The sequence below is a fragment of the Pelodiscus sinensis genome, chromosome 4 (assembly GCF_049634645.1).
Source record: "Pelodiscus sinensis isolate JC-2024 chromosome 4, ASM4963464v1, whole genome shotgun sequence".
Taxonomy (NCBI): Eukaryota; Metazoa; Chordata; order Testudines; family Trionychidae; genus Pelodiscus; species Pelodiscus sinensis.
The window spans coordinates 875,701-1,160,458 of NC_134714.1; the positions used below are offsets into that span (position 1 = coordinate 875,701).

Here is a 284,758-nt window from a genome sequence, read left to right on the forward strand (position 1 = left end):
CATGGACTCTGTGTGTGCTATTCAGGTAATTGTGTAATGTCTGTGTGAGGAGTTAGACACATGGACTCTGTGTGTGCTATTCAGGTAATTGTGTAATGTCTGTGTGAGGAGTTAGACACATGGACTCTGTGTGCGCTATTCAGGTAATTGGAGTTAGACACATGGACTCTGTGTGCACTATTCAGGTAATTGGAGTTAGACACATGGACTCTGTGTGCTCTATTCAGGTAATTGTGTAATGTCTGTGTGTGGAGTTAGACACATGGACTCTGTGAGTATGTCTACACTACAGCGCTAATTCGAACTAACTTAGTTCGAATTAGTTAATTCGAACTAAGCTAATTCGAATTAGCTCATCCAGACTTAAAAACTAGTTCAAATTAGCCTTTTGCTAATTCGAACTAGCATGTCCACACTGAGTGGACCCTGAACCGAGGTTAAGGATGGCCGGAAGCAGTGCCGGCAGGGCATCAGATGAGGACTTAGAGCGTGGAGCTGCTGTCTCAGGCTAGCCGAGGGCTGTGCTTAAAGGGACCCGACCCCCACCCCGGACAGACAGTTCTCAGGGGTTCCCCGCTTGCAAAGCAGTCCTGGCTTGGAGTGCCCTGAGTGCCCACACTCGGCACATCACAGCACTCGGCCATCAGCCCGGCTGCACTTGCCGCAGGCTGCCATCCGGAGGGAGGGGGTCAATCGAGGGGCTTCAGGAGAGCTTCCACCCCGAGGAGCCCGCAGAGCCAGCCCAGTCCTCCCTATCGGGGGCTCGTACCCCATTCTTCCCTCACCCCCTTCCACTTACCCATCCCTAGCCCCCCTTCCTGATGTACAAAATAAAGGACACGTGTGTTCAAAAATAGAATCTCTCTTTATTGAACAAAACTCGGGGAGACTGGGAAAAGGAGGTGGGAGAGGGGAAGAGAGAGGCTGGGAGGGGGAGGGCAATTAAAATGATGAGGGGTTTGGAACAGGTCCCATATGAAGAGAGGTTAAAGAGGCTGGGACTTCTCAGCTTAAAAAGAGGAGACTGAGGGGGGATATGTGATAGAGGTCTATAAAAGCATGAGTGGGGTGGAGAGGGTGCATCAAGAAAAGTTCTTCATTAGTTCCCATAATAGAAGGACTAGAGGACACCAAAGGAAAGGAATGGGTAGCAGGCTTCAAACTAATAACAGAAAGTTCTTCTTCACAAAGCAAATAGTCAACCTGTGGAACTCCTTGCTGCAGGAGGCTGTGAAGGCTAGAACTAGAACAGAGTTTAAAGAGAAGTGAGATAAAGTCATGGAGGTTGGGTCCATGGAGTACTATTAGCCAGGAGGTAGAAATGGTGTCCCTGGCCTCTGTTTGTGGAAGACTGGAGAGGGATGGCACGAGACAAATGGCTTGGTCATTGTTTCGGTCCATCTCCTCCAGGGTCCCTAGTGTTGGCCACTGTCCGCAGACAGGCTACTGGGCTAGATGGACCTTTGGTCTGACCCAGTACGGCCATTCTAAGTTCAGGGCTCAGGGTCAGGGGTCTCACTGGACCACCCTGATTTTCATGCACACCTGCTCCTGGGTGGCCAGGCTGGCAGCTCTCCTGCCCTAGACGGCCACTTTCCTGTGCCTAGTGCGGAGGTCGTGGATGAGGTCCACAATGTCTGCACCAGACCAGGGGGGCGCCCGCCTCTTGCGGACCTGGGCAGGCTCCCGGGAGCCGCCAACCTGGTCCCGGGAAGAGGGGGAGGGCTGGGTGGCATCGGGTGGCTGGCTCGAGCCGTGCCAGGTGCAGGGTCTGCTGGCTGGGTGCTGGCAGGCTTGCACCTGGCACGGGCAGTGTAGCCAGCCCGTGCCCCTTTAAGGGCTCCGGGGCTGGGAGGGGGGAAGAAGAGTTTCCCTGGTGGCACCCAGAGTGGCCACCAGGGAAAGCTGGGGAGGGCTAGCCTCCCACTAGTTCGAATTAAGTGGCTACACAGCCCTTAATTCAAACTAGTTAATTCGAACTAGGCTTAATCCTCGTAGAATGATGTTTACCTAGTTTGAATTAAGCGCTCCGTTAGTTCGAATAAAGTTCAAACTAGAGGTTTGCATGTGTAGCGCCTATCAAAGTTAATTTGAACTAACGTCTGTTAGTTCGAATTAACTTTGTAGTGTAGACATACCCTGTGTGTGTTATTCAGGTAATTGTGTAATGTCTGCCTGTGGAGTTAGACACATGGACTCTGTGGACACTGGAAACTTCCGTAACTGTGGTTGAGCAATGGGCTGGGTTTACAAAGAGTGGAAACTTGGACAAAGCTTACAAAGAGTGGAAACTTGGACAAATGACCAGGGAGGAGTTTAAAGGTATAGCTCGAGAATGCCGGGGGGTTATCGGGAAGGCGAAAGCGCAAATGGAATTGCGACGGGCTAAGGATGTGAAGGATAACAAGAAAGGTTTCTACAGGCATGTTAACAAGAAGAAGGTGATCAGAGAGGGTGTGCGGCCTCTAATGGATGAAGGAGGTAACCTAGTGACAGATGAGGTGGGGAAAGCTGAAGTACTCAATGCTTTCTTTGCCTCTGTATTCACGGACAAAGTCGGCTCCTGGACTTCTGTGCCAAGTGACGCAAGATGGGATGAAGATGGACAGCCCATGGTGGGTAAAGAACAGGTTAGGAACTATTTAGAAAAGCTAAACATACATAAATCCATCGGTCCGGACTTAATGCATCCGAGGGTACTGAGGGAGTTGGCAAATGTCATTGAGGAGCCTTTGGCTATTATCTTTGAAAAGTCGTGGAGATCGGGAGAAATCCTGGATGACTGGAAAAAGGCAAATGTAGTGCCCATCTTCAAAAAAGGGAAGAAGGATGATCCAGGGAACTATAGGCCGATCAGTCTTACCTCGGTTCCTGGAAAAGTCATGGAAGGGATCCTTAAGGAATCCATATTGAGGCACTTGGATGAGAGGAAAGTGATTAGGAATAGTCAGCATGGATTCACAAAGGGCAAGTCGTGCCTGACCAATCTGATTAGCTTATGATGAGGTAACTGGCTCGGTGGAGATGGGAAAGTCAGTGGATGTTATATACCTTGACTTTAGCAAGGCTTTTGATACGGTCTCCCACAATATTCTTGCCAGCAAGTTAAGGGATTGTGGATTGGATAAATGGACGGTAAGATGGATAGAAAGATGGCTAGAAGGCCAGGCCCAGCGGGTAGTGATCAATGGCTCGATGTCAGGATGCCGGTCGGTTTCTAGCGGAGTGCCCCAAGGTTCAGTTCTAGGGCCGGTTTTGTTCAATATCTTTATTAATGATCTGGATGAGGGGATGGATTGCACCCTCAGCAAGTTTGCGGATGACACTAAGTTGGGAGGAGAGGTAGATACACTCGAAGGCAGAGATAGGGTCCAGAATGACTTAGACAAATTCGAGGATTGGGCCACAAGAAATCTGATGAGGTTCAACAAAGACAAGTGTAGAGTCCTGCACTTGGGACGGAAGAATCCCAAGCATAGTTACAAGCTGGGGTCCAACCGGTTAAGTAGTAGTTCTGCAGAAAAGGACCTGGGGGTTACAGTGGATGAGAAGCTAGATATGAGTCAACAGCGTGCCCTTGTAGCCAAGAAGGCTAATGGCATATTAGGTTGCATTAAGAGGAGCATTGCCAGCAGATCCAGAGATGTCATCATTCCCCTTTATTCAGCTTTGGAGAGGCCGCATCTGGAGTATTGTGTCCAGTTCTGGGCCCTCCACTACAAAAAGGATGTGGACGCATTAGAGAGGGTCCAGTGGAGGGCAACCAAAATGATTCGGGGGCTGGAGCATATGACTTATGAGGAGAGACTGAGGGATTTGGGTCTGTTTAGTCTGCAGAAGAGCAGAGTGAGGGGGGATTTGATAGCAGCCTTCAACTTCCTGAATGGAGGTCCCAAAGAGGATGGAGAGAGGCTGTTCTCAGTAGTGACAGATGGCAGAAAAAGGAGCAATGGTCTCAAGTTGTGGTGGGAGAGGTTCAGGTTGGATATTAGGAAAAACTATTTCACTAAGAGGGTGATGAAGCACTAGGATGGGTTACCTAGGGAAGTAGTGGAGTCTCCATCCCTAGAGGTGTTCAAGTCTCAGCTTGACAAAGCCCTGGTGGGGTTGATTTAGTTGGAATTTGTCCTGCCTAGAGCAGGGGGCTGGACTTGATGACCTTCTGAGGTCTCTTCCAGTTCTATGGTTCTATGATTCTATTCTTGATTCTATGAATGCTAATGAGCGAGGATCCAGGGACAATGGCTCTCTAAAGGCCAAAGACACAGCTGAGGAATGAAGCTATAGGCCTGGCCGCTGACCATGTGAATCTCCAGCTTGGAAGAGACCAAGGAGATATTCAAGTGCTATGTGGCATCCTCCAGTTTTTGGTCTTCAGATCTGCTCCTAATTCCAGATGCAGCCTTGCAGGGATCGAAGAGCCGGAAAGAACTGGGGACCCATCCTGACACAGGATGTACTTTTAAGCCAGCAGTTATAACATCTCTGCTGCAAGCCTGCATTGAGAACTGGGAGATTCGATGCATGTCATGTATTATCCTTTAGTATCCTCACTCTCATGCTTTTCCTTCTTTTAGTAATAAACCTTTAGATTTTAGATTCTAAGGATTGGCTCAGCGTGCTTTGTGGGTAAATTGACTGGGATCCAGAGGGTAAATTGATTGGGATCTGTGGCTAGTTCCTTGGGACCAGAGTACCTGTTCGGGGTAGGAGAGACTGGGTTCTAAAACCTCTTCCCTGTGTGTTCGGCCCGGGGCTGTTTGGGGCACAGAGAGCGCTGGGATGCCAGAGGGGTTTTGCTCGTGAGGCTTCTGGCTGGCCAGACCGGCAGCTGGAGCGCTCTGTGGGACTGGTCTGTGGCCTGTTTGGGAAGGTCCCCAGTCTGGGGGCTGTAAGGAGCCCTGAGTTTGAGCGGACGCCCTCAGCGGTGCCCAGACCCGGCCCGGTCCGTCACACCTGCCAAAGAAGCCCATAAGCACTGCCGACCCAGAGTGCCAACCTGCCCCAATCTGGCTTTGTTGTCACCAATCACCGGTGCGGTGTCCTGACAGGTCTCTGCGTTATCCACGTTCAGCTGCGTGCTGGGCTCCTCTGCGTGTCATGTTGGCCTCCGCCCGTCACTAACACGGACAACTCCGAAAGCAACTGAGGACCCCAAATCAGATGAGGATGGAAGGCACCAGGCCAGGGTCATTGTAGGCGAAGCTGTGTAACAGCCTCCCCGGACAAGGTGTCTGCAGGCAGGCTAAAATGTGCACCTGTGCCAATGGACCAGCTCCGTCGGCAGCATGGGATCTGCCACTGCCGCCTAAGACAGACAAAGACAGCTCGGGAGCTTCAGGGGGTAGCTGAGTTAGTCTGTTAGTTTGATGTAAATGAAGTGGCGATTATTTGAATCACCACTTCATTTTGCTATGTCTACAAAGCTCATCTACATGGCTCCATCGACGGAGCCATGTAGTGTAGACATACCCTAAGTGTCATCTGCAAACTTGCTGAGGGTGCAATCCATCCCCTCATCCAGGTCATTAATAAAGATGTTGAACAAAATCAGTCCAAGAACTGATCCTTGGGGCACTCCGCTAGAAACCGACCGCCAACCTGACATCTAGCTGTTAAACACTACCCTTTGGGCCCGACCATCTAGCCAGCTTTTTATCCATCTTAGTCTACATCTAGACTGCATCCCTCTGTCGACAGAGGGATGCAAATCAAGCACATTAAAATTGCTAATGAAGCAGGGATTTAAATATCCTATGCATTATTAGCATAAACATGGCTGCCGCTTTTTTTCAAAACGGAGTTTTTTTCAAGAAAACAGCATTCTAGATGTGGATCTGTCGAAAATGAAGCCTTTTTCAACAGATCCTGTATTCCTCAAAAATGAGGTTTACAGGATCTGTCAAAAAAGGCTTTATTTTTGATATATCCGCGTCTAGACATGTTCCATAGAATCGCTATGGATAGAAATTCCATGCTCCAATAATAAGAAATTAGCAGTAGGGATATATTACCGACCACCTGACCAGGACAGCGATAATGACATTGAAATGCTGAGGGAGATTAGAGAGGCTACCAAAATAGAGAACTCTATAATAATGGGGGATTTTAATTACCCCCATATTGACTGGATACATGTCACCTCAGGAAGAGAAGCGGAGATAAAATTTCTCAATGGCTTAAATGACTGCTTCTTGGAGCAGCTAGAGCAGGAACCCACAAGGGGAGAGGCAATTCTCGATTTAGTCCTGAGTGGAGTGCAGGATCAGGTCCAGGATATAACCGTTACAGGACCACTTGGGAATAGTGACCATAATATAATAACATTCAACATTCCTGTGGTGAGAAGAACACCTCAGCAGTCCAGCACCCTGGCATTTAAATTCAAAAAGGGGAATTACGCAAAAATGAGGAGGTTAGTTAAACAGAAATTAAAAGGCACAGTGACTAGAGCCAAATCCCTGAAAGCTGCATGGAAACTTTTTAAAGACACCATAATAGAGGCCCAACTTAAATGTATACCCCAAATTAAAAAACAAAGCAAGAGACCTAAAAAAGTTTCACCGAGGATTAACCACCATGTAAAAGAAGCAGTGAGGGACTGTCACGTTACTGGAATTTGAGGGAAGCAGCCAGATCGCTGCTGCACACATAGCTGGGGGTTCTGGCTCCAAAAATGGTATAAAAGGGGGGCCATGTGGGCTGTTGAATAGGAGCTTACTGTCTGCTGATCCTGTGTACACTATTTATGTGAGTGTATAATGTCTGTATATGTAGGTAGGAATCTGTATCTGTGTGGAAACTGAATATTTCTCTGAATGTGGTTGAGCATTGGGCAGAGCCTGGCCTATGGACATCCTATTTAGCGGGGCTTTGTGGGACAATGGCACTCGATGGGCCAAGGGCACACCTAAAGCATGAGGGCGGACACCTGAGAGCTGCCAGCAGGGATAGGCCGCTGCGCCAGGTGACCTGCTGCAGCCAAGAAGAGGTCAGGAAGGAGGTATAAAGAGGCCATGTGGTGGACTCCATTTTTGTTCTCAGCTCAGCACTTAATCCCAGAGGCAACAGTGCAGGGATCGAAGAGCCGGAAAGAACTATGAACCCATCCTTATTCTAGGATGTGCAACAAAGACTCTTAAGCCAGCAGCTGTAACATCTCTACTAGAGCCTGCATCGAGAACTGGGAGATTCGATGCATGTAATGTATGATACTTTAGCAACCTTACTCTCCTGCTTTTCTTTCTTGTGGTAATAAACCTTTAGTTGTTAGATGCTAAAGGATTGGCCCAGCGTGCTTTGTGGGTCAGGTCCAAAGGGTAAATTGACCAGGGATCTGTGGCTGGTTTCTTGGAACCGGACAGAACTTGTTCGGGGTAGGTGGGATTGGGTGCTAAGACCCCCCACCGGTATATGAGGCCCGGGGCCATCTGGGGCACAGATATTGCTCGGGTGTCAGAGCGGTTTTGCTCGTGAGGCTTCAGGCAGGCTGCTGAAGTGCTCTGTGGGACTGGTTTTTGGCCTGTTTGGAGAGGTCACCAGTCTGGGGGCTGTAAGGAGCCCTGAATTTGAGCAATTCGCCCTGAGCAGATGCCCTCAGCTGTGCCCAGACACGGCCCGGTCTGTCACAGGGACAAAAAGGTATCTTTTAAGAAGTGGAAGTCGAATCCTAGTGAGATAAATAGAAAGGAACATAAACACTGTCAAATCAAGTGTAAAAATGTAATTAAAAAAGCAAAAAAAGATTTTGAGGAACAGCTAGCCAAAAACTCAAAAAGAAATAACAAAATATTTTATAAGTACATTAGAAGCAGGAAGCCTGCTAAAAAACCTGCGGGTCCCCTAGATGATCGAGCTATAAAAGGAGCAATCAAGGACGATAAAGCCATTGCGGAGAAACTAAATGATTTCTTTGCTTCAGTCTTCACGGCTGAGGACATTGGGGAGATTCCCGAATCTGCACCGTCCTTTTTGGGTGATGAATCTGAGGAACTATCCCGGATTGAAGTGTCATTAGAGGAGGTTTTGGAACAAATAGAAAAACTTAATGTTAACTAATCTCCGGGACCGGATGGTATTCATCCAAAGGTTGTAAAAGAACTCAAATTTGAAATTGCTGAGCTATTATCTGTGGTTTGTAACCTATCCTTTAAATCGGCTTCCGTACCTAATGACTGGAAGGAAGTCAACATGACACCAATATTTAAAAAGGGCTCTAGAGGCGATCCTGGCAATTACAGACCGGTAAGTCTAACTTCAGTACCGGGCAAATTAGTCAAAACAATAGGAAAGAATAAAATTGTGAAGCATGTAGAAGAACATAATTTATTGGACAAAAGTCAACATGACTTCTGTAAAGGAAAATCCTGTCTTACTAATCTGTTAGCGTTCTTTGAAGGTGTTAACAAACATGCGGCTAAGGGGGATCCAGTAGATATAGTATACTTGGATTTTCAGAAAGCCTTTGACAAGGTCCCTCACCAAAGGCTCTTGTGTAAATTACATGGCCATGGGATAAGAGGGAAGGTCCTTGCTTGGATTGAGAACTGGTTAAAAGACAGGAAACAAAGGGTAGGAATAAATGGTAAATTTTCAGAATGGAGAGGGGTAACTAGTGGTGTCCCCCAAGGGTCAGTCCTGGGACCAATCCTTTTCAACTTATTCATAAATGATCTGGAGAAAGGGGTAAGCAGTGAGGTAGTAAAGTTTGCTGATCATAGAATCATAGAATAATAGGACTGGAAGGGACCTCAAGAGGTCATGGAGTCCAGCCCCCCGCCCTCAAGGCAGGACCAAGCTCCGTCTACACCATCCCTGACAGATGTCTATCTAACCTGTTCTTAAATATCTCCAGAGAGGGAGATTCCACCACCTCCCTTGGCAATTTATTCCAATATTTGACCACCCTGACAGTTAGGAATTTTTTCCTAATGTCCAATCTATACCTCCCCTGCTGCACTTTAAGCCCATTACTCCTTGTCCTGTCCTCAGAAACCAAGAGGAACAAAGTTTCTCCTTCCTCCTTGTGACACCCTTTTAGATATTTGAAAACCGCTATCATGTCCCCCCTTAATCTTCTTTTTTCCAAACTAAACAAGCCCAGTTCATGAAGCCTGGCTTCATAGGTCATGTTCTCTAGACCTTTAATCATTCTTGTCGCTCTTCTCTGTACCCTTTCAAATTTCTCCACATCTTTCTTGAAATGTGGCGCCCAGAACTGGACACAGTACTCCAGCTGAGGCCTAACTAGTGCAGAGTAGAGCGGCAGAATGACTTCACGAGTTTTGCTTACAACACACCTGTTGATACAACCTAGAATCATATTTGCTTTTTTTGCAACAGCATCACACTGTTGACTCATATTCAACTTGTGGTCCACTATGACCCCCTAGATCCCTTTCTGCCATGCTCCTTCCTAGACAGTCGCTTCCCATCTTGTATGTATGGAACTGATTGTTCCTTCCTAAGTGGAGCACTTTGCAGATGATACCAAACTGTTTAGGATAGTCAAGACAGAAGCAGACTGAGAGGGACTCCGAGAAGATCTCACCAAACTGAGTGATTGGGCAACAAAATGGCAAATGAAATTGAATGTGGATAAGTGTAAAGTAATGCACATCGGGGAAAATAACCCCAACTATAGGTACAGTATGATGGGGGCTAATTTGGCTACGACAAATCAGGAAAGAGATCTTGGAGTTATCATGGACAGTTCTCTGAAAACTTCCACTCAGAGTGCAGCGGCGGTCAAAAAGGCAAATAGGATGCTAGGAATTATTAGGAAAGGGATAGAAAATAAGACCCAGAATATCTTACTGCCCTGTATAAAACTATGGTAAGCCCACATCTTGAATACTGTGTACAGATGTGGTCTCCTCACCTCAAAAAAGATATTTTGGCCTTGGAAAGGGTTCAGAAAAGGGCAACTAAAATGATCAGGGGGGAACAGGTCCTATATGAGGAGAGGCTAAAGCGACGGGGACTTTTCAGTTTGGAAAAGAGGAGACTGAGGGGGGATATGATAGAGGTCTATAAAATCATGAGTGGTGTGGTGAGGGCCGATAAAGAAAAGTTATTTATTCATTCCCTAAATAGAAGAACTAGAGGACAACAAATGAAATTAATGGGGAGCAGGTTTAAAACTAATAAAAGGAAGTTCTTCTTCACACAGCGTGCTGTCAACCTGTGGAACTCCTTGCCAGAAGAGGCTGTGAAGGCTAGGAATTTAAAGAGAAGCTAGATAATTTCATGGAGGTTAGGTCCATAAAAGGCTATTAGCCTGGGGATAAAATGGAGTCCTTGGCCTCTCTTTGTCAGAGGCTGGAGAAGGATGGCAGGAGACAAATCTCTTGATCATTGTCTTCGTTCCACCTTCTCTGGGGCACCTGGTGCTGGCCACTGTCGGCAGACAGGTTACTGGGCTAGACGGACCTTTAGTCTGACCCAGTACGGCCATTCTTATGTTCTTATGTAGACTGCCTTTTTTCCAAAAAACCTCCGTTTCGAAAAAAGTGGTGGCCATGTTTATGCTAATGAAAAATAGGATATTTAAATCCCTGCTTCATTAGTAATTTCGACATGCCTAATCTACATCTCTCTGTCGACAGAAAGGTGTAGTCTCGACACACCCTTACAGTCCATCTATCGAACCTCCACATCACGGGGCTCAGACCAGTTGTGTCGCCGGCAGTAGCCAGACTTGCCACGTCACACACCCGAGCAACGACTTAATTCATTGCAATACTCAGTTGTTTGACTTGCTCTGAAGATTTAAAGAGCTCTTGGTGGACATTTGCTTGTGTTGGAAGGCGAGGTTCTCTGCCATGGCAACTCCGATGTTAGTGCACTGACTGGAGGAGAACGAGTGCGTGCAGGTCCCACACCCGCGGCGCCCGGCCGGTACAGCCTGGGTGGGAGCACGTGGGTTACTCAGGCAGGTCCCATACCCGCGGCGCCCAGCTGGTACAGCCTGGGTGGGAGCATGTGGGTTACTCAGGCAGGTCCCATACCCGCGGCGCCCAGCTGGTACAGCCTGGGTGGGAGCATGTGGGTTACTCAGGCAGGTCCCACACCCGCGGCGCCCGGCCGGTACAGCCTGGGTGGGAGCATGTGGGTTACTCAGGCAGGTCCCATACCCTGCGGCGCCCGGCCGGCACAGCCTGGGTGGGAGCATGTGGGTTACTCAGGCAGGTCCCATATCCGCGGCGCCCGGCCGGCACAGCCTGGGTGGGAGCAGGTGGGTTACTCAGGCAGGTCCCACACCAGTAGTGCCTGGCCGGCACAGCCTGGGTGGGATCATGGGGGTTACTGAGACAGGTCCCACACCCGCGGCACCCGGCCGGCTGGCACAGCCTGGGTGGGAGCAGGTGGGTTACTCAGGCAGGTCCCACACCCGTGGCGCCCGGCCGGCACAGCCTGGGTGGGAGCATGTGGGTTACTCAGGCAGGTCCCATATCCGCGGCGCCCGGCCGGCACAGCCTGGGTGGGAGCAGGTGGGTTACTCAGGCAGGTCCCACACCAGTAGTGCCTGGCCGGCACAGCCTGGGTGGGATCATGGGGGTTACTGAGGCAGGTTCCACACCCGCGGCACCCGGCCGGCTGGCACAGCCTGTGTGGGAGCAGGTGGGTTACTCAGGCAGGTCCCATACCCGCGGCGCCCGGCTGGCACAGCCTGGGTGGGATCATGGGGGTTACTGAGGCAGGTCCCATACCCACGGCGCCCGGCCGGCACAGCCTGGGTGGGAGCAGGTGGGTTACTCAGGCAGGTCCTACACCCGCGGCGCCCGGCCGGCACAGCCTGGGTGGGAGCAGGTGGGTTACTCAGGCAGGTCCTACACCCGCGGCGCCCGGCCGGCACAGCCTGGGTGGGAGCAGGTGGGTTACTCAGGCAGGTCCCACACCTGTAGTGCCTGGCCGGCACAGCCTGGGTGGGAGAACGTGGGTTACTGAGGCAGGTCCCACACCCGCGGCGCCCGGCCGGCTGGCACAGCCTGGAGGGGTGAGGTGCTGCTCGCTCCGGCAGTGGATTTACAACAAGGGATTGTTCTTTGCCTCTCTCGAGTGGAGACTGTCAGAGACTGGGGGGCCGGGCTCATGCAGCCCCGTGACGCCGGGGCGATGCCAGGCTGTAGGAAAGCGAGCGGCCTCATCTCTGCACCGGACAGCGGGTTCCGCTTTTCCCACCTGCGCTGCTGCCAGCAATGTCAGGCCTCAGCCGTCCCAGCACGTCCCTCCCTGAGTGCAGCCCCCCCCCCCCGCAGGGTGCAGCCTAGAGCCTGGGGGAAGTACCTTGCAGCAGCCGCATCTGGCCACAGCCCCCTCCCAGCCTGCAGCCCTTCCCCTGTGCAGTCCCTGTGTGCAGGCGGGAAGGGCACATTCCGGCATGTTCTTCCGTGGCCACGGCCTCACAGACCGGCCTGCCAGCCAAGTTACTGTCCCGAGCACGTCGCTGCCAGGGGCGAGAGCCTGTCAGTGTCACCGGACAGGATGGGTCTCTGCCAGCTGCTGCCACTGGCCAAGAACTGTCACTATCCGGGTGCTGCTCTAGCAAGAGGGGCCAGGAGCATAAGCCCTGGTGCCAGGGGCCTGGCGTGGGGCCCGGGGCCCAGGCCACAGTGGTCACGGCTTTGCGGATACACAACAAAGCCAGGGTGAGCCGTGAGCCAGAGGCAGGCGCTGCTCCCAGAGCCTGGCCGGCGCGGGCTGACACCGCAGAACCTCTGCGACCTGCATTCCAGAAGGGTGGCGCCAGACATCGCGGCAGCCACACGCCCTCGCGGCTGGCAGGGACCAGCCGGCCCGGATGAGAGAGGAGTCCTGACCCAACCCCGCTGGTGTCTGGGTGGGTCAGAGGGTGTCACCTGACACGTGGCAGTGGTGGGTGACGTCTTTGTCCCGTGGAGGGGCTGGGGGGGCGTGGAAAGCCTGCTACTGAGTGAGCTGCTGCATTGTCAGGCAGCACATTTGCTTAGTGGTCTGGAGGAGTCTGCCGGCAGCTATTCCTGAGCGTCGACTGGCAGTAAAACCTGGCCGGGCGCCTTCGTCCCTTATCTGATCCCATGGCCGTTGGGGCTCTCGGGGTCTGTGGGGCTGGCGGCCCACACAGAGCAGGGCAGCTCAGAGGGAGCACACGCACGCAGCCCAATGGCTACCAGCATTCGACAGGCTGGGGCCATGTGAGCACAGCTGTGAAGTAGCAAGTTGTGTGTGTCTGCGCGGCAGGGACCGAGCGCCGTCAGGCCTGAGCACCTTACGCTCTTCACTGGGGTTGTTCTCTGCACGCCACTGCACAGCTGGGCCCCCAGATGGACTAGGTGACTTGCCCAAGGCCACCCCGGGAGTGTTTGGCAGGGCAGGGCACTGATGCTGCACAGTCACAGGCTTGTGCCCTTCGGCCTTCTGCGGCCTTGAGCTCACATGTAGGCTTTTGTCTTGGGCTTCTGTCTTAATGGGCAAAGTGTCTCCCTGAACCTCCCCTGAAATGTGCGTTGGGGAATTGTCAGAGCAGCAAAGGAGCACGCTTCCGGGCGTGTCCCCAATGAGGCCTTGATGGAACCTCTAGCACTGCCCCTGCACTCTGGTCCCCACCCGTTTTGTGTACAAAGTCTGTCTGCGTGCACCCACACAGCCTGTAGCCAGACACCCAGACCACCTAGCGACTGCCGAGGCTGCTGCAGCCTCAGCTCAGAGCAACGTGACTGTTAGCGGATGCTGCAGCGGCTCATACACGACGCTTCAGAAGTTCCAGGTTTAATCCCACCTGCTGGCATTTCACAAATGAAACACTTCCATCTCCGAAGCCTCCATTTCTACCAAACCTCAGGTTTTGCATGTGTAACCTAAGCAGGACAGATGGAATTTGTGATGCACGTTTTTAATATTTGGTCCTAAATCAACTTTAAACATCTTGGAATGTCTGAACAAGCCCTTGACTTTCTATTTCTCTCAAAGCTCCTGGGAGCAACCTTCCTTTGAGAGCTCTCTCTTGTGATTGTGTCACTTTAGCTACATTTCAGCGTGTCACTTTCATTTCCCCTGCAGAGTTAAACACAAAGTTTACCTCGCTACCTACAAAAATAAGAAAAATTGAACTAATATGGAGAGAAGGTTTCAACTTTTGCAGGACTCGTTTTTCTTAGAGCTCTAACAAGGATAAACAAGTACGCAGGGCAGACACATGGATATAAAGCCATCTTCACACACCGTGCTTGCCTTAGCCAAGATGTTCCAGGATATTTGATTAGTATGCTTTTTCCCACAAATCATTAGTGTGATTAATTGTACTTATTTTGTTGATTATATTAGTGAATTATAGATCTGGACACAGTCATGTTTTGTAAGCTCTACAGGAACTACTATCATTCTGAATTACTATTCAGAGAATTTTGCTGTTGGTTATTTTGTGCTTGCTATTTGATTACTACAGGATTTTGGAGCAAAGCGCCTCGGAGGTAATGAATTACACCCTGGGTATGCGATGGGTAGGTGTTCTCTTCCAGCAGCACTGGGTGTTCTGAAAGTCAGACGTTCCCTGAGGGGATGCAGACCGGGCAGGACAAGGGAAGCTGAGAACAACATCAAGTGTCCTGGGGGAATATAGAGAAAGCAACACACGTTTACGGTTACGTAGAGTTTAAGACAGGAGGGACCCCCTAGAGCCAATCGTCTGATTTCCTTCCAGCAGCACCCAGGCCCTGCACCCAGCAAGAGAACGCGCCTCATGTAAGTCGGAGCAGGACTGAGAGCAGGGGTGGCTAGAGAGCAGCTCCCCTGTTGCAATGAAGTCTTTAAAGACCCATCTTTGTGCTCGTTCCTTCCCAGCCAGAGAGAGGGGCCATTTTCCACTGGGACTGGTGGTCCTGTTCCAGCTGTGGATTGACTATGGCGCTTAATGCCAGATGTATTCAGTGCAAGATCCGTTAGTGATCTGCCCGCTGGGGCTGAAACTAACTTAAACAGTGCACCACATCCCATTAAATCGCCACTTTTCACTTCTACGCGCCTGCCATTTGCAAACCTGACGCTTTGGGATGTTGGGTCAGGATCAGCCTGGGGCGTGTCCCATAACTGTCCTGGTTTTCCAGTCGCACAGCCCTCACAAGTAACATCTTGGTCATCTGTCTGTCCGGTAGCTGCAACGGCTAGCTGTGGCTGGCTTGGAACTCTTTAGATTTCTTGTTCTGCATCCACCAGCTGTAGCGTGTGCTTTGTCAGGTCTTTCAGAGAAACAAACTCTAGGTGTTGAACTCTCAAAGTTACATGGGATCCAAGCACTGAATTCTTTTTCTTCATGACAGCTTGGAGTTGGCCATCCTCTTTCCTCCACCCAATTTGATGCGAACACGGTCACCAGGTTCTAGTCCCAGCTGTTCTCTAACTGAGCATTGTCAGTTCTAAAAGCACTTGGAAGCTTTTTACTTGGTTTGTCCACAGTTTTCACGTCTGGCCACTTGGAGACAGAGTTTTTTCCAGAGCTGGAACAATAGTTCTGAGTTGTCTTCCCATCAGGAGTTGTGCTGAGATATGTACATTATAAAATCATGAGTGGTGTGGAGAGGGCCGATAAAGAAAAGTTATTTATTAGTTCCCTAAATAGAAGAACTAGAGGACACCAAATGAAATTAATGGGTAGCAGGTTTAAAACTAGTAAAAGAAAGTTCTTCACACAGCCTGTGGAACTCATTGCCAGAGGAGGCTGTGAAGGCTAGGACTACAATAGAGTTTAAAGAGAAGCTAGATAATTTCCTGGAGGTTAGGTCCATAAAAGGCTATTAGCCAGGGGATAGAAATGGTGTCCTTGGCCTCTGTTTGTCAGAGGCTGGAGAGGGATGGCAGGAGACAAATCGCTTGATCATTGTTTTCGGTCCTCCCTCTCTGGGGCACCTGGTGTTGGCCACTGTCGGTAGACAGGATACTGGGCTAGAAGGACCTTTGGTCTGACCCAGTACAGCCGTTCTTATGTTCTTAATCGTTGCTGTCGGTGTTGATCTGTAACTCAGCAGAGCAAGGAATTGAAATTCCTAGCTGCTGTAGGATTTTATTGGCTGCCTATGCAACTCTCTCAGCCTCACCATTCACTGGTACAGAACATGGACTGTTTCTCAGATGATCAAAATTGTCTTTCTTTTGGCCTGGCTTAGATTCTGCTCCCAGGAGTCGTGGTCAGTGGTCTGTCACTGGCTGCCCTGGAATAACCAAAATGAGGAAAAGTGCCCTTCCGTGTCTCCATAGCTCTGTGAAGTGTCATGCTTTTGGATAGTGATAGAGATGTAGCCGTGTTAGTCTGGTGTAGCTGAAGCAAAAAGCAGGACAATGTAGCACTTTAAAGACTAACAAGATGGTTTATTAGATGATGAGCTTTCGTGGGCCAGACCCACTTCCTCAGATCAAATAGTGGAAGAAAATAGTCAGCCCTGGACCCAGGTTGCCAGCGCCCCGCTGGCTCTGGCTACAGGTGGTGACTAGAGCCCGCTGGGATTCACGGGGCCACTCCTCTAGGTCGTTCCCCATCAGCACCTCGGTGGGCAAGTGCGGGTGCACCCCCACTTCCTTGAGAACTTCCTTGGTCCCCATTTCAGATGCACCCGGGCTACAGGCACCTTAAACGAGGACCTGTCTATGCCCTTCAGGGTCAGCTGCGTGTGGGGTAGTATCCGCTCTGGGGCCACTATGTCGGTTCGGGCCAGAGTCACCTCCGCCCCCGTGTCCCAGAAACCCGTCACCTTCCTACCATCCACCTCCAGGGGTATGAGGCACTCGCTCCGCAGGGGCCGCCCTGCCTCCTGAGAATCCACACGGAGAAATCTGCCTCCTGAGAATCAGACCTCCCAGGGGAGGTGCACTGAGCATCCTTCCCCTCTCTCTGAGCTGGGGTTTGCCTGCCAGCCCCTGCCTCTGGGGCAGCCTGCCCTTCCTCCCGCCCCAGCCAGTTAACCCTGGAAAGTCCCAGGTCATGGGACCTGGTGCACTGAGCCCTCTTGTGGCCTTTTTGCCCACAGCAATGCCTGCGGGCCCCTTTGGGCTGTCTCTGTCCAGGCCCTGGCTGGTTCTCTGGGGCATGGATGACTTGTCTCTTGGGCTCGCCTTGTAGATGACTCTCTCCTTCGCTCAGCCGAGATCCGGTCTCTGCACGATTCCTTTTCTCTCCGGGACTCCCGTTCACACCCGGACCGGCTCTCCGTGAACTCATCCGCCAGCCTCCCGGCCTCCTGGGGGTTCTCTGGTCTTTGGTCCTTGAGCCACAGCCTCAGTTTGGGTGGGCACGCTTCATAGAACTGCTCCATCATGACCAGCTTGAACAGCTCCTCTGCGGCCTGGGCTCCGATTCCAGACACCCACTTGCAGCAGTATTGCGCCAGGCGGGAGGCCAGGTCCACATAGGTCTCCCGTGGCTCCTTCTGCACCCCCTGGAACTCCTTCTTGTACATCTCGGGGGTCAGCCCGAACTTGTGCAGCAGGGCCTCCTTGACTCGGTTGTAATCCCCTGGCTGTAGGCCCTCCAGCTGATTGAGCACTCCGGCAGCCTGCTGGTTCAGTAAGGGGATGAGCTCCTGTAGCCAGTTGTAATGTTGCTGGTTGCTATGCTGGGCAGTTGGCTGTGAGTGACCTCCACTGGCTGCTGGCTGTAGCACGGCACAGCTGGGCAGGGGGTGAGTCATTATGCAAAAAGGGTCTCTCAACCTGTCCGACCAGCTACCCCCCAGGGAGAGAAACAAAGGAAGGTGGAATGCTGCCCTGGCTCGGGGGCAGGGATGGAAGAGAGTTGGTTAGTTTTTCTGTCTGGGATCATGGAGGAAGCAGCCTAGGCAACAGGCTGGGATTTAGGGGCCCAGTCTCACCCATCTCAAGGGGGTCTGAGGCATCCTAGGCCTGCCCTGGAACCAGATGACATCTGTGCTGTATCCTGGAGAAGCAATAAACTCCCTCTATTCTACTGGCTGGTGGAGTCTGTTCGTGCCATTACGGGGGTGCAGGAGACGGGGGACCCCCAACGCACCGTCACACCAGTCAGCTGGGGCGACCCATTGCAGTCCACAGGCCCTCTCAAAGAAGCTGAGGAACCCGTCTCTGTCACCCACTTCCTTCAGTTGGGCCACCCCGAGCTTCTCGAAGCGTCTGGCAGACCTGGGCCCTTGGGCCCGTCCGCACTCGGCGCAGCCGGGGCCCTACCACTTCTCCACTCTGCCATGGTCAGCTCATGCTGTCGCTGCCTCTCTCAGTCCTGGACTTCCAATTCCTTCATCTGCAGCTGAATCTCCAGCCGTCGCAGCTCCGCTGGGTTGGACCCTCCCCTGGGCGGACTATGGCTTGCAGGGTTCCCCTGGGAGGCTGTCCCGTCTCTCCGGTGGGCTCCCATGCTCCGCCCCCGCTCGGAGCCTGACATGCTCCCGGGGGGGGTCTGGCTGCTCCCCACTGGGACAGGATCCCAGCCCCATGACTGGTCATTCTCTTCCAGCTGGGCCTTGGTTGCTTTCCGCACAGGCAAGCCCCTCTCTCTGCACAGCTTCACCATCTCTGCCTTCAGGAGTCGGGCGTAGGCCATCTGCCCGCTGGTCCCCTCGATGCAGACTCACCAGTCTAGTGCTGCAGCGCCCCACGATTCCCAGGAACTGCTTCGCTCTGTCTCCAGCACGCCTGGCTCTACGGCCCTTGCTTCTACTGCGCCTTGTCACTCGCCGCTGGATGCTCCATCCACGGGGTGCAGTGCATCCCACTTCTGACATCAGTGTGGCAGCACATTGGGGTTCCCCGTCTCCTGCACCCCCATAGTGGCATGAACAGACTCCACCAGCGAGTAGAATAGGGGGAGTTTATTGCTTCTCTGGGATACACCACAGCACAGATACAATCTGGTTACAGGAACTGGGGCTAGGAAGCCTCAGTGACCCCCTTGAGATGGGGGTGGCTGGGCCCTACAATCCCAGCCCCCTACCCTAGCTCCTTCTCCCCTGCTTCCCAGACCGAAACTATCACTGTCTTCCAGCCCTGCCTCCCAGCCAGGGCTCCACTCCCCTTCTTCCCAGTGTTCTGCTCCCTGGGAGATAACTAGTCAGACAGGTTCGAAGCCCCCTTGCATAATGACTCATCCCCTGCCCTGCTGGGCCGTGCTGCAGACAGCAGCCAGTGGAGGTCACCCACAGCCAACTGCCCAGCATAGCAACCAGCAAGGTACCCCCCACTAAATCACATATGGCCACAGCATCTGGTCATGCCTTTCCACGGGGCCTGAGCTCACACCTAGTCGCAGTGCTGGGTTCCATGACAGTGGCTGCTGCTACCAGCTCTTCTAAAATTGGGTTCAATCGCATTCACCTTGTCCAAAGTTGTCGGCATCTCAGGAGAGTTTGAGCCAGGCCCTTTCCACTGATGAGGGTTACGAGTGGTGTCTGATGTGTTCTCAGGGTAAGCACAGCCCGTGCATGCAGATAACTGTAGCAGCTCTCACGTGTCCATACACTAGACAGGCTCCCCTTTTCAATCGCGCATTTCCTTTTTCTGCTTCTGATACATGAGAGCAAACTGCAACTGACTGCTGCTCTGAGCCATGTTGCAACAACACACCACTTACCCCATCACTGTTTGTTCAGTGGTTTTGTCACTGCATAAAGTTCTTGTCGATTTCACTCAAAATGTCAACCCCCGTATACATCCCCGTTCTGATACTTAACTTGGTGCATTCAATTCTCAAATTATTTTACTTTCTCTGGGCTAGCATTGGTCCCATCTTTGTCTATTGTCTGTCACAAAACTCAGCTTGGTGTAGCAAAACTCACATTTCCCCTCATTTAGCTTCAGGCTAGAGAATCTGATTAGGCTTAAAGCTCCATTGAGGATTTTGTGACCTTCCTTTAAAGATCCATAGATCAGAACATTGTCCGTAAAAACGACAACTCCATTTGGGTTCATCTGGAGTTCTGCCATCTTCCTTTGACTTTGGGATTACCAGTGTGCCTGAAACTTCAGTCTTCAAACACAAGATCTCAGAAGAGTGTGATAAATGCTGTCAGCATAGCGTTTCCTTTGGCTCCCTTCACTTTGGGGAGGAAGTTATCCAGGGTCACGCAGATGCGTTTCTCTCTCACACAGCCACTCATTACACCTTTACATTCCACACAGCTTTGTATTTCCCCCAATTATTTTATAATTGGTACCATTGTGTCACACTCGGCTGTAGGCTCAGCTTTCCTCAGTGATGCCAGTCCCTTCTATTCTCTCGCCATAGATACCAGAAGCAAAGGCTCTTGATGTTCTGTCAGGTGACACAACTTCCTGCTGGTTTTGGTGCTATGAACAACTGCAAAATTCCCTATTTCCCACATTTATTACAACAGGCACCTCCAGATGGACAGGCATCATCTTTTGGGATGTTACCTTTTACGCACCTTCTGCATGTCAGCTGGAATGTGTTACTCTAGGCCTAATGTTCTTTAACACTCAACTGTCTGTTTATAGGTTTTCCAATAGTTTCTAGGTTTTCCTGTTTTGTGTTCTCTGTTTTGGATAGTACAGATCGCTTTGCCTTCTGACGTGTTGTGGCTGGAGATAAGCATAAGAATGGTTGTGGTGTATCATATTAAGGACAGTGGTTGATGCCAGATGCTTCAAGGGGAATGAACAGAACACAGCAATTTATTGAGTGATCCATCCCTTCTCATCCAGCCCAGCCTTCTGCATGTCCGAGATTTAGGAATAGCCGGAGCATGGGTTTGCTTTCCTGAGCATCTTGGCTAATAGCCATTGAAGGATCTATCCTCCATGAAATTATCACATTCTTCTTCAATGCATACTTCTGGCCTTCACAGCATTCCCAGCAACAAGCGTCACAGGTTGACTGCGCATTGTGAAAACTTGTTTGGAACCTGTTGCCTATTAATTTCTTTGAGTGACCCTGGGTCTTGTCTTATGTGCCCAGGTAAATAACACGTCTTTATTTGCCTTCTCCGTGCCAGTCATGACTTTATAGCCTTTTATCAGATCTCCATTGTGTTGGCTCTTTTTTCCAAGGCGAACAGTCCAGTCTTTGTAATCGCTCTTCACATAGAGAAGCTTTTCCATACCCCTAATAATTTTTGTTCTTCTCTGCACCTTTTCCAATTCTAATATATGCGTTTAGAGATAGGGGAGACAAGAACTGTGTGAAGTATTCAAGGCAGGGGCATGACATGGATTTATATAGTGGCATTTTTATAACGTTTTCTATCTTCTTATCTATCCACGTGTCATTGGTTTCTAACAATCTTCTCGCATTTTTAGATTGCCACTACATATGGAGCTGATGTTTTCATTATTATCCACAATCATTCCAAATCTTTCTTGAGTGGTAACAGCTAATTTAGATCCCATCATTTTTATATATACTCTTGGGATTATGATTTCCAATGTGCAATACTTTGCATTTATCCACATTGAATTTCTCCTGCCATTTTCTTGCTATCGCCCAGTTCTGTGAGATCCAGTTGTAATCTGTCTTCAGCTATAGCTGCTGTGAAATGTTTTTAACTGTTAAGCAAAACTCAGCCTGACTCTGATACTTTCATGTTTTGTATTTCCAAAATCACAGCTGTCACCCAAGGTATGCAGAGCTGTTGCAAAACATTTAACACTTTCTCCTGGCCCTTGAATTCTCAGGTGAAAACCCACGCTTCCAAAAACCGTATTTCTCCGAGGTATAAAATGTGTATCGAACAGAGCCATGACACTTTCACAGTCACCAAAGGGTTTAAACAGATTCTCTTTCTGCTTCCCACAGCATAAATTAAAGAAGATGCCTATTTATCTCCATTTTCCTCATGGAGCTTATTTGTAGTACAAAATACTGCAACATTCTGCATTCACTCTGTCCACTGGGACGGTTTATCAAAGCTGCAGTTCTCAAGGACACTGAAGCATGGACTGATGATGAGATCCTGCAACCTTTGCTGTTTTTTCCTTCTGTTTCTGTTCTCCCAAGGCTCTAGTTTGCTTTTGACACCGTGCCATGATACTGTACCAGATAGGAATTGACTATGTAGCTTACTTCTGCATCAGATGCACACTCCATGTGTTCCTCATAAAATCCTTTCCTTTTCGACAAGGCACTGTAAGCTTAAATAGGGTGTTTTACAAACAGAGCTACCTTGCAGCTGAGCACTGCTATACAGCTTAGCCTTTCATTACATGCAGCACCCCTAGAAGCCAACCTGGCTCTTAGGGTGACCCTAACAGATCTCAGTCTTCACAAAAGCCAGCAGCAAGTGGCCTTTTGCCACAGCCATTTGCCTGGTGGCTTTGTGAGTTCCTAGTTAACAGTATTGTCTTCAGAGAAGTTTAACGAAGGAATCAATGAGCAGTTGCAAAGCAGCAACCTGAAAGCTGCGCGTCTTAGGCTTTCACTATAAGGCAGGTTTCCAAACCACAAATTATCCCCCTGGTTGGTTTCTGAACCCCTTCCATCCTCTTGTGGTGTAGACTGCAGAATTGGACAAAGTATCCAGTCATGGTCTCTGCAGTCCAGTATCCAGGGAAAATACCCCCTCCTGTCGCCCACTTGATCCTCATCTGCTGGTGCATCCAAGAACCATGTTTGCCCCCTGGGCTACAGCATTGCCCTGGGAACTCACCCTGAGGACACGGAGTCCTGCGTTGCTTTCCACCTCCACCCCCACCCCCAGAAGTGTTACAGCTCTGCTGGAAGTACATTCGCTCCTGGAGGCCGTTGGGGCCTAGTGTCTGGCTTCCTCAGTCAGACCCGTGAAAGGAACATGTGAGCTGGGTTTGAATTAAGCCAGATGTTTCAGCAAAAGCATCAGAAAGGCCCATTAGTTTCAAGGAGCGGCCGTGTGATTCTGATTCAGCAAAAACAGCGAGGAGTCCTGTGACCCCTTAAAGACTAAGGCTGCATCTACCCGGTGCCCTTAGCTCGAAATGAGCAGCGCGATTTGTGCTTTGCACATGGCATAGCTTCTTTGGAATGGATTTCAAAATAGCTTATTTCATAAATTTCGAAACAACTTGCTATTCCAAAATGCCTCTTAATCCCCGTGGGACGAGGGTTTCCGGCACATCGGAATGAAGCCACCCCTTATTTCGAAATCTATTTTGAAATAGCAGGCTGCTGTGCTAGACGTGGAATAGCTATTTCAGGGTACTTCCGGGATCCCAGAATAGCTCCGCAGTGTAGACGGACCCTAACGGATTCATCTGGGCATCAGCTACCCTGGGCTGGAGCCAAACGCGTCCCTTGCGTGTGATCTGTGACTCCAAGTGGAGGAGACTGTCTTCAGGGTTCTCTCCTGCTTCTCATTGGTGGCATTTTCTCTTCTCATTTTAAAAATCTCTCCCAGTGGCCACCATGTAAAACCCGGGTATTTACAGCCCTCGCTCATGTCCCGTTAACAGGGTTAGCTCTCAGTCTGTGTCCTAACCGCTGCAGGTATCGTGGGCCCCGGCTCATGCTCCAGGAGCGCTTTACTGGCCAGCGCCGCCGTGCGCGCCAGGTTAGGTATCGTGGGCCCCAGCTCACGCTCCAGGAGCGCTTTACTGGCCAGCACCGCCGTGCGCACCAGGTTAGGTATCGTGGGACCCGGCTCACGCTCCAGGAGCGCTTTACTGGCCAGCGCCACCGTGCACACCAGGTTAGGTATCGTGGGCCCTGGCTCACGCTCCAGGAGCGCTTTACTGGCCAGCGCTGCCGTGCACGCCAGGTTAGGTATCGTGGGCCCCGGCTCACGCTCCAGGAGCACTTTACTGGCCAGGGCCGCCGTGCGCACCAGGTTAGGTATCGTGGGACCCGGCTCACGCTCTAGGAGCGCTTTACTGGCCAGCGCCGCCGTGCACACCAGGTTAGGTATCGTGGGCCCTGGCTCACGCTCCAGGAGCACTTTACTGGCCAGCGCTGCCGTGCACGCCAGGTTAGGTATCGTGGGCCCTGGCTCACGCTCCAGGAGCACTTTACTGGCCAGGGCCGCCGTGCGCACCAGCTTAGGTATCGTGGGCCCCGGCTCACGCTCCAGGAGCACTTTACTGGCCAGGGCCGCCGTGCACACCAGGTTAGGTATCGTGGGCCCTGGCTCACGCTCCAGGAGCGCTTTACTGGCCAGCGCTGCCGTGCACGCCAGGTTAGGTATCGTGGGCCCTGGCTCACGCTCTAGGAGCGCTTTACTGGCCAGCGCCGCCGTGCGCGCCAGGTTAGGTATCGCGGGACCCGGCTCACGCTCCAGGAGCGCTTTACTGGCCAGCGCTGCCGTGCACGCCAGGTTAGGTATCGTGGGCCCTGGCTCACGCTCCAGGAGCGCTTTACTGGCCAGCGCCGCCGTGCGCGCCAGGTTAGGTATCGCGGGACCCGGCTCACGCTCCAGGAGCGCTTTACTGGCCAGCGCCACCGTGCACACCAGGTTAGGTATCGTGGGCCCTGGCTCACGCTCCAGGAGCGCTTTACTGGCCAGTGCCGCTGTGCACGCCAGGTTAGGTATCGCGGGACCCGGCTCACGCTCCAGGAGCGCTTTACTGGCCAGCGCCGCCGTGCGCACCAGGTTAGGTATCGCGGGCCCAGGCAGCTCCACGGACATGCAGTGACATCGCAGCTCCTGCCCAGAGAGCTCCCAAGTGAGCGGAGCTTCGAGTGGAGCAGGCAGGAGTGGCAGAGCGTTGTCTGCGCCCGCTCCAGGCTGCCAGTTCTGTGGGAAGCAGATTAGTTCAGGCAGGGACAAAGGCAGAAGTAGGACAGCTGGGTAGCTCTGCAGCAGCCTCGCGGCTGTTCTCACAGCTGCTGCTCCCAGACTGCCGTTCCTGCCTGTGTGGGGGAGGCTCCATCGGGAACGCACCCACGGGTGTTTTCTGATCACCAGTGGAGGGCTGGGAGCCTGGCGGCCGTGGCCGGGAGCCTCCGCGCAGATCAACACAGCGTGCCAGTGGCCGAGGCCGTGTCCAGGGGAGCAGCGACTCTCTCTCCTGTCTGCAAAGTTCAGTCCCGCAGCACCACGCCGAGACTGAGCCTTGTGGCCAGCACCAGGCCGGTAATGACCCGTGCGCAGCGTTCGGCTCCAGGAGGAGGCGATCGGACAGATTTACTTTCCATGCCCAGGCTCACACTGAACCACTGGAGGCTGCACTAGCCGGAGAGCAGCCTCGTGTATCTGCAAACGTCGCAGCACTCCCGGGAGGCGCCGGGAATCGTCCGGACCGTGCAGCTCAGGCTTAGCAATCAGTGGGATTTGCCGTTTGCTCTTCCACTAGTTTTCGGTGACAGGACGTGAAGGAAGCGGGCCCGGGCTGCTGGCATCGCTGGTGACCGCTGGGGAGGAAAGGAAGGCCCCTAATGAGCAGCATCAGTGACAGGATCACTCACGTCAGTCAGCAGTCAGGCTGCTCTCAGGTTCAATGAACAGAGGAAAGGGCCATGTCAGCCCCTCTGCTCACACCCTGCGCTGAGCGGCAGTGCCAGCACGGCGGGAGGATGGGGCGGTGTCTGAGCCTCTGTGCATGCCACCAAACGGCCCCGCTGCTGCCTCCTGTGTGCCACGGTCGAGACCCTTTTTGCATCCCCTGCCCTGCTGGGCCGTGCTGCAGACAGCAGCCAGTGGAGGTCACCCACAGCCCACTGCCCAGCATAGCAACCAGCAAGGTACCCCCACTACGTCACACCCACAACATTTGCAAATGCGACCCTGCAAAGCCGATAAGCAGGAACAATTCCTGCAGATTACAAGGGAAATTAGAAGAGCCAAATCAATCTAAAAGAACAAATAACGGACGTATAGAAATAACATCAACCAAATCTGAGAAATGTCACGTTAGTCTGCTGGATCATCCAGGGCTAAAGGGAGACGTGAAAGAAGAAAATGACTTTACAAAATCATTTCTTTGCATTGGTCTTCACTACTGAGAATGTCAGAGCAGTTCTGAAGCAGGACCTGTTCGTTCCCAGCAAGGCATCTCAGGGTATGTCTGCACTGCCTCCCTAGTTCGAATGAGGGTGGCTAATGTAGGCATTTGAAGTTGCAAATGAAGCCCGGGATTTAAATATCCCGGACGTCATTTGCATCTTGCCGGGAGCCGCCATTTTTAAATCCCCGTTAGTGCGGACTCCGTGCCCGCGGCTACACACGGCACTGAGGAGGTAGTTTGAATTAGACTCTCTAATCCCAACTACCGTTACTCCTCGTGGAATGAGGTGTACCAGTAGTTCGAATTAGAGAGCCTAATTCAAACTACCTCCTCGGTGCCGTGTGTAGCCGCGGGCACGGAGTCCGCACTAACAGGGATTTAAAAATGGCGGCGCCCGGCAAGATGCAAATGAAGCCCGGGATATTTAAATCCCGGGCTTCATTTGCAACTTCGAATGCCTACATTAGCCACCCTCGTTCGAACTAGGGTGGCAGTGCAGACATACCCTTAGGGTATGTCTACACTACCCCGCTAGTTCGAACTAGCGGGGTAATGTATGCATACCGAACGTGCAAATGAAGCCCGGGATTTGAATTTCCTAGGCTTTATTTGCATAAGCCGGCCGGCGCCATTTTTAAATGCCGGCTTGTTCGAACCCCGTGCCGCGCGGCTACACGCGGCACGGGCTAGATAGTTCGGAATGGCTAGCTAGTTCGAACTATCTGTACACCTCGTGGAACGAGGTGTACAGATAGTTTGGAATGGTTAGCTAGTTTGAACTATCTAGCCCGTGCCGCGTGTAGCCGCGCGGCACGGGGTTCGAACAAGCCGGCATTTAAAAATGGCGCCGGCCGGCTTATGCAAATAAAGCCTAGGAAATTCAAATCCCGGGCTTCATTTGCACGTTCGTTATGCATACATTACCCCGCTAGTTCGAACTAGCGGGATAGTGTAGACATACCCTTAGTGACTAAGCTGTCCCAGGAAGAGGCTGTTGGGCAAACAGATAACTGAGAGCACTAAGTTGCCATGTGTCTACATTCAAAAATGCTCTGTGTGCGTTAGGTAACTACCTTTGGGATCTGGGCCAATGGAGTCACAGGGGAAGAGGCAAAGTATTGTCTATTGTTTAGGGAAAAACAATGTAGACAGGGCTACAATAAGATGGGTGCAGAACTGGCTGGATAACCATTCTCAGAGCGTCATTACTAACTGTTCGTAGTAATGCTGGAAGGGGATAACAAGTGAGGTCCTGCGGGGGTCAGTTTGGGGACCGGTTCTGTTCAGTGTCTTCATCAACGATTTAGATATTGTCATAGAGAGGATGCTTATTAAGTTTGCACATGATACCAAGCTGGGAGGGGTTGCAACTGCTCTGGAGGATAGGGTCAGAATTAAAAATGACCTGGACAAACTGGAGAAATGGTCTAAGGTCAATAGGATGAAGTTTAATAAGGACAAATGCAAAGTGCTCCACTTAGGAAGCAACAATCAGTTTCACACATACAGAATGGGAAGCGACTGTCTAGGAAGGAGTCTCGTAGAAAACGATCTAGGGGTCATAGTGGACCACAAGCTAAATATGAGTCAATGGTGGGACACTATTACAAAAAAAGCAAACATGATTCTTGGTGGCAATACCAGGAGTGTTGTGAGCAAGACACAAGGAGTCATTCTTCCGCTCTACTCTGCATGGAGAGGGCCTCAGTTGGAGTCTTGTGTCCAGTTCTGAGCACCGCATTTCAAGAAAGATGTGGAGAAATTGAAGAAGGTCCTGAGAAAAGCAATAAAAATGGTTAAAGGTCTAGAGAACATGACCTATAAGAATTAAGAATGACCATACTGGGTGAGACCAGAGGTCCATCCAGCCCAGCATCCTGTCTGCTGACAGTGGCCAATATCAGATGCCCCAGCAGGAGGGAACACAACAGGTAATCCTCACATGATCCCTCCCCTGTCACTCACCTCTAGATAAACAGAGACTAATAGCCATTGATGGACCTAACCTCCATGAATCTATCTAGCTCTTTTTGGAACTCTGTTAAAAGTTCTAGTCTTCACAACATCCTCTAGCAAGGAGTTCCACGGGTTGACTGTGCGCTGAGGAAAGAAAAACTTCCTTTTGGTTTGTTTTAAACCTGCTTCCTATTAATTTCATTTGTTATATTGCGGGAATAAATAAATAACTTATTCACTTTTTCCACACCAGTCATGATTTTATAGACCTCTATCCTACCCCCCCCCTTAGTCTCCTCTTTTCTAAGCTGAAAAGTCCAAATCTTTTTAATCTCTATTCATATGGGAGCCATTCCAAATGCCTCATCATTTTTGTTTCCCTCTTCTGAACTTTCATCATCAGACTTCTTTTTGAAGATGGAAACAAAGAAGTCATTAAGCACCTCTGCCATCTCCAAGTTTCCTGTTATTGTTTCTCCTTCCTCACTGAGCAGTGGGCCTACCCTGTCCTTGGTCTTCACCTTGCTTCTAATATATTTATAGAAACTTGTCTTATTTCCCTTTATGTCTCTAGCTAGATTGAGCTTGTTTTATGCCTTTGCCTTTCTAATGTTGCCCCTGCATGCCTGTATTGTTTGCTTACATTCATTCTTTGTAATTTGACCTAGTTTCCACTTTTTATATGACTCCTTTTTTATTTTTAGATCATTCAGGATCTCCTGGTTAAGGAAGAAGTCTTTTGCCAGACTTTCTATCTTTCCTATGCAGAGGAATAGCTTGCTTTTGGGCACTTAATAATGGCCCTTTGAAAAACTGCCAACTCTCTTCAGTTGTTTTTCCTCTTAATCTTGCTTCCCATGTGTGACGGACCAGGCCGTGTCTGGGCACAGCTAAGGGCGTCCGCTCAGGGCGAGTTGCTCAAATCCGGGGCTCTTTACAGTCCCCCTGACTGGCGACCTCTCCACACAGGCCACAAACCAGTCTCACAGAGCGCTTCAGCTGCCTGCCTGAAGCCTCATGAGCAAAACCCCTCCGACACCCCAGCAATATCCGTGCCCCAGATGGCCCCGGGCCTATACACAGGTGGGGGGTCCTAGCACCCAATCCCACCTACCCCGAACAAGTTCTGTCCGGTTCCAAGAAACCAGCCACAGATCCCTGGTCAATTTACCCTCTGGACCTTACCCACAAATCACGCTGGGCCAATCCTTTAGAATCTATATCTAAAGGTTTATTGTTACAAGAAAGAAAAGCCTGAGAGTAAGGTTATTAAAGTACAGTACGTTACATGCACCGAATCTCCAAGTCCTCGATGCAGGCTCTAGCAGAGATGTTGCAGCTGCTGGTTTAAAAGTTCTTATTGCACATCCTACGATCAGGATGGGTTCACAGGTCTTCCGGGCTCTTCGATCCCTGCAGTGCTGCCTCTGGGATGAAGTGCTGAGCTGAGAACAAAATGGCATCGACCACATGGCCTCTTTATACTCCTTCCTGGCCTCTTCTAGTATGTAGCAGGTCACCTGGTCCTCAGCCTCTCTGTGTTCCCTGCTGGCTGCTCTCAGGACAGCCCCCATTCTTTGGGTGTGTCTTTGGCCCATTGAGAACCATTGTCCCACAGGTAATTAGCATGTCCACAGGCTCCACAGGCTCGGCCCTGCCCAATGCTTAACCACATGCAGGGAAATCTTCAGTTTCCACACAGATTACAGATCTACACACAGAGACATTATATACTCACATAAACAGTGTACACAGGATCAGAAAACAACAAGCTCCCATTCAATACCCCACATGGCTCCCTTTCATACAGATTTCTGGGGCCAACACCCCCACCTAGGGGTACAGCAGCGATCTGGCTGCTTCCCTCCAATTCGGTAATGTGACACCATGGGACCTTACTTACCAGCCCTCTTGAGTTTCTAAAATCTGCCTTCCTGAAATCCATTGATGTTGTGGTTGGTGTCTGCAACAGGCTGCCGAATTAGGAGGATGAGGTAGATGAGGCTTTCTTTGGACAACTGAGAGAAGTTTCCAGATCGCAGAGCCTGGTTCCCATGGGGGACTTTAATTACCCTGACATCTGTGGGCAGACCAATACGGCAGTGCATAGACAATCCAGGAAGTTTTTGGAGAATGTTGAGGATAACTTCTTGGTACAAGTGCTGCAGGATCTGACCAGGGGCCGTGCGCGGCTTGACCTGCTGCTCACAAACAGGGAGGAGCTAATAGGGGAAGTAGAGGTGGGTGACAACCTGGGAAGCAGTGATCATGAGATGGTAGATTTCAGGATCCTGACCAAAGGAAGAAAGGAGAGCAGCAAAATACACACCCTGGACTTCAAAAAAGCAGATTTTGACTCCCTCAGAGAAGTGATGGGCAGGATCCCCTGGGATGTAACATGAAGGGGAAAGGAGTCCAGGACAGCTGGCAGTATTTTAAGGAAGCCTTATTGAAGGCACAGGAAGAAACCATCCCGATACACAGTAAAAAAAGCAAATATGGTAGGAGACTGGATAGGCTCACTGGGGAAATCCTTGGTGAACATAAGCACAAAAAGGAAGCTTACAAAAAGTGGAAACTTGGACAAATGACCAGGGAGGAGTATAAATATATTGCTCGAGAATGCTGGGGGGTTATCAGGAAGGTGAAAGCGCAATTGGAATTGCAACTCACAAGGGATGTGAAGGGGAACCAGAAAGGTTTCTACAGGCATGTTAACAAGAAGAAAATGATCAGAGAGGGTGTGCCCCAGTCCTCGATGCAGGCTCTAGCAGAGATGTTGCAGCTGCTGGTTAAAAGTCCTTATTGCACATCCTACGATCAGGATGGGTTCACAGGTCTTCCGGGCTCTTCAATCCCTGCAGTGCTGCCTCTGGGATGAAGTGCTGAGCTGAGAACAAAATGGCATCGACCACATGGCCTCTTTATACCCCTTCCTGGCCTCTTCCAGTATGTAGCAGGTCACCTGGTCCTCAGCCTCTCTGTCTTCCCTGCTGGCTGCTCTCAGGACAGCCCCCATTCTTTGGGTGTGTCTTTGGCCCATTGAGAACCATTGTTCCACAGGTAATTAGCATGTCCACAGGCTCCACAGGCTCGGCCCTGCCCAATGCTTAACCACATGCAGGGAAATCTTCAGTTTCTACACAGATTACAGATCTACACACACAGACATTATATACTCACATAAACAGTGTACACAGGATCAGAAAACAACAAGCTCCCATTCAATACCCCACATGGCTCCCCCCACACCAATTTCTGGGGCCAACACCCCCACCTAGGGGTGCAGCAGCGATCTGGCTGCTTCCCTCCAATTCAGCAACGTGACAGGCCCCTACTGGATGAGAGTCGTGCCCTAGTGACAGATGATGTGGGGAAAGCTGAAGTACTCAATGCTTTCTTTGCCTCTGTATTCGCTGGGATGGGAGATTCTCAGTGACTCTCCCAAATGTGGATTAACCAGACACCCAGGCTCAGCGTCCCAGAGAGAGACAAAGGGAGGAGGGTGGAGACCAGCACCTGGCTGGGGGACAGGGCTGGAAGTTGGGCAGTTTCTGGCTGGTATCATGGAGGAAGCAGCCTAAGCAATGGGCTGGGATTTAGGGGCCCAGGCTCCCCCATCTCAAGGGGAGCTGAGGCATCCTAGTCCTGCCCTGTAAACTCCCTCTATTCTACTGACCGGTGGAGTCTGTTCAGTCCACTACAGGGGTGCAGGAGGTGGGGGAACCCCGACGCGCCTCCACAATGATGTCAGGAGTGGGATGCGCTGCACCCATGGATGAAGCATCCAGCAGCGAGTGACAAGGTGCAGTGGAAGGAAGGAGCTTAGAGCCAGGCGTGCTGGAGAGAGAGGGAAGCGGTTCCTGAGAATTGTGGGGCGCTGCAGCACCAGAACGGTGAGTCTGCTCCGAGGGGACCAGCGCCCGACTATTGAAGGCAGAGCTGGTGAAGCTGTGCAGAGAGAGGGTCTGCCTGTGCGGAAAGCAACCAAGGCCCAGCTGATTGCCCGGCTGGAAGAGGAGGACCAGCCACTGGGCTGGGATCCTGTCCCAGTGGGGAGCAACCAAATGCTCCCTGGGAGTGTGTCAGGCTCTGAGGGTCCAACCCAGCAGAGCTGCGGCGGCTGGAGATCCAGATGCGGATCAAGGAATTGGAAGTAGAGGACCGATATAAGGACCGCCAGGACCGAGAGAGGGACTGCCAAGATCGAGAGAGGGACCGCCAAGATCGAGAGAGGGACCGCCAAGATTGAGAGAGGGACCGCCAAGATTGAGAGAGGCAGCAACAGCATGAGCTGGCCATGGCAGAGCGGAGAAGCAGTAGGGCCCTGTCTGCGCTGAATGGGGAGGGGCCCCAGGGTCCCGGGGCTGCCAGGCGCTTGGAGAGGCTCGTGGTGGCCCAACTGAAGGACGTGGGTGACATAGATGGGTTCCTCAGCTCCTTTGAGAGGGCCTGTGGACTGCAACGGGTCCCCCCAGCTGACTGGCTGCAGGAGCTCGTCCCCGCACTGAACCAGGAGGCGGCCGGAGTGCTCAGTCAGCTGGAGGACCTACAGCCAGGGGATTACAGCTGAGTCAAGGAGGCCCTGCTGCACAAGTTCGGGCTGACCCCCAAGATGTACAGGAAGAAGTTCCGGGGGGTGCAGAAGGAGCCACGGGAGACCTATGTGGACCTGGCCTCCCGCCTGGTGCCATACGGCCGCAAGCAGGTGTCTGGAGTCAGAGCCCAGACCGCAGAGGAGCTGTTCAAGCTGGTCATGATGGAGCAGTCCTATGAAGTCCCAGACTGAGGCTGTGGCTCAAGGACCGAAGACCAGAGAACCCCCAGGAGGCTGGGAGACTTGCAGATGAGTTTGCAGGGAGCCGGTCCGGGTGTGAACGGGAATTGCAGTGAGAGAGGGAATCGCGAAGAGACCGGATCTCGCCTGAGCAACAGAGAAAGTCACCTATGAAGAGAGCCTAAGAGACAAGAACCAGTCATCTGCGCCCCAGAAAACCAGCTAGGGCCCGGGCAGAGCCAGCCCAAAGGGGCCTGCAGGACCTAACTTGCCATCACTGTGGGCAAAAAGGCCACAAGAGGGCTCAGTGTAACAGGCACCAAGATGTGGGATTCCCCCGGATTAACTGGCTGGAGCTGGAGGAAGGGCAGGCTGCCCCAGAGGCAGGGCCAGCAAGTAAACCTCAGCTCAGAGTGGGGGGAAGGATGCTCAGGTCACCTCCCCTGGGGGATCTGACCCTCGGGACGCAGATTTCTCCATGTACTGGGTGGGGGCAGGACGGCCCCTGCTGAGCAAGTGCCTCGTGCCCCTGCAGGTGGATGGCAGGGAGGTGACGGACTACTGGGACACGGGGGCGGAGGTGACGCTGGCCCAGCTCGAGGTAGTAGCCGCAGACCACATGGTACCTAACACTCAGCTGACCCTGAGGGGCATAGACGGCACCCCGTTTAAGGTGCCCATAGTCCGGGCCAAGGAGGGCCCCAAGGAAATGGAGGTGCACCAGCACTTGCCCACGGAGGTGCTGATGGGGGGTGACCTAGAGGAGTGGCCAGACGGACCCCCCAGGACCCTGGTCACTGCTTGTAGCCAGAGCCAGCGAGGGGCTGGTGACCCTGACCCAGGGGAGGGCTCCATGCCGTGGGCTCAGGGCCACATCCCAGGGAACACGGGGTCCAGCCAGGCTGGGACTCCGGACTTAGGCAAAGGTGGGGAACAGGTCCCGATCCCTGCCCCAGTGGCTGAACTCCAGGCTGAGGTGCAGGCAGACCCCTCCTTGCAGAGGCTGAGGGACCAGGCTGGCCTCCATGCGGCTTAGCCCCTGGGGAGAGGTGGCCAGGAGAGACTCCTGTGGGAGCAGGGATTCCTGTTCCGGGAATGGCTTCCCCCCAGGCAGGTGAGGGCATGGGGGGTCCAGCGGCAGCTGGTCGTCCCCCGAAAGTATCGCCTCGAGCTGCTGTGTTTGGCCCATGACGTCACCTTTGCGGGCTACCGGGGGATTCGGCGCACCCGGCTGCGGCTGCTCCAACACTTCTATTGGCCGGGGATATTTGTGGACGTGCAGCGATATTGCCGGTCCTGCAACTCCTGCCAGAGGGGCGGGAAGGCCCAAGATGGAAGGAAAGATGCTTGGGGGTCTCTACCCCGTATAGTGGAGAGATTCTGCAAGGTAACTTTAGAGATAGGGGGCCTGTTGGCCAGGCAACCTGGACAGGGAACAAATACATCCTGGTAGCCGTGGATACGGCTACCCACTGCCCCGAGGCCTTGGCTCTGCCCTCTAGCAAGGCAGATACGGTGGCAGACGCTGCTGGCCCTTTTCAGTGGGGTGGGGTACCCCAATGAGGTCCTCACGGACCAGGGATCCCACTTCATGTCGGCCCTGCTCCGGTGCTTGTGGGAGAAGCATGGGGCCCGGCTCACCTGGACCCCAACTTTTGGCACCCGGCCCAATGGGCTGGTGAGCAGATTCCGGGGAACCCTGAAGCAGATGCTGGAGGCCTTTATGCTCCGGCACCCACAGGACTGGGACAAGTACCTGCCCCACCTGCTGTCTGCACGGGGGGAGACCCCCTGAGGGTCTGCCAGGCTCTCCCCGACCGAGCCGGGGCTCAGAAGGGGGAAGGATCCCCTGGGCTTGCTGAGAGAGTTATGGAAGGGGAAGACCTCCCCAGATGGAGCGTCAGGGGAGGAGGACGTCCTGCCTGTCACGTTATTGAATCTTGAGGGGAGCAGCCAGATCCCTGATGCACCCATAGGTGGGGGTGTTGGCCCCAAGAATGGTATAGAAGGGGGCCATGTGAGGTTTGAATAGAAGCTTATTGAATGTTTGCTGATCCTGTGTACGCTATTTATGTGAGTGTATAATGTCTCTGTGTGTAGGTAGGAATCTGTATCTGTGTGGAAACTGAATATTTCTCTGAATGTGGTTGAGCATTGGGCAGAGCCTGGCCTATGGACATGCTAATTAGTGAGGCCCTGTGGGACAATGGCACTTGATGGGCCGAGGACACACCTAAAGCAGGAGGGCGGACACCTAAGAGCTGCAGCAGAGAGAGGCTGACGGTCAGGTGACCAGCTGCAGCCAAGAAGAGGCCAGGAAGGAGGTATAAATAGGCCATGTGGGGGACTCCATTTTGTTCTCAGCTCAGCACTTCATCCCAGAGGCAGCACTGCAGGGATTGAAGAGCCCGGAAGACCTGTGAACCCATCCTGATCGTGCAATAAGAACTTTTAAACCAGCAGCTGTAACATCTCTGCTAGAGCCTGCATCGAGGACTGGGAGATTCGGTGCATGTAATGTACTATCCTTTAACAGCCTTACTCTCATGCTTTTCTTTATTGTAATAATAAACCTTTAGTTGTTAGATGCTAAAGGATTGGCCCAGCGTGATTTGTGGGTAAGGTCCAAAGGGTAAATTGACCAGGGATCTGTGGCTGGTTTCTTGGAACCGGACAGGACTTGTTCGGGGTAGGTGGGACTGGGTGCTAGGACCCCCCACCTGTGTATGAGGCCCGGGGCCATCTGGGGCATGGATATTGCTGGGGTGTCGGAGGGGTTTTGCTGGTGAGGTTTCAGGCAGGCAGCTGAAGCGCTCTGTGAGACTGGTTTGTGGCCTGTTTGGAGAGGTCACCAGTCTGGGGGCTGTAAGGAGCCCCGGATTTGAGCAATTCGCCCTGAGCGGATGCCCTCAGCTGTGACCGGACACGGCCCGGTCTGTCACACTGGCTTTCTTGGAAAGTCTCGCTGGGCTCATGGGCCCGGCCCGAGAGACCCTGGCTAGAGCTCAAGGGCAGTGGAAGGGCTGGTACAGCCACCGAAGCTCTGCAGCAACGTGACAGGGGGGAGCCGGCTTCTGCAAGGTATTGCCGTGGCCGGCCCAAGCCAAGGGGAGCACCAATGTCACCACTGCGGCTTTCCCAGCCATGGGACCCAAACTTCCCTAGGTCACGAGCAGAGTGACCCTGCTCAGTTCGCTCTCGGAGGGGGGACAGCTGTGGCGTAGCGGGGGGCTGTCTGTTCTGTGACCCGGGTCCCCCCTGCGCTGGGATGGGAGATTCTCACTGACTCTCCCAAATGTGGATTAACCCAGACACCCAGGCTCAGCCTCCCAGGGAGAGACAAAGGGAGGAGGTGGAGACCAGCACCTGGCTGGGGGGCCGGGTGGAAGAGAGTTTTAGTTTCTGGCTGATATCATGGTATCCTGGAGAAGCAATAAACTCCTTCTATTCTACTGGCTGGTACAGTCTGTTGGTGCCACTACAGGAGTGCAGGAGGCAGGGGAACCCCGACGCACCGCCAAACCGGCTCAGTGGATATGAGGAAGTCAGTGGATGTGATATACCTTGACTTTAGCAAGGCTTTTGACACGGTCTCCCACAATATTCTTGCCATATGACACTAAGCTGGGGGAGAGGTGGATACGCTTGAGGGCAGAGAGAGGGTCCAGAGTGACTTAGACAAATTGGAGGATTAGGCCACAAGAAACCTGATGAGGTTCAACATGGACAAGTGTAGAGTCCTGCACTTGGGACGGAAGAATCCCAAGCATTGTTACAAGCTGGGGACCAACCGGTTAAGTAGTAGTTCTGTAGAAATGGACCTGGGGGTTACAGTGGATGAGAAGCTGGATATGAATCAACAGGGCGCCCTTGTAGCCAAGAAGGCTAATGGCATATTAGGTTGCATTAAAAGGAGCATTGCCAGCAGATCCAGAGATGTCATTATTCCCCTTGACTCGGCTCTGGGGAGGCCACATCTGGAGTATTGTGTCCAGTTCTGGGCCCCCAATTACAGGAAGGATGTGGATGCATTGGAGAGGGTCCAGCGGAGGGCAACCAAAATGATTAGGGGGCTGGAGCACGTGACCTATGAGGAGAGGCTGAGGGAGTTTGGTCTATTTAGTCTGCAGAAGAGAAGAGTGAGGGGGGATTTGGTAGCAGCTGTCAACTTCCTGAAGGGAGGTTCCAAAGAGGATGGAGAGAGGCTGTTCTCAGTAATGTCAGATGGCAGAACAAGGAGCAATGGTCTCAAGTTGTGGTGGGAGAGGTCCAGGTTGGAGATTAGGAAAAACTATTTCCCTAGGAGGGTGGAGAAGCACTGGAATGGGTTACCTAGGGAGGGGTGAAGTCTCCATCCCTAGAGGTGTTTAAGCACCGGCTTGACAAAGCCCTGGCTGGGTTGATTTAGTTGGGATTGGTCCTGCCTTGGCTGGACTCAATGGCCTTCTAAGGTCTCTTCCAGCTCTATAGTTCTATAAGTGTCTCTATTTTGCTGTTCTCCTTACTACCATTCCTTAGAACCGTGAACTCTGTGACTTCATGATCACTTTCACACAAGCTGCCTTCCACTTTCAAATTCTCAACCTGTTTCTCCTATTTGTTAAAATCAAATCTAGAGCAGATCCCCCCCCCCCCCCCCCCAGTAGCTTTCTCAACCTTCTGAAATAAAAAATTACCTCTGATGCAGTCCAAGAACTTACTGGATTATCTGTGCCCTGCTGTGTTAGTTTCCCAACATGTATCTGGATAGTTGAAATCCCCCATCGCTACCAAATCCTGTACTTGGATGATTTTGTGAGTTGTTTAAAAAAAAGCCTCGTCCACTTCTTCCGCCTGGGTAGGTGGTCTGTAGTCAACCCCTAGCATGACATCAACCTTGGTTTTTACCCCTTCTAGCCTAACCCAGGGCACGTCTAGACTACACGGCTCTGTCGACGGAGCCATGTAGATTTTACTTGGCAAAGGGAAATGAAGCAGCGATTTAAATAATCGCCGCTTCATTTAAACTAAAATGGCTGCCGCGCTGTGCCAATCAGCTGTTTGGCAGTTTATGTTGCAGATGCGCTTGAAGGTAGCCAAAAACTCCTCGATATCGTCATTATCGCTGTAGACGGGACAGATCCTCTCCCAACTCTTGTTGGCAAGCGGGGCTGGGCTCGCAGGTTGCTGTACCCTTTGCTGTGCCTCCAGTATCTGGAGTTGGCGCCGCTGGGAACTCTCCTCCGCTGCCCTCTCCTCCATGCGCCGTGCGTGGTCCTGGGCACGTATCTCTTCCAGGGCCCTCTCGTGTTCTAGCTCCCTTTCTCTCGCTGCCTGTTGCCACGGATGCGGTTGCAGAGGAAATCAAGAGGCATCTGGTGGGGGCCGCTCCTTGGTCCACAGGTCGTCCTGCATCAGCAAAACTGTCAGCTGCTGCTTAGTAGTCTTCTGTAGGAAGCCAATGCCCCTCTGTGAGCACAAATCCTTCAGAGCCTCTCTGCTCAGGCCCTCATACTGGTGCTGACTCATTGCAGCGGCTCTGTACCCAACCAAACTCTCAACACCAAAAAATCAAATTTAGACAGCGTGGGGTCCTGACCCAAAGCCCAATTGACCAAGATCTGTGGATCCTGCCGACTACGCCACTGTGACAGACCGGGCCGTGTCTGGGCACAGCTGAGGGCGTCCGCTCAGGGCGAATTGCTCAAATCCGGGGCTCCTTACAGTCCCCAGACTGATGACCTCTCCAAACAGGCCACAAACCAGTCCCACAGAGCGCTCCAGCTGCCTGCCTGAAGCCTCACGAGCAAAACCCCTCCGACACCCCAGCAATATCCGTGCCCCAGATGGCCCCCGGCCTCATACACAGGTGGCAGGGGGGGGGTCTTAAAACCCAATCCCACCTACCCCGAACAAGTTCTGTCCAGTTCTAAGAAACCAGCCACAGATCCCTGGTCAATTTACCCTCTGGACCTTACCCACAAATCACGCTGGGCCAATCCTTTAGAATCTATTCTCTAAAGGTTTATTACCACAAGAAAGAAAAGCATGAGAGTAAGGTTGCTAAGGAATCATACATTACATGTATCATATCTCCCAGTTCTTGATGCAGGCTCTAGCAGAGATGTTACAGCTGCTGGCTTAAGAGTCCTTGTTGCACATCCTAGAGTCAGGATGGGTCCACAGGTCTTTCTGGCTCTTCGATCCCTGCACTGCTGCCTCTGGGATGAAGTGCTGAGCTGAGAACAAAAAAATGGAGTCCATCACATTTCCTTTTTATACATCCTTCCTTCCTGGTCTCTTCTTGGCTGCAGCAGGTCACCTGGCCCACGGCCTATCCCTGTGTTCCCTGCTGGCAGCCCTCAGTCTTTAGGTGTGTCCTTGGCCCATTGAGTGCCATTGTCCCACAGGGCCTCACTAATTAGCATAGGCCGGGCTCTGCCCAATGCTCAACCACATGCAGGGAAATATTCAGTATCCATACAAAGTACATGCTTATAATTTCACACACAGGTATTATACAACACAAGAACAGCGTACATAGGATTAGCAGACAGTAAGCTTCTATTCAACACCTCACATGACCCCCTTTTAAACCATTTCTGGGGCCAACACCCCCACCTGTGGGTGCAGCAGTGATCTGGATGCTTCCCTCAAATTCAGTAACGTGACACAGCGCTGTAGTCTGGACGCTCCCATGAGACATAACGGGGAGGTCGACAAATGGCTTTGATATCGACCGTGGAGCGTCCAGACTACAGCGCTGTGCTGCCAAACAGCTGATCGGCACAGCGCAGCAGCCATTTTAATTTAAACAAAGTGGCGATTATTTAAATTGTTGCTTCATTTCCCTTTGCCTACAACCCTAATCTACATGACTCCGTCGACGGAGCCATGTAGTCTAGACGTGGCCTCAGAGACTCTCAACACGTCTGCCTCCTACGTCCAGCTCCTCCTCAGTCCAAGTGTGTACATTTTTAATATATAAGGCAACACCTCCCGCCTTTTCCCCATCTATCCTTCCTGAGGAAGCTGTACCCTTCTATGCCAATATTCCAAATGTGTGTATTATCCTACCAGGTCTCTGTGATACCAGCTATGTCATAATTGTGTTCATTTATTAGCACTTCAAGTTCTTCCTGCTTATTCCCCATATTCCTTGCATTTGTATGTGTTGGAAAGCAGGCTTTTTCTGACCACGGCCTTCGCGTATCACTCATCCAGCCACACAGAGCAGCTCACAGAAGATGTAGGCCTCTGTCACACTTTGAGAAAGCATAACTTGTAAGCGCACAATGCAGGTTTTGTGAATGGAATTTGACCTGACAGGCATCCTGAGACTCACAGGCCCCATAAAATAGGGAGATGAGCATGACTAGATAGTGCCTAGCTGCATTTACAGATAAGCCTCATTTGACCGTAGCTTGACCGGTCTTAGGGGCAAGGGAAAAAGCAAACATAGGGTAATAAAACAGAACTGTCTCACACTAACTATGCCCCATCTAGTCCTGTCCAGAGGGGATCACGCATACATCACGAAAATTCCTATAGGGCAGTATTGTCATACTACCTCATCACTAGCCTATCAGGCCCTGCCAAATGCAGACCCTAGCATGGCATTAGACACCGAATTTTTGTATAAAAGACCCTCTCCCCCTTTGTTCGACGGAGGATCCGTGTATTCAGGGCACGTGTCTTTTTTTGCCCGGCTGAAGGATTGATCACCCTGAGGCTGCCTCCCCACCCTTCGAGTCAAATCTAGGGGTGCACGAGTCCTGAGCATGCTCCGAGTTCTAGTGTGTCTTTGTGTTGTTATCGTTGCAGGATTTGTAAGTAGTGCTTACATTTATTAATTGGTGGTTTAGTTAATAGTTAAGCTGCATTAATTACATCCTATAATCCTGTGAAGTATAAGTAAGTCATATTAATTGTATCATATAGATAGTGTGATTTTGTGCTATGTGAAAGGGTTAAGTTTTAGCCCAGGTATAAGTGTTAGAAGAAAAACCCAGGAGTTGTCAACTTGTAACAGTAAAAAATCAATGACTCACTCCACCAGCTGTCCTAAAGTGACATTGGAGGGATTGGCTGTGGGTGGTGCTTTTATTATCATTATTTTGGCTTTGTTTTTTGTATTTTTCATTTGTATGCTGCGTTGCCTTAGGCGAATTAGGGATAGTGATTTGATATGAGTGAATTGTAATCAAAGAATTGTAATCGGTTGGGTATAATTGTGCCCAAGCTTTTCTACGCTGTAAAAGTACTGAGCAGTTGCTAGTTTAAACACCTATTTGGTAATTGTTGGTTTTGACCACTTACTAACAATCATTTGTTTCACCATCATCCAGTAGTTTTCACTGGGTAGTCGGCTTTAACCCTTGAGGCTCCCATCACAACACAGAACCGAAGAGTAACAGTATACAGGCATCTAAGATACTGATCTGCTTTTGTCTCTGAATTCTGCCTTGTCCCTCCTTTATTCTGCTGTAATAGCCCACAGTCCCTCCTCTTTCTGACCCATCTCCCATGTCTCCATGTTTTTCACTTACCTGTGGGCTTTCGTCACCTGCCCCCATCGATCCTTCCTGCATTGTGGGCACAGGATCACAGCAGCATTTGCACCACAGCCACATGCAGAGGTAATGGAACCTACCTCGCTCCTGTTCCTTCACATTGGTCTTTTAGGCCATCCATTGCACGGGGAGCTCATCGTCAGCCGGTTATCCACCATGACCCTGAAACCTTCTCGGAGCCGCTGCCTGCCAGGACAGAAGCGGTGACGCTGTCCTGTTGGAATGGCCTGCATCCCCTGCTCCTAGGTGCACACGTGTTCATTTGCCTGGGGCCAGATTGCGTTAGCCACTCTCCGCTCACTGTGCCATCTACACACGGTGTCCATGACCATTCCATGTTTTCTTCCAGGCCAGGCATGCAAACGTTAAGTAGTCGTAGGGCCAAGAAGTGGATCTCTGCACGAACTCATTAGAAACACCTCAGCCTCATGAGGATGCTCAGTTTGCAATTACATTTTCAGTCCTGTCAGCAGCCCGTTTTTAATCCCTTTAAGGTGTGCCTGTGGCAGGCAGGACTTGCTCTTGCCTCTTGTCAAGCTCACAAATGGCCTAGAGACCTTCCGTGCACTTTGCTTCTGACATTCTTTTCCACCTCCACTATGCCCCATGCAGCCTGCCCTGGAATCCTCAGAAGCCAGGAGGTCTGCAGGCGAGCAGGGCAATTAGCTTAACTTAACTTACTCTTCCTTCCATCCATCCATCCAATGGTGGGCTAATTAGCCTTAGTTCTCCTTGGCTCATCCCCATCCATCAATTAGATACAGCTCCCCTTTAAGGAGGTCTACTCTGCAGTAATTAATTAGAACTACAGTGACCAGAGTGCTGGTTCAGCAGCTGTGGCCCAGCACTCTGTCACAGAGCCACGAGGATTATGTACCATTCCCATCTTACAGAGGTTTACATGTGATACGGCATCCACACTATTACCTTTATGCTTCATCAAACTTGAAACCTCAACAAAAACATACCAGCTCAGTTTGACAGGATCTCAGTTACCATAAATCCATGAGCTGCCATTAATGCTATCGCCCTCCTTTCATTCCTTGCTAACCAAGGCCCATTATCAGACACTCCATTATTTTTCCTGGGATGAGTGGTGGTGTAGGTGTTTTATAGCCTCTGGCCTCTTTTCCTGCCATCTATGGCCACTGACATTCAACAGCAGTGAACGAGTCATAGGAAATGATTTAATATTCATCCAAATGGCACCCCCTGTGTTGATGGGCCCTCCATTGGGGCAGAGCTTATGTAGCCCCCACACCTGCTGGGGTGCTGCACTGTCCTACGTAGGGCACCCAGACCACTTGCAGAGAGAGTGGCAAGTGCCAGCTGGCTCTTGGCTGCTGCGGTGGAGGCTCACGCACTGTGCTACGGAGTTCCCAGGTTCAGTTCTGCATGTCGGCGTCACGCATGAGGGCTCGGCTGGGATTCCAGCTGTGGTGTCCCTGAAGCTCAGGATGCCCTTCCTCAGCTGGAGGGAGAAAGTAACACTCTGACCCATTGGCGGTGCCAGAAAGAGGCTAGGACTAGCTGCTTCTGAAAAAAGTGCAAGAAGCACAGTTGTGGAATAACCCGTCTGTAAGGGATTTTTGTGTTCTGTTTGTTTGGCACCTAGCACAACAGGGTCTTAGTCCATGTCTGGAGATCCTACGGCAATACCAATAGTGAATAATAAATACATAAATAATGTCTTGATTTAACTCCTAATATGCTGCCAAGGTATCTGATCCTTACCCACCTGTGTTCTACATCAGGCCAGAAACCTGCATGCGGAATTTTCTGAAGCTGTGCAGCTCTGTGGGATGTAGTTACACATTGAAGGGGCTTTATAAAATTGTACTGTGCTGATATTTCTCAGTACAAATGGAAAAGCATATCTGAGCAAAGAGGATTTTGAACGCAAGCAACAAGTTGCTCTGTCCTGTGAAATAGGCATGAACTGCTAAGGAAACAGTTAATCTCCATTACTCATTACACATGTTATTTTCTTCATTAGCCAGCAGCACAGATAAACCAATTCCACAATAATTATTCTTTCTGACAGGCCATGAATAATGCAGCAAAGAAACAACCTTGTCGAGTGAGAGATCTGTGTCATGCTTGATTACCAAATCCTTCTGAAACAGGTGAAAAACTAACAAAAGTCCCTTTTCCCATGGGCTGAGCGGTAAGAGATTTGAAGAAGGTCAAGCTGGCCATCACAAGTAAACAGATCCTCATTCCTCCAATTATTTTGCTCTCCAAAGAGGGCGAGTTGGATTTTTGAACTTTTTTAACATTAGATGGACATTTTGTGTTTAGAAAAAAAGGAAAATGGGACAGTTTGCTTCCCAAAACTGAGCTAGCTGGGTGGTAAAAAGTTTTTCAGTACAGGCAGTCCCCGAGTTACGCGGATCCGACTTATGTCGGATCCGCAGTTACGAAGGGGGCTTTTCTCGCCCTGGAGGACGAGAGAGGTGGGACACCCAGATGCGCCGTGGTCCCGCCGCCTGCGTCCTCCGGGGCGAGAAAAGCTGCTCCGCATCTCCCTGGTCTGCTGGGGGGGGGGCTCCCCCAGCAGACCAGGGATTCAGGGAGCAAAGCCGCGAAGGACCCGGGTGGCGGGACCGCGGCGCGTCTCCCTGGTCTGCCCCCCTCCCCCCCCCAGCAGACCAGGCTTTTCTCCGGACGCCTGGGGCAGAGCAGCTGGGGCACTGCCGGTTGGTCCCGCAGCGCCGCTCTGGGCGCTACTGGACCAACCCGTCAGCACCCCAGCTGCTCTGCCCCAGGCGTACTGATTCAGCTGCTGCTGGTCAGTTTCAGCAGTGGCTGAATCAGGACGCCTGGGGCAGAGCAGCTTGGGTGCTGCTGGGTTTGTCCAGTTCCGACTTACATACAGATTCAACTTAAGAACAAACCTACAGTCCCTATCTTGTACGTAACCTGGGGACTGCCTATATTCAAATGTAAATAAAGTTTTAACAAAAATGAAATTAATGTGGCACTTCTTAATTTCTCCTCATATACGGGAGCTGATCCATAGTCCTCATCATGGTTGTTGCCCTTGTCTGTAGTTTTTCTATTTTAATGTATATTTTTGCGATGGGGTGAGCAGAACTTCACCCCAGACTAAGGTGTGGGTCTGGGATGCATTTACAGTGTGGCGTTACGATATTTTCTGTTTTATTATCTACGCTGTCCTTCATGGTGCCTAACATTGTTAGCTTTTTTGATAGCTGTTTCACCTTAATCGGGGGCTTTCAGAGAATTATCCCCAGTGACTCCAGGATCTCTTTCCTAAGAGGGAATTTAGACCCCAACATTTGGATGAATCATTGGGCTGATGTTTTTCGATGTACATTACTTTGTATTTATTAGCATTAAATGTCATCTGCCATTTGTTTCCCAACCACCCAGTTTTGCAAGGCTGCTTTCTATCTCCTTATCAGGTTTTGAATCAGCGATGCTGATTAACTTTGCATCATCCACACTCTGGCTCCAGCGACACTGCAGCGCTCTTTCGGGGTACCAGGGGTATCCCAGAACAGCCAGTCTGCATCTTTTGAGCATGCCCGTTATTTTGAAATGCAACAGCTCGCTATGCCGATGTCCCTGGAAACCTCATTCCACAAGGAGTCAGGGACGTTTTGGAATGATGATTTATTTTGAAATAAGTGTTGTGCAGACAGCGCCAAATTTTGAAATAAGCTCGTTCAAAATTAACTCGAAATAAACTACGCAATTTGCATAGCTCAAAATGTGCATAGCTCAAACTGCATTGCTTATTTCGCGCTCCAGGTGCAGTGTAGATGCACCCTCTTTGCCACCTGAGATCAGCCCTTTTTTCAGATCAGCTCTGAATATGTTGAACGGTGCTGGTCCCACACAGACACTTTGGGGACACCACTAGTTAGCGCTCTCCACTGTGACAAATGGCTGTTTCTTCCTACCTTTGGTTTACCTTTTGTCTTTGTTTACTGCTCCGTAAGAGGAACCCTCCTCCCTTATCCCATGAGATCTTACTTTTCATAAGGCTCTTTGGTGTGGGACTGTCAAAGGCTGTCAGAAAGTCCAAGCACATTGTGCTGCTGCATCCCACATTTTTTGGAAATATGTTTTTGAATATGCAAATGAAAAACTCAAATATACTTTATGCAAAAAAGATCAAGTAACCAATCATTGAAGGGCCTGCACTCCCCTGACAGTGTATATTCTATGGGTGGGTATGTAGCATTCTTGTATGCGAAGTAAGAAATCTAAAGTGTAAACTTGCTTATTAATCTAGACTCTCTAGTGAAACCCATTAGTGGTACCTAAGGAACTTAGTGGTCTGGTGCTGAAAGCAATGATCTGCAAATGGTTTGCCTGTAAGACTAAACTCTGCTGGATCCTGCAAAACCATGTGACCTTGCCACCTGGTTCTGGAATACATCCTGACTTTGGGATCTTTCCCTGGGGATGGGGAGAATTAAACAAAGGATTCCTGGCCTAGGGAAATTCCAAGGTCTTGGTTCAGGCTTGTAGCAATAATGGAATAAAGTGCTGTCTTAGATCTAGTTTCTGGAGTACATCCACTGTTGGGCTGGGTCGTCTATCAAGCTCTAGTTCCCAGCAAAGATCCTCCAGAGGTGAGAAGCCAGACTGAAGACAAAGGGTCCTGGAGGTTTATCTTCACTCACCCATGTGGAAGGACTCCCATTGCTCTCCAGTACATGCCTGGCTACATCTAGACTACACGCCTTTCTCAAAAAAGCCTCTTTCAAAAAAGAGCGTCTAGATTACATTATGCAGATCAAAAAATCGATCCGCTTTTCGAAAAAGAGCGTTCAGACTGCTGGACGCTCTTTCGAAAAAGAATAGGCACCCAGAAGTGCTTCTGGCAGGGCACGGGGCAGCCTTTACTTTCTGGTGCTGCTGCCTGCCCTTTGCAGATACGCCTGCTTAGAGGGATCCCCCTGGACGGCTATTGCCCTGCTCCTTCCTCTGGCTTGCCTGCCTCCTAGGGGGAAAGCAAGGCTGCTGCAGTGCTTCTCTGGTTGCCCTGCTTCCTCGGACACCACAGCAGTTTGTTTTCTGGTTTTTTTCTGCTTTTCACTGTGTTTTTGGCCATGGAGCCTGAGCTGCCCCAGGCAGGCGATGGCCCCACGCTGCCGTCCCACAGCTTCTGCTGCATTTTCATGACTCTGTCATGAATCTGCTGCCCCATATGGACTCAGAACAGACCTATGAGACCTTGGTCCAGGATGCAGGAGCTCTGCCCTTGCCCCCAAACTTTTTTGGGGACAGGCAGATTTGGAGGCACGAGATGAGTTCCGACTGGTGGGACCGGCTCGTCATGCAGCTCTGGGACGACGAACACTGGCTCTGCAACTTCCAGATGCAGAAGGCCACGTTCCTGGAGCTGTGTGCCTGGCTCGCCCTTGCTCTGGAACACCGGGACACCCACCTGCGGCCCGCCATCCCCCTGCAGAAGTGGGTCACAATCGCCCTGTGGAAGCTGGCCACCCCCGACAGCTACCGCTCCATGGGATGCCAGTCTGGCGTGGGGAGGTACTGTCAGGGCCGTCTTGATGGAGGTAAGTCACTCTCGGGGGACAGGCCCTGCTGGGGGGGGGTGAGAAAGGGGGACTGCCAGGCAAGGACAAGAGGGAGTAGGGGGTGGAGTGGCACTTGGAGACTGCTCCTTGGCCACCCCTGCACTGATGTGGGGGAGGAGGCGTCCTGACAAGGGGAGGGGTGGGTTGCGGCAGGGAGGGTTCTCCTCCCAAGCACTTAGGTAACCTGTCTAACTCCCTGGTTTCTGTCTGTCTGTCTCGTGCTGCAGGTGGTGAGGGCTGTCAGTTCAGAGCTGCTGAAGGGGCTCGTCCGTCTCGGGGACCTGGACAACATCATCGCCGGGTTTGCTGCCCTTGGAGTCCGGAACTGCAGAGGAGCCCTCGATGGGACACACATCTCAATCCGCACACGCCCCATCGAGCAGCCCAGTTTATAAACAGGAAGGGCTACTCTTCCATGGTGCCGCAGGCCCTGGGCGACCACCAGGGACACTTTACAGACATATGTGTGAGATGGTCAGGGCGGGGACATGATGCCGCATATTCAGGAACTCCTACCTGTACCGCAGGTTGCAGGCAGGAACATTTTTTCCCCCAGCGACACCTCGCGCTCGGGACATTCAGATGCTGGTGTGCATATTGGCCTACGCAGCCTGCCCCCGGAAGCCGTGGCTCATGAATCCCTACACCAACCACCTGGATGCTAGCAAGGAGCTTTTCAACACGCATCTTAGCCAGGCTCGCATGCAAGCGGAATGTGGCTTCGGCCGGCTGAAAGGGACTTTCTGTTGCCTCCTCACACGCCTGGAGATGAGGGAATGCAACATCCTGGAGGTGGTGGCTGCATGTTGCACCCTCCACAACCTGGTGGAGAGGAAAGGGGAGGCCTTCCTGCCGTGGTGGGGGACAGATGCTGATGGCGAGGAGAGGCCATTTCAGCAGCCCCAGACGGCTGCCATCCGCCAGGCTCACCAGGCTGGTGTCCGAATCCGAGAGGCCCTGAGGGAGAGATTCTCAGAAGGAGCCCACTGATTCTCCCCATGGGGGGTTTGGCCTGGCCCACCCCACCTGTCCCTCCACTACCCTCACCCTCTTCCCACAGAGAATACATACCACCCGGTTTTCTTTGCACACAGACATTGGTTTTTTATTAGAAACACTATCAGAGAGGAAAATGTGCTAACTGTTTAAAAAAACTTCCTCTTCTTACTGTTCACATGTTTATAGACAAGGTCAATCTTTCGCTCAAAAATAAAGATTTTGTTACAGAACTGAAATGCCCTTTAACTGGGGTGGTGGGGGTCTGAAAACCTGGAGGGGGGAGGGGGGATGAAAACCTGAAAAGAGGGGGGGGGCCCAAGGAGGCCGCTGCTTCCCTGTTCACAGGGTCCGGCCAGCTTCTTGCGTCCTGGCACCGCCACGGCCTTGGGCTCAGGTGGAGCAAGAGCCAGTCCTGGCCTGGGCAGGGGCGGGGGGCAGCTGTTGGGCCTGTGGGGAGTTGGGGAAGAAGGGGGGCTGGGGGAGCAGGGGCCTGGCATGCAGGAGGAGCGGTGCCCGTGACAGGCAGGCAAGGCTAGGACCTCCTGCATAGTGGCACAGATGGCAGAGCGCTGCTGGACCAGCTCATCCAGCAGCCTGGTGCCACTCGGCCTCTGCCTCTGTCCTCTGCTGGAGGGTCCTGTTGAGGTCCTGCAGGGCCACTACGTGCTCCCTCAGCAGGTCCGGGTACCACGCCAGTGCCGGCGGGTGCCACGTGTCCGGGATGGGGGTGGGGCGGGTGTGGTGCTCCGCTCTTGGGTGGAGGGTCCGGCTGTGGAGGAAAAGAGGAGGAGACAATCACTGTCTGTGTGCACCCCGCTGTGCCCGAGGGCATGCCGTGGCTGGCAGGGGCTCTCCTTTGGGCAGGAGACTCGGGTGTTACACGTGACACTGCGTGAGAGTTGGGCAGCGGCCAGAAAGCCTCCCAGGGGCCCCACAGTGGCAATGGGACTAGATGGCCCCCCACACTGCCAAGTCGCCTGTGTGTGGTGACCCCTCAAAGCACTCACCTGATGTTCACGGACACCTGGGAGGCCTCTGGGGTCTGGAGGACCGGCTCCTGGGAGAGGGTCCCTGCTGTCTCTTCCTCCTCCTCCTCCGGGTGCAGCTTTCACGTCCCTCCTTCATGGTCCTCGTCCCTCAGGGGTTGGTCCACAATATGGTGGGACAAGCCAGATTCCACCACACGCAGTGGCTCCTGGGCTTCCCCATCGCCCAGATTCTGCTCCAGGTCTGCATAATATGGGCAGCTCTGTGAGGCTGCCCCGGAGCGGGAGCGCTGGTCTCAGGCCTTGGCACACCCCTGCCGCAGTTCCTTCACCTTGGCCCTCACTTGGTCCACGGCGCGGGGCTGATGCCCTTTCTCGGCCAGTCCCTGGGCCATGCGCCCATTTATGTTCACACTCCTGCGGCGCGACTGCAGGGCCTGCAGGGATTCTTCCTGGGACCCGAACTCCAGCAGGTTTTTAATTTCTGGCCCTGACCAGGCTGGTGCCCGCCTTTTGGTGCCCCTGGGCGGGTTCTCCTTATTGCCCTGAGAAGGGTCAGGGAGGCCTTGAGGCTGGGGCATGGCTACACGGGTGCTCCGGCTGGCTTCCTGACAGCAGTGCCTGCTTGGGTGCCTGTGCCTTTAAGAGGCTGCGGACAGGAACCACAGAGGTGCTCAGCATGTAAAGGATGGACTGTCTACCAGGGCTTCTTCCTGGAGGCCTTTTTTTTTTTTTTTTTTAAGAACTGGCTCCCTGCGTCCACACACACCTTTCTTCGACAGATCTCTGTCGACAAAGGCATTATTCCTCTTAAAACGAGGTTTACCGCTGTCGACAAAACCACCGTGTTCTTTCGATTTACTGTTGACAGAACACGGTGGCAGTCTAGACGCAGATACAGTTTTTTTTAAAAACCCTGGAGTCTAGACACACCCTCGGTGGAGTTCGTCATCAGAGCAAGCCACCTGACCATGCCTGACTCCGTTCTTCACAGGTGGATCCCACTGCTCCCATGCTGGTCTAAACGTTTGCAGAGTTGCTCCTCAGATGTGGCTTGGCACCTCCCAAAGCCCGTGGTCAGTCAAGTTCCTCTATTCACGTGACCAGCAGTCCTGCCTCCTGCTGGTGTCTCCCAGAAGCAAGCACTGGAAATACAAGCACAGAACCAACACTCCTCGCTTCAAATATAAGCATGATACTTACACACGAATAGTATGAATGGAACCAGCGAATCGTCAGTTTTTATAGACATCTCACTTGGCCCACTTTGTGCAAGACTTGCTGCAAACATAGAACAGTGGTTGCGAGAATGATCTGCATGTTCATACCACAATCCAGTAATGTCACAGAAGAACAAACTGATACATTACACAATACTGCTTCTCCACGGCCAGATGGGACTCCCCCAAGTATTCTGAAAGAACTGAAATATGAAATTGCAGAGCTACTCATTGTGTATGTCGCCTATTGGAACTTCTGTGCCAGCTGCCTACGGGTAGCTAATGTGACACTTTGAAAATGCAACCCTGGCGATTGCGGGAGGGCAAAACTAACTTCGGTATCAGGAACAATTGTTTAAAAACTACTAAGGATCAGAATTCTCAGACACACAGATGAACACAGTATGGTAGGGAGGGACAGATACAGCTTCTGCAAAGGCAAATCATGACTTGCCAGTCTAGCCGAGTTCTCTGAGGGGCTCAACAAGCCCTCAGACCAGGGGGATTCAGTGGAGATAGTGTACTTGTACTTTCAAAAAGCCTTTTAAAGCAAGGTGAGCTGTCATGGGATAAGCGGGAAGGTCCTTTTAGGGATCAGTAGCTGGATAAATGATGGGGAAAAAGGCTAGGAACAAATGCTCAGTTTTCACAGGGGAGAGAGGTAAATAACAAGGTCTGCTAAAGGCCTCTACTGGGAACAGTGCTGCTCAATATATTCGTAAATCACCTGTTTTCGGACAGTACAAAACACTCCCGCTCGTTAAGTCCAAAGCAGACTGTGAAGAGTTACAAAGGGCTCTCACAAACCTGAGTGATGGGCAGCACCAGGGCAGATTAAATTCAATGTGGATAAATGCAACGTGCAGACTGCCAGCTATACAGACATGTTGATGGGCTCTACATGGACTATTGCCTGTCCAAAGAGAGAGCCTGGACTCATTGGCGATGGCTCCCTGAAAATACCTGCTCAGCATGCAGCATCCGACAAAAAAGTGAAGAGACTGTTAAGAGCCATTAGGAAAGGACTAGATAAGAAAACAGAAAATAGCAGAAGGCCATTACATAAATCCATGGTCTGGCCACGCTTTGAACACTGAGTGCAGTTCTGGTCCCCACCTCATACACAACATATTAGAATTGGAAAAAAGTACAGAGAAGGGCACCACAATGATTAAGGGAATGGAACAGCCTCTATAGGAGGAGAGAATGGAAAGACTGAGAACTTCAGTATGAAAAAGACAGCAAAGGGGGATATTCTAGAAATCCATCAATAGCAATGGAAAAGGTGAATAGGCAAATGTTATTTACCCCCTCAAATACAATGAAACCCAGGGATCACCCAATGAAATTAATAGGCAGCAGGTTTAAAACAAACAAAAGGAAGTAGTTCTTTACACACAACCTGTGGAACTCCTTGCCAGGGGATATTGTGAAGGCCAAAAGTATAAGTGGGCTAGAAAAGAGCTAGATAGCCATTCATGCACCCATCCTCCATGAATTTATTAGCCAAGATGGTCAGGGATGAAACCCTGTGCTCGGAGTGTCTCTAATTGCCAGGTGCTGGAAGTGGACAAGAGGGGATGATCTCTCAGTGACTGCCGATCCTCTTCATCCCCTCTGAAATATCTGGCAATGGCAAATGTCAGAAGACAGGGTCCTGGCATTGACAGACCCTTGCTCTGACCCAGAGTGGCCATTCTTATGTTCCTTCCAGCCTACCTTTTCCAGTAGCAAAAGGACGGAACAGAAAGGGTGGACCCTCAAGTGCTTGAGGAAAAGTGAGGTTTTGAAAACAGACCCCTGCTTCCCAAAAATAAGTTCAAATTCCACACCAGCAAAGAAATGCCTTGAGATATTGAAAATATTCCCGGAGTACCTGCCAGGGCTTTTGCTGAAAACCATGCAACACAGTGGCCCCTAGGCACATGGCCGACAGGAGGCATGAGGAGCCAGTTACAAGACAGGGTGCCCTAGCAGGCTGGACAGCAGCAATAGGGCAGCTATTGCCCCATGGTTGGCTCAGAGCACTGAAAAGGGGACGCGGTTAAGTACCAGTCAAGGCAAGGAACTTTCTGCAACATGAAGGCGATGCATGGCTAAACACAGCTGCACCACACTGCAGGGTAATGAAGTCTTTCCCTTGGAGGCCGAAGTATTGACTAGCATTCCTCTATCCTAGGCAATGCATCTCTTACCCAATGTACCGTATGACAAAGAGGGTGCCTTTGAGGGATTGCATTAAATTAATGACATTAGCAACCGAAGGCATAAAGGAACACTTTGAAAAATGGTTGTGTTTTCTGGAAGAGACATGTACTTTCAAGGCTTGTACGTCATTCGATTCTTTATGTGTCAGGTGGCTGCAAAGTTCTTAGCCTGTTGAAAAACTAGGCAAATCCCTAGAGGAGTTGAAGTCCCCATTGGAAGACTCTGCTTACTCTCAGGGCCACATGTGCACCGGATGAAAACCACTGATTCAAATAATGGCATAGAGAGGACAGTTATAAAATGTGTGGATGATCCCAGGCTGCGAGCACTTGCAAGTGCTTTGGAGGAGAGGATTAATTGAAACAATAGTAAAGAATAAAATTGTCAGACATGTAGAAGAACATAATTTGTTGGGCAAAAGTCAACATGATTTCTGTAAAGGGAAATTGTGTTTTACTAATCTGTTAGAGTTCTTTGAAGGGGTTAACAAACATGTGAACAAGGGGGATCCCATGGATATAGAGTACTTAGGTTTCCAGAAAGCCTTTGACAAGGTCCCTCACCAAAGACTCTTGTGTAAATTACATGGCCATGGGATTAGAGGGAAGGTCCTTTCATGGATTGAGAACTGGTTAAAAGACAGGAAACAAAGGGTAGGAATAAATGGTAAATTTTCAGAATGGAGAGGGGTAACTAGTGGTGTTCCCCAAGGGTCAGTCCTGGGACCAATCCTTTTCAACTTATTCATAAATGATCTGGAGAAAGGGGTAAGCAGTGAGGTGGCAAAGTGTGCGGATGATACTAAACTGTTCAAGATAGTCAAGACCGAATCAGACTGTGAAGAACTTCAAAAAGATCTCACCAAACTGAGTGATTGGGCAACAAAATAATAACCCCAAGTATACATACATTATGATGGGGGCTAATTTAGCTACAACTAATCAGGAAAGAGATCTCGGAGTTATCGTGGATAGTTCTCTGAAAACGTCCACACAGTGTGCAGCGGCAGTCAAAAAAGCAAATAGGATGCTAGGAATTATTAAAAAAGGGATAGAAAATAAGATGAAGAATATCTTACTGCCCCTGTATAAAACTATGGTACGCCCACATCTTGAATACTGTGTACAGATGTGGTCTCCTCACCTCAAAAGAGATCTACTGGCATTAGAAAAGGTTCAGAAAAGGGCAACTAAAATGATTCGGGGTTTGGAACGGGTCCCATATGAGGAGAGGCTAAAGAGACTGGGACTTCTCAGTTTAGAAAAGAGGAAACAGAGGGGGGATATGATAGAGGTCTATAAATCATGAGTGGTGTGGAGAGGGTGAATAAAGAAAAGTTATTTACGTATACCCATAATAGAAGAACTAGAGGACACCAAATGAAATTAATGCGTAACAGGTTTAAAACTAATAAAAGAAAGTTCTTCACACAGCACGTAGTCAACCTGTGGAACTCCTTGCTAGAGGAGGCTGTGAAGGCTAGGACTATAACAGAGTTTAAAGATGAGCTAGATAAATTCATGGAGGTTAAGTCCATAAAAGGCTATTAGGCAGGGTGTAAGGAATGGTGCCCCTGGCCTCTGTTTGTCAAGGCTGGAGATGGATGGCAGAAGACAAATTGCTTATTCATTGCCTTTGGTCCACTCCCCTCTGGGGCACCTGGCACTGGCCATTGTCGGCAGACAGCACACTGGGCTAGATGGACCTACAGTCTGACCCAGTACAGCCGTTCTTATGTTCTAATGATTAAAATACGAAATGACTTAGCTAAACTGGAGAAATGCTCTGAGGTAAATAGGATGAAATTCAGTTAGAGCAAATGCAAAGTACTGCACTTAGGAAGTAATAATCAGTTGCACAGATACAGAATGGGAAATTACAGCCTAGGAAGGAGGAGTGTGGAAAGGGATCTAGGGTCATAGTGGCCCACAAGCTAATTATGAGTCAACAGAGTGATGCTGTTAAGAAAAGAAAAAAGATTATACTGGAATATAATAGTGGGAATGTTCTAAACGAGGCATGAGAAGTAATTCTTCTACTCTGCTCTGTACTGGCCAAGCCTTCAATTAAGTATTATGTCCAGTTCTGGGTGCCATATTTCAGGAAAGATGCAGACAAATTAGAGACGGTCCAGTGAAGAGCAACAAAAATTATTGCCCGTCTAGAAAACATGACCTAGGAGGGAAGACGGAAAAAATTGGGTTTGTTCAGTCTGGAGAAGAGAAGACCAAGGGGACATGAGAGCAGCTTTAACATACATAAAAGGGAGCTACAAGGAGGAAGGAGAAAAATTGTTCTCCTTGACCTCTGATGACAGGACAAGAAACAATGGGCTTAAATTGCAGCAAGGGAGATTTAGGTTGGACATTAGGAAAAAATTCCTACCTGTCAGGGTGGTCAAACACTGGAATAAGTTGCCTGGCGGGGGGTTGTGGAATCTCCATCTTTGGAGATATTAAAGAGCAGGTTAGATAGACATCTATCAGAGATGATCTCCGTGGGGTCCAACACACTAGCCATATGTGGGGTACATCGACACTGCACGGCTATCTTGGGATACCTCCGGTATCCCGAAATACCTACCCCACATCTACACAAGCTGCCCATTATTTCGAAATATTTTTTGAAATAAGGGGCATGCTATTTTGCCAATCCAGTACACCTCGTTGCACGATGGTTAAGGGATGGCTGGAAATAGTGCACTATTTTGAAATTTGGCCTGTGTAGATGCTTCACATTTCAAAATAAGCTATTTCAAAATAGTTTTGAAACAAGCTATGCAATTTGCATAGTACAAATTGCGTCTCCTCTTTGGCATTTACGGTGCTGTGTAGCTGTACCTGGGCCTATTTGGCCAGGTGAGTGTGGCTAGTTCGATATAGCAATAGCTATAACTCTAGTGGCTACTGCTTCAGAGCTGGTTGGACACCACTAGATGGGACTTGGTCCTGCCATGAGCTCAGGGGACTCAGCTAGGTCAACGGTTCCCAACCAGAGGCCTCCAGGGGGTACATCAATGCATTAGACCAGGGGTCCGCAAACTATGGCTTTCTAGGGAGCCAGACATGGCTCTTCTGGAGTCTCAGCTCAGCCCTCTTGCTCCCCCCACAGCAGGGAGCCAGTGCTGGCGCTGCAAACTTACGGCCCCGTAAGCCTGGAGCATCAGCGCTGGCTTCCTGGAACGGGGGAAGGGGGAGACAGCCCTAAGGCGCCACGTGGGACCCGCATGCAAATGCCCCGCCTTGTCCCCCAGGACACAGTCCCCTGGAGCCTTCCCTGGCCAGTCCTGCCTGGAGCCTTCCTGGCAATGGCAGCAGCAGGCATGTCACACGGTGCCTGCCACACGGCACGCAAACAAGTAAGTCCAGGAGCGGGAAGGCCTTGTTTGGACACAGACTGGCTAACCTTGTGAGGAGGGCTTTAAACTAGGTTCAACGGGGACAGGTGAGCAAAGCCCACAGGTAAGTGCTGAATGTGCGGGACTGGGAGATGGGTTGGAAATGGGGGGGACTATGGCCTATAATGGCAAGGAGAAAGGAGGGTCAGGGCACAACAGGGAGGCAAGATCAAATCAGTATCTTAGATGCCTATATACAAATGCGAGAAATATGGGTAATAAGCAGGAAGAACTGGAATTGCTAACAAATAAATACAACTATGATATCATTGGTATTACAGAAACCTGGTGGGATGGGACGCACAATTGGAATGTTGGTATGGAAGGGTACAGCTTGCTCAGGAAGTACAGACAGGGAAAAAAGGGAGGAGGGGTTGCCTTGTATATTAAAAATGTACACACTTGGACTGAAGTGGAGATGAACGTAGGAGATAGCTGTGTAGAGAGTCTCTGGGTTAAGCTAAAAGGGGTAAAAAACGAGGGTGATATCATGCTAGGAGTCTACTATAGGCCACCTAGCCAGGTGGAAGAGGTGGATGAGGCCTTTTTTAAACAATTAATAAAACTATCCAAAGCCCAAGATTTGGTGGTGATGGGGGACTTCAACTATCCAGACATATGTTGGGAAACTAACACAGTGGGGCACAGGCTATCCAATAAGTTTCTGGACTGCATTGGAGACAACTTTCTGTTTCAGAAGGTTGAAAAAGCTACCAGAGGAGAAGCTGTTCTGGATTTGGTTTTAACAAATAGGGAGGAACTAGTTGAGAACTTGAAAGTGGAAGACAGTATAGGGGACAGTGATCATGAAATAATAGAGTTCACAATCTTAAGGAAAGGTCCAGAGGGTAAATTGACCAGGGATCTGTGGCTGGTTTCTTGGAACCGGACAGAACTTGTTCGGGGTAGGTGGGATTGGGTGCTAGGACCCCCCACCTGTGTATAGGCCCGGGGCCATCTGGGGCACGGATATTGCTGGGGTGTCGGAGGGGTTTTGCTCGGGAGGCTTCAGGCAGGCTGCTGAAGCGCTCTGTAAGACTGGTTTGTGGCCTGTGTGGAGAGGTCGCCAGTCGGGGGCTGTAAGGAACCCCAGATTCGAGCAATTCGCCCTGAGCGGACGCCTTCAGCTGTGCCCAGACACGGCCCGGTCTGTCACAAGCCGCTTTCCCCCGAGCCGGCGAGCACTTCGGTAGCGGAGAGCCGCTTTCCCCCGAGCCGGCGAGCACTTCGGTAGCAGAGAGACACAAGCTGCCCTTCCAAATTAGGGAGCGCTGGACCCCTTAGGGAATTTGGCACAGATGAGTCCAAGCCAGGTTTACCTGGGCTTCTAAGCCAATATGGGTCACTTGAAAATACCTTTGGGTGAGTCATTTACACTTAGGGTATGTCTACACTACCCCGCTAGTTCGAACTAGGAGGGTAATGTAGGCATACCGCAATTGCAAATGAAGCCCGGGATTTGAATTTCCCGGGCTTCATTTGCATAGGCGGGGAGCCGCCATTTTTAAAACCCCGCTGGTTCGAACCCCGTGCAGCGCGGCTACACGGGGCATGAACTAGGTAGTTTGAACTAGGCTTCCTAGTTCGAACTACCGTTACTCCACGTAACCTAGCACTAATTTAATTAGGGTTTGATCATTTTTAATCATAAGCTTTGAAACTGAGAGCTAAGAAAATGTATTTCGTAGAAGGTTAAGCAAAGATTAACAGAAATGTGCAAATAATCATTAAATGAACATAGTGCAATTCTGCTGTCTAGAAACAAGGACACTGGGGTATTTTAATTCATTCAAAGGCCTGTTTCTCACAAACAAATGCATCTGGAATATCAACTTTTCCAAGCAGAGGCTGTGAACATTTTTCCAATCATGAATTTAGATCAAAATAAAATGTAAAAAAGAGATGGCACGTGATTTTAGAAAGGACAGGAACTCTGCTAAGTACCGAGGTGCACGTCAGACTCTTTCAAAACATCACCAGCTTCAGTTTCAGTTGCACTTAAAAGCACATTATGTGTGAGGCCAAATTCACCCTTGGTCCAGCCTCCAGCACTGTCTGGCCCCGTGCAATGTACAGACACATTGACATCACTGGTCAGTCACAAGTAGGTCCCTTAGGTGACACCCCGGATAGGAGAGTGGCATCAAGTTGCTATGCTGATGCACTAACATTAGACAAACTAGCTAGAGAAATTTGACATGAGGTTGCCTCTGATGGAGTCAGATGAGTAACACGAGGAAGCGGTTTCTCAGCTAGAAACCATTTCTCAGAGGTGGAATTTCGATTTGTCCTTCTAGCAGTTCCTTCTTGGCCGATGGGTGTAACGTGTGGGGCCCTAATGCAGACGCACTTCATTTCCTAGAGAAGGGTGCCCTGCTACAGTGTCATGTGACACACCCTGACCGGGATTGCATCTAATTCCTTCTGAAAACCAGCTCAATGGCAGTACAGGACTTAGTGCCTAGCATGAGCCAGCCACAGGTTCATTTTTTGTACAATGCAACAGCTCCCCCATCTTACAGAAAGAAGAATTTAAAGTGGGGGAAAAAACGTCCATGGGAAAGAATGGAGGAATTCAGCGTGTTTCACTGCTTCTGTTAGAGCGAGAGAGCGAGAGAGAGCGAGAGAGAGCGAGAGAGAGAGAGAGCGACTCGTTAGGCTGACTGTGCCAAGCGGCACAATTCCCACTGCGCCACATTAGGAGAAAAGACGAGAAAACCCCCAAACAAACAGGAACTAGAAACCAGACCCCACCCCTCAGCAGCTGGAATGGCAGCCAGGCTGCTCTGCAAAGTGCTTCTCACATGGGCGGCTTAGTGCTGTGGCGTCCCTGGATTTCTGGGAAGGTGCGGCAGCAGCCAGCGCCATTCACCTCTAGCTCTGGAGGGGGCTCTCTCGCCCTCCCACCATCCGCCTGCCCGTCCTTGCGATCAGGCACGGACACAGCCTGGCGCCTGCCAGTACTGACTCAGACACAGGTCCTGTGGCAGGCCCAGCCCGACCCGGAGGAAGGGTTTATCTACCCAGTGTGGCCAGGCGCTCTGGCAGTGCGATTTGCAGGGCACGCGAGCCTGCTGTGCTCCAGCCGCCCTGCTGAGGGCTCTGATGGGCCCAGAGAATAAGAACTCGGTTCCTTTGGGAGCCCAGCAGCAGGGGGTGCTGGCCCAGTGGGGGAGCAGCAAGCTGGGGACCTTCCCAAATCTCACCCCTCCGGCCCATGTCCCCAGCACGTGCAGACAGGCACGAGGAGCTGGCCCTCTGCTGCCACGCATGCCAAGGAGACAAGACAGGGCAGGGGCCTGGGACAGGAAATGTTCTTATCTCCACACCTCATGCTGTGGTGGGCAACGGGATGGGGGAAATGAGGATTCCTCGTTAGGCTTTTAATTTTCACGGGTTTCTTGCAGTTCGTCGTGCCAGGGCCTGGGCCCCCAGGAGCCACTGGCACGGGCATAGGCAGAAATACCAGCGTGTCGCTCGTGGGACGAAAAGGGAAGAAAGATGGACCACACTGTGCTCCCCTGGCTGATGGGGCCTGTATAGCTGGGCCAGGCCTCGCAGTGCGGCGAGTGGCCAGGAGGGAGTAATCCAGGTCACGCGTGCGCGCTGGGGGACGATCCTGAAGGCGAAGTGGCTGAAAAGACCTTGGGCGCAGGGACAGGTAACCAGCGGATGCGAGGTCCCAAGGGAACAGAAGCTGCTTTTGTAGTTAGCAAGCCATTCACAGTCTTTGTTTAATCCAGAGTTGATTGTGTCAAACTTAAAGATGAACTGTAGCTCAGCAGTTTCTCTTTGAAGTCTGGTCCTGAAGTTTTTTTGCTGCAGGATGGCTACTTTTAGATCTGCAATTGTGTGTCCAGGAAGATTGAAGTGTTCCCCTACAGGTTTTTGTATGTTGCCATTCAGAGTTGGCACCGAGCTGGCCATGGCAGACCGGAGAACCGGCGGGGCACCGGCTGCGCCAAGTGCGGATGGGCCCCAAGGTCCCAGGACTGCCAGATGCTTGGAGAGGCTCGTGGTGGCCCAATTGAAGGACGTGGGCGACATAGACGGGTTCCTCAGCTCCTTTGAGAGGGCCTGTGGACTGCAACGGGTTCCCCCAGCTGACTGGCTGCAGGAGCTCATCCCCGCACTGAGCCAGGAGGCGGCCGGAGTGCTCAGTCAGCTGGAGGACCTACAGCCAGGGGATTATACAACCGAGTCAAGGAGGCCCTGCTGCACAAGTTCGGGCTGACCCCCGAGATGTACAGGAAGAAGTTCCAGGGGATACAGAAAGGGCCACGGGAGACCTATGTGGATCTGGCCTCCCGCCTGTTGCAATACTGCCGCAAGTGGGTGTCTGGAGTTGGAGCCCAGGCCACAGAGGAGCTGCTCAAGCTGTTCATGATGGAGCAGCTCTGTGAATGCGTGCCCACCCAAACTGAGGCTGTGGCTCAAGGACCGGAGACCAGAGAACCCCCAGGAGGCTGGGAGACTGGCGGATGAGTTCACGGAGAGCCGGTCCGGATGTGAACGGGAGTCCCAGAGAGAAAGGGAACCGTGCAGAGACCGGATCTCGGCTGACCGACGGAGGGAGTCAACTACGGGGCGAGACCAAGGAACAGGTCGTCTGCGCCCCAGAGAACCAGCCAGGGCCTGGACAGAGACAGCCCAAAGCCTAACTTGCCATTGCTGTGGGCAAAAAGGCCACACGAGGGCTCAGTGCACCAGGTCCCAGGACCGGGGACTTTCCAGGGTTAACTGGCTGGGGCGGGAGGAAGGGCAGGCTGCCCCAGAGGCAGGGGCTGGCAGGCAAACCTCAGCTCAGAGAGAGGGGAAGGATGCTCAGTGCACCTCCCCTGGGAGGTCTGATTCTCAGGAGGCGGATTTCTCCGTGTACCGGGTGGGGGCAGGACGGCCCCTGCGGAGCGAGTGCCTCATACCCCTGGAGGTGGATGGTAGGAAGGTGACGGGTTTCTGGGACACGGGGGCGGAGGTGACTCTGGCCCGATCCGACATAGTGGCCCCAGAGCGGATCCTACCCCACACCCAGCTGACCCTGAAGGGCATAGATGGGTCCCCGTTTAAGGTGCCTGTAGCCCGGGTGCATCTGAAATGGGGGGCCAAGGAAGGCCTCAAGGAAGTGGACGTGCACCCGCACTTGCCCACCGAGGTGCTGATGGGGAATGACCTAGAGGAGTGGCCCCATGAATCCCAGCGGGCTCTAGTCACCACCCGGAGCCAGAGCCAGCGGGAGGCTGACAACGTGGGTCCAGGGAAGGACTCCTGGCAGCGGCCTCAGGGTCCCATCCCAGAGGACACGGGGACCAGCCAGGCTGGGACTCCGGACCTACGCAGAGTTGGGGGACAGGTCCCGATCCCTGCCTCAGCGGCTGAATTCCAGGCTGAGGTGCAGGCAGACCCCTCCTTGCAGAGCCTGAGGGACCAGGCTGGCCTCCGTGCAGCTCAGCCCCGGGGGAGAGGTGGCCAGGAGAGATTCCGGTGGGAGCGGGGATTCCTGTTCCGGGAATGGCTTCCCCCAGGAAGGTGAGGGCATGGGGGGTCCAGCGGCAGCTGGTCATCCCCCGAAAGTATCGCCTCAAGCTGCTGTATTTGGCCCACGATGTCCCCATTGGGGACCACCGGGGGATCCGGAGCACCCGGCTGAGGCTGCTCCAGCACTTCTATTGGCCGGGAATCTTTACAGCCGTGCAGCGGTACTGCCGGTCCTGTGACTCCTGCCAGAGGGGCGGGAAGGCCCAAGACAGTAGGAAAGCGGCTTGGGGGTCTCTACCCCAGATAGACCCTCTGGGCTTGCTGAGAGAGTTATGGGAGGGGAAGACCTCCCTGGATGGAGCATCGGGGGTGGAAGCCGCCCTGGCTGTCCAGAGAAGGCTCGCTGGGCTCATGGCCCCGGCCCGAGAGACCCCGGCCAGAGATCAAGGCCAGCGGAAGGGTGGGTGTGACCCCCAAGGACAGGCCTGTGCCAGTCGCCCTGCAGCGGGGCAGCAAGTGGACAGAGGGAAGCCAGCTCATGTGGGGCCTCACCAGGCCCAAGTCAAGGGGAGCACCCATGTCCCCAGGGCGGGTTCCCAGGCAGAGGACCCGAACTTCCCTAGGTCACGAGCGGAGTGACCCTGCTCAGTTCGCTCTCGGAGGGGGGAGAACTGTGACGTAGTGGGGGTACCTGGCTGGTTTCTATGCTGCTGGCTCTGGGGTAACCCCCACTGGCTGCCGTGGGTACCACGACCCAGCAAAACAGGATGAGTCACTATGCAAACCAGTATGGCCAGACACCCCCCATGGAGAGGAACAAAGGAAGGTGGAATGCTGCCCTGGCTGGGGGGCAGGGCTGGAAGTTAGTTAGTTGGTTGCTGGCTGTCGGAGAGCATGGAGGAGAGCCTAGGGGAAGGGGCTGGAGTTTAGGGGCCCAGTCTCCCCCATCTCAAGGGGGCCTGAGGCATCCTAGCCCAGCTCTATGACCAGATTACATCTGTGCTGTGCTGTATCCTGGAGAGGCAATAAACTTCCTCTATTCCACCGGCTGGTGCAGTCTGTTTGTGCCATTTCGGGATGCAGGAGACGGGGGACCCCCAACGCGCTGTCACAGTATGCAGATTGTGGAGCGCATTTGCATTCCTTTTCCTGGTGGATCACTGTGATCTAGACATCGCCCCAGAGAGCACAGGTAGCTTACATCTGCTCAGGACCTTTCACTTAGCAGGAAGGTGGTACGGCTGGGCATCCCCATGGTCTAGGGGCTTCCACAGTCGCTCTCAAACTCAGCAGGCCCATCGTTCCTTAGGAAAACCCGAAACAACCCGCTGAGACCAGGCCCAATAGCCGGGTAGGGCAGCAGCAACAACGACGATAGACAACCTCAAGGGCCAGGGTAACCAACTGATGCGTATGATCATATGCTGAGATCAATGACGTAGGGACCTGGCGGACAAAGACACTTCACTAATAGTGAGGGGAGGAAACACAAGTAAGGCGAAAAAGAAAGATCCCCTGCATCAGACAGCCGGTCAGCGTAGTGTGATAAAGGGGCCCCCGCCGAGGGGCTGTCGTCCTTGGGAGGGGCCAGAAGGAGGCCCCGGTGGTGATGAGCCGGTGCCGGTGCCGAGGAAGATGGTGGCTGGCAGCTCGGGCGGTTCTAGCGGGAAAGGCACGTGCCCTATTTCTCTCATGGAGTCAGGGTCTCTGCGGCTGTGCTAAATGGGTCAATAACTCTATTTGCAAATGCAGAAGCGTTCCCACCATGTGCGTGTTGCGTCTGTGCACAGCAGGGTTCCCTGCCACAGACTAATGGAGCACTGGGCCCGATCCTGTGAGACAGAGCCTGCCACCCTAAAGGTGGTCACTGAAATTCACAAGCAGTCTTAGACCAGGCAGCAGGGACCCGCCTAGGAGCAGGATAAACACGGGTGAGCAGCTGGTGGCCGTGGGGAGTCCCAGCTGCATAGAGAAGTGCCTGGGGCTTGGTGTGGACACAGAGGTTGCTGTTCCACTTGCTGGTGTGGGCAGAGGTCCCAGGAAGCTCCCAGCTTTTCTTGTGGCTGCTTGCTCTGAGCGAAAGACGCTCTCTCCTCTCTCTGCAGCCCCGTGAGCCGATGGCTTATGCGACACGCCTGTGTGTGGGGAAGGGTCAGCCTGGATCGAGGCAGGAATCTGTGAGGGTGGGGGATTGGGGAGCAATTTCCTTTTTCCTTTCTGCATTTCCCACTCTCCTGATTAGCAAGCCGCCTGTCTGAATCCACCTTGGCAGGAGCAAGAGGCCCCAGCCCCAAAAAGGCACAGCTACGCTCTGTGCACGGACCCCCTGGCTGGCCTCTGTGCCCAGGGCCCTGACCACGTAGAATCCCAGAATCCCAGGGCTGGAAGAGACCTCAGGAGTCAGTGAGTCCAGCCCCCTGCCCAAAGCAGGACCAACCCAACTCCATCATCCCAGCCAGGGCTTTGTCAAACCAGGACTTAAAAACCTCCAGGGCTGGAGAGTCCACCCCCTCCCTAGGGAACCCAGCCCAGAGCTTCCCCTCCCTCCTAGGGAAAGAGTTTTTCCTAATCTCCAACCTAGACCTCCCCCACTGCAACTTGAGCCCATTGCTCCTTGTTCTGTCGTCCATCAGTACTGAGAACAGCCTCTCTCTGTCCTCTTTGGAACCTCCCTTTGGTTGCCCCCCGCTGGACCCTCGCCAATGCGTCCACATCCTTTCCATAGGGGGGGCCCATACTGGACAAATACTCCTGATTTTAAGAGGAATAAGGGATCTTCCGGAAAAGGCTTCATTTTCCGAAAGATCCCGTCTAGACTGGCGCTTTTCTCTGGCAAAGCCCTGAGCCGGAAAAAAACAGCAGCCATGTTCATGCAAATACTGCGGGGGATATTTAAATCCCCCGCAGCATTTGCAATTCCGACTTGTCTCATTAGCATCCCTTTTCCGGAAAAGGTGCCAATGCAGACACAGCCCAGATGTGGCCTCACCAGAGCCGAATAAAGGGGAATAGTCACATCGCTGGGAATGCTCCTCCTAGTGCACCCTAATATGCCATTCGCCTTCTTGGCTACAAGGGCTCCCTGTTGGCTCATCTCCAGCTTCTCATCCACTGTAACCTCAGGTCCCTTTCTGCAGAACTGCTGCTTAGCCAGTCGGTCCCCAGCCTGTAACAATGCTTGGGATTCTTCCGTCCCACGGGCAGGACTCTGCACTTGTCATTGTGGAACCTCATCAGATTTCTTTTGGCCCAATTCTCTAATCTATCTAGGTCACTCTGGACCCTATCCCTGCCCTCCAGTGTATCTATATCTCCCCCTAGCTTAGTGTCATCTGCAAAACTCCTGAGGGTGCAACCCATCCCCTCATTCAGGTCATTAATAAAGATGAACAAAACCGGTCCTAGAACTGATCCTTGGGGCACTCCGCTAGAAAACGACCACCAGCCAGACATCGAGCCGTTGATCACTACCCGCTGGGCCCGACAGTCTAGCCAGCTTTCTACCCACCTTACAGTCCATTTATCCAGCCAATTCTCCCTTACCTTGCTGGCAGGAACATTGTGGGAGACCGCATGAAAAGCATGTCTGGGCAACCTGAACTGGCAGGAGCTGCTGTAATCCACACACCTGGGCGACGTCTATACTGAAAGGCGTTTCCGCAAGAGGAAATGTAAATGGAGTGCTCATTTGCATATGTCGTGCTCGCATTTGCATTTCCTCCTCGGCTCCGTTGTGCGCGAGAGGTTTTTGTACAGAAACGCACTGGGCAGACGGCTCCTTTTTAAAAAAAGCCTCCTGCGCAAAAACCAGCTGCTAATTAATGATGCAAATGAAGCGTGGTGGGAGTCCAGGCCGTGCTTCGTTTGCACCAGCTTTTCCGCAAGCAGGCTGCAGCGTCGCCATAGGGGCAACGTGCTAATGGCAGGTCCCGGCCCTGCACGACTATGGCAGGCAGCCCCTTTGTGCCAGGCACTGCACGCCCACAGAGGTCACAGCATGGCTAGACTGGACAGCCACAGGCTGGGGAGGGCAGAGCAGGTCCAGGGAGCGAAGAGGGGGCAGCACATGCCATGACTGCCCGGGGGGCTGCTAGGAGAGCATTGGCTATGTGAGGGGGGGCCCAGAGGAGAGGAAAGGGCCGGACTAGGTGTAGGTGGCGAGACAGGGAAAGGCTACCGGGGACAGGCCCCTTCCAGGCAGCATTTCCTGCCCCCGCTACAGCTGCAGGACAGGGCACTAGGCCAGGCCTTGCAAAGCAGATCGGACTGCCCTGCCCAGTGGCTCTCCCAGCGCAGGAGCTAGAAGGCGCCGCGCTTCGGTTTCCATTTCCCTTGTCTTTGGGTCCTGCGGGGTTCGCAGCATCCAGCGTCTCCTGCTCCCCGAGGACCAGGCTCAGGCCCCCTCTCCCTCCAGCAGCCAGGGCCTGAAGGAAGAACTCGGCAATGGGTGAGACCTGCACAGGCGGCACAGAGCCAGTGACGGCAGGTGTCTGCCAGTACCAGCCTGCCTGCAGGCCGGGCTAGGTCACAGGTCACTGCCCTGGGCCCGACCCTTCCCTAGGGCTGCGGCTGAGGCCTTTTCTCACGGCCACAGAAGAGAATTGGCTCTGCTGGAAATGTGACATCAGGGCCACGATCTGCCGTCCCTTGTGTCCGTGCAGGGCTCAGCCCATCTGCCTCTGGGCTCCCTGCAGGGTTGCCAGATGGTTTCAGAAAAATACCAAAGCAAAAGCACCAGGGAGTTTGCTGAGCCAAAGCAGAGTTTGTAAGTTCCCGACAGTTCTTAAGCAACATGGACCGGGCCCCTTTAGAAAGCGCAGGGGAGCTGTTCAGCTCAGGCAGGCAAGATGGCAAACCAGAAAGCCTCACCACGTGGATTTTAAAGGGGCCGCAGTGTTTTGGTTTTGGCTTTTGCTTAACAACTCTCGGCCTGAGCAATCATGCAAAACAAGCTAAATTAGGGTATGTCTACACTACAAAGTTAATGCGAACTAACGGACGTTAGTTCGAATTAACTTTCATAGGCGCTACACTAGCGCTCCGTTAGTTCGAACTTAATTCCAACTAGCAGAGCGCTTAGTTCGAACTAGGAAAACCTCATTCCACGAGGACTAAGCCTAGTTTAAACTTACTAGATCGAATTAAGGGGTGTGTAGCCCCTTAATTCGAACTAGTGGGAGGCTAGCCCTCCCCAGCTTTCCCTGGTGGCCACTCTGGCCAACACCAGGGAAACTCGTCTGCCCCCCTCCTGGCCCCGGAGCCCTTAAAGGGGCACAGGCTGGCTACGCTGCCCGTGCCAGGTGCAAGCCTGCCAGCACCCAGCCAGCAGACCCTGCACCTGGCACGCCTTGAGCCAGCCACCCGATGCCCCCCAGCCCTCCCCCTCTTCCCAGGACCAGGCTGGCGGCTCCCGGGAGCTTGCCCTGGACCGCAAGAGGCGGGCACCCGCCTGGTCTAGTGCGGACATCGTGGACCTCGTCCACGACCTCCGCACTAGGCACAGGAAAGTAGCCGTTTAGGGCAGGAGAGCTGCCAGCCTGGCCACCCAGGAACAGGTGTGCATGAAAATCAAGGTGGTCCAATAAGACCCCTGACCCTGAGCCCTGAGCTTACAATGGCCGTACTGGGTCAGACCAAAGGTCCATCTAGCCCAATAGCCTGTCTGCTGACAGCGGCCAACCCTAGGGACCCTGGAGGGGATGGACCAAAGACAGTGACCAAGCCATTTGTCTCGTGCCATCCCTCTCCGGCCTTCCACAAACTTTGGGCAGGGACCCCACTCCTACCCCCTGGCTATTACCACTCCATGGACCCAACCTCCAGGAATTGATCTCACTTCTCTTTAAACTCTGTTCTAGTTGTAGCCTTCACAGCCTCCTGCAGCAAGGAGTTCCACAGGTTGACTCTTTGCTTTGTGAAGAACAACTTTCTGTTACTAGTCTGAAGCCTGATACCCATTCCTTTCCTTTGGTGTCCTCTAGTCCTTCTATTATGGGAACTAATGAAGAACTTTTCTTGATGCACCCTCTCCACCCCACTCCTGCTTTTATAGACCTCTATCCTATCCCCCCTCAGTCTCCTCTTTTCTAAGCTGAAAAGTCCCAGTTTCTTTAGCCTCTCTTCATATGGGACCTGTTCCAAACCTCTGATCATTTTAGTTGCCCTCCCCTCTCCCAGCCTCTCTCTTCCCCTCTCCCACCTCCTTTTCCCAGTCTCCCCAAGTTTTGTTCAATAAAGACAGATTCCATTTTTGACCACAGAGATTCTATATTTGTCCTTTATTTTGTACATCAGGAAGGGGGGGCTAGGGAAGGGTAAGTGGAAGGAGGTGAGGGAGGAATGGGGTACGAGCCCCCGATGGGGATGACTGGGCTGGCTCTGCGGGCTTCTGGGGGTGGAAGCTCTCCTGCAGCCCCCCAATTGTCCCCTGTGACGTAGTGGGGGTACTTGCTGGGCTGTGGTGACCTCTGCTGTCTGTAGCAGGACCCAGCAGGGAAAGGGGGAGTCATTATGCAAAGGTGGCTCCAAACTGCTCTGACCAGCCACCCCCCATGGGGAGAAACAAAGGAAGGTGGATGCTGCCCTGGCTGGGGGCAGGGCTAGAGGAGAGGTGGTTAGTTCCTGTCTGGAAAGCAGGGCAGAAGGAGCTGGGGAGGGGGCTGGGACTCCCCCTTCTCAAGGGGGGCACTGAGGCCTCTTAGCCCCAGTTACTGTAACCAGATTATTGTTTCTCCAGGATATAGCACAGCACAGATGTAAACTACCTCCATTCTACTGGCTGGGGGAGTCTGCTCGTGCCAGTTCGGGGGTGCAGGAGACAGGGGACCCCAACGCGCCATCACACTGGTGTCAGGAGTGGGATGCACTGCACCCCGTGGAGCGAGCTCCCAGCGGCGAGCGACAAGGCGCAGTAGAAGCAAGAGCCCTGGAGCAGGTATTCAGGAGACCAAGCGAAGCGGTTCCTGGGAATCGTGGGGCGCTGCAGCACTAGACTGGTGAGTCTGCACCGAAGGAACCAGCGGGCCGATGGCCTACACCCGACTCTTGAAGGCAGAGCTGGTGGGGCTGTGCAGGGAGAGGGGCTTGCCTGTGCAGAAAGCAACCAAGGCCCAGCTGATTGCCCAGCTGGAAGAGAATGACCAGCCACGGGGCCAGGACCTTGTCCCCAGGGGAAGCAGCCAGACCCATTCTGAGAGCGAGTCAGGCTCAGAGAGGGGGAGGAGCACTGGAACCCACCAGAGAGATGAGACAGCTTCCCCCAGGAGGCCTGCAAGCTGTAGCCCATCTAGGGCAGGGACCAGCCGAGCAGAGCTGCGGCGGCTGGAGATCCAGCTGCGGATGAAGGAATTGGAAGTAGAAGATCGAGAGAGGGAGCGCCAGGACCGAGAGAAGGAGCACCAGGATCAAGAGAGGCAGCGACAGCATGAGCTGGCCATGGCAGAGCGGAGAACCGGCGGGGCACCGGCTGCGCCAAGAGCGGATGGGCCCCAGAGTCCCAGGACTGCCAGATGCTTGGAGAGGCCCGTGGTGCCCCAATTGAAGGACATGGGCGACATAGACGGGTTCCTCAGCTCCTTTGAGAGGGCCTGTGGACTGCAACGGGTTCCCCCAGCTGACTGGCTGCAGGAGCTCATCCCCGCACTCAGCCAGGAGGCGGCCGGAGTGCTCATTCAGCTGGAGGACCTACAGCCAGGGGATTACAACCGAGTCAAGGAGGCCCTGCTGCACAAGTTCGGGCTGACCCCCGAGATGTACAGGAAGAGGTTCCAGGGGGTGCAGAAGGAGCCATGGGAGACCTATGTGGACCTGGCCTCCCGCCTGGCACAATACTGCCGCAAGTGGGTGTCTGGAGTTGGAGCCCAGGCCACAGAGGAGCTGCTCAAGCTGGTCATGATGGAGCAGCTCTGTGAAGTGTGCCCACCCAAACTGAGGTTGTGGCTCAAGGACCGGAGACCAGAGAACCCCCAGGAGGCTGGGAGACTGGCGGATGAGTTCACGGAGAGCCGGTCTGGGTGTGAACGGGAGTCCCAGAGAGAAAGGGAATCGCGCAGAGACCGGTTCTCGGCTGAGTAACGGAGAGGGACACCTCCGAGGCGAGCCCCAGGGACCAGGACCAGTCATCGATACCCCAGAAAACCAGCCAGGGCCCAGGCAGAGCCGACCCAAAAGGGCCTGCAGAACCTAACTTGCCATCGCTGTGGGCAACGAGGCCACAAGAGGGCTCAGTGCACCAGGCGCAAGAACAGGTCCCATGACCTGGGACATTCCAGGGTTAACTGGCTGGGGCGGGAGGAAGGGCAGGCTGCTCCGGAGGCAGGGGCCGTCCTGCCCCCACCCGGTACACGGAGAAATCCGCCTCCTGAGAATCAGACCTCCCAGGGGAGGTGCACTGAGCATCCTTCCCCTCTCTCTGAGCTGAGGTTTGCCTGCCAGCCCCTGCCTCCGGAGCAGCCTGCCCTTCCTCCCGCCCCAGCTGGCAAACCTCAGCTCGGGGGGAGGGGGGACGGCGAAGGATGCTCAGTGCACCTCCCCTGGGAGGTCTGACCCTCGGGAGGCAGATTTATCCGTGCACCAGGTGGGGGCAGGACGGTCCCTGCGGAGGGACTGCCTCGTACCCCTGGAGGTGGATGGCAGGAAGGTGACGGGTTTCTGGGACACGGGGGCGGAGGTGACGCTGGCCCGACCCGACATAGTGGCCCCAAACCGTATGCTACCCGACACTCAGCTGACACTGAGGGGCATAGGCGGCACCCCCTTTAAGGTACCCGTAGCCAGGGTGCATCTGAAATGGGAGGCCAAGGAGGGCCCCAAGGAAGTGGGGGTGCACCCGCACTTGCCCACCGACGTGCTGATGGGGGGTGACCTAGAGGAGTGGCCAGACGGACCCCACAGGATGCTGGTCACCACCCGTAGCCAGAGCCAGCGAGGGGCTTGCGGCCCGGAACTCGAGGAGGTTCCCCAACAGGGGGCCCAGGGCCCCGTCCCAGCAGACCTAGAGTTGGACCTAGGCAGTGGGGGGAACCACGGCCCTGTCCCAGCCCCAGCCACTGAATTCCAGGCGGAGGTGCGGGCGGATCCCTCCTTGCAGGCCCTGAGGGACTGGGCTGACCTGGGTGCAGCTCAACCCCTAGGAGGAGATTGCCAGGAGAAGTTCTGGTGGGAGAGGGGATTTCTGTACCGGGAATGGCTTCCCCCCGGGACGGTAGGCAAGTGGGGGCTCCAGCGGCAGCTGGTGGTTCCCCAAAGGTATCGCCGCAAGCTGCTACACCTGGCCCATGACATCCCGTTCTCGGGACACCAGGGGATCCGGCGCACGCGGCTGAGGCTGCTCCAAAACTTCTACTGGCCGGGGATGTTTGCAGCTGTCCAGCGGTACTGCCGGTCCTGCAACTCCTGCCAACGGGTGGGGAAGGCCCAAGACAGGAAGAAAGCTGCGTTGAGACCCCTGCCCATCATAGAGGAGCCTTTCCAGAAGGTGGCGATGGATATTGTGGGGCCCGTCAACAGAGCGACCCGGACAGGGAAGAAATACATCCTGGTGGTGGTGGACTTCGCCACCCGCTACCCCGAGGCTGTGGCCCTGCCCTCTATCAAGGCAGACACGGTGGCAGACGCACTGCTGACCATTTTCAGCAGGGTGGGGTTTCCACAGGAGGTTCTCACGGACCAGGGATCCAACTTCATGTCGGCCCTGCTCTGGTGCTTGTGGGAGAAGAGTGGGGTGCAACACACCTGGGTCTCGGCGTATCACCCCCAGACCAACGGGTTGGTGGAGAGGTTCAATGGGACTCTGAAGCAGATGCTACGGACTTGTATGAACAAACACCCGCAGGACTGGGACAAGTACCTACCCCACCTGCTGTTTGCATACAGGGAAATGCCCCAGGATTCCATGGGGTTCTCGCCGCTGGACCTGTTATATGGGAGGCGAGTGAGGGGCCCCCGGGACTTACTGAAAGACGAGTGGGAGGGGAAGGTCTCCCCGGAGGGTGAGCCGGTCGTGGAATACATACTGACATTCCGGGAAAGACTTGCCGAGCTCATGGGCCTGGCCAGAGAGAACCTGAGCAGGGCCCAGAGGAAGCAGAAGGTCTGGTACGACCGCAATGCACGGGCCCGCGCCTACGCTACCGGGGACCAGGTGATGGTCCTGATCCCCGTGAGGAAGAACAAGCTGCAAGCCGCCTGGGACGGCCCCTTCAAGGTGGTTAAGCAGCTGAACGAGGTGAACTACGTGGTGGAGCTGACGGGCCGGACGCGCGGCCAGCGGGTATATCATGTTAACATGATGAAGCCGTACTGGGACAGGGAGAACTTGGTGCTGGCCGTGTGTAAGCCCTGGGAGGAGCAGGGGGAGGATCCCCTGGTGGGCCTGTTCCCTGGGACTGGAGAGGACTCTTCACTGGAGTCAATTTCCCTCTCGGACCAGCTCACCCCTGCCCAGCAGGCCGAGATCCGGGAGGTGCTGCGCTCCCACCAGCAGCTGTTCTCCAACAAGCCTGGTCTCACCAGCCTGGCTGTCCACCAGGTGCAGACGGGCACTCACCCCCCGGTGTGCTGCCCCCCATTCAGAGTCACGGGGAAGACAGCCCAGGACCTGGAGAGAGAGGCCCAGGACATGTTGGCCCTGAGGGTGATCCAGCCGTCCTCCAGCCCCTGGGCCTCTCCCGTGGTGCTGGTCCCCAAGAAGGACGGGTCGATCCGGTTCTGTGTGGACTACCGGAAGCTCAACGCCATCACGGTTACCCAATGCCAAGGCCCGACGAGCTCCTGGACAAGCTGGGGGGAGCTCGCTACCTCACCACCCTGGACCTCACCAAGGGCTACTGGCAGGTGCTGCTAGACCAGGAGGCCAGACTGAAACTGGCTTTCATCACCCCGCTGGGGCTCTATGAGTTCCTGGTCCTGCCCTTCAGCCTCAAAGGGGCGCCAGCCGCCTTCCAGCACCTGGTGGACCAGCTGCTGCGGGGAATGGAGAACTGTGCCCTAGCGTACATCGATGACATCTGCGTCTTCAGCCAGTCCTGGGAGGACCACGTGGCCCAGGTCAGCCAGGTACTGGATCAGCTGAGGGAGGCCGGGCTGACCGTAAAGGCTGGGAAGTGCAAGGTTGGAATGGCCGAAGTATCCTACCTGGGCCATAAGGTGGAGAGTGGCTGCTTGAAGCCAGAGCCGGCCAAAGTGGAGGCCATCCGGGACTGGCCTGTGCCCCAGACCAAGAAGCAGGTCCAGGCTTTCATTGGGATGGCGGGGTACTACCGGAGGTATGTACCCAACTTCAGCTCCATCGCTGCCCCGATCACAGAGCTGTGCAGGAAGGGGAGGCCAGACAGGGTGGTCTGGACGGAGCAGTGCCAGAGGGCTCTCTGTGCACTGAAGGGAGCCCTGGCCAAGGCCCCAGTGTTGGTAAACCCGGACTTTGAGAAGCCCTTTATCGTGTTTACTGACGCCTCGGACACCGGGCTGGGGGCGGTGCTGATGCAGGTGGACGAGAAAGGGGAACGTCACCCCATCGTGTACCTGAGCAGGAAGCTGCTGCCCCGGGAGCGGAGCTACGCGACCGTAGAGAGGGAATGCCTGGCCATGGTGTGGGCCCTGCAAAAGCTGCAGCCGTACCTGTTTGGCCGGCGTTTCACGGTGTTCACCAACCCCTGCCCCTTGACCTGGCTGCACCAGATGAAAGGGACGAACGCCAAGCTGCTGCGGTGGAGCCTGCTCCTGCAGGACTACGACATGGAAGTGATCCACGTCAAGGGGAGGCCAACATCATCGCCGACGCGCTGTCCCGTAGCGAGGGCCCGAACTTCCCCAGGTCACGAGCGGAGTGACCCTGCTCAGTTCGCTCTCGCAGGGGGGAAAACGGTGTGACGGTGCGTTGGGGTCCCCCGTCTCCTGCACCCCCAAATGGCACGAGCAGACTCCCCCAGCCAGTAGAATGGAGGTAGTTTATTGCTTCTCCAGGATATAGCACAGCACAGATGTAATCTGGTTACAGGAACTGGGGCTAAGAGGCCTCAGTGCCCCCCTTGAGAAGGGGGAGACCCAGCCCCCTCCCCAGCTCCTTCTCCCCTGCTTTCCAGCCAGCAGTCAACTGCCTCTCTTCCAGCCCTGCCCCCAGCCAGGGCAGCATCCACCTTCCTTTGTTTCTCCCCATGGGGGGTGGCTGGTCAGACCAGTTTGGAGCCACCTTTGCATAATGACTCCCCACTTCCCTGCTGGGTCTTGCTACAGATAGCAGAGGTCGCCACAGCCCTAGCAAGTTACCCCCACTACATCACACCCCCTCTCCCCAGATGGCAGCCTGCGGCAAGTGCAGCCGGGCTGATGGCCGAGTGCTGTGATGTGCCCAGTGTGGGCACTCAGGGCACTCCAAGCCAGGACTGCTTTGCAAGCGGGGCACCCCTGAGAACTGTCTGTCCGGGGTGGGGGTCGGGACCCTTTAAGCGCAGCCCTCGGCTAGCCTGAGGCAGCAGCTCCATGCTCTCAGTCCTCCTCTGATGCCCTGCCGGCACTGCTTCTGGCCATCCTTAAGCCTGGTTCAGGGTCCACTTACTGTGGACATGCTAGTTCAAATTAGCAAAACACTAATTTGAACTAGTTTTTTAGTCTGGATCCGTTAGTTCGAATTAGCTTAGTTCGAATTAACTAATTCAAACTAAGTTAGTTCGAACTAGCGCTGTAGTGTAGACATACCCTCAGACTGTAACAGGCGTGGGGTGTTCCGGTTAAATATTAGGGGTTAAATATGTTTTATGTGTACACTGACTGCCTTTGCTGAAAATCCCTGCACCCCCAAATTCCAATCCCAGTCCCCAAACTCCCTCCGAGAGCCTGAGGCAGGTGTGGGGGGCGGTCTTGGACCCATCCTAGGCACCACCAAAAATTCTGCCAACCTGCCCCCCGGCTGGGAACCCTCCAACCCCGGGCGGGAGTCCCCTCCCCTGCGCTCGCTAGGACCCAGGAGACGCTGGGGACGGGAGCCACGGCTGGGAGTCCCACTGTCCCAGCAGGCAGGGGGGAGCGATCGCTGCTCCGGCCCGGCCGCAGGAAGCAACTCGCCACCGCTGCTCATGGAGACTCTGGGGCCAGGCTCTGGGCCGAATCCCCGAGCCCCAGTGGAGGCTGCTGCAGGGCCCTGGAGCCCAGGCTGCAGCCAGGAGGGGGAATCACCTGCATGGCCAGTCCCGCTGCTCCCCAGGAGCCTCTATCAGGGCAGCGCCCCCAGCCTGGCCAGCCCCTGCCTCAGGGCAGGTAGCGCAGAGAGACCCCTGGGTGCGGTGCCCTGGTGCCCCCGGGATGCAGAGGGAGGGCTTGGCCCCAGCCTGCAGGGATTATAGCTGCCTTGGTTGAGTGGGAGATGAGTAATCCCCGCTCCTCTGGGTTGCCAGGCTGCCTCCGTATTGAGCTGGACAGTCCAGGATTTTGGCCTCCTGGCCAGGAAAAACTCAGAAAATACCGGACATTTTAGGACATTTTAGGTGTCTGGGATTTTCTGATTTTTTTAACGGACAGGAGGCGAAAGTACCGGACTCTGCAGCACAATCCCGGACCCTGGCAAGCCTGGCTCCCCGCAAGCTGCAGAATGGAAGCTGGTCCCAGCAGCTGCATGTCCCAGGGCCTGCCTCCGGGCACTCCTTCTCCCCACCCCATGGAGCTCTCTGCCGCTGGGCAGGGTGCAGTGGCTCCCACAGGTCAATTGCCCCTCTCAGATCTGGTGGCACCGAAAAGGGAGCAGGTGGGCGAGTGCAGGGGGTGGGGCTGAGAGCTCAGAGCAGGTCGGACAGACGTCTACCAGGGATGGTCGAGATGGTGCTGGGTCCTGCCGTGAGGGCAGGGGGCCGGACTTGACCTCTCAAGGCCCCTTCCAGCTCTGTGTACCATGATTCTGTGATCTCACCGCCCCCTTCCTCAGGGAAATGAAACTTTTTGTAGAAGATGTTGATTGAAAAATATCACCAGCACAGCAAAGCTCTCTGGCTGAGACACTCGTGTGCTGAGCTATTAACATGTCGGCACGATGACGAGCCACTGAACGCGGCCTGCTCCAAGCCCTCGCTTTCCCCATTAGTCTCCATACAGAGAGGAATTGAAGATGATTGAGCAGCGGATTCAGTTCACTCAGCGGACCTTAGGAGGAGCAGACTTGTCAGTCCTGGGGACAGCGACCCATGAAGACACCTGGTGCATGCAGACAACACGCCGGGACATTGATCAGAACGCAGGCCAGCGATGGTTGGCTAGAAGTGTTTGCACAGTTGTCACCTTCTAGCTCCTTGGCATTCCGCTCAGGCCTCTGCTGCAGGTCCATATAAACAGACGTAAGCTTTGGCTGCCAGGCCTTCCTTATTTACTCTCCCCCAAGCTAGAGGGGCCCTGCCAAGCCCTGGCAGACGGGTTAGAAACAAGGGCAGGGCAGGGCCCTAACTATCCCTGATGTACTGGGGCAGCACACGCCCATCGTCCCCTCCCCCACCAACGCACCACACTTACCTTTGGAATTGTCTTTCCTTCCCCTCTACCCAGAGCCACACTGGCTGGAGCGTTAACACCACGAGTTCGGCCCTGTGGCCAGAGGGGGCGGGCGGTGCTCTCCTTTGCTGCTCCGGGTACTAGGTTACCCGCTAACAACAGGCCTCAGCTACCAAGCAGGATTTGTAAGTTTGTGTCTGAGCCTCGGCCGGGGCTCTGAGAGTGGGACTCGGCATTGGCTGCAAAGGGGAAAGCAGGCCACTTGAAGGCATCTCTAGTTGGGATCCAAGCAAGGCGCAAGCAAACCACCAGTCACTTTTGGAAAGCAGCAGCCCTGTGTGATCTCCGGCCGGCCTGCCCCGGTGTCCCGGGCACCTTACCTCTGAGTTCCCTGTTAGACTGGGATCGAAATGACCCTTCCCGAGCTGTTGCAAACAGAGGCTGCGGTTCCTTCTGCCACCCACTTCAGTAGCCCTGGCCCGGAGCGAACGCCAGTGGCTCTGAATGTGGCGCAGAGCAGAGCAGCAATCGCACTGAAGCTGGTTACTGCTGCATCTTCCCCACGTTGCAGCTGCAGGTGGAGCTTCGCTGGTCCCAGGCGACCTGGTTCCCCTCTGGGCGTAGAGCCCAAGGAGCATCCGCACACTGAGCTCCTGCTGCCCCGCCAGCCCTGTCTCCATGGGTGGGGATTTGCCCTTGGCACTCTGGAGCACGGCTGGACTAGCACAGAGCCTCTCGCCTGGCCTGCGCCCCAGCTGCTGGGCCCTGGGTGCACGAAGCGCACATGGCTCCGTAGGGAGGACGCCAGCCACCCAAACCTGCCTCAGTCCCACTGTCTGTCTGGGTCCTTCCCTCCACCTGGGCTGGGGCCACTGTGGTCCAGGAGAGGCCTGGCAGCCCCAGCCGGTGGGTGCAGGCCCCTTGCCCAGCCAGGAGCCAGCCCAGGCCGCCCAGCAGCGGTGACAGCCCTGCCCCAGCACCGGCCCGTCCGCCTGGCCAGCTCTGGCGCGCAGGCTGCTCCGCTGCACACTGCAGGGACGAAGGCGGCCAGGCCACGGGGCTCTGCCGCTTGGACCATCTGTCTCTGCCCGCAAAGCAGCCCCTGGACGGGGCTGGGCGCCAGAGGTGGCCAGGGCTCAGCGTGAGAGCAGGGCAGCTCCAGGCCCCTCACTCGCGCCCCCATCCAGGAGCGCCCCGCCGGGGCTGTGAGGCGCGACGCCAAAAGCCGGGCTCGGGCTCCGCTCCCTGCGCCTCGCTGTGTCCGCCGGGTCCGCGCAGCTCCCGCCGATCCCCCGAAAGCTGCCTCGGGTCCCCGCGCCGCTTTCCAGCCGTATCCACGTCCTGCCCGCAGCAGGGTCCGAGACACGCGGGCGGCTCCCCGGGCCAGGCAGGCGCCGGACTCAGCCTCTCCCCGCGGGACGGGCGCTCAGCGAAGCCCTCACTTCTCCCGAGCGCGCTGAGCTGCCCCTGCCCGGAGCGAGCCGAGAGCCCCCGGGAGGGGCACCGTCGCTTCTACCCGCCGGCCCCGGGGAGAGCAGGGACCCGGCCCGCCGCGCCAGCGCGCACGGCCCCTCTCAGCCACCGGCTCAGCCGCGCGCTCTCCGGCTCCGCCTCGCCCCCTCCCCGGTTTGAGCAAAGGCTCCTCAACTGATTGGCTCCCTCGCCTCGCCGCGCCCCAGCCCCCACCCCGAGCGGGGCTGGGAGGGGGACCCGCCGCCGGCGCAGGTACCGCCGCTCCCGCCCCTGAGCGCCCCGTGGGGTCCCCTGTGGGCCAGGCCCCGGGCGCGCACTGCGCGCCTCCTGCGCCGCTAGCGCCCCAGGCGGCTGCTCCTGCGCGGCTTTCGGGCTGCGCCGCTGCCTGGTGCCGGTGCACCGGCGTGGGATCCCCAGCGCCAGCTCCCGGCCCGTGGCGGCCAACGCGGCGGGCTGGGTCAGTGGCCTGGCGAAGGCGGCGCAGGTCCCCCTGCACCCTGTGCCCGAACTCGGCCCGTGGCTGCCAGCTCCTCCGGCCGGGCCTGCGGGCAGGGCGCAGCGACACGCCCCCTCCCTGCCCACTGCTGCGCCAGCAGCGCCTCCCCGCGCTAGGGCGCAGCCGCTTTCTCACGCTCGCCCGGCAGCCTCCCTCAGTCCCGGCGCCCCGGCTCGCCGCGTCCCGGCTGGGCAGCGCTAGCCGGGTCCCCGCCGGCGCTGGCGAGCCGCCCAGCGCGCTCCTGTCCCTGCCCCGCCGGGGCTCGCAAGCGCGTCTCCGAATTAGCGGCGCTGGGGGCCGCTGCTGCGGCTGGAGCTGCCTTTCCCGGCTCCGCCGCGCCACCGCTCTTCCGGCTGCGGAGCAGGCGGCGGCTCGGGCTGGCACCAGGCTGCCGAGCCGCCTCCATGCAGCGGCGAGCCCCGCAGGTCCCGGGGGCCAGGCTGCAGCTGCCGGAGTTCGCCGCGGGGAGGATGGAGCCTGCCGCAGGCGCGGCGGAAAGGCGCAGGGACCCTGTGCAGCCAGCTGCGCCCCTCTGCAGCGCCCGGGAATCCGGCTGCTGCGCCTGAGCCGTCGCTGGCGGGTCGGGGCCCCTCGGCGGGGGGTGCATGGCTGCGCCGCGCACAGCTGGCCGGAGAAGCCCGCGGACGGAGCCTGGCTGCGCAGCGCGGCCGTAGCGCGCCAAGCGCAGGAAGAGCGCCCGCCCGGGCCATGGGCAGCAAGTCCCCGGCCCGCGGCGCGTCAGCCGGGGACTGAGCGGGCTCAGCGCAGGATTCTCCGGCGCCCAGTGCACGGGCGGCGCCAGGTGAGCGGCGCGGGACTAACGTGGCGCAGGTGCGCGGCAAGGTCAGCGGGGCGCGGCTCGGGGCCGGGTGGGGGCGGCGGGGTCTGGGTTGGCCGGGCTGCGCCCTGCCTGGTGTGCGCGGGGGGACCGCGCGGCTCGCTCCCTCCCTCCTCCCCCCGCCTGGCGCCGTGCGCGCCTGTGCAGCCGCCCGCCTCTGCCCGCTCCCCGGGAGCTGAGCCGCCGCTTCGCACCGGTCCCCCCGCCGGACCCGCGGGCGCCCGCCCGCCGGAGGATGCGTGTGCGGATCCGAGCCCGCGGGCGGAGCAGGGACCCGCCAGCCCGCCGCCAGCTCGCCGAGCGCGCCCGGAGCCCCCGCGCCACAGCTGCACCTGCCGGGGACCCGGCTCCGGCCGCCTCTTTCCCTCGCGGCGCCAGGTGAGGCGAGCCGGGCTCCGCGCTGCATTGCGGGCTGCGAGCCGGGCTGGGGAGCCGCGGGCGCCGCCAGTCTCGCTGCTGCGGGAGAGGAAGGGGGCGGGCTGTGTCCCCAGCGCAGGGGAGCCGGCCCCGCCCGGCGGGTCCTTCGGGTGCGGGCCTGTTGGGGCTGGAGCGTCCGGGCACGGTCCGGGCTCCCCGCGCGGCTCTCCTCGGGCCGGGGCTGGGCTCCGCTCCTGGGAGCGCCGGCCGGCTGCAGGGCTGGGGCTTGGGCAGGGCGCACCCGGGGGCCAGGCGGACGCCCTCCGCCGCGGTCCTGCCAGCGGGAATGGCTCCGGCCGGTGCTGCCGCTTGGGGCCGCCGGGCGCTGGAGCCGCGGGCTGGGCTGGGGGAGGAGGGGCCGCGTCGGGCGGCTCCCCGAGCCTTGGAGCGCCCCTGGCTCCGGAGGGTCCATAATCCCGCTGCGCCTCCGGCTCCGTCTGCCCGGCGCTGCCGCTGCTGCCCGCCACGGCCCCGGCTGCACCGGGGGCTTCCCCGCGCCCGGCAGCTGCGCTTCTGCCGCTCTCCAGGCGAGGGCAGGGGCGGCCCGCGCTCCGCTCGGCTCCAGGCGGGGCTGCTGCAGGGCTGCGCGCTCAGGGGCGGGGGAGGGGGGAGGCCGAGGCCGGGCCCGGGGGGGCGGTAAACCGCGCGCCGCGCGCCTCCCCCCCCCCCCCGCGGCCCGGCGCCTCCTGCCTGCGGCTGCCCTGGGCCGGGGCTCGGGTGAGCCTCCGCAGACCGGCCGGGCTGGGCTGTCGCTCCCTGGGGACCGCCCTGCTGGGGATGCCGGGGCGCCGCTGCCCCCGTGCCGCTGCGCGGGGCCCCGGCCGGGCGGTGTCGGATTTAGAGCTGCGCAGGCTTTTCCCGTGCGCCGGGCTGGCGGCGGGGTCGGGGAGGGGCAGCGCGGAGCTTGGGCTCGGCTGTGGGACCCCAGCCCCGGGCGGTGCCTCTGGGGGCAGCCGCGAGTCGGGCTGGAGCCGGGTCGGAGCTGCCCCAGGGCCCGCAGGGGCTGCTGGCGGCGCTGGATAGGCCGGGGAGGCGCAGCTCGCAGGCGGGCAAGCCACAAGGGAGCGAAGCAGCCACGGGGAGGTGCCGGGGCTGCCCCCGGATCCGGGGTGCGGTATCTTCTCCGGCCTGCCGCTTCCGTTTGGCCTCGGCTGCTCCCCTCTCGCCAGTGAGCCCCTTGTGTGCTGCTTGAGCAGACAGGAGCCGCCCCCTCCCCCATGGGGGTCCCTGGCGAGTCTCTGCTGCCCCCCCCCCCCGGCTTTCCCTCGGTCTCGGGCATCCCTGCTGGGCCACTTGGCTCCGGGGAAGGGCCGGGGCTGGCCCTGCGGGGAGCAGGCTGAGGTCCCCAGGAGGCAATGGAAGCTGAGGCTGGTGGTGGTTCTGCAGCTGTTACCACTGAGTGGCAGGTGCCCCGAGGGCGCCCCCTTGTGTGGGAGTGTCCCTGCCCGGGAGTGCGGCGCAGGCCTGGGGCTAGCGCCCGGGGCGGAGCAGTGCCTGTGCGGTTTGTGCGCAGGGTGGCCAGGGCACTGGCAGGGACCCATGGGGGCTACGGAGGGTGCGTGACGGTCGGTAGCAGTGTTGGGTAGGGTGCTGAGTCCTTCCTAGCCGCGCTGGTGGGTCCTTGGGGCACAGGGCCGGGCCTGGCCCCCCGGGGAGCCGTCCCTGGGGCTGGAGGCTGCCCCTTTATGGGCCAGTCTGGAACCCAAGTCGCACATTTGAAGTGGTGCTCTCGGGAACAAGAGTGTCTGAAATGCCGGAGCAGGGGCCACACCAGCCGTCTGGGAGGCGTGCAGGCCCGGAGCAGCCTTCTCCCACGCTCTGCAGATCCACACTCGGAAACCTGCCCACTGGCCGCGCAGCTTTGGTTCTTTAGCAGCTCCCATTGGCTGTGGTTCGCCCTTTGCAGCCAAAGGGAAACCATGTGGGCCGGGCCGCTGCCTCACACAGCTGCTCTTGGCGGCAAAGGGCGAACCGGGGCCAATGGGAGCCAGGAGGCTCGGTGCCAGTAAATAAACAAGCCTGGGCAGCCGGTTAGCAGGTCTCTCAGAGTGGATCCCTGGACCACTTGGGAAAACGCCACCCTGGAGAGTGGCCTTGCTCCGGCCATGGCCCTTCGGCTTGTAACACGGCTAACAGTCGTCACTCGTCTCGGGTCATTCTCTGCCGAGGGGGCTGGTTTCCAGGTGCGGTAACTGGGCCTGGGTAGAACGTGCTGCGGTTGATAGGCCCGACTGCTCCTGTCAGGGAGTCAAAAGGCCCACGGCTTCGCCTGGCCTTAAGCCATCAGCGCGAGCTCCGAGGCCTGGGAGTGGCAGTGCTGCAGGGGGGGGTACCTGATCTGCCCTGGGCAGTTTGGTACCAGGCTCGTTTTCAAATGAAAAATGTCCCCGAGGCCGTTCACTTCCGTGGCCTTGGTGCCCTTTGGGGCCTCGTACTGTATGTGCCCACGCGCTGACCGGCCTGGGCCATTCGGCCTTCGCGGAGAAGAGGAGAGATTGGGCATCACGGGAAGCGTAGCCCGGGAACTTTGGCTAAACACGTTTCCTTTCAGTAAGAGAAGCTGGGAGAACGTGTGAAGGGAGCAGGGGCAGTGGATTCCTGAGAGCAGCTTTCCTGGGTCTGGAGCCACTGGCGGGTGACCATGCAGGGGACCGATGTCTGAGCGGAGATGCGTGGCCAGGGTCTCTGCTGGCACATAGCGGCTGGTGAAGATCTAGGCGAAGAGAGTTTTTTAGAACACACAGAGACGCAGGCACCCCATCGGGTGGGGTATAGAAAGGGCTGCAGCACTGTGAGGAGCCCACGGCCTTCTGTAGACGATCGATACTTCCTGTGCTTTAAGGCTTGATAACAGGTTCTGTTTTCGAGAACAACCTTTTGTCTACTATCTGAACAAAGCCCCAGACCAGAAAATCATTACGAGAGCTTTCTCATTAACAGGCCAGGCAGCCTCTGAGCCAAGTAGGGGAGGTTTGCCTAACTGCTGCTCTAGCATTTTTGGGAAACCATGTTCTGTGCATTACATAAAATGGTGCTACTTCCAGCAGCCACCACTGAATCTCTTGCACTCCAGCACGCTGCAATGTGTGCTCCGTGGCCGCACGGACAGGCTGAGGCTGCCGTTGAGCACTGCCCCATCCACGGGTCAACGTGCTGATGAGGCCATGGGATGATTCGGGGGACTAAGGGACTGGAGTGTGGCTTTCCAGCATATTAATCTTGGTTTCCATCTCCACGGTGTTTAGAAAATGAAAACCTGTTGTCATTGTGTTAGTCTAAAGCGAGAGCAGAGGAGAAATTTTGTTGATCAGAGACTCAACTGGAGATTGGGGCAAGTCTAAAAATCCAGATCTGAACCTTTGAGGGTCTAGGGATGGTTTTCCCTCCCATCCGTTTTGTAAGCAAAACCAAACCAGAATAGCAAACTCTCCCGAAGCTTCACATTCAATAATGAAACGTCCTTTCCACTTAGAAACTGGCGCTTCTCCCACCCTTGCTCTCTTGTCTCCAGTGCCCCCACCTTTGACAGGCCTGTTTGCAGCCGCAGGGCCAGCGAAGGACGGGCCCGCTCCTCTCCCCTGGATTTCTGCAGGCGCAGTGAGAGCCTTTCCCAAAGGTAGCGTCGCTGGGTTCCACCTGGAGCTCCCCTGCAAGTCCCGTGCAGGCTGATGCCATCAGAGCAGCGAGATAAAGGCTGGACCCTGTGTCTGGGGACTGACGCCAAAGGAAACCAGGCTTTGTTTCCTGAACAGACTGGGAGTTAGTGGCACTTTTGCTCCCTGGCTAGCGAGCGAGGGGTTAAACACCCCTCTCAGCGCTCAGCTCCAATCTATTGCCTGCACTGCCCTCCAGGCCTTTGTGGCTGCTGCAGGGGATTGTTAAGGTAACTGCTGCAGTGAATTGCTCCTGAAGAATGTAATTCTGAGAAGCAATCGGATTGCTTATCAAGATACAAGTAACACTGATTATTTTTTCTTGGAAAGCGCAGGTGTGACAGGCAGGGTCGGGAGCGGGCTCAGGACAGCCGCTCTGCACAAGCCACGGGTGATTCCTACGTCACCGGGAAGGACACGTCTCTGGTGGCACACGCAACCCGGGGGCCTTTCCAAAGAGCAGAGGGACCCTGGCAGGCCACACCGGATCAGCTGTCCCTGCGGAGGGGCATGCAGCTTGCAGAGCAACGCTCCTCAGGGTAGCTAGCTCCAGGCGGGAGATCAGTCGGCATGAACAGTCACGCGTACGGAAAGGGGGGGGCTGCCCTCTGGACAGAGCTGTTGGCTTGGGGCCTGCTGTTCTAAGTGCTCACAGCTGCCCTTGAATTCAGGGGAGCTTCCGGGGGCTGATGATTAGGCCCAGTCTGGGCATCCCCCAACCCAGTAGGCTCGTGACCTCCCAAGGTCGCATGGGCACCTGGTCGAAGCTCTGGAGTCTGCGTCCCGGCCCCAGGTGGAGGATACGACGAACCACTGGAAGAGCCATTGCTCCGCCAACTGTAGAAGTTACTGGGAACAGTCTGAGCAGCTCCTCAGCGAGATGAATAAGGCAAAAGATGACTTGCCAGATAACTTCTTCATCAATGGTGGCAGCGTTGAGTGACTCGATTCTGTGTGCCCAGCTGTAGCCCCAGGCCTCAGCAATCAGCTCCTGCCACTGTGACTCGACGTCCGGTCCCTGGTGTGTCGCGTTCCCCAGTGAGTTACTGTGTTACTTGGTGTTATTTAGCAGCAAACCGTTCTCTGAGAAGTAGATAACGAGGTAACTTTAAACGGGAGGTTTGGTGTGGAAAGGGCTCTCCAGCGTTCTCCCTGTAAATGATCCATCGTTCTGAGTCAGCGACAGATAAACTCCAGTTTTTCCTTTGCTTCAGTTCTGGTTTTGGCCACTTATGGGATGATCTTTGACTATTTCTTTCTACTTTCCTCAGCTGACCTGAGAGGGAAACCCCAGTGCAGTTAGGATGCTCGTTATGCTGCTAATAGAAACGCGGAGAGGAGTCAGGAGGCAGAGACCTCAATGGGAGCCTGTCGCAGGGACGGACTGGCATGCACTCTGATGTCCATGCACCCTGCTTAGCAGGACACTAGCACTGCTGGCCAATCAGGGACACGGCGATCACTCCTTTTGTGCTGCCCTGGGCATGCTTTGTAAGGGCAGCTGCATCGACAGCTTTTGGGACCCGTACTGTTCAATATCTTCATCAATGATGTAGATATTGGGATAGAGAGTACGCTTATTAAGTTTGCAGATGATACCAAACTGGGTGGGGTTGTGACTTCTTTGGAAGATAGGGACATAATTCAAAATGACCTTAGCAAGTTAGAGAAATGGTCAGAGGTAAACAGAATGAGGTTTAATAAAGAGAAATGCAAAGTGCTCCACTTAGGAAGGAACAATCAGTTCCATACATACAAGATGGGAAGCGACTGTCTAGGAAGGAGCATGGCGGAAAGGGATCTAGGGGTCATAGTGGACCACAAGTTGAATATGAGCCAACAGTGTGATGCTGTTGCAAAAAAAGCAAATATGATTCTAGGTTGTATCAACAGGTGTGTTATAAGCAAAACTCGTGAAGTCATTCTGCCGCTCTACTCTGCACTAGTTAGGCCTCAGCTGGAGTACTGTGTCCAGTTCTGGGCGCCACATTTCAAGAAAGATGTGGAGAAATTGGAAGGGTACAGAGAAGAGCGACAAGAATGATTAAAGGTCTAGAGAAGATGACCTATGAAGCCAGGCTTCGTGAACTGGGCTTGTTTAGTTTGGAAAAAAGAAGATTAAGGGGGGACATGATAGCGGTTTTCAAATATCTAAAAGGGTGTCACAAGGAGGAAGGAGAAACTTTGTTCCTCTTGGTTTCTGAGGACAGGACAAGGAGTAATGGGCTTCAAGTGCAGCAGGGGAGGTTTAGATTGGACATTAGGAAAAAATTCCTAACTGTCAGGGTGGTCAAATATTGGAATAAATTGCCAAGGGAGGTGGTGGAATCTCCCTCTCTGGAGATATTTAAGAACAGGTTGGATAGACATCTGTCAGGGATGGTGTAGGTGGAGCTTGGTCCTGCCTTGAGAGCGGGGGGCTGGACTCGATGACCTCTTGAGGTCCCTTCCAGTCCTATTATTCTATGATTCTATGACAGCTCTGGCATGGCTCCCCGTGGCACTGGGGCAGGGCGGACCCCTGTGTTTGCAGCGCTGTTATGGGCCAGGCGGGCGGGGAGGAGGCTGCTCCGCTCCCACTACTGTATGTCACAGTTGGGTTCAATTGTCACTTGTCAGCTCTTACATTCCTGGGGGGGGAGGGGGCAATTCCAGTCCCAACCCCCCTGGCCAGCAGGGATCAAGTTCTGGTCCCAGCAGGTCTCCCTTCGCCAGGGAATGCCCCGTTGCTCTCACCCACCCGGCGCATGAGCAATCAGCTGCCTGGCAGACCTCGCCCTGTGCCCCGGGGCTGTGCTGTGCAGGGAGACTCTGCCGGCCAGGCCCCAGCGCCTCTGGCCTGGTGCTCCTCCATCTGGACTGGGGTGGCTGGGTTGGATGTGAGGGGTGGGGTGAGCACGCTGCCCTGGCAGCTCCTGCACGGACTCAGTACAGGAGCACGGCTGACAAGTGCAGCCCGAGCCTCCCATGGCATCTGGATCTTCCCGGAAATGCGAACGCCTTGGGGAAAGGCCCAGCTCTCCCCCACTGGCGCCCTTCTCCTCGGCGCACGGCTGGGCCAGGGAATGCCGGCCAGGTCCAGAGGGAAGCCCTCCGAAGACGAGGAATGCCCGAGAGCCGGCTGGCTGGCTGACCCCGTCCAGTGCCGCACCCACGTGCCTCACGATACAGGCGCACGGGCAGCCCCCCGGCGCATTCTCGGTCGCTGCGCGGGATGAGCCGTTCTCGTTTCACGAGGGGCCAGCTCGTGGCTTGAGTGCACCTTGTTCGTGCATGGCTGCGGACTGCGGTTAAGGCCCTTAATCCACCTGGTGCTGCAGACAGAATTGTTAATTTCCTCGATGGCTTTTCCGCAGCAGGGCTGACGTGCTTCACAGGCCTGCCTGGGTTTCTCCTCCCTCCGCCCTGGAGTAGCTGGTAGCAGTGGTAGGTTGTCACCCTCTGATTGGAGCAGAGGGGCAGGTGACGTGTTGCCAGTGGCTCTGACTGGTGTTTGCTGGAGGTTCCACTCCAGACTAGAAAGGGAGTTTGCTTTAGTGGGCCCAGACCCTACTGTCCCTATTGCTCCAAGTCCGACTCTTCTGCCAGCCACTGTCCTTTCTCCCAGCCCCATAGCCACAAAGGCTCTGTCCCAACCCAGCCCCTTTCCTCCAGCCTGTCCCTCTGTGCCCAGATCCGGCCCCTGCCCTTCTTCACTCCAAGCAGATAAAGAATCCTCATACTGGAAGGAACCTTGAGAGGCATCAAGTCCAGTCCCCGGCCCTCACGGCAGGACCCAGCACCCTCTAGAGTGTCCCTGGCAGGCGTCTGTCCAACCTGCTCTGAAATCGCTCCAGGGTTGGAGATTCCGCAGCCTCCCTGGGCAATTTGTTCCAGTGTCCCCCCCCCCCCCCCCGATAGGAAGTTTTTCCTAATGCCCAACCTAAACCTCTTTTGCTGGAGTTGAAGCCCGTTGCTTCTTGCCCTATTCTCAGCGGCCGTGGAAAACATTTTTTCTCCCTCCTCCACCCTTTTCCATACTTGCAAACAGTTCTGATATCCCCTCTCCGGCTTCTCTTTTCTCAATTCTTCTTGCCCTTAGCTCCTATGGGAGTGCGGGCCACCAACCATTTCTTTCCAGGCCTCTCTGGTTTGTGCCACTTTTCCTAATTCTTGCCAGCTTTTGCCCATTTTCCTCACATTCGCATCAGGGTCTCTTCTCCAATTATTCGTTGGCCTTCCTCCTCCCCTTTTCCCTGTGGGTTCCCGGGTAGGGATTGTCTGGTAATGCTAGTTGGTGGCTTACGTACTGCCTGGGCTGTCTTGCCTAACTCCCACATTGTTCGCACAGTCCAGGTGCCTATTCTGGAAATTTTTCTTGCTGAAAGAAGGGGAATTGGCAGTTCAGTGTCCTTTTGGGTTTGGCTTCCCCGCATCGTAATTCCTCGAGGACCCTGTTTAGTCAAGGAAGGCTGGCTTGCCATTCACATTGAAATTGATGAGGTTTTTGGAGCATGTCTTTATTTTTACAGGATGGGGTTGCTAGCCCCATGCCCAACCCTCCTTAGTTGCCTCTTACGACGTGCTTGGAAGGGTACAGAGGTCTTATTCTTACTTCCCTATAGAGCCCAGGAAATCTCACAGGGTCTTTTCTAATTCAAACAAACCCAGTTCTTTGAGTCTTCTCCCAAAAGTCATATCTTCTAGACCATGGGTTCCCAAACTGGGGGGACGTGAAGAAATTCCAGGGGGCACGTGGGGTGACTCAGTCCCCCCCCCCATATCAAGTTTTGCTGCCCCAGTCAGTTCCTTTTTTGCTCAACAAGTTTTGTTGCTTTTTGGGGGTGGAGTGGGGAAGGGTTTTTCAAAAATCAAAAAGAGGGCGTGATGCCGAAAAGTTTGGGAACCACAGCTCTAGACCTTTAATCATTCTGCAAAAGCAGAAAGTGGCGAGGAGTCCTGTGGCACCTTATAGACTCACCCAAGTGTTGGAGCAGAAGCTTTCGTGGGCAAAGACCCACTTCGTCAAATGCGTGTCATGGAAATTTCCAGAGGCAGGTATAAATATGCAGGCCAGGATCAGGCTGGAGATGAAGAGGTGGATCCAATCAGGGAGGATGAGGCCCACTTCTAGTAGCTGATCTGGAGGTGTGAATTCCCAGAGAGGAGAAGCTGCTTTTGTAGTTAGCGAGCCATTCACAGTCTGTGTTTAATCCTTAGCTGATTGTGTCAAACTTAAAGATGAACTGGAGCTCAGCGGTTTCTCTTTGAAGTCTGGTCCTGAAGTTTTTTTGACTTCTCCTGTCTTGCTCACAGCACTCCTGTTAATAAAGCCCAGAATGTTTGCTTGGTTTTGCAAAAGTGTCTCACTGTTGACTCGCTTTTAGCTTGTGGTCCTCTCTGACCTCTAGATCCCTTTCACGGTTCTCCTTTCTAGTCGTGCAAGAGCAGTTCCTGGCCTGCTGTAGAAAGGCTCCCGGAAGTGTCTGTCAGTCGATGTTTTAATATCATCATCCGTTCCAGGTCACGCAGGGTCCCTTCGATGTCGCATTGGGTCACGTAGGGGCCTTTCCGTGTCACACGGGGTCCTTGCCACGTCGCATTGGGTCACGCAGGGGCCTTTCCGTGTCACACGGGGTCCCTGCCACGTCGCATTGGGTCACGTAGGGGCCTTTCCGTGTCACACGGGGTCCTTGCCACGTCGCATTGGGTCATGCAGGGGCCTTTCCGTGTCACACAGGGTCTCTTCTGCGTTGCATTGGGTCATGCAGGGGCCTTTCCATGTCACACGGGGTCCCTGCCACATCGCATTGGGTCTTGCAGGGGCCTTTCCGTGTCACACGGGATCCCTGCCACGTCGCATTGGGTCACGCAGGGGCCTTTCCGTGTCACACGGGGTCCCTGCCACACTGCACAGGGGCCTTTCTGCATGGCTCGTGGCCCCGGTATCTGTGCGTCTGGGTTTGCGTTGTGGACACAGGCTGGGCGGTGCCTTGTGCAGGTGGAGCCGCAAAGTGGATGATTTACATTCTCTCCAGGCAGCAGGTCAGTGCTGCTCAGACCCGCTGAAAGCCAGTGCGTGCTGGGCGTCAAAGGAGCGGGATGAACTCGGGCCCCCTGGCCCAAAGGAGTGCTCCCAAGCCAGCCAAACCAAGCAGGGAAATGGAGTTTGACGCTGCCTGTCAGGAGAGCCGCCTCTGAAATCCTGGGTGGAGTCTGGGGCACAGGCCTGCCTCCCTACAAGTTAGCACAGACTGTCCGGGTGCAGGGTGTCTCCTGGCACGTACCAATGCTGGATGGGGCTAGAGTTTGTGGGGTGGAGAAGCAGACTGTGATCCTTTCTACCACCCTGGCCCCACACCGGGCAGCCTCGGCGTCCCACGGCCCAGGTCTCTGTGCCGATTGTGCATGGCCTGGTGCACAGGTGCCTGGGGGGGAGGCTGGGGATGAGCTGCAGCTGCAGGAGCCCTGGTACCGCTGTTCTTGGAGCTGCAGGTGCAGCCTGGCAAGCTGGCTCTGGGGGTGGGGTTGGTTCTCATGGCTTCCTAGATTTCAAGGCCGGGGGGGGGGGGAGGGCTTCTGTTTATCTCCCGGCGGCCTGAGGGTAACCTCTAAGGAATGGTCGGGCAGCTCCCCCAGAGCAACAGCCAGCCCCAGACCTCATCCGTCAGGGAGACCCCCCCCCCCCCGTGTTCCCCCTGTGTTTCGGGTAAATTGCTCAGGGGTTCGTTCTCGCACCAGGACAAATGGGAAACTTCCCCACCGCCCTGGCTCCCTTTGCGCGGTGCCCCATCGCCATGCTCTGGGCGGGGCAATCTCGCGTGTGAATGAATTCAGCCAGGCATGTGAGCCCTTCCCCCACCCCGTCCACCCTCCAAGGCCCCTCTCCCGGGGCCTCGCTTGGGGTCTAGTGAAGCTGGGGACTAGCGACCCCGACACGTGCCCTGCTGCTCGCGGGCAGGGCCACGGAGAATTGCTCCGAGTGGGGACAGGAGGGGGTTGGGGCACGTACAAGGCTCGTTGTGGGCAACACTCGTGCTGTTTTCCCTTCGCCAGCGCACAGCACTGGAGCTGCTAGGTACAGCGCGAGCGGCTGCGTCTGATTGTTTTCAGGGTGTAAGGGCAAACGTGTGCAGAATACAGAGCGAGCGAGAGAGTGAGCGAGCTCTTTTTTAGCATAGCGTCGTATCTCCCGGGGGCGCTGAGCATCGCGGGGCGCCTGCCTCGACTCCACTGCCCGCGTGTCACCATCGCGCTGACGCAGACGGGAGCTGACTATGGCTCTGTGTCTCGCTGCATTCCCGGGGTCCAGTCTTCGTGGGATTCCTGGCTCCACTGACGTCTGAGGCCCTGATCCAGCAAAGCACTTACACATGTTCTGAACCACATCAGTGATCCTGTCGCGGTCCATGGGACTATGCACAGGCCGAAAGGTCGGAGCCCTGTCAAGTCTGCACAGTTCTGCCCCGGGTCCCCCACACCTGCTGGGGCGCTGCACTGTCCCATGCGGTGGCACCGAGACCACTGTCAGAGAAAAAGTGTGAGTCTGCTGGCTCTTAGCTCCTGTGGCAGGCTCAGAGGTCCCAGTTTTGGTTCTGTCTGTGGGCAGTATGCCTTGGTCCTGCAAACACCTTAGCATGTGCCTCAGTTTACCCACAGAAGTGGTGCTCTAGGCTTCGATGCAATACATGTTCCTGTGTTTTTGCAGGGTCAGGCCTTGGGTTACAGATTTTTGGTTATAACAAATGCAACCGGATGCTGTGAATCCAGGGTATCGGCATTGCTGTGTGCTAGAGAGGCACTAAGACCTGAAAGCTTATTTTCCAAAGCAGCTGGATTGAAGATCCTTTAAAAGTAACAAATAAAACTTCCTACCAAACTTTGGCTTTCCAGGGGCTAGTAACAGGTAATATGAAATTGCAGAGGCTAGAAATGTGGGATGCAGGGATTTTGATTTCAAAAACAGTTTTGCTGAAGCAACTTCATAGAACAAGCTTCATTCATTTATTTATTTTCCTTTAAATGAATTTCCGTCTCGGAACGGGCTGCTGATTAATAGCCCTATATGTGAAGCTTTCTATCCGTTCTGTTTACCAGGCGGAAGTTCAGGTCACTCCTAAAAATAACAGATGATTTGTAAATAGCCGTAAATTGCCAACGATTTCCAAGAAAATTCATTAAACAAATATTTTGAAATAGCTTTTCTATTACGGTGGCACCCTGAAGCAAGCAGAGTCTATGACACACTCCTGTTTTTCTCGGACTGTCAGTCAGGCTGCATTGTCAGCGTTAGCTCTGCTCTTTTGTGTCACAACCTTCCTGTTATTTAAGGGTCTGCTTTGTATTTTTTGCTCTCGGTTAAGCTCTTGTTGATGGAGACAAACAGCTGAACTAAGTAAACAGAACTCCTTGTAGGCAGCAATGAGAGACCCAGGTCCATCTAGTTGCACTGTATTTGAAATTAATCTGCTTCATTAAGATAACCACCAGTGAAATCCTGGCCAGTGAAATGCTGTCAGGACGCCCCAAGCACAAGGCTGACGTAGACTCATTGCCAAGCTGGGCGTACGTGGAATCCAATATTCAGATGGTCCCCTGATGTTCAGTGATGCTTCCTTGACGTATGTCAGAAGCATTCAGAGCGGGAAGGAGACAGGACGGGCGCGGAGGGTGACCGCATTAGGGTGATCACATAAATCATAGCGGGGAGCTTTGCAGCACATTTCTCCTGGGGGACGAAAGGAGCGCAGCTCGGGGGAGGAGCCTGCGTATCGTCCTGGGAGCAGATCACGTCCGCCTGCTGGCCGATAAGAACAGCCCATGTCGTGTGCTGAAAGGGGAATGAACCTGGCCAGCAGCAGGAGCCTTTCCCTCCGTCACGTGCCAGGAGTGGGCATCACACTTGAATACCCCTGGAGAAGCATGTGTAGCATCAGTGCGTTGACAGCGCACTCGGCCCGGACCTGCGGAACGTGCAGAAACGAAGTACCAGTACCTCTTGGCTGTCTGCCGCCTCTCCGGAATAGACACTTTTGTCCTGCATCAAATGTTTCTCTTCAGTCAGTGACTCGGGCTGGCGCCCGTCTGACCCCCCCAACTGCATAAGAGTGAACCAGACCCGGGAAGTTGGGTTTTGGTTGTTTTTTGCCAAATGCCCAGGCACCAGCTACTTGCATGATGCAGGCTGAGGCCAGCTGATCCCTGGCATAGCTCAAAGCAACCCCCCGTTCCATTCAGTTTGGTACGACAATTACTGCACGTGCAGACACCGAGGCAGTGGGGCATTGACTCTTTCCATAGGACTTTGCTCCTCTTTCTGGCTCATGCCTGCAGGGGTCGGGGCATCCTGGTGGGGTCTGGCTGCTAAGCCCATTGGTGGATGACGCCACTTGAGCGGGAGGGGCAGTCTCTGTTTGTTAAGTAATCCCAGGCTAAGTCAATTAGTGACAGGCAGCCATGACCCGGTGGTGCCAGGATGCAGAACCGGGCCAGACCAAGTCCAGAGCTGGGCTTCCGACGCAGCTCCTGCCAACTGGCCAGAGCCAGATTCTCTTCTGGCGTCTGAATCAAAATGGCAGACCTGTCAAGGGAAGGGCTTATCCCGAGCGGGCCGTACCGCTGGCCTCCCGTGGGGCCCGTCAGCCCTCCCACTCAGGGGCTGCTGCTTTCTGGATGGAGGAGCCACCTGTCTCCGGGCGCCTGAGGCCCCCTGGCTCTTCTCCGGTAACACAGGAGGGTTCTGGGAGCACCGCCAAAAGGGTCAGTTCAGGGCAATTGCGCGGCGACGGCTACTTGCAGCCTAAGCCGGGGGTGCTCCACTGTAAGGCACCAGCCAGTCACCAGCAGCACGTCTGTTCACCCCGCTGGCTAGCAAGAGTCCGTACTAACAGCTCCTCCAGACACGCCAGTTCTACCAGGCCACCACTGCCACGCCCTGGGCAGGGGAGAGCTTGAGGAAAGCAATCTCACCAGGTCCCAGAGGTGGTTCTGATCCCAAAGGACCAGCCACGTTCTCAGGGCAATTTACCACGTGGATGTTAGCCAACACCAATCTGCTGGCCAGTCCCTTAGTATCTAAAATCAGGAGGGAGGGAGGATCATTAAAGGGCTCAATACACGCACCAGTTGCAGCAGGCTTGTAGCAGAATTGGAATGATCTGCTGGTTTAAATCAAGTCTCTGGAACAGATCCGCCATTGCGATGGGCCATCAGTTCTATGCTTCAGTTCATAGCAAAGATCTTCCACTGGTGATGAGCCGGACTGAAAACAAATGGAGGAACCTCCAGGGTTCCTAGGCCAAGTGGAGAGATTCCCATTGCTCCCTGTGGAAAAATACAGCCACGGAATTCCAGGGCAGAATGAGATCAGGTCATTTTGAATTTTTTAACGAAAAAGGAGACACCCATAATAGCCAGGGGGCCATGGCACTTACCAGCATCCACACCCACTGGAGTTTAGGTCTCCCAGTGACTAACCGTTTGGTCAGACTGTCCCTGGGTCTCATTCGGTGATTTGGGGCAGAAAACCCATCTGGAGCGGAGAATTCTTTTGATGATTTGAGAATTCCATTGTCTGAGGGCGTTCCCATTCTCCTAGCCCGCCTGTGCCTCTCCTGGTCAGTGTGCACAGGGCAGGGGTATTAGACATGCATGTTCCAGCCCGGAGATGTGGATAGACGGGAGGAGATGTGCAAACCCCCGTTCATCAACGTGGCACTGGGAGTGTGACGGGCTTTGTGGTGAAATGACAGTGATCTGCAGTCCCTGTGCTTCTCCAGCAACGGCGCCATTGTGACTGCGACCCCTGGGGATAGGCATTGCTCCGGTACCACAGTCTGGGCGGGCTGGACTAGCCGGGCCCTTTGGGAATGTGTCTGTAAAGGGGCAGGCAGGAAACGCCCCTTTATCCCTCATTCACCAACCGGCAAGCTCCATAAACCGGCATCTCGGATCAGCACAGAAGGCCCGGTCATTAGTGCGGTTGTTGTGCGCCGAACCGGTTGGGGGGGGGCTCTCACTCCCGGTGTTCAGCCCAGTCGTTAGTGCGGCTGTTGCAGGCCGAGCCAGCTGTGGGGGGGGACGACGACTCTCACTCCCGGTGTCCAGCCCAGTCGTTAGTGCGGCTGTTGCGGGCCGAGCCAGCTGTGGGGGGGGGGGGGACGACTCTCACTCCCGGTGTCCAGCCCAGTCGTTAGTGCGGCTGTTGCAGGCCAAGCCGGCTGTGGGGGGGGGGGGGAACGACTCTCACTCCCGGTGTCCAGCCCAGATGTTAGTGCGGCTGTTGCAGGCCAAGCCGGCTGTGGGGGGGGGGACGACTCTCACTCCCGGTGTCCAGCCCAGATGTTAGTGCGGCTGTTGCAGGCCAAGCCGGCTGTGGGGGGGGGGGGGGGGACGACTCTCACTCCCGGTGTCCAGCCCAGTCGTTAGTGCGGCTGTTGCAGGCCGAGCCGGCTGTGGGGGGGGGGGGGGACGACTCTCACTCCCGGTGTCCAGCCCAGTCGTTAGTGCGGCTGTTGCAGGCCGAGCCGGCTGTGGGGGGGGGGGGACGACTCTCACTCCCGGTGTCCAGCCCAGATGTTAGTGCGGCTGTTGCAGGCCGAGCCAGCTGGGGGGGGGGGACGACTCTCACTCCCGGTGTCCAGCCCAGTCGTTAGTGCGGCTGTTGCGGGCCAAGCCGGCTGTGGGGGGGGGGGGACGACTCTCACTCCCGGTGTCCAGCCCAGTCGTTAGTGCGGCTGTTGCAGGCCGAGCCGGCTGTGGGGGGGGGGGGACGACTCTCACTCCCGGTGTCCAGCCCAGTCGTCAGTGCGGCTGTTGCAGGCCAAGCCGGCTGTGGGGGGGGACGGGGGGGGACGACTCTCACTCCCGGTGTCCAGCCCAGTCGTTAGTGCGGCTGTTGCAGGCCGAGCCGGCTGGGGGAGGGGGGATGACACTCACTCCCGGTGTCCAGCCCAGTCGTTAGTGCGGCTGTTGCGGGCCAAGCCGGCTGTGGGGGGGGGGGGGGGCGACACTCACTCCCGGTGTCCAGCCCAGTCGTTAGTGCGGCTGTTGCAGGCCTTGCCGGCTGGCGGGGGGGAGGGGCTGGCTCACTCCCGGTGTGCCCTTCAGGTAGCTCCATGTTCCTGCTGCTCATGGGGGAGACGTGGCCAGGCAGCAGCCCCCCCTTTCCTGAGTGCCAACTCCCCTGGCTGGGACCTGCAGCCTGCAGAAGCTGTGGGGGAGGGGGTGCCTGCAGAGAGCGTCCTTCTGCCATTCAGCACCTCGAGCCTGTCCCGGGCCCCACACCCTGCGGGACCGGCGCTCCCTCGGAGCCTGCGCCCAGTAGCCCCTGCCCACACCGCCCCCCAGCTCCCCGGCGTTTCAGTGTGCTGCCCCCTCTGACAGCGGGGCATTCTCTCTGGACATCTCACCGCTCTGAGCAGCGTCCTTCGGCCTGTAGCATCCAGACCCCGCCCCTCGGCAAGGCAGGGCAAGGGAGCCAGGCATTGGAGCGAGAACTCGTGTGGAAGCTGCTGAATGAATTACCTTCGGTTTCCCCCATTGACTTTCCTACCTGCCTTCTGCCCACTCGCCTCTGTGCCAAGTAACAATCCCAGGCCCCCGCAGTGCTCCTGCCGCTCCGCGCTATTGAAGGGGCGTGAGCACAAACCCCGGCCGTCTGCATGCGATGGGTGAGCTAGAGATCCTGGTGTTCAATAGGGACACTGAGTGCAGACACACCACGGAAACGTGGCGGAGTGGGACTAATCAATGGGATGCAGTCGTACTCGAGAGCAAACGATGCTGTAACTCGCCCACCTCGCCAGTTGCAAAGGCAAGAGCAGAATCCTGGGCTGGTGCTCTGCTCCACACTGCCTGGTGCCTGCACACAGGGCACTGACCTTGGACAATAGAGAATATTAGAGAGTTGTCATGAACCCTGAAAATCCCCATTGTTCCCAACCTGACAGGTCCCCAGCCGCTTAATGGTGCCTCACAAACCCACTGGCCTGCTCTGCTAGGGTCATGCTGCCCGTCAGTGCAGCGGGGGATGACAGTCGATCCTACTCTGATGCCTGGCGTGCGCACATAGGCTTGTGTGGCATGCGGGGCTGGCTGGTGCTGCTCCTGGATGGCCGGTGGAACTCCCTCCCTCATGACGTCACTGCTCCTGAAAAATGCAATGTACCAAACGAGGGCTGAGAAAACAGTGGGGCCAGACCATCAGACATTTTCTTCCCGGCATATCCGTATTATTTTACGTCTGCATTCTTTTCTTTGGAAGATAGCTTGGATTGCTGTTTGGGAAGGGGGAAGGACCAGGTCAGTCGATTATTTGGGCTGGGGGTGAGGAGAGTAATAAGCACATCGTGAGTGTCTGATGTCAACCATCCCGTTGTCAGTGCAATTGCCAAGCGCCCCAGTTCCAGACACAATGTCTGCGTCAGCTCCGGCAGCGGGTCAGCACGTTCTCCTAAGCCGCCCTGTGATTTGTCAGTAAGTGATTGTTGCTTTTGCTTGAGCGATTATGCATATTTCCCTAGTAATGCAGATTGTGCACGTTGCGCTGCTCTATTATGACGTGTTGTTGGGCCGGGCAGACCTGACAGCTGATGCCTTCTGCGGTTGGGGCGGGCCTTTCTTATTTTCTTGGGTTTCATTCCTGAGAGGCACCAAACTTGGCAGGGAAATCGCTTGTCTTTGAAAACAATTGTTTCCAATATGGTCCCCGCTGCGGCCTGGTGGCGTGCATGTGCCAAGGGCGTCGCTGTGTTGAGAGGAAAGGCAGATTTGCAAACCAACAGGATCCTGTAGAATACTTGGGTTCCAAATAGCAAAGCAGCTCCTTTCGAAATCTCGGCTGTGCCAGCAGCCAAACATGCTCAGCTCCCCGGGGCAGAGAGTTGGTCTGACTTGGCCATCTTATACTAAATACCTTGCCCACGGCTTAGCTCAGCAGTAAATGTGCGTCCAATGCCAGCGACGGTGGCCACACGTGCTGGCTACACTTCCTGTTGTCTGCTGTGTGCGTGTGCATGTTGTCCTGTTCTGCTCACACCGAGAGTCCCGCCTGGAGGTGGGGGAGTCGTCACTTGGCCTCTAAGGCTCATCAATGACATTCTCACCTACCCGCACGTGAAGGGTGCTCCTGCCGGGCGATATTTCTGTTGTGATTGTGAGGGGTTTTGTGGCACCAGTACTGCGCACAGCGTGTTGCTGTGACTGGGACAGACACACACACTGAAGTGGGTCTCCCTGGATTCTAGCACCACCGGTGCCGGGCAGGCTAGTCTGTTATGGGAGCCTGAGGCCGATTGTCTAGACATGAAATGTAGCATTGCAGTGGTCAGGTTCGAAAGTCCAAGTTGGTGGGGATGGAACGACAGGAAACGGTGCAACGAGTGTGTCCCAGGGGGGGTTACCGGTTCCTCAGCCGAGGACTCTGCACACAGTGCCTGGTGCTCTGTGACTCCCCTCACTGCCCCGAGAGCTCCGTGCTGGGCTCTGTATTGCACTTCTTGTGAATGGCTGTTAAGTGGGACGTTGCAGGGACATTGCAGGGATGTCCATGGCACGCCCTCCGCTGGCCACCGCTCATTCCTCACCTGCCACTCGTCTGCCCCTGCTCTGTCTCTCCTTCTCTTCCCGTCCTGCCCCAAGCCCTTTGGTACTTGCAGGAGGAAGGAGACACTGCTCTCCCCCTCCTGAGAGGGCTGTAGCCTCAGGATGTGGGACTGAGAAAGCTGCATTTGTCTGGAACAATGGCTGGGCACAGCAGTTTTCAGGTGTCTAAAAGGGTGTCATAAGGAGGAGGGAGAAAACTTGTTCATCTTGGCCTCTGGGGATAGAACAAGAAGCAACGGGCTTAAACTGCAGAAAGGGAGGTTTAGGTTGGACATTAGGAAAAAGTTCCTAACTGTCAGGGTGGTTAAACACTGGAATAAATTGCCCAGGGAGGTTGTGGAATCCCCATCTCTGGAGATATTTCAGAGTAGGTTAGATAAATGTCTATCAGGGATGGTCTAGACGTGCTTGGTCCTGCCATGAGGGCAGGGGACTGGACTCGATGCCTCTCGAGATCCCTTCCATTCTAGTATTCTATGATTCTGTGATTCTGGAGCCATTGGTGCACTGGCAGCCCTGCCTGCTGCCGTGGGGACAGATATGAGGAGCCTCGTTCCCTGCCTCGGGGGTCTGGAGCTCCCAGCAATCCCCTGGCACAGGGAAAGTGGCCTGGGAAGGATGGAGCTGGGGAGAAAGGGATTTGTGGAGGGGGGACCCACAGCAGGCGTGCGAGTAGCTGAGGGGGGAAGGGTGAATCTCGACCTGCTCTGCAGCGGTCGGAGGGTGGGGCGAGTTCTGCAGCTCACTTGCTTTGAGAGATGAGGTAGCAGGTTTCTTGCTGGTGGCAAATGCTGAGGTGGGTTCTTGGGTGGGCCAGGAGAGGCAGGGATGCTGCCGGGCTCTGCCAGAGTCCGGGATTGTGGGGGGAGTGGAGCATGAGGCTCACAGCCCCTTGGATGCCGGATGTGTCTTCCTAGGGTCCAGTCAGACTGATGAGCAAGTGGCTCTGCAAACAGGACTGCTCCGTTTCTCTTTCCCGCCAGTCCCTGGGTAACTCGGTGCGGGCAGGCCGGAAGGGCGGTTCCTGTGTCTGGTGCTAAAGGAAGAGATGGGTGCCGAGCAGGCAGAGCACACTGGTCTCAAGATGGCATTGCAGAGCAGCTGTCTGCTGCAGAAGACAAGCTTTGGTTGGCATGGCCAGTGGCTGTCCAGCACTGCATAGCTGAGCCCGGCCGGGAGGAGGAGGCCCCGGAGGTCAAGGAAGAAGCTTTTCAGAGCTAAAGGAAAAGTTGGGGTCATCATAAGAGTAGTCAGACTGGGTCAGGCCAAAGGTCCGTCTGCCCAGTGTCCTGTCTGCCCACAGTGGCCAGTGCCAGGTGCCTCAGTGGGAGCTAACAGAACAGGGAATCCTCACGTGATCCCTCCCCTGTCACCATTCCCAGCCCCTGACAAACAAATGCCAGGGACGCCATTCCTGCCCGTCCCGGCTAATAGCCATTGATAGACCCAACCTCCACAAATTTATCTAGCTCTTTCTTGAACCCTGTTAAAGTCCTGGCCTTCACAACATCCTCTGGCAAGGAGTTCCACACATTGACTGTGCACTGCATGAAGAAAAAACTTCCTTTTGCTTGTTTATTTAAAATGTGCTGCCTATTATTTAATTTGGTGACTCCTAGTTCTTGTGTCATGAGAAGCAATAAATAACACTTATTTACTTTCTCTACACTAGTCATGATTTCACAGACCTTTACCATCTCCTCCCTTAGTTGTCTCCTTTCCAAGCTGAAAAGTTACAGTCTTATTAATTTCTTTTCATATGAACACCATTCTTTATCCCTAATAATTTGTGTTGCCCTTTTCTGAACCTTTTCCAATTCCAATCTATCCTTTTTTGAGAGGCGACCACTTCTGCACGTAGTATTCAAGGTGTGGATGTACCATGGATTTATATAGAAGCAAGATATCTAAAGATATTTTCTGTCTTATTGTTGGTCCCTTTCTTAATGATTCCCAACATTTTATTTGCTCTTTTGATTGCTGCTGCACATTGAGAGAACTATCCACAGTGAGTCCAAAAGATCTCTCCTGAATGATAACGGCTAATTTAGACACCATCATTTTGTAAGTATAGTTATATTTCCCAATGCACATTATTTTGCATTTATCAACACTGAAATTCACCATTTTGTTTCACTGTCACCCAGTTTGGTAAGATTTTTTTGTAACTCGTCACACTTTGCCTGGGACTTGACTATCTTGCACAGTTTTGTGTCATTTCAAATTTTGCCACCTCAGTGTTTACCCTTTATTTCAGACCATTTATGAATATGTTGAATAGGACTCGTTCAAGAACAGACCCCTCAGGGCACCACTAGTTACCTTCCCCAGTCTGAATACCGACCATTTATTCCTACCCTTTGTTTCCTGTCTTTTGACCAGTTTCAAATCCATGAAAGGACCTTCTCTCTTATCCCATTACTGCAGGGGTCAGCAGCCTTTTCACACAAAAGAGCCAAACTACATCAACATTCAGAACAGGTGGTCAACAAAGAGCCAGTACAAGAATGTCCATTTGCACGACTGAAAATATACAACTTAATTTTATTAATAATTGACAGGATTAATAATAGCATAAATGAAACATTGTACTCGAGGACTTTATTTAGTGGGACTTCTGCTGTTACATCTCTTTGCACATTTCTTTGAAATGTGTGTACATCATAACTGGTCAAATTCAGCTTCATGCTCACATCCAGGCTGTCTTCTGTCAGTCTTGTGTGCAAATTACCTTTGATGTGATTCAAATGAGAGAAAGCCTGCTCACACATAGATGGAGCCAAATATTGACAGTAAGGCCACGCTGACATTCTGCATGGTGTTGTATGTGATAGGAAGTTCTTTCCGAAACTGCAGAATCAGATTATCAACATGCCCCAATTTCTTCATGTCAGTCCTTTGGTGTAATTTCGCCAATTCTGCATGTTGTGAAGCAAGGTGTTCTAAATCAGAATTCAGCTTGATGAGTTTGTCCACCCAGATATCGGATTCCTTGAAATCTGCTATTTCCATTTCTAAATCTCTGACTAAGATGCCTGGAATGACTGTCCGACACTTTATGTGGACAAATCTTAAACAGAACACTCTGCTTACAAAAGTCAACAAAATGAGACTTGAGTGCCAGCAGCGGCCCAGAAACAAACCCGGCAAGCTGCTGCAACTCAAGGCTGTTGTTTGGATTCTCTTTCTGATACAAATCATAAAGCATTCATGATCTTTCAAAATTTGCCAGAATGCCCATGTCGGTATTTTTGATGAAGACAGTCAGTTTTGACTCAGATTCAAAAACTGCCTGCTGCAGCGTCAGGACTGTATTTCCTTGGCCTTGTAGCTTACATTTCAACGCATTCAAATGGCTGGTAATGTCAATGAGATAGTCAAACTTGAGCTACCAGCACAGTCTGAAAGCTCAGGAGGTTTGACACCCTTCATAGCCAAAAAGGACTTAATCTCATTAATGCAGATGGCAACACGAGACAAAACTTTGCCACGAGATAACCAGCGAACATTGTGCATTAGTAGATTGGGGTATTCGAAGTCTACTTCCTCGAGCAGTGACTGAAATTGACAGCGATTAAGAGCTTGGGCAGGAATCCAATTGGCAATGTGAACGACCAATCCCATTACATTTCCAAGTTCAGTTCCACAAGATTGCGCACAAAGTGCCTCCTCTTGCACACGGCAATGAAAGTTCACAAGCGGGCAATTCAGCTGTTCTGGGAGAAGAGTAAGGAATCCCCTGTATTTGCTGACCATGCGAGGTGCACCGTCCATACAGACAGATACAAGATGATCCAGTGGTATTTCTCTCCCATTTACAAAGCTCATCACAGTTTTAAGGATGTCTTCACCCCTTGTTTGATTTGTCATTGGTAATACCTCAATCATTTATTTGTGCCTAGCATTGCCACAAATATATTGTCCCAGAGCGAACAATTGATTAACATCACGTTGTGACGTAGTGGGGGTACTTGCTGGGCTGTGGTGACCCCTGCTGTCTGGAGCAAGACCCAGCAGGGAAAATCTCATTATGCAAAGCTAATGCCAAACTTGTTGAACCAGTGGCCAGACACCCCCCATGGAGAGGAACAAAGGAAGGTGGAAGGCTGCCCTGGCTGGGGGGCAGGGCTGGAAGTTAGTGAGTTGGTGGCTGGCTGTCTGTGAGCATGGAGGAGACAGCCTAGGGAGAGGAGCTGGAGTTTAGGGGCCCAGTCTCCCCCCAACTCAAGGGGGCCTGAGGCATCCTAGCCCAGCTCTGTGACCAGATTACATCTGTGCTGTGCTGTATCCTGGAGAGGCAATAAACTTCCTCTATTCCACCGGCTGGTGCGGTCTGTTTGTGCCATTTCGGGGTGCAGGAGACGGGACCCCCAACGCGCCGTCACACACATGTTGGTTGTCTTGTCCAAAGCAAATGAAAAATAAGTAGCTATACTCAGATTTTGCATTTGTTCCATGTCGATTTGATGGGCCATTTTCACAGCTCTGTTGTGAACTGTTTTTCTGATAATGATACATCTTGAATTTTCTGTAAGATTTTGTCTTTGTTGTGAAACTCATCAAATAGTTCATGACTAATTTTTAGCATGCATCTCTCTGTGTAATCCCCGTCTGCGAAAGGCCTCCCCTCTTGTATAATGCTTTATGAGCCTGCAAAACTTGGGGAGTTTAAGCTCCCACTTTTTTTTAACCATGCCAGCAGGCTCTTTTGTTCGATGTTCATATGTTGCTGTAGCTCCTCTCCGGCTTTTTTTTTTTTTCATGCGTTACTCGAGGTATTTTGTAACAAATGCTGCATGTTTTGTCATGAAACTCGCTGGTTTTTGTTTGTTTGCTTGCGAACAATCTCTCTACAAATGCGACAGTGTGGAGATCCAGACCTTTCCGCAAATGGATACAAGTCTGCCCACTCCTTTTGAAATGTTGGTACCTGTCATCTCTCTCGCTCTATTGTAGGGGGTTACGGAGCTCACCATCACATATGGTGACTGAAAGATTCCTTGCCCAATCAAATACACAAGAGAATATGCATAGCCCCCAGTGAGTGGAGAGGATGAATGGTTGTTAGAATTAACAGTTACAGGTGAAATAAATAATGGCACATTTTCTAAATTTGGAATTAATTTTTCATTTTAATTGAAAAAGTTGTGTGTGTTTTGGGAATGACAAAAGAGCCACATTTGGTTCCATACTGAGCCATAGGCTGCAGACCCCTGCATTACTGTTTGCTTTTATTAAGAGCCTTGGGCGAGGGACCTTGCCTAAGGCTTTCTGGAAATCTAAGTACACTGTGTCCACTGGATCCCCCTTGTCCACATGCTTGTAGACCCTCTCAAAGAACTATTGGATTGGTGAGGCAGGATTTCCCTTGAAAAAGTACATGTTGACTTTTCCCCAACAAATGTTGTTCTTTCTGTGTCTGATGACTCTGTTCTTTACGATAGTTTCAACCAGTTTGCTCGGTCCTGAAGTTAGACTTCTTTGGCTCTAGTTTGTGGGGTCAGTGTTAGAGCCTTTTTAAAAATGGGCTAACCTCCAGCCGTGTGGTACAGAAATTGTAGGTTACACGCGTTGCTTACAGCCAAACTTGTCTGCGTCCATAAGGCAAGAATGAGGAGGCCTCCCAGGTAAATGGGCAGATGCCAAGCTGGGGTGCGGCAGAGGAGGATGTAAGGGCGATAGGCAAGGTGGCAAGGAGGGACTGGGTGGTGCCCTGTGAAGCGCTGAGGTCGGTATTTGGCACTGTGTGCAGGCAGCTGTGACTAGAGGCTTTTCCAGGGGGTGGGGAGCAGATGAACAGAAGGATCTCTTGAGGGGGCGTTCCAGTTCCAGCTCATCACCACGGACAGAAACCTCCCTGGGGCAGCTGGACGTTCTTTGCTGTTGCCCATCTGAGAGCTGTGCTGCGCACAGAGGGGAAGATTCTGTCGTTGGTGTTAGCTCAGCGCCCACCGGTGGTTGTGCTCCGATGCCCTGTGCAAGGCCGTGCAGCGATCGGCCGGTAGTGCCTGTTCACACCCACCAGAGACGTGGGGCTGCTTCTCTGGTGGTTCAGCCGATACATTTCCTGGCTAGGGGCAGAGAAGGGCCCACTGAGCTCCTGAGCCCATAGCCTGTGTCTGGCCCTACGTACATCTTTGCTTACTTCCCGAGTTCTGGGACCCGTCTGGTTGATACAGAGACAAGCCGTGTCGTTCCAGCAGCAGGTCCTGCCCCAGGGTCCCCTCCACGCATGTCCAGGTACCTGTATGGTCTGGTCCCTGCTCTCTGAGCTTGCACACAGGGTATTCGTTCACAGCTGCCACCCCCACCCTCCTTTCCAGCACCTCCCTCTACTGGGTTGGGTGAGCTCTGGGCCACAGCAGAGAAACTTGCTCAAGGCAGGTAGCCGGGACTAAAGAGGCAAGAGCCAAAGGCCCAGTGGGAAAGGTCCTTAGGTGCGACTTGAACTTGAACCCTCAGCGCAGGACGCCTGGGGGCGAGGCCCATGAGTTAGCATTTCCGGAGTTGGCGGGTGTCTGGGTTCCCCGGGGACGCTGACCTGTGCACCCTGGCCTGGCAGCTGGGATGCGCAGCAGGGTCTGGGTGTGCCGGGGCCCTGGAGAAGCTGTTGTACTTTAGTGCTGTTCTGGGCACCAGATCACCGAGCTGCTGAGCAGTAAGATGGGCCAGAGCCTGCAGAAGCCATTGGCCATCTAGGGACAAAAATGAGAAAAGAAAGAGGAAAAGGGAGAAACCCAAAACCCCACATTGAAAAATAAATAAATAAAATGCCCTTGACTGGTTTGGGAAAATGCACATTTTTGTTTCAGAAAAAAGGCAAATATTTTATTCGGAAAAAGTTTCAAATGACCAAAATGTGACCAGCCTCAGCCCTCAGACACCCAAAATAAAGGCGGCGAGAGGGCAGTTGTAGAATGCTTGAGAACAGCCTCTAGTCTGCTTTTTCTGTTCCCTTTTACACAGTGAAAGAAAAGTTCCAGCCAGTGTAATATTTCAAGTCTGAGGGGGCCATGTTAGTCTGAGTTAGTCTGCAAAAACAATGAGGAGTCCTGGGCCATCCGAACGCCTGACAGATTTACTTGCGCATCATCTTTTGGGGGTAAAAACCCCTTTGTATGAGCCCCTGACCAAGAGGTTTTTACCCACGAACACTGATGCCTGAGAAATGTCAGGGTGCGTCTCCACAGCAGCGTTATTTCAGAATAACTGACATGATTCCGGAATAACAAAGCGCTTCTGCACAGCAATCTGCTATTTTGAAGCAATGGCGAGCTGGAGGGCTAATTACTCCGACTCCTGTACCCCTTGTGTCACGAGGAGTAAGCGCTCCTCCTCCGACGTCCCTGTGCCTTCGACTTCCCACTGTGCAGACAGCACCCACAGCTGAGTTACGCTATTTCAACTTCTGCCACACCATGGACATAGCTGAAGATGCGCGGCTTAATTCAAGTTTTGCCCTGCCGTGTGGACATGCCCTTGGGCTGTAAGGTGGCGGAGGACTCCTCACTGTAATATTTCAGACTTCCTTCCTGGGTGGTGCTTACTGGTTCTGGGTAACCGGCAGTAGCTGGAGCAGCCCCCCGCCCAATATAGGCAGGGGGCTGCTCCACCCTGGAGGGGCCCACCGTGGGTAGGGGGCACTCTGGTCCATCCAGAGCAGCCTCTCCTGCAACAGTCCAGCCCAGGGTGCTACAGACAGGGGCTCTCCCTAAGTAATATTGCAAATCTTTGCCCCTCTGCTGTAGAGCTAGAGCCCTGCCCGGACACAAAACGTGTATCCGCATCTGCAAAAAGGAGCCGTGGATATTGACATCCATGCCCATGGACGGGATCACCTGTGGGTTCTGTGTATGGACTGTCTGACCACCAGGAGACAGGCTCTGTCTGAGTCCTGGCAGGGACTTTCCAAAAGGTGCTTTGAATTCTGTGGCTCTGTCTGGCCAGGGCTCAGACAGCTGCAGTCTGGAAATGAGATGTGTTTTCCAGTGTCCCTGGACATGGTCCCTTGAAGTTGATTTTTCAGGTACCAACCAATGAGCCATTGAGCCTGGAAACATGCAGCAAACGTAACACCAACAGGTCCTGGTTGTCTGTGGGCGGAATCAAGCCTAGGACCTCTGAAGCTCAGTGCATGAGCCAAAAGCTGGCTCCCTGCTAAGGCTGTAGACCAGTGTTTCTTAAACTGTGTTCTGCCGCGGAGAGCAACAGTATTCAAAATGGCTGCCCTTAAAGGGGCAGGTGACCATTTTTTCTCAATAACTTTCCTCCACCCTTTTTTCCTCAATAACTCCCCCACCCACCCAACCCTTTTCCCCTGACTTTTTTTGCTCAACCAAAAATCCTTGGTGTTCCTCATAAATACAAATTATTGTTTGGTGTACCTCGGTCTTAAAACGTGTAAGAAACACTACTGTAGAGCACACTCATTGCTTTCTCTGTAAGTGGTCAGGGTGCCACTAGATGTGATAGTGAACCACACCCAGCAGGTTTGTGGGTTATATGAAGGCACAAACACCAACGCAACTGGTTTCCTGGTTAAAAGACAGGAAACAGAGGGTAGGAATAAATGGTAAATTTTCAGATTGGAGAGGGGTAACTAGTGGTGTCCCCCAAGGGTCAGTCCTGGGACCAATCCTTTTCAACTTATTCATAAATGATCTGGAGAAAGGGGTAAGCAGTGAGGTAGTAAAGTTTGCAGATGATACCAAACTGTTTAGGATAGTCAAGCCAGAAGCAGACTGTGAGGGACTCCAAGAAGATCTCACCAAACTGAGTGATTGGGCAACAAAATGGCAAATGAAATTTAATGTGGATAAGTGTAAAGTAATGCACATCGGGAAAAATAACCCCAACTATAGGTACAGTATGATGAGGGCTAATTTGGCTACGACAAATCAGGAAAGAGATCGTGGAGTTATCGTGGACAGTTCTCTGAAAACTTCCACACAGAGTGCAGCGGCGGTCAAAAAGGCAAATAGGATGCTAGGAATTATTAGGAAAGGGATAGAAAATAAGACCCAGAATATCTTACTGCCCCTGTATAAAACTATGGTACGCCCACATCTTGAATACTGTGTACAGATGTGGTCTCCTCACCTCAAAAAAGATATTTTGGCCTTGGAAAGGGTTCAGAAAAGGGCAACTAAAGTGATTAGGGGTTTGGAACGGGTCCCATATGAGGAGAGGCTAAAGAGACTGGGACTTTTCAGTTTAGAAAAGAGGAGACTGAGGGGGGATATGATAGAGGTCTATAAAATCATGAGTGGTGTGGAGAGGGCAGATAAAGAAAAGTTATTTATTAGTTCCCATAATAGAAGAACTAGAGGACACCAAATGAAATTAATGGGTAGCAGGTTTAAAACTAATAAAAGAAAGTTCTTCTTCACACAGCGTGTAGTCAACCTGTGGAACTCCTTGCCAGAGGAGGCTGTGAAGGCTAGGACTATAATAGAGTTTAAAGAGAAGCTGGATAAATTCATGGAGGTTAGGTCCATAAAAGGCTATTAGCCAGGGGATAAAATGGTGTCCCTGGCCTCTGTTTGTCAGAGGCTGGAGAGGGATGGCAGGAGACAAATCACTTGATCATTGTCTTCGGTCCACCCTCTCTGGGGCACCTGGTGCTGGCCACTGTTGGTAGACAGGATACTGGGCTAGATGGACCTTTGGTCTGACCCAGTACTGCCGTTCTTATGTTCTTATGTTCTTATGCAAGGACATGCTGGATCTCTGCTTGCCTTTGTCTAGCTGCACATCTCAGACAAAATGCTGCTGTCAGGTACCTGTCTGCAGTCTGGCTGGGCACTCTAAGGTTAGGGAGACCCTGGCTTGTCTGCTAAAGCCTCTTAGCTCCCCTCCTACCTAAACAAAGATGGAGCAAAGCAAAAGGCTGGAGGAGGCAGGTTGGCTGAGCTGGGTAGCACGTTTGCTTCCTCTTAGGGTATGTCTACACTACATGGCTCCGTCAACAGAGCCATGTAGATGAACTTTGTAGACATAACAAAATGAAGCGGCGATTTAAATAATTGCTGCTTCATTTGCATCAAAATGGCTGCCGTGCTGTGCCAATCAGCTGTTTGGCAGCACAGTGGGGCAGTCTGGACGCTTGGCGGTTGACATCAAATGCCTTTGTTGACCGCCCCGTTATGCCTCCATTGGCTGAGGTTTACCAGGGCGGTCGACAAAGGCTTTTGATGTTGACCGCCGAGCGTCCGGACTACCGCGCTGTGCCGCCAAACAGCTGATCGGCACAGCACGGCAGCCATTTTGATGTAAATGAAGCAGCGATGATTTAAATTGCCGCTTCATTTTGCCATGTCTACAAAGCCCGTCTATATGGCTTCGTGGACGGAGCCATGTAGTGTAAACACACCTTTACTTACACAGCCGCTATCCCCATAGTGCCTGGGCACCTCTTTGTGAGGGATTTCTCCTCTCACGGTGCCCTGGGGCAGGGCCATTATTTACAGAGGAGAACCGAGGGACTAAGTGGTGGAATCTCCATCCCTAGAGGAGTTTAAGTCCCGCCTTGACCAAGCCCTGGTCCTGCCTTGGGCAGGGGGCTGACTCCTGAGGTCTCTGCCAGCCCTAGGATTCTATGACTTGCCTAAAGCCACATGGAAATCTCTAGCAGGGGAGAGAACTGAGCCCAGGTCTCCAAAGTCCTAAGCAGTAGGCACCGGGCAGCCCTTCCCCCAAAGTCTCTGCTTCCCGCTTTGGCGGCAGCGTGGCGGCGGGTGACAATAACGCAGGGTTGGAACCTGGAGCTGGGCTGGAGGTGATGCCGTGCTGGTGTCCTTAGGGATGAGGCCTCCAGACTTGTCCTCTGTCGCTCTGGTCTGTGGACCCGCTGGTCACAGGGCTGGGTGATGAGATGCCAGGCACGAAGGGTCTGAACCTTACTTGAAAGAAGGTAAATTCTAGCCTCCTTCCATGTCTCTTCCCCCCAGATAAACAACTAGAAGGGCCACGTACTGTGGCCCGTGTGCCCAGCTGTGAGCCAGCTGAACTGCAGCCGCTCTCTGCCCGTCCTCCCCGCCCACGCGCGGCCCTGGCAGTGCAGTTACTCCTTGCTGATTAATTCATGCCCAGGAGGCGGTGTGTGTCTCACAGGGAGCAACAGCCCCGTTTCACTGGTTCCCCGTTCGCTGCTGTCCCCTCAGATATGAGTAACATCTGAGCTGCATGAGAAATCTCCCAGTAAATCGACAGCCGTGGCCAGTGCTGCTCTGTGTGCCACTGGCCTGGCATGTCCAGCTCCGGACTTCTCACCGAGGGGAACGCAGGCAGCTCTACCCCCCACCTACCTCTTCCTTGCCCCACAGGCAGTGCGCCATGCTGATCTGCTGAGTCGCAAGGGTGTGCACCTCACCTGGGTCCCCACACAAGGGCATTCCTAGGTGCATTAGCCTGGTTATGGAAACAAGGCCATAAATATTGAAATGCAACGTTTTGGGGGCCCTGAAATAGCTCATTTGGTTTCTGAAATCTACAGTCAGTGTAATTTGGTGCAGCTATGCAGGCTTCAGTGGAGCGATGTTGATTTATATTAGATGAGGGTCTGGTCTCTTGTTTCTACAGGCATTGTCACATGGTACATTATCCCTTTGCCTTTATGAAAAATGGGCTTTTTATTGTGCTGATATGAATTAATGTAAGTGCAAATGATACAAAAATATATTTAATGGAAAAATAGTTTAGCGAAATCCCCAAAGGTTCAGATAAACCAACGATCTGCTCAGAGTGTTTTATGGCAGGAAACCTATGCAACTGACCTTGCACTGATCAGCTGAGAGAGAGACTGCAGAAATATTTTACAACACCCTGCTTATGCCTGATTTTTTTAAGAATGTTGGAGTTGGAAAAAATTAGTTTATGTATGGATAACAAAGAGTGACCCTCGTAAGACTGATGAGCTTCGAATTATATCTGCCTTAAAAATTGTATGCATTTTCTTTGTCAGTAGTTTGAATGTTAAGATCTGTTGTGTGTTAAAATAATGGCTGAGACATTGTTAAAATTACTCTTACATTGCAATTCCACAACAAAACAAGAACACTTAGTTTGTAAAGTATTTGGGGTATATAAATATGCATGTGTCCTCAAAACACCTGGTATCACAGCCATTAAATAGCTGATGTTTATTATAGGAAACAACTACAACTTTAGAAACATGCTTCCACACAGCTTGAGTTCCAGCTTCATCGCTGTTGACTACCAGAGACCATAACATTTTTGTAATTCTATTTGGCATATAGAGACAGTTAGTGGCTTAAGTTTATACTGCAAGCACATATTATTACATGTGTCACACAGTCATCTCTTGTTTTGACTACCACAATGCCTTTTCATGTTCCATAGGGCTCAAATATGATTTCCAATGTGTGGGAGTGTAGCACCAAAAGTGGAAGAGAACACACATCTAAGAAGCTAGTGTTGACACATTTTACAGTCCATTGCTTGGCTATACTGTGGTTCCTTATGAACTTCGAGACTCTAACTAACCAGTGTTAGTGAGGTTTATTAATACAGACCAGGGGAAAGGTTTTATAGGGTACTGGTCTCTGTGGAGCTATCTCTGAAGCAGGGTTCCATCCACTGTATGCAGAAGGTACTGGACTCTCCAGTTACACATTTCAGCTGGGGGTACTTGTGGGGTGATTTTTCCTTTACGTGGCACTGAACTCCAGCCCCTGCTCTCTGACTTGCCGTTGTGTTCCTCCCTTGTCGTCAGGGTGGTACCAGAATGCCAGGGGCTGGTTAGTGCATGTATTTCCCTGGCTTGTACTGAGACTTGGAACAAATGTAACTTCAGTTTAGCAACTTTCCTCTCTGCGTGCGCCCAGTGGTTACCCCGCAGTGCAAGGACCTGTGGGCTATTAGCGTGAGATGAGAGAATAGAACGATGGCCTTGGCCAGCTCAGGTGGTTTCACTGTTAGAATGTTTATGTGTCCGGCGACTGGTGCTCTCTGGGGTGGTGAGGCACCTGTTAATACGATCTCTGTGTGTATGGTAGAGCGTGAATATTAGACAACAGACCTTCCCGGCCAACTTGCTGACTTGATGCTCAATATAGCCAAGGTGATACCTTTGGGTATGTCTACACTACCCCGCTAGTTCGAACTAGCGGGGTAATGTATGCATACCGCACTTGCTAATGAAGCCCGGGATTTGAATTTCCCGGGCTTCATTAGCATAAGCGGGGAGCCGCCATTTTTAAATCCCCGCTGCTTCGAACCCCGTGTAGCGCGGCTACACGGGGCTCGAACTAGGTAGTTCGGACTAGGGTCCTATTCCGAACTACCGGTACTCCTCGTGAAACGAGGAGTAACGGTAGTTCGGAATAGGCACCCTAGTCCGAACTACCTAGTTCGAGCCCCGTGTAGCCGCGCTACACGGGGTTCGAAGCAGCGGGGATTTAAAAATGGCGGCTCCCCGCTTATGCTAATGAAGCCCGGGAAATTCAAATCCCGGGCTTCATTAGCAAGTGCGGTATGCATACATTACCCCGCTAGTTCGAACTAGCGGGGTAGTGTAGACATACCCTTTGACAAACTGATGTCTGAATTAGGGATGACGGGTTTTATTTCTCATGTAAAGTGTTTTAACAAACTGCATAAGTGGCAACAGAATCACAGAACCCCAGGGCTGGCAGAGACCTCAGGAGTCATCTGGTCCAGCCCCCTGCCCAAAGCAGGACCAACCCAACTCAATCAGCCCAGCCAGGGCTTGGTCAAGCCGGGACTCAAACACCTCTAGGGATGGAGATTCCACCCCCTCCCTAGGGAACCCATCCCAGAGCTTCCGCAGCTGCTTAGGGAAATAGTTTTTCCTAGTGTCCAACCTAGACCTCCCCCACTGTAACTTGAGCCCATTGCTCCTTGTTCTGGTGTCCTTCACTACTCAATACACAATTAACACAAATGAACACACCTTTAACACGACCAAAGCCTCCACTGACATTTTTATTCAAAGGAGGAAAGTGAGTAGTTCATGATCCCTAGTGTGGATAAAGTCATGCAAGTCTGTGTGTCATTGCTAATTGGCATCAGGCGTGTCGCTGCTTTGTCTAGAAATGTTCTGAAATGTAAAGTGATTATAATGCAGGTTAAATCTGGCAGGTAAATTTCAGTGGGGCTCACTTTGGATAACAGATTCATATTGGAAACCTGGGTTTGGTTTTCTTGTCCCAAAGTGTCCACGCATGAGCAGTTCAGCAGTAATGGCATTGCGAGTGAGACCGCTCGGAATTAGTTACTACGCCGCACTGTCCATCCATGGAGCCGGCTGTTCCCAGGCAGGGGACTGGTGCAGCCAGCTTCTGGGTCTCCTTGTCCCAGGTTCAGCCATCGGGGCCACCCACGGGAGTGGTGATGTTAAAAACATCTTTGGCATAACAGTCGATGTGCGGTGCACTTCCTGTCTGCGTCGCTGGGCGAGACACCAAGAGCTGACATAGATCCAGATGACACGCATCTGCCGAAGTGGGTCTTTGCCCAGAAAGCTTCTGCTCCAACACTTCAGTTAGTCTATGAGGTGCCACAGGACTCCTCGCCGCTTTTATAGATCCAGTTGTGTCTTCTGAGTGCTGCAGGGCATACAAGCTGCTGAATGGACAGGGACCAATTTACCACGTGTGGTTGTGGCACGATGCAATGTTGGAGTGACCCCGCAAAAGAAATGTCCTTGGCGAGATTATTTTGAACAGCCTATTCCTTGATTAGCCTGCCGTGCCACCCCTCCCCCCCCCAGTTGTGATTTGGTTTCCAAGATTCCACACGCTGCCAGTGAGCCGTGGTTTCGCTACGCACTCAGCTCACTTGCATTGCCTTGGCTGTTCCTCACGAAGGGGGTCGAGCCATTTCCCTTTGCGTCCCTAACAGATTGGTTGTGGTAATTACCATGTAACTCCCAGAGGTAGGACAAATAGTTTCTTTATGAGCTCAGGTTTTACTTGCCTTCATATTGTTTAGAGCAACTCGTCCGTTGATCTGGACTTGTGTCCTCCACATGGTTCAAAGCCTTTCAAGGTACAGAGAATTCCCCATTTACGCTAGTTCAAACTGCACAGAACCAGAGGCCCATGCAGCAAAGGAAGCCTCCCCCCAGGGTCTCTGATACCTGATTTGGGGGCGTTTGCTTCCCACCCCCAAATCTAGCAGAGCCCCGGCACGTGTGGGCCAGACTTTGCAGGCAGGTACTCAAGAGAGACTTTTCTGTGGTAACTTGGAGCCCGGCCCCCCTCACGTCCTGTCTCTGGTTGTTGGGGATACTGGCTGCTAAGAGTCGCAGATCACCCATGTGCCATGGTAGGCAGCCCCTTCGTACCCTCTCCGCCATGCACTTCTCAAGCTCAGGCTTCCAGGCCCCGCTGCTCCCCTTGGGAGGCTGTTCCAGAATGGTTCATGGTTAGTGCTGGGATAGGTAAACATTAATAGGGGGCCGGAATGGCTCTACACAGGTGGCTAAGGAGTTCAGCTACAGCAGGCAGTACCTCTGGTCGTGTTTTTTCCCTTTGTTTCTACAGTCTGGAAAGACAGATTACGAGTCTGGCCAAAACCGGGATTACCCTTCCTGATGTATAAACTTGCTCTTTCCTTTTCTTTCTGTAGCCTAGAACAATAGATACGCAGGCAGCTGCTCTTCTGTGATGGGTCTTTTACTTAACCTCACTGGTGCCGTATAAGATATTTTCAGGGTTACATCTCTTGTCATCTCTGTAATCTGTTGATTTGGAAAGTTTGTGGTGTAGAGAAGTGCTGATTTAATTAGAAAATTTGTAAATAGTAATTAGGGGCAGGTATAATTGTATTCATCACCTGCTTATTAATATTCATTGTATGGGCGTTAACATTCAAAATAAGGTTTTAGGGAAAGCAGTGATAGATGTGTGAATTAACATACTAATATAGACAAACGGCTGTAATTGGTGCCAAATTGTGGCTGCTTGGGACGATGTGTTGGGGGTCCGAGGTGAACATGCATGGGCAGTAAAGCACTTTGTTTACCCATCTGCTCCTGGGTCCCCTGTTTCTTCTCTAAAGTTAGAAACCTTCATCTGATTTGGAGCCTCATCTTGTTGATGAGCAATTTCTATCCTTTAGTTCTTGTGTCCATGTCGGTGCACACCCCACGGGCTCCCCTCCCTCCCTGCCGTTCTCTCTTGGATGTGATCATAGAGAGCAGCCCCAGCCTCCCTCTTCTCCTGTCAGTCGGGCAAAACAAGCCAAGCACCTTGCGTCTCCCCTGGGAAGGCAGGATTTCCATTCCTCGGCTCGGGCAGACTGCCTCTCTGCCTGCCCCGTCAGCATGAACACGGCCACCCGCCCTGCCCACAGGATTCCGCAGGGCTCTCACCAGTGCCTGGGGGATGATTCACACGCATCCCTGTCTCTGCTGGGAATGCCTGGGCAGCTGCACCCCACACCTGCCTTCGCCTCCCCCCAGCTGCCGTAGTTACCCTGAAGTTCAGTAGCTAGATGTGCAGTGGCCTGTTACCCTGCTCCAAAGAGATTCAGACCTTCTGGAAATGCAGCCAGCCAGTCTGTCTGCAGCCTTTCATTGTGAAAGGCACTAAGCCACATGACAGGTTTGTGCCCAGCCATTCGGTCACGTGCACATAGGGACCAGCTGTCCTGATATTAAAGGCTTTGTCTCACATGCACTACAATTGCCCCTGCCCCAGTGTCCTGATGTTTGCACACTTTCTGTGTGGGCATCCTGTGCACCTGCTCCTGATCAAAAGCCATTGCATTTAGAGTTGCCAGATGGTCTCCCCAAAAATACCAGACACGCCAAAAAAACCAACCTCCCAGCCACTCCCCCTGCCCGCAAGGCTTCTGAAACACGCAGAGTGGCGATTGTGGCCCCACCTCCCAGCTGGGACTTCCAGCCAGTCCCCCCGGCCCTGCCCCCGCCAGGCTTCTGCGCAATCACAGGCTCCTAGAGCTGAACGTGGCCCCGCCTTCCAGCCGCTCCCCCCACCCACGCCAGGCTTCTGTTCGGTGCGCAGCCGGAGAAATCAGAGAATATCGCGCACTGCACACTGCACATGTCCGGTATTCTCTGATTTTTTTTACCGGACAAAGAACGCAAATACCGGACTGTCCGGTAGGATATCAGACACCTGGTTCACAAGAAGTACCCAGGAATGGTCCATTCGGTGATACACGCCAGCCAGACCCAGGCACATCCCACGGGGGGAGAACTGCAGGCATATGCACGAACCCGCAGTTTAAATAGCGGAGAGCCCTGGCGTGGGTTTTGCAATGTCTCTGTAGCCATGTGCGTAGTTCTTTGCCCGTACACGGCAGCCTGGCGTGCATGTGACCAGTCTGTTGTTTGTGATGGGAATCAACGTTTAAAATCTGTGAACTGGACGAGAGTAGATTCCCACCCACCGGAAATGAAATGCAGCATTCCTGCGCCTGTGTTCCGAGGCGGGGAGGCCAGCGGGAACATGGCCTGTATGCAGAGCACAGGTTTCACACAGTCTCTAGTGGGGTAACTGCAGGAAACTCTGAGCCCCCAGGTCTGCACAAGGCCTTGTGGGATTGTAGTTCGAGTGGCACATGCAGCAGGGAAGGGAAGGAAAGGAAGCTGGGGACTGGTTATGTGGCACCAGAGGGTCCCCGGTGCCGGGAGGGAGGATGAAATAGCCCAGCACGGGGTTCTGTTAATCTTACCAATGAGGGGTTCGGCCTTAGGGCGTCTGTGGCACTTTGACAATGCCAGAGTCTCTCCTTTGGCGGGGACATTGGGTGCCTGTTTGGTGGGTGCCCCGAGGGGGGCAGAATGCTCCGGGGAAAAGACACCACATGGCTCTGTTGCTGCAGGACTGCCTCTTCACACAGCTTGCTCCTCTTAGCTGTCTCTCAGCTCTCTCCTTGCTCAGAGAGACCCAGAAAAATCCCAGCTCACAGGGAGGACGGGCCTGGCCTCTCGCTTTCCTCACTGGCCTGTCCAACCTGTCAGTCGGGCCGAGCTGGAGTGTTGGCTGCTTTCCATTGTCGCTGGGGTCTGTCAGTCTCATGGACCCTTCCCCTTTTGATACTGGGAGCTGGAGAACCAAAAACTCCAACAGAGTTTTAGTAAGGGGCTAACAGTCCCCTTACACAGATACAGACTAACTCCGCTGCCCCTCTGAAGCCAGATAAAGTTGCTGTTTATCAAATTCAAGTATTCACATATTAAGATCTTGCAACAGAAACTTCCTTGATCAATTTTTGATGGAGAAATTAAAATCTAAATTTTTCTTCTTTGCCAAAGGTTTAAGTATGTCTCTTATCTATGGTGCTCAGACACTCAGCTGAGCTAAGAACATAGGGGCCAAGAGACCAATAAAACTCTCTAGCATAGAAAAGATAGCTATGAATACTGTAAACTTGCTCAGTCTCATGCTGCAGATCTGAGAAGGTCTTTATGCACGTCACAGTTTAAAAAAACAGGTTTTCTAGGGTAATTATACTTGCAAGAAAAGATGTTTTGAAACTAAGGGTTTGAGATGTTTTTTCTTTCCAAAAAGTTTCTTGCCAATTTTGACCGTATCTAGTTAAAAGGAAACCTGCTTTGTTTGTCTTTGTTTTTGTTTTTTCAATTTTCTAGTTCAGATGTTTATGCTGCCGTTTTGAAAACACAGAGGATGGACTACTTTTCTGTGAGCCATTCCTGGATTAATTAAAATGATTTTCAATAATTAATTTCAGAAACCGTTCCAAACTGTAACACGGTGATTAGATTATGGTCTCTAATAATAATTACTCTAGACCCTGTGCATGGTTCAGTGAAGTTATTAACCATTAATCCCTTTTTGAAGGCCTGGGCTGCTGTTCTGTTAAAGGAACTGACCTTCATTGTAGCTGGATAGTTTATTAATTAGCTAAAGTTCAGTGCTTAATGACCAAGAAACACTTAAGTAAATTCTCATCCTGCCAAGACTAAAAACAACAAGGTTTATTTGTGTGATGTAACACGGGGTGGAGGAATAACTAATAGCTAATTAACAAATGAAATCAAGATACAGTTACTTAGTCTAATACTTATTTAAATCTGTCAGAATAAAAGAGCTTTTCCTGCTTCAATAACACAATGAGTTGCAGGTGTAATGAGGGCCTCCTGACTGCTGAAGCAGATTTCTTTCTGGCTGACATTTTATCGTGATTGGACAAAGCCCTGATGGAACATCTTTACATTTCTTAGCAATTTTTACATTCTGATCAGAAGTCTTTTAGTTGAATGTCAGGCCCGCTGAGCATAAAAAGAACTCAATGTCAGAAACAAATAACATCCTAACAATGGTCTAGGTCAACCATTAGATAATGCTGATAAAGTTGTCCCTCGTTATGCAGAAAAGTAGAAGTATGCTACAACCACCACTTTTCTGTATGTTGAGACAAATAAGATGATGAAATCTTACAATGTCATGAAATCGTTTTTATTCTAGGGAGAGTATTAAATAGCTCCATTCAAGTAAAATGTTCTTAAGTCTGCAGGACTGCTTACTTTGCACTCAGGAGATTTAAAAGAACTGGCCAGGGAGCTGCCTGTAGGATTTCAGGGCAACTGAACCTGTTTTCCCTTCTATCACCTGGCAATGGCACCTGGTCCTGGGATCCTCAGTCATCATTTTGCTTGGGCAGAGATACATCTTTCCTCCTCCTGACGGGGATATGTCCATGCTGCACAGCTCCTTGCTTATGTTGCAAATCTCTCAGCAAAATCAGACTTCCTAGGAAGGGCCGCTCCGCGTTTCTCCTCCAGGACCATGGACAGCTCCATTGCCGTAGTCCAGGCAGCACAGCTCTTTGTAGGCAGGCATGGTTACGTTAGCTATAAAACCAGCGAAATGGTTCTTCTCTGGTCCCTTCCATGGCCGCTCCGCGTTTCTCCTCCAGGACCATGGACAGCTCCATTGCCGTAGTCCAGGCAGCACAGCTCTTTATAGGCAGGCACGGTTACACTAGCTGTAAAACCAGCGAAATGGGCTCTTCTCTGGTCCCTTCCGTGGCCGCTCCGCGTTTCTCCTCCAGGACCATGGACAGCTCCATTGCCGTAGTCCAGGCAGCACAGCTCTTTGTAGGCAGGCACGGTTACGCTAGCTGTAAAACCAGCGAAATGGGCTCTTCTCTGGTCCCTTCCGTGGCCGCGCTGTCGTTTCTGGGGAGCAGCGTCCTGCTGAGCTCGGGGTCAGAGCCGTGACTAGTGTTGCAAGGATTTCAGCAATTCCCCATGGGACGAATTACCTGATCTCTGACAACGGCCACCATCCCGGCCGCATGCAGAATGCTCAGTTTGGGGTTGCTGGTGCTGAAGGGACTTCAGGACAAGAAACCTGCTGCTATGGAGAAATCCAAGGAAGGGAAAGAGTTTGTTCTGTGTGGCCTCAGCAGACAGATTCCTCCCCAGCCAGCCCCGTGATAGCACGGACCTGCGGGTACAGAGAGGAGCAGGGCCCAAGCTGCCTGGCTCTCGGGGCCCAGCTCCACCCTCCCCGTCTGTGCCCGTCCTCAGCAGAAAGGGGTCTGTGCAGCTGGTGGTTCCCTGGTCTGCAGCAGGGGTTGCCTCCTGCCCTCTGTTGCTGCCGAGCTGAGAGCCATGCCAGCTGCTGCCTCTGGGGAGAGCGAATCGGGCGCGCTGCTGTCTCCAGGCGGGGAATTTGGCTGCCCAGGTTTCCCCAGGGCAGCGCTGCCCCCCCCCCTCCCGCAGCCTGGAGCCTCGCACATTGCTTGAGAGCTGCGCTGAGACTTGCTGCAGGGCGGCCATCTTGGCCCCCAGCCCAGGGACTGAACCAGGGACTCCTGCATTCAATGCAGCAGCCGACGAGCCAAGCCCCAGACTTGGGGCCCATCACCTACACTCAGGAGGGGGTTAGACAGGGCCCTGGCCCCACTGCTCCAGCCACTCACCCCATCATAGGGGCAGGACCGTTTGTGTGGGGGTTTGTCCTCGTCCGGAAAAGTCACCAGAGCTAAGAGCTCCGGGGAGGGCCCCTGCCAGCGCCTGCAGGGCGGGCAGGTCTGGTACATGGGTGAAGCTTGCTAGCTAGGAGGGTTCACTCGGAGTCTGGCTGCCTCCGGCCGCTCTCTGGCACAGAGTGAAGGAGCTGGCTTGGCCTAGGGGCTTTGCTTACGGGTACTAGGCATGCGGAGTTCATAATCTGATAGCTTTCTTTGATAAGATAACGAGCCTTGTGGATAAGGGAGAAGCGGTGGATGTCATATACCTAGACTTTAGTAAGGCATTTGATACGGTCTCGCATGATATTCTTATTGATAAACTAGGCAAATATAACTTAGATAGGGCCACGATAAGGTGGGTGCATAATTGGCTGGATAACCGTAGTCAGAGAGTTGTTGTTAACGGTTCTAAATCCTGCTGGAAAGGAATAACAAGTGGAGTTCCTCAAGGGTCTGTTTTGGGACCCGTACTGTTCAACATCTTCATCAATGATGTAGATATTGGGATAGAGAGTACGCTTATTAAGTTTGCAGATGATACCAAACTGGGTGGGGTTGCGACTTCTTTGGAGGATAGGGACATAATTCAAAATGACCTTAGCAAGTTAGAGAAATGGTCAGAGGTAAACAGGATGAGGTTTAATAAAGAGAAATGCAAAGTGCTCCACTTAGGAAGGAACAATCAGTTCCATACATACTAGATGGGAAGCGACTGTCTAGGAAGGAGCATGGCAGAAAGGGATCTAGGGGTCATAGTGGACCACAAGTTGAATATGAGTCAACAGTGTGATGCTGTTGCAAAAAAAGCAAATATGATTCTAGGTTGTATCAACAGGTGTGTTGTAAGCAAAACTCGTGAAGTCATTCTGCCGCTCTACTCTGCACTAGTTAGGCCTCAGCTGGAGTACTGTGTCCAGTTCTGGGCGCCACATTTCAAGAAAGATGTGGAGAAATTGGAAAGGGTACAGAGAAGAGCGACAAGAATGATTAAAGGTCTAGAGAACATGACCTATGAAGCCAGGCTTCATGAACTGGGCTTGTTTAGTTTGGAAAAAAGAAGATTAAGGGGGGACATGATAGCGGTTTTCAAATATCTAAAAGGGTGTCACAAGGAGGAAGGAGAAAATTTGTTCCTCTTGGATTCTGAGGACAGGACAAGGAGTAATGGGCTTAAAGTGCAGCAGGGGAGGTTTAGATTGGACATTAGGAAAAAATTCCTAACTGTCAGGGTGGTCAAATATTGGAATAAATTGCCAAGGGAGGTGGTGGAATCTCCCTCTCTGGAGATATTTAAGAACAGGTTAGATAGACATCTGTCAGGGATGGTGTAGGTGGAGCTTGGTCCTGCCTTGAGGGCGGGGGGCTGGACTCGATGACCTCTTGAGGTCCCTTCCAGTCCTATTATTCTATGATTCTATGATTCCCATGCCGCCATTCTGAGCTGCAGGCAGCTCTCCGTCCTTGGCCGGCGGTTGGGAATAAAGGGGCGTTTTCAGGGCGGTTGAGACAACACAGCAGATTAATTAGTAAAATGCTAATATCCACTTAGGGGAGCCACACTCACGTGCCCCTAAGTTTCAGTTTATTAAAACTCCTTTCTCTGTGGCTTATTAATTTTTGATGACTTAAGATAAATTGCACTCAGCCCAAAAATAAAATAAGTGCTTATAAATCATGCACCAGGCTTGGCTTCTGCAAAATACATTTCCATTTCATCTCTTGTCCTTGTTTCTTCCATGTATTTTACCCGAGCTGAAAGTCTGTATTGGGATAAAAATATTTTCTCTCCTTGGGATTCCTAGACTTTGTCTCCAGTATCTCTGAGGCGTTGGTACCCTCAGACGGTTCCAAGTAATGTCTATGGTAGCATCACCTGATTTATCAATGGATTGGTCTGGCCTAGATAGCAGACTTGCTCTGGTCATAGAGAGAAAGCTACACCGAGATTATCTAATGTGTGGGTTATCTAAAGTATTACTCAGTGTTAAATTAAACTCGAAAAAAGGATGAAAAGGAAAACTGCTGTGTGTTTTATGATTCACAGCCACAAATGAGGCCACCGGCAGGTAGGTAGAGAGCCATAATAAATGTTCATCTGCTCTTGTATCATTTAATTTATTATGTTTATGAATGAATAGAGCCACTAAGAGAATAGACCTCTGTTAATTCTATACTTATTGCTGCAAGACATTTTATTAGGATAATAAATAACACTCAACTAAATCAGTGTTAGTTTTCTGATTTAATTTTGCAAATTGTGCGTATATAAGTCAGTGGGACAGCAACTTAGTTTTAAAGCATTTAAACAAATCCCACTAAATATTTAGATTTGGAAGTTTAATTATGGTGAAAATAAGCTTTAATTTTCTGATATATAATATTCAAAGTCTCTCTGCTAAGTTTTGTGCATTTTCTTCTGTTTTCAGAATATCACATTCAAATCACATGTTTTAAAAGTAATAAATAGAGATTGGATTTAATTTAAATACCTTGCATGAGAGATTTTTTTGATGTAAGTTTTACTCGTACATGCAGGAAAGTCTAGACATTTTTGTACTTTCATTTATACCGCTTTCTTATTGTGGACCATACTGTTCTGGAAAAGTGCTGTCAGTCTTGTATTCTAGCAACTTGGGTACAAATTATGGCCCCAATCGTCTAAATAAATTATGCACATATTTAAATGGAACTAGTCAGATCTCTAAAGCTAAGTACATGCCTAAGCATTTGCAAAGCTTGTCTCTGTGGCCAGACGATGGATTTCCAGTCAGGTCTGGGTCTGTACTGACCTGACCTCAGCAGCCTGGCTCAGTACCCTGCCCTCAGAATTCCCACAGGAGTGAGGGAGGCAGAACTGGACTCTTCCGTTTCCCTCCTTCCCTAATGTTTCATAGAATCCTAGAATACTAGGACTGGAAGGGACCTTGAGAGTCATCGAGTCTAGTCCCCTGCCCTCATGGCAGGACCAAATACTGTCTAGACCATCCCTGATAGACATTTATCTAACCTGCTCTTAAATATCTCCAGAGATGGGGATTCCACAACCTCCGTGGGCAATTTATTCCAGTATTTAACCACCCTGACAGTTAGGAACTTTTTCCTAATGTCCAACCGAAACCTCCCTGGCTGCAGTTTAAGCCCATTGCTTCTTGTTCTATCCTCAGAGGCCAAGATGAACAAGTTTTCTCCCTCCTCCTTATGACACTCTTTTAGATACCTGAAAACTGCTATCATGTCCCCCCTCAGTCTTCTCTTTTCCAAATGAAACAAACCCAATTCTTTCAGCCTTCCCTCATAGGTCATGTTCTCTAGACCTTTCATCATTCTCGTGGCTCTTCTCTGGACCCTCTCCAATTTCTCCACATCTTTCTTGAAATGCGGTGCCCACAACTGGACACAATACTCCAACTGAGGCCTAACCAGAGCAGAGTAGAGCGGAAGAATGATTTCTCATGTCTTGCTCACAACACACCTGTTAATGCATCCCAGAATCATGGTTGCTTTTTTTGCAACAGCATCACACTGCTGACTCATATTCAGCTTGTGGTCCACTATAACCCTTAGATCCCTTTCTGCCGTATTCCTTCCTAGACAGTCGCTTCCCATTCTGCCAACAATGTCATAATTGTACTTATTTATTAGCACCTCCAGTTCTTCCTGCTTATTTCCCATACTTCTCGCATTTGCATATAGGCATCTAAGATACTGGTTTGAACTGGCCTCCCAGTTTCACCCTGACCCTCCTTTCTCTCTGCCATTATAGCCCACGCTCCCTCCCACATCCAACTCATCTCCCAGGTCTCCATGTTCTCCACCTACCTGTGGGCTTTGCTTACCTGTCCCCGTCGAACCTGGTTTAAAGCCCTCCTCACTAGGTAAGCATTCTGTGTCCAAATAGGGTCTTCCCCCTCCTCGAAAGGTGAATGCCATCTCTGCCTAGCAGTCCTTCCTGGAATAGCATCCCGTGGTCGAGGAAGCCAATGTAGTGAGCTGTGTGGGGAAGGAAATGGAGCTCCAGGCTCTTGACGTGCGCATCCCCAAACCATGGATTAGCCCCAACTGACCTTTTTTCTGGACATGAACCATGCACAGACCTCTCCAGCTCGCTGCATTCTCTATGTGGGTGCCTTCCAGAGCTCCATACCACTCCTTTCCCATCCCTGAAGAGGGCCAGTGACAAGAACCATCAAGGCACCATGTACTTTTTATTGGACAGGAATCATTTCTCTGTTTCCTGCTTTCCAGCTGCCCAGGCATACGCCCTGTACTGTCGGCACCAGAGAACTCTCCTGGGTGAATGCGAAGTCTAGCTACCACTACCTCCATGTCGACTTTCCAGTTCATACTCCTGCTGTCTTCATGGCCTCTCTGGCCCCTTTGATATTCCTCCTTTGGATCCTGCAACTGCCATCCCACTGCCCTCCGTGTCCTGGCTCACTAGAGCTCATTCTGGGCCTTTGTCTTCTTGCTTTTGTCCCTGCGTGTGTGTGCTGGTCTTCCCTCCTTCTCCCTAGCAACTCATTGAAAGGTCCTTGGAGTGCTCCTGATGAGCCATGCTGGCCTCACCCTCCTCTTCCTCTTTCCTTTGTGGTGTGATCGGCTGCAGTCGTGCCCTTGGGAGCCTGCCAGCTCTGCTGAAACCCTCTGTCCCTTAGATTTCTTCTCATGGGTCCTAGGCTGTCAGAGCCGAGTCGGTGAAACTGGGGTGTGTCTAAGTCCATTGTCCACTGTGCACTTGTCACTCCTTCCTTCCCTTAGAGCCATGGAATTGTCATTTCAGGGTCACGCTCTCCCAAGGTGCCTTCCACCTTCAGCTGCCGCCTCTGCCGCCCCCATGTGCCCTTCACCTTCACAAAGAAAAAGTCGTCCCCCAAGAGCCTAGTTGATGTTTTGTGTTTCCTTGCAATGCTTTTCCACAGGCATCTGGGGGCCGGACTTCCATGTGTCAACCTGATCTGCGATGTTGTCCTCACCTCCCCCTCCTGAGTTGGGAGTCCGTATAGACCATGATGGCAATGTCACCCCAATGTCTTCCTCTTCTCTTTGCCAAGAGATTTCAGCTGCTTTGCCTCCCCTGGTTCGGGAGCTCGGAACCTGTGTGTATGTTCTGCACAACCAATGCCTCCCTCCCTTCCTTTCTTTCCCTGCCTGTGCTTCCTGAACAATCTCTGCCCCCAAGACCAATGGTCCAGTCAGGCCATTATTCCACCAAGTCCCTGTGATGTCAGGGAAGTCCTAATTTAGCTAATGCCCCAATCCTTCCAGTTTCTCCTGTGAACTCCCTGGATTCCTGGCTTACTGCCAGGTGCGTCCTGTTGTGGGTAACCACACCCACTACAGGGTTTTAAAACCTTGTGAAAGGGTGAGTCCCAACCTTTGTCCAGCAGAGACGGCCCAGGCAGCGTTTGTAGTTCCTCCACCAGGGCCGGCTAAGGAGATTCCACAGAAAGTGTGCCCACCGGTCACCATTCCCGGAGCCTGCTCACGACTTTCCTTTGGGATGCCCGGCTCCCTCCCTGCCCTGCAGTTTACAGCTCAGCTCACCAGCTGTTGCCACCACCCACCTAACTCTCCTTGGGAGGAGTGGGCCATTCCGGAGGCAACAAGAATGTGTGTGTGGGTGGGGGGGTGGCACAGTTTGTAGTCACCAATGCAGGAAAATACGTGTCTTTTCAGGCTCCACCCTCTCCCATCCCCAGCCTAATATTGGCCACCTCATTATAAAAATGCCACTGTGATGCCCCCCCTCCCCCCCGTGCTTTATGGAATGGACTTGTGGATACAAATGTGCATGACTCAAAGGTGCTTTGGACAAAGTGTCGCCTGTAACCTGTCAGTCTTCATGCCGTAATCCGCCGGGTCTGTTTCCCTACTTTTGGGGTGTGCGTTGTTCTTGTGTGTAAAATCGGACCTATGGAGTTGGGAATGCTTTGTGAGGAGGTCTTCAGTACTGCCCCCTTGGGAGCCTGCCAGCTCCACTGAAACCCTTTATCCCTTAGATTTCTTCTCACGGGCCCTAGGCTGTCAGAGCCGAGTCGGTGAAACTGGGGTGTGTCTAAGTCTATTGTCCACTGTGCACATCTCACTCCTTCCCTTAGGGCCATGGAATCATCATTTCAGGGTCACGCTCTTTTAACGTGAGAAGGAAAGCCATCAAGGGTGTCTGGGCAGTCTTATGCCAATAGCCTTTTGTCCTTACATCTTAGCAACGGGTGGTCTTAGGAAGTCACATGACCTCCCCAACTGGTAGGGACTGGCCAGGTAACTTCTCATGCAAAAATGGAACCTTTAAAGCTAAGGGAAGCTCAGCAGGTCATTGTCTTTGGGTGGCTCACCCGAGGGGAAGGAACCAAAGACTCAGGCTGAGGAGCTGCCCTGGTCTGAAGGCTTAGCTGGAAAAGAGACAGTTTTAGGGTGAGTTTGTACTGAGGTTTCAGTGTGAGCCAAGCGTTTTCTTTTCTGAGTTTGGAATCGACTTGGCTCTGCCCTTCTCACTTATAACCACTTAAACCCTACTGCTTGTACTCACTAAAATCACTCCTGTTTTCTATAACTGTTACCTGGGGGGAGCAACCCAGGTGCACATCCCCCTTCCTTTGCTAAAGGAGCTTATCCAAATAATTCACTGGGGTTTGGTAGCCCCGGAAGCAGGGCCCTAAACTGCTTCTTGGGGGGCAGTGAGCTCAGCTTGGTGCCTTGCCTGGGGGAGACCAGGGAGCAGGACTGGGCAGTGAGAAGCCTCAGAGAGCTGGAAGGTGAATGGCAGTGGCTTTGTCAGCTCTCTGGGAGGCCCTCTAAGGGGCCTACTGTGACTGCCCCCCCCCCCCCATCACAGCCACCCATGAGATTATTCTACTGTCTCTCATTGTTTTGCATTTGCATGAAGAACCTGGAAATGCAGCAACTGTGAACATCACTGACAAGTGTCAGGCTGCTGCAGAGAGAAGAGGCAGGAGCGTGGTTTAAATTGACACCCAGCATTGTGCCTGCAGATCAGCTTTGCTTCTCTTCCCGTAAACAGGCTTCCCTGAAGTGTTATTCCTGAGTCAGCCCTGAGAGACTCAGTCCGGGGGTTTGCCGGCAGAGTAAAACGATGCGTGTAAAGATTGCCACAGTTACAAAGCGGGGTTGTACTTAGGAACACAAACACCTCCTAGTATTTAATTACCTTTGTGTCAGGGCATTACGGCTAGACATCGCTACGGTTCTAAGTCCCGATCCGGACGAGAGTGCAGCTTGCAGAAGGCAATGGTTAACTTGCTTTCTTTTGTCTGTTTCTTTGACTTGAAAACCAGCTTACGTATAACAAGCTCTTCCAAATAAGCAATGGGTCTGATTCGGATACTGAGCCAGGCCCGCTCCCCGGGTATCTGGTCCCCATGCAATCTTAGTCTATTTATCCTCACAGCCCGCGGGAGGTGGGGATTAGCAGTAATCCCCATTTCACAGCTGGGGAGCTAAGGCACAGAGAGGCAGAGGTCCAGAACATTAAAAGGTATTTAGACAGAGCGGCCTGAAAAAGGAACTTTCATAGACTCAGTAGGATGGTCTCACTGCTGGTCAGACAGCCCCTGTGCTGTTGAGGAGGGTGAAAAGCTCAGGGAAGGAGAACAGTCAACTGGAGCAGGGGGAAACTTTCCCACAGTTGGGACCCTCCTTCCAGATGATGTCACGGCATTCTCTCACACCGAGGACATCACTCCAGGGGAGGGAACCTCATTTATTAGGGAAAGGCAGGTGTTAGCAATAGGGCATTTGGTCATTAGAAACACAGATGGTTTCTAATGACGATAGTGTAGGGAGGAGAGATTGATTTATTAGGGATTTATTAGGGACTGGGGAAACTTTTGGGATGGGGGAGCCTATACAGGAAGGACGGGCTCCACCTAAACCAAAATGGAACCAGACTGCTGGCACTTAACATTAAAAAGGTCATGGAGCAGTTTTTAAACTAAGGACGCGGGGAAAGCCAACAGGTACAGAGGAGCACATGGATCAGACAGAGGCATCCCTTAGAGGAAGGTCTATTGAGCTAGATTCTCTATGTCCTAGTAAAGAGGAAAGGATGGAAGATGATAACATGTGTACAATCTAATGGGAAACAGTGAATGAAAGGGAGTCCCATTCAGTGGCAAGCAGCTGTATTTGTATTGATTGGTAAGTTTTTAATGTGCTTATATACAACACTAGAAGTCTAAATAATAAGAGTGAACTAACATGCCTGTATTGAATAAGGATAGTGATGTCATGGGCATCACAGACACTCGGTGAAATGAGGCTAATCAGTGGGACCCAATAGTGCCAGGGTACAAAATATCTTGGATGGACAAAACAGATGGTGCTGGAGGGAGAGGGGCTCTGTATGTGAACGAAAGTGTAGAATCAAACAAAGTAAAAATCTTAAATCGACCAAACTGTACCACAGAATCTCTATGGGAGTAATTCAATCCTCTAATACTAAGAATAGAGCAGTAGTGATCTATTACCGACCACCTGACCAGGTAGTGACTTTAAAAAGCTAAAGGAGATAGGGGAGGCTATACAATAAAAACTCGATAACAGTGGGGGATTTCAACTACCCCCATACTGACCGGGTACATGTCACTTCAGGACAGGATGCAGAGATAAAGTTTCTTGACACGTTAAATGACTGCTTCTTAGAGCAACTAGTCCTAGAACCCACAAGAGGAGAGGCAATTCTTGATTTAGTCTTAGGTAACGTGCAGGAACATATCCCAGAGGTGACTATGGCTGGACTGCTTGGTAACAGGGCCCATATATAATTACATTGAACATCCCTGTGGGGAGAAAACACCACAGCAGCCCCACTCTGGAAAAGGAAGGGGTTAATTAAAGTTGAATTAAGGTTTTTCTACCACGGTTAAGTAACAAAGTAAAATATATAGTGAGAGAGAAAAAGGCTTCCTTTCAAAAGTAGAAGTTCAATCCCAGAGAGGAAATTAGAAAGGAACATAAGCTCTGGCAAATGATGTCTAAAAGGTGTAATGAGGATGGCCAAAAAGAATGTGAAGAACAATTAGCCAGAGACTCAAAAAGTAAAAGCAAATGTTTAAGTACATCAGAAGCAGGAGCAAAATGCAGGACAATGTAGCACTTTAAAGACTAACAAGATGGTTTATTAGATGATGAGCTTTCGTGGGCCAGACCCACTTCCTCAGATCAAATAGTGGAAGAAAGTAGTCACAACCATATATACCAAATATCAGCAATTCACAGACACTTACCTTCCTTCCTCCCCCTTCCTACCCCCCCGCATCTCCCTTCTGTTCTGCAATGTGATTTGTCCTTTTCATATTTGTTCATTTTTTTAAATTGTATCCTTTGGTATATATGGTTGTGACTACTTTCTTCCACTATTTGATCTGAGGAAGTGGGTCTGGCCCACGAAAGCTCATAATCTAATAAACCATCTTGTTAGTCTTTAAAGTGCTACATTGTCCTGCATTTTGCTTCAACTACCCCAGACTAACACGGCTACATTTCTATCAGAAGCAGGAAACTTGTTAATAACCGGTGGGGCTACTGGGCAGTCGAGATGCTAAAGAAGCGCTTACGGACAATACGGCCATTGCAGAGAAATTAAATGAATGCTCTGCATTGGTCTGTGCGACTGAGGATATGGGAGAGAGTCTCAAACTTGAGCTATTCTTTTTAAAGTGAGAAATCTGAGGAATTGTCCTAGACTGAGGTGTCATTAGAGGAGGTTTTGGAGCAAACTGATAAACAGTAATAAGTCACCAAGATAAGATGGCATTCACCCAAGAATCATTGAATGCTACAACTGGAAGGGACCTCAAGAGGTCATCAAGTCCAATCCCCTGCCCTCATGGAAGAGCCAAGCTCCATTTAGGTCATCCCTGATAGATGTCTGTCTAACCTGCTACTAAATCTGTCCAGAGAAGGAGATTCTACAACCTCCCTGGGCAATTTATTCCAGTGTTTAACCATCCTGACAGTTAGGAACTTTTTCTAATGTCCAACCTAAACCTCCCTTGCTGCAATTAAGCCCATTGCTTTTTGTCCTATAATCAGTGGTATCAGCTGCAAATTAATAATCGTATTCTCTATGCCATCATCTAAATTGTTGATGAAGATATTGAATAGAACCAGTCCCAAAACAGACCCCCGTGGAACCCTGCTTGTTATGCCCTTCTAGCATGATTGTGAACCATTAGTAACTACTCTCTGAGAATGGTTATCCAGCCAGTTATGCACCCACCTTATAGTAGCCCCATCTAAGTTGTATTTGCCTAGTTTATTGATAAGAAGATCATGTGAGACTGTATCAAATGCCTTACTAAAGTCTAGGTATACTACATCCACCGCTTCTCCCTTATCCACAAGACTTGTTATCCTATCAAAGAAAGTTATCAGATTGATTTGACATGATTTGTTCTTTACAAATCCATGCTGGCTGATACCTATCACTTTATTATCTTCCAGATGTTTGCAGATGAATTCCTTAATTACCTGTTCCATTATCTTCCCTGGCACAGACATTAAACTGACTGGTCTGTAGTTTCCTGGGTTGTTCTTATTTCCCTTTTTTAGATGAGCACTAGATTTGCCCTTTTCCAGTCTTCTGGAATCTCTCCCAGCTTCCATGACTTTTCAAAGATGATAGCTAAAGGCTCAGATGCCTCCTCTGTCAGCTCCTTGAGTATTCTAGGATGCATTTCATCAGGCCCTGGTGACTTGCAGACATCTAACTTTTCTAAGTGATTTTTAACTTGTTCTTTTTTTATTTTATCTTCTAAACCTCCCCCTTCCCACTAGCATTCACTATGCTAGACATCCCATCACCGTCAAACTTCTTGTTGCAAACTGAAACAAAGTCACTAAGCATATCTGCCATTTCCAAGTTTTCTGTCATTGTTTCTCCCTCTTCACAGAGCAATGGGCCTACCTTGTCTTTTGTCTTCCTCTTGCTTCTCATTTATTTGTAGAGTGTCTTCTTGTTATGCTAGCTAGATTGAACTTGTCTTGTGCCTTTGCCTTTCTAATCTTGCCCCTGCATACATGTTTTTCTTCCTTATATTCATTCTTTGTAATTTGTCCTAGTTTCCATTTTTTATGACTCCTTTTTTATTTTTAGATCGTACAAGATTTCCTGGTTAAGCCAAGGCAGTCTTTTTCCATATTTTCTATCTTTCCTACACAACACAATAGCTTGCTTTTGGGCCCTTAATGTCCTTTTGAAACACTGTCAATTCTCTTCAGTTGTTTTTCCCCTTAGTCTTGCTTCCCATGTGACCTTAGCTACCAGCTCTCTGAGTTTACTAAAGTCTGCCTTCTGGAAAATCATTGTCTCCATTTTGCTGTTCTCCCTTCTACCCTTCCTTAGTATCATGAACTCTATTAATTCATTTTTTACCCAAGATGCCTTCCACTTCCAAATTTTCAACCAGTTCCTCTCTATTTGTTAAATCAAATCTAGAACAGCTTTTCCCTAGTAGCTTTTTCAGTCTTCTGAAATAAAAAATGTCTTCCATGCAGTCCAAGAATTTACTGCATAATCTGTGCCCTGCTGTGTTAGTTTCCCAACATATGTCTGGATAGTTGAAATCCCCCATCACCACCAAATCCTGCACTTTGGATGATTTTGTGAGTTGTTTAAAAAAAGCCTCATCCACCTCTTCTGACTGGGTAGGTGGTCTGTAGTAGACCCTTTGCATGACATCGCTCTTGTTTTTTTTACCCCTTTTAACTTAACCCAGATACTCTCAACAAGTCTGTCCCCATGTCCTTCTCCACCTCAGTCCAAATGTGTTCATTTTTAATATATAAGGCAACACCTCCTTCCTGTTTACCCCCTCTATCCTTCCTAAGTAAGCTGTACTCTTCTGTTAACTTAGAGGGTCATGGCCAAAGAGAATTATGGAATCGCTTCACAACAGAGTCGATTAGGGATAGTGGTGTTTATTAATCTCACTACATCATTACTAGTATAGAGTTAATACTGCCAAATGGTTACACAGCTACTGGAAAGTGACACATCAATAAACACAGGCACAGCAACGTATAAAAGAATAACAGGCATTTAGAAATGTTTACGCCCCTTTAGGCTTTGGGGAGTCCCGTTCCTGTCACCTTGCACCCAGCCCCGTGGATGTGGCCCCAGCTGGGAGAATCCAGGGCACCCTCTGAGGTCTAGGTCCCTGGTGAGACTCACCGGGCATGGGACTCCCTACACTAATTATGCTACAGTTGTTTAGCGGGTGAGCTTGGACTGGTTCAACACCATTCTTATCACTCTTCTGAGCTGAGACCTAAGTAAAACTTGTTTACTGCTTAGTAGTTTCCCAGCTGAAGTGCATGTGTTAAAGCTCATAAGGGCCAGCTGCTCTTTGTGCTTGCAGGGCCCCAGGCTATGTACTTCAAGGATGTAAGCTTCCATCCCAGGACTGCTAAGCTGCAGAACCCACATATGACTTTTTATGTGACCCCTTCTATACTAATATTCCAACATGTATTTTCCCACCAAGTCTCTGTGATACTGTTGGAGTTGTGTTTATTTATTAACACTTCAAGTTCTTCCTGCTTATTCCCCATACTCCTTGCAGTTGTATACAGGCATCTGAGATACTGATTCTATTTTACTCCCCAGTTCTGCCTTGTCCCTCCTTTTTCTCTGCTGTTATAGCCCATGCTCCCTCCCATTTCTAACCCATCTCCCAGGTCTCCATGTTCTTCACTTACCTGTGGGCTTTGGTCACCTCCCTCCGTCAAACTATTTTAAAGCCCTCCTCACTAGGTTAGCCAGTCTGAATCGAAAAACTCTTTCCCTTCTTTGAAAAGTGAACCCCATCCCTGCTTAACAGTCCTCCTTGGAACAGCGTCCCATGGTCAAGGAAATCAAAGCCCTCCTTGAGACACCATCTTCGCAGCCAGGCATTCACATCCAGGATGCACCTGTCTCTGCTTCGGCCCCGACCTGTGATAGGAAGGACTGAAGAGTACCCTACTTGTGCTCCAAACTCCCTCACCCATACTCCCAAAACCCTGTAGTCACTCTTGATCTTCTTAAGGTCACATCTCACAGTATCATTAGTGTCCACATGGATGAGTAGCATGGGGTAGTAGCCAGAGGGCCAGATAATCTTTGCCAGTGCCTCCGTAACATCTCAGATATGGGCCCCCAGTAGGCAGCACCTCCCGAGAAGACATGTCAGGGTGACAGATGGGCGCCTCTGTCCCTCTCAGAAGAGAGTCTCCAACCATCACTCCCCTACGTTTCCTATTTGCAGTGGTGGTAGCAGATCTCCCAGCCTTGGAGGTATGAGGCTTTTCCTCCTCTGCTTAGAGCGTGATTCCTTCTCTCCTGTATCCAGAACAGCATAACGGTTCCCCAGTACCACGGTGGGAGGGTTTGGAGCAGGAGTGGAGCACTGCCTGCTGCCAGAAGTGACCAGCTACTTGTGTTCCCCGTGAGCCATCTCCTCCTCCACCAGTGGTGTGTCAGCTGTCTTCGGTAGTGGGACAGCTTCCTCAGCCTCAGCTGTCTCCACATGGATACTCTCCAGGAATTCCTCATGGATTTGGATGCTCCTCAGACTGCCTTCTCCTCCTGTAGCTCTCCCATTTGCTGCCTGAAAGATTCCACCAGCAGGCACCCTTCTCATTGGATGGTCGCCCCAGCCTGAATTTCAGCAAGTGGGAATCACAAGCCCCAGTCCCTGCAAAACCGCACTAGGATCTGGGTAGAGGCATCCATGGCCAGGAGGTCTGTCTGGCTCCAAGCGCAGGTGGAGGAGACAGGAGCAGTGCTGGCACAGGTGTTGCAGGCCTTCTTAACCATATTAGGACTCCCTCTGTCAAACTCCCCTGTCTGCAGCCTCCTGGTCATTTCGCTTCATTTATTAACTGAAAATGCATCTTGTATTTCTCCCCTTCCAGAGAGCAGTCGCCCTGCCCCACACACCTGGCTGCGTGGTGTGCCCAGCAGCCTGTCCCCCTCAGTAGCACAGCATACTGGTGTGAGCAAGCAAGGGCTTCGGGGCTTCCTTGTCTTTTCATAGAATCCTAGAATCCCAGGGCTGGCAGAGACCTCAGGAGTCACTGAGTCCAGCCCCCTGCCCAAAGCAGGACCAACCCAACTCAATCATCCCAGCCAGAGCTTTGTCAAGCTGGGACTTAGAAACCTCCAGGGTTGGAGAGTCCACTCCCACCTTAGGGAACCCATTCCAGTGCTTCCCCACCTGCCTAGGGAAATAGTTTTTCCTAATATCCAACCTAGACCTCCCCCACTATAACTTGAGCCCATTGCTCCTTGTTCTGCCATCTGTCACCACTGAGAACAGCCTCTCTCCATCCTCCTGGGAACCTCCCTTCAGGAAGTTGAAGGCTGCTATCAAATCCCCCCTCACTCTTCTCTTCTGCTGACTAAATAAACCCAAATCCCTCAGCCTCTTCTCATAGGAGATATGCTCCAGCCCCCTCATCATTTTGGTTGCCCTCCGCTGGACCCTCTCTAATGCGTCCACATCTTTTCTGAAGGGTGTGTGTGTGGGGGGGGGGGGTGCAGAACTGGACACAATACTCTAGATGTGGCTTCAGCAGTGCTGAATAAAGGGGAATAATCACTTCTCTGGATCTGCTGGCAATGCTCCTCCTAATGCAACCTAATATGCCATTAGCCTTCTTGGCTACCAGGGTGCACTGTTAACTCATCTCCAGCTTCTCATCCCCTGTAGCCCCCAGGTCCTTTTCTGCAGAACTGCTACCTAGGCCAGTCGGTCCCCAGCCTGTACCAATGCTTGGGATTCTTCCGTCCCAGTGTTCCCACAGCCCAGCAGTTTCGAGGGTTCTGTCAAGTGGTTGTCCTGATGTAGGACATGGAGGAAGGGCTCATAGACTCCCAGGGACCATTGTGCTCACCTGGTCCAAGCTGCTGCAGTTTGCAGGCCCCACTGCCGTTCCTAGCAGAGCTGTCTGGAAATCGCCCCATGCTGCGGTAAAGTGCTCAGGCTGGAAATCCTGCCCGGCCCGGGGCACGTTGTTCCACTGGGTACCAGAGCAGTGGTGCCTTGTTCTCAGGCTGCCTAGCTTCCTTCTTTGGAGGCTGCAAATGTCTCAAGAGGAGCAGTGGGAGAGTCTCACCCGCCCATGGAAACCTCCAGATCGGATTCTGCTCCATGTGCCGGCCCCTTTCCGCTCCTCCCTGCCGCACCTGCAGTGGAGGCACTTGGGCTTGCCTGAGGGGCACCAGAGGGCCGAAGGGCACTGTGGCTTGGCCACTTAATCCTCCTCCCGGCACTGGCACAGGAGGGCTGGAAGCCAGGTGCCTCTTCTAGATCCCTCAGGGAGACCTCATGTATGACCCCTCTGGCGAGGCTCTCGTGGTGCCTGAGGGCCAGCCTTCCTGTTCTCCCAGAACCCACTGCTAGAATCTTCTGGGGGCTGGGTGGCTTGGTGCCTGCCCCAGAGGGGCCAGCCCAGTAAGTGCTGTGTGCACAGGGGGCACGGACACAGAACCATGCAGGTTTTGCTCTTCACACAGCTCTCCCTCCTTGCAGATGCTCCTTCCCATGCAGCCTTTTTGGGTGGTTAGCACACGGTCTCCTCCCGCAGCTTTGTCCACACATTCCTGCTGCCTGGAGCTGGGGCCTATGGGCTTCACTCTTGCTATTTGCTTGGTTTTTGGCCTCTCCCCTCCATTACTCTGCACCTCAGTGAGTTCCCTCCAATCTGTCAGCATGTTCCTCGAGCTGACACCCCCAAATCTTTAACTGAACCTTCTTGAAGTGAGTTACAACATGTGAACACAACTATTTCCCGGCCATGTGTCGGGGAACTCTGGCTGGAGGCACTGGAGTGCAGCAGCCAGGAACACAGGACCCTGGAAGGGCGTTCAGGACCCCCTGCTGAGTTTTCTGAGAGGACCAGTGGATTCCAGGCCAGGTTAGCATAGGAGACTGAGGAGGAGTAGGGAGGCACTATTGCCTCTGTACTCCTGGGAGTGGAAAGTGGGGGTTCTGCAGAACTCTCAGGTTTTGTACCTTGCTTCCCTGCTCCTGGGGCCAGTCCCATTGCTGACCCACCACCAGCTTTGCCAGCCCTTCCCCCTCCCAGGTCCTGTTGCATCCCTGCAGTCCCCCCAGCTCCACTGGCTTTGCTGCCGGCCTCCCAGGTTCTGTCAGCCCTCTGGACCCCATCACCCACCAGACCTGCCTGTCCTGCTGCTCCAGGCCACGGGCCCTGTTGGTTCTGCTGCCGCCCAAGGTCCCACTGCCCACCTAGGACTCTGCTCCTGGCTTTGGCCCAGGGCCTAGTAGTTGCCCTGGGAGCGGCAAGGGGCTGCGGTTGCCAGCTCCCAGACCCATTGCTGCTAATGGGACCTGGCTGGCCCGGCCTAGGAGAGTTGGCAATCGTCAGCGGGGCAGAAATCGGTGTAAGAGGGAGTAAGAGTTCTGGCTCCACTGCCTGTGGCAGCAGTGAGCCCAGCGCTGGACAGCGTGCCCGCTTCTGGTGGCTGCAGGCCAAGGCGGCTCTTGCAAGCTGGGCAGGTTCAGAAACCAGACGCCCCGGGATCTGAACCCTGCGATACAGCCCGAGCCCATCACATCTCGGTCTAGTCCTAGTTCTCCACGAGACGATAAAGAGGCGTCTCTCCCCACATCTCTACGTGGCGGGAGGGGGTTGATGGCTGGTGGCTCTTTAATCTTGCAGAAGGTGGCGGATCATGATTCAGGGGCTGGAAGCTGCAGCTAGACAAATTCTCAGTGGGAATTAGACTCTGGGAGAGTAATAGCCCCTGGAACCACCTACCTGGGGACGTGGTGGCTTCACCATCCCTTCAAAGCTTTGGATCCAGACTTGATGTCTCTTTCCCAAGGGTCTGCCCAGCTCAGCCATGACTCCCTGGGAGAAATGCGGGTTCCGTTGCAAGGAACACGGAGAGATTCCACCATAGCACACAGGCCTTCTGGCCTGTCAGCCTGTGCACAATAGTCCAGGCCCTGTGGCCAGGGCTGCATCTCTGCTCAGTGATGTGAATCCTCCCTCGATGCAGCTGGACATCACTTCAGCCTCTCTTGCCACGCTGGAGCACTGTAAATCCAGATCTTGTTTGCTGCTCTCATCAGCCTCAAGGTCACTCATATTCCTGCTCACCATGTCCTGTTTGCAAGTCGGATTCAGGGAGAAGAGCCATGCGTGCAGCGTCAGCTAGACAGGGTGCAGCCAGAGCTGCCCAGCAGCAGCCTGCAGGCAGCCGCACAAGGAGCAGAGGAGCCTGTGCAGTGCTGTAGCATCTCAGGGAATGTCCACCTGAAAAAGCCAGTGCCTAAGGAAGTTACTGTCCCTTTCCGGAACGGATTAGAGCCTGCAGCCCGGAGATAAGCCAGGAGGGTCTGCCCGGACGTGGAGGCTGAGTGATAGAGCCCCCAGGGAAAGCAGACAGATGGGATGACAGGCAGGGAGCCAGGAGAGGGGCCCCGACCCAGCAGGGGGCAGATGACAGAGCCTGGGGCCAGGCAACCGAAGGAGCTGCTGCTAGGGGAGCAGAGACAGTGAGAGGGACTGATCCCTAAGGAGCTGTTGCAGCAGATTCTGGCAGTAGGTTGGGGGACTTTGCAACTTGCCTGGGCTCTGTGGTGGAGCCTGTAAGCCAGTACAGAGTTGCTCCTTTCCAAAGGCATTAGTAAAGGGAGCTGCACTGCAGCTACGTCTTTGGCTTCTCCTTGGCTGCTAAAGAGGATAGAGGAACTGAGGCAGCAGCACCACACTCAGCTTCAAGGGGGTCAGGAGGTGAAGATGCCCCAGTGGCCTGCTCTGTTGTTCCCGGTGTTCAATGGAGAAGCAACACGGGAGCATGAACTCTGCAGACGTGATCCTCAGGAACTGGGTCTGGGACCCGCCTGGCTCCCAGGTTCAGCTCAGTCAGCTGGACAGCCCAGATTCCGCTTTCCGCCAGTGCCAGGCCCTTCGCTCCGAGCACAGCAGGCGGCTGGCTCCCTGGGGGAAAGGCCCTCGTGAAGGTGCAACGTTGGCTGAGCTGGGCCTGCTGCTGGGCTCGCTCCCCAGCACTGCTCTGGGTCAGTGAGCAGAGCAGGAGGAAGTTGCATGGAATCGTAGGGCTGGGAGGGGCCTCGAGAGGCCAGTGGTGCCGACCCCTCCTGTCAGGGCAGAACTACGTATTACCCAGAGTGCAGATGCAATGCCGGCAGAGGTGAGGATTGCCCAGCTCAATAGGAACCCCTCCCCCCCCCACCACAGCCCTGTTCATTGCCTGGTGCTGGCGCAATTCCATGCAAATGCAGAAATGACCATGCTCCATGCTGGCGTGGATCATCCATCGCTGCTGGCTGGGCAGTTCCCATGGGCTCCTTCCTGTTTGCCAGAGATGAGTGAGATGCCAGCCATGTGCAGGATGCAGCTGTGAACTGTGGCTGTGCTGGGCCTTGCCCTCAGCCCTGCGTGGGGGGGGGGAGGGAATGGGCATTCTGCAGTGGGGAGGAGGGGGGCACATTGGTGTATTCCCCAGCGAGTGATGCCTGCCTAGAGCAGCACTGGTGTGGACGAGGGTTGCACAAGAGCTTCTGGAAGACAAATAATCCCTGCTCTGTGCTCGTTGGTTTGTTCCTGTGGGGCCAGTGGTGTGGCGTCTCCTTCTAGCCCTCTGGCTTAGTGTAGCTAGGAGGGACCTTCCGGGAACAGCGTGCGCATGGAACCGAACAGAGCTAGCAGCTTGGTCATGACATCTCAAAAGGGAGAGGTTGGTCCTAGACCAGTAGGGCGCAAGGAGCCTCAAGAGGTCAGCCAGTCAAGCACCCTGCTCTGAGGCAAGACCAAGTAGCCCTCCCCCTCCCCCGAGAGGTGTCTGTGCAACCGATCCCTAGAAACCGCCACAAAGGTGTTCTGCCCCGTCTGCTGGAAGCCTGTTCCAGGGGCTGCCTGTGCTTGGAGTTGCAAAGGTTTCCCTGCTCTCTAGCCCAAGTCTCCCTCTTGGCACATTAACCCCTTCGCCTCTTGTCCCCCCTTCGGCGGGATGGAGGGCAGGTCAGCGCAGTCCTCAGAGCTGACTTTAACGTGTCTCCAGACCATTACCAGGGTCTCCTTTCTCTGCCCCAGACACGTGCCATCTCACTAACCTTTCCTCCCAGGCAGGTTTTCTGAAACTATGATCATTCCTGCTGCTCTCCTCTGAACTCCCTCCGGTTCGCCCCCATCCTTCCCACAGTAGGGCGACCTGGACTGGGCCTCCCCAGTGCCAAGCAGAGGGATGGTTACCTCCACGTCTCACGCTGTGCACGCCTGCCATTGCGCCCTGGAGAGGGGAAAGCCTTTTTCACAGCTGGTAACTTGTATCCAGTTTGTGACTGGCTGTAACCCTTAGATCGGGGGGTGGGCCCCGGCTTGCCTGAATCTCAGCCCCTGGGGCTTGGGGCTCCCCCCAGCATTGGGGAGCTGGGGCTGGCACTCTAGACCCCCCACTGCCACACACAATCCACTAGTCTGGACCCCTCGGGCTCTGGTGTGCAAGGGGAATGTGGGGAGACTTTTCCTCTTTCCCAACGGTTGTTTGTTTGTTTGTTTGTTTCTCAGTCGGGTGAGGCCCCTAGCTGATTTTTCTGGGGGTCAGCAGCCCCCAGCCCAATAACAGTTCCCCGCTCTGCTAATGATGTGCTTGCCCACGAAAGCTTATGCTCCTACACTTCAGTTAATCTATAAGGTGCCACAGGACTCCTCGCCGCTTTTATGTAAATTATGTTAACGTAACGTATTTTATTGAGAATACTTTTTCTGTTATCATAGGGAAAGGATCTCATAGTTGCAGTTTGTGACACACTTAAGAGAAGAGTCCAGCAAATTCCTACGATCAGGTGCTACTAAAAGCTTATTAGTGGCCCAATTGGGGCTCTAGGAGAATCGGGGGAACTGATTTTGTGATATAACCAATCTAGTTATTTAAGTTAGGAAATCAGTAGTATCCATGCAAAATTTGGTGTTTCTAGCTCTTACCATTTTGGAGATCTTTTGGGACAACCACACAAACAAACGGAGGCGGGCTGCGTGCGCAGGAGCTCAATATATATGCAACCACACTTGAGGTGCGGTGTCACTGGGAATGGGTGTTGCGATGCATGCCATTTCTCAAGCCAAGGGATAGGGTCCAGAGTGACTTAGACAAATTGGAGGATTGGGCCACAAGAATCTGATGAGTTTCAACAAGGACAAGCGCAGAGTCCTGCACTTGAGATGGAAGAATCCCAAGTATTGTTACAGGTTGGGGACATAATGGCTAAGTCGCAGTTCTGCAGAATAGGACCTGGGGGTTACAGTGGATGAGCAGCTGGACATGAGTCAACAATGTGTCCTTGTAGCCAAGAAGGCTAATGGCATATTAGGTTGCATTAAGAGAAGCATTGCCAGCAGATCCAGAGATGTCATTATTCCTTACTCGGCTCTGGGGAGGCCACATCTGGAATATTGTGTCCAGTTCTGGGCCCCCAATTACAGGAAGGATGTGGACGCATTGGAGAGGGTCCAGTGGAGGGCAACCAAAATGATTAGGGGGCTAAAGCACATGACTTACGAGGAGAGGCTGAGGGAGTTTAGTCTGCAGAAGAGAAGAGTGAAGGGGGATTTGAGAGCAGCCTTCAACTTCCTGAAGGGAGGTTCCAAAGAGGCTGGAGAAAAGTTGTTCTCAGTAGTGACAGATGGCAGAACAAGGAGCAATGGTCTCAAGTTGTGGTGGGAGAGGTCTAGGTTGGATATTAGGAAAAACTATTTCCCTAGGACAGTGGTGAAGCACTGGGATGGGTTCCCTAGGGAAGTAGTGGAGTCTCCATCCCTAGAGGTGTTTAAGTCTCGGCTTGACAAAGCCCTGGCCGGGTTGATTTAGTTGGGATTGGTCCTGCCTAGAGCAGGGGGCTGGACTAGATGGCCTTCTAAGATCTCTTCCAGCTCTGTGGTTCTATGATTCTATGAAGTCCTGTGTCAATTCCTGCCTGGATAGCTTGGCCAAGAGGTGTGCAGTGCTGGCTTCACAGAGCTGAGTCCAAACCAAAGAGAACCCTTGTTTATCAGCACTAAGGAGTGACTGAGAGCTGCTCCCTCCGGCCCTGCTGGTCAGTAACGTCTTACTGACTCCATCTGCAAGCACACCATTTGTTTGAACCATGGACACAGCACCACGGATGCAGCAGGCCCAGCACCATGCACACAGCACCACACACAGTGCCACAGACACAGCACCATGGACACAGCGCACACAGCACTACACACAGTGCCATGCACACAGCACCACACACACAGTGAACATAGTGCCATGCACACAGCACCATGGACAGTGCCACACACACAGTGAACATGGTGCCATGCACACAGCACCATGGACAGTGCCACACACACAGTGAACATGGTTCCATGCACACAGCGCCACAGACACAGCACCATGCACACAGCGCACACAGCACTACACACAGTGCCATGCACACAGCGCTACACACACAGAGAACATGGTGCCTTACACACAGCACCACGGACACAGCGCCATGGAAACGGGCCTTTGGTTTCTTGAGAGTAGGTAACCGTAAATACTTTATTTGCAGGAGCTTCCCTTCATCTGCATTAAACGATGCCACAGACTGTACAGCAGCTTTCAGTCCTCCCGGCACTTGCCGGCCCGAGCAGCTTGCTCTGTCTGGACATTGTTACATTGGCGTCTTTCCGAAGCGCTCATTGATTTCAAAGTTCACTGCCTCGCACCCAGCCCTGACCGACTGGGCCCCGCCTGGCTCGCTGCCCTTCCCACCTTGCGCTGCCTCTGGCGATAACGTAGCACTTGGGGGGCCTCCGTTCTCACCTGCCGCTGTTGGGTGCCAGCACAGTCAGTGCCTGTGCCCTGTGGGTAGCGAGTTAGCGGCCCCTTGCCGCCGGAGTGGTCTCCGCTGCAGGGCACGGGCACAGCCACAGACATGCATCTGCAGCTCTTCACCATGCCGGCTGCTTTGTGCTGGCTGATTTGACACAGTGCCATGCACGCGGTGCAGGAATGGTGCCATGTGCAGCCAGCGTGAGATACATTGCATGGTGGTAGCTGGTCCTACAGAGCTGGAGGAGAAGGATCCCTGCAGTGGTTCAGGGGGTGGGAATGGCTGAAGTCTGCAGAGGTCATTGGTTCTCAGGGGGAGGAGCTTGTTTGACAGTTCAGGCCTTGCTCTGATTGGCTGGACTAAGCCCAGGCTACCTGGGATGCTTTGGCAGCAGAAATTGAGACGGGCCATTGAAGAGGCAGTTCTGTGAAAATCACAACGTGTCATGGAAACGTGATGAGTCTTGGGGAGAAAAATGATTGGAAAGTGTCGGGACAAATCACCACCCAGTTTTTGGCTGTGTTCTACGGATGTGGAAACATTTAGGCGTTTTTTTCCACACAGAAAGGTTTAGTTGTGATAAGACACAACATGGATACCATTCGTTCATTCATTCATCTTGTTTTGATATTTATATTACATTGCAAAATTAATTATGTATTTAATATTTATTTTATGGTATGATGATTCTACATTATTGAAATTTAACACGTTGATGTTTCCACATCAAATTTCTTTAGTTTCTGTTTGGTGAGAAATTTTACTTGCTCTGATTTAGAATTGCACTAGATTTTGAACTGTCAGAAATCCTGTAACAGAACGGTGTCATGTGAGCAGCTCTCGAGACAGATGGCTGCCCCTTTCTGCGTGCTGAATGCACGGCGTTGGCAAGTCGATAGTGAAGATGGCCGCTCAATTCCCCACGGACCGGGGCTTCCCTTTGATACAAAAATCCAACTTTAAAAGAGCAAAACAAAAAGTTCAGAAGAAAGGATAGCACCGAGACCACATGTCTGAGTTTGGCTGCCTTTCTGACCCCTCTCGCACATTGTGGGGGCCTGTGGGGCTTCCGACCAATGCAACTGCAAGGAAAAAAGAAAAATGAGAGTCTAGATTGCAGGCTTCTTTCAGAAGAACCTGTTTTTGGAAGAGATCTTCTGAAAAAACTTCTTCCCAAAGAGAGCGTCCACCCTGCCAAAGCACATGGAAAAAGCGGTCTGCTTTTCCAAAAGAGAGAGTCCACACTGAATGGACACTATCTCGCATGTAAGCTGTGATGATTATGTATGGAGTGGCCACCAGGGCACCTGTGCTTTTTCCTCTTTCCTCGTCTTCTGACAGAACTCCCTTTCCCTGCCCACGCACGCCTGTTTGCAAAGGAGCTCTTTGGAAAAGGCTTCTTCCTTGTAGAAAGCGGTTTGCCAATGTCGGAAAAACCCCTCTGTGCTTTCCATTTACTTTCGGAAGCATGTGATTGCAGGGTGGACCTGATTCAGATTTTGTTGGAAAAATGGGACCATTCCCCTCCAGCTGCTGACAGTGCTATTTACACCAGACAGCCAGGCGCTCCTGGTAATAGGGTTAAGTTCTCGGGGGGGGGGGGGCAGAGAATGGGTGTCCACAGACACCCCTTCCCTTGGGCCAGTGTAGACGGTGTCAGTCCAAGGCTCCTGTGCAGAATTACGCTCCCTGTGTGTCCCACCCTCTGAGAGGCGGGCTCTCCCCTGTCGTTGGTAGCAGCAGACAGCCTTGTATCAGAGCCTTCTCTTCCACCGCTGATGCCAGCCTGCCGGGATCCTTCTCAAATGCTGCTCGGGCAGAGCTGACTCCACAGCTCCCCAGAAAGGGAAGAGTCCAGCGGTACTTGCAGCTGGCAGTTGTTAGAGAGAGCACATGGCATCTCGGGGAGAGGGGACTGGTGGAGTGTAGGCACTGCTCTCTGCTGCGTCCGTCAGAGAAACCATCCTCTTTTCTGTGCAACCCGCCAGTCTGCAACGGCACCTCCCGAAGTCTAAGCGTGATGCGCCAGGCACAGAGGTAGCAGAAGCCTTGGGGGAGGTCCTGGGTTAGAGTCTCAGCTCAACACATGGTGAGTTACGCAGCTGAGTCCTGACTTAGGAGGAGGAAAACAGGCGCCTTATTGCTGGCATGTGATCTTGTTCTCTGCAAGCTGGCACTGTGTTAACAGAAGATCATTAGGAAAATTGCACCATATTTTCTTCTTCAGAGGCAGGCATCTGAGGAGCAGCTGGCGGTGGGGGCGGGGGGGAGGGGGCTCTGTAGCACACAGAGGTCAGAGACGTCAGGCAGGGTTAGCTGTCTGTCATCTCACTCTTGGATGTGTTGGCAGAGCTGAGCTGCCTGGCACACGAGGGTCAGCAAAGAGCCTGGAGTAGCTGAGCAGTCAAAGGCTCTAGTGCCGAATGCTGCCTCTGCCCCATGTGTGCCCTTCCGCTATTCCCATTCCACCCGCCCCGAAGGCAGAGGCTGGCGTGGGTCTGGAAGCAAGCGGTGGCCTCTGACCCCTGTAAGAGCTGCCCCATGCCCAGCTGGAGGGGATCCCAGCCCCAGAGGCCCTCATCCCCCAGAGGGGGAATTGACAGACAAGGCGGAGGGACTAGGGCCAACTTTCTAACAGCACAAAACCAAACCTCTCCCCACCTCACATCCTGCCCCTTCTCTGGGGCCATGCCCAGGCCCCTGCCCCATCTCTGGGGCCACGCCCAGGCCCCTTTCCTAGGCCCCGCCCCTGCTCACTCCACCCCAGTCCTGCTGTCACTTGCTTTCCCCCACTCTCACTGATGGTCATGGGGCTGGGGCAGTGGGTGGGGGAACGGCAGTGGGGGGTTCTGGTTGGGGGCGCTGACTCCAGTCGGGGCCAGAAATGAGGGGCTCAGACTGCAGGAGGGGGCTCTGGGCTGGGGCAGGTGGCTGTGGGGTAGGGTGGGGGTGTGAAGGCTCCAGATGGGAGTGTGGGCTCTGGACTGGGGCCAGGGATAAGGGTTTGGGTTGTGAGAGGGTGCCGGGCTGGGGCAGTGGATTGGGGTGCATGGGGATGAGGGCTCCAGCTGGGGATGAGGGGTTTGGGGTACAGAAGGGGGCTTATAGCTGGGACAGGATAATGGGGAGCGGCGAGCACATGGTGCAGGATCTGGGAGGGGGTTTGGTTGTGGGAGGGGACTCTGAGCTGGAGCAGTGGACTAGGGTGCAGAAAGAGGTGTGGGGTCCCATTGGCACCTACCACAGCCCCCAGGGCCCTGCAGCTCCTAGACTCATGGGTAGCCAAGGAGGATCTGTGGCCCTGCACACTGCTCTTGCACCCACTGGCACCCCCACTCAGCTCCCATTGGTCGTGGTCCCCAGCCAATGGGAGCTGCAGACCTGGTGCTTGGGCAGTGGCCCCACATGAAACCCTTCTGTTCCTAGGGGTCACAGCAACCCTGCAGCTGCTCCTAGGAGCCTTGTGGAGCCAAGGCAGGGAGGGAGCCTGCCTCAGCCCCAGGCTTCCACTGCACCGTGCACCAGACTTCCAGTGGCCCGGTTGGCAGTGCTGCCTGGAGCCACTGGGGCCCATTTTTGACTGAGTTTTGGTTGAAAACCGAACACCTGGCAACCATAGGGGTGACCCCTCCAGAAGAAGTGTGACCCTTGTCAGAGCGCTTCTCATTGCCTTCGATCAATCTGATTGGCTTTTAGAACCCTAGCACCTCCCGCAAGCCAATCACAGTAGGTCTACCCTGGCCAATCAGAGTAGGGCACCCCAACCTCTTGAGCTTATGGCTTGGCTGGTCCTCATTCTCTGCCATGGTTGGTTGAGTCTGCACCAGAGGCCTCTTTTCTTCCTCTCTCCTCATCGCCTCTCTAGTCTTTAAAGCAATGATAATGACTGGGCTCATATTGCGCTGGCAGCCCCAACCCTGACGATACAATTGCAGCCCCCATTAGTCTCCCCACAGCTGATGTGTAACTGTGCCCCTCCCTGCCCAGTCAGGTCTTCTCAGATGCAGAACCACCCGCTGGGGAACTGGGGGTTTTCTCAGCCACAAAATCATGTGCGTTTCTGACATTGTTTCCACACCCCCAAAGAGACATCATCCATCCATTTTCTGACCAGCACGACGCAGTTTTTTCCAAATCATTTGAACCGTAGTTAAAGTGGGGTTCTAGCTCGCTCTGGTGAATTTCAGCTTGATGTTGCTTGAACACACTGCAGCACAGGACATATCGCTGGTAGCAAGGGCAGCATGTGCAGAGTAAGAACATACGGCCTATGTATTCACAGTTCTACAAGCAACCTGCTTCCTCTTGCGGCGGCGCTACTCTATTCGGGTCGCTGTCCTCTGACAGTGCCCACGCAGCCTGGGCTTTACCCCTTCCAGGGTTAGTTCGGGGTGTCCGAGCGCGGACGGAATAGTCTGGTGCCCCTTTGTTCCCCCTGTGGCGCACCTTTCTCGCCGGTCCCCAGCGACACATGTCTGCAACACCCCTTAGTCCCTCTCTCAGGCGTTTCCTTCTTAGCTACTCTGGGAGAGGGAAAGGGGGAGAGGAGAGAGTGGCCCAGGCCCACCCTCACTCTCAGGCCGCAGCCCAGCACCCTAAAGGACACGGACTGGTTTTGGTCCGGGTCCAGCTGACAGGGGCGTCTGGCCGCAACCTGCCAATCTGCGGGGTTCTTATATGACCCCGCCCTGGGCTACTTCCTCTCCATTCCGGCTCCCCTCCCCTGCTGCTGGCATACCTGGCTCTCCACGGGCCAGCCGCTCGTCGCTCCAGATGGCCGTCTGGACCCTGTTGCTCCACGGGTGTCTGCAATGTCCTGCCTTCCGCAGCCACGTGTTCGTGCCCTCACCTGTCCTCCAGGGTCGAAGGCTCCGATCTCCGGCGTCTGTCTTCCCGCCGCATCCCCCTCTCCTACACAGCTCGGAGGTGGCGTTTAAAACTCCCACCGTGTCCGGCGCCAGAGGGGGACATCATGCTGACGTCACTGGCTAGCTCCGCCCCTCACGCAGCGTCTGTGCCACAGCCGCTGCACCTGAGGCTGCCAGCTGGTCTGTGGCGCAAGTACACCCAGCACAATGCCGGTGCGCGCCTCCCCGCTGCCCGAATATGGCACTTGCCGCGGGGGCTTTAGTGCGGGTTTGCGGGGCCCCATCCCACCAGGTCAGAAACGAGCAGTTCTGTGGCTCCTGAGAGCCTAACAAACAGATAAGGCCAGGAGCTTTGGTGGGTAAAACCCACTTCCTCGGATGAGTTGGAGTGGAAATTACAGAATCCAGGGCATGGATAACAGAAAAAGCAGTGATAGAGATTTAACCGTGTTAGTCTGGTGTAGCTGAAACAACAAACAGGACCATGGAGCACTTTAAAGACTAACAAGATGGTTAGGTGATCACCTAATAAACCATCTTGTTACTCTTTAAAGTGCTACATGGTCCTGTTTTTTGTTTCAGAAAAAGCAGTGACCTCTCAGTTGCAGGACCTCTGTGAATGAAGCTAATTAAGTCAGGCTGGATGTGTCCCATTCATAACCTTTGAGGCAATAATAACTTCTGATTTGTTTAAACATGTTATTTTAATGTTCTACCATTGCATATCAGCTTTTTGCTGTCAAATTCATCCTTTTCTCCCAATTCCAGGGGTCACGCAAACTATTTTATTTAAAGGACATACAGGCCTTGAAATCAAAGCAATTTGTGACATCAGCCCCTTCATGGTATATAAGGACCATACAGACCATGTAAATTACAGAAACAGGCATTCACAAAAGCCTCTTCAACAGGTATTTTTACTAACAGCGATCAAGTTTTATTAAATTGTGTCTCCCGCTTGGCCCCAGACCAGTCTCTAACTTAGTCCTTTTATTTTTTATATCAATAGTCTTTTTCTGGGATCTGCTCATGTTTGTGCAGATTGTGTGGTCAATAGAATAGATTAAGTGGGCATCTTTCAACTGGGTCGTTTTATTTTACACGTATGGTAGTGGGGTGGGTGTCGCATGGCATTTACCATGTGCTAAAAGTTCTTGGGTTAAGCCCGGCTACTGCCTTGCATAACCTGTGACAATAGTCACACTTAATGAGCTTTCTAAACCCAGATCAGCCCGTTGGATCTGAAGCTGCCATTTATATCCTCTGACATCCAGTTCATGCAGTGGGGATGCTGCCGGCTTAGCGCGTCTGTAGCGCAGCCTTCCCGGTCTTCACAAATCTGCTCCCTACAGCAGCGTTTTAAGCCCGCAGGAACCGGTCCAACAGGCCACACATCGCCTTCGCACTCACAACAGGACACTTGCCCAGTGAGTTCTGCGCCAAGGGCATTCCTCACATCTAGGCAGTCAGTTTTCTTCTCACTTGCGACCACTCGAAAATTTACCTCAGTGTGGAGTAAAGCCAAGCTGGGCCGGATTCGTCTTCTCTCGCTGATGCACCTGGGTCTGGGTCCCCCGTGTGCTCCAGAAGGGCTCTGTCAGGCTTTGAGGAGAGCTTCAGAAAAGAAGGTGCTGTAAACCCTCTGGTTTAGATTTGTGTAACCCAGGCCCAGGCCTGCTCCGTGCTTTGTATTCTGTCTGTTCAATGGCTTCATGGTTCACCTTGTCCAAGTCCAACAAGCCATGGCTGCCTTCTTCCCTGGGTGGAGGGTTACACTGCTCGGTCTGACGCCTGCTGTCAGGTTCCAGCATATCTAACAGTGGCTGGGCCAAAGGGCTCCCCATGGCTGCCCCCTGCTGCTCTGTGGTGCTTTCTTTGCAGGCGCCTGGGCCGCCTTGGCGCTAGAGAGTTCTGGAGTACTCATTGCAGTGCCAGGAAGACATGTCTCCTCTCAGTGTTTCCAGGGTTTCAGAAAACACATTTTCAAACCCCCATGGCCTGTTTGAAGCAGCGAGGAGCTTTGAGGGCAGTGATGCCAGCCAGCCAATCAACCCTTAAACTTCCATGGGCTTCCAGCCTAGATCCTGGCGATAAACCTGTTCAGTGTGGTGCACCTTGCCCTGTGGGGGGGCCCCGCAGGGCTGAAACCCACGCAACGTGGTTCTGAGAGGGGCCAGAAGACTGTCCTCTGGATGGGTCATCCCCACACGAGAACTTGCCCTGATTTGTCGAGCCCACTCTATGGGAATGAAACCCATTCCGATTGGTAGCGGGCGGCAGGGGATCGTTTTAGAGGGGTCACATGTGGCCCCTTGTTTCCAGTCACATTATAACCTCTGCCTTGGAAGTAATAACCCAGGGGAAGGCCTTATGGGCTCAGGGCTTAGCAGCAGGCTTTGACTGAAGGCAGACGGGTTCACTACTCATTTGCTTTCTCTTCCTGTGCAAACAGATGTTGTTAAGGTTTGTCTTCTGTCCATGCCTAGATATACTAGGAGTGGATAATTCATTCATATGGCCATTCCTTTGTGGCTAATTGGCATTATACAATTTCTGCTAGGAATTCATTTGTTTGCTGAGAATGCTGCTCCTCTAGCAGCACAGAAGAATCACTGGGGGGCATGCTATTTCAGGAGCTGAAAACAAAAATCAGACTGAGCAGCCAGAGCCAGATTCTGCCGTCATCTGAATTCATGCCACGGGAGTCCATGCAGTTGTCTGACTTTGCAGTGGAGTAACTGAAATTAGAGTTTGACCCCCTCTTCTTTACTGTATGGCTGACAAAATGGATGATTTCCCTTAAATCTAGCATGCCTAGAAATACTGAGTCTTGGTGCTCAGATAGTAGGGCAGGAGACACAGGCCTACTTGGGAGAACAAATCATTCCCCCAAATGAAATGTAATGCAATGTAGCCGCATAACGAAACATTGCACGTGCTAATCGACCTGCTCATCTATAAATCTGGGGGCAGGATGTGGGTGGAAGAGCTGATGCAGCCCTGCTGTAAAATAATGACCAATGCATATGCCAAGAGCAATTTGAAATGTTGCAGATAGTTTTGAGATAATTAAGCAGCACTAGAAATGGGCAACTAGGAAGGGGTTGGAGAGAGTAAACCAGGGCAAGTCCAGACGTACACTCAAGCTCTTTGGCTTCACAAGCTGCCGTATCACATACAAGGGAAAGCCGTTCATTCATTAAGAGCCTTCATGAGAGAGAAAGAGTGAAAGAAAAGACACCTGCTTTGCCAAGCTAGCCCTGCGCTGTGTAGAGGAAGGGAAATGGGCAGTCCTCCTTCTCCGAGACTGGTCGGCTGTGGCTCGTGAGACAGAATGGGCAAACTCCTGCCTCAGGACCAGGGTTTAGCCTTGTTTCTTTGCCATTGACTATTTGCGATGAGGGAACCTAGGAAGGAAGGGAGCCAAGATACTCATGGTCCACCACGCTACAGGCTGGAGAAATGCTTTTCCAGAGGAAACCTCTAAGGCTCTGCTCTTTTTGCCGGCGTTGGTCTCTGCATGACTGTCCTCTCTGACGTGTTAGGGTGAGATTGGCCGTGTATCTGCTGGGCCAAGTGTCCTCCCGCTGCATGATGGCAGGGGAACTCGCTGGCCGTAGACCACCCAGAGCCTGTGATTTTCTCAAATTAACGCAGTTGCAGACCCCCCTTGGCAGCATGTGCCATCTCCCCACTATTCTGCTCTTCCCTATAGTCACCCCAAATGTCCTTACCTGCACCTTGAGCCCACTATCCCTTACTCAGTCATAGAATCGCAGAATCCCAGAGGCCTCAGGAGTCATGGGTTCCAGCCCCCTGCCCAAGACAGGACCAATTCCAACAAAATCAACCCAGCCAGGGCTTTGCCAAGCTGGGACTGAAACACCTCTAGGGCTGGAGATTCCACCCCCTCCCTAGGGAACCCAGCCCATATGTTTTCTCATATCCAACCTAGACCTCCCCCACTGTAACTTGAGCCCGTTGCTCCTTGCTCTGCCTTCTGCCTTCTGCCTCCACTGGAAACAACCTCGCTCCATCCTCTTTGGAACCCCCCTTCAGGTAATTAAAAGCTGCTACCAAATCCCCCCTCACTCTCTTTTTTGAAGACTAAACAAACCCAAATCCTTCAGCCTGTCCCCCAATCATTTTTCTTGCCCTCCACTGGATCCTCTCCAATGCATAATGGGGGGCCCAGAACTGGACAGAATATTCCAGATGTGGCCTCACCAGAGCTGAATAAAGGGGAATTGTCACTTCTCTGGATCTGCTGGAAATGCAACCTAATATGCCATTAGCCTTCTTGGCTACAAGGGCATACTGTTGACTCATATCCAGCTTCTCATCCACTGTAATCCCCAGGTCCTTTTCTGCAGAACTGCGACTTAGCCAGTCAGTCCCCAGCCAGTAGCAACGCTTGGGATTCTTCCATCCCAAGTGCAGGACTCTGTACTTGTCTTTGTTGAATCTCATCAGATTTCTTTTGGCCCAATCCTCTAATCTGTTAGATCACTCTGGACCCTATCCCTGCCCTCCAACATATTTACCTTTCCCCCTAGCTTAGTGTCATCCACAAACTTGCTGAGGGTGCAATCCATCCCCTAATCCAGATCATTATTAAAGGCGTTGAACAAAACCGTCCCTAAAACCGATCCTTGGGGCACTCCACTTCAAACTGACCACCAACCATACATCAAGCCATTGATCACTACCCGTTGGGCCTGACAATCTAGCCAGCTTTCTATCCATCTTACAGTCCATTTATCCAATCCATACTTCCTTAACTTGCTAGCAAGAATATTGTGGGATACCATAGCAAAAACTTTGCTAAAGTTGAGGTACATCACATCTACTGCCTTCCCTATGTCCACAGAGTCACTTACCTTATAATAGAAACTAATCAGATTGGTCAGGCACGACTTGCCCTTGATGAATCCATGCTGACTATTCCTGATCACTTTGCCCTCTTTCAAGTGCTTCAAAATGGATTCCTTGAGGATCCCCTCTATGATTTTTCCGGGGACTGAGGTGAGGCTGACTGGTCCCATAGACTCATAGACTTCTAGGTCAGAAGGGACCATTATGATAATCTAGTCTGACCCCCTGCACAATACAGGCCACAGAACCTCACCCACCCCCTCCTAGAATAATCCTCTCACCTATATCTCAGATATTGAAGCCTTCAAATAGTTTGAAGATCCCAAGATGCAGAGAATCCTCCAGCTGTGATCTGTACCCCATGCTACAGAGGAAGGCAAAAAACCTCCAGGGCCTGTAGTTCCCTGGATCGTCCTTCTTCCCTTTTTTAAAGATGGGCACTACATTTGCCTTTTTCCAATCACTTGGGATCTCTCCCGATCGCTTCAAGTTTTCAAAGATAATGGCCAAAGGCTCCGCAATGACATTTGCCATCTCCCTCGGTACCCTCAGATACATTAAATCCCGTCCCATGGATTTGTGTATGTTTAGCTTTTCTAAATAGTTCTTAACTAGTTCTTTCTTCACCAAGGGCTGTCTGCTTCCTTCCCAGACTGTGTTGCCTAGTGCAGGAGTCTGGGAGCTGACCTTCTGTGTGAAGATAGGGAAAAATGCATTGAATCCTTCAGCTTTTCCCACCTCATCTGTCACTGCGTCTACACAGTAGGGCTTAACTCGAAATAAGCTATGCAAATTGAACTACGTCAATTGCATAGCTTATTTTGAAATTGAAATTGGGAGCATTTGCACAGCACTTATTTTGAAATAGAGCACTCTTTTTCCAACTTCCCTTACTCCTCGTACAATGAAGGTCACAGGAGTCGGAGTAAGCAGTCCTCCAGTGTGACAGTATTTCAACATTTTTTTTAAATAACTTCCTGCTGTGTAGACGCAGACTAAGTTATTTTGAAATAATGTTGCAGTGTAGACGTGTCCTAGATTACCTTCCTCATCCAGTAAGGGCCCCACACCCTGCCTGATCACCCTTTTATTGCTAACAGTCCTTAGCATCCAATGAAGCCAACCACGTCCAACCCTTTCTGTGACCTCTCTGTGTCTCCTGGCTTTCAGTCAGCCTGTCTCTCTGGAAGGAGCATGGTCACTTCTCTTTATTTGTCATCACTGTGTATCTCTCACTTCACCAGCCATTTCGTGCTGTTCTCTGAACCAGTTCCAATTTGCATCTTGTCTCATTAAATGCATTTCCCCAAACTCATTGCAGTAGCTGAACCAGAGAGATGCAGAGGGAGAGAGGAGTTATCACTCTACTTGGTTTTCCTATGATACAGCTATTAATAAACTGCATCCCAACATGGCTTTTGTCTTGGTCTTACACTATTGCCTTGTCAATGTGTAGCTCAGCACTCATTTTATGGGACGCTGCTGCTTAAGGAGTTGCCTTCAGTTTGGATTTGTGCGTCTGAATATTCCTTCGTCTGCACATGGTTCTATGTTGGGTTCATTAAATGCTAATGTATTAATAACGGCTCTTTCTTAGCAGGGAAGTTGTATGGTATTGTGCATTGTCCTTCTGAGGTCTGCCACCTTTGCCCCAAGTGGGTGTTCTGACAGCGACCCCCTCAGACACGATCTAGATGTGCCAGGAGGTTTCACTGTGTAAGGGGTAACTAAGGGGTCTGAGTAATCGCTTCCATGGTGATGAGGGTATGGCTCAGGCAGGCACTGCTCCCATCAATTTGCAGACGTGTTTTGATGCCCCTTTGGGGTTAGATAAGCGTGTAGCTGGGCCAAGGATGGGACATCTAATGAATGCTCTGTGTGGTAACAATGCTATGGGACTTCCCCCGCAGGCGTTCCCACTCGCTCTGAAAAAGACATTCCAGGTCACGTGCCCTCCCCCCCCCCCCGTAGACTGCTGATTCAGGGCGTTGGTTGATGGGAGAACTGCATGCTTCAGCTAAAAGTGCTATAAACAGTAAATGGGTGGATATAAGTGTGTTCATCACATGCTTGTTACTGGTCATTCTGTGGGTGTTCACACTGCTAAAGTAGGGTGTAGGGCGCGTTGCACTGGGTAGGTACATTTACATGCTAACTTGGATAAAAGAGTGCTCCTGAGGTTAGTGTGTTGCTCACTAAGACCAGGGTTTTAGGGGTGAGGTGGAACAAGGACCTGCAACAGACAAGTCCAAATACTCAATCCACCTGGGTCGCCTCTTCTTCTCTAGTAGGGCTGGATGTTTGTGATATTCACTGTCGCATTCACGGTTGCAACTTCTTTGGAGGATAGGGACATAATTCAAAATGACCTTAGCAAGTTAGAGAAATGGTCAGAGGTAAACAGGATGAGGTTTAATAAAGAGAAATGCAAAGTGCTCCACTTAGGAAGGAACAATCAGTTCCATACATACAAGATGGGAAGCGACTGTCTAGGAAGGAGAATGGCGGAAAGGGATCTAGGGGTCATAGTGGACCACAAGTTGAATATGAGTCAACAGTGTGATGCTGTTGCAAAAAAAAGCAAATATGATTCTAGGTTGTATCAACAGGTGTGTTGTAAGCAAAACTCGTGAAGTCATTCTGCCGCTCTACTCTGCACTAGTTAGGCCTCAGCTGGAGTACTGTGTCCAGTTCTGGGCGCCACATTTCAAGAAAGATGTGGAGAAATTGGAAAGGGTACAGAGAAGAGCGACAAGAATGATTAAAGGTCTAGAGAACATGACCTATGAAGCCAGGCTTCATGAACTGGGCTTGTTTAGTTTGGAAAAAAGAAGATTAAGGGGGGACATGATAGCGGTTTTCAAATATCTAAAAGGGTGTCACAAGGAGGAAGGAGAAAATTTGTTCCTCTTGGTTTCTGAGGACAGGACAAGGAGTAATGGGCTTAAAGTGCGGCAGGGGAGGTTTAGATTGGACATTAGGAAAAAATTCCTAACTGTCAGGGTGGTCAAATATTGGAGTAAATTGCCAAGGGAGGTGGTGGAATCTCCCTCTCTGGAGATATTTAAGAACAGGTTAGATAGACATCTGTCAGGGATGGTGTAGATGGAGCTTGGTCCTGCCTTGAGGGCGGGGGGCTGGACTCGATGACCTCTCGAGGTCCCTTCCAGTCCTATTATTCTATGATTCTATGATTCCTCAGACTAGTGGGAGCCAGGCAGGAGGTTAGTGGGGAGGAAGATAGGTGCTTTCTGCTGTTTGCTTATGGACATAACTGGTATAGGGAGCGAAGGAGAACGAGCTCCCCTCCCCCCCAAAAAATAAATTGAATAACTGAAAACACTACATAGAATCCTGGGCTGGAAGAGACCTGAGGAGTCATTGAGTCCAGCCCCATGCCCGAAGCAGGACCAGCCCAACTCAATCCACACATCTCCCCTTCTTCAACAGACTGTTCATGTGGCCACCAATCTGCCCCACGCTCTGTGTGCCAGTGGGGAGGGAGGGAGCAAATGGGGCTTGTAAATGCGCTCAGCATCCACCTGACTCACTTCCACTGAAGTCAGTCGTCAAGGAGGGAACCAGAGCTGGTCTAAAGACTGGACAGTCCCCCCCTTGTGCCTGAAGTTCATGAAGCCCTTCTCTTTCTCTGCTGGTGCTGGCAAGAGCCAAGTGCATTCTGTACTGCTAGGTAAGGGGCTGTGTTTACAGGGTCTGTATTTCTTGTCTTCCTCTTTTTTAAAGATCTGCTCTGGGATTATTTGGGGGGAATTCAGTGGCCCATGTTCTATAGGAGGTCAGACCAGATGATCACAACGGTTATTCTGGACTTGAAACTGACAAACTGATGAGCACAGCAAAGTTCAAATCTGCCTTATCACTAGCTGTGTCTGTCACTTCAAAAGAACATTTCTTCTGGAAACAGAGGTGGAAATATGTGACTGGTCTCTTCATGGCTAAAAATGTCCCCTTGGTTCTTTTTTTGTCATGGCTACCAGCTTTTCATCAATGGGCAAGCAGATCAACTCATGCCGGTGAAATTCTGACATCTGGATATATTTCTCTAATGGTGCTGTCTCACTATTGATTTATTTGGGACAAATATCACAGGAGATATGTAAGAGCAGGCTGGGTAGACACCTGGCAGGGATTGTCTAGATGGTTCTTGGTTCTGTCGGGAGTGCAGGGGACTGGACTTGACCTCTCAAGGTCCCTTCTGGTCCTAGTGTTCTATCTTTCTACGAGTATGAAATGGGAAACGTTTGAAGATGCCCCGAGATCTGGGCAAAACAAAGAGCAATGCTCTTCCAGGTCACTTTACGTGCTGCATAATTCTCCTCTGGCACTCATTATGAGGGGCATCAGACGTTTCAATTCCCACATTAATGACATTCTAGCCACAGTTTATATTTAATCTCTTTTATTGTTGAAAATTATTTACACGAGACAAAACCATGAAGCTGAGAGGTATTGGCACTATAGGAAGGTAACCCCAGCATGTTAATTTCCCTGGTGGAGTGATGTTTATATCCAACTGTCTACCTCAAGCATTGAAAAACCATAATTAGGCCTACAAAAGAATGAGATTTAACAAACCAGCTGAGTGGTCACTTGTGTTCGTCTTCTGAGTCTGTGGGTTCAGGGTACACTCGGGTTAGTTTCAAGCTTTTCACTACAAACATGAGGACTAGAAAAATAATTTTAAGTGAAAGCTGATTTTCCATGAAATCTCAGGACTCCGAAGTGGGGGCTTTAAGGACTGGTCTGCACTGCACAGGTAGGTCTGCTTGGCTGCATTGCTATGCAAAAGGTCATGCCCTGTGATGTAATTAAGCTGTTTGAAGCACCTGTGCAGAAATCCCAGTTCTTTCAGCAACCTGCTCAGGGAGAGGCGGATTTCCGTCTCCTGCTGCTGCCTGGCTCTCTAAGGAAGATGCACCCCCAGAAAACCCCCAAATGTCGTAAGATACATAAGACAACACCGGCAGCTGGGAACTTTCTTTTCTTGTATCCATCTCTGGGCTGTGATCTGCCCTGGCATCCTCTGTTGGGTCGCTGGCAGGTCAAGAGAGGTGCTGTGCTAGTTTCAGTGTCTGCCATCGTCCTTGGCATGTTCCTGGCACTTGCTCAGCAGGGGCATACGTGCGATTTGCACGTGCACTGCAGCAGCGAAAGGCCTTTCACTGTTCTGGAGCTCAAAAAAGCCTCACAAGCTTTGGTGCAATGCGGGACTAACGTGGATGTGGATTTTGTGCATTGTGCCCGTCACAGTGATCCGCCGAATGTGCCCAGAGAGTCCTACAGAATTGATGCAGAGGCTGGAGCGAGGGGTGGCCAGCCAGGACCCGGGGCACTTGGGTTCATTTGCTGTGGCCACAGCAGTAGAGAAATGAACACGGGCAGTGTAAGATATTCCCGCTGGGGCATGGCTGCTGGTGGTCGTGTCTATGCCCCAGCCCCACAGGGTAGAGCCAGAGGTGCTGAGGCCAGGCCAGGGGGCTGTTCCACGGGCTCCCGTGTGGGACAGTGAGGTGCCAGTGCTTCCGTGTGTGACCAGGGCACCCTGCGTGGCCAGCATGCTCAGGGCAGTGTGCAAACGGGAGCGGATTTCGGTGGGGTAAGCATCGCCTGTGGGGAGGGGCCAGCCATGCCCTTGAGGGGAAGGGGCGACACTGGCCCAAGGCAGGGCTCTTTCGGTGTGACTGGCTGGGACCCCTGTGCCCTCGCCTTGAGGAGCAGCACTGAGCTCTCTGGCCCCGGGGACTGAGGGCAGCTGCCAGGCTGCCTTGGGCAACGTCGGCAAAAGGGGACTCACCGCACACTGAGCATGTGTGTGTGTGGGGGGGGTATTGATGTGTGTCAGTGTGTGTCTGTTGGTGTGCGTGTGTGTCTGTGTGTGTTGGTCGGTGTGTGTGTTGGTTGGTGCATGTGTCTGTATGTGTCGATGTATGTGGGTTGGTGTGTGTCAGTGTTTGTGTCGGTAGGTGTGTGTGTCGGTTGGTGCATGTGTCTGTAAGTGTCGATGTATGTGGGTTGGTGTGTGTCAGTGTTTGTGTCGGTAGGTGTGTGTGTCGGTCGGTGCATGTGTCTGTATGTGTCGATGTATGTGGGTTGGTGTGTGTCAGTGTTTGTGTCGGTAGGTGTGTGTGTCGGTCGGTGCATGTGTCTGTATGTGTCGATGTATGTGGGTTGGTGTGTGTCAGTGTTTGTGTCGGTAGGTGTGTGTGTCGGTCGGTGCATGTGTCTGTATGTGTCGATGTATGTGGGTTGGTGTGTGTCAGTGTTTGTGTCGGTAGGTGTGTGTGTCGGTTGGTGCGTGTGTCTGTATGTGTCGATGTATGTGGGTTGGTGTGTGTCAGTGTTTGTGTCGGTAGGTGTGTGTGTCGGTCGGTGCGTGTGTCTGTATGTGTCGATGTATGTGGGTTGGTGTGTGTCAGTGTTTGTGTCGGTAGGTGTGTGTGTCGGTCGGTGCGTGTGTCTGTAAGTGTCGATGTATGTGGGTTGGTGTGTGTCAGTGTTTGTGTCGGTAGGTGTGTGTGTCGGTCGGTGCGTGTGTCTGTATGTGTCGATGTATGTGGGTTGGTGTGTGTCAGTGTTTGTGTCGGTAGGTGTGTGTGTCGGTTGGTGCGTGTGTCTGTAAGTGTCGATGTATGTGGGTTGGTGTGTGTCAGTGTTTGTGTCGGTAGGTGTGTGTGTCGGTCGGTGCATGTGTCTGTATGTGTCGATGTATGTGGGTTGGTGTGTGTCAGTGTTTGTGTCGGTAGGTGTGTGTGTTGGTTGGTGTGTATCTGTCGGTGTATGTTGGTTGGTGTGTGTCTGTTGGTGTGTGTGTCTCTGTGTGTGTGTCGGTCAGTGTCTGTCTGGGTATGGCTACACTAGGCCCCTAGTTCGAACTAGGGTGGCTAATGTAGTCATTCGAACTTGCAAATGTAGCCCGGGATTTAAATATCTCAGGCTTTATTTGCATGTTCCCAGGTGCCGCCATTTTAAAATTCCCAGTAGCTCGAACTACCTGCCTTATTGCAGGAGGAGTAACGGTAGTTCAAATTAAGAGTGTTAATTCGAACTACCTAGCCCGTGCCGCGTGTAGCCGGTAGTTCGAGCTACCGGACATTTAAAAATGGCGGTGCCCGGGAACATGCAAATGAAGCCTGGGATATTTAAATCCCGGGCTTCATTTGCAAGTTCAACTGCCTACATTAGCCACCCTAGTTAGAACTAGGGGGCTAGTGTAGCCATACCCTGTGTCAGTCTGTGTGTCTGGGTGTGTGTGTGTCTGGGTGCGTTGGTTGGTGTATGTGTGTGTGTGTTGCGCTCTAATGTTTTCGGTTATGGCAACATTAGCAGACAAAAGATGCTCAAGCAGTAGGGGTTTGAGCTTGCAAATTACACAGAGGATTACAAGAGAGTTAGGGACAGTGTGCTTCTCAGGAAGCAGCTGATCTGTGGAAAGAGAAATCAGGGACTACAAGAGCACAGCCCCCAGCCCGTGATGGTCCATCTTCCCCCAGCCGAGAGACACAGGGACGGTTGCTCAGAGGCAAGAGACGCCATCAGTACAGGCCAAGGCAGAGCCCTTCCATATCCATTGCCTAGGATGCTGCCCTGAAAAGACCCCCCCAGTCGGCACTGGCCGCTGTCAGGCTGGGCCCAGGGAGAATGTCCGGGGGGCTGGACTCAATGGCCTCCCGAGTCTCTTCCAGCTCTGGGATTCTGCGCTGCGGCACTGTGGGGCCTGCAAGCAGTCGGGAATGGCCACGAGGAAAGGCCGTGAGCACAAGCCCAGTCCCGCTGGTGCAGTGGTTGGCAGGGAGGGGGAGGGGGAACATACCCCAGTAGATACCAGACTGGGTGGGACGTTATTGGACGTGGACAGGAACATGCAGCTCAATGCTGCACCCCCTGTTGTGTGTTCACCACAAATTGTGTGCAAAGTGGGCTGTGTGCGGTGTGTAACGCAAACTGGTGCATGGTGACTCTGCCGGTGCTGCGCATGTGCATGTATGATTGTGGGTGTGAAGCGGCGGCCCTGGGCGCCTGACTTGTGTTTCACGTGGTGTCTGTCTGGGAGACAGAAGCAGGCATCACCCTTGGGGGGCAGAGGGACGGTTACTCAGTCAACAGCCGGGCCTCCTGCACACTGGCTCCAAAGTGCAGCCAATTGACACTGAGCAATTCTGATGCAAACCTGCAGGTCCACAGGCAGCCGGCGGCTCTTTGCCTAAAAGCACATGGGCAGGGTAGGCGATCGTGTGATCAGCTCCATTTTGGGAGGACAGTGGATCCCTCCGCCTGGGTGAGGATAAAAGGCTCCTGGGGGCGCCTCCATCTTTGTCTGCTCTTCTGCTCAGAAGCTTTTTGTGGCAAACAGAGGGCCGGGAAGGCGCGTCGACCCGCCTGACACAGGACGTGCTCCAGAGACTTGTAAACCGGCCCCAGGAACACGATGACTGATGAGTGCCATCAGCTGTCTGTACAACCTGCCCTCAGCCTCTTGCTTTCTTTGGATTAATAACCCTTTAGATGCTGGAGGACGGGCCCAGCGGGCTCTTGTGGGTAAGATCTGAGGTGTAAATCCACCTGGGATTATGGCAGGTCCTTTAGAAGCAGTAGAACCTGTTTGGATTCAGAGAGACTGATTTTGTAACCTCTCCCCTGTGTAAGAGGGGCTGGGGGGCACAGGGAGCACTGGGGTGTCTGAGGGGAGGTGGGGGATGGGTTATAACCTCTCCCCTGTGTAAGAGGGGCTGGGGGGCACAGGGAGCACTGGGGTGTGTGAGGGGAGGTGGGGGATGGGTTATCACCTCTCCCCTGTGTGAGGGGGTCTGGGGGGCACAGGGAGCACTGGGGTGTGTGAGGGGAGATGGGGGATGGGTTATCACCTCTCCCCTGTGTGAGGGGGTCTGGGGGGCACAGGGAGCACTGGGGTGTGTGAGGGGAGGTGGGGGATGGGTTATAACCTCTCCCCTGTGTGAGGGAGTCTGGGGGGCACAGGGAGCACTGGGGTGTGTGAGGGGAGATGGGGGATGGGTTATAACCTCTCCCCTGTGTGAGGTGGGGCTGGGGGGGCACAGGGAGCACTGGGGTGTCTGAGGGGAGGTGGGGGATGGGTTATAACCTCTCCCCTGTGTGAGGTGGGGCTGGGGGGTTCACAGGGAGCACTGGGGTTTGTGAAGGGAGGTGGGGAATCATAGAATCCCAGGGCGGGCAGAGACCTCAGGAATCATCAAGTCCTGCCCCCTGCCCAAGGCAGGACCAATCCCAACCAAATCAACCCCTAAAGTGTACGCGCTACCTCAGTTTAGAGCCCCTGGAAGCACTGGGGAGAAATGACACAGAATGGCCTGGGTGGAGCGATTTCGAAATAGCAACAGTGAAGTGTCCAAGCGACTGCTATTTCCGAAATGGCTATTTCAGAAGAGGAGTGATTCCTCCTGGAATGAGGTTCACAGAAGTCGGAATAAGCCGCCCGTCATTTCGATATTATTTTGAAATAATGGAATTGCTGTGTGGAGGCTCGCATTGTTATTCTGAAATAGGGGGCAGTATAGACGCACCCTACTGTGTCTCTGATACCGGATGTGTGGTCACCCTGACGCTGAGGTGCTGGTCTGTGTGAGAGCGGGTTATTACTGATTTTGCATTCAGTCAGTAGCGCAGCCAGTGATTGCGCCTACATCAGCCGGCCGCAGGCGCCACCTGTCTGCATCCTGTGGGGTGCATCTCTGTGTCGTAGATACGCACTTTGCCCTCTTGCTGTGGCAGAAGGAAGCTGCCGCACAAGCTCACTGTTGAAGGAGAGGCATCTCTGAGGCCAGTACCTTGCATGGCTTTCAGAATCCGTGCAGTGACCTTGAAGTGGAGTCTGTAATCAGCCAGATCAGAGAGCACTGAATGGGGAGCGGAGGAGCGGATGCCTTCCTAAGGCCATTGAGAGTGCAAGACTTGATGGTGTGGGTACACCAGTGTCCAGTAGGACCAGGTGTGTCCCCCGGCTAGATACAGGGGGCAGGAAATGCATGTTGACCATATCCTCCTAGGCCTGTGTATAGCATTATCTTCATGCTTTGAAAGGACTTTTCCCGGATCATGTACACCCATAAGTCATTTCCTTCGGATTGCCTTGGAACGTGGAGAACACTAATAGTTACACAAAGCATCCAAATTACTTTTAGATGGGCTGCATGAGTTGAAACAATAAAGCCTGCAAAGTGAGTAAAACTTACTGTTCCATTCTGATAATAAGAAAATAAATGGAAAGGCTCGCTTCGTGAGTGCATAATTGTAATATCGCGGGCACATTTGTAAATGAAAACGTATGCAACACTTGAGCGGTTCAGTGTAAAAAATGCGTGATGTGTTTCCATGGCCTGAAATTTGCTAGCAACTGCCTGAATCCACATCTCTCCTTTAATTAGGAGACTTAAGAGAGTAAAATGAAATACATTGGTTAATAGACAACCTATTTACAGCACAAATTAAGCTATCTCTGACTGGTCCCCTTCTCCTTGCAGCACCTCTGAATGGAAGCTGAATGTACGGATGTATGTTAATGCACAATAACCCTAACCCGGGGCAGCTCAGAGACGAACAAAAATATTTATATAGTGTCACAAGTTTTGAGGGTAAAACCCACTTCTTCAGATGAACTGAAGTGGAAGTTCAGAACCAAGATATTTATAAGAGAGGGAAAGCAAGCAAGCAAACAAACACAGCACCTCTTAGTTGTAGGACCAGTGCTAATGAAGCTAATTAAGTGAGCTGGCAATGTCCCATTCTTAGCTTTTGATGTAAAAATGCAGAATTAGAGGCATGGGAGACTGACTTTATAATGTGACATCCAGTTAATGACTTTGTTCAAGCCCAGTGGAAATGAAAACTAATTGCCTAGGGAGGTTTTGGAGTCTCTGTCATTAGAGATATTTAAGGGCAGGTTAAAGAGGCATCTCTCAGGGATGACCTAGAGGGTGCTGGGTCCTGCTGTGAGGGCAGGGGACTGGACTCGATGACTCTCGAGGTCCCTTTCAGCTCTAGTGTTCTATGATTCTCTCTGTAATTGGCTGGCAAAATTCCTTTGACAGAGGCTGTCTGGTTGGGCCAATGTCCATGGCAGAGGGGCCTGGCTGGCACGTGGTGACAGAGATCGCAGGGAGACAGGGCAGGCGGATAAGCCCCTGATGGGGTTAGGTCCTGTGATGGAGTCGCTTGTGCAGATGTGTGTAGACTTGGCACCAGGCTTTGTTGCAGGAGCAGGGTGAATGCACAAGTGGTCCATATCACTGTGAGGTCATTGCCAGACCGCCTGTGGCACAGGAGGAGGGAACGCAAAGCCCATCTCCCTTCTCCTCCCTGGAAGATGCTATTGCTGCCCTGAGCCTGGGGCAGGTGCGGAGCAGTTGGACAAATGTCCCAGAATTGTTCAGCCCAGGCCTGGGACCTGAACGCTGCTTTTCAGCACCGTCCCGCCCAATTCGGGATGGCTGGTCGCTGTAGGGTGGCCTTCGGGCCTCATTCCAGCCTTGTGAGCACCTAGATGGAGAGACGAAGAGCCGTAGCTGCGTTTTGCTGTGCCGTGGGTCATGTGGCCAGGGTGGGATAGGTCCCTGTGCCCTGCACAGCCCCACACCCCTCTCGTGCAAACGAGCCGATAACCAGCTGTAACCAGCTAACGGGGGGCTTCCGTCTCCCTGTGTGGGGTCCATTAGCAGCGTCTGTTTCCCTGTCACAGACTCATCCCATGTGGCAGTGGAGGACAGCATGGCTGGCCGTCTCTGGAGCGCCCGCAGTCGGAACAGGTCTGGTCTGTGCCGGGGGCTGCCTCCTGAGCAAACATGAGTCAGACCCCGCTCTGCATGGCCGTCGCCCCGGCTGGCATGTTGTCTGCTGGGCTCCCTGGCGGCTCGGTGCAGGACTAAGAACCCTGGGCAGCAAATCACTGAACCCTTGGTGCGCCCCAGCACCTTGCTCACATGGGCCTCAGCTTCACCAGGCCCCTTTGGCACCATTCAAACAGCGGGCACGGGCCATGATAAGCAGTGCAGCCAGCGGCTATCCAGTCTCGCCCCTCTCGCTGGCAGGGCCTTCGAGCTCCCAGAAGAGCTTTGTCTCCCCCCGTGCGGCAGCATGCAAGGACGGACCACACTGCCATGCTGCAGCAGCGAGCGCTGAGGCCCGTTCTATTTCTGGCCACAGTTTTCATGGATTGGTAGCATTCCCCTTGATGGGGGCAGGGGCAGAGCTAGATACAGGTGTGACAGACCGGGCCTGTCTGGGCACAGCTGAGGGAGTCCGCTCAGTGCGAATTGCTCAAATTCGGGGCTCCTTACAGCCCCCAGACTGGTGACCTTCCCAACTAGGCCACACACCAGTCTGCAGAGCGCTTCAGCTGCCTGCCTGAAGCCTCACAAGCAAAACCCCTCCGACACCCCAGCAATATCCATGCCCCAGACGGCCCCGGGCCTCTTACACAGGTGGGGGGGTCCTAGCACCCAATCCCACCTACCCCGAACAAGTTCTGTCTGGTCCCAAGAAACCAGCCACAGATCCCAGGTCAATTTCCCCTCTGGACCATACCCACAAATCACGCTGATCCAATCCTTTAGCATCTAACAACTAAAGGTTTATTACTACCAGAAAGATAAGCATGAGAGTAAGGTTGTCAAAGTATCATACATTACATGCATCGAATCTCCCAGTTCTTGATGCAGGCTTGCAGCAGAGATGTTACAGCTGCTGGTTCAAAAGTCGTTGGTGCACATCCTACGCCAGGATGGGTCCACAGTTCTTCCCGGCTTGTGATTCCCTGCGAGGCCGCATCTGGGGTCAGGAGCAGATCTGGAGACCAAGGTGGAGTCGGCCACATGGCATATTTATCTCACCTCCTGGCTTCTTCCAAGCTGGAGACAGTCACATGGTCTCTGACCAGGCACCTAGATTCCTTCATAGATGGGTCTCTGGTACTTAAGAGACCTATTGTCCCTGGAGCCTTGCTAATTAGCATGTCCATAGGCTGAGCTCATTGCTCAGCCACATACAGAGAAATTCCCAGTCTCCATACAGAGTCCATATTCACAACTCCACACACAGACGTTATACAGATATATGACGAGCATAACAGAATTAAAAAAAAGTAGCTTTTGTTTGACACCTCACATGGCCCCTTTGTACCAGCTTTTGGGGCGAACACCCCCCTCCTCCCATGAGCACAGCAGTGACCTGTTTCCCTTAAACTCCGGTAACGCGACAACAGGCAGGAATGCCATTTGACATTGCAGGCTGCGTTTGAAGGGGCTTCTCTTTGTGGTTTTGAACGCTGTCGTTTGGCAGCCACATGTGGTAACATGAGAACTGCGGCATTGGAATGGACCATTAGCCAGACTGCCTCATTATCCTGCCTCCAGCAACAGCTCATGCTTCGTTACTGGCCACAAGATCCCCCCCTCCAATGCATCCGATCTACCATGCAATGTGCAGCTGTGACATGGGGCCCACACAAACAAGGACACCCCCTCCCCCCGGAGCATGAGAGTTTGATCTTTTGTAACTTTTTAATGTGGTGCCTTGGGCGTCATTCTATTCATAGCTCTGTGTTAAAAATCATAGTCAATGGTTGACCTTAATAATATAATATACCTTGTAGTAATGAAAGCACATGGCCTATTCTGCTTAGATTAAAAACCCCAAGCTGTCGCATCGCAACCGAACACCAATTCTCATGCACGCTCCAATTACCAGAGGTATAATTATTCCTAATTCAAATGAAAAGATTTTAGTAAACTCTGTAGTATCCTGGGCACAGAGCGTCGGACTCAGAAGCCACTGAAACGTCTGCCTTTTTGTATCACTCTGAAATGCAGTGTGAAGTGCCCACAATGCCAAGACATGGGGTTGCAGTCCAACATGGAGTGCTGTGCCTACGGAAGCAGGTATTAAACTCCAGTTAACCGTGCCTGTGCCAAAGGTGTGCACTGTCAATGTGATGGGCAACCTTGGGAGCACAAAACATCGATGAAGAGGAGATTAAAAAGTAACATTTTTCAGAAGACAGAACTGAAGTTTCCTGTAGCCTCTTAGCAGAGGCTATTAATGTGCATTGCCGTACTATTAATACAGTATGAGAATCGATTATGACCCATGGATTCTAAGGTCAGAAAGGACCACTGTGATCATCTTGTCTGACCTTCTGCATAGCCCAGACCAAAGAAATCCCCCACAATATTTCCGAGCATCTACAGGACCATTTGCCATAACGGCTGAACAGTTCCCTGGGGCCTCTGGAAGCCCACCAGATCCATCAGCCTCTGAGGGCGGATCATCTTAATTGGTCCCTCATCTCTGTGGAGGGAAAGGTCAGCAGATAGTCTAAACTTGACCAGGTAGTGATCAGTCCATGACAAAGGGAGTGTAGCCACATCCCTGATCCCAAAAACTCTATCACCCTTAGTCCAAAAGACCAGCGTATGACCTGCAACATGCGTTGGGTCAGTTATTTCTTGGGATAGTCCTAGGGTGGTCATGGTATCCATAAAATCTTGGGGCCGGACCAACAGGACAGCCTTGGCATGGATATTAAAGTTCCTCAAGACCAGATACTAACCTGGCATTCAGCAGCAGCACCCACAGAGCTGATGGCCAGGTATTAAAGTTCCCAGAGTTATCGAGGCTGGGAACAGGACTGGAACAAGGAATAGCACATAACTGGCTAAACCTTGTTCCCCTTGGCTGGCCAGTCCAGATCTTACTTCCATATCTTCCCCCACTGGTCACAACTGCCACGATACCACCTGAGCCCTCTCCCTTAGGCACCCGTCTGTGCCAAAGCACATAAGGGGGAATGGTGGGGGGGAGGGGAATAAACACAAACCTTCAGTTTAGGCAGGTAAAGGGAACTTCCTCTCCCCAAGAACCATCCCCTGCCCTCCCTGCTCTCACCAGGGACTGAATAGGCCACCGCACAACCAACAGTTTGTTTTCAGTTCAGATTGTTTGCTTATATCCAGTTCACCAAGAGATTCAGATCCTACCACTGTCACATTACCAAATTGGAGGGAAGCAGCCAGATCGCTGCTGCACCCCTAGGTGGGGGTGTTGGCCCCAGAAATCTGTATGAAAGGGAGCCATGTGGGGTATTGAATGGGAGCTTGTTGTTTTCTGATCCTGTGTACACTGTTTATGTGAGTATATAATGTCTGTGTGTGTAGATCTGTAATCTGTGTGGAAACTGAAGATTTCCCTGCATGTGGTTAAGCATTGGGCAGGGCCGAGCCTGTGGACATGCTAATTACCTGTGGAACAATGGTTCTCAATGGGCCAAAGACACACCCAAAGAATGGGGGCTGTCCTGAGAGCAGCCAGCAGGGAACACAGAGAGGCTGAGGACCAGGTGACCTGCTACATACCAGAAGAGGCCAGGAAGGAGTATAAAGAGGCCATGTGGTCGATGCCATTTTGTTCTCAGCTCAGCACTTCATCCCAGAGGCAGCACTGCAGGGATTGAAGAGCCCGGAAGACCTGTGAACCCATCCTGATCGTAGGATGTGCAATAAGAACTTTTAAACCAGCAGCTGCAACATCTCTGCTAGAGCCTGCATCGAGGACTGGGAGATTCGGTGCATGTAACGTACTGTACTTTAATAACCTTACTCTCAGGCTTTTCTTTCTTGTGTTAATAAACCTTTAGATATAGATTCTAAAGGATTGGCCCAGCGTGATTTGTGGGTAAGGTCCAGAGGGTAAATTGACCAGGGATCTGTGGCTGGTTTCTTGGAATCGGACAGAACTTGTTCGGGGTAGGTGGGATTGGGTGCTAGGACGCCCCCCCCCCCCCCCACCTGTGTATGAGACCCGGGGCCATCGGGGGCACGGATATTGCTGGGGTGTCGGAGGGGTTTTGCTCGGGAGGCTTCAGGCAGGCTGCTGAAGCACTCTGTGGGACTGGTTTGTGGCCTGTTTGGAGAGGTCGCCAGTCGGGGGCTGTAAGGAGCCCCGGATTTGAGCAATTCACCCTGAGCAGATGCCCTCAGCTGTGCCCAGACACGGCCCGGTCCGTCACAACCACGTACCCGCCCTTTGAGTTATTTCGCACTGCCGGGGGCAGGGGAATGTTTATCAGGAAATTCTATCACTGGTGATTTTATGTTTCCTTCCGGGTCAGTGACAACAATGTGAACTAGCATAGGGCCAAGAACTGAACTTTGAGGAACCCCCAGCAACAGGCCTGCTTGGTGCTGGCTCCTAATTTACATTTTGAGACCTGGGAGTTTTTATCCCATTTGATGTGTGCTGTACTAATTTTATTTTGTTTTAATTTTTAAATCAAAAGATGGGGCACCCTGTGACATGGTGTACAACCACATTCACTTTGTGAGCCAAGCTTGAAGTCTCATGAAGAAAGATCTCAAGCTTGATTTGCATTAATTGCATTATCTTCCTTTTGTTCATTATTAATTGAATCCCTTATCAGCCTCTCCATTGTCTTGCCCAGGATCAATGTCAGGCTATAAATCACTTTCAATTGCCACAACATTAGGTCTTCTGGAACTACCCCAGTGCTCAAAGACTGATTGACTATCAGCAAGAACCGTCTTGAGCTCCTCTCCCAACTCTGCTAAAACTCTTGGATGCGAATTATTGGGACTGCCTGATTTAGAAATGACACGAGAAATGTCTGCAGGGAGGCGAAAGGAGTGGAAAGAGGGGTGTCCTTGCCCTATGTTGAGACTTCAGCATCTGTCTTATTCCCAGTTTATTGACCACTTCTGCCTTTTCTGCATTGTCATCAGTAATGCCACCTTGGAACAGGACAATAATATTGTCAGGATATTTTTTCCATCATGAATTTTCTCTTAGGTTGAATTACTAATGAATGACTTATTGATTACTTATCAATATTTACTTATTTATTTATCCACTTCATATTTACTTCTTATTTACTTTATTGCATAATGAATTACTTCTTCTGTTCCTTAACTCTGCTGGCATAGACGATGGTGTAGGGAAGAGGGGTTTAGATTTATTAGGAACTGGGGACACTTTTGGGAGAGGGGGAGCCTATACAGGAAGGATGGGCTCCACCTAAACCAGGGTGGAACCAGACTGCTGGCATTAAACATTAATAAGTCTGTAGAGCAGTTTTTAAACTAAGAGATGGGGGAAAGCCGATTGGTGCGGAGATGCACGTAAATCGGAGAGAGACTTCTCTTAGAGGAGAATCCGTTGATAGAGATTCTCTAAGCTGTAGTCAGAAAGAGAGGAGGGGAGAGGGCAAACCATGGGCCAGAGCAGACAAACAACCGCATACAAAGGAATCCAATGCATCCGGGAAGGGCAGACAAAGAAGCAGTGGCAAATTTTTAAAGTGCTTGTACACAAATGCTAGGAGTCTGACTAATAAGATGGGTGAACTAGAGTACCTCGTATTAAATGAGGTGATAGACATAATACGCATCACTGAAACCTGGTGGAATGAGGAAAATCTATGGGACACAATCATACCGGGATATAAAATATATAGGAAGGATAGAGCAGGCCGGGTGGGTGGCGGAGTGGCACTGTATGTGAAAGATAATGTAGAATCAAATGAAATAAAAATAGTAAGTGAATCAACATGTTCAATAAAATCACTATCGATAGTAATTCCATGCTTCAATAATAAGAAATTAGCAGTAGGGATATATTACCGACCACCTGACCAGGACAGCGATACTGACATTGAAATGCTGACGGAGATTAGAGAGGCTACCAAAATAAAGAACTCTATAATAATGGGGGATTTTAATTACCCCCATATTGACTGGATACATGTCACCTCAGGAAGAGAAGCGGAGATAAAATTTCTCAATGGCTTAAATGACTGCTTCTTGGAGCAGCTGGTGCAGGAACCCACAAGGGGAGAGGCAATTCTTGATTTAGTCCTGAGTGGAGTGCAGGATCAGGTCCAGGATATAACCGTTACAGGACCGCTTGGGAATAGTGACCATAATATAATAACATTCAACCTTCCTGTGGTGGGAAGAACACCTCAGCAGTCCAGCACCCTGGCATTTAATTTCAAAAAGGGGAATTACACAACAATGAGGAGGTTAGTTAAACAGAAATTAAAAGGCACAGTGACTAGAGCCAAATCCCTGAAAGCTGCATGGAAACTTTTTAAAGACACCATAATAGAGGCCCAACTTAAATGTATACCCCAAATTAAAAAACAAAGCAAGAGACCTAAAAAAGAGTCACCGTGGCTTAACCTCCATGTAAAAGAAGCAGTGAGGGACAAAAAGGTATCTTTTAAGAAGTGGAAGTCCAATCCTAGTGAGGTAAATAGAAAGGAACATAAACACTGTCAAATCAAGTGTAAACATGTAATAAGAAAAGCAAAAAAGATTTTGAGGAACAGCTAGCCAAAAACACAAAAAGAAATAACAAAATGTTTTTTAAGTACATTAGAAGCAGGAAGCCTGCTATAAAAGGAGCAATCAAGGACGATAAAGCCATTGCGGAGAAACTAAATGATTTCTTTGCTTCAGTCTTCATGGCTGAGGACGTTGGGGAGATTCCTGAATCTGCACCGTCCTTTGTGGGTGATGAATCTGAGGAACTGTCCCGGATTGAAGAGTCATTAGAGGAGGTGTTGGAACAAATAGAGAAACTTAATGTTAACAAATCTCCGGGACCGGATGGCATTCATCCAAGGGTTCTAAAAGAACTTAAATGGGAAATTGCTGAGCTATTATCTGTGGTTTGTAACCTATCCTTTAAATCGGCTTTCGTACCTAATGACTGGAAGGTAGCCAACGTGACACCAATATTTAAAAAGGGCTGTAGAGGCGATCCTGGCAATTACAGACCGGTAAGTCTAACTTCAGTACCAGGCAAATTAGTCGAAACAATAGTAAAGAATAAAATTGTGAAGCATGTAGAAGAACATAATTTGTTGGACAAAAGTCAACATGGTTTCTGTAAAGGGAAATCCTGTCTTACTAATCTGTTAGAGTTCTTTGAAGGGGTTAACAGACATGCGGACAAGGGGGATCCAGTAGATATAGTATACTTGGATTTTCAGAAAGCCTTTGACAAGGTCCCTCACCAAAGGCTCTTGTGTAAATTACATGGCCATGGGATAAGAGGGAAGGTCCTTTCTTGAATTGAGAACTGGTTAAAAGACAGGAAACAAAGGGTAGGAATAAATGATAAATTTTCAGATTGGAGAGGGGTAACTAGTGGTGTACCCCAAGGGTCAGTCCTGGGACCAATCCTTTTCAATTTATTCATAAATGATCTGGAGAAAGGGGTAAGCAGTGAGGTAGTAAAGTTTGCAGATGACACCAAACTGTTTAGGATAGTCAAGACAGAAGCAGACTGTGAGGGACTCCAAGAAGATCTCACCAAACTGAGTGATTAGGCAACAAAATGGCAAATGAAATTTAATGTGGATAAGTGTAAAGTAATGCACATTGGGAAAAATAACCCCAACTATACGTTCAGTATGATGGGGGCTAATTTGGCTACGATAAATCAGGAAAGAGATCTTGGAGTTATCATGGACAGTTCTCTGAAAACTTCCACACAGTGTGCAGTGGCGGTCAAAAAGGCAAATAGGATGCTAGGAATTATTAGGAAAGGGATAGAAAATAAGACCCAGAATATCTTACTGCCCCTGTATAAAACTATGGTACGCCCACATCTTGAATACTGTGTACAGATGTGGTCTCCTCACCTCAAAAAAGATATTTTGGCCTTGGAAAGGGTTCAGAAAAGGGCAACTAAAATGATTAGGGGTTTGGAACGGGTCCCATATGAGGAGAGGTTAAAGCGACTGGGACTTTTCAGTTTAGAAAAGAGGAGACTGAGGGGGGATATGATAGAGGTCTATAAAATCATGAGTGATGTGGAGAGGGCTGATAAAGAAAAGTTATTTATTAGTTCCCATAATAGAAGAACTAGAGGACACCAAATGAAATTAATGGGTAGCAGGTTTAAAACTAATAAAAGAAAGTTCTTCTTCACACAGCGTGTAGTCAACCTGTGGAACTCCTTGCCAGAGGAGGCTGTGTAGGCTAGGACTATAATAGAGTTTAAAGAGAAGCTGGATAAATTCATGGATGTTAGGTCCATAAAAGGTTATTAGCCAGGTGATAAAATGGTGTCCTTGGCCTCTGTTGTCAGAGGCTGGAGAGGGATGGCAGGAGACAAATCGCTTGATCATTGTCTTCGGTCCACCCTCTCTGGGGTACCTGGTGCTGGCCACTGTCGGCAGACAGGATACTGGGCTAGATGGACCTTTGGTCTGACCCAGTACTGCCGTTCTTATGTTCTTATGTTCATAGATTTCTCCATGTGTCCCTTGGCTTCTCTTGTCAGTTTTCTACATTTCTGAACTTCTGCTTTCCCATTCAGGTACTCCCACCATCTCCTCACCCTCAGAGATGAGCCACATTAATTCTGATTTAATTAGCACTGATGTCTTTCTTTCTTTCTTTCTTTCTTTCTTTCTTTCTTTCTTTCTTTCTTTCTTTCTTTCTTTCTTTCTTTCTTTCTTTCTTTCTTTCTTTCTTTCTTTCTTTCTTTCTTCAGCATCTGATGAAGTGCATTGAAGTTAATGAACGCTTATGCTCTATTCCCTATTGGATATTCCCAATACATTTGTTAGTCTTTAAAGTGCCACAGGACTCCTTGTTGTTTTTGCTGAAGCAGACTAACATGGGTACCTCTCTGAAACCTGATTTATATTCATTACTATCTCCTTCCCCTTTCTTCCATTTGTTATATAAAGTTATTTTATGTTTTGTTGTGTTTTTTTTTTAATTTTGAGTGCTGCCTTTACTTTCCATGTAAACTAGTTTATTTCTTAAACCAGCAGACTTCTTCCTTGGTTATTGAGTTGTATATTTGTGGGCATCTAGTAAGGTGTTCCTAAGTTCCAGGACGCCCCTGACTTGCGACACAATTGGTTCCAGAGGAAGCGTCGCAAGTTGGGAGCATTGTAACTCGAACCCACATTTATGGTAGGTGCCGTATGCTATCGTAAATGCAGGCTGAGGACGTAAGTCTGGGGTTTCCAGCCTCTTCTGCACTTTCGAAAATGGTTGTAAGTGCGGGGGGTCAGAACTCAGGCAGCCAGATCTCGGAGGCCTCCTATATTCCCAAGTGAAATGATTGTTCACATTTCTCTGATTAAATTCTTCCTCTCCGCTGATTTGGCTAATACTGGTTTTCATCTTTGACACTGGCACTATTACAATGCCAGCTATATACTACAGTTCTGGCCTTTATTCTGCATGCACATTATACATGTAATCAAGGCATGACCACTTGTAGCCAAGGTAATGTTAACTTAGTTCTGTGATCAGTTCTTCTTCATCTGGTAGAACAAGAGCTAATAGAGGACATCCCTGTGTTGGCTGCAACACTCTTTGAGTTAGGAAATTGTGATCTGAAATGTTTAGAAATTGCAAATGGCAACATGAGACCTAAGTATATGTCACTCAAATTTAAGTCCAAAATATGCGCCTATCTATATGTGATCAATGAGGTGATCGTTCTGTTCTCTAGTGTGGCACCAGCTAAGACCCCATCTTGTGCTTTATCTGTGAGGAGAATGATCCATAAGCATTCAGGACCATTTTCTTCTGCGTTATCAGTGATTCAGAAACAGAAAATGCCATTTTTCTCACAGGATTTCATTCCTCCCCCCGTTTTGCCCACTCTGCTTCCTAAATAGATTCTAGCCATCAATTTCAACATTCTGGGATGATGAATCAGCTCACCAGGTTTCATTACTACCAACTAGTTTTAATTTACGCAAATTAATCAGCAATTCCAGTTTCTCCTATTTTGCCACCTAAGTTCCTACAATTGGTGTGCAGGCAATTCAAGAATTTCTTCTGTTCATGTTCATTTGTTCCTTGATCAGTTTTTTCTCAACATCTCAGTTTTGTGCAGAGTTATTATTTTCCCCTTTGGCTATTAGTTTACCTCACGTCTGACTACGATAGCCAGCCTGTCCCCAAGGAGATTGGTCCCTCTTCCACAGAGGCGAGGAGTCCTGTGGCACCTTAGAGACTAACTGAAGTGTAGGAGCATAAGCTTTCGTGGGCAAAGACCCACTTCGTCAGATGCATGTAGGTACATCAGATGCTCCTACACTTCAGTTAGTCTCTAAGGTGCCACAGGACTCCTCGCCGCTTTAGCAGATTCAGACTAACACAGCTCCCCCTTGATACTTCCATAGAGGTGGAAGCCACCCAAACTATCCAGCTCCCGCTGCTTTTAGTAAGTGGCCCAGAGTTCCACAAAACTCAAATCCTCCACCCTTTGCCTCTTCCCTAGCCAGCAATTCACATGCAAAATCTTCTGCCTCATGCCTTCCTTTGCCCATGGGGCAGGAAGGATCTCAGAGAAGATTGCTGGGACATTCTTCTGCAGTGTGCTTCTGCATTCCCTGAAGTCGTCCGTTCTCTGAGAGACCGCACAGTGCAGGGCCATTGGTGCTCGTGTGAACCGTCACCAATGTATCTGTGCCCGTGGACTTCCACAGCCTTTCCAGTGATGGCTCATGCCGTACCTTGGGGATGTGAGCACACTGCCTTGTTGCCCATCTGTTCCTGGGAGAATGTGACTTTGCTTCTTCTAAGTTCTGAATCTCCAGCAAGAATGACGTGTTTTCCTTGGATGGTGGGTAAGCTTGGTTTTCTTACGAATTGAACCAAGCTGCCACCCACACATGCCCCCAACATCTCCCCTTCCTGTGGACCTGCTGAATAGGGAGAGGCAGTTTCCACGGTTCCCATGCTGAGCACCTGGTAGTGATGTGAAAGTTCTTGTGCATCTCCTACCCTTTGTCCATCTCAGGCCAGACTCAGCGTGATGCCGCAGATACTCGTGGAGCTCTGCCAGCTCATGCCAGCCTGGGAGCTGAGCCCTTGGTTCTAATTTTAGCTGCTGAAAGTCCCTCTTGCTGCTTCTGCTGTTGGGTTGTTGTTGGGAAATGCACCATGTTCCTCCCCGGACGCCCTGCCTGTCTGAAAATTGCCTGGCTTAGCACCAAAAAAGGACTTAAAATGCAGTTTAGCTTGAGCTGTGATTTATTTCATAGGCGCGGATTTAGCAGAGCCCCCAGCCATGTACGTAAGTAACACTGACTTGCATGAAGCTCAGTCGTGTGCCAGTGTTTTGCTGGACTGAGGCTTTAGATTGTACATGTTAAATAATGGTAGAATTAAAGGTCCCATTGTCACTACAAAACCACTTAGTTTGGCGAAGCCACGTTCCCATGCTTCGTGTTCCTGGTCAGTGCAGCATGGGCAAAACCAGATGGGAGTGAACTATGCCTAGATAACGGAGCACAGGCCAGCAGACAAAGGACTTGAGAGCTTTCCCCAGCTCTGCTGCTAACCAGGGTGACCTCGGACTAGTCACTGAATCTGTTTCCATGGCCCATCTGTAACATGGTGATAAATGTCCAACCCACTGCCCAAAGCAGGACCAACCCCAGCTCAATCACCCCAGCCAGGGCTTTGTCAAGCAGTGACTTAAACACCTCTAGGGATGGAGGTTCCACCCCCTCCCTAGGGAACCCAGACCAGCGCTTCCTCACCCCCTAGGGAGATAAAGTTGATTACAAGTATCAGAGGGGTAGCCGTGTTAGTCTGAATCTGCAAAAGCGACGAGGAGTCCTGTGGCACCTTATAGACTAAATGAAGTGTAGGAGCATAAGCTTTTGTGGGCAAAGACCCACTTTGTCAGATGCATGTAGTGGAAATTTCCAGAGGCAGGTATAAATATGCAGGCCAGGATCAGGCTGGAGATGACCAGGTGGATCCAATCAGGGAGGATGAGGCCCACTTCTAGTAGCTGATCTGGAAGTGTGAATTCCAAGAGAGCAGAAGCTGCTTTTGTAGTTAGCGAGCCATTCACAGTCTTTGTTTAATCCTGAGTTGATTGTGTCAAACTTGAGGATGAACTGTAGCTCAGCAGTTTCTCTTTGAAGTCTGGTCCTGAAGTTTTACCTTTAGATCTGCAATTGTGTGTCCAGGGAGACTGAAGTGCTCTCCTACAGGTTTTTGTATGTTGCCATTCCTAATATCAGATTTGTGTCCATTGATTCTTTTACGTAGGGACTGTCCAGTTTGGCCGATGTATATAGCAGTGGGGCATTGTTGGCACATGATGGCATATATTACGTTAGTAGATGTGCAGGAGAATGAACCAGTGATAGTATGGCTGATCTGGTTAGGTCCTGTGATGGTGTTGCTGGTGTATATATGTGGGGAGAGTTGGCACTGAGGTTTGTTGTATGGATTGGTTCCTGAGTTAGAGTTATTATGGTGCGGTGTGTAGTTGCTGGTGAGAATATGCTTCAGGTTGGCGGGTTGTCTGTGGGCAAGAACTGGCCTGCCTTCCAAGGCCTGTGAAAGTGAGGGATCATTGTCCAGGATGGGTTGTAGATCACTAATGATGCATTGGAGAGGTTTTAGCTGAGGACTGTAGGTGATGGCCAGTGGTGTTCTGTTGCTTTCTTTCTTGGGCTTGTCCCGTAACAGGAGGCTTCTGGGTACACGTCTGGCTCTGTCGATCTGTCTCCTCACTTCCTCGTGTGGGTATCGCAGTTTACAGAATGCTTGTTGAAGATCTTGTAGGTGTAGGTCTCTGTCTGAGGGGTTGGAGCAGATGCGGTTGTCCCTCAGTGCTTGGCTGTAGACAGTGGATCGTGTGGTGTGTCCGGGATGGAAGCTGGAGGCATGCAGGTAAGCATAGCATTGCCACTCGGGCAACAAGTGTAGCTGCTCTGCATCCAGGGAGCAGCAGGAAGCATCCAGAGCGCGCCCATGCAGGGGGCATTTTCTGCCTCTCCAGCACCGTTCCTTTCCCTCTCCCTTCACCGCGCAGAGGAGCTGGTGTGGGGCCAGGCACCCAGGAGTAAGGAGTGAGTCCTAGGGTGGCTGGAGTAAAACCGTCCATTCCCCATCCCCCAGCTGAATGAGCTCGCCACAGTCCCCCTCCTGCCAGCAGGTTTCTCTCAAAGGGGCAGGGGTTCCAAGACAGCAGTCTGTGCAGACCCATTCTCGCCAGGCCTCCTGGGAAGCAGGGGTGGATGCAAGAGCCCCGCAGGCCACTGCACAGGCACACAGCATCCACACAGCTGGCACCAGCCTACAGCAGAGTGAACGTCACTCTGCCGACCGGCTGCCCAGCTGCTTTGGCCGAGGAGAGGAAAATGCTACTCAAAGAACCCAGGGAAGGTTCCCTGGGGAAGCCACAAAATTCCCCTCCCCTGCCCTGCCTGCCCTGGCCTTTTCTCCTTGGTTTGTGAAGAGCTTGGAAAGCATGATTTCTCTCAAGGATGGGGAGCACAGGAGACATGGTCCACAGCTTTCGGGTCACAGCGTATTTCTGAATTAGACGCACTGTCAGTGGCTGCTCGAGTTTGTTTTGCTTCACTGGGACCGAACACCTGACTCTGTAGTGGACCTCCAATGGACGGTTCCTCTCAGAATCACGTGAGCGACTGGAAATGTTTCTGTAAAGACGTTGATCCATTTTCTAGACTGGCTTCTAAGAAACCATTCTCCCCTTGGTTCCCGGTTTGCTGAGGCACAAGGTGAATATGTTTTAAAGTGCCCGGTACAAAGACTTGGAGCAGCTGCTGCCGAAGTGCCATGAAATGGATTTGTTCTGATAAAAGATGGGGGTGAGGAGAGATGGGGAAGTGTCTAGAGGGAAGGAAAGTGGCACAGCACAAAAGCATGCCTTCCTTCTCTGATGCAAGTGCTGTTTCATCCCCCTGCTCTCTGAATTCATTCTAGGTGTGACGGACCGGGCCGGGTCTGGGCACAGCTGAGGGCGTCCGCTCAGGGCAAATTGCTCAAATTTGGGGCTCCTTACAGCCCCCAGACTGGAGATCTTCCCAAATAGGCCACAAACCAGTCCCACAGAGCGCTTCAGCTGCCTGCCTGAAGCCTCATGAGCAAAACCCCTCCGACACCCCAGCAATATCCGTGCCCCAGATGGCCCCGGGCCTCAGACACAGGTGGGGGGGTCTTAGCACCCAATCCCACCTACCCCGAACAAGTTCTGTCCGGTTCCAAGAAACCAGCCACAGTTCCCTGGTCAATTTACCCTCTGGACCTTACCCACAAATCATGCTGAGCCAATCCTTTAGCATCTACCATCTAAAGGTTTATTATCATAAGAAAGAAAAGCGTGAAAGTGAGGTTGCTAAAGTATCATACATGACATGCATCGAATCTCCCACTTCTCAATGCAGGCTTGCAGCAAAGATGTTATAACTGCTGGCTTAAAAGTCCTTGTTACTCATCCTATAGCAGGATGGGTCCACAGGTCTTTCCGGCTCTTCGATCCCTGCACTGCTGCCTCTGGGATGAAGTGCTGAGCTGAGTACCAATATGGAGTCAACCACATGGCCTATTTATCCCTCCTTCCTGGTCTCTTCTTGGCTGCAGCAGGTCACCTGGCCAGCGGCCTATCCCTGTGTTCCCTGCTGGCAGCCCTTAGGTGTCAGCCCTCATTCCTGAGGTGTGTCCTTGACCCACTGAGTGCTATTGTCCCACAGGGCCTCGCTGATTAGCATGTCTATAGGCCGGGCTCTGCCCACTGCTCAACCACATGCTGAGAAATATTCAGTATCTACACAGAATACAGATTCCTAACTACACACACAGAGGCATTATACAATCACATGACTAGCGTACATAGGATTAGCAGACAGTAAGCTTCTATTCAACACCTCACATGGCCCCTTTTATACCATTTTTTGGGCCAACACCCCCACCTATGGGTGCAGCAGTGATCTGGCTGCTCCCCTCAAATTTGGTAACGTGACACCAGGCTAGAACTTAAATTTCATTAGCTCTTCAGATGACCTTAGTTTGTCATCAGGGCAGCAGCTAGACGTTTGTTGTTCTAGCACCCCGCTAAGAGGGCACCCGCCAGTGTGTGCCGAGAGGCAGCCACAGCTTCACCTCAGCTGTGCCAAAGACACCCGGCTCTAGGACTCTTTCCCAGCCAGCAGTAGAGTTGAGAGGGAATTTGGCAGCAATTTGCATTTCAACTGTAACAAGGAACAGCCCTTCCCCTGGGTCTGTGTCCACAGACTGCCCTGTGATGTGAGCCTGTGGCAGGAGGCCACACGGAGCTCACTGAGCTAATGATGGCTACTCAGTCTCTAACCCTTTATTATTATTTTTAATGTTAAAACCATTAAAGCAGAAGTAGCATTTCTTGGTAAAAATGAGCCGGAGCGCATGAATCCAGAACAGAGATGGCCATGGAGTGTCTGAGGCACGTTAATAGTGTGCACTGAAAGAGCAGCATGTCCTACTAGCCAGATGCTTTGTGTGTGGTCAGCAAAGTGTGGTAATGCAGAGCCGGGGCCAGGGGAGGTCTCTAAGGACCCCTGGGCTCTGCAGGAACAGCACTCTTCTGCCTGAGTGTCTGACGGAGATGCCATCCGTCAGCTGAGGCAAAACCCAGGAACCATTCAATAAAAGTCACAGGCAGCACTGTGGCGTTTCTCACGCGAGCAGGCTGCTAACCCTGAGGTGACAGCCAAGTTCCAGCCCGGACATTTATAGTCCACCTCCCAAACTTCCTCCTGATGTTCACCTGGTTGACCCCGGCAGAGACCAGCCTGTGCAGCTCACCGCCACAAGCCATCGCTGAGGCCAAGAGTGTAGCAGGTTTGAAGCAAGGCCCTTTGCATTGCAAGGATACACGGAGGCGGGAGAGCCAATGGGAGGGAAAAGATCTTTAGAAGCAGCTCCATCAGGAGGTTTTGCCAGCTGAATTTGCCTTTTTGATTTAAATGGAATTTTCCATTTCATCTGAAAATGTTCCATTTCTGCCGGCCTTTCTGCTCTTTTTCAGTAGCAACATTTTGAAAAAAACAAAACCATTTGCACTTTCTTTTTTTCTCTGCCAAATTCAAACATCTGCCCTGGAAAATGAGGGGGCAATCAGTGACATTTTTCCAAACATCCTGACTATCTTCCATTTGCAACCCAGGGCTACGTCTAGACTGCAAGCCTCTTTCGAAAGAGGCTATTTCGAAAGATACTTTCGAAAAAGCATCTTTCGAAAAAGAGCATCAAGACTGCAACCTCTTCTTTCGAAAAAGTGAGCCGCTTTTTCGAAAGAGAGCACCCAGGCAGTCTGGATGCTCTCTTTCAAAAAAGCCCTGTTTGCATTCAAGAACGCCTTTTTTCGAAAGAGCACCTTCGAAAAAAGGTGTTCTTCCTCTTGAAATGAGGAGTACCGCCATCGAAAGAAAAGCCACGTTCTTTTGAGTTAATTTTGAAAGAACGCGGCTGTAGTCTAGACGCAGGTGAAGTTTTTTTGAAAAAAGGCTACTTTTTTCGAAAAACCCCTGCAGTCTAGACACAGCCCAGGCAAGCAGAGCCTCCTCTCTTTGCTAGCTGGTAAGAGGAACGAAGCGCTCACCTCGGAGCAGTTATTAATGGAATATGCTCACAGCACAAGATGCATGGTCCCTGCTCGAATGGCACCAGTCTTAGCAGACAAACCAGCCAGTGAGTGGAGGTTGAAGCCCCCCTGTGGTTCAGTGGGGTCAGGTAGAGCGTGGTGGCGCTCTCAATTTCCCATTGTCATTGGTGAAGCAAGCACCCACCAGGAAGATGTAAGAATCTGCAGAACTGTTCAGCACTTCAGAACCCGGGTGTTCTGACATGGGCTTTGAAGACAATGTTCCCACTCACAGTGGAGAGTTGCCCCATCAGGCTTGGGGCTGCTTCCTACAAGGACAGTGCCCTTTTTTCCATCAGCAGGTCTAGATAACTTGCATCCAGGTCTAAAAGAGTAGGGTGGGGATGACGGGAATAGTTCCAGAAGTCTGGAATAAAGGGAAGTGCTGATATTCTAAAAGGGTAAATAAGGTGCCTCAAGTGATTATATGCTGTCAGCCTGATGTCTAACCCTTGCAAGATTACTGAGTTGCTGATACTCAATGATTGCTCAGAAAATGTGGAAATGGCAGACGTGCTAAGTGACTCTTTTGTTTCAGTTTTCACCAAAAAGTTCAACAGCAATTGGATATCTAATCTAGCAGATGCCCCTAGAAATGAGGTAGGATCAAAGGCTAAAATAGAGAAAGAGCAATTAAAAATTACTGAGAAAAGTTAAGTGTTTTCCAGTCACCCGGCCCTAATGAGATGTATCCTAGAATAAAGAAGGAAAAGACTAAGCACTAACGCTGCCATTAGCCATTGTCTTCCAAGTCAGAAAAGAGGAGAGTGATTCCAGAGGAGTGGGAAGGGGGTAAATATAGCTCCAATGAATTAAAAGGGAAGTAAGGACTGGTCAGCTCTCCTTCAGCACCCAGAAAGATAATGGAGCAAATCATTAAGTGATTAATTTGCAGACACTTACAAGATAATAGTGTGGTAAGTAACAGTCAGCATGGATTAGTCAAGAACAAATCATGTCAAATCAGCCTGCCAGGTTTCTTTGAAAGCAGAATAAGCCTGGTGGCCAGGAAGGAAGATGCAGATGTGGTAGATCTTGATTTTATAAAGGCTTTTGATACTGTCTTGCACAAGCTTCTCATAAGCAAACTAGAGAAATACAACCTAAACGGAGCTACTGTGAGATGGTTGCATCACTAGTTGGAAAATAAGTCCCAGGGTATGTCTACACTACAATGTTAGTTCGAACTAACGGACGTTAGTTCGAACTAACATTCATAGCCGCTACACTAGCGCTCCGCTAGTTCGAATTTAAATCGAACTAGCGGAGCGCTTAGTTCGAACTAGGAAAACCTCATTTTACGAGGATTAAGCCTAGTTCGAACTTACTAGTTCGAATTAAGGGGTGTGTAGCCCCTTAATTCGAACTAGTGGGAGGCTAGTCCTCCCCAGGTTTCCCTGGTGGCCACTCTGGCCAACACCAGGGAAACTCTATGCCGCCCTCCCGGCCCCGGACCCCTTAAAGGGGCACAGGCTGGCTATGGTGCCCATGAGAGGTGCAAGCCTGCCAGCACCCAGCCAGCAGACCCTGCACCTGACATGGCACAGAGCCACCCACCCGATGTCCCCCAGCCCACCCCCTCTTCCCGGGACCAGGCTGGCGGCTCCCGGGAGCTTGCCCGGGACCGCAAGAGGCGGGCACCTTCCTGGGCTAGTGCGGACATCATGGACCTCGTCCACGATCTCCGCACTAGGCACAGGAAAGTGGCCGTCTAGGGCAGGAGAGCTGCCAGCCTGGCCACCCAGGAGCAGGTGTGCATGAAAATCAAGGGGGTCCACTGAGACCCCCGACCCTGAGCCCTGAGCTTACAATGGCCGTACTGGGTCAGACCAAAGGTCCATCTAGCCCAGTAGCCTGTCTGCCGACAGCGGCCAACCCTAGGGACCCTGGAGGGGATGGACCGAAGACAGTGACCAAGCCATTTGTCTCGTGCCATCCCTCTCCAGCCTTCCACAAACTTTGGGCAGGGACACCACTCCTACCCCCTGGCTAAGACTAGTCCATGGACCCAACCTCCATGACTTGATCTCACTTCCCTTTAAACTCTGTTCTAGTTGTAGCCTTCACAGCCTCCTGCAGCAAGGAGTTCCACAGGTTGACTCTTTGCTTTGTGAAGAACAACTTTCTCTTACTAGTTTGAAGCTTGCTACCCATTCCTTTCCTTTGGTATCCTCTAGTCCTTCTTTATGGGAACTCATGAAGAACTTTTCTGTATGCACCCTCTCCACCCAACCCCTGCTTTTAGAGACCTCTATCCTGTCCCCGCTCCATCTCCTCTTTTCTAAGCTGAACAGTCCCAGTCTCTGTAGCCTCTCTTCATCTGGGACCTGTTCCCAACCCCTGATCATGTTAGTTGCCCTCCCTTCTTCCAGCCTTTCTCTTCTCCTCTCCCACCTCCTTTTCCCAGTCTCCCCCAGTTTTGTTCAATAAAGACAGAGTCAATGTTGGAAGAAACGTTATCTTTATTTTGTACATCAGGAAGGGGGGCTCGGGAGGGGTAAGTGGAAGGAGGTGAGGGAGGAATGGGGTACGAGCCCCCGATGGGGAGGACTGGGCTGGCTCTGCGGGCTTCTGGGGGTGGAAGCTCTCCTGCAGCCCCCCAATTGCCCCCTCTCCCCAGATGGCAGCCTGCGGCAAGTGCAGCCGGTCTGATGGCCGAGTGGTGTGATGTGCCCAGTGTGGGCACTCCGGGCACTCCAAGCCAGGACTGGTTTTCAAGCGGGGCACCCCTGAGAACTGTCTGTCCGGGGTGGGGGTCGGGTCCCTTTAAGTGCAGCCCTCGGCTAGCCTGAGACAGCATCTCCACGCTCTAAGTCCTCCTCTGATGCCCTGCCGGCACTGCTTCCGGCCATCCTTAAGCCCTGTTCAGGGTCCACTCAATGTGGACTTGCTAGTTCGAATTAGCAAAACGCTAATTCAAACTAGTTTTTAGTTCTAGACGCGTTAGTTCGAATTAGCTTAGTTCGAATTAACTAATTCAAACTAACTTAGTTCGAACTAACTCTGTAGTGTAGACATGCCCTCAGAGAATAGTTATTGGGGCTTTACACTGAAACTGAAAGGGCGTATCGAGTGGGGTTCTGCAGAATCTGTTCTGGGTCCAGTTCTGATCTATGTCTTCATCAGTCATTTAGCTAAAGGCATAGATTAAGATTTGCAGGAGATACCAAGCTGGGAGGGGTTGCAAGTGGTATGGAGGAAGGGTCATAATTCACAATGATCTGGATAAACTGGAGAAATGGTCAGAGGCAAACAGGATGAAGTTTAATGAGGACAAATGCAAATTGTTCCACTTAGGGAGGAACAATCGGTTGCGCGCACACAGAATGGGAAATGACTGCCTAGCACTGCAGATAAGGGTCTGGGAAGTCATAGTGGAACACAAGCTCAATCTGGGTCAACAGTGCAACACTTGTAAAAACAAAAGTGACCATCATTCTGGAATGTGATGTGAGCAGCAGTGATGTGAACAGGACAAGAGGAGTCGTTCCTCAGCTCTTTTCTGCACTGATTGAGCCTCAGTTGGAGTATTGTGTCCAGTTCTGGGCACCGCATTCAGGGAAGATGTGGACAAATCGGAGAAGATGCAGACAAGAGCACCAATACTATTAAAGGTCTAGAGCTGTAGTTCCCAAACATTTCAATATCACGCCCCCTTTTTGATTTTTGAGAAACCCTCATGCTTCCCCTCCCAAAAAAGTAGCAGCAAAATTTGAAGTGGGATTGATGGGAGTGTGTGTGGCTGGGTCGCCTCGTGTCCCCCTGGAATTTCTTCATGCCCCTCCCCAAGGGGGCACACACCCCAGTTTGGGAACCCATGGTCTAGAGAACATGAGCTATGAGCTAAGACTGAAAAAACTGGGCTTGTTTAGTCTGCAAAAGAGAAGACTGAGAGTGGCCATGATAGTGGTGTTCAAGTCTCTAAAAGGGTGTCACAAGGAGGAGGGAGAAAAACTTTTCTCCTTGGCCTCTGAGGAGAGGACAAGAAGCAATGGGCTTAAATTGCAGCAAGGGAGGTTTAGGTTGGACATTAGGAAAAACTTCCTGCCTGTCAGGGTGGTTACACACTGGAATAAATTGCCTAGGGAAGTTGTGGCATCTCCATCACTGGAGATATTTCAGAGCAGGTTGGACAGACACCTGTCAGGGATGATCTAGACGGTGCTTGGTCCTGCCAGGAGGGCAGAGGACTGGGCTAGATGAGCTTTTCAGGTTCCCTCCAGTCCTACAACTCTGTGATTCTATGTAGGATTGAACAAGAAATGGATGAGGGGCAATGTGTTCCATACCAATCAATGTAGCTTTAGGGAATATGGATCCTGTGCTCCTAACTTGGTAGCTCTTTCTGATGAGATTAGTTTTGGCTGCCAAAGGTCAGTCGCTGAGGTAAGCGATGTAGTTATCTGATAGGCAGTGGGCTTTGGACTGCATGCAATTTAGATTCAAAATGCCCAAGAATGATAGAAAGATAACACGGCATATTACATAGATAGCAACTGGCTAACTGATCAGTCTCCAGTGTAGTCATCACTCACCAGACTCCAGGAGGAGTCACCATGGAGCCGATGTATGTGTAGGGGGGTGCTGCAGAGACAGGATCTTTCCCCCGTGCTCTTTATCAGTGACCTGAAAGAAAACATGAAATCGCTTCTGATAAACTGTGCAGCTGCCATAAACACTGAAGAAGTGGCAAGTAATGAAGAGGGCAGGTCACTGAGAGAGAACAATCTGGAAAGAATTTGTGTTTTAATATGGGCAATGCATGCATCAAGTAACAAGAGCATAGGCCTCTTAGATAAGGAGAGCCTCCATCCTGGGCAGAGTTACTGCTGAAAAAGATTTGGGAGTAGTGGTGGACAATCAGCTAAGAAATTGGGAAAGTAGAAAGGAACGTAAGCACTGACCGACAAGTGCACAAGTATAATGAGGCAGGCCAAAAGGAGTTGAAAAGCAGCTAGCAAAGACACAAGAATATAACCGAAGCAGGAAGCCTGCCAAACTATCAGTGGGCTGCTGGATGATGGAGATGCTAAAAGAGCAGCTGAGGAACACAAGGCCATTGCAGAGATGTGCCATGCATTCCTTGTGTCTGTGTTGACTGCAGAAGATGTGAGAGATTCCCAAACCGGAGTCTTTCTTTATAGGTGGGATATCTGAGGAATGTCCCAGACTGAGGTGTTGTCAGAGGAGATGATGAACAAATTGATAAATGGAACAGTCATCAGTTAACAGGACCAGGCACTCACCAGAGTCCTGAAGGAATTCGCATGTGAATTTGCAGAACTCCTACCAGGATCGTAACTTGGCCTTTAAACCAACTTCTCTACCAGATGACTGGAGGACGGCTAATGTGGACTCAGTACAAACAGAAAAAGCTCCAGAGGTTGTCTGGCAGTTAAGCCTAACGTCAGTGCCAGGCAAATGGATTGAAATATCGGTAAAGAACAGAACGATCAGACACAGAGATGAGCACAATATGTGGGGAAATGTCAGCACGGATTTTTAAAGGGAAATCATGCCTCACCAATCTATTAGAATTGCTTGAGGGTGCTGAAAATCATGTGGACAAGGGTAGTCCTGTGGCTATAATGTACTGGAGCTTTCAGAAAGTCTCTGACAAGGTTGCTCACCAAAGGCTCTTAAAATACGCTGTTATGGGATAAGAGGGAAGGTCCTCTCATAGATCAGTAACGACTTAAGACAGGACACAAAATACTGGAATAAATGGCCCATTTTCACAGTGGGGTTGGGTAAACAGCAGGTTCCCCCAAGGATCTGTGCTGGGACCTATGATATTCAACTTATCCATAAAAACATGGAAAAGGAGGCAAACAATGTGGCATCATATTTTTCAGACTATGCACAGTTTCTCCAGACACTGGTGGATATATCCGAAGCTGAGTGTGAAGAGCTCCAAGGGGCCTCACAAAACTGGATGACTAGCAACAAAATGGCTCATGAAAGTCAATGTTAAGAAGTGATCTTGCTTTGGGCAGGGGGCTGGACTCGATGGCCCCCCAGGGTCCCTTCCAGCCCTGGGATTCTAGGATTCTATGAATGCGCATTGGAAAGCAGATTCCCAACTCTCCATTCCCAAGGATGAGGTTAGCAGGCAGTGACAGGCTAGGTGTGTGGTGTCTGATAAGCTTACAGGCTCTATACACACATGCTTTTCTACATCTTAGAATCTATTGATTTTAATTACAACACAGAACACAAGGTGTGCGGTGCTCACTATCGATTGCTTTCTTATACGTATTTGTACTGTAAACGATTTAAAAAGATGCCCTGTACACTTGGTGCTCTGTGTTGTAATTGAAATCCATGTTTTGAAATGAAGAGAAAAACATCCGGAATAGTTATAATAAATGCTACAGGTGTTCTATTACCATGTAGGGGTGTGATTACAACGGTGGTTAATCTTGCAGATCATTGCAATCACCTTTTAATCATTTGACAGCCCAAACATGTATTGTGCAAAAGCGGCAGCAGAGAGCGCTCCCCTCACTTCTGCCTGGTGGTTTGACACTTGCACGTCTCGCCGATTGAATGGTGAACCAGTGACGTTGGCTTTGTTTTGCTCTGGCTCTTCGGAGCAGCACTGTTTTAGGGGGTGCTGTAAAGGTGGCCATACTTCGGTTTGTAATACACAGATTGAATGGCCTAATGTGTACAAAATGGTGGGGACTAAATGAGCTGTTACCACTCCAGAGACAGATCTTGGAGTCATTGTGGCTAGTTCTCTGAAAACATCCACTCCGTGTGCAGCGGCAGTGAAAAAAGCAAACAGAATGTTAGGAGTCATTACAAAAGGGGTAAAGAATAAGACAGAGAATATCTTATTGCCCCATATAAAACTATGGTATGCCCACATCTTGACTACTGCGTACAGATGTGGTCGCCTCATCTCAGAAAAGCTATATTGGCATTGGAAACGGTTCAGAAAAGGGCCACAAAAATGAGGAGGGGTTTGGAACGGGTCCCATATGAAAAGAGATTAAAAAGACTTGGACTTCTCATCTTAGAAGAGAGAAGACTAAGGGGGGATGTGATAGAGATCTATAGAATCATGACTAGTGTGGAGAAGGTGAATAAGGAAAATTTATTTACTTGTTTTCATAACATAAGAACTTGGGGTCACCAAATTAAATTAATGTTTAGCAGGTTTAAAAGAAACTAAAGGAAGTTTTTCTTCATGTAGTACACTGTTAAGCTGTGGAACTCCTTGCCAGAGGATGTTGTGAAGACCAGGACTTTAAAAGGGTTCAAAAAAGAACTAGATAAATCTGTGGGGGTTAGGTCCATTAATACTTATTAGCCAGGATGGGCAGGAATGGTGTCCCTAGCCTGTATATGTCAGGGGCTGGGAATGGGTGACGGAGAGGGATCACTGGATGATTCCCTGTTCTGTTCACTCCCTCCGGGGCACCTGGCATTGGCCATTGTGGGCAGACAGGACACTGGGCTGGACGGACCTTTGGTCTGACGACCCGGCCTGCCCATCCTTATGTTATGTTATGTTATGTTCTTATCGGATGTCGCATTGAAGCTGGTTTTTAAAAAAATTTCCATTCAATTTGCTTTATTAGAATCCGAAATGTCAATTCATGAATTTGAGATTCTCAAGCCATTTCTGTGCCTGCCAACATGACTGTAAATAAAAGCAACGTGTCTCCTTTCCTTGGTTTAGAAATACAGGTTTGACGCTACATCCGTGCTATGATTTGCTTTGACTCATGAGCTGTTGTCTGCAATGGTTCTGTGCTTTGGCAGCGATGCTGTAGCTCTGAGGTATCTGTGAGGACGAGGGCACGAGGATCGGAAGGGAAGAGGAGAGAAACAAAGCGAGGAGCGTGTATCAGAGTTTGCAGCTGCCTCGTTTGGGGAGCTGGGCCAAGCTTGTTTAGTTTTGTTTCAACTCTGAATCATGAGCGCGCTTTTACTCCCCCAGGGCTCATCTGACCTCCTGCCTCTCTTGCGTCATCGTTGCTAGAAAATTCCTATCAGAAAACCCTTAGCTTCCTTTCAGCAAGCTGAAGGCTCTTGCTTCCATGCCTCTAGCCAAGGAACGATGCCATGGCCCGAGCACACTGGTCACGGGTTTCTGACTGTGATGGTTGCCTGGCAGAGAGACATGTTTTGTTGAACAGAGAAAACGATCCTTTGTTATAAATAGCTTTGATGTTTGTTAATTAAAATATTTTGTATTATTCATCAGCTGCACGTCAGTAAATCTATGCAAGACATACTGATTGTGAAACATGGAACTGTACAAAGGCTTGGTTTCATTTCAAGCTTTGCTTGCATTTACATGACAGCATAGGATAGTCTAAAGCAGTCGTGGTGAATCCTCCAGAAGAGATGCAGTGAGTCAGTGATCTGTGAGCAGCCATGGGGAGTCCAGGGGACCCAAGGTTTTCAGTGGCCTTCACAGTCTGAAGAGACTCGAGGGCTGGAGTCCAGACATCCTGGCTCCTAGCTCTTGGTCCTTTCGATGGACAAGTGAAGATGCTGCCAGTCGGTCAGTACTTGCTTTACGTCCCCCTCTGGGCCCAATCCTCAGAAGGTGGGATTTGGTTTCAGCCCCAGGTCAGAGCCTGACTCCTGTTTTCAGTTTGGCGGTCTCAGGTGTGAGACACGAGGGGTTGACTCGCAGACAAAGGGCGAGGTGCTGGAAATGAACAGCCCTTGAACTGCACTAGCAAATGGAACCCCCAACCATCACTAATAGGGCGAGACCCTCTCTGTAAGTCAACGTCTACACTGCACAGTTATTTCGGAATAAGCTATTCTGGAACCGTTATTCTGAAATAGCTTATTTCAAAATAGCGCGTCTACATTGCAGGGAAGCCTCAAAATGAGTCCGAGGCAGCTCCCCTAATGTAGACGCACTGTCTCGATTTAGAGCTCCAGGAGGCACTGGGGAGGAATAACTTAGAATGGCCGTGGGGAGGGACTATTTCGAAATAGCAGAACTGGCGCGTCTACACAGCCCCTATTCTGAAATAAGTATTTTGGAATAGGCGTTATTCTTCATTGGGGCTACATCTAAACTACACCCCTCTGTCGGCAGAGAGATGTAAATTAGATGTATCAAAAGTGCAAATGAAGCGGGGATTTAAATATCCTGCACTTCATTTGCATAATGGTGGCCACCGCTTTTTTTTGAAACGGGGCTTTTCGAAAAACACTGGCAGTTTAGATGGGGCATTTTCAACAGAAATGCCCTGTTTCGAAAGATCCTGTACTCCGAGGAAATACTCCGTCTAAACTTCCATTTTTTAAAAAAAAAAACATTTTAAAAAAAAGTGTCGGCTGCCATTATGCAAATGAAGTGCAGGATATTTAAATCCCCACTTCATTTGCACTTTCTATACATCTAATTTACATCCCTCTGCTGACAGAAGTCAGAATAAGCCTCCCATTATTTCAAAATAATTTTGAAATAATGCTATTGCTGTGTAGACGCTCACATAGTAATTTCAGAGTAAGGGTTGTTATTCCGAAATAACTTTGCTGTGTAGAGACACACTGTGACGGTGCGTTGGGGGTTTCCCGTCTCCTGCACCCCCGTAGTGGCATGAACAGACTCCACCAGCCAATAGAATAAAGGGAGTTTATGGCCGTGCTACAGCCAGTAGAAGTCACTCACAACCCACTGCCCAACATAGCAACCAGCAAGGTACCCCCCACTACGTCACACACCCTAAGTGCCTGCTGCGGGGACTGTGCACCACACCCTGAAGCTGTGCGGGTTACACCTGCTCTTACCACGTCTGGTGTCACTGCAGGTTGGTTTGCCAGCAGCAGAGCATGGGACATCCCCTCTGCAGGGCAAGGCCAGATCCTGGAAGGGTAGTTAGGCGAGAGGGCAGGGTACTCCTGCCCTGCTGGGCATCCCCCCAATAAGATGTGGACAGCTGGGTGCAGCCCAGACACAGCTCACTTTCCTCGTCCTCGCTGGTGAGCTGCGCCAGGGTCTGCAGAGCTACGCTTGCTCTGCACTCTGCTGGGTCAGCTGGGATCTCCAGAAAGACGCAGGCCTGACCAGCTCTGTCCCACAGCCTTCTGAAAGGGCAGTGCCCAACCGGGGAGGGGTCAGGGAAGAGCTTCAAGAGTGGTTTGAAGGCTGGGAGAGCTGCCTTACCCAGAGAGAGAGAACAAAGACGCTTGGTCTATTTCACTTATCCAAGAGCAGGGTCCGGGAGAATGAGGTGTGGGGACCGACAGGGGGAAGAGATTTCTGATCATTGAGGCTATCGCAGTCCCTTGTCTAGACCAGTCTGTTAGGAGTGGACCCAGCATCTACATCCTCTAAGGCCTGTGGGTCTGTTAATGGCTGGTCACTGGTCCCAGCTCTGGGCTTCTCAGGCCCTTCCTGAGAGAGGTCAGTTTTGGGACCCGTTCTGTTCAATACCTTCAGCAGCGATTTAGATGATGGCACAGAGAGGACGCTTACTAAGTTTGCGTGTCACACTTGAGGCCATGTCTACACTAGGAAACTATTTCAAAATTACTAAGTCTGACTTAATAACTCCTGAGTTAGCAAATTCGAATTAGCGTGTCTACACCACAGAGAAGCCTTGAAATTAGTCCAAGGCAGGCTCCGTTAATGTGAACTCGCTATCTCAAATGTAGAGCCCCAGGAAGCACTGGGGAGTTATTAGTTTAAATTACTCTGAGGAGTAATTATTTTGAAATAGCGGCACCGGAGCATCCACACCACTGTTATTTTGAAATAGCTATTTTGAAATTTGCATTACTCTTGATGGAAAGCAGGAGTACAGATTTTGAATTCTGTGGGGTTATTTTGAAATAAAGTCCTAGGCTACATCTACACTGGCACCCTTTTCTGGAAATGCTTAAAACGGAACGGTTTTCCGTTATAAGTATTTCCGGAAAAAGCGCGTCTACATTGGCCAATGTAGACGCGCTTTTCCGGAAAAAAGCCCCGATCGTCATTTTTGCGATCGGGGATCGGGGCTTTTTTGCGGAAAAGACTACTGTGCTGTCTACACTGGTCCTTTTCTGGAACAGTTTTTCCAGAAAAGGACTTTTGCCCGAACGGGGGCAGCATAGTTTTTCCGGAAAAACACTGACAATTTTACAGTAGATCGTCATTGCTTTTCTGGAAAAGCAAGTGGCCAGTGTAGACAGCTCGCAGCTTATTCCGGAGAAGCGGCTGCTTTTCCGGAATAAGTGGCCCAGTGTAGACACAGCCCTAGTGTAAACCAGAGCATACAGAATAGGAAGTGACTGTCTAGGAAGTACTGCAGACAGGGATCTAAGGTCATAGTGTACCACAAGTTAAATATGACTGTAACTCAACATTGTGATATTGTTGCAAAAAAAAAACACCCCAAAAAAGCAAAAATGATTGTAAGATGCATTAACAAGAGTGTTGTGAAAAATAAACTGTCCTAGAACTGAACCCCAAGCTCCAATTTCCTGTTCAGTTTCTTGAACTCCAATTTCATGTTGTGAGCAAGACAAGAGAAGTCATTCTTCTGCTTTACTCTGCACTGGTTAGGCCTCAGTTGGAGTCTTGTGTCCAGTTCTGGGCACCACGTTTCAAGAAGAATGTGGAGAAATTGGAGAAGGTCCAGAGAAGAGCAACAAGAATGATGAAAAGTCCAGAGAACGTGAGCTATGAAGAAAGAGGAGGGAGAAAATTGGTTCTCCTTGGCCTCTGGGGATAGAACAAGAAGCAAGGGGCTTAAACTGCAGCAAGGGAGGTTTAGGCTGGACGTTAGAAAAACCGTCCTACCTGTCAGCGTGGTGAAACACTGGAATACATTGCCTTGGTGTGGGGGGGGGGGGGGGGTTCCTGCTTCTCCTCAGCCCGATCATCCTCCAGCCCTGGGCTGCCCCTTCTGCCAGCTCACTTCTTCGCCTGGTTTCTTAGGTGTGGAGGGTGGCTCCCCTTCTCAGAGTGGGTGTGTCTGTGCAGTGCGCCCCTGCTGGGTGTGTCTGTGCAGTGCGCCCCTTCTCAGAGTGGGTGTGTCTGTGCAGTGCGCCCCTGCTGGGGGTGTCTGTGCAGTGCGCCCCTTCTCAGAGTGGGTGTGTCTGTGCAGTGTGCCCCTGCTGGGGGTGTCTGTGCAGTGCGCCCCTTCTCAGAGTGGGTGTGTCTGTGCAGTGTGCCCCTGCTGGGGGTGTCTGTGCAGTGCGCTCCTTCTCAGAGGGGTGTGTCTGTGCAGTGTGCCCCTGCTGGGGGTGTCTGTGCAGTGCGCTCCTTCTCAGAGGGGTGTGTCTGTGCAGTGTGCCCCTGCTGGGGGTGTCTGTGCAGTGCGCCCCTGCTGGGTGTGTCTGTGCTGTGCGCCCCTTCTCAGAGTGGGTGTGTCTGTGCAGTGTGCCCCTGCTGGGTGTGTCTGTGCAGTGCACCCCTTCTCAGAGTGGGTGTGTCTGTGCAGTGCGCCCCTTCTCAGAGGGGTGTGTCTGTGCAGTGTGTCCCTGCTGGGGGTGTCTGTGCAGTGCGCTCCTTCTCAGAGGGGTGTGTCAATGCAGTGCGCCCCAGCTGGGGGTGTCTGTGCAGTGCGCCCCTGCTGGGGGTGTCTGTGCAGTGCACCCCTTCTCAGAGTGGGTGTGTCTGTGCAGTGCGCCTCTGCTGGGTGTGTCTGTGCAGTGCGCCCCTTCTCAAACTGGGTGTGTCTGTGCAGTGCGCCCGGCTGGATCTGTCTGTGCAGTATGCCCCTGCTGGGTGTGTCTGTGCAGTGCGCCCCTGCTGGGTGTGCCTGTGCAGTGCTCCCCTTCTCAAAGTGGGTGTGTCTGTGCAGTGCGCCCCTTCTCAGAGTGGGTGTGTCTGTGCTGTGCGCCCCTTCTCAGAGTGGGTGTGTCTGTGCAGTGTGCCCCTGCTGGGTGTGTCTGTGCAGTGCACCCCTTCTCAGAGTGGGTGTGTCTGTGCAGTGCGCCCCTTCTCAGAGGGGTGTGTCTGTGCAGTGTGCCCCTGCTGGGGGTGTCTGTGCAGTGCGCTCCTTCTCAGAGGGGTGTGTCAATGCAGTGCGCCCCTGCTGGGGGTGTCTGTGCAGTGCGCCCCTGCTGGGGGTGTCTGTGCAGTGCACCCCTTCTCAGAGTGGGTGTGTCTGTGCAGTGCACCCCTGCTGGGTGTGTCTGTGCAGTGCGCCCCTTCTCAAACTGGGTGTGTCTGTGCAGTGCGCCCGGCTGGATCTGTCTGTGCAGTATGCCCCTGCTGGGTGTGTCTGTGCTGTGCACCCCTGCTGGGTGTGTCTATGCAGTGCGCCCCTTCTCAGAGTGGGTGTGTCTCTGCAGTGCGCCCCTTCTCAGAGTGGGTGTGTCTGTGCTGTGCGCCCCTTCTCAGAGTGGGTGTGTCTGTGCAGTGAGCCCCTGCTGGGTGTGCCTGTGCAGTGCGCCCCTTCTCAAAGTGGGTGTGTCTGTGCAGTGTGCCCCTGCTGGTTGTGTCTGTGCAGTGCGCCCCTTCTCAAACTGGGTGTGTCTGTGCAGTGCGCCCGGCTGGATCTGTCTGTGCAGTATGCCCCTGCTGGGTGTGTCTGTGCAGTGCGCCCCTGCTGAGTGTGCCTGTGCAGTGCTCCCCTTCTCAAAGTGGGTGTGTCTGTGCAGTGCGCCTCTGCTGGGTGTGTCTGTGCAGTGCGCCCCTGCTGGGTGTGCCTGTGCAGTGCGCTCCTTCTCAGAGTGGGTGTGTCTGTGCAGTGCGCCCCTGCTGGGGGTGTCTGTGCAGTGCGCCCCTTCTCAGAGGGGTGTGTCTGTGCAGTGTGCCCCTGCTGGGGGTGTCTGTGCAGTGTGCTCCTTCTCAGAGGGGTGTGTCTGTGCAGTGCGCCCCTGCTGGTGGTGTCTGTGCAGTGCGCCCCTTCTCAGAGTGGGTGTGTCTGTGCAGTGTGCCCCTGCTGGGTGTGTCTGTGCTGTGCGCCCCTTCTCAGAGTGGGTGTGTCTGTGCAGTGCACCCCTTCTCAGAGTGGGTGTGTCTGTGCTGTGTGCCCCTGCTGGGTGTGTCTGTGCAGTGCACCCCTTCTCAGAGTGGGTGTGTCTGTGCAGTGCGCCCCTGCTGGGTGTGTCTGTGCAGTGCGCCCCTGCTGGGTGTGCCTGTGCAGTGCGCCCCTTCTCAAAGTGGGTGTGTCTGTGCAGTGTGCCCCTGCTGGGTGTGTCTGTGCAGTGCGCCCCTTCTTAAAGTGGGTGTGTCTGTGCAGTGCGCCCCTGCTGGATCTGTCTGTGCAGTATGCCCCTGCTGGGTGTGTCTGTGCAGTGCACCCCTGCTGGGTGTGCCTGTGCAGTGCTCCCCTTCTCAAAGTGGGTGTGTCTTTGCAGTGCGCCTCTGCTGGGTGTGTCTGTGCAGTGCGCCCCTTCTCAAAGTGGGTGTGTCTGTGCTGTGCGCCCCTTCTCAGAGTGGGTGTGTCTGTGCAGTGCGCCCCTTCTCAGAGTGGGTGTGCCTGTGCAGTGCTCCCCTTCTCAAAGTGGGTGTGTCTGTGCAGTATGCCCCTGCTGGGTGTGTCTGTGCAGTGCGCCCCTGCTGGGGGTGTCTGTGCAGTGCGCCCCTTCTCAAAGTGGGTGTGTCTGTGCTGTGCACCCCTGCTGGGTGTGTCTATGCAGTGTGCCCCTTCTCAGAGTGGGTGTGTCTGTGCTGTGCGCCCCTTCTCAGAGTGGGTGTGTCTGTGCAGTGAGCCCCTGCTGGGTGTGCCTGTGCAGTGCGCCCCTTCTCAAAGTGGGTGTGTCTGTGCAGTGTGCCCCTGCTGGTTGTGTCTGTGCAGTGCGCCCCTTCTTAAAGTGGGTGTGTCTGTGCAGTGCGCCCCTGCTGGGTGTGTCTGTGCAGTGCGCATCTTCTCAGAGTGGGTGTGTCTGTGCAGTGCGCCCCTTCTCAAACTGGGTGTGTCTGTGCAGTGCACCCCTGCTGGATCTGCCTGTGCAGTGCGCCCCTGCTGGATCTGTCTGTGCAGTATGCCCCTGCTGGGTGTGTCTGTGCAGTGTGCCCCTGCTGGGTGTGCCTGTGCAGTGCTCCCCTTCTCAAAGTGGGTGTGTCTGTGCAGTGCGCCTCTGCTGGGTGTGTCTGTGCAGTGCGCCCCTTCTCAGAGTGGGTGTGTCTGTGCTGTGCGCCCCTGCTGGGTGTGTCTGTGCAGTGCGCCCCTTCTCAAACTGGGTGTGTCTGTGCAGTGCGCCCGGCTGGATCTGTCTGTGCAGTATGCCCCTGCTGGGTGTGTCTGTGCAGTGCGCCCCTGCTGAGTGTGCCTGTGCAGTGCTCCCCTTCTCAAAGTGGGTGTGTCTGTGCAGTGCGCCTCTGCTGGGTGTGTCTGTGCAGTGCGCCCCTGCTGGGTGTGCCTGTGCAGTGCGCTCCTTCTCAGAGTGGGTGTGTCTGTGCAGTGTGCCCCTGCTGGGGGTGTCTGTGCAGTGCGCTCCTTCTCAGAGGGGTGTGTCTGTGCAGTGCACCCCTGCTGGGGGTGTCTGTGCAGTGCGCCCCTTCTCAGAGTGGGTGTGTCTGTGCAGTGCGCCTCTGCTGGGTGTGTCTGTGCAGTGCGCCCCTTCTCAAAGTGGATGTGTCTGTGCAGTGCGCCCCTGCTGGGGGTGTCTGTGCAGTGCGCCCCTGCTCAAAGTGGGTGTGTCTGTGCAGTGTGCCCCTGCTGGATCTGTCTGTGCAGTGTGCCCCTGCTGGGTGTGTCTGTGCAGTGCACCCCTTCTCAGAGTGGGTGTGTCTGTGCAGTGCGCCTCTGCTGGGTGTGTCTGTGCAGTGCACCCCTTCTCAGAGTGGGTGTGTCTGTGCAGTGCGCCTCTGCTGGGGGTGTCTGTGCAGTGCGCCCCTGCTCAAAGTGGGTGTGTCTGTGCAGTGTGCCCCTGCTGGATCTGTCTGTGCAGTGTGCCCCTGCTGGGTGTGTCTGTGCAGTGCGCCCCTGCTGGTCTGTCTGTGAATGCCCGGAACATTCTAGCCATTGCTGCATTATGTACATAACGGCATGATGAGATACATGAATACTTAGGAGAATATTTTGGAGATAGGATGGAAACAAAGTAGTGAATGCATGTCAGTCAGAATTATGTATGTGTATTTGCTGTAATGTCTATTGGGCTCAACAAAACAAGATCAGAAAGAAACACTGAACAAGGTTATGGACCTGTGTGACGGACCGGGCCATGTCTGGGCACAGCTGAGGGCGTCCGCTCAGGGCGAATTGCTCAACTTCGGGGCTCCTTACAGTCCCCAGACTGGTGACCTTTCCAAACAGGCCACAAATCAGTCCCACAGAGCGCTTCAGCTGCCTGCCTGAAGCCTCATGAGCAAAACCCCTCCGACACCCCAGCAATATCCGTGCCCCAGATGGCCCCGGGCCTCATACACAGGTGGGGGGGGGGGGCGTCCTAGCACCCAATCCCACCTACCCCGAACAAGTTCTGTCCGGTTCCAAGAAACCAGCCACAGATCCCTGGTCAATTTACCCTCTGGACCTTACCCACAAATCACGCTGGGCCAATCCTTTAGAATCTAAAACTAAAGGTTTATTATCACAAGAAAGAAAAGCCTGAGAGTAAGGTTATTAAAGTACAGTACGTTACATGCACCGAATCTCCCAGTTCTCGATGCAGGCGCTAGCAGACATGTTACAGCTGCTGGTTTAAAAGTTCTTGTTGCACATCCTAGCATCAGGATGGGTTCACAGGTCTTCCGGGCTCTTACACCCCTGCAATGCTGCCTCTGGGATGAAGTGCTCAGCTGAGAACAAAATGGCATCGACCGCATGGCCTCTTTATACTTCCTTCCTGGTCCCTTCTTGGCTGTAGCAGGTCACCTGGACAGAGGCCAATCTCTGTGTTCCCTGCTGGCTGCTCTCAGGTGTCAGCCCCCATCCTTTAGGTGTGTCCTTGGCCCATTGAGAGCCATTGTCCTACAGGGCCTCGGTAATTAACATGTCCACAGGCCCGGCCCTGCCCAATGCTTAACCACATGCAGGGAAATCTTCAGTGTCCATACAAGTACATGCTAATAATTGCACACACAGACATTATACAAACACCAGAACGGCGTACATAGGATTATCAGATAATAAGCTTCTATTCAATACCTCACATGGCCCCCTCCTATACCATTTTTGGGGCCAACACCCCCACCTATGGGTGCATCAGGGATCTGGCTGCTCCCCTCAAGATCCAGCAACATGACAACCTGAATCATGCTGCTCTGTAAATAATATGAAATGTAATGAACTGGTGCAAACAAGCATCATCATACATGAAACTTCTAAATTTCCATGCAGAAAGGTTATTTGTGCTGCTCATTTACATCCTATTTGAGATCTGCAATCCCAGCATCTTGGTTCCATTTGCAGGAATGCCATCTTTCCAACATAGGGTACTGACAGGAGAGTCCTGAAATGTATTTAAACATCACCACTGACTTTCGCTTGCTGTCAAAATTAATGCAGAAATGGTTCTCCATGGAGCTAGAAAAGGTTTTATTCTAAAATTTTACAGTGTCTGACAGGAACAATGTGCTTCCCCTGAGTTTAAGGGTAACAGAAAAGCGAACTAATTGAATTGGAGCATTTATAGTTCAAGAATGGCCCGTTGTCTCAGAAGGAGCCCAGTAGAAATTGGTGTAACATTGGATTCTATGGAGAAAAAATTACACTCTCAGCTGGCTGTAAAAATAAATTTGTTTTTATATCTCGTTCCAGTTGTCAGATAAATACAGAGTCTCCTGAGTGTATGTTATGGGCGAGCCGTTGGCTGGGAGACTGAATCCATGACGAAGGACCATTTTCTAGTCCCCGGGTGATCTGCTCTTCCCAGTTTAAGAATTCAACCTGCCTAGAAGGAGGCGGAAGCCTTGGCACAAATGTAGAAGTGTAAATATTGGCTGGCAGGCAAATGTTCTAGCAACAGGTTATGCTGAGTAAGAACTTTTTAAATTGAGGATCATAAAGAGATAGCTCGGTAAGGGTGTGTCTGCACAGCACCCTGAGCGCGAAATAAGTGACACAATTTCCGCGACGCAAATTGCATAGCTTATTTTGAGTGTATTTTGAAAAAAGCTCATTTCATAATTTGCAGCTGTCTACACAGCGCCTAATTTCAAAATAATTCGGTATTCTGAAATGCCCCTTAACTCTCATGGAATGAGGGTTCCTGGGACATCGGAATAAGCCACCTGTTATTTCGAAATCTATTGTAAAATAGCTGTTCTGCATCTATGGAAGCAGCCCGTTATTTCGGGATACTTCCAGTTTCCAAAGTAGCACCGCAGTGTAGACGCACACGTGGGAACTGTTTGTGGGAAATAAAACCACGAGAACGGCCATTTTGGGTCAGGCCAAAGGCCCCTCTAGCTCAATATTTACTGTCCAACAGTGGCCAAGGCCAGGTGCCCCAGAGGGAAGGAACAGAACAGGCAGCCACCAGGTGACCCCTCCCCTGTCACCCAATGCTGGCTTCTGGCAGACCAAGCCTGCAGGAGTCCCACATGTGCTGGCGACACTCGTCAGCTGCACCCTCCTGGCCGTGTTCATTGTTTAAACTTTTGTCACAGAAACCCTCTGGTGGGAGGGATGCGTGGTCCCAGTCAGAGGTTCGGAACAGCCTCAGCTCACATTCGCTTCAGCAGGAATTGTAGGTGCTCAGTGCTTCTGTAGACCAGGGGGTAGGGGTTTGATGGCGTCACCAATTGTCTTGGCATCTTAGTCTGGTTCGTTTCTCCATGGATGCGCAGAGCGGACGAGAGCAGCCCAGATACTGGTCCCATTTAGAATTCTCAGGGGTTGCCTAAAATCTCACGAGCGCTAAGCCTGGGGCAGCTGCGGAACATGATGTTGTGTCTGCAAAAGGGCAACACAAATGATTAGAGTTTGGAACGGCTGCCGGAGGAGGAGAGGTTCAGAAGTCTGGCACTTTTCAGCCTGGAAAGGAGGAGGGCTAACGGGGTATGGTGGAGGTCTGTACAATGATGACTGGTGTGGAGAAAGTGAACAGAGTACTCCTTCCCAGCATACGGGAAGTAGGCGTCACCAATCCCGGGGGTAGGAATGCCCATTGCTGTTCGAACGTGCCCATTGGACTGGGGTTCTTTCCAGCCTAGCGCGGCCTCCTCTCCTTGCTCTCATCATTTTCCCTGTGATTGCACAAAAGGTCCCACCTGGTGACTGGGGCCTTGCTGTGCCAGTCAGTGCACAGATCTGTGTTGGGAGACAGCTACCACCAAGGCACTTCCAATCTAAATGGATAAGGACAGTACCCAGATCCCTTGAGTCACAAACCAGTGCTGTAACCACTAGTCCCTCCTCCCTTTCTCCCCTTTGTATTGCGGGGGTCGTGTTTCACCTGGGGGATACTAACAGTGAGCTTTGTGCTCTCTTGCAGGCTCTGATCCCTGATCTACAATGGAAAAACTGCCTTTGTATCTGCTGTTCATTGCTGTCGCAGCGAGAGCCCAGATCTGCCCCAAGCGCTGCGTCTGTCAGATTTTGTCTCCAAATCTTGCAACCCTTTGTGCCAAGAAAGGGCTTTTATTTGTGCCCCCCAACATCGACAGAAGGACTGTGGAGCTGCGGCTGGCAGACAACTTTGTGACAAACATCAAAAGGAAAGATTTTGCCAACATGACCAGCCTGGTGGACCTGACGCTGTCCCGGAATACAATCAGTTTTATTACACCTCATGCATTCGCCGACTTGCGCAACTTGCGGGCTTTGCATTTGAACAGCAACAGATTGACTAAGATCACGAATGACATGTTCAGCGGGCTTTCCAACCTGCACCATCTGATACTTAACAACAACCAGCTGACTTTAATTTCTTCCACCGCCTTTGACGACGTTTTAGCTCTTGAGGAACTGGATCTGTCCTATAACAATCTAGAAACGATCCCTTGGGATGCCGTGGAGAAGATGGTTAGTTTGCACACCCTCAGCTTAGATCACAACATGATTGACCACATCCCTAAGGGGACTTTCTCCCATCTCCACAAGATGACCAGGCTGGATGTCACATCCAATAAATTGCAGAAGCTGCCACCTGACCCTCTCTTCCAGCGAGCTCAGGTATTAGCAACCTCAGGAATCATCAGCCCCTCGACTTTCGCCTTGAGCTTTGGTGGAAACCCTTTGCATTGCAATTGCGAACTCCTGTGGCTGCGGCGTCTTTCCAGAGAAGACGACCTAGAGACTTGTGCTTCTCCTCCACTGTTATCTGGTCGGTATTTCTGGTCAATCCCGGAGGAAGAGTTCCTGTGTGAGCCCCCTCTCATTACCAGACACACACATGAGCTGAGAGTGCTGGAGGGCCAAAGGGCCACTCTGAGGTGTAAGGCCCGGGGCGATCCAGAGCCAGCTATTCATTGGATTTCCCCAGAAGGCAAACTTATTTCCAATGCCACAAGGTCACTGGTGTATGACAATGGAACCCTTGACATCCTTATAACAACGGTGAAGGACACAGGCTCCTTCACTTGCATAGCATCCAATCCCGCAGGAGAAGCCACTCAAACAGTGGATCTTCACATCATCAAACTTCCTCATTTGCTAAACAGCACAAACCACATTCACGAGCCTGACCCTGGCTCCTCGGACATCTCAACGTCCACCAAGTCAGGGTCAAATGCCAGCAGTAATAACGGGGAGACAAAAGTCAGCCAAGATAAGAAAGTTGTAGTCGCAGAAGCAACATCGTCTACTGCGCTACTCAAATTTAATTTTCAGAGAAATATCCCAGGCATCCGTATGTTCCAAATCCAGTACAATGGTACTTACGATGACTCGCTTGTTTACAGGTAAGAGAGGCCAGCACATCTGTGTCTGCACTCAGCTCGCCTATTGATTTATTAATGCACCGTTTCATTGCAGTCCGTCCTCGAGGAGTGGTTACAGGACCACTTAGCCTGATCCGAATACTGCCCTCCGAGGCATATGGTGCAAAGCTTGTGAAAGACTAATGCAATTCTCCTCTCACAAATAGGGAAAATTACTTGGAATCGTGTTATTTTTGGATAATCCCCTCTGACCTTTATCCCCGAGGCAATCTGATTAGCAGACGGATTGTAAAGTTAGATGAGTTAAATGGATCTTACACCCTTGGTTTCTGAAAACGTGGGAGAAAGAGGCCCTGACTGCATTTGTGCTACGGCTGTTTGCAGCCTTTCTGCCACTCCGCCTGGTGCCCTGCATGCCGAGGTGTCTGATGCACTAAGTGGATTGGCTTGGCAGTCGGCTAATGGAACAGTCACACCTTTCCAAGCCAATCTGTCATAAAGGATTTTTTTAGTGAGCAGCGGCTCTTCTAGGGAGCTCTGCACTGCCAAGCACTGCAATTAGCAGGCTTGCCAGTGGGAGATGTGGGCTGGGCTAATGCAGGGCTCATTCATTACTGGCTCAGAGCCATTTTAATTGGATCAGAGGCATTTCAAATGCCTAGGTGCAGGGGGTTAGCATCACGGGCATTAGCCCCGGGTGATTAGCCTTCTGTGGGGAGCTGAGAGCAAGGGGAGGGGGGAGTCTTGTGGGAGTATCGGGAGTGTCTTGTTCATAACTCCAGTTCCGTTGTCCCCCAGAATGATACCTCCCACGAGCAAAACCTTCCTGGTCAACAACCTGGCTGCCGGGACCGTCTACGACCTGTGTGTCCTGGCGATCTACGACGACGGCATCACCTCCCTCACTGCCACCAGGGTCATCGGGTGCATCCAGTTTACTACCGAGCAGGATTACGTCCGGTGCCATTTCATGCAGTCCCAGTTCCTGGGCGGCACCATGATTATCATCATTGGTGGGATTATAGTGGCTTCCGTGCTCGTTTTCATCATCATCCTCATGATCCGCTACAAGGTGTGTAACAACAATGGGCAGCCCAAGGTGACCAAGGTCAGCAATGTGTATTCCCAGACAAACGGGGCGCAGGCGCAAGGATGCAGCGGGGCCCTGCCCCAGTCCATGTCCAAACAGGCTGTTGGGCATGAGGAGAGCGTCCCGTGCTCCAGACTTCCCAATGACCATGGGACACAGTCGTCAGACCCTTGCTCGAGCCAGGACTCCTCTACCACTACCTCTGCTCTGCCTCCCACGTGGACTTCCAGCACTTCTGCCTCCCAAAAGCAGAAGAGAAAGCCTGGGCCAAAGCCAAGCAATGAGCCACAGAGCGAAGCTGTCACAAATCTCGAGTCCCAGAACACTAACCGAAATAACTCGACTGCGCTGCAGTCAGCTAGCCGTCCCCCCGCCTCTGTCAAAGGGCCCCCCACCTACAAAAGAGCACAAGCCAAGCCAAGTAAGTTTCTCACTTTGCCAGCTGAAAGCTCCAGAGCAAAGCGCAGGTTCTCCCTGAACGGAGAAGTAATGGAATACCATTGGTATGGTAACTCCCAGAACACAGGTGGATTATGGTCTAAAAGGAGCATGTCCATGAATGGGATGCTAATTCAGTCAGACAATTCTGATGTGGATAGTGGAAAAGCAACTTTCTCAAGTTCTGAGTGGATATTGGAAAGCACTGTGTGACCTGCTTTTTAAAGTGTATTTCGTTTTCTTATCATGGGAAACGTGTCTGAGAACTCCCTCCTGGGAGCGGGGGATTTGGAATTCCACTCCTGTCTCGCTGGGGTCTGGCTTGTCCATGCAGGGTTGTGTGTGAGCTGCCCCGGGCACACAGGTTTTGTTACGTTTATTTTATTTTATTTAATATAACAACCGAAGGCAACATTCAAAGGTAAAAATGATGAAAGGGAAAAAAGCATGAAACAGCACCAGTGCCTTCCCTTACTCTAGGACTGGCGTCCTGGTTCTGCAGTAGCAGAAAACAAAAGCGAGCTTCGTGGGAAAAGCCTTTTCTGAAGGAAATGCTGTTTCCTCCAAGCTAGCAAAAGACAACTCATGGGTCAATCAGTAAAATGGCATTTTTAAAATGATCAGACTGTATGTTTCTTTCCAGTGGCAATGGGTGTTGCCTTTGTTTTTAGGCAAATGCTGTACAGAAACAACAACTCTGTGTTGTTATGTTGTGTAAAATAAAATATCCAAGACGCTACCCAGCCAGTGTTAAAGTAAGTGCCCTTGTGAGCAGTACGCTTGCTGTAGGTGCCATAGGGGTTCCCAGGGACTGGCGGTTCTGCAGCTGGTGCGTGGAGCGGGGGAAGCAGAGGCCCCGATGCACGGAGGGCTCTGGGGCGAGTAACGCTCTAGGCGCATGTGCAGGAAGGAAGCCACAACCAGATCCTCGGCTGGTGGACGTGGGGGTTGCGCCTCCCCGGCCAGTGAGGACGCGAGTGCAGAGCAGAGGGCCTGGCTCAGAGCCAGACTCCCCCGTGCAGTGTTTGGGTTCAGGGCTGGCAGGTGAGGGCCAGCCGTGACAGGTCTTTACGCCCGAGTGTAGCTGGGTCTCACGAGGCAGGGCAGTGTAGGGCCTGGTGTGTCAGTCTCAGAAGAGATGGAAAGCCCCCAGTGCCCCAGGGCCCAGATCTGCTGTCCCTAACCAGCAGACTCCAGGGACTGCACAGCGGGGGGTTACGGGTCCAGGGGCAGGCGTGTCGGCCTCAGACATGGAAAGCCACCCTGGAGCGCAGGAAACCTGCCTCGTCTTCATCCCCACGTTAGCCAGGGCTCAGCCGCATGGCAGCCTTGACCTGTGGCCCAGCCACGCTCCGCCGTGCCACGCAATGCCCGCACCCAGCTCTGCCAGCCCCACAAGCCGCGCTGGCCCCGGGTGCCGGAGTGCTCCCATGATTGTGCCCCCTGCTGCTTCTCGGGCCTGGGAAGCAGCAGGTCGGTGGAAATGCAGGCCGGGCCCAGCACCGTGGATTAGACGGGCGCGCAGCATGCAGATCTGTGACGGCTAAAAGCACGTTTTGTGATCAGATGAATCCCAGAGGCTCGGGAACAGGAGTGAGCGGGTGCATCATCTTCTGGCAAATGATTATTATTAATGCTAATTAATACAATACTTAATAATTAATGTGTTTTATTAAAACAACCCTTTCCCAGCCCCGGGGCTTCTTCCCCTGCCATTTCTGCACGTTCACATCCTGTGTGCAGCTCTCTCCGCTGCTGGGCACCGCAAGGGGCATGGAAGGCAGGGCCAGCCACGACTCCCCAGTTAGCGGAGTAGCATGTCTGGGGTTGCAACCCCTCTTCCGAATGACACAGCTGGAAACAGAGAGAAGCCCAGTGTGAGCTGCCCCGGGTGGGATCGGTCTGCTGGCACGACTCTCCCGTCCGTTGCGTCAATACGTCAACGTGCAGAAACCGAGGCCTAGCCAGCGAAACAGCCATTTGCATGAGGAAAACAAGTATTTCTATTGCGCTCGTGCCCACTCACCTCCGCTCGTTTGGTCTCTGATGAGGTTTGGAACGTGCTGGGGGTGCAAATCCCTGGTGTTAGCCCCACCTTGGCACCAGTCCTACCATGCCGCACGTGAGCTTGTAGGCCGTGTTCCTTAGCGGCGATAGTGGGGGAGGGGTTACAGTAACCAGGTGAGAGAGTTTGCTCTCTTGTCAAATCCCAATGATCTGGAACAAGGCGGCCCTGCTGGAGCTTGCTCATGCGAGGGCGCGGCAGGGCGGGGCTCAGAAAGGGCCCCGTCTCTGTGCACTGGAAGACAGACCATGTTGTGCTGGAAGAAGAAAAACCTTTTGTTAAAAACCAAGCCCGTTTTCCCCCATGCAGCTGCCGAGACCGCAAAGAGCCCAGAACGCCAACGTTCAACTCCTGACGGGCAGGTTAAAGCTCTGGGTGGCCCTGCCAGCCATGCGTGATAGCTCCATTTTGGCAGGGCACGTCTATAGCTGCGAAAATGCTGTCACAAAGGCCCCCCGGGTATCATCCGAAATCCCAGCAGTGTGCAGAGCTGGTGAGGAGAAAGTGCCGTGTGCTCTGTGCCGAGGGACTAACAGGCCGCGGCGCCAGCGTGTCGAGCCAGCGCGTGGTAAGAGGCTGGCTTTGCAGGGCTTGCGGCTGAGATGTCCGTCTCAGTCCCGTGCAGTGTAAAAGCAACCGAGCGCAGTGCTGCCCGACATGGGAGTGAAGGGGGCTGACGTGCTGGGCAAGTGCCAAGATACACGCAGGTGCTGGGCGGTTTCTTTTTGAACACGAAGAGCCGGTTCTGTGAACGCGCTAGCTGATGATGCCTCCGCCCTGCGTGTCCGTGAGGCCCGATGGCACGGCTGGATTTCAGGCTGCAACACTAGTGCAGGAAGGCTCAGATTGGACAGCCGAGAAGGTTATTCCCTGGCTTTCCCACTTCCTCAGCCGTGTGTGCAGTGTGTGCGCCTTGGGCACAGAGAGGCTGCCATTCCCCTGGGATAATTGTGCAGTTGTCACGGGACTCGGGTTCCCTGTGGCTTGACTCCTCCAAGTGGGCATGAGGACAGAGGAGAATCTGCGATCTCCCTAGTCTGCAAAGGCAGCTGTGCCAGGTGCTGGGGGCAGGTGTGGGGAACAAACGTGTTCATGCTTCAGAGGAACAAAACGCACACGCACGTTCAGGGGAACTTCGGGAACTGTCTCCCCCTCAGAGCAGCACCGAGAGGGAAGCAGGGCTAGTGAAACCTGCCCGAGTAAGGAGGCCAGCAGATGATCCAGGGACCCTGCGCGCTTGGGCAGAAAACAGCCATCGGCGACACCTCGCCCCGTGCTGGCTCCCTGCACAAGGTCACAGTGACTGTGCTCAGCCCACGGCCAGCAGGCGACTTTCCGCAGGTGCCTGTGGGTGCAGAGTTCAGACGGGGTCAAAGGGCAATGCAGCCCAGAGCACTGTGCTCAGTGTGATGGGAACTGCTCCTGTGGACCGTGCTGGCGGGGGCCCCCGTCAGAATCGCGCTGTCCTACCGACGGGAAGTGCCCAGGTTTGCCATGATGGTCTGGCTGCAGAAACGCTGCTGGTGGAGCGTGCTTGCTGCTCGTTGGCTCCCTCCTGCCTCTCTGGGTGCGCTTTGGGGTCTTCCTTGTGCTGTGCTGAATATGGGCAGCTTGGGCCAGGTGCCCATGTGGCTTGATGTGCCATTGTGGCTTCATTTGCTTGCAAATGCTTCATTTCCCTCGGAGTCCTGTGCAAAGAGCGAGAGTAGCAGCATGGCCCAGCCTCACCGCCTCTAGGCGAGAGTCCTGGCCATCAGCAAGTCGAGCTTCCATTCAGCTCCATGCTCCCTGCGGGCCCGTTTCTGGCTCTCTGCCGCATCGCTCCAGGAATTCAGACAGACACCGGCCCGCCCGGGAAGCATGGTCTGCAGCAGAACCATGCAGTGGGGAGAGCAGCAGGTAGATGCCACCGGTGCGTTAGTGTCCGAGGGTCCCAGAGAGGATTCAGTCTTGAACGATTCATCCCCTCGTTAGGCCCTGTTCTTAAATCCACCAGCCTTGCTTGAACTATGGCGGGTTCTGTTCCCTGCTGCTTTGCTGCCCGGTCTGTCCTCTGTACCCAGGCGAGACTGGTTACTGTTCAGAAACCCTTGGCCCACCTCTCTTGCCGTGGGCAGGCGCACCAAGCGTTGCGCACAGTCTTAGGTAGAAATCCGCGTTCCCAACGTGCCGACCAGCAGCATTCGCACCGGGAGCTGACAGGTGTTGCCACAAGCCTCTCTCCTGCGTGCCAATACGTCTAGAGCAGCCCGTTTTCCTGGGAACCTGAGTGTGGCCCAGCCAGAAGAGGGGAGTGTCTCATGCTTACGCCCTGCCCCAGCACAGAGGCATGCTAGTGCACTCATGGCTCGCTGCAGGGTGCAGGAGCCAGCGACCCTGAGCAGAGAAGGGAGCTCCATGCAGAGCGATCCCAGAGGGCTCCTCTCATCTGCATCAGGCTGGGGGGAGGTTTGAAAAGAGAACGGGGAACCTGTCCTTTGACTGGCACATCCTGTGCGTTTGCGGAGGCGAGGCGCTGCGGAGCGCAGCCTGACCCTGCTCTGCCTTTGCAGCTGCCAGAGCGTTGACAGCCTGGCCTTGCTCCCAAGGGACAGTGTAAGGACCTAGCTCGTACTGCCGGCTAGGCAAGCAGTAACTCTCACAAACCAGCTCCTCGAACGGTGAAAGCGCTGCCCCCTCCCCCCCGCCTGGGGTCTGGGCTGCAGTGCTGTCTCTGCATGGCGCAAACACTGGGCTACGTGTTACGGGCTTCCCAGGACTGCAAACAGCGCGAATCCTTCGGGGGGGTCCCCGGCTGTTTCACCAGCAGCCCGCTGATGCCAAAAGCAGCCCTAGGCGCCAGGCAGAGGAGCGAGAACCGGGGCTTTTTCTAATCACTTCCTGCCCCGAGCAGCGGAAGGGGAGTTTGCAGACAGGGCCTCCCCATAATGCCCCAGGAGCGTTTTACAGGCTGCTCCTCATTGCCTCGTGCTGTAGGGTGGCCAGGTGTCCGGTTTTGAACTGGACAGTCTGGTATTTGAGCCTTCTGTCCAGGAAACAAACCGAGACAACGCCGGGCTTGGAAATGTCGCGTATTTTCTAATTAAGTAAGTTCTATTATTATCAGTACACGGCTGCATCCTGCCTGGCTGGGACATGCTCACGCTGCATGGGCGTGTCCACCAGCCAGGCAGGACGCAGCGACGCAGTAGAGAGGACAGCAGGGCCAGGGCGGGATGGACTCTCCGGGGCCGGATTCGCCCGTGAGCCCTGCTGGAACCGTGCACGAGACAGGCAGCACCCAGGGATCTGCGTGTGACCGGGCCAGCCCTGCTCCCCACTGGCCGGTTTCTTCCCCCATCTCCCCTGGCCAGTCCCCCTGACCCCCTCCCAGCCAGCCCTGCTTCCCGCCAGCCAGTCCCCACCCCCAATCACCTCCGGCCAGTCCTGCTCACCCCCAGTCTCCTCCTGGCCAGGGGGAACTGACTCCCCATTGGCCAGTTCTCTCTCAGCCAGACTCACTCCCCCCCCCGGCCAGCCTGCTTCCCGTCACTCGGTTCCTCCCCCCCACAGCCAGCTCCACTCCCCGCAACCCCCTACCGGACAGCCCTGCTTACCGCCAGTCGGTCCCCCCCCTAATCTACCCCGGTCAGCCCCGCTCTCCTTGACCCCCTCCTGGCCAGCCCCGCTCCCCGCCCAGCCGGTCCCCCCTCCCGTTCTGAGATCACGTGTGTCTGGTATTTTTTGAAGCCCATGTGTTGCCCCTACATGCTTATGAAAAGCAACAGTGACTAGCACAATTACAGCCCTTGGCAGTGGCCCTAAGTCGGTACCACAGCGACTGGCCCAGGTGCAGCGGCTCCTCCTCCTCGCTGCCAGGCTGCCATGAAATACGTTACCTGAACCCCCCAGATCACTTGCCCGGGCAGCTCCCCAGGCAGGGTTCATTAGCGGAGGCAGGACGGGTCTTCGGCTAAAGCCACAAGCCCAGCCGCTGGCAGTGCCAATGTGCCCCAGCGGCAAAGGGCGGCCCCCTGGCCTCTCCGGGCGCCGCGCAGAGCTGGGGATGAGCGAGGCAGCCCTGCTGCCACCTCTGTCTGGTCTCCTGCGCGCCTGCTGCCTTTCCCTAGCTGTGCCAGCCCACGTGTGGGGCGCTGTCGCCAGGGACAACCCCCTCCCCGTGTCCCAGCCCAGCCCTATCTGGAGAGGGTCCATTAAACCTGCAGAGCACTGCCTGCCACCCGTCCCCTTCCCGGCGCTGCCTGCTCTTCTGGAGCAGGGCTGGGGCGTGCAGGGGTTAGCAGCTTCCCCGCAGCCGGCCTGGCACTGCCTTGCTTGGAAGGACAAAATACCGAGCCCCCAGGTAGCCCTGCCTGCCTGCCGGCTCCCTCCCCTCCCCTGCTGGCCTTTCACAGCATCCGATCACGGGGCAGCCCCCACTGAGCCTCTAGTCCGTGAGCGTTCTCGCCTGGCCCCGCTTGCTGGAGCTGCATGCCAGAGTGATACCCGTGTTCTCTTTTCTCTGTGCAGGGGTGGGAAGATAAATCCGCCATTAGAGTTCGCCTGGCCGAGTGAGTCAGCACGGTGAGTATCCGGTGGTACCCGCTGCACATTGATCCGCTCGCCGGACTGCGTGGGCACGCGCTGGCTTTCCCGAGTCCCACAGTGCTCGCAGTGGGGAAATGGGGTGCTGGGCCTTCGGCTTCCAGGCGGAGCTGTGGAAATAGACGGGGTGTGTCTGAGAATAAATCTCTGCGAGCAACACTGGCAAAGGGGAATCAACCCGAACCCTGCTCACAGGCGACTCCGGGGGCAGCTGGCCAGCTCCCCGGAGTCCCCGGCCCCGGACGCCGTCGGCAAAGGGAAGGCTCGCCTTGCAGAGATGACAGTCCCCAAAGGCCCGAGCTCGGAGGCCAGGGAAGAGGGCTGACCGTCGGGAACTGAGGGGACCCGCTGCCGGTGCAGCATGGAGCCAGGCGGGTGGCATCGGGAGGTTTTACAGCTTGCTCGCTTTCTGCCATGGGCACTGTGGGGACCGGTGGTTTCCTGACACAGGCCACGCTTGGGCCAAGGAACCCTGCCAGGGGCTGTGCATCCCTTTGCTTTCAGCCCCGGCCCGGTGTGCAAACACCCACTGGCTGCTGGCCCACCAGCGCCGAACCGCGCCCGCCCAGGGCAGCCGCCGGGCTGGAAGCTACGGGGCAGTCGGGCTCCGTGTTGTGGTTTCCCAGCCTGTGGCGCCATTTGGCCCAGGCGCCGTTCTCGCGCACCAGAGACCTGTCCCAGTGTGAGGGGGTCCTGGTACCTGGGGCTTTGGCGTATAGAGGCGCCCACAACCCCCCCGACCCAATTTGTCACGCTGGCTGGTCGCACTAGGGCAGGCCTGTCTTCCCCGTCGCGTGTGCCCTAGGGCCCAGCCCCATGGGGCCCTGTCCTGTGGGGCTGCCCATGCTGAGGCGCGACAAATGAACCGTAGGACCATGGCGATACCATCAGGTAAACGGCACCTGCCACCTGTTAGAGACGGGGGGGGGGGGGGATCACACTGGCAAATCCACCTTTGGTCCAGTCCTGCTCCAGAACCCCCCCGCCCATGAGTGAAATGGCTCAGCAGGCCCCGTGACGCTTCCTCCCAGGCCCACGAGCCCAGGGATGCCCCACGGGGGCTGAACTGAGAGTGGGGGTGGGGTGGAGGGTTGGGGTCTCCATGGGGATCACCTGGAATCCCCCAACCCTCAGGATTGGGGGGCATGCAGACCTCTCAGCCTTCCTTGCAAGGACCCCCCCATCCCCTGATGGCACAGTGGGCAGGAAGCATGGGGCATTTTGTCCCTGTATCTCATTCCCACTGGACCGGCACAGCCCAGCTTCAGCCCTCTGCAGGGACGGCTGGGCCTTGGGAGTAGGCTGTGAGACTCGGAGACCCTCAGCAAAGTCGGCCTGCTACACTGCCCCTGATAGCGTGGCCCTTAAACGTCCGGTCTCTGCCTCCTCCTGCTCCCCGCCCCAGTGGGGCGCTAGCTGAGCCAGCCAGCAGCTTTGCGAGTGTGGCTCCGGGCCTGAGAGCCCCTTGCCAGGGGAGTGCCGATGGCCAGAGCCGTTCAGGGCCAAGGACCACGCGCACACAGCTCCAAAGCCACTGTTTAAAACTCCTGGGACACCCACAGAAGAGTCAGTGGGGAGGGGAGGTGGCACAAATCTGTAGAAGCAGGTGAAAGGTGAAATTGCCACCACAGAATCTGGGGGCTACTTTGTCACTGACTTGGACCGGCCCTGGAATTTGCCACAAAAGACAGATTGCAGAGCAATGTGGTTTATCCTCCCACTTTGCACTGCAGGGGGCTCTGCCACGCCGGGCCACTTGGCACTGCAGAGGGCTCAGCCACGCCTGGCCACTTTGCACTGCAGGGGGCTCTGCCACGCCGGGCCACTTTGCACTGCAGTGGGCTCTGCCACGCCGGGCCACTTTGCACTGCAGTGGGCTCTGCCACGCCGGGCCACTTGGCACTGCAAGGGGCTCTGCCACGCCGGGCCACTTGGCACTGCAGGGGGCTCTGCCACGCCGGGCCACTTGGCACTGCAGCGGGCTCTGCCACGCCGGGCCACTTTGCACTGCAGGGGGCTCTGCCACTCCGGGCCACTTGGCACTGCAGGGGGCTCTGCCACGCCGGGCCACTTGGCACTGCAGGGGGCTCTGCCACGCCGGGCCACTTGGCACTGCAGGGGGCTCTGCCACGCCGGGCCTCTTGGCACTTCAGCGGGCTCTGCCACGCTGGGCCACTTTGCACTGCAGGGGGCTCTGCCACTCCGGGCCACTTGGCACTGCAGGGGGCTCTGCCACGCCGGACTGGTTGGCACTGCAGGGGGCTCTGCCACGCCGGACTGGTTGGCACTGCAGCGGGCTCTGCCATGCTGGGCCACTTTGCACTGCAGCGGGCTCTGCCACGCCAGGTCACTTTGCACTGCAGCGGGCTCTGCCACGCCGGGCCACTTTGCACTGCAGGGGGCTCTGCCACGCCGGGCCACTTTGCACTGCAGGGGGCTCTGCCACGCCGGGCCACTTGGCACTGCAGGGGGCTCTGCCTTGCCGGGCCACTTTGCACTGCAGGGGGCTCTGCCACGCCGGGCTACTTGGCACTGCAAGGGGCTCTGCCACGCCGGGCCACTTTGTACTGCAGGGGGCTCTGCCACGCCGGGCCACTTTGCACTGCAGGGGGCTCTGCCACGCCGGGCCACTTGGCACTGCAGCGGGCTCTGCCTTGCCGGGCCACTTTGCACTGCAGGGGGCTCTGCCACGCCGGGCTACTTGGCACTGCAAGGGGCTCTGCCACGCCGGGCCACTTTGTACTGCAGCGGGCTCTGCCACGCCGGGCTACTTGGCACTGCAAGGGGCTCTGCCACGCCGGGCCATTTTGCACTGCAGGGGGCTCTGCCACGCCAGGCCACTTTGCACTGCAGGGGGCTCTGCCACACCGGGTCACTTTGCACTGCAGGGGGCTCTGCCACGCCGGGCCACTTGGCACTGCAGGGGGCTCTGCCACGCCGGGCCACTTTGCACTGCAGGGGGCTCTGCCACGCCGGGCCACTTGGCACTGCAGGGGGCTCTGCCACGCCGGGCCACTTTGTACTGCAGGGGGCTCTGCCATGCCGGGCCACTTTGCACTGCAGCGGGCTCTGCCACTCCGGGCCACTTGGCACTGCAGGGGGCTCTGCCACGCCGGGCCACTTGGCACTGCAGGGGGCTCTGCCATGCCGGGCCACTTGGCACTGCAGCGGGCTCTGCCACGCTGGGCCACTTTGCACTGCAGGGGGCTCTGCCACTCCGGGCCACTTTGCACTGCAGGGGGCTCTGCCACGCCGGGCCACTTGTCACTGCAGGGGGCTCTGCCACGCCGGGCCACTTGGCACTGCAGGGGGCTCTGCCACGCTGGGCCACTTGGCACTGCAGCGGGCTCTGCCACGCTGGGCCACTTTGCACTGCAGGGGGCTCTGCCACTCCGGGCCACTTGGCACTGCAGGGGGCTCTGCCACGCCAGGCCACTTTGCACTGCAGGGGGCTCTGCCACGCTGGACTGGTTGGCACTGCAGGGGGCTCTGCCACGCCGGACTGGTTGGCACTGCAGCGGGCTCTGCCATGCTGGGCCACTTTGCACTGCAGCGGGCTCTGCCACGCCGGGTCACTTTGCACTGCAGGGGGCTCTGCCACGCCGGGCCACTTTGCACTGCAGGGGGCTCTGCCTTGCCGGGCCACTTTGCACTGCAGGGGGCTCTGCCTTGCCGGGCCACTTTGCACTGCAGGGGGCTCTGCCACGCCGGGTCACTTTGCACTGCAGGGGGCTCTGCCACGCCGGGCCACTTTGCACTGCAGGGGGCTCTGCCACGCCGGGCCACTTTGCACTGCAGGGGGCTCTGCCTTGCCGGGCCACTTTGCACTGCAGGGGGCTCTGCCTTGCCGGGCCACTTTGCACTGCAGGGGGCTCTGCCTCGCCGGGCCACTTTGCACTGCAGCGGGCTCAGCCACGCCGGGCCACTTTGCACTGCAGCGGGCTCAGCCACGCCGGGCCACTTTGCACTGCAGCGGGCTCTGCCTTGCCGGGCCACTTTGCACTGCAGCGGGCTCAGCCACGCCGGGCCACTTTGCACTGCAGCGGGCTCTGCCACGCCAGGTCACTTTGCACTGCAGGGGGCTCTGCCACACCGGGCCACTTTGCACTGCAGCGGGCTCTGCCACACCGGGCCACTTTGCACTGCAGCGGGCTCTGCCTCGCCGGGCCACCTTGCACTGCAGCGGGCTCTGCCACACTGACCCACTTTGTACCGCAGTGGGCTCTGCCACGCGGGGGCTGCTGCTTTTCAGTCTCTCTGGTCGAATGAGCGCGAGGGGCTGGTTACACAGTTTATCCCATTCACTTTACAGTTTGGGGGACACGTTATTCCATGAACGGTTTTCTCCATATTGCCCCAGCTCTGCTTGCCACGTGCTGGCCTTTGCAAGCAGCCACCCCGGGCTAGCCCAGGAGTGGGAGGCTGCGGAAAAGCTTGTGTGACAGGCATATGCAAAATACCAGCCCGTTTCTGTGCTGCAAAGCCCTGAGCTGCTGCGGGCGGCTGAATGGCTGCAATGTCATTGCTATTGGGCTTTTCACAACCTGCCTCTCTTTGGCCGGAGCGCCGCGCATGGTTCCGGCTGCACAATGGTCATTGGGCGGCCCTGCCACAAACACTTTCGGTGGCCTCCCTTGGGCCCTGCAGTCGCAGGACGTGTTACTGGCTATGCCAGACCCCTGATTTCCTGACATCTCTGCTTGGGCTCTTTTCACAGGTGTGGGAATGGAGCTAAGAACTCCTGCCCTCCGCCCCCACCAGAAGCATCGCCATTGATGTCCTCACTCAACAGAACCCGACATGCGTCCAGCTCACGGACGACTGACCCATGGACCAGTTCTCACCCCAGCAGAAACTCTTATGTGACATCTGCAGCCAACCCCGACAGACCCAGGAGCCAGGATCCCCGGTCAAACAGGTCTTCTCGATGCCCGGACTGCCCCTGCCCTCCCGTGTCGACACAGCTGAGAAATCTCTTTTCTAGTCTTCAAGATTTCTGAAATAAATACTGATGAAACCCCGGGGGCAGCCGCTTCCCCAGGAATTCCTGTGAACTGGTGCCAGTGGTGGATTCACAGACTGTACAATGCTCAGTAACTTATATCACCTTAATGAATAAACATTGGACTGTGGCTGGCTGCATGCTGAGTGTTTTCTAAAGCAGGGCTGGGGGGGGTCACAGGGCTGGGGTGCCCCTCGTGTGTCACAATTCACTCCCACCCCCACCCCCACTAATTTGCTTCCCCTGGGCTGGCCCGGGCAGCTGTGTGGCACCAGGGGAGGGAGGGTAAGGTGGGCAAGGCACTCGCAGGATTGCGCTTAACTCCAGGGAAATCCATCCCATCTCCTTGAAGCCTCTGGCCACCATTTACCCTGTGCGCCTTCCCCGGACGTGGGCCAGGCTGAGCCGCTGGGTCAGGCGCAGCGCTGCTCCGTGGCCCTGCAAAGAGCATGGTACTTGAGCTCTTTGGTGCTCCAGGTCTCGTGTATTTTCCTGGCTGTCTCTGGGTCAGAACACGGGCCCGTCCCATCGCCTTGCAGGCAGGGAGGACGCCAGCCCTGGACACCGACTCATCCCCAGACCCGCGGGGCCGGCCATGGGGCTAACCCCGGTGCTCTCAGTCCGGGTTACCCCACAGCCAGTGGGCACTCAGGCTGGGTCTCTGACGTGCGGGGCAAGCCACACTCCTGCTTGGCTAACCACCCGGCCCAGGGCCCTGGAGCGTTCGGAGCCCCTTTGTACAGCCAGCTCCAGAGCCGCCTGCCTGGCGTCAGCGCACGTCAGCTGGGCGCTGGGCTAGAGCGCAGGACTCCGGCCCCCTCCCCTACCAGCCCAGGCACTCGGCTGCCACTGCAGACACCACACCAGTCGCGGCACCAGCTGCTTTGCAAATATCAGTTTTGGTGCGGCGTGCGCCTGCCTCTGCGGGAGCCTCGGCCACGTCAGATGATGTCGTTGCTGTGTCCGCACGAGGCCCGGTCGCGAGTGCAGCGTCACTAGTGTTATTTCACTAGTGAATGCCTTAGGGCCGTGCCTAGTTTGTCAGGGGCGGGGAATGGGTCACTGGGAAAGGAGGGGTCACTGGATAGTTCCCTGTTCTGTTCACTCCCTCGGGGGCACTGGCCTTGGCCACCGTCGGCAGCCAGGACACTGAGCTGGATGGAGCATGGTTCTGTGGCCAGGCTTGGGTGTGCTTGCTGCTGTACTGGCCAGTACAGCAAGAGGGTAAGAGCTGGCCAGCAGGGCAGGAGGAGAAGGACCATCCCCCCATATTCTACTGGTGTTTCAGAGGAATTTAGAGAAGCAAAACGTAATGACAGGCGGAGGAGGGACCGACCCTCCCCCCTTCATGCTTGCAGTCAGCAACGTGGCCAAGGCTGCGTTTGAGCTGGACCGTGATAACGGGACATGCCCATCCCTCGGGAACAAGCAGACTGTGCCCGTGGGGCTGAGGCCGCGCTGCCTGGCATATGGCTCCAACGTCTGCAACCAGGAAGTGGGGGAAATGTTCCAACAAAATACGTCCTTCGTATCCTGGAGAGACTGGTGCCCCCAGGCCACCGTGCCCCTCAGAGGGGACCTGCCAGCATCACCAGGCACGGGGCTGCTCTCCCCTGAGACAGGCCTGTGGGACAAAGGCATCGCTAAACATGCTGTGAACCTAGGAGCGAAACCGCCCCTTCCCTAGAGACTGGCTCGGGGCTGAACGTCCTCTGCCTGCCAGCCTCCAAGACCATGCGGCTGCTGAAAGCCCCGCTCAGCCAGGCCGCTCAGGGCAGCTCAGTGTTTCATTTCCCATGAATATCATGTTGCTACCTTGTTCCCAAGCTCCAATTTCAAGCTTCCATGCACAGAGCAGCAGTTTTTGCACTCGCTGATTCCTCTTTATGGTCGGTTAATTAATTGTCAAGGTGAGTCTCGTCCGTCAGCTCAGGAGTCGTTAGCAAGCCGCCGTCTGCGGCAGCGGGCTGGCTGGAGCCGCGGATCAGGCCTTGCGAGCAGGACATGAGGCACGGTTGGAGGGCTACAGGCTGATGGCACATAAGGACGAGCGGTTCTGCTGGTGTATTGGTGGCCAGGGGCAGCTGCTGTTTCGAATGGGCGCGCAGTGAGCGCACACTGGGCTCCTGACTCAGCTTTGGGGTGCATCCGTGCATCCCGCAGAGCAACTTCCCCTTTGAGGAAGTCAAAGGTTTAGTGGCGCGTCTTGGCAGCCCTGATCACACGGTGGGAGAAAGACCCAGGCCTGCCAGAGCAACCACAGCACCTGGTGCAGCAGGGGCTGCTCGGCCGAGTCAGCCACCAGAGCAGGACTGGCCCCCCCGACCCTGAGCCTGACATGCACAAGGGTTGCTGGGGGCATTGTCTGGGTAGAGGGAGCCCTTGGCACTGGAAATAGTGGTGCGCAGTCTGGCGCCGAGCCAGGGCTCTGTGTGACGGCAAAGGTGGAAGGGGGGTCGGCGCCCTCCCCACCCGGGGCACCGTAGAGAGGGAGAAGACGACGATGAGTCTTGACAGGAGAAAGCTGCAGTGCCAGCTGCTTCGCCCGACCGCTCCCAACTGATTTCAGCTCCAGCCTCTGTCTTGCTCGGGGGCTGTGCATTATGCAGGATCCACTTTGGCACCGCAATGGAGCTGGGATTTGTCCGCGAAGGCGGGAATCCCTCTTCTCGCGTCCCCGGAGTCAGGCTGCAAGAGCGCCTTAGTGCAGTGCTTTGGAGAGCTGCGGCGAGCTCCGAGTGCACGGGAGCTGCAGTTCGATGCTCAACGCACGTACAGAAAATGGAAAGAGGCTTTTCTGAAGCATGTTGGGATCCCTCTGAAGCGTGTCTCAAAGCTCCTTGTGGGACACAGTGACCTGAACGCCAAAGGCCAATTGCTCAGCAAGTCGGCATGTTTCTGTGTGCGCCAAACATGCATTTGCACTTTCCCTGTCCCAGGCACAGGTCACCATTGGCGGCCCTGATTCGTGAGCCTAGCCCTTGGAAACGGAGAGTCTGGAAATGGAAATGGGCGCAGCTTTGGCATATGCCTCCTGTGATGGCGCGTCGGGGTTCCCCCACCTCCTGCACCCCCGTAATGGCACGAACAGACTCCACCAGCCGGTAGAATAGAGGTGGTTTATTGCTTCTCCAGGATACAGCTCAGCACAGATATAATCCGGTTACAGGGCAGGCCTAGGATGCCTCAGCCCCCCTTGAGATGGGTGAGCCTGGGCCCCTAAATCCCAGCCTGTTGCTTAGGCTGCTTCCTCCATGATTCCAGACAGAAACTAAAACTCTCTTCCACCCGGCCCCCCAGCCAGGTGCTGGTCTCCACCCTCCTCGCTTTGTCTCTCCCTGGGAGGCTGAGCCTGGGCGTCTGGGTTAATCCACATTTGGGAGAGTCACTGAGAATCTCCCATCCCAGCGCATGGGGGCTCCGGGTCACAGAGCAGACAGCCCCCCGCTACGCCAAACCACACCACAGATACGTCCTTTATAACGTAATGGGGGTGAGAAGACACTGAGGTGGAGAGACAGAGAATGGGGTCCCACAGAAATGTTTCTAAAAATCCAAAGGATGCAACAGAGATCAGACGGGTTGTGTAGGTTTTAAACCATCCTCTAGGGGGTTATAATGGGGCTGCCATTTTTACAGAAAGCTCTGGGACTTCACAGAATCATAGAAAACTAGAGCTGGAAGGGCCCTCGAGAGTCATCGAGTCCAGTCCCCTGCCCCCATGGCAGGACCAAGCACTGTCTAGACCATCCCTGATAGACATTTATCTAACCTACTCTGAAATATCTCCACAGATGGGGATTCCACAACCTCCCTTGGCAATTTATTCCAGTGTGTAACCCCCCTGACAGGCAGGAACTTTTTCCTAATGTCCAACCTTAACCTCCCTTGCTGCAGTTTAAGCCCATTGCTTCTTGTTCTATCCTCAGAGGCCAAGATGAACAAGTTTTCTCCCTCCTCCTTATGACACCCATTTAGACACCTGAAAACTGCTATCATGTCCCCCCTCAATCTTCTCTTTTCTAAACTAAACAAGCCCAATTCTTTCAGCCTTCCTTCATAGGTCATGTTCTCTAGACCTTTCATCATTCTTGTTGCTCTTCTCTGGACCCTCTCCAATTTCTCCACATCTTTCTTGAAACGTGATGCACAGAACTGGACACAATGCTCCAATTGAGGCCTAACCAGTGCAGAGTAGAGCAGAAGAATGACTTCTCGTGTCTTGCTCACAACACACTTGTTAATGCACCCCGGAATCATGTTTGCTTTTTTTGCAACAGCATCACACTGCTGACTCATATTTATCTTGTGGTCCACTATGACCCCTAGATCCCTTTCTGCTGTACTCGATCCTAGACAGTCGCTTCTCATTCTGTATGTATGAAACTGATTGTTCCTTCCTAAGTGGAGCACTTTGCATTTGTCCTTATTAAACTTCATTCTGTTTACCTCAGACCATTTCTCCAGTTTGTCCAGATCATTGTGAATTATGACCCTATCCTCCAAAGCAGTTTAAACCCCTCCTAGCTTGGTATCATCTGCAAACTTAATAAGCGTACTCTGTATGCTGGTATCTAAATCGTTGATGAAGATATTGAAACCGGTCCCAAAACAGACACTTGCAGAACCCCACTTGTTATACCTTTCCAGCAGGATTGTGAACTGTTAACAACTACTCTGTGGGGGTAAGTATAGACTACATGCCTCTGGCAACAAAGGCATATAAATTAGACTACCTGACATAGTCAATGAAGCAGGGATTTAAATATCCCCAGCTTCATTAAAATAAAAATGGCTGCTATGCTGTGCCAGCTTAGCTGATCGTTGGCACAGTGCGGCAGTCCAGACGTGGATCAGTCAACAGGGAACAGCTTTGTTGACTGCTCCCTTACACCTCGTGAAACAAGGTTTATAGGAGCGGTCGACAAAGGCTTCCCCTGTTGACCGATCCACGTCTTGACTGCCGTACTGTGCCAACGATCAGCTGAGCCAGCACAATGCGGCAGCCATTTTTATTTTAATGAAGCCGGGGATATTTAAATCCCCGCTTCATGGACTATGTCGGGTAGTCTAATTTACATGCCTCTGGTGAAAAAGGCATGTAGTCTAAACATACCCTGGGAATGGTTATCCAGTCAGTTATGAACTCACATTATAGTAGCCCCATCTAAGTTGTATTTGCCTAGTTTATTGATAAGAATATCATGCAAGACCATATCAAGCGCCTTACTAAAGTCTAGGTATACTACATCCACCACTTCTCCCTTATCCACAAGACTGGTTATCCTATCAAAGAAAGCTATCCGATTGGTTTGACATGATTTGTTCTGTACAAATCCATGCTGGCTGATACCTTATTATTTTCCAAGTGTTTGGAGATGAATTCCTTAATTACTTGCTCCATTATCTTTCCTGGCACAGAAGTTAAACTGACTGGTCTGTAGTTTCCTGGGTTTTTCTTGTTTCCCTTTTTATAGATGGGCACTAGATTTGTTCTTTTCCAGTCTTCTGGAATCTCTCCTGGCTTCCATGATTTCCAAAGATGATAGCTAAAGGCTCAAACTTTTCCTGGGCTCAGATGTGAGTGCAAAGCCTGGCGCTTCTGCGAGTGGCCAGCGGGTAACCGTGAACTCAGCCTCTTGCTTTGCACTCAAACTCACGTTTCGCACGGGGAGGAGGATGTGACCACATGCTCTGTGCCTCTCCCCACTAGTGTGTGCCAAGGGCGACTGCTGAGCAGATCTTGGGACAAGCCAGGGGCCTCATCCCAAGGGTGCCGGTGGAGATTTTCTTTCCTTAATGACTCGAAACGGAGCCTTTACTTCCCCTGGTATAAAGCTGCCCACTCGTGCCAGCCAGGCCCAAAGGCCATCCTGCCACAGTGCTTTCAGCTCCCCAGCCCAGTAGGAGCTGTGGGGTGAGCCGGTGCCTTGCACTGAGCATGGTGAGGCTGGAGCACCTCGCTGAGCAGCTGCCATTCTGCCAGGGGGGCGGGTCAGTCCCGCTTGGCGGATGGCCTGGGACACCTGAAAATCTCTTTCCAAGCTCTGTTCCCACAGCTTCAGCCAGCAAGCTCTTCCTCTGCCCAGCTTGCTCCTGCACTGCCCAGGGGCCTCGGCTCCCGGGTCTGCCCCAGACTGGGGGGGACGGGCGCTTTCCATCCCCGGGCGGCAGCTCCAGCCCCTCTGCTGCTCCCCGGTGCAAAGAGCCCTGACGCAGGCCACATGCCAGCACGCGGAAGAGATGTGACGCAAACAGGCCGGACAGCTCTGGCAGAGGGCCCCAGTGCCCTTGCTGGCTCACTAGCCACTCCTCGGGCCAGGCGGTACGTTCCCCGCAGGGCCCATGCACCGTCACGTGCTGGTACTGCTGGGGCGCTGAACCCTGGCTCCTGGCTCAGACGGAAACCAGGGGCCAGGTGCTCCCCTCTGACTTCACAAGCCCCTCCTGGCCCAGGCCTGTGGCAGCCCGAGGAAACTGTGCGGGAGACACCCGTCCCCCACTGTCCACCTGTCTCTGCTGCACAAGACACTCCCCAGAGCCGTCCCAGCCCCAGGGAAAGAGAGTTCCTCAGAGGGGGGTTCTGTGCAAAGCGCCACAGCAGGGAGCCCTCTGGGTGGGGCCAGAGCCAGTGGGGCCTGCATGGCTGGCGCTGCTGAGCACAAAGCTGTGCTCCCGGGAAGTGGCCCCAGGGAAGGTGCCCAGGAATCCCCCAACTACCCTTCCCTGGGGCAAAGCTCTGAGGCACCAGGGACCAGAACAACGCCAGCGGAGGCCAAGTGCATTTCCCTGCATCATCCCCCGGCATCAGCCTCTGGGCCGAGACAGGGCAGCTGTGACATAGTGGGGGGTACCTTGCTCGTTGCTAGGCTGGGCTGTGGGTGACCCCCACTGGCTGCAGCACGGCCCAGCAGGGCAGGGGATGAGTCATTATGCAAGGGGGCTAAGAACCTGTCTGACCAGTTATCTCCCAGGGAGCGGAACAATGGGAAGAAGGGGAGTGGAGCCCTGGCTGGGGGCAGGGCTGGAAGTACGTTAGTTGGGTTTCTGTCTGGTATCATGGAGGAAGCAGCCTAGGCAACGGGCTGGAACTTAGGGGCCTAGTCTCCCCCATCTCAAGGGGGGCTGAGGCATCCTAGGCCTGCCCTGGAACCAGATGACATCTGTGCTGTGCTGTATCCTGGAGAAGCAATAAACTCCCTCTGTTCTACTGGCTGGTGGAGTCTGTCCGTGCCATTACGGGGGTGCAGGAGACGGGAAAACCCCAACGCGCCATCACAGTAGCGGGTACGATGGCTCCAGCAGATGGACTGCAGAGTGGGAAGCTACAAGGACACACATCTGCCTGCCTGTCGGCCTGTCTGTCTGCCAGCCAGACTCTCTGTCTGTCTGCCTGCCTGCCTGCCTGTCTGCCTGCCGGCCTATCTGTCTGCCAGACTCTGTGGGCCCGGACAAACCTCAGTACTGAGGTCACTCACTTCCATTACATCCATGACTGTTAGGAGGGTAAATGGTATCGTGGCTCTAAGCCCAGGTGCCTCCGTTTGTGTCACCACCATGTCATGTGAGGAGTGATCATAGAACCCTAGAACACTAGGACTGGAAGGGACCTCGAGAGTCATCGAGTCCAGTCCCCTGCCTGCACGACAGGACCAAGCACCATCTAGACCATCCCTGACAGGCGTCTGTCCAACCTGCTCTTAAATATCTCCAGCGATGGGGATTCCACAACCTCCCTGGGCAACTTATTCCAGTGTTTAACAACCGTGACAGGTAGGAAGTTTTCCCTAATGTCCAACCTAAACCTCCCTTGCTGCAGGTTAAGCCCATTGCTTCTTGTCCTGTCCTCAGAGGCCCAGGAGAACAAGTTTTCTGCCTTCTCCCTGTGACACCCTGTTAGAAACCTGAAAACCGCTCTCATGTCCCCTCTCCAAACTAAACAAGCCCAGTTCCTTCAGGGTATGTCTACACTACAAAGTTAGTTCGAACTAACGGACGTTAGTTCGAACTAACTTTAATAGGTGCTACACTAGCGCTCCGCTAGTTCGAATTTGAATCGAACTAGCGGAGCGCTTAGTTCGAACTAGGTAAACCTCATTTTACGAGGACTAACGCCTAGTTCGAACTAGCTAGTTCGAACTAAGGGCTGTGTAGCCCTTTAGTTCGAACTAGTGGGAGGCTAGCCCTCCCCAGGTTTCCCTGGTGGCCACTCTGGCCAACACCAGGGAAACTCTATGCCCCCCTCCCGGCCCCGGACCCCTTAAAGGGGCACGGGCTGGCTACGGTGCCCGTGCCAGGTGCAAGCCTGCCAGCACCCAGCTAGCAGACCCTGCACCTGGCACGGCACAGAGCCACCCACCCGATGTCCCCCAGCCCACCCCCTCTTCCCGGGACCAGGCTGGCAGCTCCCGAGAGCTTGCCCTGGACCGCAAGAGGCGGGCACCTTCCTGGGCTAGTGCGGACATCGTGGACCTCGTCCACGATCTCTGCACTAGGCACAGGAAAGTGGCCGTCTAGGGCAGGAGAGCTGCCAGCCTGGCCACCCAGGAGTAGGTGTGCATGAAAATCAAGGGGGTCCACTGAGACCCCCGACCCTGAGCCCTGAGCTTAGAATGGCCGTACTGGGTCAGACCAAAGGTCCATCTAGCCCAGTAGCCTGTCTGCCAACAGCGGCCAACCCTAGGGACCCTGGAGGGGATGGACCGAAGACAGTGACCAAGCCATTTGTCTCGTGCCATCCCTCTCCAGCCTTCCACAAACTTTGGGCAGGGACACCACTCCTACCCTCTGGCTAATAGGACTCCATGGACCCAACCTCCATGACTTGATCTCACTTCCCTTTAAACTCTGTTCTAGTTGTAGCCTTCACAGCCTCCTGCAGCAAGGAGTTCCACAGGTTAACTATTTGCTTTGTCAAGAAGAACAACTTTCTCTTACTAGTTTCAAGCCTGCTACCCATTCCTTTCCTTTGGTGTCCTCTAGTCCTTCTTTATGGGAACTCAGGAAGAACTTTTCTGAATGCACCGTCTCCACCCAACCCCTGCTTTTAGAGACCTCTATCCTGTCCCCCCTCCGTCTCCTCTTTTCTAAGCTGAACAGTCCCAGTCTCTGTAGCCTTTCTTCATCTGGGACCTGTTCCCAACCCCTGATCATGTTAGTTGCCCTCCCCTCTCCCAGCCTTTCTCTACCCCTCTCCCACCTCCTTTTCCCAGTCTCCCCCAGTTTTTTTCAATAAAGACAGAGTCAATGTTGGAAGATACGTTATCTTTATTTTGTACATCAATAAGAAGGGGGGCTAGGGAGGGGTAAGTGGAAGGAGGTGAGGGAGGAATGGGGTACGAGCCCCCGATGGGGAGGACTGGGCTGGCTCTGCGGGCTTCTGGGGGTGGAAGCTCTCCTGCAGCCCCCCAATTACTCCCTCTCCCCAGATGGCAGCCTGTGGCAAGTGCAGCCGGGCTGATGGCCGAGTGGTGTGATGTGCCCAGTGTGGGCACTCAGGGCACTCCAAGCCAGAACTTCTTTGCAAGCGGGGCACCCCTTAGAACTGTGTGTCCGGGGTGGGGGTCGGGACCCTTTAAGCGCAGCCCTCGGCTAGCCTGAGACAGTATCTCCATGCTCTAAGTCCTCCTTTTATGCCCTGCCGGCACTGCTTCCGGCCATCCTTAAGCCCTGTTCAGAGTCCACTCAATGTGGACTTACTAGTTCGAACTAGCAAAACGCTATTTCGAACTAGTTTTTAGTTCTAGATGCGTTAGTTCGAACTAGCTTAGTTCGAATTAACTAATTCGAACTAAGTTAGTTCGAACTAGCGCTGTAGTGTAGACATACCCTCAGTCTTCTCTCATAGCTCATGTTCTCTAGGCTTTAAATCATTCTTGTTGCTCTTCTCTGGACCCTCTTCAATTTTTCCACATCTTTCTTGATGCAAGTGCTTGCGTCTCCGCTGTGTCATGTGAAAAGTGACACCGGCAGCTGCGTCTCCACCGTGTCATCCAAGGTCTGACGCTGGCGGCTGCGTCTCCGCCGTATCGCACGAGGTCTGACGCCGGCAGCTGCATCTCTGCCTCTGCCGTGCTGCGCGAGGTCTGACGCCGGAGGCTGCATCTCCACCTCCGCCGTGCCACGCGAGGTCTGACGCCGGAGGCTGCATCTCCACCTCTGCCGTGTCGCGCGAGGTCTGACGCCGGCGGCTGCATCTCCACCTCCGCCGTGCCGCGTGAGGTCGGACGCCGGCGGCTGCATCTCCACCTCCGCCGTGCCGCGCGAGGTCTGACGCCGGAGGCTGCATCTCCACCTCCGCCGTGCCGCGTGAGGTCGGACGCCGGAGGCTGCATCTCCACCTCCGCCGTGCCGCGTGAGGTCGGACGCCGGAGGCTGCATCTCCACCTCCGCCGTGCCGCGCGAGGTCGGACGCCGGAGGCTGCATCTCCACCTCCGCCGTGCCGCGCGAGGTCTGACGCCGGAGGCTGCATCTCCACCTCCGCCGTGCCGCGCGAGGTCTGACGCCGGAGGCTGCATCTCCACCTCCGCCGTGCCGCGCGAGGTCTGACGCCGGAGGCTGCATCTCCACCTCCGCCGTGCCGCGCGAGGTCTGACGCCGGAGGCTGCATCTCCACCTCCGCTGTGCCGCGCGAGGTCTGACGCCGGCGGCTGCATCTCCACCTCCGCCGTGTCACGTGAGGTCGGACGCCGGAGGCTGCATCTCCACCTCTGCCGTGCTGCGCGAGGTCGGACGCTGGCGGCTGCATCTCCACCTCCGCCGTGCCGCGCGAGGTCTGACACCGGCGGCTGCATCTCCACCTCCGCCGTGCCACGCGAGGTCGGATGCTGGCGGCTGCATCTCCACCTCCGCTGTGTCGCACGAGGATCTAGCCCAACAGTGCAAACCTACCCGGCAGACACGGCGTGACGCAGGGGGTGCTGTCCCAGCCAGCCCCTAAGCACTAACACCGAGTGACTGGCCCAGCAAGCTGGACGTGGTGTCAGAGCCAGGACCTGCGCCCAGCTCTCGAGGGTCCTAGTGCAGCCCAGGCCCTCGGGGCGCGCTGGCGCCTGGCACGGCGGCGAGCCAGCGGGTGTTAAGAGCTAGAGCAGGCTGGACAGGGACCCTCGCGCTCTGCCAGGCAGCCTGACCCTGCCAGTTTGCTGCTGCTCCAGGCCTCCCCAGGAGGTGAAAAGAGAGCCTGGGTGCTGTGCAGAGTTCGGTTTGAACAGTGGCGAGAGCCACGCGCTCTTGCCTCGTGGCCCAGGCGGGCCTGGCCCTGTCCGTGGCTTCTAGCCAAACCCTATGCCCAGGAGGTAGGATGCGGGGGGGCAGGATCTGTTGTGTGAGAAAACCGAGGCACAGCCAAGTGAAGGGTGCAAAGTGCGTCTGCAACTGGAGCAGGAAGGGACCCCACGACGCTTGCTCCCAAGTCCTTATTCTAACCACTGGGACAGTCCCCTCCCTGGAATTCAGGCTCCGGGGCTCTGGGGTCGCTTGGCTCGCTCGCCCTGCCTAGGGGCAGCGTGTGCACCGAGCTGCAGGCAGACCGAGACTCAGCCAGGCCAGGAGACCTAGGACTGTAGGGAGAGGCCTGCAGGAGAATGAGACACCGCCTCAGCGGCTGCGGAGAAGAAGAGGCCCCTGTAGGAAGCCCCGGCCTGGGGAAGGGTAGGGCTAGGAGAGGCACGTGGCCGCCATGAGCCTGTGAGGGCCCGTGGTAGCCAGGCCTGGAAGGGGCTGCTCAGAGACAGCAGGCGTGGGCCAAAGCAGCCCAGGGCACGCAGTGAGGAGAGACTGAGCAGAGCCAGGGTACAGCTGGGACACCGGGCCAGCTTGGCAATGTGAGGCCGAGGGCTCTGGCCAGACTGGGACTGGACACGAAGAGACTGAATTCTGAGTGTCCTTTCTGTCAGCAAACGGTGCTCAGCCCGGGGGTGACTGGCTGCGGGGCGGCCGGCTGGGAAGCAAACCCGCCAGGTGTTGCAGAAGGTTTGATCTGACTGACCCTGAATTTGCGCCTGCAGAGATGCGGCCGCTGGGTTTCCTGCAGGCCCCTCGGGATACCAAGGGGGCACTGGCAGGGGATCGCTGCTTTTCTTTTGCTTAGGAGCCCAGGGCCAGGCCCGAGCAGGAGGCAGCTCACACAACTAGCAGTTTCCACTGCTCTTCACTGGCGGACACCCCAAAGCTCTGCGTGGGGCGGCCACATGGGCCCAGGCTGTCGGGAGAGCAGGGGAGTGAGGTGGCCCCCGCTCTGCCGGAGAGGAGACAGCCGCGCCCCTGGCCCTAGGGGCTCTGGCCCCCGCTCTGCCAGAGAGGAGACAGCCGCGCCCCTGGCCCTAGGGGCTCTGGCACCCGCTCTGCCAGAGAGGAGACAGCCGCGCCCCTGGCCCTAGGGGCTCTGGTACCCGCTCTGCCAGAGAGGAGACAGCCGCGCCCCTGGCCCTAGGGGCTCTGGCACCCGCTCTGCCAGAGAGGAGACAGCCGCGCCCCTGGCCCTAATGGCTCTGGCACCCGCTCTGCCGGAGAGGAGACAGCCACGCCCCTGGCCCTAATGGCTCTGGCACCCGCTCTGCCAGAGAGGAGACAGCCACGCCCCTGGCCCTAGGGGCTCTGGTACCCGCTCTGCCGGAGAGGAGACAGCCGCGCCCCTGGCCCTAGGGGCTCTGGTACCCGCTCTGCCAGAGAGGAGACAGCCGCGCCCCTGGCCCTAGGGGCTCTGGCCCCCGCTCTGCCGGAGAGGAGACAGCCGCGCCCCTGGCCCTAGGGGCTCTGGTACCCGCTCTGCCGGAGAGGAGACAGCCGGGCCCCTGGCCTTAGGGGCTCTGGTACCCGCTCTGCCGGAGAGGAGACAGCCGCGCCCCTGGCCCTAGGGGCTCTGGCCCCCGCTCTGCCAGAGAGGAGACAGCCGCGCCCCTGGCCCTAGGGGCTCTGGCCCCCGCTCTGCCGGAGAGGAGACAGCCGCGCCCCTGGCCCTAGGGGCTCTGGTACCCGCTCTGCCGGAGAGGAGACAGCCGGGCCCCTGGCCCTAGGGGCTCTGGCCCCCGCTCTGCCAGAGAGGAGACAGCCGCGCCCCTGGCCCTAGGGGCTCTGGTACCCGCTCTGCCGGAGAGGAGACAGCCGCGCCCCTGGCCCTAGGGGCTCTGGTACCCGCTCTGCCAGAGAGGAGACAGCCGCGCCCCTGGCCCTAGGGGCTCTGGTACCCGCTCTGCCGGAGAGGAGACAGCCACGCCCCTGGCCCTAGGGGCTCTGGCCCCCGCTCTGCCGGAGAGGAGACAGCCGCGCCCCTGGCCCTAGGGGCTCTGGCACCCGCTCTGCCAGAGAGGAGACAGCCGCGCCCCTGGCCCTAATGGCTCTGGCACCCGCTCTGCCGGAGAGGAGACAGCCGTGCCCCAGGCCCTAGGGGCTCTGGCCCCCGCTCTGCCAGAGAGGAGACAGCCGCGCCCCTGGCCCTAGGGGCTCTGGCACCCGCTCTGCCAGAGAGGAGACAGCCACGCCCCTGGCCCTAGGGGCTCTGGCCCCCGCTCTGCCGGAGAGGAGACAGCCGCGCCCCTGGCCCTAGGGGCTCTGGCACCCGGTCTGCTGGAGAGGAGACAGCCGCGCCCCTGGCCCTAGGGGCTCTGGCCCCCGCTCTGCCGGAGAGGAGACAGCCGCGCCCCTGGCCCTAGGGGCTCTGGCCCCCGCTCTGCTGGAGAGGAGACAGCCGCGCCCCTGGCCCTAGGGGCTCTGGTACCCGCTCTGCCGGAGAGGAGACAGCCGCGCCCCTGGCCCTAGGGGCTCTGGTACCCGCTCTGCCGGAGAGGAGACAGCCGCGCCCCTGGCCCTAGGGGCTCTGGCCCCCGCTCTGCCGGAGAGGAGACAGCCGCGCCCCTGGCCCTAGGGGCTCTGGTACCCGCTCTGCCGGAGAGGAGACAGCTGCGCCCCTGGCCCTAGGGGCTCTGGCCCCCGCTCTGCCGGAGAGGAGACAGCCGCGCCCCTGGCCCTAGGGGCTCTGGTACCCGCTCTGCCGGAGAGGAGACAGCCGCGCCCCTGGCCCTAGGGGCTCTGGCCCCCGCTCTGCCGGAGAGGAGACAGCCGCGCCCCTGGCCCTAGGGGCTCTGGCCCCCGCTCTGCCGGAGAGGAGACAGCCGCGCCCCTGGCCCTAGGGGCTCTGGTACCCGCTCTGCCGGAGAGGAGACAGCCGGACCCCTGGCCCTAGGGGCTCTGGTACCCGCTCTGCCGGAGAGGAGACAGCCGCGCCCCTGGCCCTAGGGGCTCTGGCCCCCGCTCTGCCGGAGAGGAGACAGCCGCGCCCCTGGCCCTAGGGGCTCTGGCCCCCGCTCTGCCGGAGAGGAGACAGCCGCGCCCCTGGCCCTAGGGGCTCTGGCCCCCGCTCTGCCGGAGAGGAGACAGCCGCGCCCCTGGCCCTAGGGGCTCTGGCCCCCGCTCTGCCGGAGAGGAGACAGCCGCGCCCCTGGCCCTAGGGGCTCTGGTACCCGCTCTGCTGGAGAAGAGACAGCCGCGCCCCTGGCCCTAGGGGCTCTGGTACCCGCTCTGCCGGAGAGGAGACAGCCGCGCCCCTGGCCCTAGGGGCTCTGGTACCCGCTCTGCCGGAGAGGAGACAGCCGGACCCCTGGCCCTAGGGGCTCTGGTACCCGCTCTGCCGGAGAGGAGACAGCCGCGCCCCTGGCCCTAGGGGCTCTGGCCCCCGCTCTGCCGGAGAGGAGACAGCCGCGCCCCTGGCCCTAGGGGCTCTGGTACCCGCTCTGCCGGAGAGGAGACAGCCGCGCCCCTGGCCCTAGGGGCTCTGGTACCCGCTCTGCCGGAGAGGAGACAGCCGCGCCCCTGGCCCTAGGGGCTCTGGTACCCGCTCTGCCGGAGAGGAGACAGCCGCGCCCCTGGCCCTAGGGGCTCTGGTACCCGCTCTGCCGGAGAGGAGACAGCCGCGCCCCTGGCCCTAATGGCTCTGGCACCCGCTCTGCCGGAGAGGAGACAGCCGCGCCCCTGGCCCTAGGGGCTCTGGTACCCGCTCTGCCGGAGAGGAGACAGCCGCGCCCCTGGCCCTAGGGGCTCTGGCCCCCGCTCTGCCGGAGAGGAGACAGCCGCGCCCCTGGCCCTAGGGGCTCTGGCCCCCGCTCTGCCGGAGAGGAGACAGCCGCGCCCCTGGCCCTAGGGGCTCTGGCCCCCGCTCTGCTGGAGAGGAGACAGCCGCGCCCCTGGCCCTAGGGGCTCTGGTACCCGCTCTGCCGGAGAGGAGACAGCCGCGCCCCTGGCCCTAGGGGCTCTGGTACCCGCTCTGCCGGAGAGGAGACAGCCGCGCCCCTGGCCCTAGGGGCTCTGGTACCCGCTCTGCCGGAGAGGAGACAGCCGCGCCCCTGGCCCTAGGGGCTCTGGCCCCCGCTCTGCCGGAGAGGAGACAGCCACGCCCCTGGCCCTAGGGGCTCTGGTACCCGCTCTGCCAGAGAGGAGACAGCCGCGCCCCTGGCCCTAGGGGCTCTGGTACCCGCTCTGCCAGAGAGGAGACAGCCGCGCCCCTGGCCTTAGGGGCTCTGGTACCCGCTCTGCCGGAGAGGAGACAGCCGCGCCCCTGGCCCTAGGGGCTCTGGCCCCCGCTCTGCCGGAGAGGAGACAGCCGCGCCCCTGGCCCTAGGGGCTCTGGCCCCCGCTCTGCCGGAGAGGAGACAGCCGTGCCCCTGGCCCTAGGGGCTCTGGTACCCGCTCTGCCGGAGAGGAGACAGCCACGCCCCTGGCCCTAGGGGCTCTGGTACCCGCTCTGCCGGAGAGGAGACAGCCGTGCCCCTGGCCCTAGGGGCTCTGGTACCCGCTCTGCCGGAGAGGAGACAGCCACGCCCCTGGCCCTAGGGGCTCTGGTACCCGCTCTGCCGGAGAGGAGACAGCCACGCCCCTGGCCCTAGGGGCTCTGGCCCCCGCTCTGCCGGAGAGGAGACAGCCGTGCCCCTGGCCCTAGGGGCTCTGGTACCCGCTCTGCCGGAGAGGAGACAGCCGCGCCCCTGGCCCTAGGGGCTCTGGCCCCCGCTCTGCCGGAGAGGAGACAGCCGCGCCCCTGGCCCTAGGGGCTCTGGCCCCCGCTCTGCCGGAGAGGAGACAGCCACGCCCCTGGCCCTAGGGGCTCTGGTACCCGCTCTGCCAGAGAGGAGACAGCCGCGCCCCTGGCCCTAGGGGCTCTGGCCCCCGCTCTGCCAGAGAGGAGACAGCCGCGCCCCTGGCCCTAGGGGCTCTGGCCCCCGCTCTGCCGGAGAGGAGACAGCCACGCCCCTGGCCCTAGGGGCTCTGGTACCCGCTCTGCCAGAGAGGAGACAGCCGCGCCCCTGGCCCTAGGGGCTCTGGCCCCCGCTCTGCCAGAGAGGAGACAGCCGCGCCCCTGGCCCTAGGGGCTCTGGCCCCCGCTCTGCCGGAGAGGAGACAGCCACGCCCCTGGCCCTAGGGGCTCTGGTACCCGCTCTGCCGGAGAGGAGACAGCCGCGCCCCTGGCCCTAGGGGCTCTGGCCCCCGCTCTGCCAGAGAGGAGACAGCCGCGCCCCTGGCCCTAGGGGCTCTGGTACCCGCTCTGCCGGAGAGGAGACAGCCGCGCCCCTGGCCTTAGGGGCTCTGGCCCCCGCTCTGCCGGAGAGGAGACAGCTGCGCCCCTGGCCTTAGGGGCTCTGGCCCCCGCTCTGCCAGAGAGGAGACAGCCGCGCCCCTGGCCCTAGGGGCTCTGGCCCCCGCTCTGCCAGAGAGGAGACAGCCGCGCCCCTGGCCCTAGGGGCTCTGGTACCCGCTCTGCCGGAGAGGAGACAGCCGCGCCCCTGGCCCTAGGGGCTCTGGCCCCCGCTCTGCCAGAGAGGAGACAGCCGCGCCCCTGGCCCTAGGGGCTCTGGTACCCGCTCTGCCGGAGAGGAGACAGCCGCGCCCCTGGCCCTAGGGGCTCTGGTACCCGCTCTGCCGGAGAGGAGACAGCCGCGCCCCTGGCCCTAGGGGCTCTGGTACCCGCTCTGCCGGAGAGGAGACAGCCGCGCCCCTGGCCTTAGGGGCTCTGGCCCCCGCTCTGCCGGAGAGGAGACAGCCGCGCCCCTGGCCCTAGGGGCTCTGGTACCCGCTCTGCCGGAGAGGAGACAGCCGCGCCCCTGGCCCTAGGGGCTCTGGCCCCCGCTCTGCCGGAGAGGAGACAGCCGCGCCCCTGGCCCTAGGGGCTCTGGTACCCGCTCTGCCGGAGAGGAGACAGCCGCGCCCCTGGCCCTAGGGGCTCTGGCCCCCGCTCTGCCGGAGAGGAGACAGCCGTGCCCCTGGCCCTAGGGGCTCTGGTACCCGCTCTGCCGGAGAGGAGACAGCCGCGCCCCTGGCCCTAGGGGCTCTGGTACCCGCTCTGCCGGAGAGGAGACAGCCGCGCCCCTGGCCCTAGGGGCTCTGGCCCCCGCTCTGCCGGAGAGGAGACAGCCGCGCCCCTGGCCCTAGGGGCTCTGGTACCCGCTCTGCCGGAGAGGAGACAGCCGCGCCCCTGGCCCTAGGGGCTCTGGCCCCCGCTCTGCCGGAGAGGAGACAGCTGGGCCCCTGGCCCTAGGGGCTCTGGTACCCACTCTGCCGGAGAAGAGACAGCCGGGCCCCTGGCCCTAGGGGCTCTGGCACCCGCTCTGCCGGAGAGGAGACAGCCGCGCCCCTGGCCCTAGGGGCTCTGGTACCCGCTCTGCCGGAGAGGAGACAGCCGCGCCCCTGGCCCTAGGGGCTCTGGTACCCGCTCTGCCGGAGAGGAGACAGCCGCGCCCCTGGCCCTAGGGGCTCTGGTACCCGCTCTGCCGGAGAGGAGACAGCCGCGCCCCTGGCCCTAATGGCTCTGGCCCCCACTCTGCCGGAGAAGAGACAGCCGGGCCCCTGGCCCTAGGGGCTCTGGCCCCCGCTCTGCCGGAGAGGAGACAGCCGCGCCCCTGGCCCTAGGGGCTCTGGCCCCCGCTCTGCCGGAGAGGAGACAGCCGCGCCCCTTGCCCTAGGGGCTCTGGCCCCCGCTCTGCCGGAGAGGAGACAGCCGCGCCCCTGGCCCTAGGGGCTCTGGCCCCCGCTCTGCCAGAGAGGAGACAGCCGCGCCCCTGGCCTTAGGGGCTCTGGCCCCCACTCTGCCGGAGAAGAGACAGCCGGGCCCCTGGCCCTAGGGGCTCTGGCCCCCGCTCTGCCGGAGAGGAGACAGCCGCGCCCCTGGCCCTAGGGGCTCTGGCCCCCGCTCTGCCAGAGAGGAGACAGCCGCGCCCCTGGCCTTAGGGGCTCTGGTACCCGCTCTGCCGGAGAGGAGACAGCCGCGCCCCTGGCCCTAGGGGCTCTGGCCCCCGCTCTGCCGGAGAGGAGACAGCCGCGCCCCTGGCCTTAGGGGCTCTGGTACCCGCTCTGCCGGAGAGGAGACAGCCGTGCCCCTGGCCCTAGGGGCTCTGGTACCCGCTCTGCCGGAGAGGAGACAGCCGTGCCCCTGGCCTTAGGGGCTCTGGTACCCGCTCTGCCGGAGAGGAGACAGCCGCGCCCCTGGCCCTAGGGGCTCTGGCCCCCGCTCTGCCGGAGAGGAGACAGCCGCGCCCCTGGCCTTAGGGGCTCTGGTACCCGCTCTGCCGGAGAGGAGACAGCCGTGCCCCTGGCCCTAGGGGCTCTGGTACCCGCTCTGCCGGAGAGGAGACAGCCGCGCCCCTGGCCCTAGGGGCTCTGGCCCCCGCTCTGCCGGAGAGGAGACAGCCGCGCCCCTGGCCCTAGGGGCTCTGGCCCCCGCTCTGCCGGAGAGGAGACAGCCGCGCCCCTGGCCTTAGGGGCTCTGGTACCCGCTCTGCCGGAGAGGAGACAGCCGCGCCCCTGGCCTTAGGGGCTCTGGTACCCGCTCTGCCAGAGAGGAGACAGCCGCGCCCCTGGCCCTAGGGGCTCTGGTACCCGCTCTGCCAGAGAGGAGACAGCCGCGCCCCTGGCCTTAGGGGCTCTGGTACCCGCTCTGCCAGAGAGGAGACAGCCGCGCCCCTGGCCCTAGGGGCTCTGGTACCCGCTCTGCCGGAGAGGAGACAGCCGCGCCCCTGGCCCTAGGGGCTCTGGCCCCCGCTCTGCCGGAGAGGAGACAGCCGCGCCCCTGGCCCTAGGGGCTCTGGCCCCCGCTCTGCCGGAGAGGAGACAGCCGTGCCCCTGGCCCTAGGGGCTCTGGTACCCGCTCTGCCAGAGAGGAGACAGCCGCGCCCCTGGCCCTAGGGGCTCTGGCCCCCGCTCTGCCGGAGAGGAGACAGCCGCGCCCCTGGCCCTAGGGGCTCTGGCCCCCGCTCTGCCGGAGAGGAGACAGCCGTGCCCCTGGCCCTAGGGGCTCTGGTACCCGCTCTGCCGGAGAGGAGACAGCCGCGCCCCTGGCCCTAGGGGCTCTGGTACCCGCTCTGCCGGAGAGGAGACAGCCGCGCCCCTGGCCCTAGGGGCTCTGGTACCCGCTCTGCCGGAGAGGAGACAGCCGCGCCCCTGGCCCTAGGGGCTCTGGCCCCCGCTCTGCCGGAGAGGAGACAGCCGTGCCCCTGGCCCTAGGGGCTCTGGCCCCCGCTCTGCCGGAGAGGAGACAGCCGCGCCCCTGGCCCTAGGGGCTCTGGTACCCGCTCTGCCGGAGAGGAGACAGCCGCGCCCCTGGCCCTAATGGCTCTGGCACCCGCTCTGCCGGAGAGGAGACAGCCGCGCCCCTGGCCCTAGGGGCTCTGGCCCCCGCTCTGCCGGAGAGGAGACAGCCGCGCCCCTGGCCCTAGGGGCTCTGGCCCCCGCTCTGCCGGAGAGGAGACAGCCGCGCCCCTGGCCCTAGGGGCTCTGGTACCCGCTCTGCCGGAGAGGAGACAGCCGCGCCCCTGGCCCTAGGGGCTCTGGTACCCGCTCTGCCGGAGAGGAGACAGCCGCGCCCCTGGCCCTAGGGGCTCTGGTACCCGCTCTGCCGGAGAGGAGACAGCCGCGCCCCTGGCCCTAGGGGCTCTGGTACCCGCTCTGCCAGAGAGGAGACAGCCGCGCCCCTGGCCCTAGGGGCTCTGGTACCCGCTCTGCCGGAGAGGAGACAGCCGCGCCCCTGGCCCTAGGGGCTCTGGCCCCCGCTCTGCCGGAGAGGAGACAGCCGCGCCCCTGGCCCTAGGGGCTCTGGCCCCCGCTCTGCCGGAGAGGAGACAGCCGCGCCCCTGGCCCTAGGGGCTCTGGCACCCGGTCTGCCGGAGAGGAGACAGCCGCGCCCCTGGCCCTAGGGGCTCTGGTACCCGCTCTGCCGGAGAGGAGACAGCCGTGCCCCTGGCCCTAGGGGCTCTGGTACCCGCTCTGCCGGAGAGGAGACAGCCGCGCCCCTGGCCCTAGGGGCTCTGGCCCCCGCTCTGCCGGAGAGGAGACAGCCGCGCCCCTGGCCCTAGGGGCTCTGGCCCCCACTCTGCCGGAGAGGAGACAGCCACGCCCCTGGCCCTAGGGGCTCTGGCCCCCGCTCTGCCGGAGAGGAGACAGCCGCGCCCCTGGCCCTAGGGGCTCTGGCCCCCGCTCTGCCGGAGAGGAGACAGCCGCGCCCCTGGCCCTAGGGGCTCTGGCCCCCGCTCTGCCGGAGAGGAGACAGCCACGCCCCTGGCCCTAGGGGCTCTGGTACCCGCTCTGCCGGAGAGGAGACAGCCGCGCCCCTGGCCCTAGGGGCTCTGGTACCCGCTCTGCCGGAGAGGAGACAGCCGCGCCCCTGGCCCTAGGGGCTCTGGTACCCGCTCTGCCGGAGAGGAGACAGCCGTGCCCCTGGCCCTAGGGGCTCTGGCCCCCGCTCTGCCGGAGAGGAGACAGCCGCGCCCCTGGCCCTAGGGGCTCTGGCCCCCGCTCTGCCGGAGAGGAGACAGCCGTGCCCCTGGCCCTAGGGGCTCTGGTACCCGCTCTGCCGGAGAGGAGACAGCCGCGCCCCTGGCCCTAGGGGCTCTGGCCCCCACTCTGCCGGAGAGGAGACAGCCACGCCCCTGGCCCTAGGGGCTCTGGCACCCGCTCTGCCGGAGAGGAGACAGCCACGCCCCTGGCCCTAGGGGCTCTGGTACCCGCTCTGCCGGAGAGGAGACAGCCGCGCCCCTGGCCCTAGGGGCTCTGGTACCCGCTCTGCCGGAGAGGAGACAGCCGCGCCCCTGGCCCTAGGGGCTCTGGTACCCGCTCTGCCGGAGAGGAGACAGCCGCGCCCCTGGCCCTAGGGGCTCTGGTACCCGCTCTGCCGGAGAGGAGACAGCCGCGCCCCTGGCCCTAGGGGCTCTGGTACCCGCTCTGCCGGAGAGGAGACAGCCGCGCCCCTGGCCCTAGGGGCTCTGGTACCCGCTCTGCCGGAGAGGAGACAGCCGCGCCCCTGGCCCTAGGGGCTCTGGTACCCGCTCTGCCGGAGAGGAGACAGCCACGCCCCTGGCCCTAGGGGCTCTGGTACCCGCTCTGCCGGAGAGGAGACAGCCGCGCCCCTGGCCCTAGGGGCTCTGGTACCCGCTCTGCCGGAGAGGAGACAGCCGCGCCCCTGGCCCTAGGGGCTCTGGTACCCGCTCTGCCGGAGAGGAGACAGCCGCGCCCCTGGCCCTAGGGGCTCTGGTACCCGCTCTGCCGGAGAGGAGACAGCCGCGCCCCTGGCCCTAGGGGCTCTGGTACCCGCTCTGCCGGAGAGGAGACAGCCGCGCCCCTGGCCCTAGGGGCTCTGGTACCCGCTCTGCCGGAGAGGAGACAGCCGCGCCCCTGGCCCTAGGGGCTCTGGTACCCGCTCTGCCGGAGAGGAGACAGCCGCGCCCCTGGCCCTAGGGGCTCTGGTACCCGCTCTGCCGGAGAGGAGACAGCCGCGCCCCTGGCCCTAGGGGCTCTGGTACCCGCTCTGCCGGAGAGGAGACAGCCGTGCCCCTGGCCCTAGGGGCTCTGGTACCCGCTCTGCCGGAGAGGAGACAGCCGCGCCCCTGGCCCTAGGGGCTCTGGTACCCGCTCTGCCGGAGAGGAGACAGCCGCGCCCCTGGCCCTAGGGGCTCTGGTACCCGCTCTGCCGGAGAGGAGACAGCCGTGCCCCTGGCCCTAGGGGCTCTGGCCCCCGCTCTGCCTGAGAGGAGACAGCCGCGCCCCTGGCCCTAGGGGCTCTGGTACCCGCTCTGCCAGAGAGGAGACAGCCAAGCCCCTGGCCTTAGGGGCTCTGGTACCCGCTCTGCCGGAGAGGAGACAGCCGCGCCCCTGATCCTAGGGGCTCTGGTACCCGCTCTGCCGGAGAGGAGACAGCCGCGCCCCTGGCCCTAGGGGCTCTGGCCCCCGCTCTGCCGGAGAGGAGACAGCCGCGCCCCTGATCCTAGGGGCTCTGGTACCCGCTCTGCCGGAGAGGAGACAGCCACGCCCCTGATCCTAGGGGCTCTGGTACCCGCTCTGCCGGAGAGGAGACAGCCGCGCCCCTGGCCCTAGGGGCTCTGGCCCCCGCTCTGCCGGAGAGGAGACAGCCGCGCCCCTGGCCCTAGGGGCTCTGGTACCCGCTCTGCCAGAGAGGAGACAGCCAAGCCCCTGGCCTTAGGGGCTTTGGCCCCTGCTGCACAATGGGCTCGTGATACCCTTCCCTCACAGGGCATCCTGACTAAATGCCGACCCCCTTCAGAAGCAGATGGGAAGAGACGTCCCGGCACCTTGTCTCCCAGTTGTGCTGGTCCCTCTAGGCCATGGGCAGCCTGTTTGGATTGGGTGGGTTCCACTTCCCACGCTGCACATCCAGAACTCAAGGGCATAACCTCCACACTGGGCCGTTCCCTTGGGCAGGGAGCCAGAGACCTAGGCCAGGAAGGGACCTCGGTAGGCATCTCGTGCACTCCCTTGCACTGCGGCAGGACGAATATCATGTGGGTCATCCCTGTCTAGCCTGCTCTTAGAAACCTCCAGCGCTGGACGTCCCACAACAGCCGCACCGGTAACTTGCTCCAGTGCTTAACGAGGGAGCAAGGTTTTCCCAGTGTTGAACCTGCATTTAGATAAGCCCATCACTGTCAGGCCTGTCCTTGGAGAACCAGTGCCTCGCCCTCCTCTTCAGAAAAGCCTTCTGTGCCCTCACAGATGCTGGTCACGTCCCTTCCCCCCTCCCCTGCTACCAGCGCCTCTTCTCCAGAGTCAACAGCACAGATGGTTGGCCTCTCCTGGCAGGTCCTGGGCTCCAGACCGCCAATGCTTTAAGCAAGGTGCTGCTATGGCGCCTGCACATTCTCAGTTGCCCAGGTGTGTTTTCTGCAGCTTGCGGAGCCAAGGGGAGGGGTCTGTTCGACACGTCTCAAAGCTGCCTGAGCACTACAGAGTGAACAGATGCTGCCCCAGTCACTAGCCACCTGAGCACGGACAGACGCTGGGTTTCTGGGCAGGAGGGAGGAGAATAGCCCTGAGTAACTCTTAGCCTCCATTCTTTTAACCATCCCTAGAGGTGTTTAAGACCTGGTTTGACCAAGCCCTGGCTGGGATTGGTCCTGCCTTGGCAGGGGGCTGGACTCGATGACTCCTGAGGTCTCTGCCCGCCCTGGGGTTCTAGGATTTTTAAATCTCTGTATTCTCCAAGCGCTTTGCTGATTTGCCCTGCACCACCCAGAAAATGTCGTCCATACGTTTTGCTGGGCTATTTCAGAGCTCATGAGGGTCTGGGAAGGCCTGCAACATTGGTGAGGGGCTGGCCTGTCTTTGCTAAATGACAGGCCTATTTTCTTCTTACAGGAGGCCTGCTTTCTCCCTCCGTGCTGCCTGTTGGAAAGAGAAGTGAGGCTCTCTGCCCTACATAGGGGCACTGCTGCACTGCACTGCTACTTGATAAAGGCACCCAATGTTAATGGTGCCTCCCAGTATCCCCAGCCTGTCCTCATGCGCTGGACAACGTATTAGCACGTCACAGCTCCTTCCCCCCTCCCTGCAGGCCAGTGTGCAATGCTGATTGGATGAAAACCAACAAACGAGGAGGGTAGAATTGTGCCCCTCGCCTGCTCGTTACTAGTCAGTGTACGGGCGTTAACACTGCGAGCTGAGGGTCTATGGAAAGTAGAATAGAGGTGTGAATTTACATTCGAAAATGGCTACAGGAGTGTGGCTGCTGCCAATTTCTGCCACTTGGAGCGTTGTGTTGGGGGTCTTGGTAACCCTGCATGGGCAATAAATAGGTCCCTTTACGCCACCCTCTCTCGAGTTTCCTGTGCTCTTCTTCTAACAAGTTCAATTTATACCTGTGAAAATTCAGCTGGGTCAGCTCCGTTTTGACCAAGATAAATGAGTGATGGATGTGAAATCAAGCTCAGAGAAGGAAGCTACGATAGATCTAGCCTCATTAACGATGCAGGTGCTGGTGTCTGGCGATAAGAGAGTTGAAGATTTAGCTGATAAGGAAGAGTCAACATGCTCGTCCACCTCCCTAATGCAGATATTTTATAGTTCATTAATGACCCCGCAGCCTCTGTGCCAATTGCACACAGAATGATGTCGTCTATTTCAGGTTACAAGATGTAGGGGGCTGCATGTCTGATACTGCCTGGAGATGAGAGTCATTAGACAGCTCGTCGTGCCTCTTCCCCATTAAGTGGTCTAATATTTGTCTTCATTATTTAGGAGTACTCATCCCCAAAAATGGGCTGACCTGTCGAGCCATAAAACCCAACTGAATTTTCAAATGCATTGAATCTGATCTGGTCTCTGGACTCATCTCCCTGTCACAATCTGGAAGGACAAAGATGATCAGAATGGATACTGCATGCTGGCAACGCCCCTTTCCCAAAGGTCAGCTGCTTAAACCATTGCTGGGTATTAACATATCGGCTGGTAATTTCACGTGCAAGGATCCGCTCCCGTATTAGGCTGTAGGTACCCAAACTAGGGGCCTGGGTCCCCTCTGCCACCAGGGTACAGTACTGGGAGCTGGGAATGGTCCACGTCTCTCTCCGCATGAAAACCCAAATGACGTGATAGGTGTAAAGTAATGCACATTGGAAACAAGAATCCCAACGGCACGTATAATATGCTGGAGACTAATTTGGCTACAACTACTCATGAGAGAGACCTTGGGGGTCACTGTGGATAGTTCTCTGGAAACATCCACTCAATGTGCAGCGGCAGTCAAAAAAGCAAACAGAATGTTAGGAGTCATTAAAAAGGGGATAGAGAATAAGACAGAGAATATCTTATTGCCTCTGTATAAAACCATGGTACACCCACATCCTGAATACTGCGTACAGATGTGGTCGCCTCATCTCAAAAAAGATATCTTGGCATTGCAAAAGGTTCAGAAAAGGGCACCAAAAATTATTAGGGGTTTGGAACGGGTCCTATATGAAGAGAGATTAAAAAGACTTAGACTTTTCATCATAGAAAAGAGGAGACTAAGGGGGGATATGATAGAGGTTGATAAAATTATGACCAACACACAGAAATTGGATAAGGAAAAGTTATTTACTTGTTCCCACAATATAAGAACTAGGGGTCACCAAATGAAATTAGTAGGCAGCAGGTTTAAAACAAACAAAAAGATGTTTTTCTTCGCTCAGTGCACAGTCAATCTGTGGAACTCCTTGCCAGAGGATGTGGTGAAGACCAGGACTTTAACAGGGTTCCAAAAAGAGCTGGAGAGATTCATGGAGGTTAGGTCTATCGATTTCTACCCCTAGGATGGGTAGAAATGATGCCCCTAGTCTGTGTTTGTCTGAAAGGAGGTGACAGGAGAGGGATCACGTGAGGATTACTTGTTGTGATTCACTCCCTCTGGGGCACCTGGCATTGGCTGCTGTGGGGAGATAGGACACTAGGCTGGATGGACCTTTGCTCTGACCCCGTCTGGCTGCTCTTATGTTGAAGGAAAAAGCCAGTCACACGACTCTGAAGCCAGGAACTGCGGGCGAGGGGTCAGCACTGCTGGAAATGGGTCTGTGCAGCACAGTGGGCCACAGACGCCATCAGGGTTCCCTGAAAGGTGCTTGCCTGGGCGGGCGGGCGCCAGAAACACACTGCCTGCCCCTTCTCTGGAGAGCTGCTCAGCTGCCCTGGAGTGGGGCTGAGTGGCCCCAGGAACAGCAGGGCAGCCCCCATGCGGCCTGGCCCCAGCTTCAGCCCTGTCTCAGGGCCAGAGCTGTGGCCCACATCACGGGTGGCTGCTCCTCTGGCAGCCCTGGCTGGGGCCAGAGCCGGAGCCACGTGGGGGGGAGGATGGCAGCTCTTCCCCTGGCAGCCCCCTCTGGGGCCAGAGCCGGAGCCACGTGGGGGGGAGGCTGGCAGCTCTTCCCCTGGCAGCCCCCGCTGGGGCCAGAGCCGGAGCCACGTGGGGGGGAGGCTGGCAGCTCTTCCCCTGGCAGCCCCCGCTGGGGCCAGAGCCAGAGCCAGGTGGTGGAAGGCTTCTCCTCCGGCGGGCCCACCTGCAGTGGGAGTTGATCACTGGAGGCAGGAGCGTCTCGTCCTGCGGCGTGGCTGGCCCCATGGCCCTGAGCAGCCACCCCGATTTTGCATAGGCGTTCAATAGTTGGGCTTGATTGCTCTGGCGTGCGCGTGCGAGGTTGGCGTTTGTTTTTAAACCACCCCGCTGGTGCACGTTTCTGAGCTTTTAAAAGATTTTAAGTAAGAAGGGTTTTTTTGGGGGGGGGGGGGTTGTATGATATAGAAATCCCTATAATTATTTTTATTTTAATTATAACTTATTGTTTTAGTTGCTTCATTATTGACAAAGGGATTTAGGGTGTTTATTTTGGGTTTCTCTTTTTATTGTCATTTATGTTTAATATTAATCACCTAAGGAAAAAAAGTTAAACTTTGTTAAAGCATCAGGAAACATAAGAGTTAACTACCAACGGGAAGGCTGTCAGGAGATGCTTTCTGCCAGATAAAGAGTAGCTGTCAGTTTTGCAATCTTGAATAAAAGATTTGAGTGGATTTTTGGTGGAATTTTTAAAAAGTTGATTTATTTATTATATTTAAAATAAAAGTGTTTTATGAAAATGTGAGGTCCCTTGCTAAATTTATTCTGAGACTAAATATTTTAAACTCTTTCTGCTTACCTTGTATTACATGAAGTTTTGAACTTTTTTGATTTTAAGATGATTTTAGATTTTCCAAGCGCTTTGGGAGGCATGTGTGTAAATTGCAAGTTATGAACGAATGACTCCTTTAAGTTGCTTATGTTTCTAGACTGTTATTCCCTTTTCTATCTAAGGTTTGAGCATGGTTATTCGCCCCCCCCCCCCCGCGATCTTTTGGCCTGGGCGTTGATAACGTCTGTAGTTTATGCATCAGACGAAGCGGGTCTTTGCCCACGAAAGCTTCTGCTCCAACACACCCGCCAGTCTCTAAGGTGCCCCAGGGCTCCCGTCGCTTCTGTAGTTTGGCAGGTTTAGCTCCAGCTTTCCCTCCCACGTCTCAGTCTCAGCCTCAGGCCAGTGTTTCCAGTGAACCCAGCGAACCAGGCTTGACTCGCCCCTGCTGCAGCCAGCGCCCTTCTCTGCGGACGTGACAGCAGCGCCCACGTGCTGCCGAGCGCCTGTCAGGCCTCCTGCGGCGCTGGAGCCAAGTCTCAGAGCGAGGGGCACGAGCCGGCTGCAGCGCTGGCGCCGGGCCGGGCTGGGCCGGGAGGCGGGGGACGCGCAGGTCTATCAGCTCCCCCCTCCCCGGCTCCAGCTTCTCTCCTCCAGGCCCCCCCTCCCAAGGGACGAGGGTCGGTATCAGGCAGGCGAGGCCGCGGCTCCCCGCGCTGGGGGAGGGGTCACCAGACAGTCCGCACCCCGGGGCCCGGCGCGGGACCCTTCAGCAGCAGCGCAGCCGGTGCGGGCGCTGCCCTCGGCAACGATGCGCGCGAGCGGCGGAGTCCAGGGGAGACCAGCGCAGCGAAGGGGCTGGAAAGCGGCTCTCCTTGGAAACCGGCCACGGCCAGTCTGGGGGGGGGGACCCACGGCCAGTCTGCGGGGGGGGGTACCCACGGCCAGTCTGCGGGGGGGGGCCCACGGCCAGTCTGCGGGGGGGGACCCACGGCCAGTCTGGGGGGGGGGACCCACGGCCAGTCTGCGGGGGGGGGGGAACCCACGGCCAGTCTGGGGGGGGGGGGAACCCACGGCCAGTCTGGGGGGGGGGGGAACCCACGGCCAGTCAGCGGGGGGGGGACCCCACGGCCAGTCTGCGGGGGGGGGGGACCCACGGCCAGTCTGCGGGGGGGGGGGCCCACTCAAGGTCCCTTGAGCCACTTTTATTTCTAGATTCAAACGCTTCAGGGGGCGCTTCTTTGTAAACGAGGACAAAGCCCCCCCCCCCCCCCCCCGCGAGGGGTTAGCGGGAATCGGCGGCAGAGACTGTTACTGCAGCCTGTACCGCTCTGAACCGGGACTCTGGTCCGGCAGGACCCCGGGTGTTCCTGGAGCAGAGAGCCCAGGGGCAGGGAGGCCAGTGGGAGCAGGGGTCGGGCAGTGTGGAGGCACAGGGCCAGAGGGCTCAGGCGGCAGGGCCGGGGGCTGGAGCTGTGCGGGGAGCTCTGGTGGTGCAGCCAGGAGCCCCGGGGCGCAGCAGGCTCAGGCAGCGCGGGGAGTTCCGCTGGTTGGTACAGAGCTGCTCCCTGCAGCTCTGTGCTCCTTAGGGAGAACTTGGGGTTCATACGCATCGCTCCGCACGAGCCCCCGGCGGGGCAGCCAGGAGCGCGGCAGGGGGCTCAGGAGGTGCAGCGGGGAGTCCCAGGCCCGAGGGGTCCAGTCAGGGCCAGCAGCTCAGCTGTCTGATGGCAGTGGGGAGCGGCTGGGGCCAGCAGCAGAGTCAGCGGGTTCCTGGGAGGCGGTTGACAGGGGACCTCCCTGGTCTGGCGAATTCCCTTGTTCAGGTTCCACGGCTGCCGGACCACGGAGGTCCAACCTGTAGTTGGAAGCTTGGGAGCAAGTTTGTTTTTATTCATGGTTGAGCCATAGCCTGTCCGGATCCCCTCTGCAGGGTCACACTGCAACTGGCTAATGCCGGAAGACGAAGTGTTTCCTCGCCCCGTCAGCCCTGCGACCAGTCACAGTCCTCGCAGGCTGAGGACAGGACACCCCAGCGCACCTGGTGTTACTGTGACGAGAGGGCAGCGAGCCCTTGGAATACTGAACATTTCTCGCCTCTGGCAGGTACTGAGTCATCTCAGCTTCAGAGCTCCGTGCTGAACAGCAGAATTGTAAAGATCCCTATTTTGGTTTCTATTGCCGTGTTAATCATTTGCAACTGATTCTCTCTTGCAGCTCGGTACAGCACTATACATGTGCATATTTAACAGGAATGGTGCATATTCATTGTTTACCTCCTGTGCTAGGACAGACAGAGTGCCCAGTTCTCCTTTTCTTTCCCTTCCCATCGCCAGGCAGCATGAACCGAACAGCTAGAACACAGGCTAGACCAGTCATTGGAGACATGGGCTGCATTTCAGAGTGATCCAGCAGGTTCCTAATTGCTAATCCAATATTGTTGCTAGTGTTTCAGTGAGTTTGTGCAATACAGGGGCTCCTAGGGGCACTGCTTAGGGGGTCAATCCGGGTGAACTGCTCAGACACAGGGCTACTTACAGCCCAGGCCTGGGGGTCCTCCGCTGCACGGCACCAAACCCATCCCAGGGAGCTCTTCTGTTTGCCACACTGGCCAGCATGAAGCCTCACAAGCAAAACCCCTCAGGGTATGTCTACACTACAAAGTTAGTTCGAATTAATGTTGTAGTGTAGACGTACCCTCAGTCACTCCGGTTCCCTGTGCCACAGCCAGCCCCGTCCTGGGACAGAGGACGGGTTCCAAGTCCATGTCACCAACTCCAGACAGGTTCTCCTGTCGCACAGTCCCAGGGCAATCTTACCCAACCAGCGGGGCCCCTTCAGCATCCAACCTCCAACAGGCCATGGGCAGGAAGGAAGAAATGGAGGAGTGAAACCGGCTCAAGGAGGCAGACACACACGCCACTTGCACAGGCCTTGGTGCCGGTTTTTGCCTATACACTGGCTTGCAGCGGAGATGAGACAATCTGCCCCTTAAAACACGTCTCCGGAACACGTCCTGCCTTCGGCCGGGGGCAGCAGAGACCCTGCACAGGCGACCAGCCGGGTGAAGTAAAACAGGGAGGAGCCCCTCTGTACAGCAGCCCAGTGCTCTCCTGGCTCTCTGGGCGGAGCAGAGCTTCTCCTCCAGCGGGCAGCCTGGAAAGAACAGCTCCTCTCTTTTATACTGCTCCAGCATCTGGGCATGCCCGGTCCAAGGAGAGGGGCGGGGCGGGGCGGGGCGGGACTTCCTCCCCCTCCCCCCGGGTTCAACCCCGCCCCCCCCCTCAGTGCGAGGTGTGGACACCCCGGCACAGGCCAGCCAAAGTCCAGTTGGCAGCGCACGGAGCTCTGGTGTTGTGGGCTCCCCGGACGCTGTGACGTCCCCTGGCTCCTGGGAGGGACGTCCCTGCCCAGCCCCGAACCCAAGGCCGGACTCCGGGAGTCGCCGAGATGGTGGCCAGAGGAGCTGGAGGGATGGCACCTAGGGGCAGGGGCAGCGCCTGGCGTGCCTGGGGATGGAGAGATGCTGGCCGCTTCCGGGAGCCAGCCCGAGCGCTGCTCCCCCACTCCCTCCCGCTCTCCAAACCTCCCAGCCCCGAGGCTGCAGGCAGGGGAGGAGCAGGGCGAAGGGCGAAGGGCGAAGGGCTCAGGTTTCCACTGTCGGGAAGTTGGCAGCCCCCCGCTCTTCCCATCCCCCTCCTTGCACCTCTGAGACCAGTGCGCAGCGCTGCACGGCGGGAGCCTGGCCCGGATCCAGCAGGGGCTCCACGCGCCGGGAGTTCCGCCCTTCCACTGCGGCTCATTGGCCGGTTGCCGCCGAGCTCCCGGCTTCCCCTTCGTGCAGCCGAGCCGAGAAACTTTCCCGCCCGCGCGCCCCGCGGCACCCAGCGCCGCCGGAGTCCTGCAGCAGCCAGCGCGGCGCCCGGCCCGGGCGGCTCCTGAGCCGCAGGCGGCTCTTCTGCAGCCCAGCTCGGCCCGGCAGCCTGACAGGCCGGAGAGCGACGCCGCCTGCTGCGGGGCAGCCCGAAGGAACAAGCAGCCACGCGTGGCTGGCGCGGGGGCGTTTTCCTTCCCTGCGCTGCTCAGTTGTTCCCTCGGGACACGCTGCTGCCGCCTTCCCGGAGGCGCGTCACACGGTGCTGCCACGCGGCGCGCAAGCAAGTAAGTGCCCCCCCACACCCAGCCAGACACCCCTGTCCCCAGCCAGACAGCCTGCCCCCCGCCCAGACACCCCTGCCCCCCGCCCAGACACCCCTGCCCCCAGCCAGACAGCCTGCCCCCCGCCCAGACACCCCTGCCCCCAGCCAGACAGCCTGCCCCCCGCCCAGACACCCCTGCCCCCAGCCAGACAGCCTGCCCCCTGCCCAGACAACCCCTGCCCCCAGCCAGACAGCCTGCCCCCTGCCCAGACACCCCTGCCCCCTGCCCAGACACCCCTGCCCCCAGCCAGACAGCCTGCCCCCCGCCAGACAGCCCCTGCCCCCAGCCAGACACCCCTGCCCCCAGCCAGACAGCCCCTGCCCCCCGCCCAGACACCCCTGCCCCCAGCCAGACAGCCTGCCCCCGCCCAGACACCCCTGCCCCCAGCCAGACACCCCTGCCCCCCAGCCAGACACCCCTGCCCCCCGCCCAGACACCCCTGCCCCCCGCCCAGACACCCCTGCCCCCAGCCAGACAGCCTGCCCCCCGCCCAGACACCCCTGCCCCCAGCCAGACAGCCTGCCCCCCGCCCAGACACCCCTGTCCCCCGCCCAGACAGCCCCTGCCCCCAGCCAGACAGCCTGCCCCCAGCCAGACAGCCTGCCCCCAGCCAGACACCCCTGTCCCCCGCCCAGACAGCCCCTGCCCCCAGCCAGACAGCCTGCCCCCAGCCAGACAGCCTGCCCCCAGCCAGACAGCCTGCCCCCCCGCCCAGACACCCCTGCCCCCAGCCCAGACACCCCTGCCCCCAGCCCAGACACCCCTGCCCCCAGCCAGACAGCCTGCCCCCCGCCCAGACACCCCTGCCCCCAGCCAGACAGCCTGCCCCCCGCCCAGACACCCCTGCCCCCCGCCCAGACACCCCTGCCCCCAGCCAGACAGCCTGCCCCCGCCCAGACACCCCTGCCCCCCGCCCAGACACCCCTGCCCGCAGCCAGACAGCCTGCCCCCCGCCCAGACACCCCTGCCCCCAGCCAGACAGCCTGCCCCCCGCCCAGACACCCCTGCCCCCAGCCAGACAGCCTGCCCCCCCGCCCAGACACCCCTGCCCCCAGCCAGACAGCCTGCCCCCCGCCCAGACACCCCTGCCCCCCGCCCAGACACCCCTGCCCCCAGCCAGACAGCCTGCCCCCCGCCCAGACACCCCTGCCCCCAGCCAGACAGCCTGCCCCCCGCCCAGACAGCCTGCCCCCCGCCAGACACCCCTGTCCCCCGCCCAGACAGCCCCTGCCCCCAGCCAGACAGCCTGCCCCCAGCCAGACACCCCTGTCCCCCGCCCAGACAGCCCCTGCCCCCAGCCAGACAGCCTGCCCCCAGCCAGACAGCCTGCCCCCCGCCCAGACACCCCTGCCCCCAGCCAGACAGCCTGCCCCCCGCCCAGACACCCCTGCCCCCAGCCAGACAGCCTGCCCCCCGCCCAGACACCCCTGCCCCCGCCCAGACAGCCCCTGTCCCCCGCCCAGACAGCCCCTGTCCCCCGCCCAGACAGCCCCTGCCCCCCAGCCAGACAGCCTGCCCCCAGCCAGACAGCCCTGCCCCCCGCCCAGACAGCCCTGCCCCCCGCCCAGACACCCCTGCCCCCGCCCAGACACCCCTGCCCCCAGCCAGACACCCCTGCCCCCGCCCAGACACCCCTGCCCCCCGCCCAGACACCCCTGCCCCCCGCCCAGACACCCCTGCCCCCCGCCCAGACACCCCTGCCCCCCGCCCAGACACCCCTGCCCCCCGCCCAGACAGCCCCTGCCCCCAGCCAGACAGCCCCTGCCCCCCGCCCAGACACCCCTGCCCCCAGCCAGACAGCCTGCCCCCAGCCAGACAGCCTGCCCCCCGCCCAGACACCCCTGCCCCCAGCCAGACAGCCTGCCCCCCGCCCAGACACCCCTGCCCCCAGCCAGACAGCCTGCCCCCCGCCCAGACACCCCTGCCCCCAGCCAGACAGCCCCTGCCCCCAGCCAGACAGCCCCTGCCCTCCGCCCAGACACCCCTGCCCCCAGCCAGACAGCCCCTGCCCCCAGCCAGACAGCCCCTGCCCCCCCGCCCAGACACCCCTGCCCCCAGCCAGACAGCCTGCCCCCCGCCCAGACACCCCTGCCCCCAGCCAGACAGCCTGCCCCCCGCCCAGACACCCCTGCCCCCAGCCAGACAGCCTGCCCCCCGCCAGACAGCCCCTGCCCCCCGCCAGACAGCCCCTGCCCCCCGCCAGACAGCCCCTGCCCCCCGCCAGACAGCCCCTGCCCCCCGCCCAGACACCCCTGCCCCCAGCCAGACAGCCTGCCCCCCGCCCAGACACCCCTGCCCCCAGCCAGACACCCCTGCCCCCAGCCAGACAGCCTGCCCCCAGCCAGACAGCCTGCCCCCAGCCAGACAGCCCCTGCCCCCCGCCCAGACAGCCCCTGCCCCCCGCCCAGACAGCCCCTGCCCCCAGCCAGACAGCCCCTGCCCCCCCGCCCAGACACCCCTGCCCCCAGCCAGACACCCCTGCCCCCCGCTCAGACACCCCTGTCCCCCGCCCTCTGGCCAGACACCCCCTACCCCCAGCCAGACAGCCCCTGCCCCCAGCCAGACAGCCTGCCCCCCACCCAGACACCCCCTGCCCCCCACCCTCTGGCCAGAAACCCCTGCCCCCAGCCAGACAGCCTGCCCCCCACCCAGACACCTCCTGCCCCCCGCCCTCTGGCCAGACACCCCCTGCCCCCAGCCAGACAGCCTGCCCCCTGCCCAGACACCCCCTGCCCCCCACCCTCTGGCCAGAAACCCCTGCCCCCAGCCAGACAGCCTGCCCCCTGCCCAGACACCCCCTGCCTCCAGCCCCCTGGCCAACATCTCCCCTGCCCCCTAGCCAGGCACCCAGCTCCCAGCCCATTCCTGCCCCTGGCCAGGCAGCCAGCCTCATGGCCAGACCTTGCACCCTCACCCCCTGCTACAGTCCCACCTCCGGCTCAGATCCTGCAAGCCCATCCCTATCCCGTTCACTGGTAGCCGTGTCTCACACACTTAATGCCTTGTTTTTGGCCCCAACCAAAACCGCGGGGGGGGGGGTCACAAAAAACTCTTAACACTGTAAATCTGGTCAGAGGCCTTGAACCTCAGTCCTCTCCTCCCCTCCCCCCACTGGAGCACCAGGGGAGTGAGGTGTTTCAGGTGGGGGGGTCACACTGATGAAGGTTGGCGGCTTGGGGAGGGTTTTTTTCACTTGTGTGGTCCTGACTGATTGTTTCTGGGGGTCAGTGGCCAAAAAAGGTCCCTGCCCCTGCCATAAATCAAGACAATGTTGAAACCTTTTGTGTTGGACGTAATATTTGACTTTATTTTAAAATGAAGCCTGGCCAACAAGCCCCTAACTGGGGCCAGGTCCCCATCTGGCCACAGCATCGTACCACTCTGGCATCCCCCCATACACCCCAACCCAGACTCCTGCACCTCCACAACCCCACTCCCCTGCCATAAGACTCCTGCACCCCCTCCACCCTAATCCTGAGCCCATCATACACCTGAATCCCCTGCCTTGAGCCCCTCATGCACCCCAACCCAGGCCCCTGCACCCCGACATCACCAGCCCCTGCCATAAGACAGAAGACAACCCGAATACCTGCTTGAAGCTGGATTTGACCCATTGTGATGTAAACTTCAAAGAACTGTGTGAAAAGATGCAGCAGGAGAAATCCCATGAAATAAAGTCTGTGAGTACAAGGGTTCATTTATGCTTGTTTTAATCATTATGGCAATTATCAATAATATTCAGTTGTGTGTTTTCAGTCATGCGAATGGGCCTTCTTATATGCTCTTTGTTGACCACGTGTTCTGAAGTTTGAGGTAGTTTGGCTCTTTGGTTTGAAAAGGTTGCTGACCCCTGGTCTATTGCGTCCGTTACCGCACTCGATACCACGTGGCTGTCGCCTATGTCAGCAAACCCGGTAACATCTGGTGACCACAGTCCGTTGTCTTTGCCTTGACCTCGCTGACAGACACAGGCAGCCCATCGGATGTATCTTTGCTGAGGGCAATAGGCTAGTTAGAAAGGTGGCTGGCAGGGTACACAGAGGCACATTACATCGCATAAGGCTTATTATGATGTTGATATACAGACACCAGAATACCACGGTTTAGCTACTGTGCTCAGAACAGTGCCCTGACTGCTAGGCTGTGGGACAGTGTGGGGCTGGCATTCTCAGCTTCTCCTTTTGAAGCTATTCCACTTTCTCTAAACAGCTAGTCACTTGAGCAAGGATTGAACCTGGCTCCTGGTCACCGAGGTGAATGCCATCAGCAGTCGGTCACTCTCTCCCTGGTCCAGGAGCTATTCATTGCAGTTCACCACAGCCATTCGCTGTCATTGATTCGCCGAGACCTGCCGTTCGCAGCCAATAAGTTATTCTGCAGAAAAGCTTCTGTCTAGCTGTAAGTGGAGGAGCTAAGCTTGGTTCAGGCTCGTTTGGAACCAGCTTCCTCTGTATTAATTATGCACTGAATGCTCATGAGAGAACACAAGCCCACTAGCCCCTTACGCTCTGATCCTGGAGAGAGCTCTGCGATCTGCGGTAGACCCCTCATGCATCATGGCCTGCTTTGCAAGAGCAGGGCCGACGCGGCCTCCCCTCCTTGCTGGCTTGCCTGAATGTCGGCCCTAGTTCGAGAGGTGCCCTGTTGAAGCCCCACATATATATATTTACTAGTTGGGGCTGTCCTTTGTTTGACTGGATTGGATGTAATAAGGTCATGATTGCAGGTTTCTGTGCAACCATCAGCTTGCAGAGGAGAACTGAATTCATCTTTCCATATCACAGAAACGTACCTAAGAGTTCTGTAATTGCACATAACAAATGAGTTCCTACTCCTCAGAAACTCCTACTTTAGCCCTGTAGCTCATGAAATCCTCAGTTTTGCATGAAATAACCACTTCCTGTAGACAGAGGAGACATTCAGTCCCTTTTGCTTTAGGTAGTGAATTTTACCTGAATCCTCCTTTCCACGTTTGAATCTACACACACAATTGCTTCAGTAAGCCAGTCACATTTCACAGGACTAAGCTAGGGGAGAGGTAGATATGCTGGAGTTCAGCGATAGGGTCTGGAGTGACTTAGACACATTGGAGGGTTGGGCCACAAGAAATCTGATGAGGTTCAACAAGGACAAGTGTAGTTCCTTGGGGTGGAAGAATTGCAAGCATTGCTAAAACAAAAGACAGGACTATGCAGCACTTTAAAGACGAACAAGATGGTTTATTAGGTGATGAGCTTTCGTGGGCCAGACCCACTTCCTCATTTTGATCTGAGGAAGTGGGTCTGGCCCACGAAAGCTCATCACCTAATAAACCATCTTGTTCGTCTTTAAAGTACTGCATAGTCCTGTCTTTTGTTTCAGCTAGACCAGACTGACATGGCTGCATCTCTATCACTATTCTACAAGCATTGTTAAAGGCTAGGGACCGACTGGCTGTTCTGCAGAAAAGGACCTGGGGATTCCAGTGGATGAGAAGCTGGATATGAGTCAACAGGGCGCCCTTGTAGCCAAGAAGGCTAATGGCATATTAGGGTCATTAGGAGGACCATTGCCAGCAGATCTAGGGAAGTGATTATTCCCCTTTATTTGGCTCTGGTGAGGCCACATCTGGAGTATTGTGTCCAGTTCTGGGCCCCCCACTATAGAAAGGATGCGGACGCATTGGAGAGGGTCCAGCGGAGGGCAACCAAAATGATTAGGGGGCTCAAGCACAGGACCTATGAGGAGCGGCTGAGGGATTTGGGCTTGTTTAGTCTGCAGAAGAGAAAAGTGAGGGGGGATTTGAGAGCAGCCTTCAACTTGCTGAAGGGGATTTCCAGAGAGGATGGAGAGAGGCTGTTCTCAGTGGGGGCAGGTGGCAGAACAAGGAGCAGTGGTCTTAAGTTGAAGTGGGAGAGGTCTGGGTTGGAGATTAGGAAAAATGATTTCCCTAGGTGGGTGGGGAAGCACTGGGCTGGGTTCCCAGGGATGGGGTGGAATCTCCATCCCTAGAGGTTTTTTAGTTTGGGCTTGACAAAGCCCTGGCTGGGATGATTGAATTGGGCTTGGTGCTGCTTTGATCAGAGGGCTGGAGTTGATGACTCCTGAGGTCTCTTCCAGCCATAGGATTCTACAATTCTAAGAATCAGTCGGGTGTGGAGAATTCAATTTTCTGCAGTTGCCAGGGCCTGACAAAAGGATGAATCACTTTGTATGACCCCAGTGCCTTTTGTCACATGTGACTGTGTAATCACAAGAAAACAAAACAGTCTAGCAACATCTTAAAGACTAACAAAACATGTAGATGGGATCATGAGCTTTTGTGGGCACAACCCACTTCTTCAGATTGTGAAGTTCAAGCCTTCACTGTATCCTCTGGCAAGGAGTTCCACAGATTGACTGTGCTCTGAGTGAAGAAAAACTTCCTTTTGTTTGTTTTAAACCTGCTGCCTATTAATTTCATTTGGTGACCCCTAGTTCTTATATTGTGGGAATAAGTAAATAACTTTTGCTTAGTCACTTTTTCCACACCAGTCATGATTTTATATATCTCTGTCATATCCCCCCCTTAATCTCCTTTTTTCTAAGGTGAAAAATTCCAGTCTGTTTAACCTTTCTTCATCTGGGACCCATTCCAAACCCCTAATCATTTTTGCTGCCTTTTTCTGAACCTTTTCCAGTGCCAGTATATCTTTATTGAGATAAGGCAACCACATCTGCACGCAGTATTCAAAATGTGGGCATACCGAGGTTTTATATAGAGGCAATAAGAAATTCTCTGTCTTATTCTCTATCTTGTTTTAAATGATTCCTAACATTCTGTTTGCCACTCTGCACTGAATGGATGTTTTTAGAGAACTAGCCATGATAACTCCAAGACCTCTCTCTCATGTAGTTGTAGCCAAATTAGTCCCCAGCATATTGTATTTATGGTTGGGATTATTTTTTCCAATGTGCATTTCTTTACATTTCTCAATATTATATTTAATTTGCCATTTTGTTGCCCAATCACTTAGTTTGGCGAGATCTTTCTGAAGCTCTTCACAGTCTGCTTTGGTCTTAACTATCTTGAGCAGTTTAGTATCATCTGCAAATTTTGCCACCTCACTGCTTACCCCTTTCTCTAGATGTGTGGTTCTCAACTGGTGGTCCATGGTGACTTTTTCAGTGGTCCACAGGAACATTATCCAAAGTCATACGGCGTGAGCAGGCGCCGCTGTTAGGCTGTTTTATGCCCTGTTCACAAGCACACGGTGCGTCATCCATAGTGTCACCTAGGACGTAACCGCATTGTGTTGCCATGGTAACTTCCATCTGAGGCTCTGAGCATCAGTGTAGCTGCCGCCATCGTGCTGAGTGGTTGCTGTGTCGTTCATCCTGTGCTATGTGTGCTGTTTTACATGTGCAGTGTAGATTGTTTATAATGGCAACGGCAGGATGAAATGTCAAGCACAAGTATTTGGAGGACTACATCAAATTCAGCTTCACTTGTCAAGAAAAAGAAGGCGTGGATTTGCCACAATGTGGTGTTTGTTGCAAAGTCTTGGGGAATGACTCAATGAAGCCGGCTAAGCTGAAACTCCATCTCGAAAGGTGTCACCCCAACTTGTTGCAAAAGGATGAAGATTATTTTGAGCGGCGTTTATCAGGTCTGAAACAGCAGCGCCTTGACTCAACAAGTGCATTCTACAATAAGACAAGCAATGCAGTGCACGTTTTCTACATTGTTGCATACAAAGTTGCACAGGCCAAGAAGTCTCATACCATTGTCTCTGGTATTGGCACGCTCACTACTGGTCTATCCAGCTATGCAGACTCTCTTCTCAAACCCTTTGCAACCAACACCCCCAGCAATCTCCGAGACACTACTGACTTCCTAAGGAAACTACAAAACATTGATAACCTCCCCAATAACACCATCCTTGCCACCATGGATGTAGAAGCTCTATATACCAACATCCCACATGAAGACGGATTACAAGCAATTAGAAACACTATCCCAGAGGACACTACTGCCAACCTGATAGCAGACCTATGTAACTTTGTTCTCACCCACAATTATTTCCAGTTTGAGAACAACTTATACCTCCAGAACAGCGGCACAGCCATGGGTACACGCATGGCCCCACAGTATGCTAACATCTTTATGGCTGACCTAGAACAACGTTTCCTCAACTCCCGTCCCCTTTCACCCCTTCTCTACCTACGGTACATCGATGACAACTTTATGATCTGGACGCATGGCCAAGAAACACTGGAGATATTCCACAGAGATTTCAGCAACCTACACCCCACCATCAACCTCAGCCTGGACCATTCTACACGAGAGATCCACTTCCTGGACACCACAGTACAAATCAACAATGGAAAATTAGACACCACTCTCTACAGAAAACCCACCGACTCATACAGTTACCTACATGCATCCAGCTCCCATCCAGAACACACCACACGATCCATCGTCTATAGCCAAGCCCTTCAATACAACCGCATCTGCTCTAATCCCAAGGAAGCTTCTCTAATCTGCAAGGAAGCTGAATGATATATCTGTCTCTACCGACACAGTATCGAGACAGATAAGTGAGATATCACAGAACATCAGTGAATAAGTTGTGGATGAAATTAAGAAGTCTCCATTGTTTGCCATATAATTGGATGAATAGACCAATGTCGCATTGTGCTCTCCGCTATTGGTGTTCATACGATACATGGTTGAAGGAGACTTCAAAGACAAGTTTCTTTTTTGTAAGACTCTTGATACCACCACAAAGGCTCAGGATGTGATGGAAATTGTTAACAGTTTCTTTGAAGTACATGGTCTGGATTGGGTAAATCTTGTGGGTGTCACCTGCCATGCTGGGCTCAAGATCGGGCTTCCAAATGCTGGTGAAACAGCATGCTCCAATGGTAACCGGAGTTCATTGCTTCATTCATAGGGAAGCTTTGGTATCAAAAGCATTGCCTGATCAACTGAACGCCCTTTTCAAAGGGTTAGTGAAAATGGTGAACCACATCAAATCACCAGGCTGTTCGAAGGATTCTGCCTGGACATGGGTTCCGACTTGGATGTGTTGCTGTTCTACACTTCTGTACGGTGGTTGTCAGCAAGGAAAGTACTCAATAGAGTATTTCAATTGAGAGAGGAGTTGGATTTATTTCTCCAGCCTCAAGGGAAAGAGGAATTCCAAAATGTGCTGACGGTCAAATTTAGAACTTGCGTATCTTGTCGATATTTTTGGAATCTTGAACAAACAGTCTTCAGCTGCAAGGGAAAGGTGCGAATCTGTTCTCTCACCAAAGCATCATCAAGGGTTTTCTTGACAAATTGGAACCCTGGATCGTAAGAGTCAAAGGCAATAATTTGGTTAAACTTCTGTATGTGGATGCCATGCTGGGGGAAAAGGAAGCCATTCGGATGCAAATTCTCAATCATTTACGGAAGCTACGAGATGAATTCCAATTATACTTTCCAGAGGTGGACAGGACAAGGGATGGATTATCTTTCATCAGGAATCCATTTACAACAGATGTTAATAGTGTTCCAGAGGATCTGCAGGAGGAATTCTTGGATCTGAAAAATGATTTTGCTGCTCAAGACGTGTACCAGCAGTCTACCATAGAGAAATTTTGGGCCAGCATGACCAGGAGTTACCCAAATCTGTCGGCACACACAGTCAGATTTCTTTTGCCATTTGCATCAACTTATATGTGGGAGACTGGATTTTCCTGTTTGTTGCAGGTTAAGTCCAAACAGAGGAATCGGCTTGCAGTGGAAAGCGATATTCGTTGTGCATTATCAGGTACCACTCCAAACATTGAAAAGCTTGTCAGTGAGAAGAGAATCCAAAAATCTGTTAGTAAGAAATAAATTTCAAACCAAAATGTTCATTGTCTGCTCTTTTTTATCATGTCTCAAAAAGAAGGTGGTCCATGAAAAATTTTTGAGTGGCCTGGTTGTCCATGGACTGAAACGAGTTGAGAACCACTGCTCCAGATCATTTATAAATAAGTTGAATAGGATGGGTCCCAGGACAGACCCTCGGGGGACCCCACTAGTTACCTCTCTCCACTCGGAAAACTGACCATTTATTCCTACCCTACCTCATGATTCCATCTACATGTTTTGTTAGTCTGTACGGTGCGGCAAACTATTTGTTGTTCTTAAGGTTTTCCTGTTACAGGGTAACTCGGCTCCCCCTCTGAAGCTTGTGTAATCACAGTCTCCTTTGCTCTCTTACTTGTGACACTTCCGGCTGTGCTGCTTCTAATGGAGATTTCTCTCTCCCTCCCCCCCCCCCAATCTTCTAGGCAGTTTAACGCTGCTACAAGCACTGTGCGGGTCTGATTCGGCGGCCCCTCAGCCAACCGGGTCCCCTTGACATTTGGTGCTGGAGGGGTTTGAGAACAGAAGAACGTCTGTGCTAGGTCAGCGCAATGGCCGAACAGATTCAATGTTGGTAACTGCAGAGCAATGGAGGTTGGAAAACACAATCCCAGTGGTCCAGACCTGGGGGTCTAGGCTAGCCCCGGCCACTCCGGAGAGCTCTCAGCCCAGCCACGCGGGAAATGGCCGGCTGTCCAGACACACTGAGCCTCATTCTGCCTTAGCGAGGCTGGGGGCGCAGGCAGTGCCTCTGGCAGAGCCCCCGGGGGCCACCCCCTGTCTGAAGCTCGTCTGAGATGCCTGCAGCAGACAAGGGTGGGAGGAGGCTGGGTACAGAAGCTGTGGATTCAGGCTAGAATATCACAGCAAGCCTCTGAGGGTCTAAAGGTGGGGATGGGTGACTTGCTAAGAGCCCTGCTCTGGTCGCTCCCTCTGGCCGCCTCAGAGGACAGGCTGCTGGGTCCCATGGGCCTTTGGTCCAAGGCAGCTTTGGTTGGCTTCAAACGGGGGATTTAAAAATCGAATCCATCTGGGACGAGTTGAAAACCCCCAGCAGGCTTCAGAGGACTGCGACCGCCTTGCGCAGAGCCGAGGAGACAGAGCCGTGGGGAGGAGAGAACAGGAGAGTCTGCCCATTAGAGCATTTTCCCCTCCACGCTCCTGACTCCCCACAGAGGCTGGGTGCCAGGAGCTCAAGCTGCACAGCTCTATGGGGAGGAGCCAGGACACCAGCCCCATTGCTGAACCACGTGAGCCTCATGCGGTGCCATGTGATGGGGGCTCTGCCTTCCCCTGCTTGTTTTTTATGAAAATGGAGGAAACTGCGCACGGGGAAAACTGCCTTCTCAGGACACAGGGCAAAGCTACCGCGAAGGTGAGCAGCTGCCAGGCTTGCGGCTGCGTCCCTCGTCTTGTGCCACGTCCTGTGACGCCGCCTTCGACTACACGACCCCGTGGTGGTTTCCAGGCGCCTGGTGCCAGAGCATGGGACCATGGGAGGAGGATGAGCTGTGCGGGTCCTACAGCGGCCAGCCAGCTGCACGCACTGTGCCTTAGCGAGAGAGAGCGTGTGAAATGCGCACCACAGGCCAGGCGCCGGGACCGCTGCATCCGCGTTACAGCAGCGAGGTGCCAAGATACAAGCGGAACAGGACGTGTCCCAGAGGTCTGATCAGAGACTGTTCGGTGCCCAGCCCCGGCTGCTCTGCTCACGGCTTTCCAGAGGCGTGACGAACCGCTGTAGAACCGGGAGGCAAGGGCCCGGGTGACCTTTCGTAGCTGTGCAGCAGGCAGTGGGCTGCGTGGGCGGGACTGGAGGCCGCTGCTGGGAAGGCAGAGTTGTGACATGTCAGCTGTCCGGTTACGTGGGATTTTTTCTAGGACTCACGATGTGTTGGCTCAACTCCTCCTTTGGTCTGAAACGCCCCACCCCTCTTCCCTCCCAGCAGTGTGTCTGTCTCAAAGCCATGCCAGCAGCCTTCCCTAGGACAGGCAGCGTGTCGGAGCGCTGGCTATTACACCAAGACACGGCAGATGTCCCCGTGCCTTACAGGCGATGGGAAGTCGGTGCCAATTTCCCCCATGTGACCCTCGGGGAACGTCACGTGTGAGCAGTACAAATCACCTGTCTTGCATCCTGCATCAGCCTGTGACTCGTTTATCATGATTGTGAGAGGGGCCCAGTCTGCCCCACAGCCGCGAAGGCTCAGATAGCAGGTGTGACATAGTGTGGGAACCTTGCTGGTTGCTATGCTGGGCGGTGGGCTGGGGGTGACCCCCACTGGCTGCTGGCTGTACCACGGCCCAGCAGAGTAGTTGATGGGTCAGGGAGGTGACCTGTTCTACGGGCTACCTCCCAGGGAGAGGAACAAAGGGAGGAAGGCGGAGGGCGGCCCCTGGCTGGGGGGCAGGGCTGGAAGTTGGGCGGTTTCTGTCTGGTATCATGGAGGAAGCAGCCTAAGCAAGGGGCTGGGATTTAAGGGCCCAGACTCCCACATCTCAAGGGGGGCTGAGGCATCCCAGGCCTGTCCTGTAACCAGATTACATCTGTGCTGTGCTGTGTCCTGGAGAAGCAATAAACTCCCTCTGTTCCACTGGCTGGTGGAGTCTGTCCGTGCCACTGCGGGGGTGCAGGAGACGGGGAACCCTGACGCGACGTCACTGCATGTCCACTAGCGGCCCCGTTGCTGGGCGTTTGAAATGTAGCTGTGGAATCTGCTCAGGGCTGAACCTCAGCGTTTGGTGGTGGTGGAGGGGGAGGGGGATGTCAGCGTATCCCGGTCAGTCACTTGTTGTTTACAGTACAACTGTACTATGTGTGATGCCCTCCAAACAGTGTCCCAGGCTGCATCAAAGCGTTAACAAACACAAGGAAATTGGTCTTGAATGCCAACATTGATACGCAGCCTGGAGGGGAATCTCCCCAGCTTCATGCACAGAATCCCCCCAGATTCCCCCTCTTTCGCCACAGCTGCTGCTCCCTCCATCTCCCGCATCTTCCTACTTCTTCACTGCTCAGTCTCGCAAAGGAGACCAGGGCTGCGCCCGGACCATGTGGCCACCTTCCCACGGGTAACAGCAGCAGCCTGGCAGTGCCTGGGACGGTCCCTTTGTGTGTTCAGAAAATCATAGAATCTTGGGTCTGGAAGAGACCTCGAGAGAGCACACGGGCCAGTTGTCCAGCTCGCACTAGGCTCTGCAGAGCCTCACGCCGGCCCTGGGGATTCACCTAACTGGGGTTTCCCGAGGTTGTGAGAAGCTCATGTGAGACAACATCAAAAGCTTTACTAAAGTTTCGGTATCCCACGTCTACTGCTTTCCCCAATCCACAAGACTTGTCCCCCTGCCAAAGAAACCTATCAGGTTGGTTTGGTATGATTTGTTCTTGACAAATACATGCTGGCTGTTACTTAACGACTTATTGTCTATTAGGTGTTTGCAAATTAATGGAGCACATAATTAAGCAATCATCTTTCCAGATACAGGAAGTTAAGCTGACTGGTCTGTAATTCCCTGGGTTGTCTCTACTTCCCTTTTCATAGAGGGGCATTGTATTTGCCCTTTTCCAGTCTTGCACAGAGCTGAAAGACAGGACCCATCGATCACATGGAGAGAACCGTGTGTGGATAACTCTGCCACCTTCCTCATGCACTGGAGTGCCTCGGCAGACCTGCCCGCCATTCTCCCTTCCTTAGCTTCCGGCTCATGTGACAGCAGGAGCCCTAGAGGGGTAATGCAAGATTTGAATGAGCTTTCCCCTGACAGCCAGTGATGAGCTGGGGCGGGCAAAGGCCTCAGGAACAGACTGTATTTGCATGACCACATCCACTGCAGCAAGGGAAGTGCAGACACTGCTGTGCTAGCAAAGTGACCACTTCTGGCTGGTGCTGGGCTATAGCTCAATTCAGAACATCTGCTGAGAACCTGACTCCAGCTCTTGGCCACGCCCAGAGAGGTGAGCTGGAGCGCCACTGAGGAGCGAAGCCAGGAAAGAAATGGAAATGCTTCTCTGATGGTTTGTATGTACTGAGGGCAACCAATCCTACATGCGCAAATCCCGAGAGACAAGCGACTCTCATTGCAGTTGTTTTCCACAAGCGACCCTCCGTGTAACTTTTTATGATTTGGACGCTAGATGAAGGGGCAAGGCGGGTCCTGTCTTTCAGCTCTGTGCAAGAAACCCCATGCAGTGAGCATCATGGAGTTCTCGGCTCCTCTGTCCCTTACCCAAACTCAGAGTCCCTTGTGTAGGTTGATGAGAGAGTGAAATTGGAAGGTATTGTTTATTTGTTTGGGGGACTTTGGGGGTGGAGGGGGAATCAAGGGGAGAGTTAATTGTCTCCTTCATAGGCCTGCTTGGCTCTTGGAACTGCACCCACAAAGATTTCAAGATGTGCCTTGCTTTTGGTTTTATTATTTTCAAAATCCAGTCTGGAATATTTCCCTTTGCAGTACTGCTCACACTCTTCTTTCAGAGCCTGTGGAAAAGAAGAGCTGCTGTGAAGGAAGTGTTAAACATTCTTGCCATGAGGCATATGACATGGGGGCCAGAAAGCAATTTTTATATAAAAAACCACACGAGGATGGACTTTTTATCATCTAGTCCCATAAATATGCAGAGGTAACCCAGGGCATGTTTTTCGTAGAGAAAAATGTGCACAGAACGATATTCTTGCTGATAATGTTTCTGGAACAGCAATAATTGGAACAGTGGCCAGGTGAATTATGCAAAGCGTTATATGTACTGCAGCAAAGGGAATATTCAAGCTGAAAAAGTACTTGCCTGACTCTAGCCTGCTGCCGAAGTGTGGCTCTGTCTGCACTGGCTGGTGAAAGCACTGAGGAGCCTTCTCATTGCTTTTGTTTTAATGAGTACATTGTAGCTGTTTCTGCAGCACGGGAGGGAATGATTTTTGTGGAGCATGTCAAGTACAAGCTAGTTCAGTGGAATAAAGTATCCACTTTAGTTGCTGCTACAAAGTTTCTGTGCTGCTGAGCTTGGAGAAGGCTCCAGTAAATCTTTCCCAAAATCCCCATTGAAGTACTGCATGAAAAATCGCTATTTCTGATGCAGTGTACAGTTTGTTGCATGGAAAGCAAATGCATGCACAATGGCTGCAAAAGTCATACCACAAGAGAGAATCCGCCCGGCTGTACTTCAGACGTGTCCGTCATTACTAAGTCCTACCAAGTTCACAGTCTGTTTTGGTGAATTTCATGGTCACAGGATATTAAAAATCACAAATTTCATGGTTTCAGCTAAATCTGCAATTTCACGGTGTTGTAATTATAGGAGTCCTGAGTGGGAAATCAGTTGTTGTTGCTGCAAGGCTGTGGGACTGCTACCCTCACTTCTGTGCTGCTGCTGGCAGCGCTGCCTTCGGAGCTGGGTCACATCTTTACTTGCAGAAGATTGACACTGCTGTGGTCAGTCTTCTGGAGTTCGATTTAGTGAAGACCTGCTAAATCGAACTCAGAGGGTGCCCCTATTGGCACTGGTGCTTCTGCTCCTCCTGTCTTTGTGCCTGTTGACTCCTGCTGTGTGGATGGTGTGGAAACTTGATTCAAGATCTGTTGACTCCAGCTACATAAATTAGAGTTGCTTATCTTAATTCAACCTTCCAGTTCCAATTCAGCTACATTTCCTGATAGTGCAGACCAGGCCCTGGAGAGCAGTGGCTGCTGGCCAGGAGCCCAGCTCTGAAGGTAAAGCTGTTGCCAGCAGCAGTGCAGAAGCAACACTGGCATGGCATGGTATTGCCATCCTTATATCTGTACTGCTGCCTTATGAGCTGGGTGCCCAACCCATCGCCCCCGCTCTCCAGCCACCCAGCTCTGAAGGCAGCTCAGAAGGAAGGGTGGAAATACCACGACCTGTCATCATAACTGCTCTGCAACTTCTCTTTGGGTCAGGGCCCCAGTTTGAGAGATGCTGGTCTCCTTCATGAAACTGGTACTATGTGGTGTAAAGGCAAACAAACCCCTAGATTTCACCGCCTGTGGCATATTTATCCTGGTCATGGATTTGGCTGGGCTCCTTCTATCTTGCATATCATAGTTTTGATTAAAATGTCTCCACTTTTGTTATATTTTAGACTATCAGCTCTATTTCTGTCACTGTGCACTTAAAATACAGTGCAGATGAATCCACAGTACTAGGACATACACTATAAGGAGAAATTTTGCAAAAAATGTAAGAAGAGTTATTTTTTTTGTTTTGTTTGTTTTTTTAGCACAGTTCTCCTTTAGCTTTGATTTCTAAAATGCATCATACTTATTTGCATTATAGTAGCACCTGGGGATCTCAAGTCTGCCAGAGATCCATTATTCTCAATTTCAACTGCTATGCAGAAAAGACTAACACAATTTCCATAGCCTGTAATGTGACACTTCCCCGGGTAGGGCCATGCTCTGCTTTCTTTTCTTGGCTAATTCCAACACCATAGAGAAGTTTCTTGTGATTTTAAGGTAGAAGAGTTTGCATTAAAAAACAAGCACACTGAAATGTGTTAGCAAAAAAGATTTTTGTAACCTCTCCCTGTCCAAGGAATGTGTATTTCCAGCCAGTTTGATTCTGATTATGGCTTTCAGTATTGAGAGGACATTTACTCTCACCTCTTAAAAGTTTGGACTCGTGCAGAAACTGTACCTCCTAATAGGTCTTTTCCTACTAAACCTCTCTTCAGGTGGAGATGGACCTGTGGGCTGACTTTTGATGGATTCAGTGGGCCCACAGAGTCACATGGTGGGGCCCTTACTGGATGAAGGAGGTAACCTAGTGACAGATTGGATACACTGGAGGGCAGGCATGGGGTCCAGAGTGACCTAGACAGATTAGAGGATTGGGCCAAAAGAAATCTGACGAAGTTCAACAAGGACAAGTGCAGAGTCCTGCCCTTGGGATGGAAGAATCCCAAGTATTGATACAGGCTGGGGACAGACTGGCTAGGTAGCAATTCAGCAGAAAAGACCTGGGGATTCCAGTGGATGAGAGGCTGGATATGAGTTGACAGATGGCCCTTGTACTCAAGAAGGCTAATGGCATATTAGGTTGCATTAGGAGGAGCATTGCCAGCAGATCCAGAGACGTGATTATTCCCCTTCATTCGGCTCTGGTGAGGCCACATCTGGAGTCTTGTGTCCAGTTCTGGGCCCCCCATATGCATTGCAGAGGATCCAGCAGAGGGGAACAAAAATGATTAGGGGGCTGGAGCACATGACCTAAGAGGAGAGGCTGAGGGATTTGGGCTTGTTTAGTCTGCAGAAGAGAAGAGTGAGGGGGGATTTGAGAGCAGCCTTCAACTCCCTGAAGGGAGGTTCCAAAGGGGCTGGAGAGAGGCTGTTCTCAGTGGTGACAGATGGCAGAATAAGGAGCAATGGGTTCAAGTTACAGTGGGGGAGGTCTGGTTGATATTAGGAAAAACTATTTCCCCATGAGGGTGGTGAGGCACTGGGATGGGTTACCTAGGGAGGTGGTGGAATCTCCATCCCTAGAGGTTTTAAGTCTCGGCTTGACAAAGCCCTGGCAGGATTGATTTAGTTGGGGTTGGTCCTACTTTGGACAGGGGGCTGGACTTGATGACCTCCTGAGGTCTCTTCCAGCTCTATGATTCTATGATAACATGACACTGACGCCACCCAACATTAAATGGTATTAAGCAAAGCTTGGTTCCGTGGCTCAGGTCCATGATGACTGCACAAAGAAATTCACGCTAAAGTTTGGAGATTTATTGATTAGGATTTACAAGAGAAAAGGAGACACCACAAATTATAGAGCACTTGCAAACTGGCTGAAGGATTATTTAAACAAGCTTAACTCAATCCTATCCAGGTCCCTTTTAATCGAGAGGATATGAGAGGATATCAGATGGCCTTTTATTTCACTGAGCAACCCCCCATCTTGGTCACTTCTGTTCAACTCTGAGATGGGAAGGACGGTCGCTTGTGCTGCGTTTGCAGACAGAGAGCCATGCTGGGGAAAGGGAGAGGGCCAAGTGGAAATGCGTCATTTGGAGATGTTCTCAGGGTGCCGGGAGTGGCGGTGGGGGGCTGTCACAGACAGATGCTCTGTATCTGTAGACTGACCACAGCCTCCATTGCTCTCGACTGACACTCACTCCACAACCACAGTCATCAGCTGGCTGGTACGGTCCCTCTTCTATAACCAGCCTCTCTCAGGAGGAGGGTAGAGCTGGATGGCTGGCGGCTCTCATTGTGCCTCCGGGCTCAGTTGACCTCATGACCAGATGAAAAGCCAAGGGTGAAGAGAAAGACAGGGCAGGAAAATCAGTGGGGAGAAAGGAAGAGTGGAGGCAAGGGGGCATGGAACAAGTGCTCTCATGTCTCTGCTGGCATCTACTCTGGTGGGTGGTAAGGGCCAGAGAGCGGTGCTGGGATGCTGATGTATGAGCTTCATGGTGAGGTGGCAATGTTCCCGATCCAGGGCAAAAGACAAAGTCCGTGGAGTGGACCAGCGGACTGATGACTCCCTCGCTACCAGGACTCCCTCATTCAGCCCATCTGCCCTTGTCCCCAGAGTGGCCCTGTCCATGTGGTCCCTTTCCCATCATCATCTCTTGTGACAGCCTATTGTGATGTCTCATCAAGTGTTGCTCACTGGTAGGGTAAATGTGCCTGCCCAGTCATCGCAGCAGCTCACGTTGGGTTTTGGCCCAGCTGATGAGAGATTGCAGAGGCTCGGTTTAGTAATGGGTAAGGCACGTGACTGGCTTCAGCAGCCACTCCAGGCAGCCCTCGCAGTTGCAAAGTCTCTTGCACTTGGCTTCCTCTCTTCTCAGCCATTGAACCTTGATCATAGAACACTAGTGAGAGCTCACTGTCTCCCTCTCTCTCGCCTCTGTGCCAGGAGGAACACTGGGTCTTCACCACTTCCTTCCATCTGTAAGAGTCAGTCCTGCTGCAGTTATGAGAACTTCCAATTCTGCATCTGTTGTGAATTCCCATGTCACTTTTGGTCAATCTCATTGTCTTGTGCCCTGAAGGTTCCAGTCCAACATCTGTCTTACGCGAGTCAGAACTTTCATCCAGGTAGGTCTGAACCATCCACATTCTTGTTCCATAATTGCCCATCCTATTGGTTTCAGGTGTGTCCTCCTCCAAAGTTCTTCATTTGTGACATTGAGGAGTTGTCTCAGGCAGCTGCTTAGGACAACTTGGAGTTTAGTTAGTAAGATCACCATAAGTTTTAAGCTCCATATGGTAAGCTGACTTTTCAATAGAGTTAACATTTGAGTTTTTGTTTGGAGGGCAAGATTTCTGATTGTTTTCCATTGCTAGTGTTCCAAAGGCACATCTGGCTTTCCCCGTTCTGGTTGTAACGGTATCAGGTATTCCACATGTTATGCTTACAATGCCACTGTCACGTGGCTGGATCTTGAGGGGAGCAGCCAGATCACTGATGCACCCATAGGTGGGGGTGTTGGCCCCAAAAATGGTATAGGAGGGGGCCATGTGAGGTATTGAATAGAAGCTTATTATCTGATAATCCTATGTACGCTGTTCATGTGTTTGTATAATGTCTGTGTGTGCAATTATTAGCATGTACTTGTATGGACACTGAAGATTTCCCTGCATGTGGTTAAGCATTGGGCAGGGCCGAGCCTGTGGATATGCTAATTACCGAGGCCCTGTGGGACAATGGCTCTCAATGGGCCAAGGACACACCTAAAGAATGGGGGCTGTCACCTGAGAGCAGCCAGCAGGGAACATAGAGATTGGCCGCTAGCCAGGTGACCTGCTACATGCTAGAAGAGGCCAGGAAGGAGGTATAAAGAGGCCATGCGGTCGATGCCATTTTGTTCTCAGCTCAGCGCTTCATCCCAGAGGCAGCATTGCAGGGATCAAAGAGCCTGGAAGACCTGTGAACCCATCCTGATGATAGGATGTGCAACAAGAACTTTTAAACCAGCAGCTGTAACATCTCTGCTAGTGCCTGCATTGAGGACTGGGAGATTCGGTGCATGTAACATACTGTACTTTAATAACCTTACTTTCATGCTTTTCTTTATTGCAATAATAAACCTTTAGATATAGATTCTAAAGGATTGGCTCAGCGTGATTTGTGGGTGAGATCCAGAGGGTAAATTGACCAGGGATCTGTGGCTGGTTTCTTGGAACCGGACATAACTTGTTCGGGGTAGGTGGGATTGGGTGCTAGGACCTCCCCACCTATGTATGGCCCGGGGCCATCTGGGGCACGGATATTGCTGGGGTGCCGGAGGGGTTTTGCTCATGAGGCTACAGGCAAGCTGCTGAAGTGCTCTGTGGGACTGGTTTGTGGCCTGTTTGGAGAGGTCACCAGTCTGGGGGCTGTAAGGAGCCCCGGATCTGAGCAATTCGCCCTGAGCTGACGCCCTCAGTTGTGCCCAGACACGGCCCGGTCTGTCACAGCCACCAAGATACGTGACATATTGGACTTCTAAATCCATCCCAGACGGTGTTATTGGAGTTTCTTGTTGTGTGTTGATTCTTGTGGTTTTAATTTTCTTGCTGCTGATTTTCAACTCCACTAATTGATCAAATGGCCATTAACACTTTGAATTTTATGACCTTCCAAAAAGACATTGATACAGTGCATGGAACAGTTCTACGGAATGCTAAGTCATTATAAGTGAGGAGGGCTTTAAACTAGGTTTGTCGGGGGCAGGTGAGCAAAGCCCACAGGTAAGTGCTGAATGTGCGGGACTGGGAGATGGGTTGGAAATGGGGGGGACTACGGCCTATAATGGCAAGGAGAAAGGAGGGTCAGGGCACAACAGGGAGGCAAGATCAAATCAGTATCTTAGATGCCTATATACAAATGCGAGAAGTATGGGTAATAAGCAGGAAGAACTGGAATTGCTAACCAATAAATACAACTATGATATCATTGGTATTACAGAAACCTGGTGGGATGGGACGCATGATTGGAATATTGGTATGGAAGGGTACGGCTTGCTCAGGAAGGACAGACAGGGAAAAAAGGGAGGAGGGGTTGCCTTGTATATTAAAAATGTACACACTTGGACTGAAGTGGAGATGAACGTAGGAGATAGCTGTGTAGAGAGTCTCTGGGTTAAGCTAAAAGGGGTAAAAAACGAGGGTGATATCATGCTAGGAGTCTACTACAGGCCACCTAGCCAGGTGGAAGAGGTGGATGAGGCCTTTTTTAAACAATTAACAAAACTATCCAAAGCCCAAGATTTGGTGGTGATGGGGGACTTCAACTATCCAGACATATGTTGGGAAACTAACACAGCGAGGCACAGGCTATCCAATAAGTTTCTGGACTGCATTGGAGACAACTTTCTGTTTCAGAAGGTTGAAAAAGCTACCAGAGGAGAAGCTGTTCTGGATTTGGTTTTAACAAATAGGGAGGAACTAGTTGAGAACTTGAAAGTGGAAGACAGTATAGGGGACAGTGATCACGAAATAATAGAGTTCGTGATCTTAAGGAAAGGCAGAAGGGAGACCAGCACAATTGAGGTAATGGATTTCAGGAAGGCAGATTTTGATAAGCTCAGAGAACTTGTAGGTAAGGTCCCATGGGAAGCAAGACTGAAGGGAAAAACAACTGAGGAGAGTTGGAAGTATTTCAAAGGGACGTTGTTAAGGGCCCAAAAGCAAACAATTCCGCTGTGTAGGAAAGATAGAAAATATGGCAAAAGACCAGCTTGGCTTAACAAGGAGATCTTGCATGATCTCAAAATTAAAAAGGAGTCATATAAAAAATGGAAACTAGGACAACTAACAAAGGAGGAATATAGGCAAGCAACACGGGAATGCAGGGGCAAGATTAGAAAGGCAAAGGCACAAAATGAGATCAAACTAGCTACAGGCATAAAGGGAAACAAGAAGACCTTTTATAAATACATTAAAAGCAAGAGGAAGACCAAGGACAGGGTAGGCCCACTGCTTAGCGAGGAGGGAGAAGCAGTAACAGGGAACTTGGAAATGGCAGAGATGCTCAATGACTTCTTTGTTTCGGTCTTCACCGAGAAGTCTGGAGGTGTGCCTAACGTAGTGAATACAAGCAGAGAGAGGGTAAGTTTAGAAGATAGGATACACAAAGAACAAGTTAAAAATCACTTAGGAAAGTTAGATGTCAGCAAGTCACCAGGTCCTGATGAAATGCATCCCAGGATAATCAAGGAGCTGATAGAGGAGGTATCTGAGCCTTTAGCTATGATCTTTGAAAAATCATGGCAGACAGGGGAGATTCCAGAAGACTGGAAAAGGGCAAATATTGTGCCCATCTATAAAAAGGGGAATAAGAACAACCCAGGAAATTATAGACCGGTCAGTTTAACGTCTGTCCCAGGGAAGATAATGGAGCAGGTAATTAAGGAAATCGTATGCAAACACTTGGAAAGTAATAAAGTGATAGGGAATAGCCAGCATGGGTTTGTGAAGAACAAGTCATGTCAAACTAATCTGATAGCTTTCTTTGATAAGATAACGAGCCTTGTGGATAAGGGAGAAGCGGTGGATGCCATATACCTAGACTTTAGTAAGGCATTTGATACGGTCTCGCATGATATTCTTATTGATAAATTAGGCAAATATAACTTAGATAGGGCCACGATAAGGTGGGTGCATAATTGGCTGGATAACCGTAGTCAGAGAGTTGTTGTTAACGGTTCTAAATCCTGCTGGAAAGGGATAACAAGTGGAGTTCCTCAAGGGTCTGTTTTGGGACCCGTACTGTTCAATATCTTCATCAATGATGTAGATATTGGGATAGAGAGTACGCTTATTAAGTTTGCAGATGATACCAAACTGGGTGGGGTTGCAACTTCTTTGGAGGATAGGGACATAATTCAAAATGACCTTAGCAAGTTAGAGAAATGGTCAGAGGTAAACAGGATGAGGTTTAATAAAGAGAAATGCAAAGTGCTCCACTTAGGAAGGAACAATCAGTTCCATACATACAAGATGGGAAGTGACTGTCTAGGAAGGAGCATGGCAGAAAGGGATCTAGGGGTCATAGTGGACCACAAGTTGAATATGAGTCAACAGTGTGATGCTGTTGCAAAAAAAGCAAATATGATTCTAGGTTGTATCAACAGGTGTGTTGTAAGCAAAACTCGTGAAGTCATTCTGCCGCTCTACTCTGCACTAGTTAGGCCTCAGCTGGAGTACTGTGTCCAGTTCTGGGCGCCACATTTCAAGAAAGATGTGGAGAAATTGGAAAGGGTACAGAGAAGAGCGACAAGAATGATTAAAGGTCTAGAGAACATGACCTATGAAGCCAGGCTTCATGAACTGGGCTTGTTTAGTTTGGAAAAAAGAAGATTAAGGGGGGACATGATAGCGGTTTTCAAATATCTAAAAGGGTGTCACAAGGAGGAAGGCGAAAATTTGTTCCTCTTGGTTTCTGAGGACAGGACAAGGAGTAATGGGCTTAAAGTGCAGCAGGGGAGGTTTAGATTGGACATTAGGAAAAAATTCCTAACTGTCAGGGTGGTCAAATATTGGAATAAATTGCCAAGGGAGGTGGTGGAATCTCCCTCTCTGGAGATATTTAAGAACAGGTTAGATAGACATCTGTCAGGGATGGTGTAGACGGAGCTTGATCCTGCCTTGAGGGCGGGGGGCTGGACTCGATGACCTCTCGAGGTCCCTTCCAGTCCTATTATTCTATGATTCTATGATTTTATACAATCTCTAAGAAATTTCAGTGTCTATGAAAATATCATAGGCAGTTCATTGGTCTGCATTACTCAGCACAAGCCTTTTAAGGCTACTGTGGCCATGAGACCAGGATGTCCATGTCACAGGACCATTTTACAGGTAATGGATTGGATAATGAGGAAGACAAGGACATACAATGGACATTCACACCTTGATTTGCAAATGACAGCAGCTTGCTACACCACAAGCACAGAGACAGGCGAGCCAACGCAAAGATGCCCAGAGCTCTGCTTGGTTCACACCCAGCTCCCCTTGTATTGTCACACACAGATCTGCCCTCTGACTGAGCGGGGCCCGTTTATTTCCTTTCAGGGGGCTACTGAGACTGCGCATCAGTGAGACTTCCCCCCAACTGCTGCCAGCAAAGCTCCTGCCTTCATAAGTGCAGCTCAGACATGTCACGCGTTGTGTCCCCACAATGGGCAGTCCCACCGGTGTTCACTTGCACTGCCATGCCAATGCCTCACTCCCCTCTGCTCCTTTGACCAAGGCAGCCAGGACAACTGGGGCGCGGGGGCCTGCACCCTGCCTTGAAACCCATGTCCTGTGTTTTTCCGTTTGACTCATGCACATCGCAGATTCTATAAGGCACAAGAGTCACAGAATGAGAAACTTTGCACCCGCCCCTGGGCATCCCTGCTAGGGTCCTGCCTTACACCCTGCACCCTGCCCATGGGAATCCCTTCTAGGGTCCTGCCTTACACCCTGCACCCTGCCCATGGGAATCCCTTCTAGGGTCCTGCCTTACACCCTGCACCCTGCCCATGGGAATCCCTTCTAGGGTCCTGCCTTACACCCTGCACCCCGCCCATGGGAATCCCTTCTAGGGTCCTGCCTTACACCCTGCACCCTGCCCATGGGAATCCCTTCTAGGGTCCTGCCTTACACCCTGCACTCTGCCCATGGGAATCCCTTCTAGGGTCCTGCCTTACACCCTGTACCCCGCCCATAGGAATCCCTTCTAGGGTTCTGCCTTAGCTCTGCACCCTGCCCATGGGAATCCCTTCTAGGGTCCTGCCTTAGCTCTGCACCCTGCCCATGGGAATCCCTTCTAGGGTCCTGCCTTACACCCTGTACTCAGTCCATGGGCATCTCTTGTAGGGTCCTGCCTTACACCCTGTACTCCGCCCATGGGAATCCCTTCTAGGGTCCTGCCTTGGCTCTGCACCCCGCCCATGGGAATCCCTTCTAGGGGCCGTGCCTTACACCCTGTACTCCGCCCATGGGAATCCCTTCTAGGGTCCTGCCTTAGCTCTGCACCCCGCCCATGGGAATCCCTTCTAGGGTCCTGCCTTAGCTCTGCACCCCACCCATGGGAATCCCTTCTAGGGGTCCTGCCTTACACCCTGTACTCTGCCCATATGAATCCCTTTTTGGGGTCAGGCCTTAAACCCTAAACTGACATAACCCTAATCACTTCACGAAAGGACTGGTGTAATGTGCCAAGACCTCAGTGGAGGTATTCACCTGCTCACTTGATTTGTTTTTTGAGGGATCCTCCGGTTCTCTCTGCTGAGTGAAATGGAATCTGTAACCCTGGGGCTTTTGAGCTAGTGACTGAGGAAAGGCTATTGCAGTTTCTGGGCACATGCTTGAAAACCTGCACAAGTGCCTGGCATGTCACTGACGCGGCTGCCATTAGATCGGGGCTGTCACTTCATTGCTCACTGCGCAGAAACACAATTCAAGGGGATTTCAAGTCACATGTTGCTGCTCAGCTCAGGGCTGTGGAGTGCAGCAAAATCCTGGAATCCTAGAACTGAAAGGGATCTCGAGAGGCCATCGAGTCCAGTCCCCTGCCCCCAGAGCAGAGCCAAGCTCCATCTATTCTAGACCATCCCTGACAGGTGTCTGTCCAACTTGCTCTTAAATATCTCCAGAGATGGGGATTCCACAATCTCCCTAGGCAATTTATTCCAGTGTTTAGGACAGTTAGGAAGTTTTTTCTAATGTCCAGCCTTAACTTCCCTTACTTTCCCTTGCCAAAGAGAACAATATTTTCCCCTTCTTGTAACACCCTTTTAGGTACTTGAAAATCGCTATCATGTTCCCTCTCAGTCTTCTCTTTTCTAAACTAAACAAGCCCAGTTCTTTCAATCTTCCCTCATAGGTCATGTTCTCTAGACCTTTAATCATTCTTGTTGCTCTTCTCTGGACCTTCTCCAATTTCCCTACATCTTTCTTGAAATGTGGTGCCCAGAACTGGACACAGTACTCCTGTTGAAGTCTGATCAGTGCAGAGTAGAGTGGAAATGCCTAACAAGAGATTCCAATGGGGAGCAAGCAGAATGGAGAACAAGGAGGCTTCTCATCCCACTCCAGTTCATAGAATCCCAGAAACCTAGGACTGGAAGAGCCCTCAGGACTCATCGAGTCCAGCCCCCTGCCCAGAGCAGGACCAACCCAACTCAATCATCCCAGCCAGGGCTTTGTCAAGCCGGGACTTAAACACCTCTAGGGATGGAGATTCCACCCCCTCCCTAGGGAACCCATCCCAGCGCTTCTCCACCCTCCTAGGGAAAGAGTTTTTCCTAATATCCAACCTAGACCTCCCCCACTGCAATTTTAGCCCATTGCTCCTTGTTCAGCCACCTGCCACCACTGAGAACAGCCTCTCTCCATCCTCTTTGGAACCCCCCTTCAGGAAGTTCCTGGAAGCTCCCCTCAGTTCCTTGGTTGCAGTTCAAGCTGGGAGCCAGGGAGTGTCGCGTGTGGGGTTATGTGCGCTGGGAGGCACAGCAGGACACTGCGATGTCCAGGGAGGAAATCACAAGCTGCTGGCCTGCAGAGATCAGTGTCACTGCAGTGCCAAGACACAAGGTCTCAGCAGGGTGCTGGCCCGCTGACTGTCATTACAGAAACATTGGAAGTGGGAATACCCGATAGGCGCAGAATTCCTCCTCTGCCGCTCTTCCAGCTGGTGCCCAGTCCTGCATCGTGGGCTCTCTGGGGCACGGCCTCCATCCTGTGTATGGACAATACCCAGAGAAGTGATCTGAGATGCTACCACAGTAGAGATAGATCATGCAGTGATGCCTGGTAGCGGCTGTTCCTCGCAGTGCTCATACTTGCAGGGAAAAGAGTATTATCCCTTACTTGAAGCCACAGAGACATTTTGCTGTTTGGGGGAAAGCAGAAGGACTTAGCACTTCCTGGGCTCCCACATTCCCAAGCTTTTGGGTGATTATCACTATTGCACAGAAAAATCCATCGCCTTTTTGCACAGATCCATTCCCACAAAGTCCATTCGATTCCCCGTCCTGTAGGGAACGCAACGGCGTGGCTTTATTTCAGATTTACATCCTCTGAGGGAAAGAGAAAAGAAAGCTCGATAGGAGGAGCCGTTTGTGAAAGTTGAGCCAGGGCTCCTGGCTGCATTACTTCAGAGGACTGAGAGCCAGCTACTCCGTGGTAACAGAACTAGCCTCTCTCTCTCTCTCTCTCTTTCTGACTAGAGCCGTGAGTTGGCGTCTGTGGATTTTCTCAGGGCCACCCCATGGCCATGAGCGTGACTGAGCTGATAGTTCACCAGTGGGGCGGGGGGGGGGGGGGGGTCCTGACAGATATTCGACTCTGTTCAAAGGTGATAACTTGGCTGCATGCTTGTGCTCCCCCATGTCGTGGGGGCTCTCAGCACATAGCGGATACAGCAGATGCCGAAGGAACCCCCGAGGACCACAAAATCAGATAAGGTGCAAATATTGGCCTGTGGGCTGGATCCCGTTAGCCAGGGTTAGCCCCTGGTGGGACAGCGCCACTGTATTTACCTTCACCTCCACAGGTACATGCGATCGCAGCTCCTTTTAGCCACTGGGAACTGTGGGAAGCGGTGTCCTGGTCCATGTCACTTCCCTGGTCCGTGTCACTGGGGACAGCGGTCCGTGGCCAATAGGAGCTGCAAGCCCCCAGACCTGGGAGGATGGCAGGTAAATATAATGCAGCAGCTGGCCAGGAGCTAACCTTGGCAAAGCACCAGTCTTGTTGCCCACCCCTGCTGTAAGCAGAGCACAGTAATTACTCCAGAGAGGCTCTGTGAGGTTACATTTCCATGGACTGGGCTCAGTCAGCGGGATTTCCCACTGCCACGCAGGCTGGACGAGGACAACCCTCTGAGATGCATCTTTATGCAAAGGGACAACCCTGTTACGCCGCCCTGGCCTGGCGCGTCTGGGCGCCACCCCTGGGTGAGCCTTGCTAGCTACCATCTAGTAACTTGTATGTGGTGGTTTGATCAAAACATCGCTATGCATCCTGCTGTCACCCTGGACTGACCCTGGGGCGGCCTGTCCCTGTTATCTGTGTGAGGGCGTGTGTTGGTACCAAGATGTCTCCTAACAAAGTGCTCTGATACTACCGTCTCAAAAAAGATACACTGGCATTAGAAAAGGTTCAGAGAAGGGCAACTAAACTGATGAGGGGTTTGGAATGGGTCACACGAGGAGAGATTAAAGAGACTGGGACGTTTCAGCTTGGAAAAGAGGAGACTAAGGAGGGTCTGTAAAATCATGAGTGGTGTGGAGAAAGTGAATAAGGAAAGTTATTTACTTGTTCCCACACTATAAGACCTAGGGGCCACCAAATGAAACGAATGGGCAGCAGGTTTAAAACAAATAAAAGAAAGTTCTTCACACAGCACATTGTCAACCTGTGGAACTCCTTGCCTGAGGAGGTTGTGAAGGCCAGGACTATAACAGGGTTTAAAAGAGAACTAAATAAATTCATGAGGTTAAGTCCATTAATGGCTATTAGCCAGGATGGGTAAGGAACGGTGTCCCTGGCCTCTGTGTGTCAGAGGGTGGAGATGGATGCAGGAGAGAGATCGCTTGATCATTACCTGTTCAATTTACTCCCCCGGGGCACCTGGCATTGGCCACTGTGGGCAGACAGGACACCGGGCTGAATGGACCTTTGGTCTGACCCAGTGTGACCGTTCTTATGTTCTTAAGGCCCTCTGGAGTGTGCTAGCACCTCAGAGGTGGATGTATTCTGTAATATCAGCCCTGTTCTTACCAAGCGCTGTGAGCAGGGCCTGCCTCTCGCTCACAGCCTCACTTGGCTTTATATTAGTCATGTCTTGACCATTGCTGTCTAGGCCTCAGGCCTCACACCCGGCTTGTAATACCCGGGCTTATGGTTTATGCCCATCTCTTACTTTGGCATTGAATAGAATTGTTCCCAGAAGCGGGGGTGAAAGGAGCCCGCCCAGGAACCCATCACGTTCACACTGATTGTGATTCTCAAAAGGGTCAGAATGGCTAGGGATTGAATTTTGTACTGAACAGTTTGTGTAAGTCAGACCCCTCAGGCTGTGAACCCAGGCTCCTCATTATTAATCTAATGTGCCACCTTTTCCACCAGAATCCACCTCTGAGTGGCCTGAGCACTTTCTAGGCAGCTATTGAACCACTGGGCCTTGAGAAGGAAAATGCAACGATAGCGTCAGGTCTCTGGACGAGACTCGTTAGAGCGACAGGCTCCCTGCAAAGGGAGGATCAGTTGGGTTCACACACACCTGCATCGTTATAAGCATCATCACATCCTTCTCCCCTGAGGCTTGTCTGTGTCACAGACGGAGGTGGCATTTAGCCCCTCTCTGAGCGGGGGTGGCAAGGCCACCAGGGGCATGGTGGTGTTAGTTTTGGGTTGCAAGGAAGGTGACCTGCAACAGGGCATCCTCCATGTAGCATGGCCTTGCACCTCCAGTGCATGTGAGATCATGGCTTTTTGTTGTGCATGTGTGTTTGGGGGACAGACAGCTCCCTACCATGGGCTGGACAATGCATGGTGGGCCGGGGATGCAGCACACTCATTACTCAGAAAGCACATTGCTGGGGGCACAGACTTTTTCCCAATTAAGCTAATGAGGCAAGAGCGTTGCACTCTTAAACTCGCCGTTTTCGATAGGCTGAGTCTGTCTGCTGCATTCCAGGCTAATAAATAAACCTTGCTGTGTGAGTTGCCATATGCTGCCAATTTCAGCACAGGTGAGACCAGTCAGACCAGCTGCTTCTTTCTCAAAAGTGGGAGATCGTGCCCAGAGACTTAGACATAACTGCCTGGGAAAGCCAGGTTCTTTTTAATGAGGAAACCGGCAATGACCGATTATTTTGGACGTTTCTTGGTTTTCATCATAAGAAATGTTCAAGGACAGTTCAGAGCTGACATCTTGGCTTAAAACCCTAACACAATCCATGCTAGATCGCTGATCACTGGGCTTTGAACTATTTGGTCTCTGACCTTTGGAAAATTTCAGAAATAGCTCCATAGAGTCTTATGGTATTTTTGATTAAAGCCATTTCATTGCTCATAAACACTGTCTTTATGACTCTGTTAATCATTATTTTGGGGATGCACTGAGCAATAAAATAATAAAAAATGGGTCTAGAACTACATCCAATTGTTTGGGGAACACTAATACCCTCTACTGATCCCCTACCTTCTTTGTATTTGTGTAACGAGGGTGAATTTATAAGGAACAGTTAATGCCAAACTTAGGTCATAAATCAAAGTGTGATGTGAACCTAACTCCTTTCAGCAGGCACATCTGTGGTTTGACTTCCTAACAAACAAGCCAGTTTGCACCAAACACTACCCTGGAAAGCATGGAACCAATAGGAGCTATTAGTACGTCATGTTGAAACAATTTAAAGACCAGGAAAAATCCATAATTAGTCCAACAATTAGCAGTAGATATGTGAAATATCAGCACTGCGAGAAGCCTTGTGTGCTCCCACTTACTCACCTAACACCTGGCCTATTATTTTAAAAGGCCGCTACATCATTAATTATGATCAAACCCTAGCAGACAGAGTCACATTTATGCCTTCCAAAAATAGTTGTCAGTGTGTGTTTGTTTCCTTTCACTGCCTCTGTCTTTAACCCAGAGACGTTTCTTCCTTGTGAGAACGAGAGAAGCACTAACAGGCAATATCCTCTCCCTCGCCTCCGTGTCCCCAAGCCCCGATGGATATGGTGTGCGTGCTGCAGAGAACGGAGAGCTCTCCGCAAGTGACAGTGCAGGTCCTGGTGTCCGGGTGCACGGGACATAGGATGAATCACACCTGGAGAAGCTCTGGAGTATTCCTTGGGATCCGTGTCACTTCTTGGGGATCCCTGTGGGATTCTGCAGAGGGAAGAGGAATGTCCCCCTGGGCTATTTCATGTTTCCAAGTAGATACTGAAAAATGAGCCTGTTCTGCAGCGAGCTCTCTGCTGCTCCTTGGACTAGGCTGAGTGTTTCTGGACCTGGAGGCCGGCAAGTCGTTCTCTTCCAGAAGTGTGGAGGTTGCTTGCTTTTTGGAAAGGAAAGTCCTGCTCCTCTTAGCATCCTGCTGTGCGTCTGCTCCTTGGAGGGAATAAGAATTATTCCAAGAATGTGACATGACTCCTGGATGTTTCCGGACAGTGCAGCAACCCCTCCCTTCCTAGGGGCAGGATGGAGGATTCGATCGTGCAAAGTTAACCAGTGGCAGCAACAGAGTCATTTAGGGTGGGTCTACATTGCACCGTAACTCAATATGAGCTGCACAAATTGTGTATCTTATTTCAATGCTATTTCAAAATAGCTTGTTTCATCATTTCATCAATTTCAAAATAAAGCGCTATTTCAAAATGTCCCTTACTCCTCGTAGAAGGACGTTTACAGGGATGTTGGAATAGCGAGCCTGAAATAATGGGCTTGCTGTTAAGACATGGGATAGCTATTTCGGGATACTCTGGTATCCCAAAACAGCATTGCAGTGTAGACGTACCCTAATTAGAGACCACGTGTAACCAGATAGCTGCAGAACCAGCCCCGTTAGCCCTGCAGTCATGCAGCAGGTCGGGGAAAGCTCCTGTTTGACAACCAAGTCTCCTGCATCTCCTTTGTGGAGACTACAAGGTGATTGTGCCTGCCTGGCGTAGGGCTCAGACTTCCTCTCACCGCTACCCCCGCTGAAAGCGATAGGCCATCCAGGGACGTCCGACGTTCGTTCCTGTTGCGTTTCGGGGAGGGAAAGATGCCAACTCATCATCTCTAGTACCCGAGTCCCACGCTCGGACCCAGGAATAAAACCAGTTCTCGTTGCTAGGCGGGCAGCAGCCAGGCCATTCGTATGCAGGGAGCCGTGTTCCCTGCATGGGCACGATGCAAGTGCCTATAACATTCCTGTCACCGTGCTGCAGCGCACGTCTGAGCAGAGCTCAGCAGCACACGCCATGCTCCGCAGCCTGTCCCATGACTCCGGCGCACCAGACAGCCTTTCCCTGAGGCAAGCTGGGCTCTCCCAGACACTGGGGCAGATGCTAGTTACAGTCGGGTTATTTACCGTTAGAGTGCAGAGAAACTTGGGGTACATTTGGATGTTCTTCATGCAGCTCTGCCAATCTCAGAACGAGGCCGAGGCCTTCTCTTAGGAAAGGCCTGTGTTGGATCCGCTGCCTGCCTGTGGAGGTAATATCCCATGGTCTTCTCGGGGCGTATTTCCTGTGGGACTGGGCTCTGTAGGGCTGTCTTCGAAAAATTCCCATGACCCGCCCTGACCTGAGCCACCATCGCAGCCAAGACCTTTTCCGAGATGCCTGCTGCTTCCCTAGGCGAGGTCTGCGCTGCCCAGAAGGGGAGAAGCCAGGCCCTTGCGTGACAGAGAAAGCCCACCCAAGCCCTGAGCTAGACAGTGGTCTATCGACGCGTGGCGCACAGCTCCTGCCTCCCAGGGGGTGGAGTCCCCACGCCCACCTGAGCAGCTCTCTTGGCGCTGGCGGCCGTGGCCTCACCAAGAGCTGGCGCGGTGCTGATGCACAGACAAGCTCTTGCCGTGCTCACACTGAGTCCGTGCAGAGAATCAGGCAGCTTGACGCTCTCATGTCAAATGGACACACCATGGCAAGTACTGAGTGATGCGAGTTCTGAGATGCTAGGTCAGTCATTCGGCATACAGACCAACACACACAGACCCCCCCACATGCATACAGACACACACACACAGACCCCCCCACACACACGCGTATAGACACACGCACACACAGACCCTCCCACACACGCATACAGACACACACACACACACAGACCCCCTGTGACAGACCAGGCCGTGTCTGGGCACAGCTTAGGGCGTCCGCTCAGGGCGAATTGCTCAAATCCGGGGCTCTTTACAGTCCCCCTGACTGGCGACCTCTCCACACAGGCCACAAACCAGTCTCACAGAGCGCTTCAGCAGCCTGCCTGAAGCCTCCCGAGCAAAACCCCTCCGACACCCCAGCAATATCCGTGCCCCAGATGGCCCCGGGCCTCATACACAGGTGGGGGGTCCTAGCACCCAATCCCACCTACCCCGAACAAGTTCTGTCCGGTTCCAAGAAACCAGCCACAGATCCCTGGTCAATTTACCCTCTGGACCTTACCCACAAATCACGCTGGGCCAATCCTTTAGAATCTATATCTAAAGGTTTATTATTACAGGAAAGAAAAGCATGAGAGTAAGGTTATTAAAGTACAGTACGTTACATGCACCGAATCTCCCAGTTCTCAATGCAGGCTCTAGCAGAGATGTTGCAGCTGCTGGTTTAAAAGTTCTTATTGCACATCCTACGATCAGGATGGGTTCCCAGGTCTTCCGGGCTCTTCAATCCCTGCAATGCTGCCTCTGGGATGAAGTGCTGAGCTGAGAACAAAAATGGCATCGACCACATGGCCTCTTTATACCCCCTTCCTGGCCTCTTCTTGCATGCAGCAAGTCACCTGGTCATAGGCCAATCTCTATGTTTCCTGCTGGCTGCCCTCAGGTGACAAATCCCATTCTTTGGGTGTGTCCATAGCCTATTGAGAGCCATTGTTCCACAGAGCTTTGCTACTCAGCCTGTCCATAGCCATGCTTAGCCACATTCACAGAAATATTCAGCTTCCACACAGATTACAGTTTCCTACCTACACACACAGACATTATATACTCACATAAATAGTGTACATAAGATTAACAAACAATAAGTTCCCATTCAATACCCTACATGGCTCCCCCCCATACCAATTTCTGGGGCCAACACCCCCACCTAGGGGTGCAGCAGCGATCTGGCTGCTTCCCTCCAATTCAGCAACGTGACACCCCCAATGCAAAATTGATGCAGGAAGTGATGCCAGTAACATCACTGAGGGCATCACAGGCCTCCCCCAACAAAATGGTGGTGTGCCTCAGTTTCCCTTCTTACACTGGACCTTCTGGCTGGAACCCTTTTTGTCCTGTAAGAAGTTCCAAGACCAGTTACAAGTGTTAACCACGAAATAGCAACATTACAATGTCCCCTTACATACCGTCTGTCGTTTGGTACATCTCCAGACAGATTACATGGTATTTTCATAAGCTCATGCACACTGTATACCGTTACAATTCTCTGCAACAATAATACATTGGTTACAAGAATTAACATCAGTAACAAGAACAATCCTATACCAGGTGTATACTGAAATTCTCCGTCAGGCCCCTTCTCTGGCCCCACACCATTGCAGTTTTGGCCCTTCAGGTTTAAACTGCAAATCTTCTTGGCCAAAGCAAGTCCTGCCCCTCCCCCTTGTCCTCTGGGCTCCAGGCCTGAAACCTCTGGCCTGACCAAGACAAAGGGCTGGCTGGGCGTGACTCCCTGGCTCACAATGGCCCTGGAATTCTCCCCCTTCCCCCACTCAGTGGGGTAACAGCAGTGAGCTGTAGACTCCCAAGTCTCTCCTCTGTCCACCTCCAACCTCTGTTTCCACATGGAACCAGATATCCACCTCCCTGATTGAGTATGAGTGTCCACCGTGTCCAGAGATGGGAGCTTAATTGCCATCTCCTGCCTCCTAGGGAGAGTGACCACACAGCTGTTCTGCTCTGCATACTTAGCTACCCAGCCCTTCTCCTGAATCTGAAACACTAAGTTCCCACTCTCCTCCTTCACCTGGGAACAATCCTGTCCCACACACACTGACTTCCCAGCAAGCTGGTCACCCACAGTCACTGGGTTAGCAGCCTGCTCCAGTTCTCTGGATGTTCCTGCCTCCTCTGGAACAACCCTCAGTCCCTCCGAGACCTCTCCACCACCATCCACCCTGGGTTTCCCTAAACCCAAGTCAGTGGAGTCACTGCCAACAGACAAGTTCTGTCTGCCAGGCACTGCAACAAGTGCCTCACACAACAAGCTGCTGCCTTTTACAGGCAGAGCTTTCTCCTGAATGCCTTTTCCAAGCAAGGTCCTGTCACCTCCCTCAGTTACTGCAAACTGCTTGCTACAAGCACTGCCAGGACTCTCCTCCCTATGAGCTTCCTTAAGCAGCAGTTCACCCTTCCCTGGCTCTGCAGTAGCATTGCCCTGCTGAGCCCCAACCAATTCCTCCTGCACTTCCCTTACTCCCTGAGTTATCTCTGGCCCCTCAGGTGGATTCACAGATAATCCCCTCTCAGGCACATAGACAGACCCACAAGAGACAGGGTCAGAGGCATCTTCACTCCCTGTGCAGCTCTCTAGATGGCTGTAAACGTCCACACCATCATTAGGCACCAGAGTTAACACACCCTCATTCTCTCCTTTTGCCCAGGCTAAGGGGTCTCCCTGCTCCCACCGAGTAGCTCCCCCCTCTGCCAGCAACACAGCAGCATCAGGCACAATATCAGGGTCACCACTGTCTGGTCTCTGGGGTTCTGGTAAAACACTGACTGTCTCTACCTGAGTCACCTCATCCCTCTCCCCAGCAGACACAAACCTTGGGCCACCCCCTTCCTGGGCCTTAGCCATATCCAGACCCAACTCTGGGACAACCACACTGCTCTCAGCCTTCACAGGCTGTGGGGCACCTTCCTCAGACAAAGGAAGAAACTCTTCCCCATACACAGACAGACAACCAGAGACAGCTTCTCGCTTGTCCCAACACTCCTGGCTAATCTCAGGCATACAGCTAGCCACTGGGACAGCTTCCTTCCCTTCCCCATAGCTACTTCCACCCTCCAAATTGCCAGCTTGCACACACTGTGCTTCTTCACACAAATCACTTTCAGCTTGTGCAGGTTCAATTCCACAAACCTCACCAGCCACCAACTCCTCAACTAAAACTTCACTCTGGCCAGCCACTCCAGGCTGCCTCAGAGAAACATTTCCCTGATTTCTGGGCTCTTCTTGCCCTGGTTCTGATTCCAGCCTCACCTCTGAGGCATCAGACGGGCCCTCACCCACAGGCTCACTGCCCCCCTGCACAGACACACAGCCCTCTGCCACAGGCACACATGTAGAGACACTTTCCCCTTGGTTACAGGGAGACTGACCAGCTCCAGGAAACTTTTCATACCCACATGCACCCCCTTCCCAAACCTCCCGGTTAGCTACAGGTAACACAAAAGGTTTGCATTCACACATGCTTTGGGGTTGGGTCATCACATCAGCTGGGCAAAATACGTCTGCCATATCATAAGCACACCGCAAACCCACAGAGTTATACATTGAACCTTCAGGAGGATACAGTCTCTCTTGTTCTTTTAGTCTCTTAAGCTGGAGGTCAAGTCTAGCGTTTTCCTCCTTGGCTAGGGCCATCTTCTTCACATGCTCTACCTCTTCCCTCCGCTGTCTCTCAGCATATTCTGCCTTTTTCTCCTCAAGTTCTGCTTTTCTCATCTCAAGTTCCCGATCCAGCTCCTTCTGTCTCTTAGCAATTTCTTCATCTGCCTTCTGCCTTCTTTCAGCAGCTTCCTTGGCTTGCTTCTGATCCCTTTCATCCACATCTCTGGTTAATAACAACACTACCAGATCTAGTTTAGAGGCCCTTTTCCTAAAGGCAATGCCTCTCCCCAAGCACAAATCCTTCAGAGCACTTTTGCTCAGACTCTCATATAATTCCGGGTTCATTGCAGCGGCTCTTTAATCAACCAAACTCTCAACACCAAAAATAAAATTTAGACAGCGTGGGGTCCTGATCCCAAAGCTCAATTGACCAAGATCTGTGGATCCTGCCGACTACGCCACTGTGACGGACCGGCCGTGTCTGGGCACAGCTTAGGGCGTCCGCTCAGGGCGAATTGCTCAAATCCGGGGCTCTTTACAGTCCCCCTGACTGGCGACCTCTCCACACAGGCCACAAACCAGTCTCACAGAGCGCTTCAGCAGCCTGCCTGAAGCCTCCCGAGCAAAACCCCTCCTACACCCCAGCAATATCCGTGCCCCAGATGGCCCCGGGCCTCATACACAGGTGGGGGGTCCTAGCACCCAATCCCACCTACCCCGAACAAGTTCTGTCCGGTTCCAAGAAACCAGCCACAGATCCCTGGTCAATTTACCCTCTGGACCTTACCCACAAATCACGCTGGGCCAATCCTTTAGAATCTATATCTAAAGGTTTATTATTACAAGAAAGAAAAGCCTGAGAGTAAGGTTATTAAAGTACAGTACGTTACATGCACCGAATCTCCCAGTTCTCGATGCAGGCTCTAGCAGAGATGTTGCAGCTGCTGGTTAAAAGTCCTTATTGCACATCCTGCAATCAGGATGGGTTCACAGGTCTTCTGGGCTCTTCAATCCCTGCAGTGCTGCCTCTGGGATGAAGTGCTGAGCTGAGAACAAAATGGCATCGACCGCATGGCCTCTTTATACTCCTTCCTGGCCTCTTCTTGCATGCAGCCAGTCACCTGGTCAGAGGCCAATCTCTATGTTTCCTGCTGGCTGCCCTCAGGTGACAAATCCCATTCTTTGGGTGTGTCCATAGCCTATTGAGAGCCATTGTTCCACAGAGCTTTGCTACTCAGCCTGTCCATAGCCATGCTTAGCCACATTCACAGAAATATTCAGCTTCCACACAGATTACAGTTTCCTACCTACACACATAGACATTATACACTCACATAAATAGTGTACATAAGATTAACAAACAATAAGTTCCCATTCAATACCCCACATGGCTCCCCCCCATACCAATTTCTGGGGCCAACACCCCCACCTAGGGGTGCAGCAGCGATCTGGCTGCTTCCCTCCAATTCAGCAACGTGACACCCCCCCACACACACGCGTATAGACACACGCACACACAGACCCTCCCACACACGCATACAGACACACACACACACACACACACAGACCCCCCCACACACGCGTATAGACACACGCACACACAGACCCCCCCACACGCATAAAGACACACACAGACCCCCCCACACACACGTATAGACACACGAACACACAGACCCCTCACACACACGCATACAGACACACGCACACACAGACCCCCCCACATGCATACAGACACACACGCACACACCGACCCCCCCCCCACACACACACAGATCAACACACACACACAGACCTCCCCATGCATGGAGACCCACACATGTCCATCTGTACAAAGAGGCGCAAGTGTGAAATTGTTGCCGTTGGTAGTTGATGCCGCATTGTGCAGCCCAGAAGTTCACTGCGCACCATTCTCCTGCGTTATGGGGGCATGGGATCATCACTGCTGTCATCCTCCCCATGGTCAGTGCCAGGCTTCCCTCCTCCAGCAGGGGGCACTCGCACGGCCAGGCCTGCCCCTCGTCCCAGGCTGTCCCAGGCAGGGACTGCGGGGGCAGGGTGGGAGTGGAGGGGATGTGGCCCCTACAGTCACTGTGCAGCAGCCGCCACAGGGCAGGTCGCAAGCTAGAGTCACAGTGTGGGGAGTGCAGGGCAGCACAAAGCCCCGTCTCAGGGCTGGGTTGGCCTGGAGCCTTGGCTGATCGTTGGCTCTGGGAACCAGCGTGTGCCAAGGGGGGAGCCGAACGGCCCCGCAGGGCTGAGTGGCACGGGGCATGCTGCAGCAGAGGAAGAAGATGCTGATATCCCGAAAGGCAAATGCTGCCCTGGGATGCATGACCAGGAATCTCAGGTAGGAGCAGAGAGGCTGTTTTTCCCCCGCTAGAACACCGCTCCCTTTTCGAGCCCACAAGTCAAGCAGGGTGTTGGTAGATTGGAGAGGGGTCAGAAACTAACTGCAAGAATAAGTGGAGGTCTGGAAAATTTATCTTACAGTGAGAGGCTTAAGAAACTCACTCTCTCGGTTATTCAAGAGACGGTTAAGTGGCGATTTGATTGCAGGCGAGAAGCACTTAAAAGGGGAAGCGATTTCTAGTGGTAGGTGGCTCTTTAATCTAGCAGAAAAAGGCATAACAAGACCCAGTGGTGAAAGCTGAAACTAGACAAATCCAGTCTAGAACCAAGGCAGAAATGTTAACAGTGAGGTTAATTAACCAGCGCAACAATTTACCGTGGCGTGTTGTAGATTTTCCATCTCTTGACATTTGTAAAAGATGACGGAACATTTGTCTAACCGATGTGCACTAATTCAAACAGGAAGTACATCACGGGAGTCCTATGGCTGTCCTATGCAGGGGTCGGATCTGGTTATACAAATATCTTTCTGGCCTAGGAATGCATGAGTCTCTGACTAATTAAAGCACACCCACACAGTATTATGCGGGGGGCGGGGTGTACAAAGAAAGAACATACATATAGGTGTAAGCGGGGTCAGGGTAAGCGCTACCCTGACATCTGGTGGTGAACTGTGGCGTGTGGTGCAAAGAGACTTCAGGGACTGATCCTAATTTGCATAGACACACCCACCCTGTCTAGTATGTGCTCACAGCAGCCCAAATGGTCACTTTGGCCACTGTGGGATCCCCAGTCTCTCTGTTATTGAGGCAGGGGGATAAAAGTGTTGTTACCCTGATTATGTGAATCAAGGACGATGGACTGGTGGAACTGTTTATGACAGAGGGATTCAACATAAACTAAGTAGCACTTGCTACACAAGGGGCATGGGTTCCAAACCCAGTCAAATTGAGAGAGGCTGGGGATAGGTTTTTGTATCTGGTGGTGGGGCCTTGTCTGAGGGCCTAAATGACACTGATTGTACTCTCTCCTTGTGCCACTGTGGAATATCAGAACTAATTTGGATTCTGTTTGGAGTCTAGTTGTGAACTGCAGTGTTGACTTTTCTGTGGGCTAGTGGAACACCGGTGCTGAGGCTCCTCTATTTTGAGCTGAACTTGCTGAAATCACTATGGGGAGCTTGGTGCTATACTGCGGCAGAGCTGAAATCACTGTTGCTGAGGGGAACCTGGTGCGATGCTGCTGAGCTACTAGCAGTGCAGCTTGCAGGGGCAACCAGCAAGCACAGGCGGACAGCAGAGCGGTTTGCAGGAACAACCAGCAAGCGCAGGCGAACAGCAGAGCGGTTTGCAGGAACAACCAGCAAGCGCAGGCGGACAGCAGAGTGGTTTGCAGGAACAACCAGCAAGCGCAGGCGGACAGCAGAGTGGTTTGCAGGAACAACCAGCAAGCGCAGGCGGACAGCAGAGCAGGTGGCGGGGACGACCTGCGGCTGGTAGGAGAGGCAGCAGACAGCCAGTGGAGCAGCTGCAGGAGCAACTAGCTGGCGGCCAGGGGGGTGGACTGAGACGGCTGGTGGAGCTGGACAGCTCGTGGGACAGCAGAGGCGGCTCACTGGATGACAGGTGGAGTGTGGCGGAGTGACTCACGTTGACTCGTGTTGACAGCGGCGGCAGAACCCTACGGAGAGGCGGAGCCATCGGCGGACCACGTAAGGTGTATCTATCCCCGCCCCCTCCAGGTTGGGATGGTAAAGCCCTGCCAGGTGAACTTTTGAACCCTGGGGTGGCACTGACCCGGGGCAGAGACTTTTGGGGTGTTGGACTTTGGGTGATTCGTGGGTGGGGGGTGGGTCTTTGCTCATGTTTGGTCTATGAATCTGAGTTGTGATGTTTTCCCAAGTTAATGCTGATGTCGGTTACCTCCATGTTGTTAAAGGTTTGCTGCCATACCAAAGCTCTGTGCTTGCGAGAGGGGAAGAATTGCCTCTTTGAGGCACCCAGAGGTGCATGTAAGATTTCCCAGGTCACTGGGTGGGGGCTTGAGCCGGTGTTGTATTACCTTGTTGGGAGGAGACCCCTAGATACTGAACCCGGCCCTTGCTGCTATTAACTCGGCCTGGCAGAAGGGTTTCATAGGCACATAGTTATTTAAAAACAATGCTAGAAAGCAACTGAAAACTTGGAAGTAGAATCTGGCCAAGGGGAAAAGAAAAGACTAGAAGGAAGCATAGGGAAACATGGAGGGGAAAATATGGTCTGAATGCTCAGAGCTCAGCATTAAATTGTCATATTGCATCATAATGTAACCCTCATCCTGCTTTCCCCTCTGCCCCCAGTTGGGTCTTGGCTCACACTAACTAGTGAGTGAACAGAATGTTAGGACCCATTTGGAAAGGGATAGAAAGGGATACATTAATGATCATAATGACACTGTGCCATGCCCATGCCTTGATTCCTGTCTGTGGTTCTGGTTGCTCCAGCTGGAAGAAGATAGGATTAGAACTGGAAAAAGCAAACACAAAGGCACAAACATGATTAGCTTCCCCAACAAGGAGGCTACGTCTAGACTGGCATGATTTTCCAGAAATGCTTTTAACTGAAAAGTTTTCCGTTAAAAGCATTTGCGGAAAAGAGCGTCTAGATTGGCACGGATGCCTTTCCCACAAAAACACTTTTTGCGGAAAAGCATCTGTGCCAATCAAGACGCGCTTTTCCTCAAAAAAGCCCGGATCGCCATTTTCACGATCGGGGCTTTTTTGCAGAAAACAAATCTGAGCTGTCACTTTTGTGCAAAAGGACTTTTGCCCGAACGGGAGCAGAATAGTATTTCTGCAAGAAGCACTGATTTCTTACAGTAGGAAGTCAGTGCTTTTGCAGAAATTCAAGCAGCCAGTGTAGACAGCAGGCAAGTTTTTCCGGAAAAGCGGCTGATTTTCCAGAAAAACTGGCCAGTCTAGACACAGCCGGAGAGACTAAAGAGTTTGTGATTCTCTGGCACAGGAAAGATGGAAGGTAGGTGCGGTGTAGTGGGGGCCTGTCTGCTCTGTGACCCGGGGCCCCCCTGCGCTGTGATGGGAGATTCTCACTGACTCTCCCAAATGTGGATTAACCCAGACACCCAGGCTACGTCTACACTGGCCCCTTTTCCGGAAGGGGCATGTAAATTTCATGAGTCGTAGTAGGGAAATGCGCGGGGGATTTAAATATCCCCCGCGGCATTTAAATAAAAATGTCCGCCGCTTTTTTCCGGCTTTTAAAAAAGCTGGAAAAGAGCGTCTACACTGGCCCTGATCCTCCAGAAAAAGTGCCCTTTTCCGGAGGATCTTATTCCTACTTCGAAGTATAAGAATAAGATCCTCCGGAAAAGGGCACTTTTTCCGGAGGATCGGGGCCAGTGTAGACGCTCTTTTCCGGCTT

At 53.6% G+C, this 284,758-nt stretch overlaps 1 protein-coding gene and 1 long non-coding RNA gene across 8 annotated transcripts; both read left to right on the top strand.

The window, feature by feature from the left end:
• Positions 1-78,111: 78,111 nt before the first annotated feature.
• LRFN5 (leucine rich repeat and fibronectin type III domain containing 5) lies at positions 78,112-211,967 on the top strand. 7 transcript variants are annotated; one of them, XM_075926118.1, is made up of 5 exons: positions 78,152-78,290; positions 197,272-198,679; positions 199,457-200,169; positions 206,761-206,814; positions 211,553-211,967. In XM_075926118.1, the coding sequence occupies exons 2-4, from the start codon at positions 197,292-197,294 to the stop codon at positions 206,772-206,774; spliced, it is 2,115 nt and encodes a 704-aa protein (XP_075782233.1). In that variant the 5' UTR covers positions 78,152-78,290; positions 197,272-197,291; the 3' UTR covers positions 206,775-206,814; positions 211,553-211,967. The 7 variants fall into 7 exon arrangements, with proteins under 7 accessions (XP_075782228.1, XP_075782229.1, XP_075782233.1 ...); XM_075926119.1 differs by having other exon boundaries at positions 199,457-199,730; XM_075926116.1 differs by lacking the exon at positions 206,761-206,814.
• A 27,116-nt stretch (positions 211,968-239,083) lies between these two features.
• LOC142828938 (uncharacterized) lies at positions 239,084-240,913 on the top strand. The gene is made up of 2 exons (XR_012903111.1): positions 239,084-239,421; positions 240,675-240,913. It is a non-coding gene; the product is annotated as an uncharacterized LOC142828938 (long non-coding RNA).
• The last annotated feature ends 43,845 nt before the right edge of the window (positions 240,914-284,758 follow it).

Coding starts and splice junctions, on each gene's coding strand:
- LRFN5 (XM_075926113.1), top strand. CDS start 197,292: ATGGAAAAACTGCCTTTGTATCTGCTGTTCATTGCTGTCGCAGCGAGA. Junction 198,680..199,456: donor GATGACTCGCTTGTTTACAG/GTAAGAGAGGCC, acceptor GTTGTCCCCCAG/AATGATACCTCCCACGAGCA.